The 288,358-nt window shown below is 42.9% G+C and overlaps 2 protein-coding genes and 1 long non-coding RNA gene across 7 annotated transcripts; 1 reads left to right on the plus strand and 2 right to left on the minus strand.

Moving 5' to 3' along the window:
* Nucleotides 1–24,794: 24,794 nt before the first annotated feature.
* Nucleotides 24,795–119,236, minus strand: IL1R1 (interleukin 1 receptor type 1). Of its 4 annotated transcripts, none has more exons than XM_021087129.2 (13): nucleotides 118,966–119,236; nucleotides 71,735–71,884; nucleotides 68,969–69,033; nucleotides 65,959–66,025; nucleotides 53,035–53,269; nucleotides 52,746–52,935; nucleotides 51,819–51,987; nucleotides 46,327–46,392; nucleotides 42,007–42,124; nucleotides 41,105–41,256; nucleotides 28,355–28,498; nucleotides 27,480–27,554; nucleotides 24,795–26,960 (listed from the first exon to the last, which is right to left on the minus strand). In XM_021087129.2, exons 4-13 carry the CDS (start codon nucleotides 66,017–66,019, stop codon nucleotides 26,545–26,547), a joined length of 1,626 nt encoding a protein of 541 aa, XP_020942788.1. In that variant the 5' UTR covers nucleotides 66,020–66,025; nucleotides 68,969–69,033; nucleotides 71,735–71,884; nucleotides 118,966–119,236; the 3' UTR covers nucleotides 24,795–26,544. The 4 variants fall into 4 exon arrangements, with proteins under 4 accessions (XP_020942788.1, XP_013851373.2, XP_013851374.2 ...); XM_013995919.3 differs by having other exon boundaries at nucleotides 27,480–27,647; XM_013995920.3 differs by lacking the exon at nucleotides 118,966–119,236 and adding an exon at nucleotides 84,331–84,420.
* LOC146404670 (uncharacterized) lies at nucleotides 108,553–117,713 on the plus strand. The gene is made up of 3 exons (XR_014839671.1): nucleotides 108,553–108,963; nucleotides 111,370–111,663; nucleotides 114,578–117,713. It is a non-coding gene; the product is annotated as an uncharacterized LOC146404670 (long non-coding RNA).
* Nucleotides 119,237–199,407: 80,171 nt separating the features above from the next.
* IL1R2 (interleukin 1 receptor type 2) lies at nucleotides 199,408–238,425 on the minus strand. Of its 2 annotated transcripts, XM_021085770.2 has the most exons (10): nucleotides 238,095–238,425; nucleotides 237,626–237,671; nucleotides 218,755–218,882; nucleotides 217,677–217,932; nucleotides 211,663–211,843; nucleotides 208,745–208,916; nucleotides 206,596–206,658; nucleotides 204,171–204,306; nucleotides 202,207–202,349; nucleotides 199,408–199,723 (listed from the first exon to the last, which is right to left on the minus strand). In XM_021085770.2, exons 2-10 carry the CDS (start codon nucleotides 237,634–237,636, stop codon nucleotides 199,575–199,577), a joined length of 1,239 nt encoding a protein of 412 aa, XP_020941429.2. In that variant the 5' UTR covers nucleotides 237,637–237,671; nucleotides 238,095–238,425; the 3' UTR covers nucleotides 199,408–199,574.
* Between the last annotated feature and the right edge of the window lie 49,933 nt (nucleotides 238,426–288,358).

The following is a 288,358-nucleotide window of genomic DNA, read 5'->3' on the forward strand; positions in this document are numbered from 1 at the left end:
AATGACAATTTTACCTCTTCCTTTACAATTTGGATAACTTAGATTTCTTTTTCTTGTCTGATTGTTTTGAGGAGGATGTCCAATTCTATATGGAATAGAAGTGGCCAGAGTGGGTATCCTTGTCTTGTACCAGATTTTAGCATGAAGGCTTTTCATTTTTTTTCCATTGGGTGTTAGATTTGTTGTCAGTCATAAATGGCTTTCATTGTGTTGAGTAAAGTTCCCTCTGTACCCACATTGGTAAGAGTTTTTCTCATGAACGGATGTGATTTTTCCATTCCTTTTGTTCATGTGGTGTATTACATTGATAAGTGGGTGAATGCTGAACTTGGGATGAATCCCACCTGGTCGTGGTGTATGAACTTTTTTATGTGTTGTTGGATTTGGTTTGCTCAAATTGTGTTGAGAGATCTGGCATCTGTATTCATCAAAGATAATTTGCCTTTAAGTTGTTTTTTGGTAGTGCTTTTCCAGTTTGGGTTATCAAAGTGATGGTGGCTTCATAGGATCTTTGGGATCATTCTCTTTTCAATATATTGAAGTATTTGAAAAGTATACTTTAAGTTCTCTATGTCCTAGTTTGAATATGCCCATGAAGCCATCAGGTCCTGGAGTTTGATTTGCAGGAAGTTTTTTTAATTATTATTATTATTACAAATTGTATTTTACTTCTCCTGATCAGTCTGTTCAAATTAGTTATATCACCTTGGTTCAGTTTTTATGGGTAGTATTTTTCTAGAAACTGGCCCATTTTCCCCCAGTGGTTTAACCTATTGGCAAGTAATTATTTATTGTGTTCTATTAGCTTTTTAAAAAATTTCTGCCATATCAATTGTGATTTATTTTGTGCCAAGACAGCTGCAAGAGGCCTGCTGGCACACATTCCCTGTGGCAATGTGCAAACAGCCTATCTGGGAAAGGCACAGGTAAATATTTTAAAATTGAAATTATTTCAAGCGTTTTCTCTGACCACAATACTATGAGACTAGAAATCAACTACAAGCAGAAAAAAAGGAGTTCCCATGGTGGCCCAGTGGTAATGAACCTGACTAGTATCCATGAGGATGCCAGTTCTATCCCTGGCCTCACTCCGTAGGTTAAGGATCTGGCAGATCTGGTGTGGCTGTGGCTGTGCCATAGGTTGGCAGCTGGAGCTCAAATTTGACCCCTAGCCTGGAAACTTCCATATGCCACAGGTGCAGCCCTAAAAAGAAAAAAAAAAGAAAACAGCAAAAAAACATAAACTCCTAGAAGCTAAACATTATGCTACTAAACAACTAATGGATCATTGAAAAAAAGGAAATCAAAAGATACTTGAGACAAATGTCAATGAAGATACAATAATGCAAAATCTATGGGACACAGCAAAAGCAGTCCTGAGAGGGAAGTTAATAGCAACACAATCTTATCTCAGGAAAGAAGAAAACTCTCAAATAAATGAGCTAAACTCACCTCTAAAGCAACTAGAAAAGGAAGAACAGACAAAGCCCAAAATTAGTAGAAGGAAGGAAATCATAAAAATTATAACAGAAATTAACGACATAGAGACAAAGAAAAAAATAGAGAAGATAAATGAAACCAAAGTTTGGCCATATACTATAAAACTCCTAAAGTAAAACATAGGCAGAATGCTCTTTGACATAAATCACAGCAACATCTTATGTGATCCACCTCATAGAATAAAAACAGTAAAGGCAAAAATAAACCAAAGGGACCTAACTAAACTCAAAAGCTTTTGGACAGCAAAGGAAACCATTTTTAAAAATGAAAAAAAAAAAGCCGCATAATGGGAAGAAATCTTTGCAAACAGTGCAACCGACAAGGGTGTCATCAAAATATACAAACAACTCGCACAACAAAAAAAAACACAACTCAATTCAAAAACGACAGAAGACCTAACAGACATTTTTTTCAAAGACATATAGATGTCCATCAGGCACTTGAAAAAAATGCTCAAGATCACTAATTATTAGAGAAATGCAAATCAAAACTACAATGAGGTACCACCTCACACTGCTCAGAATGGCCATCATTAACAAGTCAACAAATAAATGCTGGAGAGGGTGTGGAGAAAGGGTACCCTCCTTCACTGTTGGTGAGAATGTAAATTGGTACAACCACTATGGAAAACAATATGGAGGTTCCTCAGAAAACTAAATTTAGAACTACCCTTGGAACTACCATATGACCCAGCAATCTCATATCCTAGGCATATATCTGGACAAAACTTTCATTCAAAAAGATACATTCACCCGTATGTTAATTGCAACACTATTCACCATAGCTAAGACATGGAAAAAATCCAAATGTCCATTGACAGATGAATGGATTGAGAATGTTTTGCCTGTGTTCTTTTCTAAGAGTTTTATGGTTTCATGTCTTCTATTTAGCCTTTAAGCAATTTTGACTTTATTTTTGCATGTGTTGTGAGTGTGTGTGTGTGTTATATCTTCATTGATTTACATGCAGCTGTCCAACTTTCCCAGCACCCTTGCTGAAGAGACAGTCTTTTCCCCATTATATAGTCTTATCTCCTTTGTTGAAGATTACTTGACTGATGGTTTGTGGGTTTATTTGGGGGCTCTATATTCTGTTCCATTTATCGATATGTTTGTTTCTGTGCCAGTACCATACTTAGTATGAGATTCTTTAGTTCCATCCATGTTGCTGCAAAAGGCATTATTTTGTTCTTTTTTATGGCTAAGTAGTATTCCATTGTGTATACCTCTTATTAATCCATTCATATGTCAGTGGACATTAGGTTGTTTCCATGTCTTAGCTATGGTGAATAGTGCTGCAATGAACATACAAGTGCATGTATCTTTTTCAAGGAAATATCCGTCCAGATATATACCCTGTAGTGAGATTTCTGGATCATATGGTAGTTCTAAATTTAGTTTTCTGAGGAACCTCCATATTGTTTTCCATAGTGGTTGTACCAATTTACATTCTCACCAACAGTGAAGGAGGGTACCCTTTCTCCACACCCTCTCCAGCATTTATTTGTTGACTTGTTAATGATGGCCATTCTGAGCAGTGTGAGGTGGTACCTCATTGTAGTTTTGATTTGCATTTCTCTAATAATTAGTGATCTTGAGCATTTTTTTCAAGTGCCTGATGGACATCTATATGTCTTCTTTGGAGAAATGCCAATTTTGCCCATTTTTCAATTGGGTTGTTTTTTGGTTTGGGGGAGGGGTTTGCTGATAATTTTTTAAAGTTGTTGGTATGTTTTAGAGATTAAGCCCTTGGCAGTTGCATTGTTTAAAACTCTTTTCTCCCATTCCATAGGTTGTCTTTTTGGTTTTTTATGGTATCTTTTGCTGTACAAAATCTTGTAAGTTTAATTAAGTCCCATTGGTTTATTTTTGTTTTTATTTCTGTTGCCTTGAGAGACTGACCTAAGAAAATATTTGTATGATTGACATCAGAAGATGTTTTGCCTATGTTCTCTTTTAGGAGTTTTATGGTGTCTTGTCTTAAGTTTAAGTCTTTAAGCCATTTTAAGTTTATTTTTGTGCATTGTGTGAGGGTATGTTCTAGTTTCATTGATTTACATGCAGCTGTCCAGTTTTCCTAGCACCACTTGCTGAAAATACTTTTTCCCATTTTATATTCTTGCCTCCTTTCTTGAAGATTAATTGACCATAGGTGTCTGGGTTAATTTCTGGGTTCTCTATTTTGTTCCATTGGTCTGTATGTTTGTAATTTTCTATTTTGATACTTTCTTTGTCTGGTTTTGATATCCAGGTGATGGTAGCTTCATAGCATGTCTTCGGGAGTATTCCCTCCTCTTCATTCTTTTGGAGAAATTTGAGAAGGATCAGTACAAGTTCTTGGTTGGGTGAAATTCCCAAATGACTCCATCTTGTGCTTGGGCACTGGTTCTATTTTACTTCTAGTGATCAGCCTATTCAAATTATCTTTATCTTTATTCAGTTTTGGTGGGGTATATGTTTCTAGAAACTTGTTCATTTCTTCTAGGCTGTCTAATACGTTGTCATGTAATTGTTTATATTATTTTCTTATGGTTATTTGTATTTCTGTGATTACAGTTGTGAATTATCCACTTTCATTTCTTCTTTTATTTGTTTGGGTCCTCTCTTTTCAATGTCCATTCAATGTCTTCTGTTTGAAACATTTAATCCATTGATATTTAAGGTAATTATTAATAAACATATATTTATTGCCAATTTAATCCTGTTTCCTATTGATTTTGTATTTCTTCTTTATTCCTTTCTTTTTGTTTTGCCTTTTGTGGTTTGATGATATTCTTCTGTATTATGGTTTGGTTTGGATTGGTTTTGGTTTGCATGAATCTATTTGTTTTTGATTTGTAGTTACTCTATTTTTCAATAATGTTAACCCCTCCCAGAATCTATTTTTAGGGTGGTACTCACATAGGCTCAACACATTTAAAGAAAAAAATTCTACATTTTCTTACTCTCCTCCCACACGGTTTATTATTTTGATGTCCTCTTTTACATTTTCCTCTTCATTGTGTTTATCATTACTTTGACAGACTTTTTAATCTGTATACTGGCTTATTTAAGTGATTTATTTTCTGATTGTGCTTTGTTCTTTCCTATAGGTACTTGCTACTTTTCTATGTAGAGACGATCTTACCATATTTCTTTTAGACTATGTTTAGCATTGCCTAAAACTAAAATATTCTTTAAGTTTTTGCTTGTACGAAAAGTGGTTTCTCTCTCTCCTTCTTTTAAAAATGAAGCTCTTGGAGTTCCCGTCATGGCGCAGTGGTTAACAAATCCGACTAAGAACCATGAGGTTGCAGGTTTGATCCCTGGCCTTGCAGTGGGTTAAGGACCTGGCGTTGCCCTGAGCTGTCGTGTAGGTTGCAGACGCAGCTCAGATCCCGCATTGCTGTGGCTCTGGCATAGGCTGGCAGCTACAGCTCCGATTAGATCCCTAGCCTGGGAACCTCCATATGCCACGGAAGTGGCCCAAGAAATGGTAAAAAGACAAAAAATAAAATAAAATAAAATGATAGTCTTGCTGGTACAGTATCCTAGGCTGCATGTTTTTCCTTTTCAGGACTTTGAATATGTCTTGCCACTCCCTTGTGGCCTGCAACATTTCTGTAGAGAAATATACTGATGGACTTATGAGGTTTCCCTTGTTTTTCTCTTGCTGCCTTAGACATTTGGCTTTCTGTCTGCTGTTCTTATTGGGCGATTTCCATTATTATATCTTTTTGATGACTTAGTCTTCTGCATTATTCAGTCTGCTATTTTTTTGCCTTTATCTTGCCTTCTGTCTTGTCAATGAGATTTTTATGTTTTCTTCATTCCTCTTTATAATTTCTATTTCCTTTTACAGTAATCTGCATTTCTATCAATAGCTCCTCTTAATTCCTTTAGAATTTTTATTATCTCCTTTTTGAACTTAGTATGTATTAGACATAAGAGGTATGTGTCATTGTTTGCTCTTTCAGAGAAATTCTCTTGATCTTTTAATTGGGATTGGTTCATCTATATATTTTACTTATATTTCTCCTACTATATGAGTTTAGGAGAAACCATTATATACTGTGGTCTTGGCAGGCTGTTTTTATATGGGAGCATCCCTGTGTATCCTATGTGCCTTCAATATTTTGTTGCAAGGGTTGTTTGTAATATGGATTCCTGCTGCATATTTCCTCAGTATGTGCTAGCCATCATCCCCTTGATAGGTGGTGTGGATGCTCTGTGCTTACACTGGATGTTGAATGGGGCCTCCTCTTAATTCTGTAGTTGTCACAGCACTGTCAGAGAAGGGTCTGCTCCCAAGTTGTTGAAGTAGAAGCCCCCAGATTCATTTTTAAGCTTCAGTGTGAGGTAAGCAGTATTGGAGCATTCTACTGTGCATGGAACCACTGAATATTCCTACTCATGAGCTGTTCACCAGAAAATGAGCTCTGTGGTATCACCTGTCATTTGCTTTGTGGGCTCACAAAGCACAGTTTTTAGCACTGCATTTGGGCATGCCTTCTTTGTTGGGAACACAGACAGCTGGCCCTGGTGTTCCTCAGGAAGTGCATTTACAAAGCCACCAGTGCAGGTCCATAGGCACAATCCATGGATGTCAGGTACCAGGACTGCAGTAGTTGCCTACTTGAACACACCGTGAGAGCTATAGAAGCAGCCCAGACCCTGGCCCTACCGCCACATATGCATGTGCCCACAAAGCCCACAGCTACTAAGGCTGGACTCATCCAACTATGGAAGCACCCATTGTCCATTCAGATTTTCCACAGGCACTGAGTTTATAAATCTGGTGGTAGTGGCATAAATCCACATTTTACACAGCTGTGGAGCAAGGGTTCAGCTTTCCATCCCTGCTTTCCCTGGGGCTCAGCTCTAATTTTAGTTCTTCATCCATATATCAGTAACCCCCAGTATTTTCATGCTCCCAGAGCTCCTCCCAGTGGAGGTGGCATTGAGAAAGAGTTTGCTCTGGTGGTCCCCGCCCCTCCCTCCACTCTTCCATTAGAAGTGGAACCTCAAAGGTAGTACAAGCTGTCTATGAACATGCCAAGAGTGAGGCGTCCATGTTGAGCCCCACCCACCCTTTTGTGCCCCTCCCTTTTTTTCCCACTGTACAGCAAGGGGATCAAGTTATCCTTACATGTATACATTACAATTACATTTTTCCCCACCCTTTGTTCTGTTGCAACATGAGTATCTAGACAAAGTTCTCAATGCTACTCAGCAGGATCTCCTTGTAAATCTATTCTAAGTTGTGTCTGATAAGCCCAAGCTCCCGATCCCTCCCACTCCCTCCCTCTTCCATCAGGCAGCCACAAGTCTTTTCTCCAAGTCCATGATTATCTTTTCTGAGGAGATGTTCATTTGTGCTGGATATTAGATTCCAGTTATAAGTGATATCATATGGTATTTGTCTTTGTCTTTCTGGCTCATTTCACTCAGTATGAGATTCTCTAGTTCCATCCATGTTGCTGCAAATGGCATTATGTCATTCTTTTTATGGCTGAGTAGAATTCCATTGCGTATATATACCACATCTTCCGAATCCAATCATCTGTCGATGGACATTTGGGTTGTTTCCATGTCCTGGCTATTGTGAATAGTGCTGCAGTGAACATTCAGGTGCATGTGTCTCTTTTAAGTAGAGTTTTGTCCGGATAGATGCCCAAGAGTGGGATTGTGGGGTCATATGGAAGTTCTATGTATAGATTTCTAAGGTATCTCCAAACTGTTCTCCATAGTGGCTGTACCAGTTGACATTCCCACCAACAGTGCAGGAGGGTTCCCTTTTCTCCACAGCCCCTCCAGCACTTGTTATTTGTGGATTTATTGATGATGGCCATTCTGACTGGTGTGAGGTGGTGGTATCTCATGGTAGTTTTGATTTGCATTTCTCTTATAATCAAAGATGTTGAGCATTTTTTCATGTGTTTGCTGGCCATCTGTACATCTTCTTTGGAGAAATGTCTATTCAGGTCTTTTGCCCATTTTTCCATTGGTTGATTGGCTTTTTTGCTGTTGAATTGTATAAGTTGCTTATATATTCTAGAGATTAAGCCCTTGTCAGTTGCATCATTTGAAACTATTTTCTCCCATTCTGTAAGTTGTCTTTTTGTTTTCCTTTTGGGTTTCCTTTGTTATGCAAAAGCTTTTCAGTTTGATGAGGTCCCATGGGTTTATTTTTGCTCTAATTTCTATTGCTTTGGGAGACTGACCTGAGAAAATATTCATGATGTTGATGTCAGAGAGGGTTTTGCCTATGTTTTCTTCTAGGAGTTTGATGGTGTCCTGTCGTATGTTTAAGTCTTTCAGCCATTTGGAGTTTATTTTTGTGCCTGGTGTGAGGATGTGTTCTAGTTTCATTGCTTTGCATGTTGCTGTCCAGGTTTCCCAGCAATGCTTGCTGAATAGACTTTCTTTTTCCCATTTGATGTTCTTGCCTCCCTTGTCAAAGATTAATTGACCATAGGTGTCAGGGTTTAATTCCAGGTTCTCTCTTCTGTTCCATTTGTCTGTCTGTCTGTTTTGATACCAGTACCACACTGTGTTGATGACTGTGGCTTTGTAGTATTTCTTGAAGTCTGGGAGAGTTATGCCTCCTGCTTGGTTTTTGTTTCTCAGGATTGCTTTGGCGATTCTGGGTCTTTTGTTGTTCCATATAAATGTTTGAATTGTTTGTTCTAGTTCTGTGAACAATGTCATGGGTAATTTGATAGGGATTGCATTGAATCTGTAGATTGCTTTGGGTAGTATGGCCATTTTCACAATATTGATTTTTCCAATCCAGGAACATGGAATATCTTTCCATTTCTTTACATCTTCTTTGATTTCTTTGATTAAAGTTTTATAGTTCTCGGCATATAGGTCCTTTACCTCTTTGGTCAGGTTTATTCCGAGGTATTTGATTTTGTGAGGTGCAATTTTAAAAGGTATCGTATTTTTGTATTCCTTTTCTAAAATTTCATTGCTGGTATACAGAAATGCAACTGACTTCTGAATGTTAATCTTATATCCTGCTACTTTGCTGAATTTATTAATCAGTTCAAGCAGTTTTTGGGTTGAGTACTTAGGGTTTTCTATGTATAGTATCATGTCATCTGCACTTTTTGCCCTTTAACAATGGTACTTTGCTTCTATGGTGGGCTTGGGCTTCTTTGGGGGTACACCCTCAGTCATAGCCTGTACCACACTCCAGCCCCTTCAGTCTGTCTCTGTGAAGCCAACCCTAGTCCACTCCCCAAGTCTGTCCTCTGAAGCCTGAGTTCCAGCACCCAGTCCCCTCACATACCAGCAGGTATGTGTCCTGGACTGGGCATGGCAGTGAGGTAGCAAAAATCCTCTGTAGATAGTCTCTCTCTGTTCTGCATACTACAGATTTGCTGCTTGCCTTGCCACACTGTTCATCTGCCTCTGAAGTTCCCTTTCTATTCTGGCTGATCTCCCTGCCAGTGATTGGGCTCTTCAGGTGATAGGAACATTTCCTCTTTCACAGGCCTGAGGTCCTATCCTGCTTCCTTCTTTTTTCTTTTGCCCTACCTGATTACAAGGAGATTTTATATGCACTTGTGGGTGTCTGAGATCTTCCACCAGAATTCAGTAGGCATTCTGAGAGAATTGTTCCACATGTAGATGTATTTTTATATACTTGCTCCACGTCCTTCTATTCCACCATCCTGATTGGAGCCTCTCATTTGCTTCTTTGGATGCTAGCACTCATATATGCTATTTGTGTTTTGTTTGTCTTGAACTACTGTCTTTGAAAATGGAGAATATTTAAAATATACCTAAAGAAATGTCCTCTAAAGCACATTTTGATTAAGGATTTGATTACATTCATATACCCGTGAGTGTGAAAAAGCTGATACTTTATTGTAACAGTGTGTGGCATGAGTATCTGCTGGATCCCCACAAGGGGGTTTAGGCAGGGTTTCCTTGCGACCCTGTGCACCATGTACTTCCACTTTTATCTATGGGAAAGAACCAACAGATTAGGCAAGGCATGCTGTGGTCAAAAGATCTTAAAAGTATATGAGGACTAGAGATGAATTGAGCATCAGGGTTCTTGGCTCAAGGTTAGTGACAAGACAAAAGAGTGCCTCCTGCAGAAAACACGTCACTGCCACATCTGCATACAGATCCCTACTTGTCAGAACATCATTCCATTTCTGTGGGATTACTGGTGAAGGTTGGTCTTCTGTAACATCTTTATGCTGACATGGTGTGCCATACTCTTAGAGTAGAAGATGTAGACACTGTATCATCTATTTCTTGACAATTGTATTTGCTCATTTACACATACAGGTGGAACAAAATGCAATTATTTTGATGTCCACAAAGATATAGATTATTATGAGCAATAGTGTTAATATAATTTTCTTAAGGCTGATTCTTGGAATTGTGCTAGCCATAGACTCAATACTGTTCGAAATGAAGCAGATTATATCATGGATGAAGTCTAATCATCATGGGGTTAATGGTTCCTTATGGTGACAATTATAGTATCTGTAAAACAACTTAGGAATATGTAGCAGAAACAATCTGTGACTCTGATGTCCTAATCATTAGCTGCTTGTACCCACTTTTCTGTGACTCAGGGAAGCCTGGGAGATTTCAACTTTTCTATCAACAAGAGTCAGGAGACATGGAGGGGCCTTTGCCCTTGCAGAGGGTTGGGGAAGCACAGGATTCTGATTGGTTCCAATCTCTCCTTTTCTTAGATACTCTTCAATCATGAGGAGAAACAGGTACAGAACATGAAAAGGAGTAGCATTTTGGGTAGAGATGTTAATTATAAATTTGACAGAGGAAACCATAGCTCAGTTTCACCAGAAGACACTGCTTTGAGAATATCTCATGATGTCTGAATCTGACACAGCTCAGGAGAGTAAAGTTCTTGGCAGTACAGGAGCAAGTCTGAAATCACATCAACAAGGACCACTCAGTTTTACCTTGAATGTCTGAATCTCAGTTACACCATTTTGGCTTTCAAATGTATTTGTCTCTTAATGGTCAAAGAAAATGTCATCATTAGGGATTTTAGCTTTTTTAAATATGAGGAGATGCTAGAATTTAGATACATAAAATCTTCTTTTAAAAAGGCTTAACTATATAAAAGCCTGTTCTGCCAGTTTTTTCTCAGAGCACTGAGTTTTTCATTCCTGATCTCAATGCATAACTCCTTTCAGGGTATGTTGAAAGTTTGTGACTGCAGTGGCTTATGTCTTAATCCTTGTAGAGGCTAATGGCAAGTGCCAATTTTTAGTTGGTAGGGCTCCCTCATGATCATAAATTCACCAATAATTTGGCAGGCATTTTATGAACATCTCATCCCATGGTGCTATGATAGTTCATTGCTATGCCAGGCAAGGGTTTTGTTAGTAGGCCACTCGATGTGCTGTTATTGATAGACTTGACCTTCTTAACAGTAGCCAAAAATCTCTGGACCTTCTGTCTTACTACTCTGTTATGGACAAAGAAAAATAATTCCTTCTCGTTGCTTCTTCCCATATTGATACTATTATAATCATTGATCTTTTATAGAACTATGAACCACATCTTCTTTATCCATTTATCTGTCAATGGACATTTAGGTTGCTTCCATGTCTTGACTATTGTGAATAGTGTTGCAATGAATTTTGAGGTGTATGTATCGTTTTCAATTATGTTTCTCTCCAAATATGTCCAGGAGTCACACTGCAGTATCATATGGTAACATTATTTTTTCGTTTTTTAAGGTACCTCCATACTGTTCTCCATAGTGGCTATACCATTTCATATTCCTATTAACAGTGTAGGAGGATTCTTTTTCTCTACAACCTCTCCAGAATTTGATATATGTAAACTTTTTGATAACGGCCTTTCTGACAGGTATGAGGTGATAACTCATTGTAGTTTTGATTTACATTGCTCTAATAATTAGTGATGTTGGGCATTTTTTTATGTGCCTGCCAGCCATCTGCATGTCTTCTTTGGACAAATGTCTATTTGGATATTTGGCCCATTTTTTGTTTGGTTGTTGGGTTTTTTATATAGAGCTGTATAAACTGTTTGTATATTTTGGAGAGTAATCCTTGTTGATCACATATTTGGAAATTTTTCTCCCATTTGATAAGTTGCCTTATTACTTTATGATTTACTTTGCTATACAAAAACTTTTTTAAAAAATTTAATTAGGTCCCATTTACGTATTTTTATTTACATTATTCTAGAAGATTAATCCAAGAGGATATTGTAGCGATTCAGGTCAAAGTGTGTTCTGCCTTTGCTGTCCTCTAGGAATTTTATAGTATTCAGTCTCACATTAGGTCTTTAGTCCATTTTGAGATTATTTTTGTGCGTGGTGTTAGAGAATGTCTTTATTTCATCCTTTTGCATATAGCTGTCCAGTTTTCCCAGCACCACTTCCTGAAGAGACCATGATTTGTCTGTTGTATGTTCTTAGATTTTGGGGATTAATTGACCACAGATGTGTGAGCTAATTTGCAGGCTTTCTATCCTGTTCCACTAACCTATATGCCTCTTTTGTGCCAGTACCTTACTCTTTGGATTATTGTAGCTTCGTAGTAGTCTGAGTCAAGGAAAGAGGTTCTTCCAGCTGTGTTTTTATTTGTCCAGATTGCTTTGGTTATTTGGTCTTTTATGTTTCCATACATATTTTTTTTTAATTTTTGTTCTAGTTCTGTGAAAAAATTCCATTGGTAATCTGTTAGGGGTTGCATGGAATATATAGAGTGCCTTGGGTTGTATTGTCATTTATAAAATATTGATTTTTTTGAATCCAAAAACACAGTATATCTTTCCATCTGTTTGTGTCATCTTTGATTTTTTTAATTAGCCCCTTTGACTTTTCAGATTATAAGCTTTTTGTTCCCTTTAGATAGGCTTCTTCCTAAGTATTTTATTCTTTTTGATGTTATGATAAATGAGATGGTTTTCTTAATTTCTCTTTCCAACCTATAATTGTCAGAAATGCAACCAATTTCTTTGTGTTAAAATTTTATCCTGCAGTGATATAAAATTCACCAATGAGCTCTAGTAGTTTTCTGGTAGTGTCTTTAGGATTTTCTATGCATAGTATTTTGTCATCTGCAAGCAGTGACAGTTTTCTTTCTTTTCCACTTTGGATTCCTTTCATTTCTTTTTTTTTTATTACTGTATCAAGAACTTTCAAAACTATGTTGAATAAAAGTGATGAGGGTGGGCATCCTTGTCTTGATCATAATCTTAGAGGAAATGTTTTCACCTTTTCCCTGTTGAGTATAATGTTAGCTGTGGGTTTGTCATATATGGCCTTTATTATGTTGAGGTAGATTCCCTTTATGCCCTCTTTCTGGAGAGTTTGTATTGTAAATGGGTGTTGAATTTTATCAAAAGCTTTTTCTGCATCCATTGGTATGATAATATGATTTTAATTATTCAATTTGTTAATGTGATGTACCATGCTGACTGGTTTGCAAATATTGAAAAATTTTGCATCCTGGGGATAAATCACACTTTATCATTGTGTATGATTCTTTTAGTGTACTATAGGATTTGGTTTGCTAGAATTTTCTTAAATATAGTTGCATGTATGTTACCAGTGATACTGGACTGTAATTTTCTTTTTTATGATATCTTTGTCTGGTTTTATATCAGGGTAATTTTGGACTTATAGAGTTAGTTTAGGAATGTTTCTTTCTCTACAATTTCTTGGAATAGTTTCAGAAGGATAAATGTTAACTTTTCTCTAAATATTTGGTAGAATTTGCCTGTGAAGCCATCTGGTCCTGGACTTCTGTTTGTGGAAGTTTTTAAATCTCAGATTTAATTTCAGTACTGGTAATGGGTTTGTTCAGGCTTTTTATTTCTTCTTGGTTCAGTCTTGAGAGATCGTGTCCATTTCTTCTAGATTGTCTGTTTTACTGGCATAGAGTTTCTTGTACTAGTCTCTTATGGTCCTCTGTTTTTCTGTGATGTCAGTTGTAACTTACACTTTTAAATTTGTGATTTCATTTATCTGGATCCTCTCCTTTTTATCTGAGTCTGGCTAGAGTTTTATCAATTTTATCTTTTCAAAGAACTACCTTTTAGTTTCATTGAACTTTTCTATTTTCTTAGTCTCTATTTCATTGATTTCTGCTCTGAACTTTATAATTTCTTTATTCTACTTATTTTGTATTTTGTTTGTTCTCCTTTATCTAGTTGCTTTGGGTATAAGGTTAGGTTGTTTATTGGAGATTTTCTTTGCCTCCTAAAATAAGCTTGTGTTGCTATAACTTCCCTCATAGAAATGCTTTTGCTGTGTTGCATAGGTTTTGGATTGTCATGTTTTCATTTTCATTTGTCTCTAGGTATTTTTAATTTTCTCTGATTCCTTCAGTGATCCATTGGTTGTTTATTATGTTGTTGATCCTCCACTTGTTTATGTTTTTGTGGGGTTTTTTTTCTAATTTAATAGCATCATGGTCAGAAAAGATGGGTGATGTGATTTCAGTTTTCTGAAATTGACTGGGAATTTCTTTGTGATGTAGTGTGTGATCTATCCTGGAGAATGTTCCATATGCATTTGAAAAGAATGTGTATCGTGTTGCTTTCATATGGAATGCTTTATAAATATAACTTCGTCTGGTCTAATGTCTCATTTAAGGCCAGTGTTTCTTTATTGATTTTCACTCTGGATAATCTGTCCATTGATATGGGGTGTTAAAGTCCCCTACTGTTTTTACGCTATTGTCATTGTATCCTTTATATCTGTTAAGATTGGCCTTATATATTTAGATGCTTCTATATTGGGTGCATATAAATTTTAATTGTTATATCTTCTTGAATTGATCCCTTGATCATTATGTAGTGTCCTTCTTTGACTCTTGTAACAGTCTTTATTTTAAAATTGATGATATATAAGTTCTCATTGTGGCTCGATGGTAATGATCCCAACTAGTATCCATGAGGCTTCAGGTTCAATCTCTGGCCTTGCTTAGTGTGTTAAGGATTGGGCATTTCTGTGAGTTATGGTGTAGATCACAGACAAAGTTCAGATCCTGTGTTGCTCTGGCTGTGGTGTAGGCTGGCAGCTGTAGCTCTGAGTCAACCCCTAGCCTGGGAACTTCCATATGCCACAGATGCAGACCTAAAAAGCAAAATAATAACAATAATAATAATAATAAAGTTGATGATATAAGTGAAGCTAAATCAGCCTTTTTAAAAAAATTTCCATTTGTGTGGAATAATTTTTTCCATCCCTGCACTTAACAGTTTATGTGTTTCTCTAGATCTGAAGTCAGTCTCTTGTAGACAGTATATATGTAGAGGTCATTTTTTTAATCAGCCAGTCTTTTTTTTAAATGGAGCATTTAATTTGTTTATATTTAAGATAATTATTGATATGTGTATTCTTACTACCATTTTCTTAATTGTTTTGGATTTGTTTTTGAAGGACTTTTTGTCATTTGTTCTCTTGTGATTTGATGACTGTATTTGGTGTTGTTTGGATTCCTTTTTCTTTTTTGTATGTATAGCTACTATAGATTTCTGTTTTACAGTTAGCATGAGGTTTCAATATAGCAAACAATATATATGATTGTTTTAAGTTGCTGATCTTTTAATTTCAAGTGTATTTTAAATATCGAATTTCTACTTCTCTCATAATTACTGCTTTCGATATCCTATTTGTATATGAACCATTTCCTATACTTACTGTATCTTTGCTTTACCAGAAAGACTTCACATGTCACAATTTTCTTTTTTCTACTTGCGGCCTATACTTTTTGATTAGGAATTTCCTTAAATTTTTGTTATAAATGTGGCTTGGCACTGCAGAATTCCTTTAGCTTTTGCTTATCTGCAAACCTTTGCTTTCTCCATAAAATTTGGAGGAAAGGCTTCAGATAGAGTATTTTTGATTGTAGGTTTTACCCATTCATCACTTTTAAGTACATTGTGCCACTCCCTTCTGGCACGCAGATTTCTGCTAAAAAAAAAATCAGCTGATGACCTTGTGGAGATTCACCTGTAGGTTACTTTTTGCTTTTCCTTTGTTGTTTTTACTCTTTTTTTGTAATTAGGTCCAATTTTTTTATTTTTCTTTTTTATTGTCATTACTCTAGAGGTGTATCTGAGAAGATATTCCTATGGTTTACATCAGAGAGTGTTCTGCCTACATTTTCCTCTAAGAGTTTTATAGTATTCAGTCTTCTTTAGATTTTCAATCCATTATGAGTTTATTTTTGTGTATAGTATTGTAGAAGGTTCCAAATTCATTATTTTGCATGTAGCTGTCCAGTTTTCCCAGCATCATTTATGGAAGAGACTATCTTTCTTCCACTGTATGTTGTTGCCTCCTTTGTCATAGATTAATTGGCCATGGGCACATGGGTTTATTTGGGAGATTTCTATCCTGTTCCATTGATCTATGTTTCTGTTTTTTTGCCAGTACCATACTGCTTTGATGACTGTAGCTTTGTAGTATTATCTAAAGTCAAGGAGCCTGAGTACTCCAGCTCCATTTTTCTTTCTCAGAATTGCTTAGGCTGTGTGGGGTCTTTTGTGTTTCCATACAAATTTAAAAACATTTTAGGTAGTATAGTCATTTTGACAATGTTGAGTCTTCCAAGAACATGGTATATCTTTCCATTTGTGTCATCTTTGATTCCATTTCATTAGTATCTTATAGTTGACAGAGTACAGGTCTTCTGTTTATTTTGGTAGGTTTACTCCTAGGCATTTTGTTTTTGATGTGCAATGGTAAATGGGATGGTTTCCTTAATTTGTCTTTCTGATCTTTCATTGTTAGACTATAGAAATCAAATTGATTTCTATCTATGAATTTTTATGTGCTAATAAATTTAATGGCATAATATTTTTATTGAAGTGTAGTTGATTTATAATGTTGTGCCAATTTCTGCTGTAGAGAAAAGTGACCCAAGCATTCATTCATATATTCATTCGGTTTCTCAAAATTATCTTCCATCTTGTTCTGTCCCAAGAGATTGGATATAATTCCCTGTGATATACGGTAGAATCTCATTGCTTATCTAATCTAATTGTATAGTTCTCATCTGCCTACCCTAAACTCACACTTAATCTCACTCCTTCCCCACTCTCCCTCGGAATCCACAATTCTGTTCTCTATGTCTGTGAGTCTGTTTCTGTTTTGCTGATAGGTTCCTTTGAGCCATATTTTATTTTATTTTATTTATGTATTTATTTATTTATTTATTTGTTGCCATTTCTTGGGCCACTCCTGCAGCATATGGAGGTTCCCAGGCTAGGGGTCAAATTGGAGCTATAGCCACTGGCCTACACCAGAGCCGCAGCAACTCGGGATCCAAGCTGCATCTGCGATCTACCCCACAGCTGAGGGCAATGCCGGATCCTTAACCCACTGAGCAAGGCCAGGGATCAAACTCGCAACCTCATGGTTCCTAGTTGGATTCATTAACCACTGAGCCACGGTGGGAACTCCGAGCCATATTTTAGATTTCACATATAAGTTGTATCACATGTTGTTTGTCTTTCTCTTTCTGACTTACTTTACTTATTATGAGAATCTCTAAATGCATCCATATTGCTACAAATGGCATCATTCCCTTTTTCTGGCAGAGTAGTATTCCATTGCATATATGTACTACATCTTTTTTAATGATTTTTATTTTTGCCATTATAGTTGGTTTACAGTGTTCTGTCAATTATCTACTGTACAGCAAAGTGACCCAGTCAAATATATATATATATGTATACAGTATTTTTCTCACATGATTCTCCATCATGCTGCATCATACCTGATTTGATATAGTTCCCAGTGCTATATAGCAGGATCTTATTGCTTATCCATTACAAAGTCAATAGTTTGCATCTATTAACCCCATATCCCCAGTCCATCCTGCTCCCTCACCCTCCACCTTGGCAACCACAAGTCTGTTCTCCAAGTCCATGAGTTTCTTTTCTGTGGAAAAGTTCATTTGTGCCATACATTAGATTCCATATATAAGTGATGCTATATGGTTTTTGTCTTTGTCTTTCCAAATTACTTCACTTAGCATGAGAGTCTCTAGTTCCATCCATGTTGCTGCAAATGGCATTATTTTGTTCTTTTTTATGGCTAAGTAGTATTCCATTTTGTATATATACCACATCTTCTTAATCCATTCATCTGTCAGTGGACATTTAGGTTGTTTCTATATCCTGGCTATTGTGAATAGTGCTGCTGTGAATGTATGGGTACCTGTATTTTTGAATGAAAGTTTTCTCTGGATATATGCCCAGTAGTGGAATATCTGGATCATATGGTAGTTCTATATTTAATTTTCTGAGGAGTCACCATATTGTTTTCCATAGTAGTCATACCAACAGTGTAGGTGCACTTTTTTCTACAATTTCTCCATCATATGCTATTTGTAGATTTATTAATGATGGCCATTCTGACCCATGTGAGTTGCTACCTCATTGTGGTTTTGATCTGCATTTCTCTAATAATTAGTGATGTTCAGCATCTTTTCATATGCCTACTGTATGTCTTCTTTGGAGAAATATTTGTTTAAATCTTCCGCCCATTTTTTGATTGGATTGTTTACTTTTTGGTTGTTTTTTGTTGAGTTATACCAGTTGTTTGCATATGTTGGAGAATAAGCCATTGTCAGTTGCATCATTTTCAAAGATTTTCTCCCACTCTGTGCATTGCCTTTTTTTTATGGTTTCCCTTGGTGTGCAAAAGCTTTTGAGTTTAATTAGATCCCATTGGTTTATTGTTGTTTTTATCGTATAACCTTCTAAGACTGAACCATGAATAAGTAGAAAATATGAATAGGCCAATCATGAGTACTGAAATAGAAACTGTGATTTTAAATCTTCCAAAAAAAATAAAGTCCTGTATCTGATGGCCTCACAGCTGAATTCTCTCAAACATTCAGAGAAGAGTTACTACCTATTTTGCTGAAACTCTTCCAAAACATTGAAGAGGAAGGAACACTCCCAAGATAATTCTATGAGCCCCCCATCACCCTGGTGCCAAAACCAGGCAAAGATACCACACAAAAAAGAAAATTACAGGCCAATATCACTCATGTACATAGATGAAATAAATCCTCAACAAAATAATTAGCAGACCAAATCCAACTATGTATTGATCATGGTATATGATTAAATGGGATTTATCCTAGAGATTCAAGGATTCTTCAGTATCCACAAATCAATCAATATGATACACCACGTCAACAAACTGAAGAATAAAAACCACACTATCATCTCTATAGAGCAGGAAAGCTTTTGACAAAATTTAACACACATTTATTATTAAAACTCTCCAGAAAGTGGGCCTAGAAGGGAAACTACCTCAACAAAATAAAGGCCATATGTGACAAATCCAAATTTTTTTTTTTTTTTCTTTTTAGTGCCACACCCATGGCATAAGGAAGTTCCCAGGTTAGGGGTTGAATCAGAGCTTAAGCTTCTGGCTTATGCCATATTAACATGGAATCAGAGGCTCATCTGTGACCTACACCACAGCTTACAGCAACACCAGATCACCAACCCACTGAGTAAAGCCAGGGATCAAATCCCAATCCTCATGGATACTGTCAGATTCATTTCTATTGTATCACAATGGGAACTCCCTAACATCATTCTCAGTGGTGAAAAACTGAAAGAATTTCCTCTAAGATCAGGAACAAGACAAGGATGTGCACTTTGAGCCATTATTCAATGTAGTTTTTAAAGTCCTAGCCATGGAAATCAGAGAAGAAAAAGAAATAAAACTAAATTGTAAAAGAAGTAAAACTATCACCATTTGTAGATGACATGATGCTATACTTAGAAAATCCTAAGATACTACCAGAAAACTGTTTGGATCTCATCAACGAATTTTGTAAAGTTGCAGGATACAAATTTAAAACACACAAATCGGCTGCATTTCTATATACTAACAATGAATGATCAGAAAGAAAAATTGGTGAAACCATCCCATTTATGATGGCATCAAAAAGAATAAAATTCCTAGAAATAAACCTACCTAAAGGGACAAAAGACCTCTGCTCTAAAAGCTATAAGATGCTGGTGAAAGGAATGAAAGATGACATAAACAGATGGAATTACCATGCTCTTGGAGTAGAAGAATCAATATTGTGGAAATGACTATACTACCCAAGGCAATCTACAAATTCAGTGTAATCCCTATCAAAATACCAATGACATTATTCATAGAACTAGAACAAAATATTTTAAAATCTGTGTGGAAACACACAAAAGAAACCAAGTAGCCAAAGCAATATTGAAAAAGAAAAATGGAACTGGAGGAAGCAGGATTCCTGACTTCATACTATGCTACAAAGCTACAATCATGAAAACAGCATGGTACTTACACAAAAACAGAACTGTAGGTCAGTGGGACAGGACAGAAAGCCATGCACCTATGGTCAACTAATATACAACAAAGGAGGCAAGAACATATGATGTAGAAAAGACAGTCTCTTCAACAAGTGGTGCTGGAAAAAACTGGATAATTACATGCAAAAGAATAAAACTAGCACACTCTCTAACAGCATACACAAAAATACACTCAAAATGGATTAAATACCTAAATGTAATGCCAGATACTATAAAAACACTAGAGGAAAACATAAGAATGCTCTTTGACACAAATTGCAGCAATATCTTCTTTGAGTCACCTCCTAGAATGATAACAATAAAAACAAAAATATCCCTTGTTTTTAATATTTTCTCTTTGTTTTTAATTTTTGTCAGATCAGTTTCTATATGTCTTGACTTGTTCCTCCTGGGGTTAATCCTGTATGGGATTCTGTATATTTCTGGACTTGGATGACTATCTCCTTTCTCACATTATGGAATTTTCAGCTATTGTCTTTTCAGATATTTTCTCAGAGCCTTTATATCTCTCTCCTCCCCTTCTGGGACCCCTATAATGCAAATGTTTATGCATTTGATAATGTCTCAGTGTTCTCATTTCTTTTCATTCTTTTTTTCTTTATTCTGTTCCATGGCAGCGATTTCTCCCATTCTGTCTTACAGCTCACTTATTCATTTTTCTGCCTCATTTACTGTGCTATTGACTCCTTCAAATATACTCCTCATTTCATTTATCATATTCTTCAACTCTGTCTGGATGTTCTTCATATCTTCTAACTCTTTGTTAAAAATTTCTTATAGCTTCTTTCTCTGTCCATCCATTCTTATCCCAAGCTCTGTAATCATCTTTATGATCATTGTTCTGAACACAGGTATCTCCACTTTACTTAGTTGTTCTGTAGGAATTTTATTTTCTTTCTCATCTTGAACATATTCCTTTGCAACCTCATTTTTTCTAAATTTCTCTTTGTATTGTTATGTACGTGGAAAGTTGTTTCTCAGCCTTGAGAAGTGGCCCTCTCTAGGGGATGTCTTATGTGTCCCAGCAGTACACTCTCCTCTCATCACCCAAATTCAAGACACCAGCTGGTCTGAGGATAGTTGCTGACCTGAGCTTGGGGATTCAGCTCCACATGGTTGTGGAATTGTAGGTTTCTTCAATATAGTGTTTCTTCACCCACTCTGGTGGGTGAGGCTGGTCTAAAAGCTTGTGTAGGACTCCTGGTGGGAGGGGCCAGTGCCTGCCTGTGGTTAGTGGAGTTTGGTCTTGGCCCTCTGGTGAGAAGTTGTATGTCAAGAGGCCTGTCTTGAGGTAGCTATAGGCTCAGAAAGTCTTTGGGCAGGCTATCTATAGATGGGTGGGCTGTGTGCCTACCCTGTTGGTTTTATGGCCTGAGATACCCAGCACTGGAGTCTACAGGCTGTTGGTTGGGGACAGGTCTTGGTGCCAAAGTGTCAGCATCTAGCAGAACTCATATTTATGAACACGGCTCAATACCTTTGCCGCAAGTGACCTTTCCTCAGAGTGAGCGACAGCCAACCTCCAAGTTCAGCACATTGGCTTGGCCCCAGTTTTATGAAGTCACTGCTTTTCCCTATGTCCTGGTGCACATAAGTCCATACATACAAGTGCACACAAAGACTGTGTGCATCCTCCATGAGTGTGGTATGTTTCCCTCTGTCATGTGGAGCTCCTGCAATCAAGCCCCAATGGCCTTCAAAGCCAATTGATCTGGGGGCTCCCCCTCTCAATGCCAGACCCCTAGACTGGGGAACCTAATGTTGAGCTCAGAATTACTCCTGTGGGAGAACTTGTGTGTTACAGTTATTCTGCAGTTTGTGAGTCACCTTCCCATGTAGTAAGGGTTTGATTATGTTGTAAGTCCACCCTTCCTACCATCTTGCTGTGGTTTCTTCTTTATGTCTTTGAATGTAGAAATTTTTTTGGTAGTTTCCAGTCTTTTTTACTAATGTTTGTTCAGCATTTTTTTGTGAATCTGGTGTTCTTGAAGGAGGAAGTGACTTCAAGTTCCTTCTACACTGCCATCTTGTCCCAAATGTTCCTTGCCACCCCAGTCTTTATCTGTGGTGGAAGAATGGTCTCAAAACTCTCAACTGTCCATTTAATTTTTTTCCACTATACAGCATGGGGACCAAGCTACACATACATGTATACATATTTTTCCTCCCATTGTTGTGTTGCGATGTAAGTATCTAGACATAGTTCTCAATGCTACACAGCAGGATCTCATTGTAAATCCATTCCAAGAGCAATAGTTTGCATCCAATAACCCCAAGCTCCCGATCCCTTCCACTCCCCCCCTTTCCCCCTGGGAGCCACAAGTCTATTCCATTTAAATTTAATAGTAAGTGACTGGTGAATACATTGAAAACCTTCAGTTTAAGCCACTGCAACCAACAGGAAAAAATTGAGAAAATGAATACTAATTTAACTTGAGATAAGGCCTTGCCAATTACCCTACTATTGATCAGTAGCCCCCAGAAGCAGGCTTAAATTAAGCTCCTCTGAAATATCATATGGTTGGCCATTCCAGGTGTCTGACCAGAGGAAAGAATCTTAAAAGACCTAGCAGTTGCCAATAATGTTAAAACTTTGGGCACTATACCAATCTCTGCTCATAAGTTTGCCTCCCACTGGTCTTCCTATCCAACTGAAGTAGAAGGTAGTTTCATTATAGTTGGAGAAGTGTCAACCTATTTGTTTAATTGTGTCCAAATAAATAGCACAGAAATTGAGTATACGTATCAGGAACTGGAACCAAAACTCAAAGTTCAGTTACAAATTAGACAAAGTGCTAAGTGATTTCATCAGGTTCAAATAGTTGTAGATTAAAAACAGAGAATTTTACTACTGACTAAAGATTCTAAGGAATATTCATCACTCTTGTTCAGTAGGAAGTAGTCAGAGTGGTCTTCATCCCTTTCCTCAAAAGATTGTGGAGTGGACATTGACAGTGGGGAGTTGCAATAGGCAAGATACTTTGTATTCTATTACAAGTTAATCACTAAAGGGACATTGCCTATAAGCTTAAATTATACAGGATGGCCCATCTCTGGGAACCCTGCCTCCCAGGTAATGCATGTTAAGCTAAAATACCATTGTTTAGCTCACAGGAAATACCCTGACCAGGTCCACTTGTGAAAGACAGCAAAGGAAGAAATTAACACATCCCCTCCTTCAGAGGCTGGCTGGAACCAGGAAATGCTCAACTTTACCTTCCCCTTTTAGTATAAAAGAAGCCTGAATTCTAACTCAGGCAAGATAGTTCTTTGGGACACAAGTCCACCATCTTCTCAGTCTGCTGGATTTCCTGGATTTCACTGTGCCTTGCCCCAACACCTTGTCTCTCAGTTTATTGGTCTGTGAAGCAGTAAGCAGTAAGAGGTTGGACTCGGTAGCATTTCCACACATTAAAACCTTGAGATATGGGAAGTCTTTTTTTCTTAACAGATAAGAAAATGGAGGGTCAAAATGACCAAGTGCTGAGTACTAGTTTCAAAAAGACCTCAGCATAAGCAGAAACTTATACTGACGTCTTTTTCCACCAGACGGCACCCCAATTGAGAAATAATTCCAGAGACAAAAAGGAAAAAGAATAAAAGATACTCTGAAGAAAATTTATCATGAAAGAGAAGAATAAAAATTCTCATGACAAAAGGCTTAATGGCTCTTAGCACTGATTTTTTTCTACTTACTAAAAATAGATTAACTGGTAAAATAACCAAAATATGGTGAAATCTATCTGAATTATTCCACTGAGAGATATTCTGTCTAGGCAAGTTTTCTGGATAGCTGACTCCTCAATTTTCCTAGATTCTTGCTTTTTTTTTTTTTTTTTTTTGGTCTTTTTAGGGCTGCACTCGTGGCACATGGATGTTCCCAGGCTGGGGTCCAATCAGAGCTGCAGCCACCAGCCTACACCACAGCCACAGCAATGCAGAATCTGATGCATCTGTGACCACACCACAGCTTATGGCAATGCCAGATCCTTGACCCACTGAGCAAGGCCAGGGGTCAAACCCTCATCCTCATGGATGCTAGTCAGGTTCCTTAACCACTGAGCCACCGTAGGACCACTTAGATTCTTTCATTTAAAATTTTTCATTTAAAATGAAAAATCTCTTATGAATCCATTTAACAAATTCTCTTTCTTTCTTTGGACCACTAAACATCCTTTAAAGTTTAGGGTTGGCAGTATAGCCCTCAGCGACTGGGAAACACCTGGGCTGAGGGGGCACCAGGGATCCTGATCTCCACACATCACCAGCTCACCTGCCTGTTCTATACTGTGGCCTTATTTTTGCACTGCTTTGCTCCCTCCTTTGGTGTCAATCGCCACTTTCATGCTTCTCTATCCATTCTATTTTCAGATTCCAATATGATGTGAGTAAACCAAGTTTATTTATAGAATTGCTAGAGAAAAAGCTACCATTCTGAGCACCTGCCATATGCTTGGCCTTGTAGACTTGAAGGCAATGAGCTCCCTCCCCTCCTCTACAGATACTGACAGAGACACCTGCGTCTTAGAATGGCTATGAGGTGAGAAGAGGCACTGATGCAGTCTAAAGGGCACCGTGATCCTTAGAGTCTGTGAGCATTAGAGTTTGCATTTGGACAAAAAACCTGTCTGTTTTGTGAGCCCAGCCACTTGGGTCAAAGGAGAAGAGAAATAAAACCTTTTGTAAAATGTAAAACTCTATATAGATATTTCCCTTATCCGTTTGGGGATTGGTAAATGTTAATAAGAGTTACATTTCAATCCATTTAAGAAGTAAGCAAACAGATGGAGTTCAGCTGAGACTACAAAGGGGGTGCAAACCCTCATTGGTTGGCTAATGGCCTCTGATCTCCCCAGGCAGGTGTCCTCACCTTCTATCCCACCTGAGATTGTGCAGATAAAATCAGAAGAGGGCCAGCAAAGAAACAGATCTGAAGGAGAAGAGTCAATACCAGGTTTTGACAGTTTTATTGGAAAATAAGTACAGTCCCTTGATCAATGATACGTGCTGTACATGAATCTGGTGTCTTTACGATACAAAAATATTCTGCTGCAGAATTATACAAACAAGTTTTTAAAAAACCCTTCATCATTAACCAGTACAAATATAATTTATCAAAAATGTCATTGAAAAAAATGGCTCAATACCCTTTCTTTCATAAAACAAAACAGAGGCAGAAGGAGGAAAAAACTCCAATAAGCCAGTTTTAACAACTCAAAGTGAAACACTTCATTGTATTCATAAACTTTTCCTAAACACTTAGACCCCAAAAAATTACCATCAGATAATGCAGTAAAAATGTAATTCATGGGGAAGATCTGAAAGGAAGAGCTTACAAAAGGTTTTGAAAAATTTAAGATAATCCATGGACATTTTTAAACAATAAAATGTGTTACATGTGCAAATTACTTCTGAAGGCACCTCCAACAAAGAGACACCCCCATGCCTCTCCTGCAGAGAGCAGGTCTCCTAACTGGAGACAGAACAAACTTCTCATAAAGTGACAGCCAAGAGTAAGTACTATCAGACTGAGAAGAACAGGTGCCTCAGGGCAGTTTCTCAGGGAAGGTGAGCTGGGGTAAAATTTTGGTCAGGTGGAGAAAATGAGAGGAGGATTTCTGGTCAAAGGAGGCAGGAAGAAGCAGCAGATATGAAAGGGCTCTGGGGGGAAGGTGTGAGGTACACAACTTCGGGATTCACATGGCAGAACTGAGAGAGGCCAACTGCATGGGTGGATTGGGGGTGTGAGGCGGTGGTGAAATGCTAGTGGGAGAACATGGGAAAAGGTGGTGGAGCATGGGCTTTAGCTCCTGAGCCGGAGAAACTTGTGGAGGTGTTCTAGAAAAAGCAGGATGCAATCAGAGCAGCGTCATAGGAGGGATGGTCAATCTGTGGACCATATGTGTGATGGTATAAAGAGGAGGTGACTTAGAAGTTGTCCTTCCAGAGAACTGACGAGTCAAGTAAAATGCTGAAGAATAAGGTGGAACCAAATGGTTCTTCCAGGGGAAAGCATTAAGAGTACATCAAATTCTCTGCTACTCTTGCTCTCGAAATTCACTCTTTCCTGCAGAAAGCTACAGTTACTTCCAAACTTTAGCATCCTAGAGAACCCCTTTGTTCATGAAAATGACAGTTTTAACGGTCTGTGAAATGAAATCCCATTTTTGGAACATGACTGCCCATTGTTGAGGGGTATGGAAAACACAAGGCAAATGGAAAATTCTCCAAGAATGCTTCTACTTTCCTCCAGGCAGTATTAGTCTCACTCTGCCTGAAGCAATGCCCAGCAAAGCCACTTTAAGGCCAGTGACCCTGCCCATCCCCAGACTGGGTCACAGCCCTGCCCTCAGGTGTGACTTCCCAGGGTGACTTCCTAAAGCTGTCTATAGGTGGTGAATATTTTCTGCATGTTCATTCCTCTTGTTTTCTGCCCCAGTTCCTTTTCCCAGTAGTTCAAACATTCAGACAGGGCATTTTTTGCCTTTTTAATGCACTTCCTAGGCTTTCTGCCCTGAATTGCCCTGGCCTGCTATTGTCACCACATCCTGTTCCATTAATATGTCCGATTCCAGATGACCTTAAGGATAAGGACTCTCCAGGTATGTGGTATGACTTTACAAGTCAGCGACATTTGGTTCAGCCCACAATGCCCAAAGACAGGAGTCACCAAGGAACTCTTGGCCAAGCTTCCCTACTATCAGAGAGGCACATGGACCTCCCTTGGCTGTTTCTCCATAAAGTCCGGCTGAGTGGCTGGGGTCAGCAGCTGGTGCTGGGATGAAGGTGGCTGTCGTTGGGCTGGCATGTGGTACCTGAGCTTCTTCCAGAACCTCGTGTTCACAGACTGTGCCCCCTCTGTCATGTCCCCTGACCAGCGTATGACCCCCTGTTTCTGCTTGATGAATTTTATGGATTCTGGCATTTTCTCATAGTCTTGGATTTTCTCCAGCTCCAGCAGGACAACTTTAATTCCTTCCTGAATGAGAGCATTGTACATAGCTATCTGCTCTTGAGATGAATTCCCCAGCCACCTGAATTCTGATGTTTCTCGGACCAAAATCACAATCAGTCTTCTGCTTTTCTTTATGTTTTCATTAGTAACCTCAGCAATGCCTGAAAAACACAAAGCACAGCATAGTAAGTAAACTTTCACTGTATAATCATTTCCTACAGAGCCAAATCCCCTCAAGGTTCTTTTCACCCCATCCCCTATGTCTCCTAATGCTCTTTTCTTACTTGAGATTGAAGGAGGTTCTCATTTTATAGAATAGCTCAAGAACTGACCCACAATAGGTAAAGGTTTCATGTGGGAGTCAGAAACTTGAAGTAGAAATTTATAAACTTCCCTGTTAAACCTCTGGATCTATTATCACTATTTTATGTAAAGCAACTACTGAATCTAACTATTCAGTTTTCCAAAACAAAGTAAAACAGTTAATGGTTATCCCAGTAGAATATAAGAAAAGTCAACACTCTGCAATTAATAAATATGAAAACTATCATCATACATCATTGAAGAGGTTCTTAAATTTGTCAAGTATATAAACACATGCCACAGCCTTCCAGAAAAAGGAAACTCAATTTGAGTAATTAGTTTAAGAAGACTTTTACTTTTTCCCACTGCATACATACTTTCCCCAACGTAGTCGTCCCTGCCACAGATAAACAGCTTATATCCACACTGTTTTTCCAAGACCTCAGGCAAGACTTTAAACACAAAAATATCTGAGTTAGAGGTGGACCCGTCACCAGGGGTCTTTGGACATAGTATGTATGCATCATATGTCTTTCCATCTGAAGCTAAAAGAAAAATATATTTAGAACCAAAAGAAAAAATGAGATTTAGTAAAGTCAATAGGGCAAACATGCATTTCATAATTATTAATGTTTGTACAATGGTATGAAGCAACAACACCAAAAGTATAATGCCTTTTTAAAGTGTTCATCTCTGACAAGTTTCTATTTATTGTGTTTTATACAAAGTTGTTCTTATATTATTTGATGGCCCCCTCGTATGCAAAGATTCACTACCCCTCAGTATAAAACTCCCTTTATCTTCCTATTCTTATCTTACCCAACTGTCTCATCCCTGAATTCTTTCCATTCTTCCTTTTATATATTAATGTAGTATTATTTAATGCAAGGTTTAAACAAAAGAGAGGGTACTTCCCCGATGCATGAAAACTGAATCAGTTCTTTCATTTGAAGGCAGACATGAGTGATCTCTTGTCCTACTCAGCACAGAGCAGGTTCTCAGCCATGGCTTCTCAATAACTGGATCTATGAGCAGAAGCTCTAAAAGCTTGTGTGTTACACTGTTATGAATACCAATGCAATAACTTAGAAGATAATACTGCTCAGTCTATTTAACACTATAATCGTATGTAATTATTTTGTATAAATCACATTTCATTTTGAAATTTAAGTAAAATCCCCTTAGCATCCTTTACATCTCTTAACTATCCTCTCTCCAACAGGAAAATATTGCATAGAACAGAAAATTGTACCTTTTTTCGGGAGAAAATCATAGCAGGTCTCTCTGTACAAGAGCACAATGTCAATCTTGAAGACTTTATAGATGAAAACAGAGCATGTAATTAGCAGTGTTACCATGACAAGTATACCAATCATGGGCTTGTGGAAATCAGGGACTATAGCAAAAAAACAGGAGAAAAAAATATTAGAGCTCAAAGAATTTAAAATTAGAGCATAGACAATTAAATGTTATCATTTCAAGGAAACCATATATGGGATGGGGATTGGCCTGTAATCCCAATCCCAAACAGTATTAATCCATTCATGATCTCTTATTAATGGCTATTAAAGTACAAAAGCCACTGAGAGCAGATACTGCAAAAAAAAACTAAGGTGCCTAGTATTAAATTTCCACCTAAGTAGTATATAATAACATAGAAAAACACCAAAGGCCATGTGATAGCACATTCCATAGTAAGCTGAGTAAAGTCAAAGTCACTCAAATGTCTACAAAAGTTCTGCAGAAGTAGAAGAGTCAGGTGGAGAAAGCTGAAGACTGGGGGAAAGGAAGGGAGAGTTTAGGGATGCAAGACAGGATGTTTCACGTTTCCATGTTCTCCTGGCTTCACATGCTAGTTATGCAACCAATGACTGCAGAGGAGTCAGGTGGAGAGGTAAAGGGGAGGATGATGGAGGAAGAAGAAATGAGAAGGAGCCTTCTAAATGTCAGGGGCCAAAAAAAAAAAAGAAATCAAATTGATTTTTGCATATCTATAAAAAAAAATAAATAAATGCCAAGAACTATCCAGGAAAGAGAATCTAAAAGATCTATTACTTCATTGCTCTAAATGCAGCTGTCCTGGGTATGAAGTAGAAATCAAGATCTATACCATATTCCAGACTAATATCCAATCGGCCCATTTTAAGTTCACATTTACAGTCTTTTTTACTGTAGCTTTGTACACGATCATGATAGCTGTGGTGTAAATCTTCCAGATATGTTTTTATTCAAGACCACCTGGACAACTCTTGGCTCTTTATATTTCCATATGACGTTTAGAATAGACATGCCCTTGGCAACACATGGACACAAACATATATCCACACCTGCACAAATACAGCTGGGATTTTGATTGGAATTTTTTGAATCTATAATTTGGGGGAAACTAACATCTTTATAACAGTGAGTCTTTGAATGAATACTGTATATCCCTTTACCTATCAGGTCTTCTCTAATTTATCTCAATAACGTATTTTTAGTTTGTATCACAGATTTTTGAACAATGCCTAAGTATTTGATAATGTTTGATACTACTGTAAAAGATATTTTTAAGCTTCTATTTCTTTGTTGTTGGTATTTATAGACATACTGAAACACTATATACACACACATACACTCATGATCTTGCTAATAAATTCATTTATTAATTCTAATACTTTTTCATATATTCTTTTAGATTTTCTTCCATGTACTATTCATAAATACCCTGTTATAATTTAACTACAAATTGTCTTAAACTATTTTACAAATACTTCCTTTTTTTAATTTTTTTTATTGAAGTGTAGTTGACCACAATGTTGTTAGTTTCAGGTGTACAGCATGTGTGTGTGTATACTATTTTCAGATTCTTTCCCCTTCTAGGTTATTAGAAAATATAGTTTCCTATGCCATATAATAGGTCTTTTTTGCTTATCTATTTTTATATATAGTAGTGTATATATGTTAATCCCAAATCCCCAGGTATTTTCCCTTTGGTAACTATAAGCTTTGTTTCTATGTCTGTGGGTCTATATAGGTTAGGTAAATAAGTTCATTTGTTATTTTTAGATTCAACATATAAAAGATATAAGACATCTGTCTTTGGCTTACTTCACTTAGTATGGTAATCTTTAAGCCCATCCATGTTGTTGCAGATGGCATTCTTTTTTATGGAAAAGTAGCATAATAATTACACACACACCATCCATATCTTATCTACTCATCTGTCAGTGGGCATTTAGGTTGCTTTCCTGTCTTGGCTATTATGAACAGTGCTGATATGAATATACTGGGGTGTGTATATGTTTTCAAATTATAGATTTTTCCTAGATATATGCCCAGGAACCAGATGGCAGGTTCATGTTGTAACTTTTAGTTTTTTAAGGAACCTCCATACTGTTTTCCAGAGTGGCTGCACCAATTTACATTTTGACCAACAATGTAGAAGGGTTCCTTTACAACAATGGAGAAAGTTTCTCCATGCTCTTCCCAATACATATTCTTAGTTGACTTTTTGATGATGGTCATTCTGACAAGTGTGATGTGATACCTCATTGTAGTTTTGATTTACACTTCTCTAACAGTTAGTGATACTGAACATTTTTTCACATGCCTGTTGCCTGTTTGCATATCTTCTTTGAAGAAATGTCTCTTTAGGTCTTCTGTTCATTTTTTGACAGGGTTGATGGGTTTTTGTTATTGAGTTGTATGACCTGTTTGTGTATTTTGGAGATTAATCCTTTTCTGGCTGCATCATTTACAAATATTTTCTCCCATCCTCCAGGTTGTTTTTTTTGTTTTGTTAATGGTTTCCTTTGCAGTGCAAAAGATTTTAAGTTTAATTAGGTACCATTTGTTTATTTCCATTACTCTATCGGACAGATCAAATAAAAAAAATTCTGCCTCTAAGCGTTTTTTAGTATCTGGTCTTACATTTAGAGCTTTAATCCATTTTGAGTTCACTGTCATGTGGTGTCAAGGAATGTTCTAATTTCACTGTACATGTGACTGTATAGTTTTCTCAACAACACTATTGATGAGATTGTCTTTTATCTACTGTATATCCTTGCTTCCACTGTCATATACTAATCGAACATAGATGCATGAGTATATTTCTGGGCTTTCTGTCCTCTCCATTGACCTATATTTCAGTTTTTGTACCAGCCACACATTTCTGATGACTGTAGCTTTGTAGCATACCCTGAGTCAGAGAGCCGCCTCCATTTCCATTTTTCTTTCCCAGGATTGTTTTGGTTATTCAGGGTCACCTGTGTTTCCATACAAAGTTAAAAATTTTTTGTTCTAGTTCTGTGAAAAATGCCGTTGGTAATTTGATAGGGATTGCATTGAATCTGTAGAATGCTTGGAGTAGTATAGTCATTTAAACAATCTTCTTATCCAAGATCACAGTATATCTTTCTATCCATTTGAGTCATCTTCTAATTCTTTCATCAGGGAGTTACCACTGCGGCTCAGCAGTTAAGAAACCCGACTAGCATCCATGAGGATGCGGGTTCAATCCCTGGCCTCCACCAGTGGGTTAAGGATCCAGCATTGCCATGAACTGTGGTGAAGGTCACAGGTGCAGCTTGGATGCAGCATTGCTGGGGCTGTGGTGTAAGCCGGCAGCTGTAGCTTCAATTCGACCCCTAGCCTGGGAACTTCCATATGCTAAAGATGCAGCCCTTAAAAGAAAAAAAAAAAGCCAAAAAAAATTTATTTCATCAGCATCTTACAGTTTTTGAAGTAAAGGTCTTTTTCCTCCTGCAGTAGGTTTATTCCTAGGTATTTTGTTCTTTTTAATGTGATGGTAAATTAGATTGTGTCTTTAATTTCTCTTTCTGATCTTTCATTGTTAGTGTATAGAAAAGCAACGGATTTCTGTGTATTAATTTTGTATACAGCAACTTCACTGGTTTCACTGATGAGCTCTATTAGTTTTCTGGTCACATCTTTCAAATTTTCTATGTATATTATCATATGCAAAGAGTGAGAATTTTACTACTTCTTTTCCAATTTGGATTCATTTTATTTCTTTTCTTCTCTGCTATGGCTAGGACTTCCAAAAATATGTTAAATAAAAGTGGCAATATGGACATCCTTGTCTTGTTCCTGATCTTAGAAAAAATGCTTTTAGATTTTCACCATTGACTATGATGTTAGCCGTGAGTTTGTCATACACAGCCTTTATAATGTTGAGGCATGTGTCCTCTATGCCACTTTCTAGAGTTTTTTTTTTTTTAACCATAAGTGGATGTTGAACTTTATCAAAAGCTTTTTTCTGCACCCAATGAGATAATTATATGGTTTTTATTTTTAAATTTGCTAATATGTTATATCACACGATTAGTTTAACAATATTGAAAAGTCCTTGCATCCCAGGGATAAATCTCCCTTGATTATGGAGTACGATCCTTTTAATTTCTTGTTTGCTTTGATTTGCTAGTATTTTGTTGAGGATTTTTGCACTTGTGTTCATCAGTGATACTAGCCTGAAATTTTCTTTTTTTTTTTTTGTGGTATCTTTGTATGGTTTTGATATCAGAGTGATGGTGACCTCATAAAATGAGCTTAGAAGTATTATTGCCTCTGCACTTTTTTGGAAAAGCTTCAGAAGGATAGATGATAACTTTTCTGTAAATATTTGGTAGAATTTGCCTGTTAAGCTACCTGGTTTGTGGACTTCTGTTTGTTGGAAGTTTTTTAACTGTAGACTCAATTTCAGTGCTTATATTAGTTCTGTTTATATGTTCTATTTCTTCCTGGTTCATTCTTGGGAAATTGTACCTTTCTAAGAATTTTTAATTTCTTCCAGTTTGTCCTTTTATTGGCATACAGTTTCTTGTACTAGTCTCTCTGGTCCTTTGTATTTCTGTGGTATCAGCAGTAACTTCTCTTTTTTCATTTCTAACTTCACAGATTTGGGCCTTCCCCCTTTTTTTCTTGAGTCTGGCTAAAGGTTTATGAATTTTGTTGATATTTTCAAATGACTACTTTTTATTTTCATTAAACTTTTCTGTTTTAGTCTCTATTTCATTTATTCTCTGATATTTATGATTTCTTTCCTTCTACTAATTTTGGCTTTTATTCTTCTTTCTCTACTTCCTTTAGGTGTAAGATGAGGTTGCTTATTGGAGATTTTCTTTGTTTCCCAAGGTTAGCTTATATGTCTATCAACTTCCCTCTTAAAACTGCTTTTGCTGCATCCCATAGATTTTGGGTCATTGTGTTTCTGTTGTCAGTTGTCTCTTTTTTTCTTTCCTCTAAATTTCTTCAGAGATCCTTTGGTTTTTCAGTAATATATTGTGTTTTGTGTTTTCTGCAATGTTTTTCTTGTAGTTGGTCTCTAATCACATAGCATGATAGTCATAAAAGATGCTTGATGTGATCACAATTTTCTTAATTTACTGAGGCTTCCTTTGTGGCACAGCATGTGATCTTTTCTGCAGGAAATTCCACGTGAATGTATAATCTGCTGCTTTGGAGGGAGTGCTCTATAGATATAATGAAGTCCATCTGGTCTAATGTGTCATTTAAGGCCCATGTTTCCTTATTGATTTTCACTTTGGATGATCTGTCCATTGATGCAAGTGTGGTATTAAAGTCCACTATTAACTGTGTTACTAGCAATTTCTCCTTTTATGTATGTTAACATTTGCCTTATATATTGAGGTGCTCCTAAACTGGGTGCATATATTTACAACTGTTAGGTTGTCTTCTTGGATTGATCCTCTGATCATTATGTAGTGTCCTGCTTTGTATCTTGTAACAGTCTTCATTTTAAAGTCTATTTTGTATGATATCAGTATTGCTGCTCCAGCTTTGCTTTGATTCCCATTTGCATGAAATACCTTTCTCCATTCCTTCATTTTTGGTCTGTATGGGTCTCTAGATCTGAAGTGGGTGTCTTGTATACATCATATATAAAGAGTCTTGTTTTTGTATCCATAGAGCCAGTTTATATCTTTTGGTTGGAGCATTTAATACTTTTACATTTAAGGTAATTATTGATATGCATGTTCTTATGCCATTTTGTTAATTGAATTGGATTTGTTTTGTAAATATTTTTCTTCCTTTCCTGTATGTTATCTTGTGATTTGTGTTTGGATTATTTTTTCTTTTTTTTCGTGAGATTTTTTTGGTACTTACCATGATGTTTTGCTATAGCTCTCTCTCTCTCTCTCTCTGTATATATATATATATGTATATGTGTGTGTGTGTGTATATATATGCACATATAAGCATATATGCACATATAAGCATATATGCATACATATATATATGCTTGTTTGAAGTTACTATCTTTTTTATTACTCAATGACTTTATTGCATTTAAAGTTGTACAATGATCATCACAGCATTTCCATCCCAAACCCCCAGTGTATCCCCACCACCCAACCTGTCTCCTTTGGAAACCATAAGTTTTTCAAAGTCTGTGAGTCAGTATCTGTTCTGCAAAGAAGTTCAGTCTGTCCTTTTTTCAGATTCCACATATCAGTGAAAGCATTTGATGTTGGTGTCTCATTGTCTGACTGACTTCACTTAGCATGATAATTTCTAGGTCCTTCCATGTTGCTAAAAATGCCAGTATTTCGTTCCATTTAATGGCTAAGTAATATTCCATTATGTTATATGTACCACATCTTCTTTAGCCACTCTTATGTCAATAGACATTTAGGTTGTTCCATGTCTTGGCTATTGCAAATAGTGCTGCAGTGAACATCAGAATATATGTGTCTTTGTGAGTCAAGGTTTTCTCTGGATAGATGCCCCAGGAGTGGGATTGCTGGATCAAGTGGTAGTTCTATGTTTAGTTTTCTGAGGAATCTCCATACTGTTTTCCACAGTGGTTACACCAATTTACAATCCCACCAAAAGTGTAATAGGGTTCCTTTTTCTCCACACCCTCTCCAGCACCTATTGTTTGTAGACTTTTTGATGACGGACATTCTGCCTGGTATAAGGTAGTATGTCATCGTGGTTTTGGCTTGCATTTCTCTAATAATGAGTGATGTTGAACATTTTTTCATGGTTTTTTTTTTTTGGCCATTAATGTGTCTTCTTTGGAGAATTGTCTGTTTAGAACTTCTGCCCATTTTTTGATGGGGTTGTTCGTTTTTTTGGTATGGAGCTGTAGGAGGTGTTTATAAATTTTGGAGATTAATCCCTTGTCAGTTGATTCACTTGCAAAGATTTTCTCCCATTCTGTGGGTTGTCTTTTTGTTTTGTTTAGGGTTTCCTTTGCTGTGCAAAAACTTTGAGGTTTGATTAGGTCCCATTTGTTTATTTTTGTTTTTATTGTCAATACTCTAAGGGGTGGATCTGAGAAGATGTTGCTGTTGTTTATGTCAGAGAGTGTTTGGCCTATGTTTTCCTCTAAGAGCTTTATAGTATCTGGTCTTATATCTAGGTCTTTGATCCATTTTGAGTTTGTTTTTGTGTATGATGTTAGCGAGTGTTCTAATTTTATTCTTTTACATGTGGCCATCCAGTTTTCCAAGTACCACTTATTGAACAGGCTGGCTTTTCTCCATTGTATATTTTTGCCTCCTTTGTCATAGATTAGTTGACTGTAGGTGCATGGGGTTAATTCTGGGTTTTCTATCCTATTCCACTGATCTATATTTCTTTGTGCCAGGACCATACAGTTTTGATGACTGGTATAGTCTGAAGTCCAGGAGCCTGATTCTTCCAGCTCCATTTTTCTTTTTCAAGATGTCTTTGGCTATTCTGAGTATTTTGTGCTTCCAAACAAACTTTAAAATACTTTGTTCAAGTTCTGTGAAAAATGTCCTTGGTACTTTGATAGGGGTTGCATTGAATCTGTAGATTGCCTTGGGTAGTATAGTCATTTTGATAATATTAACTCTTCTAATCCACAAGCATGGTATGTCTTTCCATCTATTTGTGTCATCTTTGATTTCTTTCATCAGTGTCTTATGGTTTTCAGAGTACAGGTTTTTGTCTCTTTAGGTAGATATACTGCTAGGTATTTTATTCTTTTGGATGTGATGGTAAACGGGATTGCTTACCTAATTTCTCTTTCTGATCTTTCATTGTTAGTATATAGAAATACAGTCAATTTCTGTGTATTGATTTTGTATCTTGCAACTTTGCCAAATTCATTGATGAGCTCTAACAGTTTTCTGGTAGAGTCTTTAGGATTCTGTAGGTATATAGTATCATGTGATCTGCAAATAGTTATAGTTTTACTTCTTCCTTTCCAATTTGGATTCCTTTTATTTCTTTTTCTTCTCTGGTTGCTGTGGCTAGGACTTCCAACACTATGTTGAATAGTAGTGGCGAGAGGAGACATCCTTGTCTTGTTCCTCTGATATCTTAATTTCAAATGCATTTTAATTTATAGTCTCCTCCCTCATGATTACTAGTTTTGATATCTTATTTGTGTGTGGATCATTTCCTACCTTTACAGTATGTTTGCTTTACCAGTGAGCCTTCCCATTTCATAATTTTCTTGTTTCTACTTATGACCTATTTTTTTCTGCTTAGAGAAGTTCCTTTAGCATTTGTCATAGTAGTGGTTTAGTGGTGTAGAATTATTTTAGCTTTTGCTTGTCTGTAAAGTTTTTGCTTTCTCTGTCCAATTTGAGTGAGAACCTTTCTGGGTATTCTTGTTGTTTTTTTTCCCTTTCATCACCTTTAATATATTGTGCTTATTCTCTTCTGGCATGAAGACTCTTTGCTAAAAAAATCAGCTGATTGTCTTATGCAGAGTCCCTTGTATGGTATTTGTTGCTTTTAATATTTTCTCTTTGTCTTGGAGTTCCCACTGTGGTGCAACAGAATCAGCAGCATCTGCAGTGCCAGGACACAGGTTTGATCCTTGGCCCAGCACAGTGGGTTAAAGTATCTGGTGTTGCCACCTGTGGTATCAATCACAACTGTGGCTTGAATTGAATCCTTGACCCAGGAACTCCATATGCCACAGGGTATCCAAAAGGAAAAAAATATTTTCTCTTTGTTTTTGATTTTTTTGTCAGTTTGATTACTATGTGTCTCAGCAAGTTCCTCCCTGTGTTATTCCTGTTTGGGACTCTGACCTTCCTCAGCTTGAGTGACTATTTCCTTTCCTATGTTAGGAAAGTTTTCAGCTATTATCTCTTCAAATATTTTTTTAGTGCCTTTCTCTCTCTTCTCCTTCTGGGACCCCTAGAATGCAAATGTTGCTACATTTGACATTCTCCCAGAGGTCTCACAAACTGTTTTTGTTTCTTTTCATATTTTTTCCCTAATTCTGTTCAACAGCAACGATTTCCACCACTCTGTCTTCCTAATCTAATTCTGGAGCTCCATGATAGGTCAATGAGTCTAAACTTTTAAAACTTTCAAAAGCGAAACCCATACTTCAAAATAAGTAGTCTCAGCCCATTTTAAGAACTATTAACAAAGCAAATAAAAAAACATTAATGGCAAAATTTTGAGGAAAAATTATTTTAGTGATATGAAATGTGAAGGAGGCAGTAAAAGAAAAAAATTGAGGAACCAATGAAGTAACAGAAAGGACAGGAAGGAAAGAATGGAATTTTAAAGAACATCAATGAAATTAAGAGGAAGGGGAAGCAGAATAACCATTTAAATCATCTGCCAAAGGCGTAAAATATCCAATAGGCCATGAGGAATCACTTATTCTTAAAAGGCTTAAGGGACATAAGATAATGGTGGAGTAAAAGGCCCCTGAGCTCATCTCCTCTCAAGAGCACACCAAAACCACAACTAACTGCTATACAACCATCAATAGAAAATATTAGAACCTATAAAAAAATACTCTATATCCAAAGCTATAAAGAAGAAACAATAAGAGAATAAGAGGGGTGCACTCATGATATAATCAAGTCCCATAGCAACCAGATTGGCAACCACTAACTAGAGAATATCACAGAAGTTTTCCCCCAGGAATGAGAGCTCTGAGCCCCACATCATGCTCCTCAGCCTAGGGCTCTGACATTGAGACCCCCCAGAGCATTAGGCTTTGAAAGCCTCCAAGGCTTGATTGCAAGAGCTCCACAGGACTGGAAGAAACAGTCTCAGTTCTTGGAGAGTGCATACAGTATCTGACATGCACCAGAACTCAGGACAAAAGCAGTAACTTCATAGGAACCTGGGCCAGACCTACCTGCTAGTCTCCTAGGGACAAGTTTTGGCTCTCTCTGGGGTCATAAAAGCTGGTGGCAGACATAACAGAATTTTCACTTAAGTGAATTCTGGATGGAAGCAGATATCTTGCTTGAGTCATTAGCACCAAGACCTGGCCTCACGCAACAACCTGTAGGCGCCAGTGCTAAGACATCTCAGTCTAAGCAGCCCAGAGGGCAGGAACACAGCCCCACCTATCAACAGACAGGCTTCCTAAAGACTTACTGAGATCACAGCCACCTCTAGACATGCCTCTGGACATGGCACTGTTAACCAGAGGTCCAAGACTCAGCTCCAGCCAGCACCAGGCAGGCACCAGCCCCTCCTATCAGGAAGACTATCCAAGCTTCTAGGCCAGCCTCACCCACCAGGTGAAAGACATCAGAAGCAAGAAATCTGTGATCCCAAAGTCTGTGGAACTGAGTCTACAAACAAAGGTCAGAACCTACCCTGGGACCAACTGGACCCTTGGGTGACTAGAGGGGAGTGTGCTGCTGGGGCACATAGGACATCCCCTACAGAGGGCCACTTATCCAAGGCCAAGAAATTTAACTAACCTGCTACATACTTAAATACACAAATAGAAATTTAAATAAAAATAAATGGCAAAAGAATATGTTCCAGACAAAGGAAAAAGATAAAACCCCAGAAGCATAACTAAGGGAAGTGGAAATAGGCACTCTACCCAAGAAAGAGTTCAGAGTGATGATCATAAAGATAATCTGAGAACTCGGGAAAAGAATATGTGCACAGTGTGAGAAGATTCAGTAAGTTTTTAGCAAAGAATTAGGAAATAAGAACAACCAGAGTTGAATACTACAGTAACTGAAATGAGAATTACACCAGAAAGAAAAAAGATGTTAGGGAGTGTTCTAATTTCATTCTTTTCCATGTGGCTGTCCAGTTTTCCCAGCACCACTTATTAAACAAGCTGTCCTTTATCCATTGTATATCCTTGCCTCCTTTGTCATAGATTAGTTGGCTGTAGGTGCGTGGGGTTAATTCTGGGCTTTCTATCCTGTTCCACTGATCTATATTTCTGTCTTTGTGCCAGTAGCATACAGTTTTGATGATTGTTGCTTCGTAGTATAGTCTGAAGTCCAGGAACCTGATTCCTCCAGCTCCATTTTTCTTTCCTAACATCATACACAAAAACAAACTCAAAATGGATCAAAGACCTAGATATAAGACCAGATACTATAAAGCTCTTAGAGGAAAACATAGGCCAAACACTCTCTGACATAAACAACAGCAACATCTTCTCAGATCCACCCCTTAGAGTATTGACAATAAAAACAAAAATAAACAAATGGGACCTAATCAAACCTCAAAGTTTTTGCACAGCAAAGGAAACCCTAAACAAAACAAAAAGACAACCCACAGAATGGGAGAAAATCTTTGCAAGTGAATCAACTGACAAGGGATTAATCTCCAAAATTTATAAACACCTCCTACAGCTCCATACCAAAAAAACGAACAACCCCATCAAAAAATGGGCAGAAGTTCTAAACAGACAATTCTCCAAAGAAGACACATTAATGGCCAAAAAAAAAAAACCATGAAAAAATGTTCAACATCACTCATTATTAGAGAAATGCAAGCCAAAACCACGATGACATACTACCTTATACCAGGCAGAATGTCCGTCATCAAAAAGTCTACAAACAATAGGTGCTGGAGAGGGTGTGGAGAAAAAGGAACCCTATTACACTTTTGGTGGGATTGTAAATGGGGGCAACCACTGTGGAAAACAGTATGGAGATTCCTCAGAAAACTAAACATAGAACTACCACTTGATCCAGCAATCCCACTCCTGGGCATTGACTGAAAACCTTGACTCACAAAGAAACATGTACTCCGATGTTCATTGCAGCACTATTTACAATAGCCAAAACATGAAAACAACCTATATGTCCATCAACAGAGCAGTGGATCAAGAAGATGTGGTACATATACACAATGGAATATTACTCAGCCATTTTTTAAATACCGGCATTTTTAGCAACATGGATGGACCTAGAAATTATCATGCAAAGTGAAGTCAGCCATACAATGAGTCACAAACATCAAATGCTTTCACTGACATGTGGAATCTGAAAAAAGGACAGACTGAACTTCTTTGCAGAACAGATACTGACTCACAGACATTGACAAATTTATGGTCTCTGGAGGAGACACTTTGGGGGGTGGGGGGATGTGCTTGAGCTGTGGGATGGAAATCCTGTGAAATCAGATTGTTATGATCATTAGACAACTACAGATGTGATAAATTCATTTGAGTAATAAAATCAAATGGATGAGAAAAAAGAAAGAAGCAAGAGCACAATAAATAAGGATGGATCACTGAGCTGAAGCACAAATATGTACAATATTGTGTTTGATTATACAATTCATGAAAACTAATAACTTCAGACACCCTCTCTGGAAGGAGGATATTTAAGCTTCCCCGGTGCATCCATCAAATAGTCACTTACATAAAAATATTCATTAGAAACACAGGATGACCAGACTTAAGTTGCTGCTAGCTCTGGAAATAGAATGATTACTAAACTGTCTGCATCATCAAAGAAATTACACTCAGGTAAAGAAAACTAAGTATGACAGAACTATAATGAGGACATTGGGTACTACAGAAGTATGTAGCAAGGCCCATCTGGGCAGAGAGCTGGGTTAAGAATAGGCAGTAGGACAGGAAAACTTCCTAAAAGAATAGCTCAACTAAAAAGTGAAAAAAGAATGGACGTTAAGTTGGTTAAGAGGAATCTAAGAGTGCTCTGAGCAGAGGAAATATCATTGTAAACCTCAAGGTCATGGAATCTTATCACAATAAAACAAAACTGCATTTCAAATAAATAGTTGTGTTATTTACCTGGATGTATTAATTGGATATATGCTGTCCTCGTTCCATACGTATTCTTGGCTAAACAGATGAATGGATGTAGAAAAAATTTACTTTCGACTACTGAAATATTAAGTGTTGCGAGGACTGTACTCCTTCTTTTGTTTAAAGGATTCTCCAGTCTGTTCAAAAGAGAGTAAATGAAATTGTTTAAATTGCATCTATTACAGATAAGATATGTGTATACATGATTTATCTCTTTATTGCATAAATTGCAGCTGAAGTAATCACCAGCCCTAAGCACAGGTATAACAATCAACCTGCTAGCAACACTGATCTGGTATTTTATAGTCCTAAGACGACTGTCAGTAAAAGACTCAGTATCAGAAAAAAAAGAAATTAAAATTACCAGCTTCCAAGAAGGAAAATGAGGGCAGAGGGATTCTGGTTTCCATTGGGGCACAAATATAGAAAGCAAGAGTAGATTGGGACAGATGACAAAGGGTTTGCAGGTGATACTAAGGAGTCAGTTTATCCCTAGAGAAGTAACAGGGAGCCATAAGACTTGAGCAAGGGAGTGCCTGATTCTTAGCCACATTTAATGAGTTTTTGCTAAAGTACTTTAAAAACTGAATGATATTAAGTGTAATTCAGGACAACTGATTCACTAGGATTCTGCAATATTTTTAACTGAATCTAGCAGAAAGCTTTCTAAGAGGTCTGGAATTTACACCACAATGATAGCATCTTTACCTGAAATGTATAAGATCTTATGAATCCTGCTTAGCTTAGCAAAAACTCAGTATGGGCAGCAGAGGCAATCAATGACCACTAACCCTTGCTATCAGATTAAACCATAATGGTTATATAAAGTATCACATGGAATTTAATATCAAAATGTCTATCTCATGACTGGCTTTTAGCATACTTACTGTGTGAAATCTTCCTTCAGCACTGGGTCTTTTTCATCAACTATTGATCCATTCCACTTCCAGTAGACAAAGTCACTCACCCGGCCAGTCACATTGCAGATCAATTGGAGCTGAGATCCTGCAAAGCAATGTTTTTTGGGGTTTTTTTTTTTTTTTGTCTTTTTTCCATTTCTTGGGCCGCTCCCACAGCATATGGAGGCTCCCAGGCTAGGGGTCTAATCAGAGCTGTAGCTGCTGGCCTATGCCAGAGCCACAGCAACGCGGGATCCGAGCCGTGTCTGCGACCCACACCACAGCTCATGGCAACGCTGGATTGTTAACCCACTGAGCAAGGGCAGGGATCGAACCTGCAACCTCATGGTTCCTAGTCGGATTCGTTAACCACTGCACCACAACGGGAACTCCAGCAATGTATTTTTAATCATAACGTTAATGAACTTTATATGATCTATCTAGATTAATGACTGTTGAATAAAAAATTTTAATCCTAGGAAAGCACAAAGAAAAAGAAAAATTTCCCTTATATTCACCAGCAAGAGATAATAACTTTTAGTAATTTCATATATCTCATTCCTTACCTTCTATGTTCACATAGGCAATTTTTTAAATGAGGTGTTACCATCTACTATTTGCAACTATTACACATAGAGAATTTCAGTTCACAAGATTAGCCTTCCAAAATAGGCTGTTTCAAGGCTCCTTTAGTATCCCGTAATACCTACTCTGATAACGCCTTTCCCATTGCTAAACATAATTTGTTTCTAATTTTTTATTATTATGATTAATATTCCAATGAACATTCCTGTTTATCAACATTGTACATATCCTGAAGTATTACTCTGAATAAAAATCTGGCAGAATTGAGTTAAAAGAGATCCATATTTTAAAAGCCAACACCCTCCTCTCCCAAGCAAGATACTCTACATTCTCTCCAGCAGTGTATGCTAGAGACTTAGCTCCAAAAACACAAGACACCAAATGGTTTTGGTTGGTCATTGCCAACTGAAAGAAGAGAACAAATTTCATTTAAGTTTTCACCTGCACTTCTTCAGTTCATGGTGAATTAACATGTTTTTCATAAGCTCAGTATTCATTTGCCTTTCTTTTAAGAACTGTTTGTTGTGCGTCATGTCTATCACTTAATTGAATTCTCATAGTAACCTTACAGAGGTATGGAAGCTCTTTATTCATCAAGGATATTTTAACTCTTTATCATACATGAAAACTATTCCAAATGCTTTTCAGACTTTGTTGTTTCCATTTTGTTTTGGTTTATGGAACTTCTTTAGTGTAAATATTTTTATTTTGTATTTCACCATATTTGGCCAAATTTGTAACTGTTTCATCTTAGTGGTTTTCACTATTTTTTTCCTAAAATCTCTAAGATGAAATCAGGAAAATATTCCATGTATATTTCATGCATACATTATTTTGATTGTTTTAGTTGTTCAATCTGTCTAGAATATAACTGAGTATGGTAAGAAAGGGAACTTTAATGTTTTTATCCAAATAGTTAATTATTCCAGAACCACTTACTGAATTATAAATCTCTCCCTCACTAATTTGTAATGCTGCTTTCATCATAAAATAGTTTATCATTTGGGACTTTCTCAGTTGATCTGAACGTTCCCACTGATGTCAGGAGTACCACACTCTTAATTACCAGGCAATTAAGGGTATACAGTCATGTCATTTAGTGTTTTTCTTCACTATATTATCTTAATAATCTCATCATTTTATTTTTACAGGTGAATTTTAGGATCATTTGCCAATTTTTAAGTCCATTCATATTTTTATTGGAATTCCACTAAATCTAAAACTTCATGTTGAAAGTCAATGTCTTTAAAATTTCCAGTTTTTCATAAAGAAAAAAATATCTCTATTAGAGTTTTCCTTAAAGTGGTGTTTCTCAAGACTGTTTTTATTATTTTCTCCCCTTCCAGCTTTTTTTAGACATTTTTATTGTTATTTCCTGCCTCCCTAGGAATTTCTAATACCACAATAAACAAGAGATCTGTTGATTTAGAGTTTTTTCACTCCCAATATTTCCCTTTTGGAGACAAAATCCTGCCAACTTAAAAATGTATGCTTTAAATGTCTCAATTTTGTTGAGATTTTTATATCAGAGTGTGGGCTACTGTTTGGTTGTTTTCCTCTGCCTTATAATTCCATATATTTTTTTAAAGATTTTAAGATTATTTCTAACAAGTCTGATATTTCAGAATATTAATTATATCTGGCCAATTAGTAGAACATTAATTCTCATTTCCCCCCAGTAATTCTGAGATTTGTAGGTACATAATCATATGATCTGAAAATGAGAAAGTTCTTTTCTCCGCTATCATCAGCATACCTTGGTTTTTTTTTAATCTTTGCATTAGTGGGCACTTCTGGAACATACTGAGTAAGCTGGTTATGTGAGCTTCTTTGTCTTGTTCTGGACTACATCAGAGTTCCTGTTGTGGCTCAATGGGTTAGGAAGCCAACATAGTCTCCACAAGGATGCGGGTTCCATCCCTCACCTCCTCACTGGGTTAAGGATCTAGCATTGCCACAAGCTGCTGCATAGTTCACAGAAGGGGCTTGAATCTAGCATTGCTGTGTCTGTGGAATCAGCCTGCAGCTCAGATTTGACCCCAGCAATTTCCATATGCCAAGGGTACAGCTAAAAAGGAAAAAAAAAAAAAAACCTAACATCTAGACATGCAGTATTTCACCATTAAAAATGGTGACAACTGGTTTGAGTTGGTGTTATTACATAAAGGAAATATTCCTCAATTCCTATTTTTCATTTTATTGGTAATTAATATGAAATCTTATCAAATACCTGATAGATACTTTTCAGGATAATCAGATGACAGACTGATCAGGTCTCTAATCAATGTGGTATATTAAAATAATCATTTCCTAATATAAAGTTACTCTTATATTTTGGAGATCAAATTTAGGCTCTAGAGCTCTTAAGTATACTTTCCTAGAGCATGCCTTCTCAACAGGGCAAAATGTTTCTTGGTTTCTCTATGGCAATGGTTTGCAGCCCTCCAAAGGGCCATACTGTATCAACAGATACATGATGTATCTTGGTATTAAATGTCTGAGAAAGAAAAAAAGACGGGGGGAGCAAGGATGCCTTGTTAGTCTCTACAGGGGAGTGCTCAATAATGATGGAAAATAAAAAAGGTTGAAAACACTGCTCTGGATTCTACTGGCCTGTATTTAAAGTTTTCACATCTTTGTATCTAAGAATGTCTTTATATGACCTTCCACCATGCATAACAGCTTGGCCAAGTACAAAATTCAAAGGTCACAAATTGTACCTTCTAGGAGTTCCCGTCGTGGTACAGCAGAAATGAATTGGACTAGAAATCATGAGGTTGCAGGTTCAATCCCTGGCCTCACTCAGTGGGTTAAGGATCTGGCTTTGTCATGAGCTACATGGTTTTAGGTTGCAGATGCAGCTCAGATCCCATGTTGCTGTGGCTGTAGTACAGGCCAGCAGCTATAGCTCGGATTTGACCCCTAGCCTGGGAACCTCCATATGCCACAGGTGCAGCCCTAAAAAGCAAAAAATAAATAAATAAAAAATAAAAATAAAAACAAATTGTACCTTCTAATCTGTGCACAATTTGTTCATTCTCTTCATGCAGCTACTATTACAGAAGAAACTGCTATATGCCAACTTGATATTTGACATTTTGCTACAAAAATCTGTTTTTATGTTGGGACCAATGGGTTTCCAACAGAACTTCGAGCAATGACAAAAATGTTTTATAGCTGTGCTGATATAGTCACGAATCCCATGTGGCTATTCAGCCCATGCCTAAGGGATTAATTTTTAATTAAACTAAATTTACATGTATAAAGCCACATATGTCTAGTGGCTATTATACTGCATAGCACTGTCTTTATTCTTGAAGTAAAGCTTTTCACTAACTTGGAAAAATAGTTTTCTAGAAAGACTATCTTTTTGGCCTATAGTCTTACTCTTCTACCTAAAAGCTGAACTCTGGTTATAAGAAATCCATCCTATGTCAAATAAGTTACATTTCTTATTCTTAGGCCTACTGAACTTGGTCTTTGGCTGGTGTTTTTATGAGTAATGCATCCATAGGAAGGTAAGCATAGGCCAATCATACATAGCTAGATGACTGACAGGCAAGAAATCTAAAGAAATGTTTAATACATAATCTTTGTCACTTTCCCTCTAATTTTAAGTATATCCAGTAAACAGCTTAGTCTATGTGCAGTAAAGGTATAGTTTATCTTAATTTTCGAGTTCTAAATTCTGATTTCAGCATATCCTAGATGGAGCCCACTTACCCAAGATCACTTCCATCGTCTCATTGGCTGGACTGACAATTTCAGGTGTCGTGATCCTGTGTTTCACTGAAAGAAAAGCATCCACAGGGCTTCTCATTCTCTTATAGATCAGAATCTCAAGAGATGACAATAATTGGCAAAATACACCAAATATACCACAGAGCATCTGCCTGATAGTCCCTTCAGTAACCAAATCATACAAGGCAGCTGATAGAAGGCAAGAGGTAAAGGTAGGAGGCCACAGCAAAATCATAAACCCCGAGGCCTTCTGAAATCAGAGTTTGGTGCTGCTAAAAACCCCACACACATCACTGGGCCTTGGGTCTATAGACAAGTGCCTCTCTTCATGCAAATCAGGAAAAATGAATTGTCATGGAAAAGTACTTCCCCGGATGAAGCACTGTTAACCAGAAGCCATCTAGTGCTAAACCTGCTTATAATCAGTATTTTTCACAATGACTGACTGAAGAGTGAAAGCCACATAGTTATTGAAGAATGCCAAACATTTTGGCATAATTTATTCAAATGAGCATTAAAAATTTTTTCCAACAAAATTAATCTTTTATTTATAAGACGATGGGCTTCCTGGGTTGATCAGGGGCTGAGACTGAGAAACTACGAACTTGAATACCCATGATTCCACTACAGTCACACACACACAAAAAAAACTCCATCAGAGAAGGATATTGTCACTTTTGTTCCCTAATGTATGCCTAGAACAGTGTCTGGAACATAGTAGATGCCCAATAATTTTTTAAATTTTATTTTATTGGAGTATAGCTTATTTATAATGTTGTATTACTTTCAGGTGTACAGCAAATTGAGTTAGTCATACATATAAATATATCCATTCTTTTTTTCCATATAGGTTATTACAAACTATTAAGTAGATTTTCCTGTGCTACACAATAGTTCTTGTTAATCACTTTATTTTATACAGTAGTGTGCATGTGTTATTCCCACCCTCCCAATTCTTTCCTCCCCAATGGTTTCACCTACGGTAACCATAAGATTTGTTTTGAAATCTGTAAGTTTGTTTCTATTCTTTAAATAACTTCTTTTGTATCATTTTTATTAGATTCCACATAGATGATATATGATATGTCTTTTCCTGACTTCAGTTAGTATGATAATCTGTAGGTCCATCCATGTTGCTGTAAATGTCATTATTTTATACTTTTATGGCTGTGATATAAAGCTCCATGAGATGTTTATATATTTTGGAGACTAATCCCTTGTCCATCCCTTTGTTTGCAAAGATTTTCTCCCACTCTGTGGGTTGTTGTTTCATCTTACTTATGGTTTTCTTTGCTGTGTAAAAACATTTACATTTAATTATGCCTGGTTTATTCTCATTTTAATTATCATTCTCCTATTGATAATAATTATTCAATAATTATTATTGAATCAAGCAATTTATGTCAGAAAGTGTTCTGCCTATGTTTTCCTCTAGAAGTTTTATATTATCTGGCCTTATATTTAGGTCTTTAATCCATTTCAAATGTACTTTTGTGTATCATGTTAGAAAAGGCTCTAATTTTGTTCTTTTACATGCAGCTGTCCAGTTGTCCCAGCACCACTTAGTGAAGAGACTGTCTTTCCTCCACTGTATGTTTTTGCCTCCTTTGTGATAGTTTAATTGATCATAGATGCTTCAGTTTATTTCTGGACTTTTCATCCTGTTCCACTGATCTGTACTTCTGTTTCAGTACAAGTACAATACAGTTTTTAACTGTAGCTTTGTAGTCTAGTATGAAGTCAGGAAGCCTGATTCCTCTAGTTCTGTTTCTCTTTTTCAGTATTGCTTTGGCTATTGGTGGTTTTTTGTATTTCCATACAAATTTTAAAATATTTTATTGTATTTCTGTGGCAAATGTCATTGGTAACTTGATAGGGACTGCATTGAACCTGTAGATTGCCTTGGGTAGTATAGCCATTTTGACAATATTGATTCTTCCTATCCAAGAGTGTGGTATATCTTTCCATCTGTTTGATTTCTTTCATCAGTGTCTTATATTTTTCAGAGCACAGGTCTTTTGTCACTTTAGGTAGGTTTATTCCTAGGTATTCTTTTCAATGCAATAGAAAATAGAATTGCTTCACTAATTTCTCTTTCTGATCTTTCATTGTTAGTATATTGAAATGCAATCAATTTCTGTTTATTAATTTTGTATCTTGCAATTTTACCAAATTCATTGATGAGCTCTAACAATTTTCTAGTAGTGTCTTTATGATTTTCTAGATACATCTGCAAACAGTGATAGTTTTACTTCTTTTCCAATTTGGATTCCTTTTATTTCTTTTTCTTTTCTGATTTCCATGTCTAAGACTTCCAAAACTATGTTGAATAAGAGTGGTGAAAGTGAACATCCTTATCTTCTTCCTGATCAGTTTTCTGCCATTGAGAATGACATTAGCTGTGGGTTCGTCACATATTGTCTTTATTATGTTGAGGTAGTTTCCCTCTAGCCCCACTTTCTGGAGAGTTTTTTCAGAAAAAAAAAAAAAAACAGTGGGTGTTGAATTTTGTCAAAAGCTTTTTCTGCATCTACTGAGATCATTTATTCTTCACCTTGTTAATGTGGTGTATATCACATTGATTGATTTGCAGATAATGAAGAATCCTTGCATCCCTGGGATAAACCCCAGTTGATCATAGTGTATGATCTTTTTAATATATATTTGGACTTGGTTTGCTAATATTTTGTTGAGGATTTTTGCATCTATGTTCATCAGTGATATTGGCCTGTAATTTTTTTTGTGGTATCTTTGGTTTAGGTATCAGGGTAAAGGTGGCCTCATAGAATGAGCTTTAAAGTGTTCTTTCTTCTATAATTTTTTGGAAGAGTTTCAGCAAAATAATTGTTAACTCTTCTCTAATGTTTGATAGAATTCACCTGTGAAGCCATCTGGTCCTGGACTTTCATTTTTGGAAGTTTTTAAATAACAATTTCATTGCTTGTGATTGGTCTACTTTTTTTTTTCTATTTCTTCCTAGTTTAGTCTTGCAAGGTTGTACCTTTGTAAGAATCTGTCCATTTCTTGTAGGTTGTCCATGTTATTGGTATATAGTTGTTTATAGTAGTCTCTTATTATCCTTTGTATTTCTGTGGTGTAAGCTGTAACTTATTTTTCATTTCTAATTTTATTAATTTGAACCCTTTTTTTCCTGATGAGTCTGGCTAAAGGTTTTCAATTTTTGTTTCTTTTCAAAGAACCAACTTTTGGTTTTGTTGATCTTCTCTATTGTTTTCTTTGTCTCTATTTCTTTCTGTTCTGATCTTTATGACTTCTTTTCTTCTACTAACTTTGGGCTTTTTGTGTCTTTCCTTCTCTAGTCTTCTTCATTCTCTAGTTGCTTTAGGTGTGAGATTAGCTTGTTTGAGATTTTTTCTGTCTCCTGAGACAGGATTGTATCCCCTCTCAGAACTGTTTTTTCTGTGTCCCATGGGTTTTGGATTGCCATATCTTCACTGTCATTTGTCTATAAGTAACAAAAAAATTGTCTAAATCTCTTTTGATTTCCACTTTAATTTCTTCAGTGATCCATTAGCTATTTAGTAGCATATTGTTTAGCTTCCAGGAGTTTGTGGTTTTTTGCTGTTTTTTTTTCTTTTAGTTTATTTCTAGTGTCATGGCATTGTGGTCAGAGCAAATGCTTAAAATAACTTCAACTTTTTTAAACTTAGCAAGGCTTGATCTAGGCCCAAGATATGATCTATCCTGGAGACTATTCCATGTGCACTTGAGAAGAACATATATTCTGCTGCTTTTGGATGGAATGTTCTATAAATATCAATCAAGTCCAACTGATCATTTAAGGCCTGATTTTCCTTGTTGATTTCCTATCTGGATGATCTGTCCAGATAGGACAGTGGGGTTGATGTAAGTGGGGTTGTGTTAAAGTCCCCCACTATTATTGTATTACTGCTAATTTTTCCTTTTTATGGCTGTTAGCAGTTACCTTACATATTGTGGTACTCTTCTGTTGAGTGCATATACATTTACAACTGTTATATCTTTCTTCCTGGATTAATCCTCTGATCATTATGTAGTATCTTTCTTTGTCTCTTGTGAGCATCTGTAAAGCCTTTTTTTTTTCTGATGTAAGTATTGCTACTCCAGCTTTCCTTTTAATTTCCACTTGCATGTAAGATCTTCTGCCATCTCTTCATTTTTAGTTTGTATGTGTCCTTACGTGTGAAGTGGGTCTCTTGTAAACAGCACATATATGAGTCTTGTTCTTATATTCATTCAGCCAGTCTGCCCAATAAATATTTTTGAATCCACCTCTATAAGAAAACAAAATACAACCTCACCCCCTGATTAAGTATATTATTTCTACATAAGGGACCAGAAAAGATGGCAGAGATTCTTTAAAACCTATTTGACCTGTTTTTTAAATCCTATAGTGCACCCCATTTTCCCTAAAATTCTATCTACTGGTATGGTTACAGGATCCCATGAGAAACAAATCAGAGTTACATAATGACCAGAAAGAGGCTTCTAAGAACTCAAGATGGTGTGATACAAGAACTGTTGAAAATTATGAGTCACTGATGCTTGTAGGACATAGCTAAGGAATTAATTTAATAAAATTAACCTTTGAAAAAATAAATCATTGTAGAATAGAGAAAACAAAGCAATCTGCAAAGTGGTCTTAATCTGGGTTTACCTGGGATTTCCCAATTTATGCTTTTTCTCCCAGAATAACTACTAAGAAAGACACCTTTAACTTTTGAAGTCCTGGTTAGAGCAATTCTATTCTTAGGTTACTGCAAGTTTATAAAAACCCTGGTATTTACAGAAAGATTGAGCATTCTGCCTGTCCTTGGGTAATTTGGGGTGGATTTTCCTCTATTTTGTTGTAAGATAGTTTTTAATATAGAACGTGGTTAATAGAAGCCTCAGGAAAATAAACAAGCCTCATCATCACACATCTATTTATTTCTCATCTGCTTGGCACCAAGCACATTACAAGTTGAGTACACCTGATTTTTAACTTCCCAACAACCTTGGAAGGTTGTATAATCTTACAGAGAAAGAATCAGTCTTAGAGAGTTAAATGACTAAGCTAACAGAGCTAATAAGAGTGTAACTTACTCCAAAGTCCATTAGCATACATCCATCATGCCAATGAGTGATAGACACTCAGACTCCCCAAGTAAGAGGTCTCAGAACTGTCCTTTTCCTATACCAGCCCAAGGAGTCCAAGAGCTCTCTGGGGAACCATCTCTAGCCATGCTGCAAAGAACAAGCCTCCTAGTTCAGTTTTAAAACATTGATCATCATCTCTGTTTAGTCAGCACTGGAATAAACAGGAATGGGAAACACATACATAGCATGTCACAACAAAAACTAAAGCCATGGGACCTCTGGAAAGTCATCAAACTTCTCTTGGATTTAGTCCCTCCATGGACAATAAAGGCAATATTACAGTTGTCTCTGGACTTTCCCAGATTTAAATTGCTAGGATTGGAGCTACAACTCACCTATAGTAATCAGTTTTATCACCCGGGAGACAGGATACTCCTCTCCCAAGTGTGTATAGGATGCACGGCAGGTATAGTGCCCATTGTGTGCGGTGGTCACATTTGCTATGATGAGTGTATTTGTTATTCCAGTGAAGTTTACATTGTCAAGAAGGAGAGGTTTGCAATCCTAGATCGAGGGAGAGGAAGGAAGTATCACAAGTCAATTATTTATATTCATATACATGCACACATGTATTAATCAAAAGGTTCCTTGCATATGATTTTTAATATTGTTTTTTTTACAAAGTCAAAATTATATTCCCAGGATATCAAGTTTTTATGCCTATGGGCCTTGCACTTTCAAGAAAAGGGAAAGCAAACTTGTTTTGCAAGAAAAACGCATTTGAGGAGAGAACACTATCACTTCTTAGTAATGCCATACTTCCATTATTCACTGACATCATTTTATGTTTTAAACATCTACAAGATGATTCCCCATGTAAGCTTCAACAAACCAGGTAAAGATACCAAAACATGATGTGTTCCATGGAGTGCTGTCCAAGCCCTTTTCAGGAAGTTACAGAAACCACTAAGTTACCTCAGGACCACTTAATATTCATAATAAAACACAAAATACACTTTGTAATATACTTTGTAGTAGTTATATCTTAAAATCTCTAAATTTATAGTTCCTTTAAACATCTTTTATGCCTACTACACTTTGCTCAACTGTATTTTAGTAAATGAAACAAAAAAATATTTTGTTAAGCTGCAAATTAAATATATAACAATCTTAAAACTTTTTTTAAATGTCCTATTGAGTTCTACCACTCAAAAACAAATATACCAAATGAAAAAGTACTTTGCAGAATCAAGTGATTGTCTATTCTAGAAAACTATTTTATTTGTTGAAGAAGTAAAATGCCATTTATAATATAAAATTACCTTATACCACTGTATTTTGGGTAATTCATTGTTTTCATCTTCTAAAAACTCCAAATAAGGACATACAAGTTGTCCATCTCCTGCAACCGGTAGTCTCTGTGTAAATACAGCTTGTGCGTTGTAACACAAGTTAGGCTCATGCTCTATAAACTTTGCAGCTAATTTAATTTTGAGGCAGTAAGTTGAATTTCTAAAATAAATAAAAACAAATTCATTGAAATATTTGTCTGTCCTTAACTATTGCAGGTACATACAATGCATATTTGTAACATATGAATTCATTTCTTACCTCACTGCACAATAGTAATCTCCTGAATCCTCTACCTTAGCAGGAACAAACCAAAGTTTATCTTTATGCTGATGAATCCTGGAGTCTCTTTTCATAGATATAGGTGTCTCACCATCATTTGTATACCAAATTATAGGGCCTTTATTTTCACTTGTGATAATAGGACATGAACGAACATCAATTTCATGTGCAGTAGAAACTAAAATTATTTCATCTTCACGCTCCTCACATTTATCTTTAAAAGGAAGAAAAGGAAAATCATTTCTATAAGAAATTTCTGACTGTTTCTCAGTGGAATATCTAAACATATTGATTATTAATAAATATATCAATTTGTGTTATACATGAGAGTATTAACAGCCTTATGTTTGAGAGAATTAGCTTGGAAGTCTGAAATATTTATTCAAATCCAGGGTGTCACTTACTACCTGTGTGTCTGAAGCAAGTCATTTAACCAGCCAAATCCCCTCTTTATTCAGCTAAAAACTGGGGATATGGTAGCAGGAGAGATGTTTGCTTCAGTAAAAAGATAGAAAAACCAGAATTTAACCTCCCACCTGAACAACACAAAAATGGATAGAGTATATGAAGAAAGAATGTTCAAGACATTATTTTCTGTCCTTTGTTCCACATAAAGGAGCAAAGGACAGAAAGATGGGGAATAAAGAAGGGAGCGCTATGGTTTTCCCAAATTACTGTCTGGATAGAGATTCTAGGCCTGATGATTCAGGGAGTAAACATATGCAAAACCCAGTGTTTTCTCTTGAGTTGACGAGATGGAACCAGGAGTCCATGTAAACCAAGAGACTGCAGGACAGAGTACTAGGGAGACTGTAGCTACATAATGAATAAGAAAGCTTTGGAGATCTACAGAGAGTCTCGAGTTTCAGCTGAGTATGAGTTAGTACAAGCATGTAAGAAAACTACTCAAGGCCAGAGGGATAATTGCAAGAGGATTAGAGTGAATAATACCTGGAACACACACACACATGCTGGGAATATTTGCTGCTCTCAACAGTGAGAATGGACAACCTCATTAACAAAGGGATATGGGGTAGAGAACCCAGAAGGGTTTTGATTCAGTAGATGGAGCAAAACAGGCCTAGAATAAACTCTGTTATAGCTTTATTAACAAAGCTTAAAAGACCTGAAGGAATAAACTATTTCTAAGTAACAACCTTGTGGAAGAAAGTAGCAGAGAAGGATCAAGATACAGAGGAGTAAGATGCTGCACTCGCCTTCTCCCATAAATATCAAAAAAAACCCAACACATATCTACATGTAAAACAATATGCACAGAACATCTACTGAACACTGGCAGAAAAAAACCTCCAAAAAGGGCAAGAAACTCTCAACATAACTGGGTAAAACAAAAGAAAAATAAAAGAAAGAGAAAAGGAACCAAGACGGGACTAGCATTCCTGAGAAGGAGCTGTGAAAGAGAAAAGGAACCCACACCCTGGGAAGCCACCTAACCCTTGGGGAGATAAGCTGAGATGGAGGGACCTGAAAGTTGTTGAGAAAAGTGCAGCAGCTAAACTGAGGAGGCAAAGTAGAATGAGAGACACACAGACCATCTGCACCACTTCCCCAAACACCACAGCCTGAGACGCTTGGGCAGGGGCTGGGCACTGAGAGTCAGACTCCACAGGTCAGTTCTGGGAGGGGACTAGGGTTGGCTGTGTGGAGACAGCCTGAGGGGCTAAGGAACAGTGTGCTGCAGTCTGGAGAACAGCAAGCTATGGGCTGGGGAGTGAAACACAATGGCAGAGGGAACCTGGAAGGAGGTAATGCAGATTCCTTTAGAAAGAAACTAGACAATATAAGGAGGAACATAGAAAAATTAGAAAATTCATTTGCAGAAACTCAGAGTTAAAGTCACTAAAGAGCAGAATGAATAATGCAGAAGAATGAGTAAGTGACTTCGAAGATAGAATAATGGAAATCATCCAATCAGGAAAGCAGACAGAAGACAAAATGAAAAAACACAAAAGCAATATGAGAGATCTATGGGATAATATAGAGCGGGCCAATCTATACACAACAGGAATTCCAGAAGGAGAAGAAAAAGGGGATGGAAAATATATTTGAATAAATTATGTCTGAAAACTTTCCAAACCTAAAGGAAATAGATATCAAGATGCAGGAAGCACAGAGGGTCCCAAACAAGTTGAATCCAAATAGGCCCACAACAAGACATATTATAATAAAAATGGCAAAAGATAAAGAGAGGATTCTAAAGGCAACAAGAGAAAAACTGTTAATTATAAGGGAACCCCCAAAAAGGTGAGCAGCTGATTTCTCTACAGAATCACTTCAGGTCAGAAGAGAGTGGCAAGATATATTCAAAGTTCTAAAAGGAAAAAAATTTGCAGCCTAGAATACTCTACCCAACAAGAGTATCATTTAAAATAGAAGGAGATGGAGTTCCCGTCATGGTGCAGTGGTTAACAAATCCGACTAGGAACCATGAGGTTGCAGGTTCGGTCCCTGGCCTTGCTCAGTGGGCTAAGGATCTGGCGTTGCTGTGAGCTGTGGTATAGGTTGCAGATGCAGCTCAGATCCCATGTTGCTGTGGCTCTGGCGTAGGCCGGTGGCTACAGCTCCATTTAGACCCCTAGCCTGGGAAACTCCATATGCTGCGGGAGTGGCCCAAGAAATGGCAAAAAGACAAAAAAAAATTAAAATAGAAGGAGAAATAATTTCTCCAAAAAACAAAAGCTAAAAGAGTACAGCAATACTAAACCCATTCTAAAATAAATACTGAAAGAGTTTCTCTAAATAAGAAAAAAAGAAGAAGAAAGGAGATGGAAGAAATCACAATTGGAAAGCAATCGCTTAAATAAGCCAGCATACAGAACTAAAAGGAAAAAAAAAAAAATACTACTGTAAAAGTGACAATAAACACAAGGAACAGAAAAAGGACAAACATGAAGATGTTAGAAAAGACTTCAAAATCACAGAATGTGGGGAAGGAAAGAAAATATAGACTATTTTTAATAACATGTTTGAGCCTATATGACTATCAGACTAAAGCAAGCAGATATAGGAAGAGGTTAACATACTTAAAAAACAGAGCAACCACAAATCAAAACCAAACAGTACATTCATGAAAACTAAAAAGAAAAGAACATGAGCATAAAATAAGTGGAAAGCATCCCCCAAAAAAGAAAGGAACAAAGGAAAAATACAGAATCAACTGAAAAACAAGCTTTAAAGTGGCAATAAATACACATTTATCAATAATTACTTTAAATGTCAATGGACTGAATGTTCCAGTCAAAAGACACAGAGTGGAAGATTGTATAAAAAGGCAAAAACCTACAATCTGCTGTCTACAAGAGACTCAACTTAGGGCAAAGAACACATATAGATTGAAAGTGAGGGGATGGGAAAAGATATTTCATGTTAATGGACAAAACAGGAAAGCGAGGGATGCAATACTCATATCAGAAAAAAATAGTCTTTAAAGCAAAGGCCATAAAGAAAGACAAAGAAGGACACTATTTAATGGTAAAAGGATCCATTCAAGAAAAGGCTATTACAATCATCAATATATATGCCCCTCATATAGGAGCACCTAGATACATACAACAAATGCTAACAGACATAAAAGGAGAAATCGATGGGAATACAGTCATAGTAGGAAACTTTAACACCCCACTCACATCAATGGACAGATCCTCTAGAAATAAAATCAATAAGGCAACAGAGATCCTAAAAGACACAATAGAAAAATTAGACTTAACATTTTTAGGACACTACATCCAAAAAAATCAGAATATATCTTCTTCTCAAGTGCACATGGAACATTCTCAAGGATTGATCACATACAGGGGCATAAAGCTAACCTCAACAAATTTAAGAGTATAGAAATTATTTCAGGCATCTTCTCTGACAACAATGGCATGAACTAGAAATCAACCACAGGAAAAAAAAATGAGAAAAAAAACCAACTACATGAAGACTAAACAACATGCTACTAAAAAAAAAAAAAAAAAAACAATGGGTCAATGAGGAAATCAAGAAGGAAATTTAAAAATACCTTGAAACAAAGGATAATGAAGACACAACCATTCCAAATCTATGGGATGCTGCAAAAGCAGTACTAAGAGGGAAATTCACAGCAATACAGGCCTTCCTCAAAAACAAGAAAAATCTCAAATTGGCAACTTAATTAATTAGAAAAAGAAGAAAAAAACAAAACCTCAAGTCAGCAGAAGGAAAGGAAGCATAAAAATCAGAGTGGTAATCAATAAAATAGAATTCCAAAAACAATTTTAAAAAATCAATAAAACCAAGAGCTGTTTCTTTGAAAAGGTAAACAAAATTGACAAAACTCTGGCCAGACTCACCAAGAGGATAGGAAAAAAAACCCAAATAAACAAAACAAGAAATGAAAAGGAGAAATCACAACTGCAGAAATACAAAAATCCATAAGAGAATACTATGAACAGTTATATGCCAACAAATGTGACAATCTAGAAGAAATGGACAACTTTCTAGAAGACTTACAGCCTGGCAAAACTGAATCAAGAAGAAACAGATCAACTGAACAGACCAATCACTAGAAATGAAATTGAGTATGAAGTAAACACACTCCCTACAAACAAAAGTCCAGGAACAGATAACTTCACAGGCAAATTACACCAAACATACAAAGATTAACATGTACCTATCCTCCCTAAACTTCTCCAAAATGTTGAAGAAGGCACACTCCCAAAGATATTCAATGAAGCAACCATCACCCTAATACCAAAATCAGGAAAAGATACTACCAAAAAAGAAAACTATAGGCCAATATCTTTGATGAATATAGACTCAAAAGTTCTCAACAAAATTTTAGCCAACCAAATCCAACAACATATAAAAAAGATAATACAAGTGGGATTCATCCCAGGTTCACAAGGATGGTTCAACATATGCAAATCAATCAATGTCATACACCACATTAACAAAAGAAAAGTCAAAAACCACGATCATCTCAATAGATATAGAAAAAGATTTAACAAAGTGCAACATCCATTCATGATAAAAACTCTCACCAAAGTGGGTCTAGAAGGAACATATCTTGACATAATAAAAGCCATTTATGACTAACCCACAGCAAATATAATACTCAATGGAGAAAAGGTGAAAGCCTTCCCACTGAAATCTGGAACAAGACAAGGATGCCTACTCTCACCACTGTTATTCAACATAGTATTGGAAGTCCTAGCCACAGCAATCAGACAAACAAAATAAATAAAGGGTATCCAAATCTGGAGAGGAGAGAGAAAATTGTCACTGTATGCAGATGTCATGATACTATATAGAGAAAACCCTAAGGACTCAACCCAAAAACTACTCAAACTGATCAACGAATTCAGCAAAGTAGCAAGATACAAGATTAACATTCAAAAATCAGTCGCATTTCTGTATACAAACAACAAAACATTAAAAAGGAATACAAAAATATAATACCTTTTAAAATTGTACCTCAAAAAATTAAATACCTGGTAATAAAGCTGACCAAGGTGGTGAAAAACTTTTATGCTGAGAACTATAAAACACTAATCAAGGAAATTAAAGAGGATGCAAAGAAATGGAAAGATATTCCATGCTCCTGGGTTGAAAAAATTAATATTGTAAGAACGGCCATACTACCCAAAGCAACCTACAGATTCAATGCAATCCCTATCAAATTACCCAGGACATTTTTCACAGAACTAGAACAAACAATCCAAAAATTTATATGGAACCACAAAAGACCCAGAATTGCCAAAGCAATCCTGAGGAACAAAAGCCAAGCAGGAGGCATGATTCTCTCAGACGTCAGGCAATATTACAAAGCCACAATAATCATGACAGTGTGGTCCTGGTGCCAAAACAAGCATACAGACCAATGGAACAGAACACAGAACCCAGAAATAAACCCAGACACCTACAGGAAATTAATCTTTGCCAAAGGAGGCAAGAATATAAAATGCAGAAAAGACAGTCTTTTCAGCAAGTGCTGCTAGGAAAACCGGACAGCTGCATGTAAATCAGTGAAACTGGAACACACCCTCACAGCATGCATGAAAATAAACTCAAAATGGCTTAAATACTGAAATATAAGACAAGACACCATCAAACTCCTGGACGAGAAAACATAGGCAAAACATTCTCTGATATCAACCTTATGAATATTTTCTCAAGTCAGTCTCCCAAAGCAACAGAAATAAAAGCAAACATAAATCAATGGGACCTAATTGAACTGACAAGCTTTTGCACATCAAAGGAAACCAAAAAGAAAACAAAAAGCTTACAGAGTGGGAGAAAATAGTTTCAAATGATGTGACAGACAAGGGCTTAATCTCTAGAATATGCAAGCAACTTATACAATTCAACAGCAAAAAAAAAAAAAAAAAAAAAAGCCAACAACCCAATGGAAAAATAGGAAAGACCTGAAGAGACATTTTTCCAAGGAAGATGTATAGATGGCCAACAAGCACATGAAAAAATGCTCAACATCCCTGATTGTTAGAGAAATGCAAATCAAAACTACCACAAGATACCACCTCACACCAGTCAGAATGGCCATCATTAATAAGTCCACAAATAACAAATGCTAGATGGAGTCTGGAGAAAAGGGAACCCTCCTGCACTGTTGGTGGGCATGTAAGCTGGTACAGCCACTATGGAGAAGACCATGGAGGTACCTTAGAAATCTATACATAGAACTACCATATGACCCACTAATCCCACTCTTAGACATATATCTAGAAAAATCTTTGAAAAAGACACATGCACCGAGATGTTCACTGCAGCACTATTCCCAATAGCCAAGACATGGAAACAACCCAAATGTCCACTGACAGATGACTGGATTAGGAAGATGTGGTATATATACACAATGGAATACTACTCAGCCATAAAAAAGAACAAAATAATGCCATTTGCAGCAACATGGATGGAACTAGAGATTGTCATCTTGAGTGAGGTAAGTCAGAAAGAGAAAGACAAATACCATATGATATCACTTAAAACTGGAATCTAATATAGGGCACAAACGAACCTTTCCACAGAAAAGGAAATCAGGGACATGGAGAATAGACTTGTGGTTGCCGAGGGGGAGGGGGAGGTAGTGGGGTAGATTGGGAGCTTGGGGTTAATGGATGCAAACTATTGCCTTTGGAGTGGATTAGCAATGAGATCCTGCTGTGTAGCACTTGGAAATATGTCTAATCACTTATGATGGAGCATGATAATGAGATAAAATACAATGTGTACATGTATGTGTAACTGGGTCACCATGCTGTACAGTAGGAAAAAAAAGTTTATTGGGTAAATAATCAAAAAATAAAATAAAATAAAAACACAAAACTATACAATAGAGGCTCATCCACAAGAGAGAGAGTTCTGAGCCCCACTTCAAACAGACAAAAACCAACATCAGCAGAAGGAAAGAAATCATAAAGACCAGAGCAGAAATCAATGAAATAGAAATGAAGAAAACCATAGAAAAGATAAATGAAACTAAAAGATAGTTCTTTGAATAGATCAGCAAAATTGATAAACCCTTAGCCAGACTCATTAAGGAAAAAAAGAGAGAGGACTCAAATCAATAAAATTAGAAATGAAAAAGAAGTTACAATGGACATCACAGAAATGTAAAGGATCATAAGAGACTACTATAAGCAACTATATGCCAATAAAAATGACAACCTAGAAGAAACGGGCAAATTCTTAGTAAAGCACAATCTTCCAAGACTAAACCAAGATGAATTAGAAAAGATGAATGGACTAATCACAAGTATTAAAACTGAAAACTGTGATTAAAAAACTTCCAACAAACAAAAGTCCAAGACCAGATGGCTTCACAGGTGAATTCTATCAAACATTTAGAGAAGAGTTAACACCTATCCTTCTGAAACTATTTCAAAAAAAAATTGCAGAGGAGGAAACACCCCCAAGCTCATTCTATGAGGCCACCATCATCCTGATACCAAAACCAAAAATACCACAAAAAAAGAAAATTACAGGCCAATATCATTGATGAACATCAATGCAAAACATCCTCAGCAAAATACTAGCAAACCGCATCCAACAATACGTTAAAAGGATTGTACACCATGATCAAAAATGGGATTTATCCTAGGGATACAATGATTTTTCAATATATGTAAATCAATCAGTGTGATACACCACATTAACAAACTGAAGAATAAAAACCATATGATCCTCTCCATAGATGCAGAAAAAGCTTTTGACAAAATCCAATGCCTATTTCTGATTTTTAAAAAAAAGTGGGGCTAGAGGGAGACTATCTCAACATAATAAAGGTCATATATGCCAAACCTACAGCTAACAGCATCCTCCACAGTGCTGAAAGAATTCTAGCTAAGATCAGAAACAAGACAAGGATGTCCAGTCTCACCACTACTATTCAACATGGTTTTGGAAGTTCTAGCCACCAGAGAAGAAAAGGAAATAAAAGGAATCCAAATTGGAAAGGAAGAAGTAAAACTACCACTGTTTGTAGATGACATTCAACTATACCTAGAAAATCCTAAAGACACTACCAGAAAACTGTTGGAGCTCATCAATGAATTTGGTAAAGTTGCAAAATATAAAATTAATACACAGAATTCAACTGCATTTTGATATACTAACAATGAAAGATCAGAAAGGGAATTCAAGGAAACAATCCCATTTACCATTGCATCTAAAAGAATAAAATACCTAGGAATAAACCTACCTAAAGAGACAAAAGACCTATACTATGAAAACTGATGCTGATGAAAGAATTCAGAAGTGTCACAAACAGATGGAAAGATATACCATGCTCTTGGCTCTTGGATTGGAAGAATCAATGTTGTCAAAATGACTATACTACCCAAGGCAATCTAAAGATTCAGTGCAATCACTATCAAATTGTCAATGGAATTTTCACAAAACTAGAACAAAATATTTTAAAGTTTGTTCGGAAGCACAAAAGACCCAGAATAGCCACAGTAATCTTGAGAAAGAAAAATGGAGCTGGAGGAATCAGGCTCCCTGACTTCAGACCATACCACAAAGCTACAGTCATGAAAAACAGTATGGTGCTGGCACAAAAACAAATACAGATCAGTGGAACAGGATAGAAAGCCCAGAATTAAACCCATACAACCACACTCAATTAATCTATGAGAATGGAGGCACAAAAATACAATGGAGAAGAGACAGTCCTTTCAATAAGTGGTGCTGGGAAAACTGGACAGCTACAGAAGAATGAAATTAGAACAGTCTCTAACACCATATATAAAAATAAACTCAAAATGGATTAAATACCTAAATATAAGACTGGATACTATAAAACTCTTAGAGGAAAACATAGGCCAAATACTCTCTGACATAAACTGCAGCACTATCTTCTCAGATCCACCTCCTAGAGTAATGACAATAAATAAAAAATAAACAAATGGGACCTAGTTAAACTTAAAAGTTTTTGCACAGCAAAGGAAACCCTAAAGAGGAGTTCCCATTGTGGTGCAGCCGAAATGAATCTGACTAGTAACCATGAGGTTATTGGTTCAATCCCTGGCCTCATTCAGTGGGTTAAGGATCCGGTGTTGCTGTGGTGTAGGTCTCAGATGTGGCTCAGATATGGCATTGCTGTGGCTGTGGCATTGGCCAGTGGCTACAGCTTTGATTGGACCCCTAGCCTGGGAACCTCCATATGCCATGGGTACAGCCCTTTAAAAAAAAAAAAAAAAAAAAAAAAAAAAAAAAAAAAAAAAAACCTAAACAAAATGAAAAGATAACGCACAGACAGAATGGGAGAAAATAGTTGCAAGTGAAGTGACTAACAAGGGATTAATCTCCAAACTATATAAAGACCTTCTACAGCTCAATATCTAAAAAACAACCCCATAAAAAATGGGTAAAAGATCTAAATAGATAAATCTACAAAGAAGACATTCAGATAGCCAAAAAACAGAAGAAAAGATGTTCAACATCACTAATTATTAGAAAAATGCAAATCAAAACTACTATGAGGTACCATCTTACACCAGCCAGAATGGCCATCATCAAAAAGTCTACAACCAATAAATGCTGGAGAGAGTGTGGAGAAAAGGGAACACTCCTATGCTGCTGGTAGGAATGTAAATTGGCACAATCACTGTGGAAAACAGTATGGAGATTCCTCAGAATAGAATTACCACTTCATCTAGCAATCCCACTCCTTTCCTGGGCATCTACTTGGAGAAGACCATGACCTGAAAAGATACGTGTACCCCAATGTTCACTGCAGCACTATATACAATACCCAAGACATGGAAGCAACCTAAGTGTCCGTCGACAGAGGAGTGGATAAATAAGATGTGGTGCATATACACAATGGAATATTACTCGGCCATAAAAAAAGAAGAATGGCATTTGCAGCAACATGGATGGAACTAGAAATTAACAGGCTAAGTGAAGTTAGACAGTGAGACACAAAGGTCATATGCTATCACTTACATGTGGAATCTAAAAGAAGGATACAATGATACATGTAGAACAGAAGCAAACTCACAGACTTTGAAAAACTTATGCTTACCACAGGAGACAGGTTGCAGGGGGAGGGACAGACTGGGGTTTGGGATAGGAATGTTCTAAAATTAGGTTGTGATGATGGTTGTACAACTATGAATATAATTAAAGGAATAAAAAAATAAGATGCATATGCATCATACCATTGATCTAATGAAAATTATTAAATTATAAAAAATTAAATAAATTTTGAGATCCAAAAATGAAGACATATATTCTTATCAGCAGATGTAATATTATTGAGTTATCCAGTTATGTCCAAACTGATTTATATTCAATATTATCTCAATTATGATGATGGTTTCAGGGGTGGGTATGTATGTCAACACATCAAATTGAATACACTATACATAGGTGGTTTATTTTATATCTCCTAGAGCCCTCTATCAGGCTTTTTTAAAACAGAATTGAAATAAAAGTAGCTAGGCACTCAGCATGATACCTGCACTAAGTGAGGACTCCTAAGTATTCAGCTCCTAGCAGTGGCAGTAACAACAGTCACAGTGATCAAAGAGTAAATTTTAAGGTCTCAGCTAAATATACTCTTCTCTTTATCTGGGGTTTGGCCCCCCACCACTCCACCAAAATTGTTTTGATCAAGGTCACCTATGACTTTCATATTGTAAAACCCAATAAATAACACTCAGACCATCACCTCACTTAACATATCTGCATCAGACAGGTGTCCTTCTTATCCTTGAAATACTTTCTTCAATTGGCTTTCTGGCCACTTGTCTAGCTTTCCTCCTATATTTTAGGCCAGTCTTTCACTAGTTCTCAGGGGATTGGGAGCCTGACCACCAATCCTAGGAGGCCTACAGGGTTCAGTCCTTGAAGTTCTGTTCTCTTCTAACCACGCCCACTCCCAGATGGCCCGATCTTAGTCTCTAGACCAGCTGCTTGCTAAAGTCTCCAATTTGTCACCTCTAACCCCCAGGCTCCAGATGGCTTAGTCAACACTGCTATTTTTACATCTAATGGACAGCTAAATGCAACATGTCCAGTCTGAACATTTAACCTTCCCCCACCCTATCAATGGCAACTCCATCTTACTCGGGCCTTTACCTTTTATCATCCTTGATTCTCCTCTTTCTCTCACACCCACATCCAATCTATCAGAAAATCCTGTTGGCTGTCCTCAGAATATATGCACATTTTCACCACTCACTTCTTATCACCCTTGAATAAGCTACTATCAATGCTTGCCTGGATGGTTCCAATGGCCACCTATCTGGCCTCTCTGTTTCTGCCTTTGCCTCCCTATGATCTGTTCACAGTTTAAGAACTAAAATGAGCCTGTAAATGTATGTTAGATCACCTCTATGGTTTTAAGGAGGGAACCCAGGCAGTCTTCCCATTTCACTCAGAGTACAAGGCAAGATCTTTAGCAAGGTCAACAGGACTCTACACGATCAACTCATCACCATCCCCCATTACCCCAGTGACCTCATCCCTTTTCATGTCCCTCACCTTTCAGTCTGCTCCAACTGCACCAGATTTCCATTCCTGGAACGTGCCAGTACTTGTGGCCTCAGGGCCTTGGTACATGCTGCCTAGAATATTTCCTCACCCCCAACCTTATAATCTGTATAGCTCCCCTCTTCCCCAGATTCAACCCAAAAGTCAACTTTGTGAGGCCTTTTATGGCCATACTTATCAAAAAATTTAACCTTCTATTTACCTCAATCCCAAAACTTTAACCTTCCTTTCCTGTTTTTTTTTTTTCTTTCTATACTTATCACCATATGATATAATCTACGTTTACCTATCACCGGGAGACATAACATATGTTTACTTTCCAGTATACTGCCTCTCTCCCCTACTAGAAGGTAAACCCATGCAGGCACATATTTCTGTCTGGATTATTCATCACTGCATCCCCAGAAGCTAGTGTCTGTCACAAAATAGGGGTGCAAAGGCATCTTCAGCAAGAGAGAGGAAGAGAGAAAATGGATAGAGAAAACAAGGAACAGTCCCTTGATTTCTTGATGGCTTTTAGCTGTGGGTTCATAAAGACTGCATTTATCACTTCCTCCGAGGCAATGCCAGGATTTCCCGTATTGTACTCTTCCATCAGCTACAAAGTGGCAAGAGGCCCGGACTAGATATTGGAGATTTGGATTGAGGCTCTTACTCTGAAACGAGCTGCATGACCTTAGGTTCTTAACTTCACTGGGCCTCAGTTTCCCAATGCGTAAGTGAGAGAATAAGAAGCAAAGATGGGAAAGACTGTGCAGCATTGCAGTTCTGTGACCAGAAGGCTCTATTCCCAGGAGCCCACAGACACAGGTAAGAAGAAGGACTCTGTTAGGGAAAGTATTCCTGTATGTTAAATAACAGATTTTTCTCACAGACAAAAACACAAGGAAATCCTTAACTTACCAGCCTCCAGAGAAGACATCAGTACAACTATGAAACAGGCAAGCCTGAGTAATACTTTCATATTCTCCTGGAGAAACAGAGGAATGAAGAAAAAAATTTTAAATGTCACTATCCCCAGCCCCAAATATATAAAACTATGCACACTGATTCCCCACCTGGCCCCACCGACACCCCCAAGTCACACTAACTAGGCTCCCTACATCATTCATATGATGTACTTTCTGAATGGAAGTGGGGAAGAGGAAGATAGAGATTTTTGATAGAATTGGATACAAACTCACCCAACTTAAGATTAACAAAATTTCCATCATCTTTCCAATATTCATTTCCATCTAAACTTCCCTCCAAATCTAATCTACGCTACACGCAAAGCAGACTACTTACTAGACCCTAAAACATCTGGCCTCTACTTACATGGCTTTGTTCCCCACCCATTGTTGAGACCACCTGCAAAGTCTCCCCATATTCCCAGATCCTGCTAAAGGTCACACCATCACTGTGTGAGGTAAGACACTAAACCATTGGTACAAAACAGGAGAACTGTACAGACATGCACCAAAAAGATTAAAAGAAATAACAGTAAGTTAAAATTGGATCGGTTCTTATGGTTGGTTGGTTTTCCCCTTCTTTGCGGTTTTTCTAGCTAAAATTGCTACAACAAGGATGTATGAATCTTATCACAAAGAAAAAGAAGCAAAAACAAAACTTCTACAGCCCCTCAGAATAGTTTAGAGGCCACATCAACGTAGCATCAGCTACAACAGGCATCCATCAGCTGTAGGGCAATGTATGAAAATGAGTTCCTGGTAGCCTATGGTTTTAATTTCGTAACATACAAGGCGGAGGGTGTAATCAGATTAGGCACTTAGCAATGCTGGAAGGAAAACATGCCCTGGCCTTATCCATAAAGTCCCTAAAATAATATCCACTGAAATTGAAAAAAAAAGAAAAAAAAAAAAAACTACTCCATTTTACCTCCCTCTCTCAACTGCTCAAGCTCAAATGAAGTTAATGTTCGGTATGGCCCCTTGTCCTTTCTGAATGTTCCATCTGCTGCTCCTGAATGGGATCTTACAATTACGTGCCGTGAATTCCAATCTCATTCTTCCAGTGAGCTTTGGCACAAGTCTATCCAAAGGCACCTGACTTCTTCACACTCTATAAGCCTCAAACCAAACTCATTCTCCCCACCAACCTGCTCCCCACCCCAGTGGCTGGCACAGCACATACCTACCCACCCAACAAGAGACCTGGGCTTAGTGTCCTGATCTCTGGCCATCTCCAGAGCTGTCTTCACCAGCCCTAACCAATCCATCCCCTGATAGCATCAAACCTGTCCAGTTAACTCACACTCATGATGGCTGCCTCTTTAGTTCAGCAATCACCAGCTCCTGCCTGGATTAATTACGCCAACTGCTTCCTTACTGGTCTCTCTGCCTACGGACCTACTGCTTCTATCCACTCCAGAGATCCTGTATGGATTCACAAACACCTTCACTGGCTCCCTGTGTACTCCAAACAGTCCACACCCCTCAGCAAAAGCATATAGGTCCTCTGTGCTGAGCCTCTGACCTCTCCCTCCAGACTCAATCCTCTGCCTCCCTCTCCCTCAGCCCAGTCTGTGGGCATCAGCCCGCAACTTGCCCTCTTCTCCACCCCAGAAACCTTGCCTTTGCTGTTTCCCCTGCCCATTACCTGGTGGTCAAGGTACCTCCCGGTCCATCAGGTCTCAGCCAAGGTCATCCTCCTCCCACCAGCCCCAGGGAGCCCCCAGAATCCTTTCCTGGCTAGGCTTTCCTCCCCTGTGCCCCCACAGCAACCTGTGTTAATGCATAGCACAGGGCTGCAGTTATCCCAGGACAGGAAGCCTCGCAGTTCAGGAACCATGACTTGCCTATCACTGCACCCACGACATCCAGCAGTGCCCTGGCGACTCAGAAGCCCCTGGTAAGTGCTCACAGAGTAAGTGAAAAAAAAAAATGAATAAATAGCTACCCCTGACCTTGGGGACAATGTCCACGATGTTCAGAACAGGCCACATCATTTCATGTTTTGAAAAAAAAAAAATCTGCCCTTTTAGTTGTTTTACAGAAGTTGAACTTTGCCTATATTCTTATCTACAGTTATAAGGTAATTGCAAGCACAAAACATTTTAACTAAGACATCACATTCAGACTCTAATGACATGCAATCATTTTAATACTAGCTGGAAACTAAGAAGTGGTATAAAAAGGTATAAAAAATGTTACAATGTGCTTTTTAAACACAAGCAGACCTCACTTTATTGTGCTGTGCTTTATAGTACTTCATAGATACCATGTTGCTGTTGTTACAAATTGAAGGTTTGTGGCAACCCTGCATGGAGCAAGTCTATTGGCACCACTTTTCAAATAGCATTTGCTCCTTTCCAATGTCTATGTCACATTTTGGTATTCTCACAATATTTCAAACTTTTTCACTATTGTATTTGTTATATTCATCTGTGCTCAGTGACCTTTGATGTTACTATTGTAACTGTTTCTGGAGTGCCACAAACCATGTCCATATAAGACAGCAAAGTGAATGAATACATGTGTGTGTTCTGACTGCCCCACCAACTGGCCATCCCCCCAGTTCTCTCCTGGGGTCTCCCTCTTCCCTGAGACACACCAGTGATGAAATTAATAATATTACAATGGCCTCTCAGTGTCCACATAGAAGGAAGAGTCCATCGAAGGGGCAAACTTCATTGTTGTCTTAAGAAATTGCCACAGCCACCCTAACCTTTAGCAACCACCGCCCTGCTCAGTCAGTAGCTGTCAACACTGAAGCAGGATCCTCTACCAGTAAAATGGTTATGACTCGCTGAAGGCTCAGAGGACGGTCAGCACTTTTTAGCAATAAAGCATTTTTTAGTTAAGGCATGTACATTGCTTGTGTAGACATAATGCTACTGCTCATTTAATAGACTAAAGTATAATGTAAATCTAACTTTTATATGCCCTGGGAAATTAAACTTCGTGTAACTCACTTTCTTGCAATACAAGCTTGACCACGGTGGTCTGGAACCAAACTCGCAATATCTCTGAAGGGTGCCTGCAAATGCAAGGAAAAAAAGACATTCAAAGCATTCATGACACCCCCATTCTAGTCTCCTCAATTTACCCCCAGCCTAAGGACAAGGATCGCTACCCCGGATGGATTCAAGCCTCACACCCTACTTCAGAGCGGTAAGACCACATTCCTTAAAGATCCTGTCATTTTTCTCGCGTAAATTAGCTTTCCCCCAAATTAGTCTACATTAAGAGTATTATTATCATATTTGCCTTTAAACTCCATTCAGACTATGAGATAAGATAGAAGGCTTTGAAGTCCTGCAATCTGGCTTATTTCCTCTTTCTGTAAACCCAAAGATGTGTGTTTTAAATCTCTATGATAGAAGGAAGAAAACAAAGGGTTAAAACATTTCCCAATTACCACTGCCATTACTCATATTAGTTTATTAAAAATGAAATAAAGATGCTACGAAATCGACTGACCTCTGCCAGTTGTTAGTTCAATGAGCTGCAGGCTCTGGCTTGTTGTGTGAGTAGGCAGGGAAGAAGACAGGAAGGTACCAGGCTGAGTTCATACAGTGTCTCAAGATATAATTCACAATCAATGGTGGGTAAACCACATTCAATAACTGCACATCTAAGGCCCGTGTGATCATGGACATAGCTCCTCCTGGGCCTCAGTTTCCACATCTGTCCAGGTGGCAATGCACTGGATGACCTCAGACCCCTTCCTAGCTAACAGCCTATAAAACATGGAAGCCCAGCACCAGAGGTCTGGGTGTTACTTTGCCTGGAACTGCTCTGAAAAGAAGCAGGGAGGGTGGCAGAGGCTCCTTGCCCTCAGCAGGGAACTCTCTGAATCCTTATCAGCCCCCAGGACCCCAGGGCAAAGGGATCAGCGCCAGGCCATAGGATAGGGGTTAAGGGTCACATGCCCTAGGGAGTGAGAACAGTGAAGAGGAAGCAGGACCACCCAAGACCAAATTAAACAGGTTCCCAACAAAAATTAACAAAAGCACCCTTATACCCTAAACACAGAAATTCCAAGGGTAAAGCCTAACTTGACTAGCCCTCACCCTGCCAGCCCTTGAAAGGTGGGAAAATCAGGAAACCCCTCAACATCATTTGTGTTTTACTGTATGCCAGGCAGAGTGCTAGTGCCAGGGACAAAAATAAGTTCAAAAAAATTTTTAATTAGTGAAATAAAAAAAACAAAAAAATAAGTAAAATATAAAAGGAGAATCTACTCTTTAAGATGGTCACAATTTAGGTATCAGCCACATATGATCACAAGCTACATCCCACAGACCCATCAATGGCACATCAGATAAAAACTCAGCCTCTGTGTCCCAGTTCCCCCTTTCAACAAAATGGGGATGATGATAATGGTATTTGTTCTTGAAGCCTGTTATGAGGATTAAAAGAGTTGTCATATATGAAGGGCTAAGAACACTGTCTGCCAAATGGTCACAGTCCTATCTTAGCTGTTATCAATCACCGCACACTCTGATGACAGATGTAAGTTTTGCTAATATTTCTGTTCCCTGAGGAATCAGAAACTGTACACTAAATGTCTACTACATGTACACTTGGTCCTGGGGGAAAAACTAGCAATAATGACCCAGGACTTGGCTCATAGAGCTCACCAGCCAGCAGGGAGAGTGGCCATAGAGTCACACCATGATGCCAGACTGTCCATGGGGAGAGAGGTGTCCTGGGAATGAGGGAAGAGGAGCCTAATATGGACCAGGTGATACCAGAGCCTCATGGTGCAGAGAGCATGGGGGAAACCCATCACATTCTGGAGCATAAATCAAAAGCGAGGTGGCAAGAGGCAAAGCTGGAGAAACGGAAAATGCCAAGGACGCAAAGGGCATGGCTGAGGAGCTGGGACTGCAATTTGTAGAAGACAAAACAGTCATGTCAAGATTTTAAGCCACAGGGTGTTGTATGATCAGATTTTCATTTTTGATGGAAATTGTGGCATCCATGTTAATAAAAATGGAAGATGGGGGGAGGTGAGGAGAAAAGGCCACCAGGGAGGGGCTGCCCAGATGAGTGGCGGTGTGCGTGTGAGACGGCCAGACAGAGAGACAGAAGGGGGCACATCTAAGACCCGCTCAGAGACAAGTGAGGAAGGAAGGAGTGACTGAGTGGGTCTGGGACCTGCCACCCCGATGCACTCATGTGGGACCAGCAAGGGCCAGGGCAGGTGAGGAGGGCAGGTGCCAGCACCCACACGGCCCAGGAAGTGTCACTCTCTGTACCACTGTCCTGAGTCTCCTGGGACTAGGGAACAGAAATCGAGAATTTGAGAGCAAGGTGAAAATTAAGTGAAATGGGGACACACCATGATGGAAGATAGTATAAAAAAGGGAATGGATAGACAGGTTTGACTGGGTCAATTTGCTGTACAGCGGAAATTAGCACAACATTGTAAATCCACCACACTTTAATAAAAAAAAAAAAATTGACTAAAAAAATTTAGTGAAATGGAGAAGGGACCTGGGATGATCTGGAATTGAGACACTCAGACCTGCTTTGGGAACCACTGTCATATATACGGTCACAGCTGTGGGAAGTCATCAAAACATAGTCACAGCTCTGGCTAAAGGCGACTCTCAATGGGGCCACAGACCCCCGCTTCAGGAATCAGATAAAACCATGGAGCTGTTCCAAGGAAAAATGTACTCCCAGAAATAGAATATTCTATATGCAAACGGGAGATGGTCCATAACTACCTGAAACAGGTTGAAGGACTTCAGCTGTTGATGAGGAAAAGGCCGGCAGGCCCCTGGGGTGAAACAGCCCAGTCACTGCAGAGGTCCCTTCCTGCAGGAAGTGGCCCTGCTTCTCAGGAGGGTGTCACCATCTTGAAGGAATGCATCCACCTGGGGAAGGAAGTGCACAGACCAGCGTGAGTTTGAATGAAGAGGGTTAAGTCACCCACCACTGCACAGATCTCAAGGCCTCCAGAAAAACAAACAAGTTTACAAAGATGAGTCACTTGTTGAAAGAGCATGTGTTCCACAGCCCTTTGAGAAAACAGTTTCAGAAAAATCAGTCTGGGGTGAAGAAAACAGAGGTTGACAACCCCTGGTAGGTTTGAATTAAATGCACACACTTGGTAATTTGCTGCACATAGGAATGAGTCCAACCCCCTCGGAGAGCCCACCTCTTAACACACCTCGAGACTAATGTTCAGAGAAATGCACCAGATGCCAGGAAGAAAATGTCCAGGCCCTGTTTAAGAACAGACACCCTTGGAATACCACTTAGCCATAAAAAAGAAGGAAATAAGAGTTCCCTTCATGGCTTAGCAGTCAAAGAATCTGACTAGGATCCATGAGGATCTGTGTTCGATCCCGGGTCCCTCACTCAGTGGGTTAAGGATATGGCATTGCCAGGAGCTGTGGTATAGGTTGCAGATGCGGCTTGGATTCCGCATTGCTGTGGCTGTGGCTGTGGCGTAGGCCAGCAGCTGTAGCTCTGATTTGACCCCTAGCCTGGGAACTTCCATATGCCTCAGGTGCAGCCCTAAAAAAGCAAAAAAAAAAAAAAAAAAAAAAAAATGGAGGACATAATGCAACATAGATGCAGCTAGAGATTCTCATACTAAGTGAAGTCAGTCAGAAAGAGTAAGACAAATACAAACACCATATGCCGTCACTTATATGTGGAATCTAAAATATGGCACAGATGAACCTGTCTACAGAACAGAAACAGACTCAGACATGGAGAACAGACTTGTGGTTGCCAAGGGGACAGAGGGAGGGAATGGGATGGACTGTGAGTTTGGGGTTAGTAGCTGCAAACTATTACATTTAGAATGAGTAGGCAATGAGATCCTACTGTACAACACAGGCAGCTATATCAGTCTCTTGGGATGAACCACTGATGGGATATAATGTGAGAAAGGGAATATATATATCTGTATGACTGGGTCACTTTGCTGTACAGCAGAAATTGGCACAACACTGTAAATCAAGTAAACTTTAATAAAAAAAAATTCTTTAAGAGAACAGACACCCTCTCTGAATCCTCATTCTCCTTTATACCAAGCATATTAAAACATCTGCATTCCAAATTACGTAATTTGAGATAAACTTCCAAAAAGCTGATCTGGGATCGCCCTGCCATTCCATCCAGTAGACATTTCACCATTCATTCCCTGACATTGCAGTTTACTTTTAGTATTTTGGAGTCTAATATTTTTTTTCCAGGTCTGAATCATTTCCTTAAGCCTCTGAGAAGCTCTGTAAGGCCTCAGCATAAGGTCTCTTGATGCCCAATGGATAAAACTGCCTAATTAAATGCCAAACCTTCTGTGTAGACTAAGTGCCACTCTTGTCATGCACTTTGTCCTTATGAGCAAGTACAGGGCATCGCATCCAGACGTCAGAGCTCATCCGTGTGAATCCTAACAGGAGAGGAGATCAAAGACAAGTCTCCCAGATGTTCCCATCCCCAGGCCCAACTCAAGGCCCTCCTGACATCCAGAGTGTTTGCAACTGATGGGAATCCCGCAGCAGACAGTATTGAGGAGAAATTAAATGGAGGGGGCAGGCACATGGCACAGATATATTTGGAAAATCCAGGCAACCTGAAAAGACATCAATCACCCACGTCCCCTTAACCACTTCACTTTCCCTCTTCCTCTTTGCACCAGAAACTTTTCAAAAGAAATTTCACATCCCCTGCTGAAGGGCCTGCTCTCTGCTGCCTACTCTCTGGGCTCCTGTGAAATGCATTGCCCACCACCACACCCAAGCACTGGACCTTTCAGAGCACTGGACCTTCCCCCAGACCCCATCCTTGGATGGCTCTGCAGCACGTGGCCGACAAACCGCCCCTCCTTCTTGATTCCTGGGATGAGGACCCACCCCTTTCTCTGTCACCTCCCTGGCTGTTCCCTCTCCTCGCCCACCTGTAAGCCCTGCGCCCTCTTGCCTCTGCGGCACCTCTACACTGCTTCCCAGGACTGTCACAGAATTCAGTCCTTCCTAGTCAGCTGGCTGCTCCTGTGACTTCAGACCAGCTCTGAGTGGATTCTGATCGAAAGCCTCTGCCAGGGACCCCTGCACATCCACCTCCCCTTCCACAGCCAAGAATGCCAAGGCACACAGGCTCTCCCAGGCGCTGTGCACTAGGTGCCTCAGATGTCTGTGCTGGCACACAGGGCTGTAGCCACCCTGGGTGACTCCCAGGTCCCTGGCCTTCCCTTCCTGGTCATGGGAGAAAGGCACAGAGCAGACCCACTGCCTCCCATATTTCTGTTCATCCTGCACCTGCTAAGGGCTAAAAACACTGCAGGAGGGGAAGGAAGAAGAGAGGGAGGGAATCCACCCACCCACCATCTTTGCACTGGATCAAAAAGAGACCAAAACTCACTTAGAACCAAGGAGGGAAGGATGTGGGTATCATGTGTGAGTCAGAGAGCAGACATTCAGGGTAGCCATCACTGGAGGCTGGAGACAGTTGAGACTCAGACTGGAGAAGGTGGACTGCTACTTAAAGCATGGGACAAGGCACTCACACCTGGAGGGTCAGGTGGCCCTGAGGGAAAGCACTTTAATGCCAGAAGGAATACTGGGTAAACATCGCCCCCTTATCCAGAGGCAACTCAGGAAAGTCCATGGTGAGTTTTGTTGTTGTTTTCTTTTTTTTTTTTTTTTTAATTTTTACAGCCATGCCTGTGGCATATGGAGGTTCCGAGGCTAGGGGTTGAATCGGAACTGCAGCCACTGGCCTATGCCGCAGCCATGCCAGATCCCAGATGTATCTGCCAACTATGCTGCAGCTCACGGTAATGCTGGATCCTTAACCCACTGAGTGGGGCCAGGGATCAAATCTACATCAATGGATACTAGTCAGGTTCTTAACCCACTGAGCCACAACAGGAATGCCCATGATAAGTTCTGAAACTGGTTTGTAGTAAAACTCAAAATACCCTTTTGGAAAATATCAACAACAAAAAGTCACTGATTTATTCCACAGTGTTATTTTTCAGATAAATTTTCCACATAAAATAAGACAATTACCTCCCCAATAAATTAACAAGCAGGGACACACTGGCCCCCTTCCCACCTCGGTGCAGTGATGCCTACATTATGTAAGGAATTTCCCAGACTTGCTACCACCCTCTCCATAGCAACTTCCAGCAGACGTGCAGAGGCTTAGCAGTGCACTGAGGTTCTGAGGCCTGACCCAGGACAGTCATGGGGGGCCTGGGGCAACTAGAGGTCTAGGCTTGTCACCCGCTTCCACCAGCTGGCTGTGCACAATGGTGTGCAAACAGGGTACACGGCTTCTATGACGCTCACTGAAAAAGTGAGCTGCTGGGAGCTCCCCAAACACAGGGGCCATTGCTTTTTGGTGATAACATCGGGAAAGCAGTCCATCACAATATGACTACTTGGTGCATGGAATGTACACACGGAGCTACTGGCTTATGAAAGATAAAGCGAAAATGCAAATTTGAGTCAGAGCAGTTTCCTACTAGATCCAGAATGAGATATTGCAACATGAGCTAAACAACAAGAACAGAATTACAATATAAGAATTTACAATGAATGGATTGGCCCCTATCAAAGCCCTACTTCCCAGAGGACTGATTTCACCCACAGCACTTTCCTGCCACTGCAAGAAATTCCACAGCCAGTGCAGATGCAGGAAAAGAGACAAATGGGGAAGAGAGGGGCTGTCACAAGAACACATGGGGTTTCCTCAAGGCCCAGGCCCCCAGGGCGGGGGAGGAGGGCATTTGTTCCTACTTTGCAGCTACAAAGCATCTATGAAGGGCCTCTTATTCTTGAGGAATTTCCTATAACCTTGAGGAATTTCCTTCTCATTTCTGAGGAATTCCCCCTCATTGTGCCAGGTCAGTGGCCAGGCACAGGATGGAGGTGGCCCACAGCAGACACCCTGGACCCATGAAGATGCCCGTGCTGCGTGGGTCCAGTTCTGGGGATAGTGGCAGCAGAGGCACATGGCTGGCACTAGGCGGGCAGTGTCCAGGCTGCACAGTCCCATCTGGGGTCCACTGGGCGCAGTGCCCAGTGGGGCTCATGCAGTTTGCATCTGGAGTAAGCTCCAAGCCTGGCTCCCCTCCCTGCCTGCCTCCAGCTCCATGCCATAGTGTGGGGGCCCTGAGCAAGTAGAGAACAGACATCCCAATATGGCGCTGGCCACACTGCAGACCAGGGAGGCACCTGGGCAGTGGAGTCCACAGTGGACAACCCAGGAAAGAGGCCCCAGAATCTCAGTCCAGGCTATTTGGGCAGGAATTCCAGGGCTCCCGGGTCCCTGGACCATCTGATGGCTCTCAGAGGAGCCTGGGACTGGCTGAGAAGCAGGGCAGAACCCTCCAAAGCACAGGGCCTGAGCGGGACCGCTCTTGCCTGGTTCTAAAGGAAGTTTCTGCAGAAACCCAAAGGGAGGAAGATGACGGCATTCAAGGGCCCCTCTCTCTTCCAGGGGCCTGAAGGAGCACAGCCCCCACTGCTTGAATGCAGAAGGAAATCCTAACAGTACTTTCCACATTTCCACCTCACCCAAACTCACTCCCCTCACTGAGTGCCTCACAAAGACACAGATGGCATCATGTAACACAACTTCTCATCCCAATCCTCAGTCCACAGGGCCTGCAAGTCTATCAGACACAAGGGAGAAATATTCAGAGAATGAGGCTCCAACTAATTCTCCTGTAACTAAGACATGACAGTGGATGAGTTCCTGGAAAAAGCAGGGACCACAAAGCAGGTTCTTCAGCTCATGAGATGCCACAACCCATATGTTCTACAGAAAATGAGGGCAAAGGCACGAGGAAAGGGTTACAGTATTAAAATGAAGCTCGTCATTATGATCTTCACCTGTTACAAATATTCAACCAGCTATTCCACCGTCAATATGAAGACCCTAAATGCCAGCTTCAAAGACGAAGCAAAAAGGAACTTCCTTATAAAGACACATGATGGTGGGAAAGATCTCAGAATTCTCTATTTACACAAGTCCCTGTTTCTATTTTTTGTTTTGTTTTTTTGGCTGCACCCATGGCACGGCCTGTGAAAATTCCTGGGCCAGGGATCAAACCCACACCACAGCAGCAACCTAAGCCACTGCAGTGACAATGCCAGATCCTTAACCCGCTGTAGCATCAGGAAACTCCGAGTCCTTGTTTCTTAAACTAGATCCACACATCCTCACAGAGAAGCTGCAGACAGCCAGGAAACTCAGAGTCTATCTTTCCAGGGTAGTGATTTCCCCTGAAGACTTTTGGGGGGACGGGGGAGGAGTTATGATTTTTGTATTAGAGGCGACAGGGATATATCATGAAGAGGAAAGAAAAGTCTCCAAGAGAAAATAGTTTCAAATGATGCAACTGACAAGGGTTTAATCGCTAAAATATACAAACAACTTATACAACTCAACAGCAAAAAAGCCAACAACTCAATGGAAAAAAGGACAAAAGGCCTGAAGAGACATTTTCCACGGAAGATGTACAGATGGCCAACAAGCACATGAAAAAATGCTCAACATCCCTGATTATTAGAGAAATGCAAATCAAAACTACCACAAGATACCACCTCACACCAGTCAGAATAGCCATCATTAAGAAGTCCACAAATAACAAATGCTGGATGGGGTCTGGAGAAAAGGGAACCCTCCTGCACTGTTGGTGGGAATGTAAAATGGTATAACCACTATGGAAAACAGTATGGAAGTAACTTCAAAAACTATGCATAGAACTACCATATGACCCACTAATCCCACTCTTGGGCATATATTTGGACAAAACTTTCCTTGAAAAAGACACATGCACCTGCATGTTCATTGCAGCACTATTCACAACAGCCAAGACATGGACACAACCTAAATGCATATCGACACATGAATGGGTTAAGAAGATGTGATATATATACACAATGGATAACCACTCAGCCATAAAAAAGAATGAAATAATGCCATTTGCAGCAATGTGGATGGAACTAGAGACTCTCATACTAAATGAAGTTGGAAAGAGAAAGACAAATACCATATGGTATCACATATCTAGAATCTAATATAGGGCATAATTGAACCTTTCCTCAGAAAAGAAACTCATGGACTTGGAGAACAGACTTGTGGTTGCCAAGGGGGAGGGGGAGGGAGTAGGATGGACTGGGAGTCTGGGATTAATAGATGCAAATTACTGCCTTTTGGAATGGATAAGCAATGGGATCCTGCTGTATAGTACTTGGAACTATATCTAGTCACTTCTGATTGAGCATGATAATGTGAGAAAAAAGAATGTATACATGTATGTGTAAATGGGTCACCTTGCTATACAGTAGAAGATTGACAGAAGACTGTAAACCAGCTATAATGGAAAAAATAAAAATCATTATAAATTTTTCTTAAAAAAGTCAAGTCTCCAAGAGATAAAACATGAGGCAAAGAAGGGTCCCTTGAGGTGCTATCTCGGAGTGCTGAATTGAGATTTTACTCTTCATTTTATTTATTTATTTTATTTTATTTGTCTTTTGTCTTTTTAGAGCCACACCTGCGGCATATGAAGGTTCTCAGGTGAGGGGTCTAATCGGAGCTGTTGCTGCTAGCCTACACCACAGCCACAGCAATACCAAATCCGAGCCACGTCTGTGACCTACACCACAGCTCACAGCAACATCGGATCCCTGACCCACTGAGCAAGGCCAGGGAATTGAACCCACAACCTCATGATTCCTAGTTGGATTCATTTTCACTGCGCCACAACGGGAACTTCTACTCTTCACTTTGGAGCAGCCTTTTAGAGGCAAACTCTGAGAGGCACTGTCCCATGTGAATACAGCAGTCATCTCGATTCAGTCACATGGAAGCATGGAGGCCCCACAGACTCACAGCCATGAGGCCAGATACACAGAGCAGCCCAACCCTAAAGACAGAGGGGGCCCCAGGATAGCTCCATATGCAACAAGGGGAAGAGAACATGGCCATGACTGCCTGGGAGTCACCACAGTGGCCCCCAATGCAACATGACTGTTCCTGTTCTGCAGAGATGAACACACAGGCGCCCTAGACCCAGGCTATGCGGTCGGCGTGACAACCACCAACGAGCCCCAGAGAAAAAAGCTTTACGTAATTCTGAGCAAACAAAACCACCCCCGCCACAGAGGCAACAGGAACACTCATCCTTCTAGCAAATCCCAGAAACCCTGAAATGCTGGCCAACTTCCTATAGGTGGAGAGATCCAAAAGCCTAGCTCACAGAGCTATCTGATTTACTTACCCAAACAAACAGGGTAAGGAAAGGTTTTTTTAATCATCAGGGTATAAGGACATGAAGTAAAAATAGCCACAGAGGTTTCCTGTGTTGCCAGGACATCTAAGTTATTCAGCTCTTACAAGGCACAAAACCACCAGATTGGTGGTGTCATGTAGGTTCTAGGGGCAAAGGGGAAAATGTGGCACAGAGGGAGGTGCCTGCTGTTAGATGAGGACTACAGACAAAATCAGGCTTGACCACTAGACAAGGGCTCCACTTCATCCTGGACAAGAGAAACCAGACCCAGAGATGGGAGGCTCTGGTCTCCACTCCTGGTGCCCTAAGCATGCTGCCTTGCTCCTTCCAGCATCCCATTCATCCAGCACAGCCCCAACCCAGACACCTGTCAAAGACTCTGATCCTGAGTCCAGCCACACAGGACCTGCAAAAAGAGAGAGACTACTGCCTTCTAGTCAGATGACAATGGTCCTGCTTTTTACAGCAGGGTTTACAGGGGAGTGTCAGAGGATCAGACAATCTTTACAAGAATCTTCTGGTGTTTTCACTCCGGTGGGTTTTTTCAATTGAAGTAAAACATGCATACGGTGAAACACACAACAAGTCTTATGTGCACAGTTTCATAAACTGTAACAACCTTATTCACCGGGAAAATCCCCACAGGAATAAAGACAATTTCCACCCCTGCTAAAGTTTCCACGTGCCTCTGAGCAGTCACCCCTGCTGCACCTGGCCCCTGCTGTTGTGATTTCTATCACCTCCTCTGTGACCCTCTGACAGTTAACATGTGTGCACCCCGAGAGCCAGCTCCCAACTACTGCCATTAGTGCCCTGTTATTTGGGGCACGTACCTGCAAAGGTGCTTTTACCATTGACTACAAGTGAAGCAGGGAAAGCTGTGTTTCTTAGTGGGGCTAGCATTTACCATGAGGAAGCATTTTGGAAATTGTGGGGAAGGGGACACTTTGGATAGTCACATAGTGGCGGCGCCTTTAGTGGAGGAGACCGTGCATGTCACACATTGGGAACAGCCCAACCTAGTGAACACCTGCCCCTAGTCCTGGTTGACTTCCAGGCTCCTGCAGACATTCATGCCATTGGGAGCATCATTTATCACTTTGGGAGTCTAGCACCCACTCTATCCTCCACTTAGATAAGATATATTTTGATGGTGCAGTTTCATAGGCACTGAATTTTCCAGGGATGCAATCACCATGAAAACAAGGGAGGATTGGCTTTTGACCACCATTCAGATCTTGACGAGGACTCAGTCCTCACTCAGTGGTGATGGATCTCTACCAGGATGTACCTACTCCATACTGCACGAGCACCTGCCCCTTGACCCCCCTCTGCATAAAGCACTGGTGACCTCATCAGGTCTTGGTATGGCTCTGCCCAGGCATCTACGAAATGAAATACATCATTTTTTTTTTTTATGGCTGCACCATGGCACATGGAAGTTCCCAGGCCAGGGATTGAATCTGAGCCACAGTCATGACGGTTCTGGATCTTTTAACCTACTGTGCTGAGCTGGGGCTTGAACCCATACCTCCTCAGCAACCTGAGCCGCTGCAGTCAGATTCTTAAGCCACTGTAACACAGTGGGAACTCCTGAAATACATCATTTCTACCCAAGTTACTTTACTCATTCTTTACACACACCATTACATTGATTATTTGGAAATTATGTCGCAGGTTAAGTTTCACTGTATCATTTTGGAATTGTAAAAGGGGTGTTTAAAATATCTGCATTAAAAGAGGGCATTAGGTTACGATGAGGTGAGAAGCACTGGTCTAAAGTGACAGCACCTAACTCTTAACTGAATGCTTGGTCAGGAGCCAGAGGCTGTATATTTAGGGATCTCAGGTTTGGGAAGCCAGCTGTGCAGAGCCTGGAATGCCCAGATGTTACCCACTCCCACACCACAGCACCCTGAGTCCTGCTGAAAAGTGGTTACCAAACTGTACTTTAACAAGGGTCATTTGGAGATGGCCTGGAATTTGCTCTTTGTACATCTTAAGCAGGGAGAGAGTTCCTACTTCTCTAGCAGGAGTGCCTTTGCTTCTCCCAATTACTTTTCTCATCTTGAAGACACGGGCAGCTGTGCCCTGCCAGATGTCCTCCCTCCCACTGCCTGCAGGGAAGTGTACTGCTGCTGTCATCCTTGGCTACCCATTTGAACCACCCTGGGGGCACTAGGGAACACTGGTGTGCTGGCACACCCAAGATGCTCACCAGGTTTCTCTGCTACCCGGTCCAGCAGCACTCTCGGTGCCCTGGGCAGTGCGGAGTTGTCAGCAGGGCTGAGCACCATGCTTTCCTCTGCCCTCGCAGCCCCGCTGGGGCAACCTGACAAGGTCCACACTGCTATATACTAAATAGATAACCAACAAGGACAGCACAGAAAGCTACATTCAATATCTTGTCATAATCTGTAATGGAATAAATATATATACATGTGCATATATATAAAGCTGAATCATTGTGCTGTATACCCGAATTACTGTAAATCAACTATACTTTAGGGGTTTTTTAAAAGTACACAGTTCACTGAGGTTTACCTTTTATACATGTCTAGACTCCACTTTGTCTCCACTCTTGTTTTTCTTTCCTCCCAATTTTAACTTACAGAGTCTGACAAATCCATTCCAGAACAGGGAGGAATGAAAAAACTGTCTCCAATACTCTTGCCTTGTGCATGAAAAGAGGAGACGGCGCTGACTCCAAAGGTGCCCCAGTGACCCGTGGCCTGGAGTGTGGGACCCAGCCCCCTTCCACACTTGGTGTGAGGTCGCTGTGGTGCCAGGGCCCTCTGCAAGCTCCCGTGTGACTTCTGTCTTTCAAAGTGGCAAGCTGACAGTGAGTCCATCGTGCAGCACAATAAATAACCTCTCTGCACCCCCACGCACCGTGCTAAGGTAGGGTCACCACAATTGTCCAGCTCTGCCACTGTGATCAGTGAAACGCTCTCAGTATAACCTCACCACCTGCTTCCAGGTAGACACACTTCCCACTGATGCATCCCAATCACAGCTTCTCTGTCTTTCCTGGTCCAAGGACAAATGGAGCCAGAGTATATTGAGCAGTGTCCTGCCTGTGGGCAGCCAACATCCCCATACCCTGTCCAAAGGGGCAAATGTCCAAGGACCCCATTATGCAGAGATACCGCCTATGTCTTATGATTTCGCCAAGAGGACTCACATCCCGCAGAGAACACGGATTTGCATCTACCCCATTCACTGCTCTCTCCTCAGTACTTGCAACACCACCCTGCATACAGTAGACTTTCAGTAAACATCTGGTAAATAAGTGAATCTATTATCAAATTGTGTTTCACCAACAGTGAAGAAATTACTCAAGATTCAGAGCCATAAAGAAAGCCTGGAAGCCACACAGTACCTCCCAGAGCTCCATAGAGCCTAATTAGAAATGAAGGAGGATTTCATCCCGCCTCTGCCAAGGTTGTAGGAGACTGCAACTCAAATATCCTTTCTGGAACAGCAGGGAGGACTGTCAGGTGTGTGAGACACTCCACATGCAGCAGAAAGGCCTCCAGCCAATAAGACACAATAAATCAGGGCCCCCACCATCCTTCTCCATCAAATCCCATCCCAAAGGCCCCATGCTTTTGTCTAGCACAAAACTTAAGGCAGGATTCGGATACATAATATTAAATGAAATACTACATAGGATATAAAATAGATAAGAAACTAAAAGGAGCCGGGAGAGGAAAAGATGCCCATAATATGTACACTGAAGTATATGGAACGATTGGCCAGCAAGGAACTGCTATACAGCACAGGGAACTCTACCCAGTATTCCCTGATAATCTATGCGAGAAAAGAATCTGAAAGAGAATGGCTGTGTGTTTGTGCATAACTGAGTCACTTTGCTGTACAACAGAAATTATCACCACCTTGTAAGTCAACTATATACTCCGTAAAACTTTTTTAAAATGACATATCAACATTTTAAAAAGAAAAAGATGCCCACAGCTGCACAGCAAATTACATGCAGAAAGGGTACCCACTCTTCCCCCAACATCATACCTGGTTCTCCTCAGTCTAACAGAATCCCATTTTGTGACTGATTTTCCAGGAGCCTGGCACTCAGCCAGGGGGACTCATCACAGTCCAGAGGTAGCTGGCTGGCTGCTCACCTTTCCTCCATGGCATCAGTGGCCCAGACTTGTCCCTTACCTTGGTTCCTAGGCTAAAACCACTGGAACTGTAATGTGCCCCATCTGAGTATCTCCCGCCTCCAGGAAACACTGCAGACAACCACCCCTGGGCAGGAATCCACACATCTTCCTCCGTCACAGCACAGAGGAGAAAGCCCTGGTAGGCAGGACCACCAGCAACCATCATGCCATAAAGTAGAAGCCACAGGGTTTGGAGTGCAAAGGTCTCCGGCTTCTTCTGGCACCTCTCTGGGTGCCAGCCCTCCAACAAGTTAGACGCCCTGTCTAAGCTGCTTTCTCCACTGTAACAGGAGGGCAATAATTGTATGTCTCTCACAAGACTGTTGGGAGGATAAAAGCGCAGTTAAGTGTAAAGGGTCTTATAAACTATAAAGTGCTAGACATGCCTCTTGTGAATGAGTGTCTTCTTGGTGTCTGCAGCTACACCACCCAGCAACATCCTTCAACTGGAGAGGCCACAAGTTACCCTGCCCCACCGTGTTTAAGGCATTCATACTTTATCTTCTCAAGCAGACAACCCTTTTGAGTCTAAACCCGTAAGAAGGACACTCCCAAACCAGTTAAACTTGGTCGGATTAAAACGCCTGGAAGCAATTTACAGACACACATGCGCACACACACCCTGAAACAACCCTCCAGGATGACGGCCAAGTTCCCCAAAGATGGATTTGAACAACTTTTACTCCTGCTTCACCCAAGAATTAACCCCCCGCCCCAAACCCACAGATTTAACCGCCGTCGACTTCTTACACAACAAAGTGACAACCAAGGATAACTCTGAAAGACCTCTTGCCGAGAGCCCCACAGGAAAAAGTGCCACAGCCACAGTCGGTCCCCCACCAGAGACCCGGCCCGCACCCCAAAGTCTTCCTACCTGGGCGGCGTGCGGGGAGGCCCGGTGGGGGGCGCCCTGGGAGCCGCGCGGGCATCACCTCCCCGCTCTCCCGACCCGGGCGCGAGCTCCCAGCCAGCTCCGCCCTCACGCCCGGGAAGTGTGGGCGGGCACGGCTAGGGCTCCAGCTCCGGCTCCTCAAGGGCGGGGAGACGGCGGGGACGGCTCCCACCCCACCCCGCCGGAGAGCTGGAGGACTGTCAGCCCCTTCAGGCGCCGCCCACCCCGGTCATCCCCACGGCCCGCGCGCCCCCTGGACTGTGATGGGGCGACCCGGCTACCACCGCTATGGCGGAGGGGGGGCGGGAGCCTGGGCACGACGATGAATGTAGCTCCCGACCCGCTCAGTTCCCAAGCCTCAGACAACTCTCACGCTTCTGTCCCCGAGCCTGACTGTCGGCCAGCCTCCGAGCCTTGTGAACTTGGACGAGTAGAGAACTTCTGCGTATCTCCATTTCCTCTTCTGCGAAAAGAGATCATGAGGGCATCCACCTCTTGGAGGGGTTAGGGTTATTTAAGGACTGATACTGTAAACCAGGGCCGGGTGCAGGGTTGGTATTGGCGTCACCTGTTGCTGCTGTTATGGATAGGCGCCTGGATGGAAAAGCAGCTTAGAGCTGGTAGTGTTGCTACTAGACTTCTCGCCCAGGACGTGTATGTTTTAAAGCTTAAAACCCTTTCCCACCAGCTTGTTTTTAACTCAGAGGAATGCCGTGAGGGTCACACTTTGACCCCATGGCAGTTGACTTGGCTCCAAGCAGTTCTTGCCCTGCCACTCCTGGCCCCTCGCTTGTTTTGAGGACTTCAGGGAGGAGGACCATCCTCCCAGGAGGACATGGGGGTAAATGATGATTGCTTCCTTCCTAAGAGAACACACCACCCCTTCCTGTATCCCTTCCAGGCTGGGCAGGCTGACCCATCCCTTGATATCCCCATCAGAAACTCAAGAATTGAGATAGCCTGGTCTCAGCTGTCCCAGATAATTCTGAGATGGAAGGAAGGATCCCAGAGCAATAGCTCTTCAGCCCTAACACTGCCTTGTGACCTAGCATGATGACCGTTTCTCATTTTTTATTGTATCTGGCTCCAGCACTCCTATGGTTCCTCTTTCTCAGAGGACAGGCTCAAATCTGGGGCCGGTGACACAGTACTATGAGAACTTACTACGTGTCCCATCTCTTAGCATATTCCTATGTAGTGATGATTCTTTAAACCTGGCCCCCACATTAGAATCACCAGGGAGATCTGGACCGCCGGCGCCCAGATCAGTCCATCAGAATGTCGGGGGCTGAGGATCAAACATCAGGATTTTTTAAGCTTCCAGGTGATTCCAACATGCGGCAAGGACTGCAAACAGGGCATCCCTGTAGGAGCTGTGTGTTCAAGCTCCTACAGGGATGCCCTTCATCTCTATCCTCCACCTGAAGCTCCTGTGTCTGTAATGAAACAGTTAATGAAACTAATACAGGTCCACTGCAGATCTAGCCCAGAACTGGGAAACTGTCTTACCACTTATTCAATGAATGTTTTATGAAGTTTACAAGTAGAAAGTAAAATTGATTTGTACAGTAATGTAGAAATTAAAATCACACTTTCCTTTTTATTTTTCTTCATATTCTGATGCTTCCTACCTACCCCTACCCCACTGTTCCTACCCCAACTGTTCCACTAGACACTGGGGCTCCTAGATCCATCTGGGACCCTGAAAGACCTGCCCCCCGCCACGTTATGGGGCCCTTCTCACTTATAACCACTGTTCTCCTGGGACCTTGAATTCACCTCCTGCCTCACTCAGCCATGCAGACCACCTACCCCGGCTTTTCTTCCCTGTTTCCTCTCCAAGGTAACAGATGTTTCCACTTGCCTTGCTCTAGCCTGCATCAGAGACTCACCCTCCATCGCTCTCCACTCCGGTCTCAACATGGCCCAGATGCTCTGAAAGCCTGTGCTTCAGTTCAGAGACCACTTCATGAAAGTGATACCAGGTGTGGCTGACAAAGGCTTATGAGAAACAGAAATGATATCCAGAGCCTGGGACACCTCCTGGAGGGCATGTCCCTCACCAACCTCCCACCTCTGAAACTCTTAATTGGAAGACTCAGCTGTCTGCCACCCAAGCCACCTTCCTTAAGAAAGGCCATGTCCCCTGAGGATTTTCAGTCAGTCACTCTCTCTCTGTCCCCCACCTGCCAAGCTGCTCAGATCACGTGACCTTCTTTGGCGAACTATGTAATAACACACATGAAATAGCATCCTGTTACCTGGTACAGCACATCCTGATCATCTGAAGCCCATGGCCTAGGAACCTCGACGTGTTGAAGGATTGTGCCTGATAGACATTCACACTAGTGTTGAAGGATTGTCCATGATAAATATTCACACTAGTCTTGACAGTTTTAAAGAGGAAGGGTTTATGCGCTTGTTTCCTTGAATTCCTGAAGCCAAAGTGCTGGATTTTCACCTCGAGTTTGTATTATAAAAACCATCAAGTCCATGATTTTGTTTTCTGTGGAAATGTTCATTTGTGCTGGACATTAGATTCCACTTATAAGTGATATTATATGGTAATAGACCTGTGGCTGCCTGGGGGAAGTGGGAGGGAGTGGGAGGGATTGGGAGCTTGGGGTTATCGGGTGCAACTTGGAATGGATTTACAATGAGATCCTGCTGAGTAGCATTGAGAACTATGTCTAGATACTTATATCACAACAGAGTAAAGGGTGGGAAAAAAATGTATACATGTAAGTGTAACTTGGTCCCCATGCTTTACAGAGGAAAAAAAAATAAATTCATAAAAAAAATTAGATTGGAAGAACAAAATTAAAAAAGAGAGAATACCAAAGCCCAATAGTGCAAAGCCAGTTCCTGACTGTCACAGACGACTCCCTCTTTCAATTGAGTTGTTACCAGTGCACAAATGCATGTCAAAAAAACCAAGAAATTTGACAAAAGCCAGTGAATGCACACATGAGTTTTTTTAATCTTATTCCATGTAAAGTTTACCTTAACATATATATAAATATAAATAAATATTAAGCAGAAATAGTATTTCAGGGGAGTGCCTGCTGTAGTGCAGTGGGTGAAGAATCTGACTGCACAGCTAGGGTCAATGAGAGGTGTGGTTTTGATCCCTGGCCCAGGGCAGTGGGTTAAAAGATCTGGCATTGCTGAACCTATGGCTTGGATTCAATCCCTAGCCTGGGAACTTCCATATGAAAAAAAAAAAAAAAATCAGGTTCAGAAGGATGTGGGGAGAGCCATTACATCGTGGCTTGGCAGTTAATGAACCCAACTAGAATCCATGAGGATATGGGTTCAATCCCTGGCTTCGCTCAGGGATCCTGGGTTGTGGTGAGCTGTGGTGTAGGTCACAGCGCAGCTCGGATCTGGTGTGGCTGTGGCTATGGTGCAGGCTGGCAGCTATAGCTTTGATTTGACCCCTAGTCTGAGAACTTCCATATGCAACAGGAGTGGCCCTAAAAAGCAAAAAAAAAAAAAAAAAGGCAAAAAAAGAAGGCTATATTGTCCTATAAAGAATGGAAAGCTATTGTGCTATTTTCCCACCCAGAGGAAGAGAGTTTACCAGTAGCTAAGAGGAAAAGAAGGAAGATGCCTGGTGTTTACTGACCCTGGAAGGTCGCTGAGAGGTGGCCCAGTGCCTGCCCTTCTCCACATCCACCAAACAAGAGAGACCAGCCTTCTCATGAGAGAGGAGGCGATGGGACCCTGGAAGACAGGGGCACCACTGGATTCCCAGTGGTGTAACCCTGGACATCACTCATGTCATAGCAAAATGTCTGAGCTCCAGCATGCTGAGCTCTGGTGCCAAGGGGCAGCAGAACTGCCTGGGCCTTAGGACAGGCTGCCTCACAAAATTCAATGCATCCCCTAAGTGTTCAGAGTCCCAGATGCTTGAAGGGGACTTTAATTTTTTTTTTATTCTTATTTCCCCAATACAAATTTTTTTCTACTGTATAGCATGGTGACCCAGTTACACATACTTGTATACATTCTTTTCTCTCCCATTATCATGCTCCATCATAAGTGACTAGACACAGTTCTTAGCGCTACACAGCAGGATCTCATTGCTAATCCATTCCAAAAGCAATATTTTGCATTTACCCCAGACTCCCAGCCCATCCCACTCCCTCCCCCTCCCCCTTGGCAGCCACAAGTCTATTCTCCAAGTCCATGATTTTCTTTTCTGTGGAAAGGTTCATTTGTGCCCTATATTATATGGTGATATCATATGGTATTTGTGATATCATATGGTATTTGTCTTTTTCTTTCTGACTTACTTCACTCAGTATGAGAGTCTCTAGTTCCATCCATGCTGCTGCAAACGAAAGGGACTTTAGAGGCACTGAGCCTTTGCATTTGGGAACAGCATGATCCCAGCCAAGGACTATAAGTCCAAAGGATGACTTATGGACAGAACCCCTCCCTGGACATCAGGACAAGCCACACACCATCCACGGCCATCCACCTCCACCACCTCTGCAGAACTCCAGCCCAGAAAGGAAAGGCCATTTGGAGAGAGAAAAATTCTAAATAGATCATGCTGCTACCCACAAAGAGACTGAGTCTTTTACCCAGGGAGACTAAACAACTTTGCTTTGGCAAGGTTTTTTTTTCTGGCTTCAGATGGAAATGAGGATTCATGAGCTAAGGTGCCTTCAGCTGTGGAAAAAAAATAAAAAATTATTACATGTGGCACACAGGGCCTCTGTGATTCTGGCTACGCTTATTTTTTATTTATGGAACTGCCAGTAACTGTTCACAGAACCAGAGCGTTCCCTGAGACAGATTTAAAAACCGCTGTCCTAGATGGACTTCCTTCTATGGCCTCGTTTTTTTGGCTCCTTTCACACATTTTCCATCCCCTGACCTCCAAATAACCACTTTTTAGATCTGTGTCTCTTCCTACCTCCCATCACTGCAATTTCTCAGTTTTAATCAGCTGAATGTTCTCCCTTTCTCTAAGCAGTTTTATGTGGGCTCCTGTTATCCTCCTTCTACTCAAGTTCCTCTGATTTTTTTTAAGACCTTTACCCATCAGGCATCCACGTGTGCACTAAGAGATGAGAGCTGGGGAGAAAGTATAAAATATCATAAGACTTCCACAGACAATAAACTATGCCTTAACCTCCTTTGCAGGGGAAGAAGAAAAGACAGACATGGCAGGCAGCCCTGCCAACTCTTAATTCTAATTTCAGCTTTCATGTTGCTCAGTGAATGCAAATGACCACAGAGGCTTCTTGGACCTGATTTTTCCCACATTAACACAGAAAGAGCACAGTAAGTTCCTGAGGCCAATAGACTAGTAACTTTCAAGAACTGGTAACACTTAACAGAACTGGACTAGTGGTCCCTCTCTTATACCAGCTGTTTTTGGTCTGATGATTGCTTCAACACACAAAACAAAAGCCCCAATAGTCAAACCATTCATCACCATCCAAAGGCAGCTGTCATCGACCTTCCTACATCATCCAAGAAGAGCTGATTGAAACCTTAGTCATATGCTAGACACATAACAAAAGTTCTGCTTTCATTAAACACAGTTGTTGTTTTTTTTCTTTTGTTTTGGGTTTTGCTTTTTAGGGCAGCACCCGTGGTATATGGAAATTCCCAGGCTAGGGGTCGAATCAGAGCTGCAGCTACCAGCCTACACCACAGCCACAGCAATGCGGGATCCCAGCCACATCTGTGACCTACACCACAGCTCATGGCAATGCTGAATTGTTAACCTACTGAGCAAGGATCCAGGATCGAACCCTCATCCTCATGGATACTAATTGGGTTTGTTTCCTCTGAGCCACAAAGGGAACTCATTAAATGCAGTTTTAAATCTAATAATTCTTTATTTGTAATTCCCACCATCTTTGGTTCTCTGCAAGTTTCTGTAATTCGTCCCTCAGTTTGTCACTTTCCCTATTCCCCAAGCACCTTCCAAAATCCGGATTTTCACATTGCATGCAACTCTTTGATCCTTTCTGAACATAACTGCCAATTTATTTTCCCTAAGTAGTTTGTGTTGAATACGGTTGTTGTGTAGATTAAAGATGGCTGAAAACCTGTCACTCCTCCTCTAATTAAGAGGCAAAGTCTGATTTTCCTCCCTTTGAATCAGTGACTTACTCAACCAATTCCAACCAACAGGATGAGGTGGAATTGGCATTCTGGGACTTTTGACACAAGGTCATCAAAAACCTTGTCGCTTCTTCCCAGGCCTCTTGGTACACTAATTCTTGGTGCCCAAAGCAGCCTAACAAGAAGTATCACTCTCCTGAGACTGCCACACTATTAGAAACCCTAAGCCACATGGAGGCCAACATGGATGCACTCCAGTCCACAGCCCCAGCTGACCGCCAGCGTCTACCCCAGCCGTGGAAGCGCCAGCCATCTTGGATCTTAAGCCAATCAACTCTAGTCAGCTTCTATCACAGGAGAGGCCCCAAAGGAGAACTACCCAGCTGAATCCCATCAAACCACAGAACTATGAGAGATAATAATAACCGTTGTTAGATTCTAGCATGATAATAGACAAAGCAATGACCACACTCAGGAATGCTCACGATTCTCCATGGCCTGTCCTGACTATATAGAGTCAGCCTGGCATGTGAGATCACTCAAAATTAAAATGACATCTATCCCCGGCATCACCTCTGAACAATACCCAGGTACGGAGTTCCTTAAGATTATTGATATGACTTTCTCACCAGAAAATAAAGAAAAAATGAGAGTTATGAAATGGTCAAGTAGATTTAGCTTTCAAAATACTATTTTGAGTAAAAGAAGTAGCTATAACTTCATACTTTTCAGCAAATGCTCACTGCAAGAATGATTAGAAGAATGATTATTTTCTAGGGTTGTTACTCAATAATTTCCCAAGAAATAGCGCAGCCCATGAGAACTAAGCCTCTGACAGCAAAAATATCCGCAAGAGTAAGAACAGACCATGCCGTCTGACAATAGAAGCAGAAGGAAAATCTGGGCAGACTCCAGAGTACCATAGCTATTGAATCATTAAAATCATTTCCCCCAAATCCAAATATGACCTTAAGATTTACCCATTCCTTCCTCTCGTTTTTCCTAAGAACAAACAATTTGGCAACACCTCAGCAGCTGGTGAGCTGCTATCCAACAGTAATTACCCTTCTCCATCACTGCTCTGAGGGTGGTTGAAAGCTGGGTCCAAGGGTTGGCAGAAGAGGCCATAGTCCACTGATTCCTTCTTGCCTCTTACATCCTTATTAGTAAATCACTAAATTAAGAGCCTTGATTTTGGGAGCTAAGCTGTCCCAACTCTGGAATGGTTAGACCTGATGATAGCCCAGCTTATGTTCTAGAACAAAGCCGGTGTTGTCCTCAGAGGAGGCCAGTGCCACTGGGTCTTGAATCCTCCTGAGGGTGACAGGAATAGAAGCCTATGATCTCAATTCCCCCAAGAATAGCAGAAAGATTCAGGATCCAGACCAGACCAGGCTAAGGCCAAAGACACAGAAAGTCCCCTGAGTCGTGACCTGTGCCAGGGCTCTCAGGAAATGGCTCCAAAGAGTCCCTCTCATGTTCCTCTAGATCCATGCTATCCAATACAGGTAACCTCTAGAAACATGAAGCTATTTTAATTAATAAAAATTGTATAAAGTTAAAAATTCACTCCCCAGCTGCACTAGCCATATTTCAGAAGCTAAATACCCACTCATCAATAGGGGCTGCCATACTGAACCCACAGCTATAGAACACTCCCATCCCAGCCAAATGTCCTACTGACATTGCTACTCTAAAGCCTAGACAATTCAGGGCCTCTGGAATAGGGGTCCACCTCTGGCAAGCTAATTTTCTTCCAGAATGGAGCATCTGCTCATTTTAAAGCTGTACCTGAGCAAGAATCCTCTTAACACCTTCCTCTTTCTTTTAAATCATCCAGGTCATCATTTGGTCTGCTTTTTTGGCTCAGCTCAGTCATATCTACTCACACCTTCCCTCAATAGTTCATGTTCTCAGTTTGTATAGTATTATATTACTTTACTTTCATCACCATAATGCTTTGTCTATAACAGTTTCACATCTGTGCTGTTTATTTTTCTAGTAAATATCAATATAAAATCTTTGGGGATAGGCCCATTTATTTGGGGAGGGGGGAATCTCTCCATCTTGTCCTCAAACACTAATATACAACATATCAATATCCTTATGTCAGAGTTCCTGTCATGGCTCAGGGGTTACAGACCCTACTAGGATCCATGAGGATGCGGGTTCGATCCCTGGCCTCCTTCAATGGGTTAAGGATCCGGCATTGCCGTGAGCTATGGTGTAGGTCACAGACGCAACTCAGATCTCACACTGCTGTGACTGTGGAGTAGGTCAGCAGCTGCAGCTCCGATTTGACCCCTAGCCTGGGAACCTCCATATGCCGCATGTATGGCCCTAAAACAAGACAAAAAAAGATCCTGATGTCAAAAGAAGTCAATGGACCAGCTAAGGATGAGGGTATAAGGAATTTTTATGGTAAGTATCACCCCAAACTCCCACTATCCTGCAATGAATCCTAGCATAGGCAACACTGTGGCCCCTACACAGGCTCATAAAATCAGCAACAAAATATTTATTATCTTTCAATTTTGAAAAATAACAGATTTTAATGAAATTATAACTCTAATAAAAGTATAAAACCTAGTAATGAAATTATAAAATGAAATTATAAGACCTTAGTAATGAAATAATAAAACCTTAAAACACTCTACATTTTTGTCATTCCTTTTTATAATTCTTTAAGAAATAATCCTTATGGTACTTTGCTCTGTTGCTCTGACAGATTAACCATGTGCTTCCCAAGTAACTTGATGACTTCCCAACTAAATCTGATCTTGAAAATGATGACACAGAGAAACAGTCACAGAGAGAAGGTGCCCGAGGAAAAGAGGAGTAGTTGCACACCCAGAACCCATGCTTTCCTAAGAGCAGGAGGAGCAGGTCCCAGTGAACACGATTTTGAATGCAGAGGAAAGCCCTAAGTTTCCTGGGATAAGACTTTTCTTCCTATATGTCTTCAGAAAAGGAAAGAATCTCAGTATTAAAGTGGTGATGGTTCGAAAGGATTAAGTGCTTTTTCTGCTTTCTTTGCTTCATGTACACAAGTGGTGAAGTAGGTACCTAAAAGACCCTATAAAAGCCAGCAATTTGGGGAAAACTCTGAAACAGGCTCTGCAGAGAGAGCAGCGTACACCAAGGAGGGCAGGGAACAGAGGCCACAGACAAGCCCAGTGCCAAGCCCACCATGGCTCAGGGCAAGAGAGCTCCCATCACTACCACTTCATGCACTAATCTGGTAATGTCTTTTGTCTAATTTATCCCTAAGGTTTTCATTACTGAACCTATTATAGAGGGTATTGCTTTTACATTTCAGTTCCTGAATGTTCATTGCTAGTGTATAGAAATACAACTGATATTTGTACATTGACCTTGTGACACCCAAACTCCCTGATTTAGTTCTAGCAGCTTTTTCACAGATCCCACGGGATTTTCTACAGAGACCACCATGGTATCTGCAAATAAGGAGTGCTGTGTTGGGAGTTCCCATCATGGCGCAGTGGAAACGAATCTGACTAGGAACCATAAGGTTGCAGGTTCGATCCCTGGCCTTGCTCAGTGGGTTAAGGATCCAGCGTTGCCGTGAGCTGTGGTGTAGGTCGCAGACATGGCTCGGATATTACGTGGGTACCTGTGGTATAGGCCGGTAGCTGTAGCTCCAATTCAACCCCTAGCCTGGGAACATCCATAGGCTGCAGGTGTGGCCCTAAAAAGACCAAAAAAAAAAAAAAAAAAAAAGATGCTCTTCTTCTCTTCCAATCTAAATGCCTCTTTTCTTGGTTTTTTACACCAGCTAGATCTTTTACTATAATGATGAACAGGAGTGAGGAAAGTGGCTATTTTTGCCTTATTCCTGCTCTTAGAGGAAAGCTTTCAGTCTTTCACCATCAAGTATGAGGTTAACTGTAAATCTTTCTTAGATGTCCTTTATCAGTTTGAGGAAATGTACTTAGGTTCCTAATTTTCTGAGAATTTTTATCAGGAATAGATGTTGGATTTTGTCAAATGCTTTTTCTGCATCTATTGGGATGATATGTGGAAGACAATGCCACTTTGTCTACTAGTATTTGTTTAAACAGTCCAAGTGTCTGAAAATTATGAGATTTTCCAGCCTGGCTGTAGGAATAGAAATTATTCCCAGCCTTGGGAATACTATTTTATATACTATTTTATTTATCCTTTCAGGGGGTGCTTTTTCTGGCCTCAGGTAGTTTCCTCTTTCATATGTGTGGATTGGTACTCTGCTGAATTCTTAAAGGAGACCCTCTGCAGATCTAAAGTTCTCTTTTGTTGTGTCTTCCTCTCCTCTTGTGTCCTTCATGTCAACTGTAGCTGCCTTGGTCTCCCTTGGCTCTCAGCTCTATTCTCTATCTTACCCATTCAAGAAGTTTGCTGAACTCTGTCTGGATCCCCTTTCCCTGGGGAATTGGCCGGCCCCCCCCCCTCCCATGGCCTGAAAACTCTCAAGTCAGTGGACAGGTGCAGTCATAAGACACACCTCATTTGTTTCCTGCTCCACAGGGATCACTGTCCTGCACTGGCTGATGTCCAGTACCTTAAACATCCTGGTTTCATGTATTTTACATCACGCTTTTTGTTATCTCTAGTGAGAAAGTAAATTGATGCCCTATGACTCAATCTTGGGTTGGCAGCAGAATTCTGCTACACAGTTTCTGAAGTTCATAAATATGACAGTTGGCAACCATGTCTAAAAATTTTTATCCATCTCAATTTTTTTCTCTTAATTTTAGTTGGAGATAATTTTGAAATATTTATAAAACATACCCCAGAATTAATAAATGCCAGCCAAGACCAAGACTTTTGAGGAAGGAAGGAGACTCTGAGTGTTGTCAAGTAAAAGAAAGCCTGGCAATTGTCAGGTCAGAGAGGCAGAGAGATCCATTGTGAGGCACCATCATGAAGAGAAAAACACCCAGGTTGTACCATTGGGAAAAGAAAGGAAAGAACAGTTGTGACAGAAGGACAGGAAAGAAGACAGGAATGGAAGAGAAAATGAGGGAGAGAAGGAGGGAGGGAAAGAAGAAAGGAAGGAGAGATGGGAATTGTCTATCTCCAGGTTTGCCAAACCCAAGAATGTTGAAGGAAGAATTATCAGGAATCAGGATCGATTTGAATACAGGCATCGGATGGGAGACATTGAGAGGAAATTGTAAGACTTGAAAAAAAGATTGTTAAAGAGAAAAAGATATCTGACATTGGTGGTTCTCAAGGGTCCCTGAGACCCTTCCAGGGGGTCCACAATGTCAAAACCACTTGGATACCAATTCACAGATGGTCTGTGCCTTTCCCACACAGTCTCTCACAGGTGTACTATGGACTTTTCCAGAGGCTACATCATGTATAACATCTCAGAGGTTGAATGAAACTACAGATATGAGAATTCCTCTGTCTTCTGTTGAGTCAAATATTAAGGGGATTTTCAGACAGTGTAAACAGTGGAAGACAATGCCACTTTTCTAACGTTTCTGTTTGTTTTAAAAAATCAAATCATTTTATAAAATGATTAACTTATGTTAACAGGTAATGAAGTTACTGTTATTTTTAAATGATCAATAAAACGTCATTTTAAAAGTTGTTTTCATTTCTAAAACAGTTGATATCAATAGTTAGCCCACGTAAGCAAATCTCTTTAAAGTTCACAATCATTTTTAAGAGTAAAAAAACCTTACATCAAAGGCTTGAGAACTTCTGTTCTACATGAAGCTCTGGCAGTGCTCTAGAAACTGCCATGTAGTTGAGGGAAACATCTTCGAAGCAGCAAGGACCAAGGACAGATCAAGAGGTCAGAAGGGAACATGACCCCCCACCACCTGCTTCACCTGTTACCCAGATTTTGAAACAGAATTTCACTGAACAGCAACCCCTCTAAGCCTCACCCAGTAGGAACCACGTCTCAGCTCACCACTGCCATCTTAACAGCTCTATTAGGTTATACAGGTCCCACCCTGAGTTCCTCAAAGGGTATGCAAAATAGCCAGTACCATTTACAGTTTTCTTCACCACCATGTTCTTAACTGTTCATCTGACCCAAGCCTAGTGACTGATCATTTATGTAGGAAGGAGCTGTACAAGTATCATGCACATATTATGTGTCTGACAATGAGTTAGATGCTTTAATAGGACATCCATTTAATGCTCACCATGCTATGAGCAATACCACCATCCTCTTGTTTTATATGCAGAAACAGACATTCCAGCGATCTTAAGGAACTCACCTAAAATTATCCAGTGAGTAGCATAAACAAACTAGAACTTAGCTCACTCTCCAAAGACGATGGACTTTCTCAGCCACATGGCTGTCCACTGCTCCACGACTTTGCTGTGGCGGCGTTGCTTGTAAAGTAAAAAACAAAACAAAACACCCTAAAACACAGAGGAGCTGGGAGGTCTGCTTTCCAGAACAAAAGGGGTATAGTCTGGTGGTTCTGAGTATAGACAGTGATGGTTCTGAGTGCCAGTACATCCAAGCTGGAGGAGGGCTGAGCAAGTCATGGCTTCTCTGTCACTCGGTTTCCTTGACGGTAAAATAATGTTCTTAACAGTCCCCACTTTACTGGGTTGTTTTGAGGACTGAATAAGTTACTATGTAAAAAGCATTTAAACACTGTCTGACACACACATAGTCAGCAGTAGAGATAATCATTACTTGCCATACATGAGTTACAATAATTCACTCAAGTAATTCACTCAAGCTCTTTGAATCTATGGAATGGGTATAAAAACACCTGCTCCGTTACATTACAGTGTTACTGAGAAACTTACACATAGTGAATTACCTGAGAGTATTTTAACTGAATAATATTACACAAGCAAGTATTTCTGAAGCTTTATTAGACACAAACTCCTAACATTATGTCATTTGGGAATAGGGAGTCTTCCAGTAAAGAGTGGGTCGATATTTCTGGCTAAAAGAGTATATATACTAATCACAGCTGATAAGTTCCTCATTCCAAAAACACCAGCCAAGACCACATTTAAAAATACAGAGTTTTTCTGCACAAATACTCCAGTCTAAAGTAATCAGGTGTGAAATGTACAAATAACTTGATCCCCATGTGATAAGAATCAATACCATGAAAAGCTCTCAGGAACTTAAATCCAAACAGCACTCAAAGACCACGAAGGGCTTCAAGGAAACAAAATGTTGGTTTGCAATCAAAAGTTTCTCAACATCGCTTATGCAAACTCAGAAATGTAATTATTGCCATGCTGAAGTGGTTCTGTTTCTCTTCATTTTTCATTGTTAAAGTTTTACCCAAACTTGAATCATTTCCTGTATTAACAACTGCAACATCTCTTTCCCGTTCTTCCTACACTGCTGAACCCCCAATCTCCACTGCTAAAGAAATTCCCCTCCTCCTTGCCCAACAGACATCCCAGGCCATGAGATGTCAGATGCACATGAGATGTCACACACACACGTTTCACCCTACTGAAGTCCCTACTAGGTGCTTCACAGCATGTGTCACCACCTAACTTACTGTATATATTCCTTTGTGATCTTGTTTATCAACCACAGATTTCTACTAGAATGTGGGTATCATGAGGATAGGATTTGGGCCCATTTTATTCACTGTCCTGTTATCATTGTCTAGAAGAAAGCCTGGCATGTGGTAGATGCATTTGAAATTATTTAATGAATGTATCAATCAATCATTTAACATGGAGCTCCCTTGTACTTGCCCTCAGTAGTTTTCATCCCTTCCACTTAATACTTCATCTTCTTTGCCCAACTCCTACCCCAGCCATCTTCAGTTCCCTCAGTCATCTTTGTTTCATCTCACCATGCACCATCCACAAACATGCAGGTCTTGAATTTCAGGACAAGTTTCCTGGACTGGATCCTTCTAACAATCAGCAGGGAGCTGATTCAGCCCATGGGACATCAAAGGATGGAGACCTGAGCAACGTGCTTCTCACCCTTAACAAAGTGGGGCAACGAGCAGAGCAGAGAAAGCTGAAGTCCGAGTCACCAGCCAGCCACCTCCAAGGTAGCCCCAGTTAAAGGCCCAGAAGAGAAGTGTGTGAGGAGCTCAGACCAGTTGCCCCCAGTCCTGGCTTGCCTTCTGGGCTGGCAAGTGGGCTGGGAAGAGAACTGACACTGTGGATGCTATTTACTGAAGATGGCTCCTTCAAACCGAGGCTGGACAGCCACTGGCCCCTGATATGGAAAGGGGACCTGGAGAATCAGAGAGGGATTCCTGGGTCCGAGCGCCCCACACCTGGCTGTGCCCTGGAATCTCCTGGACCTTCTAGAGTCCTGCCTCCTGAGAAGATCTCTGGAGATGGTGCTTGGGATTCTGCAAGTTTAAAGAGCTACCACCTGCTCCTCACACCAACACGTGGTAACCAACAAGCTGAGAAGACCACGAAGGGCCTTTCCAACCCATGACTATGAGATTCCAAGCCCTCCAGAGAGGCAGGACATGTCCCAGGGGAGTTTTAGTATGGGTAGAGGGACTCTGGTTTGCTGTGTTTGGGAGAATGCCTTGTTTCGGGAACAGAAGTTGGCGCTTCTAGAAGTCCCACAACACCCAGAATGGCACCACACAACAAATCGTCCCCCACCCTACCAAACTTTCAAATATCCCATCAGACCTGAATGTAGGTAAAAATCTGAGTCTGGGGCCTAACTCTGATATTCACAGAAACACAAAGCTTTTTTTTTTTTTTAAGTTTTATTGAAGTATAGTGGATTTACAAAGTTGTGATAATTTCTGCCCAACAACAAAGTGACTCAGTTATACATGTCCACACATCCATTCTCTTTCAGATCCTTTTCCCACATAGATGATCAAAGAATATTAGGTAGAGTTCTCTGTGCTACACAGCAGATCCCTCTGTACCTCAGTGTGCATATGCCAGTCCCAAACCCCCAGTCCATCCTACCCCCACCCCCTGCGACCTGTCCCCTTTGGTAACCCGAAGATTTTCAAAGTGTGTGAGTTAAACCAAAAAGTATTTTTGTACAGTTTTAATATATATGTTGAATTTTCCAGAACTGCTGATACCATGAAAATTGTGGGCACATAAAAATTTGTTTTCTCTGGAATTAAAAACAAAAATTTTTCCCCACAAGACAAATCAGATGACTGAAGGCTATGCCCCTCATGATATTTAAATCTCCAGAGAGGCACAGACTGCTTCCATCTACATTTGCAGCTGTCACATTACAGGCTCGTCTGTGTGCATCTGTGCATCTGATGGCTGCTTCTGTCTCCCAGCTCAGCAGTACCCATATCTGTCCATGCTGAACTGAATATGGAATATCTTCTCCTTCACATTACACTTAGTGTAATATAGTTACATATTTAATATAATCTGGGGGTAGGTGATGTTATCAATGAATTCCATTAGAGGAGAGGAAAGGGTATGCTATAAAATACATATTCAAAAAAGAGCACTGAGTCTGTTAAAGTTAAGAACCACTGATCTAAACCGCTTAACTCATCCCTCAGAACAAAGCTACAACTCAGTCATAAGAAAGAATGAAACAATGTCATCTGCAATAACATGGATGGACCCAGAGATGACCACACTAAGTGAAGTCAGACAGAGAAAGACAAATATTATATCACTTACATATGGAATCTAAGAACAATGATTCAAATGAACTAATTTACAAAATAGAAATAGACCCACAGACATAGAAACAAACTTATGGTTACCAAAGGGGAAAGGGATGAAAGGATAAATTAGGATTTGGGGGTTAATATATACACACTACTATACATAAGATAGATAAACAACAAAGAACTACTGTGTAGCACAGGGAACTATACTCAATATATTGCAGTAACCAATAATGGAAAAGATTCTGAAAAATTAAAAATTAAAGAATCTGAAAAAATTTTAATTAAAAACTTAAAAATCTCAAAAAATATATAGTATATATATAACTGAATCACTTTGCTGTACACATGAAATTAACACAACACTGTAAATTGACTGTGCTTCAACTTTTAAAAATGGTTAAAAACCTCTTAACTCATTCCTCAGAATAAAGCAACAAGTTGGAGAAATAAACACTATTTTCTTTGGCTCATCCTTATTGTCTGCTTGCTCACCTTTGACTTTTCCCATTCTTCATCCAGGGTCTGTGTTCTATTCAGTAATAAATCTTCGAGCAGAACTATTTCAAACTCTCGTAGCATCCCAAACAGTCACCAAAGAGGTCTCTTTTTATAAACAGCCCTCTGGGAGATCCTCTCTGCTGTACTCAGCTTTCCTTTCGAGGCACAGATAATGTGAGCATTCTTTTTAGAACTTATTTTTATTATGTGAACTCGACTTTGGCATTTTACAGCCAAGATCACAAGAAGGGCTTGACTCCGCCCCACAGGCTGACACTCCTGAGCAATAAGCTCCTCTAGGACTGGATGCTCTTACCATTTTGTGCTTCTCCTTTTTAAACAGCTCCCTTATTTCCACCCCTCACCAGAGGGCCACAGTGTACTCTCCAGAGGGCCACACTGGCTGCTAAATGTGACTGGATTCCGAACCCACCATTGTGACTGCTCTCGGCACATGTCAGACACATTTCCCTTTGCTTTCTTGGGGAGCCCTTGGTTCAAGAAATAATAATGAGGTCACCAAGACCTGTAACCAAGGAGAATATGAAACAGTGTACCAAACTACATCCCAGCTAAGAATTATTCTTCATGCAGAGATGATGAGAGGAAAGTTGCAAGAGCGGATCCTCCAGTGTGGTTTTCCTACCAGGTTGTTCTACAGAGAGAAGACAGCACCTGCTAAATGATTAGTAGGTTCTAGGTAGCTGGGGAGCAGTTGAGAAAGAGCTTCCAAGGGGTCCTCCCATCCATCAGCCTCCAGAGCTTTGTGGGTGGCCATTCTGCCATCTTCCTCTCCATCCTCCACAAAACTTTCCCTGCCTCGATAGTGGGGGTTGAATCTCAGGGCTTTACTTAGATGACCTCACCCAGTAGATCCCCTTTCCTCTCCGCCTCCCTCTTTCCATCATTTCCTACTCTTCCTATTCTTCCTCTCCCTCTACAACTTTTTCCAAGTCTCATTTCTTGCTCTCCATCAACCAAGAAAGACCCATATGAGACACTACCCATTTTCTATATTTTCTTGGAATTGTACCAGTATGCCTTAAACTGTAAACTATTTTATTGATGTACCTATGTCAAGTATTGCTATAATTCAGAACAATTCCCCTAGCTCTTTCATTTACCATTAATGGTTACATAAATTCTGCTCTGCTTTATTCACTTTTTAAGCATAAAATTCTGGGAATACTTCACTCCAAAAAACCTAAACGAATTAATAATCCAACTCATATTGCTTCCCAAAGTGAGCTTGAGAATGCTTTTCCCAATAAGATATAAACACAGTTTTACATGTCATAAGTGTAGCATGGCATTGGAACATCTCAGGTGAAATGTTTTTAATTGATGAACAAATGGCATCATACTATATAATCCGCTGAAGCAACATGCCTCGGATTTGAGTGCAAAGTCACCTTAAGGAAAGAGATTGAATGGATTTGACTATTTAACGCAAGGCTGCATTCAGTCTTTCTCCATTTCTATGATGTCTTTGGGTTGGTGTCTACTCAGTGAATGGTGAAGCCCTATTTCCTCCGGGAAGAAAACCAATCCCTGTCCCCATCTCCAGTCTAAAGATGTGGGCCTAAGGATGATACTCTGGGCCATGCTGGTTGGGTCAGGAGTGTGCTCTAGACCCAAAGCTAGAGCATGCACCTTCCTTCTCCCAACGATTTTGCATCTAACCTGAAACACACATCCTCTGAGTCACGGATCAAGTCAGAACAAAGAAGGTGCTGTTCTGCTCTGAAATTCATTTGGGACCTACAGAGTGATTATATTTTCCATTGAATGAACCAGAGATGCAAAGAAAGCCAGTTTTCATAGAAAGAGAAAAGCAGGGAGTGGAGACAAGAAAAGAGAGAGACTCCTTTAGACACTGCCCAGGGACCTCCCAGGGGGCATCCTTGTCCTTGAGACACAGGGGGCACTTTTCAATGCTGACCATTCCTCTCTCTTCTCTCTCTCTCTCTTATTTTTCCTTAAGAGAACTTATTTCAACAAACCCATGGTTCCTACCATTGCCAGCTCCTACAGCTTGTAGTCACCAATATCTGAGTGCCCCTTGCCCTTCTTAGGGAACTTTTTCTTCGATTTCCTTTTCTACTTCATGTCCACTCATTTGTTTTTGTGTGCGTATCTGTGTTTGTGAGCAGACAGGCAGAGACAGAGAGAGAACTAACATGGAAACCCCTGACTTAAGTACAGACGTTTTCAAAGAAAGACATCATTGGCAATCAAACCATTCCTACAAAGAATGCCTGGTGAGCCCCAAGGTATCCTGCAAGATGGCCTGAGTTCTGGATCCACTTGGTCCTTGGGCCTGGTTCTCACTGTACAGACCCAGGAATTCAGACTTTGTGGAGTTTTGCACACATAATGTTCTTATAAAACAGATGCGTAAGTCCAGAATGGAATTTTGACTTGTTAGCTTAAAATCAAACCCATAAGTTCCAAAGTGACAAGCTTTAATTATTTACAGCTTGTTTTTTCCCAGGAAGGACACACTGGGAAACCAAGATAGCATCAGCGGTGTTCTTGGTGATCAAGAAATCAGATGGAAGGGGGTTCCAGCATTTGATGGCATTGGTCTTGGGGGCCTTCATGCTTACTCTGCACCAGCACCTCTCAGGGGCTGTGACCAGTTCTCAGCCTGGGTGGGCACTGTTCCATTTGTCCAAGAGTCCCTGTGTCTTGTTCCATGGCAACCTTGGCTTCTTTTGAGGTGGACACATTCTTTTTCTTTAGCTGTATTCCATTGTCTAGCATGGAAGCCATCCTATTACAATAAAGGTTGTCTAGTCTCATTTATGACTAAAAGGGTGATCTTATGTACTGGGAATTATATTTCTTGAATGTATTAAACAATGTATATTGTTTTATTAATTATTTCTAGTTGCCTGGTAGTTCATATCTTCAAAGGAGAGGCATCTCTTAACTTGGGGAGAGGTAGATGGAGGCTAGAACAAAGAAGGTACTACTCATCTTTGAACTCCAGAATCAAGTTTAAGGCCATGGCCAGGCAACAGCCTAAACTAAGAATCATTAATCATAATATGTGCAATAGGAAAGAAAAAAGATGCTACTGAGTAACTATGACACTTATCCTCTATTGCAAGATGCACTTTCAAGTGTGGTACGAAATGTGCCAGGCTTTGTTGAGAAACAAAAGGGATTTCTTTGGACCTCCTCAAAACTGGGCTTTACTTTTCAAGAGTCAGAGAGGAAGAGTGGACCCACACACCAGAGTGAGCTGTCCTGGACCAGAACAGGGAGGCAGCCCAGGAGGGCAGGCCAGCAGGCCGAGAAAAAGGAGACAGAAGAGCTTAGGTCAAGTCTGGAGGCAGGGAGTTGGGGAGGGAAGGAGGCGGGTAGAAACCTACAGTCACTGGGCTGGTGACCTCCACCCCTTGGGAGAGTTAGGGAGGTGGCAGTTCCTTCAGAGAGGGTGGGCACAGAGTGAGACCCACTTCCGGCTGGGTACAGGAAAATCACAGAGCCAGGGAGCTGCCACCAGCAGAGTGGGAGAAGACACCACTCAGGGTTCCTGAGACCAGGAGACTGGAGTCTAGGGACTTACATCTAGGGAAGCAAGGCCACAGCTGGTGGCTCCAAGCCCTACACGTGGTAAGACCTATCACACTGCAGCAGATACAGGGGACAGAAGGCCACAAGGCCACAAAGACAGGGGTTTCCACCTGACCCAGCAAGATGAGACATCTCCCCAGGGCAGCCAGGCTGGAACCCCTCCCCAACCCCTGCAGATGCTAGAACATCCTGAGGGAGGAGGCCAGAGGGAGCCAGGGGCCATTTCCCAAGAGCTGCTGAGATTTAAAATTAACTGTGACAAGACACTGTAATGCCTGCCCGGGGTTAAAACCTTGACCTGGACCAAACTCGCTGGAACTCATTGATCCTTCCAAGTAGTCATTCGATAAATATTTATGGAGCAAACACCACGCAGCAGGCGGTGCCCCAGGTACTTGGGATGGAGCCAAGAACGAGTCAGACAAAATCCCTACCATGGAGCTTTGTTCTGCAGGCTGTGGGAAGACAATAGAACGTGAACATAATCAAGAAAGGACTAACACAGGATGTGAGAAAGTGGAAATAAGTGTCCACCTCAAGGAGTCTAGGCTTGAGAGCAAAACCATGCCCAGTTACACAACACACACCCCACCTGCACCCTATCCTTGTTTATGCCAAGCTGCTCCCTCTGAAGGACATGGAAGGACAGAAAAATGAAGCCAAGACAAGCCATGCCCTTGAGGACCTGACAGCCCAGCCTGTGTGGTTACACCCAGGCTTCATGGGACAGGAATCCATCCTTTCATTCATTTAGCAAATGTCCACCCAACACTCAGTGAGATGCGTGCCAGGCATCAAGCACTCAACACAGAAAACATTCACAAAACACACACAATCCATACACAGAATGTACACACACAGCAAACACAACACACAAAACCATCACACAACACAAACTAGCAGTCACAGAACATGCAACTAACTACACACACAACATAAACACATACATATCCACAAAATACATCCATAAGACATTCCCACACAAACAACACCCACACACTTACACAACACACACAAGTGCAACACAAAAAAATTATATATATAACAAAAAACACATACATAATATACATATGCAACACACAACACACTCAGATCAACATCAATATACACACAACACACAAGAACACATCTTCACACAACACATACAAAACAGTCACAACATACAATATACACACACAAAAAACACACACAGTCACACACTCACAGAATATACACAAAATATACACGCAGCAAACACAACCCTACATATTAACACAATATACAGACTCACAGGACACACATATCCAATTTCCATGCCAAAATATTTTCAGGTTAAAGCCCCCAGGACAGAGATGCAGGCTGATGGAATCAAATTAGCAAGTGAAAAGTGACCACAAAGAGGTTGGGGGGGAGGGTAGGCAGGAGGCAGGGCTTCTGACTGAGCCACTTCAGGATGACACCATTGTTCACCTGAGTTCCCGCAGGAACCTCCACAGGCTCTGAGGAGGGATTTTTGACCATGAGAGTGGTTTACAACCAAACTCAACCCACACAACCCAGAGCTAGCAGTCTGCGCTTGTGACATAATTTCTTTTAAGACGCTCCAGATTCTGACCCTAAGAGGCCAAGAGGGTACCTACGTCTCTCTCAACACCTGGCACTTCAGGCAAGGTTACAATCGCATTGTGCAACTGTGTCATTTTCCATTCCAGCAGTTAGTCTGATACAATGGCATTGAAAACAATAACCAACTGATGGCACGACATTTATTTTCTAATTTTCAGCAGATCAAAGAAAGTGCAATTTGGTGTTGTTCCATAATGAATATGGAACAACAACAGACAACATAAACTGTTTCAAGAAGGAAAACCCTCTGTGGTCAAAGGCATATCTTTGAAGTGAAGTAAGGAGCTTATGTTTTAACTGGAGGTGTTTGAATTATTGAAAGAAAGGTCCACTCAAAGTTAATGCTTTTACCATTACCCTCTGGTAAATGTTCTCTTTGATCCTGGCTGAGCTGTACACTTATTTTGAGCAATTTAAAAGAAAATATATCATAGATAGATAGATAGACAGACAGACAGACAATCTCACATACGAATTTGATATATAGATTTCTTTTCTTGATACTTTCCAAGCACATTCTTTACCATGACTGTGACAGAAAAGTCCCAGAAGGTAACAGTTCTGGCACTTTTTCAAGGTCTTAATAAATGAGAGTAATTCTTAAAACTCAGGGGCTCAAAGTAAATGTTTTCTGCCCAGCAGCAGCTCCCCCACGCAAATGCTATTTCCAAGAAAACCAAATTACACATCCCCAAGGGACCATACCATCTTGGACAAACACCTACACAAGCAACAAGCTGCTTCAACATCCTCTTTGGAACAAAGTGAGTTTCATCTAAATAAATACACAAGCAGGGAACATGCCAGAAGAAAGTTAGGATGGAGATGGGAAGACAGTTCTGTAGTGTGGAAAAGGGTCTGAAGGGAAGCACAGGCAGCTGCTTAAAGACCTGAGAAGGTGAAGGTAGCACACAGTCACATATGGCAAGCACTTGATTTTATGATGGTCAACTGGGGAACTGAGCCACAAATGTGTGCCGGGAATGCCACAAGCAGCATTAAATGCCTTAGATGCCCTGCCAATCCAAAACTGGACCAGGGGTCTAATGAGAAAAGATGTAATATGGAGTAATACTACCCAATGTGGAAAACTAAGACCCTTCAATATTTTATCTCCGGACTCTGTCACATACCTAAAATTCATGTAAATAAGCCTTACCTTTATAAGAGATTTTTTTTTCCTTCTCCCTTTATAATTAGATTCTTTCAAACTAGGTCAAATACATATTGCAATGGGATTATGAAGTAACATGAGAACAGGAAAAAGCAGAACTAAGAAACTATACATATGCAAATTTTAGCTAGAAAAAAGTTAGCTTTGTCATATCGAAAACACTAGGACCAAGCTTAGAAAGTCTGCTAACATGAATTCATCACTTTCTTCCAATGGGAGAAAAAGGGAACACAAAGTCTTCAGGGCAATAACCATCTTCCTTTGGCGGGCGGGGGGCAGGGGGGTGTTCCTATAATGTCCTACACAATGCAAAGCATTCAATAAATACTTTTTACATTGACATAAGATTAACCTATTATGTTAGTTTCAGGTTTACAACATACAGATTGAAAACCAAATTACACACATATTTCAAAATGATCACAATGTCTAGTGAATGTCCATTTCCACCCACATAAATTTCTTTTCCTGTGATAAGAACTTGTCAGATCTAACCTCTTAGCAACTTTCAAATATACAATACAGTATTCTTAGCTATCGTCATCATGCTCTATCTTGCACCCCAGGACTTGTTTCTTGTACAACTGGAATTTGGTACATTCTGACCCTTTCAACCATTTTACCCCTCCCTACCCTCCACCTCTGGCAACCACCAATCTCTTCTTCTTTTTCTTGCTTTTTAGGGCTGCACCCGAGGCATATGGAGGTTCCCAGGCTAGGGGTGGAATCAGAGCTGCAGCTTCTGGCCTATACCACAGCCACAGCAACACCAGATCTGAGCCACGTCTGCAACCTACACCACAGCTCATGGCAATGCCGGAACCTCAGCCCACTGAGGGAGGCCAGGGAGCAAACCCACAAACTCATGGTCCCTAGTTGGATGCATTTCTGCTGTGCCACAACGGGAACTCCACCAAACTCTTCTATCTGTGAGAGAAGTTAAAATCAGGCTCAGATAAAGTGATAACAACTCTAAGGAAATCACTCTCTCTCGTCTCCTTTTAGGATGAATCACTAGTGGCATGTTCTTCAAATTCTCCAAATATATTAAAGAACATTTAAGATGCAATAAAATTCATCCAGAAATATCACTGGCTGAAGTGTGTTGTCCATTCATGCCCAAGCCTGGCTGACCTTTTGATGTTATTACGGTATATTGAAAAGAAAGGAGGTGGGGAGCAGTTACCCTATTTACTTAAGAGTCAAGGTGGCCAAAAATGAAGTAAATACCGTGTGAATCATCAAACCTCTTAATGGCCACGGAATCTTTTTATATTCAGAGTTTCGCTATTACCATTTGAGACATCAAAATTCTATGTGTGGGAAGCTCTTAAATTTCTCCCTCAGAAGACGGACTAGGGGGGAGGAAGCCTCAGAAGTTAGAGAAAAGGAGAGATGAATAAGGCAGCAACCAGGAAAAGTCTGAACTGTGTCCATGCAATAACATGCCCACCTTGTGGATGCAAAACTGACATGTATAACCTGCATATGCTTTTTTCCCCCCTCGTCAAAGGAGGTGGTCAGACCAGAACACACTGTTCTTCTAAAGCAACCAGATTAGCTGGATACATGGTGCTGGGCAAGCCCCCACCTGTCCTACACGTCAGCCTTGGCAGGGAGAACCCCCGTGCAGGGCCCCCTACTGCTCTGGATGAAGCCCAGACACTTTGCTCTCAGCTCCAGACCCTCCTCACCTCCCTTCCTAGCTCAGAACTCCACTTTCCTGAGCTAGTGCCCCTCCCTGACGTGATGCTTTTTGGCTGAGGTCAAATCACAGCTCAGCCTCTTTGCCAGTTTCCCAATCGCTCCCTCTTTCCTTCTGCCCAGAATGTCAATCCTTCTCCCTCCTTCAGCTCAAGTCCTCCTCCTCCCCTTCCTTCGAGACCCATCCCAATGCTGCACACTTCTGCCAGAGAGCATTCTAGGGTCCCACCCCATCCACCAGGGAACACAGGACTCCACCTCCTCTGAGCCCTCAGCTTCACTTCCCCATCCTCAGCGGCACCAGCACCACTCAGTCTGCAAGGATGACTTCCCTCCCTGATATTCATCAAATGACGAAAGGTAAGCTCTTTCCCTGACCAACCATAGCTTGAGCAGAGTAGACATTTAAATCTTTGCCGGAGATGAAAGAGGTTACATTTACTTCACTTACACCCATCATCCCTTAGAAAATTCATACCACACTGACAGGACAGAGAGCCTTTGATCGTGTCCAGGGGCAAGGATTTCTGGGAAATGGACCTAAACTCCCCCAGCAGAATGATTTGGCAATCACTCAGGACAGCCCTGCACTAGCCAGCTTCTTGCTGACTTGGGTGATTTATGCAAATTATGGCTGTCTTCTTCCCCGGGTCAGTGGCTCTCAGCCCCCATTGTACCAGCCGCTCCTGGAGAGGTATTTTAAAAAATCCTTCTGCCCAGGTAGCAACCCAGATCAATGCTATCAGAACCTCTGGGGGAGAAGCCCAGGCACCTGTAGTTCTTAAGGCTCCCCGGGTGATTCCAACGTGCCATCAAGTTTGACAAACACTGACCTAGACCATAGAAGGTGATCACAGTCAACAGATGTTTGTTGTATTTGTGTGTAGCTAAGTGACACTTTTCTACACTGAGCTGACAGGGGCTGGGAAGAGGAAGAGTCCAGAGCCTTATTCACACACAGCCAGTTTCCCCAGAACAATAATTTATGATCCAGACATCAGTTCCAGACTAAAGGAAGTGCCTGTCTCTGCCACCACCACTCCTCCACCACCAGCCCCAGCATTTTTCATGCTCCTATGAACCTAGTTTTATACACTATGTCGCATTATCTAAATTTCTTCAGCATTTCAACTGGGAGGAAAAAAATTTAGAACTCTGATCTTGTGGTGAAATAAATCTCAGAATTGGAGGGTGGTGAGAAATATCCAAGTGTGCTGAGTGATGTCAGGTGTAATTTCCCACATTATTACAATAGCAAAAATGTAACCTCCCCTTCTCCCTATGACTCAGCAGAGTAACCCGCTGTGTTAATCTAGAGAAATGCTTAAATCTGGAGGGAAATTTATTCAAAAGAGTTGGTCATGGCAAATATCACATGAGGTTTATTTTAAACCAAGTCACAGTATCACCCCCGACTAGAATCATATATTTTTCTCTTCAGGACAGAAATCTTGTGAATCTTTGCATATAGTTTTACAGATTATTCTTTTGTTTGTCTGGAGCTTAACTGAAATATAATTGACATACAATACTATGTAAGTTTAAAGTATACAATGTATTGATCTGATACGTTTTCATACTGCCCAATATCACCACCATACTGTTAACTAAAAACCTCCACCCCATCACAGAATTACAACTTCTTTTTTGTGGTGAGAACATTTACAACCTACTCTCTTAGCAACTTTCAAGTGCATAACACAGTACATTAGCTACAATCACCATGCTGTACATTAGACCCCCAAACCTGCTATTCTTATAACTAGGAGTTTGTTCCCTTTGACCAACATCTCCCCATCTTCTCCACTCCTAGCCCCTAGCAACACTATTTTCTGTTTCTCCAAGTTCCATTTTGGGGATTCCACATAGAAGGGATATCATACATTATTTATCTTCCTCTGTCAACCTTATCTCACTTGGCTGAATGTCCTCAAGTTCCAACCATGTTGTTGCAAAAGGCAGGATTTCCTTCGTTCTCATGGCTGAATGATATTCTATCGTACGTCTAATGCATACCCCATCTTTTTTATCCATTCATCTGTTGATACTTAGACTGTTTCCATCTCTTGGCCATTATGAATATATTACGAATAATGCTGCAATGAACATGGGAGTGTAGATATCTCTTTGAGATAGTGATTTCACTTCCTTTGGATATACACCCAGAAACAAAACTGCTGGATCATATATGTGGTTCTATTTTTTAATTTTTTGAGGAACCTCCATACTGTGTCTCAGAGTGGCTGCACCAATTTACATTCCCACCAGCAATATAACAGGGTTCCCTTTTCTCCACATTCCTGCCAACACCAGTTATCTCTTATCTTTTTTAAAACACAGATTACTCTTTACCAGACAGATGATATGATTTCTGAGACCAGAATTTTCCCACCTACTTCAGGCAGGGAAATTTCTATCAAATCCCTATGGTACTTGAATTGGTATTTTATTATATATATTTCACTCATATTGATTTTAGATTAAATGTTATCTATAGACGACTTCAGAGGCTAGAAAGTAACCCTTGCATGCAATGCCTTAAAAAAAAAAAAAAAAAAAAAAAAAAACCCTAGCTTACAGATAACATGTGACAATTTGGATGATACATTCCCAGCAGAGATGGTAGAGGGGAGGCTTAATCATGTTCCTCCTGTGAACAAACGCTGAAAACTTCAGCACTCAAACAAATATGAGTTCAATTGCATCTTTAAAAGAACTATCCCATCAACTAGCATTTCCCTTCTTTGAGAATCATTATCATTTCAGCACAATGAAACATGAAGAAGTTTGGGAGCCCAGTGGACCCAGGTTCAAATCCTGACTCTGTTATTCATCTGCCACCAGCTTGAGACGGTGCCTTCCTATTTCTGCTGGCTCTATGCCCCATCTTCCTCTGGCAAAGTGGAAAATGGTAAAACGTGTGTACGGAGCATTGGTAACATGTGTAAAGCACCCAGCCATGGAGAGCAGGAGCTGGAAGACGGCTGAGCCTATTACCATCCAGAGTTCTTGGCCTCCTTAATGAATAGAAATTGCTAAAACACCAGGCAAGAAGCTCAGGTAAGGCTTTATTGGGGCCCCAGCTGCAGGGGGCAGGGGGAGGGGGGAACAAAAACAAACAACAGTTTCCCTTGTTGGCTTAGATGGTCTGCCACCCCTTTGGTGGTATTGCAGGGGGCATGCTTTTGCTCTTGGTTCTTCAGAAGTGGCAGCTGGGGTATTAGTTTTTTTTTTAATCCTCCTGCCTATAATTTGCCCCAACTGCACAGGGCACGTAGTTATTTTTAGTCCCTTATACTTTCTTTGTATTGGGTTGCTGGAAGAGATGTCTGTCCAGGTACAAGCATTGCATCCACTGCAGCAAGGGTCCCAAGTCCCACCCCTGTCTACACCACTGTGATCTGGCCTTGTCTCCATTTCCAAGCTCCTTCCCACTCACTTAGCCCCTACCTACAGACCTTCTTCAGCCCCTCAGCAGGGCTCAAATGCCTCTGTTCCCTCTGCCTCAGACCTCACCCTTCCTCTCAAGGACCCTCCATCACCAGGCAATACAGACCCAGCCCTTAGCCACTGTCCCAGCAGCTGTCTGTGTCTTTCGTGGTGCTTATCCTTATAAGTACACCTCAAGCTGCCGCCAGCTGCTGTGGATGACCCTTGAGGGCAGCATCCAGATAGCCTTCCCCTACTGTGGCATCCCACAGACACCCATAAGGCCTCAAAAAATAATTGTCATGATCACGACTGGCTTCAAAATAATCCCAATGCCACCATACACCTATGTGAATGGCCAAAATCCGCAGCACTGACAGCAGGTGCTGCCAAGGATATGGAGCAACAGGACCCCTCCTTCACGGCTGGTGGGAAGGCAAAAAGGTGTGGCCACTTTGGAAGACAGTCTGATGGTTTCTCCCAAAACTAAACCTGCACTGCTGTACAATCCAGCAATTACACACCTTGATATTTACCCAAAGATGCTGAAAAATTACATCCACACAAAAACCTGCACGGGGATGTTTATGGAAGCTTTATTCACAATTGTCAAAACATGGAAGCAACCAAGGGGCCATTGAGTAGGTGAATGGTTAAATCAGCTGTGGTCCATCCAGACAACAGGATGTTATTCAGCGCTGAAAAGAAATGAGCAATCGAGCCATGAAAAGACCTGGAGAAACCTTCAGTGCATATTACTAAGTGAAAGGAGTCAGTCTGAAAAGCTACATAATGTGCAATTTCAATTACATGACATTCTATGAAAACACGGAAGCAATAAAAAGATCAGGGGTTGTCACAGTAACAGCGGGAGAAGGTATAGAATAGGAAGAGGACTGAGGACTTGTAGGGCAGTGAAAATATTCTGTATGACATGCTAAGGGTGGAAAAATGTCATTGTATGTTTGTCAAAACACTCAGATGGTCACCAAGAGTGAACCTTAAGGTAAACTATGGACTTTGGAGGAGGATGTGTCAATGTTGGCTCATCAGTTGTAACAAATATCCCACTCTGGGAGGGGAATATAACAGAGGAAGTTATACACATGTGGGGCAGAAGGTATGTAAGAATTCTCCATACCTTCCCCTCAATTTTGCTCTGAACTTAAAATTGCTCTTTAAAAAATCATGTCTAAAAACTGCAGTTATGATGTGAGATATGAAAAATTCAAAAACATACTGAGTTAAACTTTTCCCCCTATAAAATCACCAAACTTAAAAAAATTAAAAAAAAAAAAACCAGTTTACGCGTATACTGTGTTGACAGGTGCATGGGGAAACATTCTCTCAAACATTCCGGGCAGAGGTGTTCATTGGTATAACCTGGTGGGAAGTAGGTGGGCAGTTCTGAAATTTATATCAAATCACAAATGCACATAGCCTTTGACTCAGCAGTGCCACTTCTAGGAATTTAGCTAACAATTAAGCTTACGGGCACTTCTGCAAAATGACACAGGCAAAGCTGTTTGTTATTCATTGCAACATTGGTTGTAACAGCAAAAGACTGCGAACAATTGAAAAGTTGCCAAAAGGCTACAAAGCAGCAGGTTAGATACAGACATGGAAGAGGGTACATACAGAAGAGGTGTGTGTGATGGGTAATTTTACATGTTGGTTGGACTGGGCCAGGAGATGCCCAGAGAGCTGGTTAAACCTTGCTTCTGAGTGTATCTGTGAGGCTGTTTCTGGAAATAATCAGCACCTGAAGTGGTGAACTGAGCGAAGCTGATAGCCCTCCCCAGCAAGGACAGTCCTCATTCCAATCCCTTGGGGGCCTACACAGAGCAAAAGGCAGAGGAAAGTTGAATTAACTCTGTCTGCCCTCTTGAGCTAGGACATCAATTTCTCCTGCCTTTGGTACCCTGGTTCTTAGGCCTTCAGACTGGACAGGAGTCTACACCATCGCTCTCTGGATCTCAAGCCTTCTAACTACACTACCTACTTTCCTGGGTCTATACCCTGTAGACGGCAGATCCTAGAACTTTTTAGCCTCCATAAATGGCATTGAGGCAGCCCATACCTTATAATAACTCTTTCTTTATAGATAAGAGATAGATAGATAGACAGACAGATAGACACATATACAAACAATACATCTATTTCCTGTTGACTCTACAGAGGGAGAACCCTGACTGATACAGTGTGAAGAAACTATTGACGAGTCACCCATGTATGAGAAAGAGGGAATGATTTCACTGAATAGCCTCTTTAAGGCCTTTTAAATTGTGTTATCTATTCAAAAGCACACAAACTTTGTGTTTTCGTTCAAAAAAAAGTCTGAGTTCTAAAACCTTAATGGAAAGTCTAACCGAAAAATAAGTAAAGTACTATTTCAAATTATAGTCTTAAATAAAATTTTTTAAGAAAAAAAATGTAATGCACACCTACATAAGGTCTGACAAACAATTAATACTAAATAAATGTTGTTGAATTAACAAAAAAAAAAACTTATATTCTTCAAGTTATATTCCTATCCCCATTTTAGAACCTGAACAACTAGCAAAAATAAGACAGGTGAGTTTCCCAGGAGAAAATGAAGCTAGGCCTCTCCAGACTTCACCCCAGCCTTCTGGATGGTCCTGCCAGGGAATACACGGCCTGAAAATGAACTCCAGGTACCATTTCAACTTGACCGACAAAGAGTCAGGGACAGATTGACAGACCCCTGGAGCCCCTGAATGAAAGGATTACTTGGCTGAGGTTCAAGCCTCAACAGTTCCCAGTGAAACAGAATTGGACCTTCAGCATCTCTGGATCAGCACCCAGTTGTCACCAGCACAGCACATGGGCTAGGAGGCTAAATGGACTTGACGTGGATGGACGGCTGTCTTAGCCCTCACTGGTTCCTTTGAGTCACTTACTGAACTGCTCAAAGTCTCAGTTGGTCTGATTCTAGAGCTGGAACAATGGCACCAGTCTTACAACGTTGTGAGAAAGGCTAGAGTCAGTGGCTGGAAAGAACCCAGAATAGTGCACGTTCCTTAGTAGGAACTCAGTAATGTGGACTCCATACCCAAGGGCACAGCACGGACATCGTCAGCCATCCCCAAACCACAGTCATCATCTCTCAAATTCAGCACTCACTCTGTGGACTCCAGAGTGAGACTGCTTCATGAATCCCAACCCCACACTAACCACTGATGTGACTTGAGGTAAATCACAATCACATCCCTGGGCTCCCGTTTCTTAACCTGCAAAGTGAGGTAATAATAAAGACCACCTCAAATAGGAGCTCTTAGAACCAGGTCTCACACATTGGAAGTGCTCCCTTAGTTATGTGCCATCATCATGACTTATTCAGCACCAGATCCAAACCATTGCCCAATGGGCACTTGGTGCTGATTTTAACAGCTGACCACTGAGCTAACAGTCAGGGAGAAACTCTATACCCCTGAAAGTATAAAGCTTTGCATACTCATGCCAAGTCCATAAGCCTTGTACTCACAAAAGCTGCCACCTGTTTTCCTGGTTCTACCCTGGGTTTGTATTCATTTGCTTAACAGCCATTAAGAGCTTTAAAGTTTTACTGAGTAGAAACAGAAACCGACCCACACTCAATTAAATGAATAAAACAATCAACATGCCCCAGAAAAGCTCCATTTTTAAATCCTCTATAATTCCTTTTGGGGATAGTCATTTCCCTGCAAAGTTGGGTAAAAACATTCCTAGGTCCCTTCCACTGACTCATTCGAGAAATGTTTCTCAAGCCCCCACAGGGTGTCAGGCCACAAACCAGGCCCTGGAGAAAGGAACACAGCAAACCCGCCCCTGTCTTTGAGAAGCTCTCACTGGGGATCAGAGCAAAGCAAGTGAATGGTGACAATGCAATATGAAAAGAATGGCATGTTATCCCATATGCAAATGAGATAAATAAGCAACACAATAAACCCATTTTTAATCTAAAGTATATCCAGGTGCTGCTGACTCTCAGAACTAAGCAATATGTTGTCACACACCCCTTTCCCAGTTTAGAATTAGGAAACACTATCCAAACTTCGGCATACAGCTCTCTAAAAGCTAAATATCCCATAAGGTGAAAATATAAACTGCATATTAACAATAATAGTCATAGTACCACTCGGTATTTTTTACTTTATTTCTATTTAAAGAACTTTCTTCTAGCCCTCTTCTGTTCCCAGTACAATCCTGTGGTGAGAGGGAAAGTCAGCCCTTATCTCTAAATTTTATAGCTAAAAAGGAGATACAATCATAAAGACTGAGGTTTGCCCGAGGTTGTTCAAATGGTAAAAATCAGAGCAAAAGCATCTGATTCCCCCACACTCTCTGCAGACCTGCTGAGAGACATCGAATGAGATCAAAGACCTCAGAAATTAGGTTGACAAAAGTTGCTATGAGCGAGAACGGGTTTGATAATGAGTAACCAAAAAAGACAAGAAGTTGAACCTAGAGGAAGAGAGTAAGAAACCAGAAGGTTTCACCCCCAAAAAGTGTCCTGAACACAAATGAAGACAAGATACTCTTTGCCAGTTATCAGATTAGCACACTTAAAAATAAATAAATAAAACCCAGCCGGTGAAAGTGTGGGGAAGTGGTGTCTATACAGTGCTGGAGGGTATGTACACGAATGCACTTTCCTAGAGGAATTCAGTAACAGAATCAAGAGCTTCAAATATACTTTCGCCCTTTGACCTCTGGGATTTTATTCCAAGGAAATATCAGGAAGAGATGCATAGGTTCCCCCCCAATGATGTTTGTTTTGGTAATGTTAAGAAGTGAAAAGACAGAAATCAAATATCTACCAACATGATTCAGCAAATCATCTGTGGAGGAAGAAATTCATTAGCATGGCAAGATGCTTTGCTGAAAGGGAAAAGCAGATAATAAAACAGAATGGACAGTCTGAGCATGCTTTTTCCAAGATGTAAATGCATTCAGAGAAACCATACCCACCAAAATATTAGCAGTATCTATCTCACAATATTAGGTTTTGATGTTTCACCTTCTTCATTCATCTCTATGTATTCTTTCTTTATTTTTAACTGTGAGTATGTGCTATCTGTATACACTTTTAAAGGCATTCAAAATACTTAAGAAAGGTATCTTAGCCATTCTTTAACCTTGCCTGTGGAGTTTCTCTACTAAGCAAGTTAACAATGCCCCAAAGGGTTAGTGGGTTAAGACTGTAAACTGAATGTTAAGTAGAGACAGGTCATAAGCATTTTTTATAATTCATCACTACATGTCAATAGATGATTAAAGAAGATGTCACACACATACACATTAACACACACAGTGGAATATTACTCTGCCATAAAAAAGAATCAATTAATGCCATTTGTAGCAGCAACATGTATAGACTTAGAGATTATCAGACTAAGTGAAGTCAAAGACAAATATCACATGATATCACTTATATGTGGAATATAAAATATGTTACAAGTGAACTTATTTACAAAGAGAAATACTCATAGACATAGAAAACAAACTTATGGTTACCATAGAGGAAAGACAAGGGGGAAGATAAATTAGGAATTTGGGAATAACAGATACACACAAATTACATAAGATAAATAATAAGGTTCTACTGTATAGCACTGGAAACTATACTCAGTGGAAAGAATCTGAAAATAAATGATATATGTGTGTGTGTGTGTGTATAACTAAATCACTTTGCTGCACTTGTGAAACACTGTAAATCAACTATACGCCGATAAATATAGCTTTAAATAAAATAAAATGCATCACCACTAGTAGGAAGATGAAATTCATCTCGAGAAGTGTCCCTACTCCTTCCAGACAACGTGTGGTCTCCTTTCTCCAGGGGATCCACGTATTAACATGGACACAGATTTCCCCTTGGCCCGCAGCACATGGGCCCCCAGCACACACACCATGGCCTCCAGCCACCTTTGGGTGGACACAGTGATCCGCCGAACCAGCTGGTCACTAGCTACACCTTTTGAAACGTCCTTCCCCCACCCAGCTCTTCACACCTTCACAGCCAAAGTGCAAACTCGCATCTGGTATAAGAGCAACACGGAGGTTTAAGTTGAACTGAATTGAATGGTAAACTTCATTTTGTTCTCATTTTGGCTTTCTTCTCTCCTTTCTTTAGTAGCTCAGATTCTGTCCCATTTTCCTGTTCTTTCACACAACAACACTATTGATAGGAAGTATGAGGATCAAGGGTGTCCGATAAAAAATACAGGGCGATGCTGATCATCCAATTGAATGCCTACAGCCTACGGCCACAGGTGTAAGTAACATTAGCAAAAGCCCCTGGGGGGAAAAAAAAAAAAAAACATGCTCAAGCTTTAAAAATTCCATTGTAAGCCCTGATGGCAGGAAGCATGTACAAGGCTTGCAAAGACAATGTGTTATCATTTTAAATGCAACCAATCATGTCTGCTTGGAGTAATACAAGGCCTTCAGCCAAACATGGGGCCAGATGATGCTTCTCTGGAACAGGAGAAGTATCAAGGAAAATCATAAAACAAGTCTTCCTTCTAGCTTCGACTAGAGCACTTTAAAAGGACTTAATTTATAATATCCTTCACTTAAGCCTCATGATTTACCAAAAGCCACATAACTATTGATGACTTATAGGTAGGACATAGCCATAAAATATATCTGCCACAGATTTTCCTAGTTAATATTCCACAGAATAAAACATATGTAATCATAGGTGATCTTTAAACAGGGCTCACAGACACATCGTGGGGTTAAATATGCCTACAAACCACATAAGCCCAAGAAATCCTTCCGATCTTGTTTCAACAAATAGCGTAACAGTGTCAGTATTTTCAGATTCCATTTGTCCCTCCTAAAGACTTCACTGGGGAATAAGCAAACAGAGGGAAAAGGAGGGAAAAATACAAAAACAAAAACTAGAGTGCAAAGCAATCATCTTACCGTCTCTTTTTCTCATGGTTGGAGCCTTTGGGACTGGCTGGCCCCACGGGAGGTGGTAACACAGGGAAGCCGGCAGGATTTCTCCCCCCAAGCGAAGCCAGCTGAGTTGACCGTGCTTATTAAAAACAAAAGTGCATTTTGAAGACAGCCCTGGATAGAGCTGCTAACGGCTCTTTTCTTTTTCCAAAGAGCTTTGAGGGTGAAGCACAAGCCTGATGCCTCACATCTTGTCAGCCGTCCCAGCTGTGCTGAGTCTGTGAGAAGAGAAAGTGGGCTCCGGGTGACGCCTGTAAGAGCTTTAATCCTCAGCAGTGACACATGTGGGGAACTATGAACAGGAAGCTCAGAGCCCGGCAAGCAGCCAGAAGCATTCAGAAAACGTGCCAAGCCCTTTCGAAACACCATGCTCTCCACTAAACATTCACTCCTAACGGTTCACAGGCTGTGTCTCTCCTCTCAAATGACTGCGCCATCAACCTGGGCAAGGCTGGCCCATGGACATCCAGGCTGTCACTGTTTCTGTCATCAGTCTGGCTAAGTCAAGGCCAGGTTTGGGGTGTCCTCCCCTCCTGCCCTATTGCCCACCTCCCAATCTTTGTGGTAACCATACCCACAGATGTGAGCCCCTGCGATGCCACAGGGCCTTTCATTCAGGTCTTTGCAAGGCCTCCTCCTGAGGTCACGCACCCTGGGGGACACTGCAAGGAACTCTTCTCAGCATCTGAGAAGCAGGGAGACCCACTGGTCCCCTCTCAATTCAGGCTGCGTCAGGGCAGGGCGAATTTGGAGAGGTGGGCTGGTAGGCAAAGAAAGCTTCTGGCCCCCAGGCATGGCCACCTGATCCATCCATGAGAGACATGCCCTCGAATCCCTCTTCGATTTTTCGCACAGCCCCTCTGCCCCTGCACTCAGATCCAGGCTCTGGATACAACGCAGTTGCACTTATCACAGCTCTTCTCAAAGGCCTGCAGCAAAGGGCCAAAACGACCAAACCTCCTATTCCAGCAACAAGTCCCACCCCGAGGCTGCCCATGCATCTGCCTCATCCCCTCTGCCCTCTAAAAGGACCCTCTGCAGCTATCTGGATGGGCCACTACTGACTCCAGAAGACCTTGCCTTGCACCTGCTCTGTAGCCACCAACCTGTCCAGCTCTCTTATCCTCTTGAATGTGAAGAAGCCACAGGCACCACGCGCCCGCTCCTCTTCCCTCCCCTCATGCTTCCGCCCTTCACTGCCTTTCACTCTAGCATGCCCCCTACTGCCTCCTGGGGTGGAGCTCCCTGCTCGGAACCCTCCTCTTCCCACCTTAACAGTAACAGAGACAGCAAGATTGGGGACTTCTTATGTGCCAGGCTTTTTTTCTAGGCAGTGTGAGTTCTTAAAGCCCATTTTACCGGTAAGGCGACTGAGGCGCAGAAAAGGTAAGTGCTCAGCCAGGCAGGGTGAAACCCAGGTGGAGCCCAATCTGGCCTTGCTCTTTGAGTCTTTCCAGCCACCCACGCTCTTTATTTGGGAACAGGGAGTATGTACTCAGGGAACGTGCGGTTTCCTCACACTTCTCGGTACCTTCCCAGAAGTGGTTCCAGGAGGCCTTCCCATGCTTGGTAATTACCAAGTGGCGGTGATTAAGGGCAGATTAATGAGCCGGAATTGAAAGACCATATGTTCCACTTGGGCCATGGACAAGGATTCCAGCCTTTGAGTACGCAGAATGGTCTTGGGTTAAGGCAATATTTCCATACAGGTTTTGTTGACATTTTAACCCACCTATGCTGTGAGTGTTCAGAACTAGACCATCTGGTAAGTCAATGGGCTGGTAAAGACATAGCCTCACTGAAACAGCTGAGATGCCCTGCTGTGGAGGGGTGGGGGGACTTTCCATCCTTCCTCCAGTGTGGAGTAGCTCAGACCTGGCAGCTAAACCATCCCAAGATCTAGGGGCAGCCCCACTGGTCTGAGCTGCTCTACCCTTAGAAACGTGCTAGCACCTTCCAGGCTGCTGGCTGGGTACTATTCATGCCATTTCATTGAAGGGATGCTTCTGGCCACCCCCTGCACACAAGATCCTCCCATGTTGTTTGGAGGAAGAATAAAGATCAGAAAAACCCAGCTGTGGACCCTAAGAAGCTTATTACCTAATAGACGGGGAGGCTGTGGATGAGACACAAAAGGGTTTAACCCGATGAAGGTAGCTGACCCTCCCCCATAGGAGTTTGTGACCCCAGTTTTTCTGTAATTAGTTTATCTTGACTGAACATTTAGTAGAGAGGGAAGATTTCATTCCCAGGATTTTTCTGAACCTCTTTTTCACTGCAGACAAATCTCCCTTCCTCCTTTCTGCTTCTAAGGATAGAGAAAAAGACACACACACACACACACACACACACACACTCCTGCCTGGGTTTGTCAGTTGCTTAGTCGTCCCCCCCCCCCCCGACAGAGTTCAAAGAAAACAAGCAATCATAGTTGGCAGCAAAAGTTCAATACCAGAAATTCATGGAAAATCTCCAAACTCCAGGGTCGTTTATGGAGGCTGCAGTACAGAATTCACTGAGCCAAGCCCAGAGCTTTTACTATTAAAACTCCCAGAAGACGTCATGATGACAACTTTCTCAGCAACAGGATCTCTGCAGAACTCCAAAACATCTGTATTTATACTTAAGAGGTCAGAAATAGCTCATATATTTTCCTGAAATATTTTTATGGAAAAGTTTATACAGTGGGATGGACTGGGAATCTGGGGTTAATAGACGCAAACTATTGCATCTGGAATGGATAAGCAACGAAATCCTGCTGTCTAGCACTGGGAACTCCATCTAGTCACTTGTGATGGATCATGGAGGAGGATAATGTGAGAAAAAGAATGTCTATATGTATGTGCGACTGGGTCACTTTGCTGTACAGTAGAAAATTGACAGAACACTGTAAGCCAACTATAATGGAAAAAAGTGAAAATCATTTAAAAAAAGAAAAATAAAAAAATTAAAGTTCACAGTCAGAATGGGTTTGCATTCAAGAATACCTTTAATGTGGCTGTAACCCATGTTTTCCATGTGTGATCCTTAGTCTGTGTGTGGTCCAGGTATTTTCTACCCATCTCAGCTGATGAGAAAGAAGATTGCAAAGAGGCACATGCACTTTTGTGCATGTATGTGTGCCTGGGTACAAGCATATCCGTACCCAGAATCTGACCTTGCCTCACATACTATGGGTCCTTAAGAACAGGGGTTGGGGGTAAACCGTTTTACCAGGTCCAGCAACTTAGTAATTTTGTAATTGAACAGACCCAGACTGGGCCCCAGGAGAGTGAAAGAGCCTGCTTTAACTTCATGGATGTGGCTTTGGGGAAACCACATCATCTTTCTGAACCTCAGTTTCTACATCTGAAAAACAAAAATACAGTCTAATCTAAATCCTTGCTGCACAAAGTGTGGCCAGGGGCCAGGGGCATCTTCAGGGAATGTGCTAAAAATGCAGGATCTCAGGCCCCACCCCGAAATAGCTGAATCCGAATCAATATTGTAATAAGATGCCCCACGTGACTTGCGTGCATGTTACAGTTTGAAGAGCACTGTTCCACATGTTCTCCTCCAGGGCACCGTCTGTTAGTTTAACCCTTGTCCCTTTCCACTGGAGAGTTAAGAACCCATGCCCAGTGGCTGCCTCATGACCTTTGCGGTTATGCCCTGGGAGAATCTGGCTTGATTTCTGCAGGCTGATTTCACTCCTATTCCAGGCAATGACACGTAAACAAAATGGACCATCTCCATGACTCTTCCAGGCCACTAAGTCACACTGAGTCTTCCAGCTTCCTCCTACGCCTCTTTGGAGAATCCCATCCCTTAATACTTCATGCCTCCAGACACCTTCCACATCCCCCACTGTGTCTGAGGGGCTGTGCAAGCACAGATTAGCAAGCACGAAAGATCCAAGATGAATTGTTACAGTGACAGTTTTCAACATTTAAGGAAGCCTTGCTCGCTAAGGGAAAGCAGCATGAACTGACTCAGAATGAGCCAAGATGAGTGAAGCTCATTGACTCTTCTGTATGATGAGGTGACAGATGGGGAGACTGGAAGAGTACTGAGAATTTAATGAATCAGGAGTTCATGAAAGCATTTCGAACCTCTTTCTTATGAGCAAGATGAAGAACATAGTTAGTAGAATTGGATATGTCCCTCAAAACCCGTCCTCCATGACAAATGGGTTAACACGAAGGGTAATCAACAGTGGAAAACCTTGGGTGCCATGCATGTTGCCTTCCAGGAAAATGACAGCCAGGCTGGGCATGGACAAGGTCATAGTCACCCTCAAGATGTGGCAAGTCAAAAGGACAGGAGGTGGGGAGGTTGGAAAGCACTACATTCCACCCCTAAAAAAAGCAAATTCAAGATTAGAAAGGAAGGAGTTCCCACTGTGGCTCAACAGGACTGGTGGTGTTTTTTCAGTGCCTGGACGTAGGTTTAGTCCCCGGCCCAGCACAGTGGGTTAAAAGATCTGGTATCACTGCAGTTGTGGGGTAGGTCACAACTGCAACTTGGATCTGATCCCTGCCCCAGGAACTCCATATGCCATGAGGAGGCCAAAAAAGAAAAAAAAGAAAGAAAAAAAAAGATTAGAAAGCAAAACTGAAATCTGAAACCAAATAAATTATCAAATGATAAATGGCAACAAGAACCAGAGACTGTGGTGGCGGATCCTGATAATATTCTTGGGGTGCATGAATGCAGAAGAGGAGGGGGCCACCAAGCCAGACCAGAAGGTGGGAAGGGCACCAGGAGCTACAGCATAAGGGCACAGCTCACCACACGATGGGGGAACTGGAGCTTAAATGGGACTTTGGATTCATTGAGTGAGCAAATCAGGATCCCAAAGATCCCATTAGGATGGAAACATGGGCCAAATCTCACAATAGGAAATTGAACAGAGACCAATCTAAAGTTCTAGTTTTACTTCCCACACCTAATTATGGAAGGTCAAGACAGGACACACAAAAAGCCAAAGCACTGGTGGAGGACAAAGTCAAGCACGTGATGGGATCTGATGGACTAAGACATCTTCTGTGAGCCCCTACATGTGATTGGAGCCTGAGCGTAGGAATGTTAACTTCTAGTTCAAGGGAGAGTGGTCACTCTTGAGATCATCCTCCAGAACAATGTTTTCCAAATGTTCTTCCACCATGGCACTCAGAGGAAATGATAGGAGGGCTGCTCATGGCCAGAGAAGACCAGCCAGGCCCTCCCACCTGCCCACAGGCCAAGGGGGTTGATATTTGCACACCTGGAAGCCATAAGGTCATGATAGGAGCCCACGGACCCTATCCCAGGACAGAACTAGGACAGTGGAAATAGAAAGTTCCAGAGGCCCCTTCAAGAAAGATCTTTGTAACAACAGAGCTCTCCCAGTGTAACAAGCCAAACCCCATCCCAGACGTATTCAGAGACCAGCTGGCTGGGCACAAGCATCTAACAGGAATCCCTCCTGCCAGCTCTACCTGGCCCTCTGATTTTTCATCAGCTTGTGGGCTGTTTTGTGTTGATGTGTTTTGTCCTCGTGGCAAGTTAGGGTGCTGAGCAGGGCATTTTCTCATTATCTGCATATTGAAATAGGAATCTGGGACCAGGAGGGGCAAATCCAAAACTAGATTTGCGATCTCTAGATTTCATCATCTTTCTTGGTTTACTCTCTCACAGTGCCTAGCTGTATATTTCTGTGAACTTTAGGTGTAGCTTTTAGCTGTTCCCGTGAATGAGGAAGTCATTGTTTTTAATAAGGTCAGGTGATGTTTATTATCTGTCAAATTCTAAAAATGAGTCATAGCACAGTAAGTATGCCTGACCTATTGTACCACTAAACTTTAGGTGAAAACACTGTCTTTGGTTGTTGTTTGACAAGTTAACTAGTTAGTGTCACTAAGTTTGAGGGAAGGTTCAAAACATTCTGATCAGTATAGATTTTTCTAATATATTGTTATAAAAAAATAGAACACAATACAGAAGATGGGAGTGAGATTTAAACACTCTTCATGATCTTGCCACCTAACGCCCATCACTGTTGGCATTTTGGATAGTTCCATCTACTCTTTTTTTTTTTTTTTTTCCTATGCGCTTATGTCTTTGTAATCTCTTTTGATTTAATATTGTGTCACAAGTGGTTTCTTATGCTATTACTTGGCTTTCATCCCTATCATTTTTAGTGCCATGTAATGCTATGTATCACCTCCTGTTCTGACACATTACCCCTTTTCACAGTCTTGACTCTATGGTTTTCATTTTATATTTTAAAAAAAAGTTTTTATTCACATACTACATTTTAAATGTCTGGGTGATCGAGTTCCCATCGTGGCTTAGCAGAAACAAACCTGACTAGTATCCATGAGGATGTAGGTTCAATCCTTGACCCCGTTCAGTGGGTTAAGGATCTGGCATTGCTGTGAGCTGTGGTGTAAGTTTCAGACATAGCTCAGATCTGGTGTTGCTATGGCTGTGGCGTAGGCCAGCGGCCACAGCTCCCATTCAACCCCTAGCCTGGGAACTTTCATAGGCCACAGGTGAGGCCCTAAAAAGACAAAAAATAAATAAATAAAAAATAAAAAATAGAGGTCTGGATGAGGGAAAAGTTGGGGGAGGGATAAATTAGGATATTGGGATTAACAGATACACACTACTATACGGGGAACTATACTCAATGTTGTTTAATAACCTATAAGGGAAAAGAATCTGTAAAAGAATATATATATATATATATATATAATACATAACTGAATCACTTTTCTATACATCTGAAACTAACACATTATAAATCAATTATGCTTCAATTTTTAAAAAAAATTTGTGTGTGTGTTTTTATCTTTTCTAGGGCCGTACCTGTGGCATATGGAGGTTCCCAGGCTGGGAGTCTAATCAGAGCTGTAGCCGCCAGCCTACACCACAGCCACAGTAACTTGGGATCCGAGCCGCGTCTGCAGTCTACACCAGAACTCACAGCAACGCCGGATCCTTAACCCACTGAGCAAGTATAGCACAGGGAACTATACTCAATATCTTTTAAGAGTCTGTAATGGAGGGAGTTCCCATTGTGGTGCAGCAGAAAATGAATTCGACTAGTATCCATAGGGATATGGGTTTGATCCTTGACCTCACTCAGTGGGTTAAGGATCTGAGGTTGCCATGAGCTGCAGTGTAGGTCGAAGACACAGCTGGGATCTGGCATTGCTGTGGCTGTGGTGTAGGCTGGCAGCTACACCTCAGACTCAGCCCCAGCCTGAGAACTTCCACATGCTGCAGGTGCGCCCCTAAAAAACAAAGAAACAAAAAAAAAAGAAGAAGCAAAAGAAAAAGTCTACAATGAAAAATAATCTGAAAAAGAATATGTTTATATACATATATAACTGAATCACTTTGCTGTACACCTGAAACACGCACAGCATTGTAAATTAACTATACTTCAGGTAAAAAATAAAGAAAAACATTTTTTAATTAAAAATAAAAGTCTGGATGGACAACACTTCCATGGCCCACAAACACCCCTGCCTCTAGTACAAGGAAATCAACAAATGCAATTGATTTACTTAACTTTAACAGCCATTATCATTAAAAGTGTTGGGAGGTGTGTGTGTGTCATTTTCCATGTTTATTCGACCCGTGTCCTCCTAGATGAAGATTTCATGGGCCAAAACCACAGTAATTTTCCAGCTTACTGCAAAAATTAAAAAGTCTAACTATGGTGATGGGTTAACAAAAGTCTTGTGACACTGAACTCAGGTTTTACTCAATGGCAAACCCTGTTCTTTTGTAAGAGATAGTTCTTAAAAGTCAGTTCAGTCCTTTTTACTTCTGAATCCATTCATCTGTTGATGGACATTTAGGTTGTTTCCACATCTTGGCTATAGTGAATAGGGCTGCTATGAACATAGGGGTGCGTGTATCTTTTTGTTTAATTTTTTTTTTTTTTGGTCTTTTTAGGCCCACCCTCAAAGCGTATGGAGGTTCCCAGGCTAGGGGTCCAATAGGAGCTGCAGCCACTGGCCTACGCCAGACACAGCAACTCGGGATCCAAGCCACGTCTGTGACCTACACCACAGTTCATGGCAACTCAGGATCCTTAACCCACTGAGCGAGGCCAGGGATTGAACCTGTGTCCTCCTGGATGCTAGTCGTGTTTGCTAACTGCTGAGCCACCATGGGAACGCCATCTTTTTGAATTATAGTTTTGTCAGGATAGATGCCCAGGAGTGGGATTGCTAGATCATATGGTAGTACTATGTTTCATTTTCTGATGAACCGCCATACCGTTTTCTATAGTGGTTGTCCTACTATACAGCACAGGGAACGATTTCCAGGCTCTTGGGATGGAAAATGATGGAAGACAGTATGAGAAATGCATACTGTTGTCCATCATTTTTCATCCCAAGAGATAGAACATATATATGTATGCCTGGGTCACTTTGCTGTATAGCAGAAATTGGCACAATACTATAAATAAACTATATATATATATTAGAATATAGTTTGTTTCATATAAATATAGTTTAATATAATATATATAATATATTGTATATGTATATTATATGTATATATTAGAATACAGTTTAATATATAATATATATAATAAAGTCTTAATTTTTAAAAATCCTCTTTAATTCCTCTCCAACCTGCTCACTGTGGAGGGGTTCCTCACTAATCATGTTCCCTAGAGCTGATCGAAGTAATCCTTCCTTTCATGTTCCTCTTTCTCATGCCCTTCAATCTGTCTTGCTAAGAAATCTGAGGACTTGTACTCAAAGGGATGGTTTTTGGTTTTTTTTTTTTTTTTTACTGTTTAGGGCTGCACCTGCAGCATATGGAAGTTCCCAGGCTAGGGGTCGAATCCAAGCTGCAGCTGCTGGCCTACAACACAGCCACAGCAACTCCAGATCCAAGCCACACCTGCAACCTACACTACAGCTTGTGACAATGCTGGATCCTTAACCCACTGCATGATACTACTCAGGTACTTAACCCACTGAGTCACAGCAGGAACTCCAAAGGGGTGGTTAACAAGCTGTTGTCATGCTATCTTCCCCTTTCGATTGCCAAGAAAGGAAAGGCACTTGCCTGGAATGAGAAACCAGGTCCTAACTGCAGTCTGGACACCAGCTGTCAGGAGCTGCCCACATGGCTCCTCTCCCTACCCCTGCCACCCTAACCCCATTCTGTAAGACAAGCACAGGGTGAAAGTGCCCATAAAGCTCCACAAAATTCAGAGATTATGATTCATTTACTTCTCAGGCCCATGCTCAGCACGTATATTCACTGTTCTGAGGCCCTTTTTTCAGTCAAGCATCCCAGCTCTACCTTTAGCCCACTGTGTGGCCCTGAGAAAATTTCTTAACCTCTCTGTGCCTTGGCTTTTCACCTCTATAGTAGCAACAATATTTACACGTGCTTCATTCTTTTATGGAGACTGCTAAGTGAAATAATAGAGGTAAAGCACTTAGAACAGTATCTGGCATATATAATTATTTTAGGAATCTATAACCATTCTTTGTTCTTTTATTAAAACCATGTGTCACATAAATAACCTATTGTCAATTAATCTTTGACAAAGGAGGCAAGAACATAAAATGAGAAAAAGACAGTCTTTTCAGCAAGTATTGCTGGGAAACCTGGACAGCTGCATGCAAAGAAATGCCACTATAACACACCCTCACAGTATGCATGAAAATAAACTTGAAATGACTGAAAGACAAATATAAGACAAGACACCATCAAACTCCTGGAAGAGAACATAGGCGAAACATTCTCTGACATCAACATCATGAATATTTTCTCAGGTCAGTCTCCCAAAGCAACAGAAATAAAAGCAAACATAAACCAGTGGGACCTAATCAAACTGACAAGCTTTTGCACAGCAAAGGAAACCAAAAAGAAAACAAAAAGACAGCTGACAGAATTGGAGAAAATAGTTTCAAATGATGCAACCGACAAGGGTTTAATCTCTAAAATATACAAACAACTTATACAACTCAACAGCAAAAAAGCCAACAACTCAATGGAAAAATGGACAAAAGACCTGAAGAGACATTTTTCCAAGGAAGATGTACAGATGGCCAACAAGCACATGAAAAAATGCTCAACATCCCTGATTATTAGAGAAATGCAAATCAAAACTACCACGAGATACCACCTCACACCAGTCAGAATGGCCATCATTAAGAAGTCCACAAATAACAAATGCTGGATGGGGTCTGGAGAAAAGGGAACCCTCCTGCACTGTTGGTGGGAATGTAAAATGGTATAACCACTATGGAAAACAGTATGGAAGTAACTTCAAAAACTATGCATAGAACTACCATATGACCCAGCAATCCCATTCTTGGGCATATATTTGGACAAAACTTTCCTTAAAAAAGACACATGCACCCGCATGTTCACTGCAGCTCTATTCACAATAGCCAAGACATGGAAACAACCCAAATGTCCATTGACAGATGATTAGATTAGGAGGATGTGGTATATATACACAATGGTCTACTACTCAGCCATAAAAAAGAACAAAATAATGCCATTTGCAGCAACATGGATGGAACTAGAGATTGTCATATTGTGTGAAGTAAGTCAGAAAGAGAAAGACAAATACCATATGATATCACTTAAAACTGGAATCTAATACAGGGCACAAATGAACCTTGCCACAGAAAAGAAAATCATGGACTTGGAGAATAGACTTGTGGTTGCCAAGGGGGAGTGGGGGGAGTGGGGTGGATTGGGAGCTTGGGGTGAATGGATACAAACTATTGCCTTCGGAATGGATTAGCAATGAGATCCTGCTGTGTGGCACTGGGAACTATGTCTAGTCATTTATGATGGAGCATGATAATGTGAGAAAAGAGAATGTGTACAGATATGTGTAACTGGGTCAACAGGCTGTACAGTAAAAAAAAAAAAAAACTGTATTGGAGAAATAATAAAAAAAATAAAATTTAAAAATATGTAAAATTTTCAGTTAAAAAAATGTGCCACATAAATAACAATTAAAACAAAATTTTCCTTTGGGAAACTTGGACTCAATGAACAATCTCCCTCTACCCCGGTTTTCGTCCTAACTCTGAGCACTTCTATATTCTGAATCCTTGCCCCCTTCCTACCTCTCTGAGCACATTCTGTTCTGAATCCTCACCCTCCTCCTAACGTCTAGCTAAGAATCCCCAGGAATCACAGCTGGTGTGTATATATATAATATATATATAACTGAATCTCTGCATTGTACATCTGAAATTAACACAACATTGTAAAGCAACTAAACATCAATTAAATAAAGAAAGAATAGGAGTTTCCGTCATGGCCCAGTGGAAACGAAACTGACTAGTATCCATGAGATTGCAGATTCGATCCCTGGCCTCATTCGGTGGGTTAAGGATCCGACATTGCTGTGGCTGTGGTATAGGCTGGCAGCTGCAGCTCTGGCCAGTAATTACAGCTCCAATTCAACCCCCAGCCTGGGAACCTCCACATGCTGCAGGTGCAGCCCTAAGAAGACAAAAAATACATACATACATACATACATATTACAAAATAAAAAAATGAAAATAAAAAAGAATAGCAGAGACACATATATTTGGACATATAAACATCCACTTCTACCTAATTCACAGTAATAACAGAAATCAGAATATACTTAAAAATAAATTATACTTTTAAAAAAAAACACAAATCAAAACTTACAGTATATAGAGGGAGTATCTTTAGGTTCGACTGTGTAAATGGGAAAAGAGGCTAAAATTAATGTTTAGCAGCCTGCTCAGGAAATTAGGGAAAGGACACAGAAAAATTGAACAAAAGACAAATAATAAAATAATGAGAGCAGAAATTAATGACATGGAAAGCAAAATAAAGTACAGCAGATCAGTAATGCTCTCTCACACAGGCAAAAGCAAAAAAGATGAATAAAACTGATAGGCTTCTAGCAATATTGATGAAAGAAGAAAAACTTGCCAAAGTATTAGGAACAAAGGGGTGAACACAGATACAAGACTACATACATGAGAAACGTGAAAATAAGAGAATACCAAGAACTACTTCAAACCAATAGATTTGAATTTTATTTTATTTATTTCTTTTTTGTCTTTTGTCTTTTTTTTTAGGGCCACACCCACAGCATATGGAGGTTCCCAGGCTAGGGGGTCTAATTGGAGCTACAGCTGCCAGCCTACACCACAGCCACAGGAACGCCAGATCCAAGTCGCATCTGCAACCTACACCAGAGCTCATGGCAACACCAGATCTTTAACCCACTGAGCAAGGTCAGCGATCAAACCCACAACCTCATGGTTCCTAGTCAGATTCGTTTCTGCTGCACCACGATGGGATCTACTAGCTCTGAAATTTTAGATGAAAGGAATAACCTCCAAGAAAAACATCAATTATCAAGCACCAAAATTATCAAAATTGACTAGAAAAAAATAAAAAAATCTGAATAGTTATATACAATACTAATCCACAATAGTAAACCATTCCTACAAAGAAAATATTTTACCTAAATGATATTTTGGGTGAGTTTTGCCATTTTTTCAAGCAGTAAATTAGATAAGACTACTCTCTTAGATATAAGATTACTATCTACAAAATAGTTGTATTTTTGCACACGTAAAATTTTTACCAGCTGCAAAAATTATTAAAGACATAGGAATAAATCTGACAACATATAAGCAGTACCTTTGTTGAAAAAAAATCATACAACTAATTATGAAAAAAACCTTAAAGGAAACTGAAGTAAATTGATAGAGAATCACAAAGATTCCAATCTTTCCCAAACTGATTAATAAAGTTAATGATTTAATCCTACAGGAGTTTTTATGGAAACTTATCAACTGATTTTAAATAAATGAGGAGTTCCCATTGCAGCTCAGTGGGCTAAGAACCTGACACAGTGTCCATGAGGATGTGGTTTCAATCCCTGGCCTCACTCAGTGGGTTAAGGATGGGGCATTGCCGTGAGCTGCAGCATAGGTTGCAGATGGGGCTCCAATTTGACCCCTAGCCAGGGAACTTCTGTATGCCATGGGTGCATAAAAAGAAAAAAGATTTAAATAAACAGAGGAAATAGGACCAAAACTAGCTTTTTAAAAATATTGGAAAAGAGGAGTTCCCTGGTGGCCTAGTGGGTTAAGGATCTCATATTGTCACTGCTGTGGCGTGGGTTCAATCCCTGGTCTGGGAACTTCTGCTTGCTGCAGGGGTGGCCAAAAAAAATTATTAGAAAAGAAAATCAGATCAGGGAACTTGGATAGAACAGATAACAAAACTTATTATAAAGCTTTAGCAATTAAAGTATCAGTGTGAGGTTATGCAAACAGACCAGGAACAAATAACAGACCCAGAAAGAGACCCACACTAAGGTGATGAGGCAGAGATAATTCATGATCATTAAATATGTACTTGCTCCCCAAATTTCACAGCTTCCTTACAATACAGTTGGGGCCAGCTGACTAGTTCTGGACAAGAAACTGTGAGCAGAGCTGATCTGTTAAAGGTACAGGCTTTTTAACCTAAGACCTTTATATATTACATTTATTCTTTTATAAACTTCACGTATTTTGTAATTTAAAATTTCAAAAATAATGAATGCCCCTCTCTTGTCTTCTAGTTTTTAAACGATGACATTTTTGTAATGAAATGTCATCATATAAACAATTTATAAACAAGTGGAATTTTTTTTCTCCCTAATGGAGAAGTTGGCATCTTTCTTTTCTGTCATTCTTCGTCATCACTGCAAACTCCTTTTACCATAACAGAAGTCAGGTGGAGCATTTTTTTCTCCCATTATCACTATTTAAAAACGGCATCATCACTATTTACTGTGCAAGAGCTGTACATAGGCACCTCTCAGAGGAAATACCTGGTTCATGAGGTGGCAATGAGAAAGGACACTGCGGTAGAGGGAGAGGTCAAGTTCAGAGGTTAAACTCCTAGGAAACAGCTGTAAAGTGGGAAATTCACTACGTTTTGGCTTGTACTTAAACCTGTGGGCTCATCGCCACAATCAAGAGAATGAGTATATCCTTCACCCCTGAAATTTCCTCACCCCCCCCTTTTTTTTTTTTGTCTTTTTGCTATTTCTTAGGCCGCTCCCGTGGCATTATGGATGTTCCCAGGCTAGGGGTCGAATCGGAGCTGTAGCTACTGGCCTACGCCAGAGCCACAGCAACTCGGGATCCGAGCCGCTTCTGCGACCTACACCACAGTTCACAGCAATGCCAGATCGTTAACCCACTGAGCAAGGGCAGGGACTGAACCAGCAACCTCATGGTTCCTAGTTGGATTCGTTAACCACTGTGCCACAACGGGAATTCCTCACACCCCTAATTCATCCTTCTTGCTTCTCCTTGGACCACCGCTAATCTGACTTTCTGTAATGACTGACTTGTTTGCACTTTCTAGAATTTAATGTGCATAGATTCATACAGTATTATGCTCTTTTTAACTCTTTTTTTCATTCTGCATGATTGTTTCAAGATTCATCTACACTGTATGTATCGACAGTTGATTCCTTTTCCTTTGTCTTCTCATTATTACATCTTGAGAATTCTTTGTATATTCTGGGCCTTTCTCAGGTGTAAGATGGGCTTGTTTTTTCATTCTCTTGAGTGTCTTTAGAAGAGCAGGATATTTTTCATTTTGATGAAGCCAAATTTATCCATTTTTCTTTAATGGACTATGCCTCAGTCACATGTATGTTTGCTTAACCCAAGATCATGAATGTTTTCACTTACATTTTCTTCTAACAGTTTTATCATTTTAGGTCTTACATTGTGTTCTGTCATCCATTTTGAGATAATTTTTGTGGACAGTTATGAAATATGGAGCAAAGGTTTTTTGGGGGGTGTTTTTATTTTGCATATGAACGTGCAATTTTTCTGGTACCATTTGTTGAAGAAAAATCCTGTCTCCATCATCTTTCTAAGCTTTGTCAGAAATCAGTCATCAAGCTATGTGTACCTCTATTGTTAGATTCTCTATTCTGTTCCATAGATCTGTTTGTGTGTTAGTATGTATGCATTAGAGAACTGTCTGCTCTCAATTTGCTAAATAAAATATCCTAGGAAATATGCTTCTACATATGTCCACTGCTGGGCCTTTAATAGCTGTTTCTTTGGAAATTAATTGTGTGTGTATCGGCTTTATCATTTTAAGTGTAAATGCAGCATCTCCTCAAACACAGACAGAGTGACTCGCGTTCATGCGGCCAAGTCATGCATTTTTATGTCTGATGTACTAATGCATATTGTCATTTCCTAAGTTCAACATCCAGCAACATAAAACTTTCTAAAAATTTGGTAGCCATCAGTGAATAGCTTTTTCTCAGTAACTGACTGGCAAACCTAGAGTTGATCAATTGCTCTGCCATAAAGCATATATAATCTTGCACAAGGGTTTAGGTGTGTGGTTTTTTTCTGTTCAGTTTTTTCTTTTCTTTTTTTTTTTTTTTTTTTTGCACAAGGGTTTTACCGAGTTCTGCTAGCTTCCATACATAAAAGATGAATAAGATTGGTGGCATTTTCCTTACTGTCTCATACTTGTATGTGCAACTGGGTCACCATGCTGTGCAGTAGAAAATTGACAGAACACTGTAAACCAGTTATAATAAATAAATAAATAAATAATAATGACCATTCCTTTTTTTTTTTTTCCATTTGACCCTCCCCCCACTCCCCGCTTCTTCACCACTTTTAACCACCACTTCCCCTGGGCAGTTTGAACCACAGGACCCTAAATTCCAGAGAAGGATTCTACATCAAGTTGTGTGAATTGCAAACAAGTCCATCACAACAAATATTATTTTCTCATCAATCTCTTAGTAAACAAAAAGTAGGACCCAACCAATATGCAGCCTTTTATGTCAAAACTGCTCTCATTCCAAAACGCTCTCACTCTAGACAACATCTACCTGGGGCTTTGGTTTAAATATAGAATTCTGTCTCTTTCTGGGCTGCTTCCTTTCCTAAGTGCATCTCCGCAAAATTTCATTTGATCCTGAATAAATTGCCAGTTGATAAGATACGCCACTCTTTGCTACAAATAAATCAGAGTCCTGGAGCTGAGGAGTAGAAAACCACCTTGCCTTGAACCCCCACTCTCTGTACTCATCCTCTCAGGCCTTAACTTGAACTTCAGCCTCCTCTTGCTTCCTTCTTATCCACTTGGATATGCAGATCAACCCCACATCTTCACTTCCAGAGGAACTAGTACTACAAACATGTGTCCTTGGGCCCTGTTCTCTGAGTTTGCGTGTGAGGTGCAAAGTAGAACTTTCAGTGTTTTTTAGTATAGGCCAAAATGTTATTTATCTCACTAATGAGGAAATGAATAAGGAAGACCCCAAAAAAGGTTGGTTTAAAAAACCCTGAGAAATAAGGCTTTATATAACCAATTGGGAGATGGATATCAAGATAAGACTGTCAAGGACTTCTGCTTCTTGGGAGAGTGTATTAGATAAAAGATACACTAGAATTTGCCATAATCACTGGACAAATATGTATAAATTTAAGATGCCATATTCTTTTTTTTTTTTTTTTTTTTTTTTTTTGTCTTTTGTCTTTTTTTTGTCTGTTGTTGTTGTTGTTGCTGTTGTTGCTATTTCTTGGGCCGCTCCCGCGGCATATGGAGGTTCCCAGGCTAGGGGTTGAATCGGAGCTGTAGCCACCGGCCTACGCCAGAGCCACAGCAACGCGGGATCCGAGCCGCGTCTGCGACCTACACCACAGCTCACGGCAACGCCGGATCGTCAACCCACTGAGCAAGGGCAGGGACCGAACCCGCGACCTCATGGTTCCTAGTCGGATTCGCTAACCACTGCGCCACGACGGGAACTCCAAGATGCCATATTCTTAAAAATCACCAGAGACCTGTGAAAACAAGGAGCAGAAAAAAAATGTTTTCACAGAAGAGAGAACCATTTGAATGTGAACTTATGATTGCCAACAGTTTTCGTTTGTTTTTTCTCTAAAGACATTTACAATCCTGGCTGCAAGTTGAAAATGGAGCTGGACTGAGACAGAGGACACCTCTGGGAAGAGGGAAACCAGCGATCATTTTAGTGGTTGCGTGGGATAACTCTGACAGATGAGAAACTTAAGAGAGCTCAAACACATGACAGCCTGCAAAAGAAAACATTTGCTGAGGCCTGGGGAGGGCACATAGCTGGGGAAGGAGGCTGAACGCTTTCAAACATAGAAAGAAATCTCCTGAAGCTTAAAGTAATAAGGCAGTCCCTCCCAGAAGCACAGGGCCTGCCTCATGCATGCAACCTGTTTTCCTCTCAAGACAGTTGCCAAATCTTTGATCTCATTGGGACTGAACACTGGAGACCAGGACTGTGAGTCTCTGGGGAACATAGCCAGATCTCATAGTTCTTCAGGACAAGGAAAGCAGAGGTTCTCAAGGCTTCTCCGAAAAGCCCAGAAAAGCCTCAACCATGACACAGGGGTAAGCAGAATCCAATGCGTCTCTAAAATTGAGAGTCTGACTGGATTAAGTTTATGCATGCCATCTGCCTAACAGGAAACTAAGGAATACTCTTGATAAATAATAACATTATCTGAGCCTCTTATGCACATTGTCTGGCAAAATTAAAAACTTACTAAAGAGGCAAGAAAAAATAACCAATCATCAAAAGAAAAAAAAAGAGCAGACAATAGAATCAATTCACAGATGGTCAAGAATTATGGTTAACAGATAAGGACTATAAAATAACTATGCTGTGTCTCAGGGAAGAGGGAGGCCTGAGTAGAGGGAGAGAGACAACAGAATGGCCAGTGGGTGGAATAGTCAGAATACACTCATTTATCAATGAAGTTCATTATCTTAACTGAACACGTTTTCACCCCCAAACAATGACAATAGTAACATCAAAGATCACTGGTCAAAGATCACCAGAACAAATATAACAATAGGGGAAAATTTTGAAATCATGTGATAATTACCAAAATGTGACCCAGAGACACAAAGTGAGCAAATGCTATTGGAAAAGTAGTGCCAATGGACTTGCTCAATGCAGGAATGCCACAAACCTCCAAATTGTTTAAAAAAAAACAAAAACAAAAACAAAAACAAAAGCACAGAATCTGTGAAGCATAATAATGCAAAGCACAATAATATGAGATACCCCGGTCTGGTAAATACATCCGCTCTTCTCAAATTTATTTGTAAATCAAATGCAATCCAAATCAAAATCTCTGTAGGGCTTTTGTAGAAATTGACAAGTGCTTCTAAAATTCATATGAAAATATAAAGAGTAGTCTTGATGAACTCAAAGAGGAAAAATTCTGATGGATTTACCCTACCAGATAGCAAGCCTGATTTTAATGCTATAATAATTGGGGTTGTATTGTGTAAGTGCAAGGATAGGTAAGTGACCAATGCAACAGAATGAAGAGTCCAGAGGAGACTCCACACACAGTCAGCTAATTATGCCAAACCTGGCGCTGAAGTCAAGTGAGAAAGGGTGTTCTTTACTATAAACAAATCATTTCAACAATCAAATGGAAAAATTAAAATTGGACCTTGAACCACCACCTAACACATGTGCAAAAAGCAACTGCAGCTGACCATTAATCTAAAGGTGAAAGGTGAAACAAGAGAGACTTTAGGGAAAACAAAGAAAATCTTCATGACTTTGGAGTAGGCAAATATGTATTACTAAACAGAACAGAAAATATTCTAACCAACAAATAAACAGTACTGATAAATCAAGATCTGTTCATCCAAAGACACCATTAAGAGAGTGAAAAGCCAGTCCCCAGAGCTGTAGAAGGTATTTGCCATCAATATATCTGACAGTGTTCTTACTCAGAATATATGAAAAACTCCTCCCCACATCACTAAGAAAAAAAAAAAAAAAAGACTCGAGAGAAATATGAACCAAAGGTTGAATCCTTAACTGAAAGATAATATTCTAATGGTCACATTAAATTAAAATATTTTAATTAAATTATTAAATTTAAATGTTATATTTAATAAATTAAAATATTTTATTAAAATATTAAATTATTTTAATAATTAAAATAATTTAATATTTTAAAATAAATAATAAAATATTTTAATATTTTAAAACAAATTAAAATATTTTAATAATTTTTAATTATTCAACTTCATTAACCATTAGGGAAAGGCAATTAAAGCCACAATGAAATACCAGGACACACCTATCAGGATGGTGGAAAAGAGAAGATACTAAATGTTATAAAGATCTGGAGCAAAAGGAGCTTGTCAGCATCCCTACCAGGAGTACATATGAGTAAAGCCACTTTGAGAAACTGTTGGCAAGTATTCAAAATTATCTTCCACCCAAGAATGCTTGTGTATCCTCCAACTCAGGAGTTTCACTTCCAGGTTTATGACCAAAGGAAAAGTGTAGAAATGTTCATCAAAAGACAGGATATTCATAGCAGCTCTGTGTATAATACCCCAAAACTAGAAATTACCCTTGTGTCCATCAGCAGTATACTGGAAAAATAAATCACAACATACTCATAAAACTTGATTTTGCCAAAACTCATTGAGTTGTCTGTGATAAGTTCACTTTTTGGTAACAACCATAGGCTGTGTTTAAATTAATCAGGTTTTATTTAAATGGGCTTCTCAGGTCAGCTTTTCACATGGTCTTTCTCATTGGAGCCTCAGGTTACAGCTGCTCAATCTTAGTTCTTCCAGCAAGGAAACAGATTCAGTGTCTCAAGGAGACTTTGGCCAAGGCCACAGAACTAAGTAGCAAAGTCAAAACAAAATATTCATTTATAATATATACTAATATTATTAACATTATATTAACCTAATACATTAATATTTGGCTAAAGTATATAGTCACATTTCCACTTGTAAAGGCACTAGCCTAGGAGTTCCCATTGTAGCTCAGTGGTGAATGAACCCGACTAGTATCCGTTAGGACACAGGTTCAATCCCTGGCCTTGCTCAGTGGGTTAAGGATCCGGAGTTGCCATGAGTTGTGGTGCAGGTCACGCGAATGAGGCTCAGATCCAGCATTGCTGTGGCTGTGATATAGGCAGGCATCTATAGCTCCGATTCAAACCCTGGTCTGGGAACTTCCATATGCCCAGGGTGCAGCCCTAAAATAAATAAATAAAATCACTAGCCTATACTGAAATTGTTTGTAAATAACTGGTGGCTATAGTTTTAGATACTTGAGGAAAAGGCTTAAATGCTCAGCAGGGCTCAGGTCTATGGAACTCTTCTGATGCTTGCTTCAAACAGTGGACCAGAGGGGCCTGGGATGGAAGAGCCTAAGTCTACTGGTGTCAAGATTTGCTCAGGGCTTCCTCTGGACCACTCAGACCTTCCAGCTATTTTCTTAAAAAGGAACTAGTAGGTTTACGCACCAGGCAGCAGTATCACTCCATCCAGGTAAACCCGCAGCACAGTGGGCAACAAAGCATCCATCTGAGAAGGTGGATGCCCAAAAGGAAAAAAAAAAATTCTCTTCTAGGCCTGCCATGACAAGTCAGCAGTTGACGGGCAGGAAACTTAGATGTAATTGCATCTTCTTTCCAAACACCCACTCAAAGAAAGTGTTCTCAAAAGTGTGGAAATGAGTCAGCGCATGAAGCTGACTCTTCTGAGGCAGCAGCAGAACATCGTGGAGCCCAGAGCAGGACGAGATGTCCTCAGAAGCCAGTCAGTGCTTGCTGCATTGTGCTGTCATGTGCCGGCCCCATGGATGCTCATGGTCCCAGGGGGGTCCCCCACCCCCACAGGCCTCCTGGTGCTCTGACGTCATTCCTGGGCTCTCACAAAACTGGCACAGGGCCCAAACCCCAACCTTGACTACAGTTCCTGGGAGGAAGTCACCCTTCATATGCAAAGCCCCACTTTCTTCACGTGGTTAATTGTTAGAAAACACTGAAAAACTCTAACAATCGCTCAAAGTACCCAGCCAGTCTTACAGCCTGGACTATTAGCTCCCACTTGCACTGACCAGGCAGCTATACGCAACATTTCCAGCACCAAATCTCTCTCTGGAAGATGGCCCACTGACTCAATGAAGCATTTAAGGAGAGAGAGAGAAAGAAAAAATCATTTCATGACTTCACAGGAAGGCTAGGACTCTGTCCCCAGCGGCTTTTTTGTCAGATCAGTTAGACAAGGAAAAAGCAGGAGAACCAACACCTCTTTTATCACCTAACTTTAGCTGAGTGTGTGGAATAACCAGGCACCGTTTCCAAGAAACTACTTCTACTCTGACTCCAAAGTTTTTATAGCAAGTAAATAAACAATGTCTGGAAACGAAATAATGCCCTTGATTCAAACCACTCCAGGAGGCACCACATATCTTTGACTTCAGGACAACCAAGACAATCCTTTTTGGGAAGGATTTTCCTCTCCCATGTGCAAAATGAACCATATCAAAAGGAATTTTCCAGAAGTAACATTTAAATTAAAGGATGAGATTTAAAATGTCATAGAGGCAATGTACAGGATGGGAAACAGAGATGAGGTTATTACAAAGCCAAAAAGAAATGGAAGAAAATTTAAAGAAGAAAAAGAAAGAGACGGAAAAGAAAGTATGTGATTGGCTGGCAAGGGGTGGGGTGTCTGGCCCTCATCCACTGATTCAGAAACCCTGGCAGCAGGACATAGCAGTCTGTCCCCATTAGCGATTCCAAAGCAGGTTCCAGTTTGAGAAACACTGAACTGGTGCATTCTGTGACCAGCTTCTTTTCAAGTGGGACTGCATTTTCCCGGTTTTGAAGACTCCCTGTGTCACAGGCAAATGGGCCATTAATAATGATTAAGGGCTGACCAGACCATGGTGTTCCAGCCACTGAGATAACTAAGAGAGGAGTCAGTGGCCACCATGGCCATTGAGCCCAAATCCATGAGCATCCGAGGCCTTTACAACCTGGGGGTGGCAGTACTCTGTGAGCTGACAGTGATTTTCCCATGACAATCAAGTCTCAATCCATGTCTAATTAGCCCTGGGCTTCTAATCATGGGAGGTGAGGTCTCTGGCTTTCTTCCTTGGTAGGAAGCTGGGTTACGCACTGGCAGCTAAGGTGCTTCCCAAACCGGTGCCCAAGAACAGGGAAGGAACTGTTATTTCCTGTCTCTGGGTACAATTAGTCTAACTGAATCCTCATTCTCATTCCATTGTCAGCACACGATCATCTGTAGGGAAATGGCTGAAACCATTGTACAGCCGGATGGATAGGTGCTCTGGGGTGTTGCAGGCTAGAAGATTTTATCTTCTCTTCTTGGGAGCATGCCAGGCAGGCCCCTGGGTGTGGTTCCAATACTTCCAATTTCAGCCAGTTTTGACTAATTCAGCATATTCCTATAGGATTTCTTTTTAAACCTCTGCATTTAGAAAGAGGTACTCTTATATATTGTTTTTAGGAAAGTTTTATTGAAACCTCTATGGGAAAAAAGAATGGATATATGAAGTTATATAACTGATTCACTTTGCTGTACACCTGAGGCTAACAACCAATGTAAAATTCACATCTACCATCCAATCAAAAACTGCCAAACATGCAGAGTTCCCGATGTGGTGCAACAGGATTGGTGGCATCTTGGGAGTACTGGGATGCAGGTTTAATCCCCAGCTAGCACAGTGGGTTCAGGATCCAGCATTGCTACAGCTGCAGCTTAGGTCACAACTTCGGCTCACGTCTGATCCCTGGCCTGGGAACTCCATATGCTGTGGGGCACCCAAAAAAAGGGAAAAAAAATTACCAAGCGTGCAAAGAAGCAGAAGAATATAGCCCATAATAAGAAAAAGCTCAATCAATCAAAACTGACCCAGAAATAACAAATTATAAAATTAATAAACAAGAACATCAAAATTGACAGCATTACATATGTTCAAGATGCTAAAGATCAAACATCTTGAATAGAAACATGGAAGATTTTTTTAAGATCAAAATCACATTTAATGAGATTAAAATCAATATATCTGAGATTTATTTTTTAATGAATGGGATTAATGGCAGATTCGACATTGCAAAAGTAAAGATTAGCAAACTTCAAGACACGGCAATAGAAGAAATTATCCAAAATGAAACAGGGAGAACAATATGGATTAAAATAAACAGAGCATTAATGGATTGCGGCACTTAAGCATCCAAATACACATGTAACTGTGGTTTCCAAAATGGGAGGGCAGGGGGCAGAAGTGTGTGGGGGGGATGATAGAAAAAAAAAAATATTTGAAGATGTTCAAAAATTTCCCAAATATGATGGAAACTGTAAACCCACAAATCCAAGAACTGTAACAAACCCTTAGCACAAGAAACATGAAAAAGACTGTGCCAAGACACATCATAATAAAATTGTTTCAAATGTGTGATAAAGAGAAAAATTCTAAAAGTTATCAGAAAACAGAGAAACAAAGACAAAGATGTCAGCAGATTTCTTATCAGAAACAATGCAAGGTGGAAGATCTTGGATTCAAATCTTTAAAGCACTAAAAGCAATAACAACCGTCACCTTAAAATTCTTTATTCAAAAAGCAAAAATATCTTTCAATAATGAAGGGGAAATGAAGTTAGTTTTAGACATATGGAAGCAGAAAGAATTCATCACCCGTCAACCTACAGAATATGAAATGTTAAAGGAAGAGCTCCAGGCAAAAGGAAAATTATACTCAGTAAAATCCTGAAACTACTCAAAGGAATGAAAAGCAGTAGAAATGGCAACTCCGTGGGAACATAAAAGTAAGATTATCTTTTATTATTTAAATCTCTTTAAAATATAAAAATCATTTAAAAATAAAATAAAATTGTTTGAAGCCAAAAGAATAACAATGTATTGTGAGGCTTCTAACACCTAGGGGAAAAAATGTGTGCCACTGATCCCACAGAGGTCAGGAAGAGAGAAAAGAAAGTGTTAAAAGATTCTTATACTCTACAGGAAGTAGTACAACATCTCTTGAAAGTACATTCAACCCTCCCACAGCATGGGTTTGAACGGATCATGTCCTTTTATGTGTGATTATTTTTTAAACAAGCACAGTCATCCCTCAGTATATGTGGGGGATTGGTTCCAGGAACACAGGTGCTCAAGACCCACAGTCTTGCTTGCACCGAAACAAAAGTCTCCTCCAGCAACCAAATGCAAAGAAGCTATAAGAGACTTAAAAAAAAACTGTGTGCATGTGCGATCACTGCAAATTATGGACAAAAAAATCTAAAAGACCAGCTGCCCCTTCTGAAGAGCTGAGAGTGAAAATAGGAGCAAAAGCAGAGTACTCTGCCTGCACTTGCACGCAGCACCATCAAAGGGGTGGGAAGACCACCTAAGCTACCCCCCACGGGCCGGACCTCTGGACCCACCCCTGCCCTCAGTCCTTATAAGGAATCAACTCACCTCTCCTCGGACAGCAAGTAATGGAGTTTGTTGCTCGTTTTTGCTCCCCCCTGCTGCAAAGGGGCCCCAATAAAGCTTTAGATACTGAATTTCTTGCCTGGTCTCTTATCAATTTCTATTAAGAGTCCAAGAGCCCTGGACGGTAACAAAAGGAAATTTCAGTATCTAAGTCTGTTGATATCTTTCCTATGGTTATGACAACCACACATACTGAGTCCTAAGAGGGCTTGAATCAAAGGTTCCAAACCCTCTCAGTTAAGTTCATTTAAGGAAGACATAGGAAAATTACAAGTAAAGGGGGGCTTAGACCCAAATGTCTGGATGACAGCTGAGCCCCACCTTGGCAGAGCAACACCAAGATTTGTAACAGGGAAAAAATGTCTTCCCTCAAGAATGCGCACTCATTCCCTTGATTCCAAGCAGTTTGGCACACTGGACCGAAAAGAAGTTGCAAACATGAATATAGCTCAATGACAGTTCCCTGGTTGTTTCCACAGGCTGTAGCCAAAGCAGAAGAGACCGAAGGCTTCCCATGACCTGAATAGAAGTCCAGCTGAAAAGGGAAGCAAAGGATGAGACTGGAACCAAATGCCTGGAAGGAAGACACTGAGGATATGACACTGGTGATGGTATACCCCACCCAAGGCACCCCCAGAGCTGCCGCCACCCTGGCTATGGACAGCTTCCAGGAAGGCGCTGGTTGACTGCCAAGTGTTTGTTGGGCTGGGGGCTGGGAGCAGAGTGGAGCAGCAAGTACCTGAACTCACACAACTGACCTTGAAGAGGCAAGTAGAACCAGAACCTCATGATAAGAGGAAGACAGATGACATATGGTAAGAGGGAGAGGTGGCAAGAACTGAGTTTAAAAACAATGATAACAAGCTCTGACTTTTCCTTCCCAATGATCTTTTCAGGGAATATGCTGTCGGTGGGTTCCTTGAAAATGTTGCTAAGAAGGAAAAGAATCCAAGTTAAACTGTTTACCAGGGAGTAGTCCTTGTTTAATGTATGTATTAAATCCTTCTTTTTGCAAGTAGCTCTGACTCTGCTCTGATGTCTGCAATCAAGTTGCATGTGATAGTTGTGTGTGTTTGTGTTTAGTGGTATCCTGAAATCAAGGAGTCTGAAAATTATACACATATGTATTAGATGAAGAGCTCTCTACAGGGAGAAATCTAGTTTCCTTGACAGACTTGTGGTTGCCAAGGGGGAAGGAGGGGTGAGGGAGGAAAGGTTTGGGAGTTTGGGATTAGCAGATGCAGATTATCATATTTAGAATGGATAAAGAAGGTCCTGCTGTGTAGCACAGGGAACTATATTCAATAGCCTGTGATAAACCATAGTGGAAAAGAATATATATGAATGACTGAATCAATTTGCTGTGTAACATGGTGCATAAACTATACTTCAACAAAATATATTTTTAAAAAAAGAAACCTAGTCCCCTTGGAATGAGGTGGAATTTATTTTTCCTCTGAAGGAGATGGTGCTCCCTCTGCATTTTTGCATCTCCCTTTATTGGTATGCCTTTGATCATTTGTTATAATTTTGTGCATCACTGCATCCCTCCTACCATCTCACAGGCTCCTAAGAGTAGGATCCCTGAACCAAGACCCTCTCAGCACTGACCACATCTAGGACAGAGCCAGTGTCATGACATGCTCATCATACATCTTTGTTGAATGAACACATATTTTCTTGTGCAAACTGATTAACAGAAAAGATTTAGCAAAGCAGTTTCTGTCTGGATTAGATGAGGTCAAAAAGTTGAAGCTATGTCAGCCAGGTCATTAGAGTTTATCTAATCAAACTTCCATCACCAACAACATGTTTTACTGCAAGTCCTGGGGAGTTTCAGGCTTATGCAAGGTCACATGACCGAGGAAGGGCAGCATAAGGCCATCCAGGTTGACCATGGACTTTGCCAAGGTCCATATCAGAAAAGAAGTAAAATGAAAAGTATGAGGATATATCTATATCTATATATCTATAGATATATCTATAGATATAGAGATATATTGGAAATGACATTGATTTTCTCATTATAAAAAAATGATGCATTGGAAAAAAAATTCATGAAATGAAGAAATATTAAGAGAAGAAGAAAATAAAAATCATCACAATTCCACCATCAGAAGCAGGCCATGTTTTAAATAACAAGACAATCTCTTCTTTTATTGCTTTTTTTTTTTTTTGAATGCCATTGTGAAAAATATTCCCACCTTTTCACTTGGAAGAATGTCCATGAAAAAATGGCCACTCCCTGTTAGACATTGCAGTGGTTTAAACAAGGCTGCAAATTGTTTGTCACTCTCCTCTGTAAGTGGGGTGGTCTGTTTTCCTTCCCTTTGAATCTGGCATGAGCACTTTACTCCCAGGAGGTGGAGAGAGTAATGTTATGCCAACTCTGGGCCAGGGCCTCACAAACATCCAGCAGCTTCCACTTCTATACTTTGAAGTGTTCTGAATTACTGTGTAAGAAATAGACTAGCTCCCAACATCAAAAAGTCTAAAACAATAAGTACTAGAGAAGGTGTGGAGAAAAAGTTACCCTCTTACACTGATGGTGGGAATGTAAATTGGTGCAGTCACTATGGAGAATGGTATGGAGGTTCCTTAAAAAAATAAAAATAGAGCTGCCATATGATCCAGCAATCCACTCATGGGCATATATCCAGAGAAAAACATAATTCAAAAAGATACATGCACTACTATGTTCATAGTTTATAATAACCAAGATATGGAACAACTTAAATGTCCACTGACAGATGACTGGGTAAAGAAGATGTGGTACATGTATACAATGGAATACTACTCGGCCATAAAAAAAAAACAAAATCTTGCCATTTGTAGCAACGTGGATGGACCTAGAGATGATCATACTAAGTGAAGTAAGCCAAAGACAAATATCATATCACTTATATGTGGAATCTAAAAAAAAAAGATACAGGAGTTCCTGTCATGGCTCAGTGGTTAACCAATCCAACTAGAAACCATGAGGTTGAAGGTTCAATCCCTGGCCTCGCTCAGTGGGTTAAGGATCCGGCACTGCCGTGAGCTGTGGTGTAGGTCACAGATGCGGCTCGGATCCCATGTTGCTGTGGCTGTGGTATAGGCCAGCAGCTACAGCTCCGATTAGACCCCTAGCCTGGGAACCTCCATATGCCACAGGAGTGACCCTAGGAAAGGCAAAAAGACAAAAATAAACAAATAAATATATAAATAATAAAAAATTTTAAAAAGATACAAATGAACTTATTTACAAAACAGGAATAGAGTCACAGACACAGAAAACAAGTGTATGGTTACCAAAGGGGAGGGAGGGATAAATTAGGAGTTTGAGATTAAAATACACACACTACTATCTATAAAATAGATAACCAACAAGGACCTACTGTATAGCACAAGAATCTATAGCCAATATCTTACAGTAATCTACAATGGAAGAGGATATAAAATATGTATGTGTATGTAACTGAATCAGTTTGCAGTGTACCTGCAACTAACAACATTGTAAATCAACTATACCTTTTTTTTTTTTCTTTTTTTTTTTTTTTTTTTGCTTATTATGGCTGCAGGTGTAGCATATAGAAGTTTCCGAGCTAGGAGTCAAATCAGAGCTACAACTGCCAGCATACACCACAGCTCATAGCAACACTGGATCATTAACCCACTGAGCAAGGCCAGGGATCAAACCTGCATCCTCATGGATACTAGTCAAGTTCGTTTCTACTGAGCCACAATGGCAACTCCTCAATTCTACATTAATAAGAAAAAAATATTTTTTTTTCCTTTTAGGGCCGCACCCTCTGCATATGGAAGTTCCCAGGATAGGGGTCGAATCAGAGCTGTAGCTGCTGGCCTATACCACAGCCACAGCAACAAAGGATGAGCCATGTCTGCGACCCACACCACAGCTCACAATAAAGCCAGATCCCCGACCAACTGAGTGAAGCCAGGAATAGAACCTATATCCTCATAGATACTAGTCAGATTCATTTCCACTGCACCATGAAGGGAATTCCCAAGAAAATTTTTTTTAAAGTCATAAGCCCTCCAGATGGAGATAACATGTGGAGAGACCATGTGGAGAGATTCTGAGATGATGCAAAGAGAAGGAGGCTTTGTCACCACTGTTTGCCATGTAAGCCCTGCCTTCTAGCGGTTCTCACCATGATGCCAGCCATGGGAGGGATGCATACGGTGTCTTGCCAGCCCAAGGAAGCCCCCATGTGACTGCAGCCCCAGCTGACATCACATGGAGCAGGAGAACTGTCTGCCTGATCCCAGCCAACTCACAAAATCATGAGAGGCAATAACATGGTTATTTTACTGGATTTCAAAACAAGGAGGTGGAGACGGGGTGGGCGTGATGACTAAGCAATAGATAACTGAGACAGCCAGCAAAAATCTTCAAATGTGAACTTCTTGGAGAAGGACCAAGAACTAAATGTCAAGTTAAATTGCAAAGCTGCAGACCAAGTACTGGTCAACATTGATGAAGTAAAAAGAACATGGGGTTTGAGTTGGTGCAACTGGTTGAGAACTGACTGAGCTACTTAGGAGCTTTTTAACCTCAAATAAATCATTTGACCTTTTTTCTCCTCTATCCTCTTATCGTAAAATATGGGCATCACTGATGTCACTTTCCGGGGCTTCTGAGAAAGGGCAGACGAAACCGTTTAAGAGAAGATGCTTTTTACCAGTAAGGCCGATTGCTTTCTGCCCCTCTTCTTTTCTTTGAGCTTAGAGATTTGTTGATCATGAACAGTGGCTTTTTAAAAGAGAACACTGTTGTATCCTACCTTGGAGTGACAAGAGAATGCCCAGACCGAGGTAACATTTTACCCATCTGACATCCAAGAAAGGGCCCCCAGGGTAGTTCTCATGTGCTCAGCATCCTAAGCCATTTCCCCAAGGTTCTATAGAAGAGGCTAGAGAGCTCAGTGGAGCCTCTTCTGCTTGAGCACTAATTCTGCTCATGCAGGCTGCACCTCATGCCTAATCCTTTCCCTCAGTCCCCATCTACTCATATCAGCATCTTTGGGAGTTGGGATTTCAACGTATGAATTGATGGGGGTAGGGTGGGGGTCCCTCAGCAATGAATAAATGCAGGGTCTTTGCACTTTGACCTTAGACCTAGTGCCCCCGGAATGGGGCCTCGGGAATCTGCCTCTTGCTAAATTTTCCCAGTGGTTGATCTTCATTCCCTCTTAAGATTGAGACCCATCGGCCTTGCCCGGATCAAACAGGATCATTTAGAAAAAAACAATGAGAGAGATAAGGTATCATGATATTCCAGACCCAGGGAGAAGGGGAGTTTTATACCTGCTAGCCCAGGAACTGTTTCCAAACGGACCATTAGCCATTGAGTCAAGCTCAGGACTGGCCAGGAAAGGAGCTCCCCCATGTCCGAGCTGAGAGTACATCCTCCCAGTGGCTCTTTGGCATTGCATTTGCACACATAGGGGCTGGGTGACAAGCCCTCGTCTGGTCCTGACATGAAAAGTCCTGGTGGGTGGGTGTGTCTGTATGCCTGTGTGTGAGTGTATGTCTATGTGAATGTGTGAGTGTTTACATCTGTGCGTGTGAGCATGTGTCTCTGTGTGTGTGTGTGTGAGTGTACGTGTGTGTGTCTGTGTGTTGAGATTGTATGTCTCCATGTGTAATTGTGTGTGTGTGAATGTGTGTCTCTCTGTGTGTTTTAGTGTGTGTCAGTGTGTGTGAGTGTGTCTCTGTGTGTGTGTCTGTGTGTGAGAGTGTGTATGTGAGTATGTGTCTCTGTGTGTGTGAGTGTGTCTGTGTGTGAGTGTTTTCATGTGTGTCTGTGTCTGTGTGTGAGTGTGTGTCTGTGTCTGTGTCTCTGTGTGTCTGTGTGTGTGTGTGTGTGTGCGTCTGTGTGTGTCTCTGTGCATGTGAGTGTGTGTGTGTGTGTCTGTGGGTCTCTGTGTGTGTGTGTGTGTGTGTGTGTGTGTGTGGCTCTGGTGTTACTCCTGTGGAAGGCAAGGCCTGCAGAGGAAGAAGCACAGAGCACTCTGTCTGAGGAGGCAGGGCTGGAGGGTTAGACAGGACAAGGCTCAAACCCAACTCCATCTCACTCTTTACCACAAACCCATTTTAGATTGATTAGAGCTTGAAATGAAAAAAGTAAAAGAGAAAACATAGAAAGACAATTTCATAATCTTCCACAGAACTTCTCAGCATGACACCAAACTCAGAGGCTGTAAAGGAAAAGAACTTAAAATTTCAGCTACCTGAAAGTAAAAACCTTTTTATGAAGAATATAATGAGGGGGGAAACTAACATTTAACAAACACATGAAAACTTAGGGCGAGTGTTTGCAGCATTTGCTACCAACAAAGGGTTAATGCTCACACTAAACTAATTCCCACAAATCCAAGAGAAAACTGGGCAAAGGATAAGAATAAACAGTCCACAGAAGAAGGAAAACAGACAATAAATATGAAAAAGATGTTTAAGATTACTAATAACCAAAGTAATACAGCTTAGCATAATAGGAAAACAACAAGTTTTGGCAGAGACCGAATGATTTCTGATAACCAAGTCGGTGATAACAAGGAGCCAGGCACAGCTATTTTAAGTGTAAACTGTTGAAATCTTTTTTGGAGAGTAAAGGGTCCACATCCAGGAAAGTCTAAAACTTGTGCTCCATTTGTCCCAGCAATTTTATTTTTAGGAGTTTATCCCAAATTGGTCACTGCACAAATAAATAGCTCTATGGATACAGTACGAGGCTGGTGTTTTCAAAGAACATCTGGGATTTTGAAGAATTTGGATTGAGGCTAGGGGCCCATTTGGAGAATGTATGGCCCAGATGCTTCCACGGAATATGACCCTTGACCAGCCGTTGGTCAAGGAGGGGACACTTGAGCCGAGGGGTCCAACCAGGATGAATGGCACAACTCTGGCTTGCCCTGTAAGTGGCAGCTTTTCCCTCTCTTCCTCTGTAACACTGGGGAGAGAATGTAAAGCCTGGTGCTGCTGTAACAATCATTTTGCCACCACCAGGGGAAATAACCTTCTGAAAAAAACCAGCTTGCAAAGGAGGGCAGGTCAGGGGGAAACAAATGCCAAAGATAACACAGTAACAACCAGCGGAGCTAGAAACACTGGATTAAGTCCAACTTGAAGCTGCCATGTCCATGAACTTCAGTTACATAAGCCAATAGTTTTCTTTATGAAGCCAAACTGAATCACTTTCTGAAACTTGCAGCAAAATGCCTCGTGATATAGCCATCAGGAGAGAATTGGTTAAATAAATTATGACACAGCCATTTAACAAAATACTGCGCAAGGGATTAAAAAAGTGTAGGTCCCCCAAAAGAATATGTACTGGTGTTTATAGCAGCACTATTTACAATAGTCAAGACAAGGAAGCACCCTAAACGTCCATCAACAGATGAAAGGATAAAGAAAATGTGGGGGTTGTGTGTGTATGTGAGAGATGTTATATATAATACACAGACACACACACACACATGATGGAGTATTACTCAGCCATAAAAGAGAATGAAAAAAACGCCGTTTGCAGCAACATGGATGGACCTAGAGATTCTCATACTAAGTGAAGTAAGTCAGACAGAGAAAGGCAAATATAATATGGAATCACTTATATGCGGATTTGTTAAGGGATATAAATGAACTAATTTTACAAAACAGAAAGAGACTCACACACACAGAAAACAAACTTAGGGTTATCAAAGAGGAAAAGTGGGGGAAGAATACATTGTGAGTTTGAGATTAATAGATACGCACTACTATATATAAAATGGATAACCAACAGGGACCTACTGTAGAGCACAGGGAACTATACTCAATATTTTATAATAACCCCTAAGGGGAGAGAACAGTTATAAATACAGTTATATAACTGAATCACTGTGATGTACATCTGAAACTAACACAACATTGTAAATTTACTATACTTCAATTAACTATATACACATAGATCACTGCATAGGCCGTGTAATGTACAAATCTCCATTAGGTACCTTTATCAGGAAAATGATGCTATCACCCCATTTAGTTAAAAAAGTAAACTGAGCTAAAGATAGAGATATAAATGAGAATCATAGGGGAAGAGAAGCTTTTATTTCTATCTTTATACACTTCTGATTTTTTTAAGGTTTTTGCAATACATATATGTTCCTTTTAATATATACATCTATGCATAAATAGATATTTCAGTTTGGGAACTCTGAAGTGCTCTAAGTAACATCATTGTTAAAATTATGATCTTAAAATTTAAACAGGTATTTTAAAAACAGGTTTTAATGGCATGGTCTCCAAATCTCATTTTTTTTACATCAGATCAGTGTGCATAAACTGATGCTTATTTTGCCGTTAATCACTTCTTCTAGTTTCTTGTCTGGCTGAAATAGAATGTGTGTCTTAATCACTAAAAGTAATAAAAATAAAAACCATCTCACAGGGCCTGGCGCACAATGGCTCATCAATGACAGTTTGCATTGTTATTCCATTTTCTCAGCATGAAGGGAGCCCTTCCTGAAATTCATTTTCGCTTGGGGATCAGTGTGTCTTCCTCTGACTTTACATTCATCAAATGCCCTGGAAGTATCAGCCATTCACCTGGGTCCAGCTCAGGGACTGTGCTGAGTCTCCTGACCCTAGAAATGACAGCAGTAGACACAGCCTCGGGAAAACCAAGAAGGGCCTTTCAGGGAACCTCAGACTCACTACCTAACCAGCTGATAAAGAGCTTGGAAAAACCATCTAGCTGCCCTATTCATTTTTCAGATGAGTGAACACAAATCTCTTGGAATTGTCCTTAAACTAGACATCACCTCCCAATTTCAGTATGAAAAAAATACCACTGAAGAGCTGCCAGGACACTGCAGTCTCTTTCACCATCGCTGCTTAGGATCAGAGCCCTGCTTTGGAGTCTCCTGCCATCTCAGCCCATGGCTCTGCTGGGCTGGATGTTTCACACACACACACACACACACACACACACACACACACACACACACTGCACACAACTATTTTGATGTTTTTTTAAGAACCTCCAATAAGGTTTTAAACGGTTGTTAATTATTGTCAATTACCAGGCTAGCCATCCTTCTTCATAAGTTGTTGAACAAGGAAGGCCGGGCTTTGAAGCTACCCATCCAGGTGCATGTGTATCTGTATCTACACAAGCCATTTGCAAAATCTTCCTGGGCGTATTATGTGTGCAACAGAGACTTAAGAAAGAAAGCAAATACCTTGCAGATTTTAACTGAAGGAGACAAGGTCTTTTTCCTTTTTTTTTTTTCTTTCTTTTTTTTACATACACATAGTTGCTTTACTTTTCATAAAATAAATACTCTGGTTTCTCTTCATATCGTATAAATCTTTCGCCTTTTTTTTTCTTTTTTTATTGACATATAGTTGATTTACAATATCATGTTAGTTTCAGGTGTACAACACAGAAATTCAGTTTTACGTATGCGTGTGTGTGTGTGTGTATACACACAAATATATTCTTCTGCTGCTCCTTTCCCATTATGGGTTATTACAAAATATTGAGGAGAGTTCCCTATGCTATACAGTCAGTCCTTATTGGTTATCTATCTTATATATGATAGTGTGTATATGTTCATCCCAGCATATGCAAATGAAAACTACAAGGAGGCAATGTCCTTTTGTGTTAGTTGAACATTTCATAAAGTAGGAAAGAAAGAGGAATTCAGCAGAGCTCCTATCTGAGGCACCAGAGTGCTCAACACCTGTCTGTGGGATGCTGAAGGACCTGACTTAGAGACTTGCCTTCGCTGAGCGGGGTTTCCTTTTGCAAATGGGGATAATCACACCTCCTCTGTGGGGTGGAGGTGGAGGTGGATGCTTTGTCCAGAAGAGGCAGGCTGTGACAATCAGACCCCAAGGATGGGGCTGGGGCTTGGGGGGCAGACTTGGAACCCAGCTGGGTCTTTTAGAAACCAGCAGGTGACCTGAGATACACTTTGCAAGGAACTGCACCACCGCCCTCCCTGTTTATCTCCCCTGGAACCCACATCCTCCCCTGAAGTCAGGCTGCCTTATCAGCCTTCCCACACCCCAGGTTCAGCTGGCTTTGTGTTTTGGTTGATGCCAGACTGTTCTAGAATGAGAGTCCAGCCCCTTCTCCCCCTTACCTTTTCCTTAATGTCCAATCTCTGGGCTCATCTCTCCAAGAAGCCTTTAAACCACCCTCAGAGCTGCCTCTGTCTTCCCCCTCCATGCCCACCATGCTCCCTCTGAGGCAGCAGGGAGCTTCCCTGGGTGTCCCCTAATAGAGAAGGCAGGTACAGAATTGACTCAAGAAGCCAATGCAACCGCCAGGTTGATTTTCAAAATGCTTATCTTAAAAGACATGACTTAACCCAGAAGAGGGTTTTGTGTTTAATGTTTGCTTTTATTTGCTGGAACTCAAGAAACACATCCTTAGATACCAAGAGCCAAAAGCTTAGAAGCCTGGGGCATAGACTATGGCCATAACCCGGGGAGAAACTGCTCATGAGAAGAGCCCATATGAAACAGCACATAATGCAAGAAGTACGGCAGGAATAAGACTGGGTTGAGGGTTGCTGTGAAGGGTGGGGTGAGAGGGACCCAAGGCCTCAGATGGAAGCCCCACCTCCAACACGGAGCCTGTAAGTGGATAGCAAGGAAACTGGGATGAAGGGCAGGGATGCCTGGGAAGATGGCCTGAGGGAAGCCTCAGAACTCCAGTAGCCACAGTGAATTACAGAAGGGTTCTGGAAACATCCTGGGCTACCTCTGCCAAGCACATGCCTCCTGAGACCCAGAACAAGGCAGCACACTTGCTAATTAGCCCAGTACCCAGTCAACAGGAAGCCCAGGGCAGCTCCCAGTGCAGGCTGCAAAGAAGGGGCAGGTGGAAAATCTGGTACTAGTTTAAATCCTGAGTAAACAGACTCAGGACTTAAAGTAGGACTGAAAGTGAGGCAGAATACTAACTCAGGTTGTCAGTGTAGGAGCATGGGCTTCAATGCGTTCTTTGATATGGATATTGATTAACATTTGTGCCTTAAGGGCTCCAGGGAGTAACCTCCCCACTGGCCTTGTTTACTATAGGGAGTGTACCTGTGCCCAGATGGACATTAATCCCTAACCCCCTGTGACTCAGTCTATGGGAAGAGAAGGCCAAAGAGACCATGAGACCTAGGGGGCATTTCCACCCCTAAGACCCCTATTGGTCAAGGACTGATATAGGTAACTGGGCAAGGCCAATGGAAGAAAACCACACCTTTCTGGACCCCACCTTGGTACACCACCCCCCCATCTTTAAGCAATAAAACCCCCATAGGACAATAGAGAGGGGGACTCTTCTTCTCCCTCCCAGTCTGTCCTCAGAGCTGTTTGCTTTCCTGTAGTAAAGACTTTGCTTGCTTGCTGCCTGTGTGTAGCAAAGTTCATTCTTTGGCTCTGTGAACAAGAACCCAGATTCCGGTTAGGTCTTTCTGGCATCAAAATGACCTGAGTTACCCTGAACTGGAAAGACTGAGGTTTTCCACCATCAGCAGAAGTAGGGATTCCTGAACTAAGATGGTTATACAGAGTGAAAAACCCTGGTCTAAAGGAAGGCAGCATGATAAAATGGAAAAAGCAAGAAAGCACTGGTCTTGACTTAGTAAGTGTTGATTCTGACCCTGGCTTTGACATTCATTTGCTAGATGATGTAGGACAAGTCACCACATTGAAGGGGCCTAAAGTTCTTCTTCCTTCCTGAGCACCCTAGGGGCCTGGTAATTAAGAAAGGCACTGGGGACAGAAGGAGGTGCCAACTCTTCCTGGCTTGGGTTCCAGTGTCCTAGCAGAGCTACAGGAAAAGGGAAAAGCTGGATAGCAAGCATAGCTCTCCACTAAATGTAAGAATAATTCCTAATTTATAATATCCTTTAGCCTAGTTCTTAGCAAATGTGGTTAACAAAACAAAAACTGGGTGGGGGGGAATATTGGTTATAGAGAAATTCTATAATTTTGGTGTAATTGTGACTAAATGTCGCACCCACTCTCTGTCAGATACCCATATCCCCTGGGTGACCAACCATCCCCGTTCACACAGGACTGTCCTGGGTTTAGCTCTGAAAGTCCCTTGGCCCATGAAGTTCTTCAGTCCTGGGCAAACCGGGCCAGTTGGTGGCCTGCCCTTGTACTGCTGCAGCGTCTCCCCAGGTTGTCCCAGTGTGACATAAAGTAAGTGAGGGCAGGATCTGTGTTGCTGTTTAGTCTGCATTCATTCAACCAGCAAAGGTGAATACAGCTGTCTCTGCACTGACATCTGATGGGGAGAATTACGCTTAAAGGAAAAATGAAAACATGCTGTGATAAGGGGAAAGGTAAATTAATGCAATGAGATAGCACATTGGGGGGCCTAAATTTCTCACCCACCAGGATGGCTAAAATCTAAAAGATTGACAATAAAAGTAAGGACAGTTGGAGCAGCCCAAGCTCTCAGACACAACTGGTGGGAATGGAAAATCGCTTTGAGGAAAATTGCTAATACTTTCTTAGAAAATTAAATCCACACCTACGCTTTGGCCTAGCAATTCCAACTCTAAAGATCTCAAGAGAAATAAAAACATGTCCACAAAAGACTTGTACTTTGTAGCAGCCTTGGTCATAGGAGCCAAAGACTAGGAAAAGCCCAGATGCAGGAAGGCTGGTAAACAAATCATGGTCTATTGTCCAGGGCTAGCACTTGGAATAAGGAACAACCTTGCACACATGCATAGGTGAATCCCCAAAACCTTATTCTGAGTGGGAGAAGCTGGACCCAAGAACACACACTCTGCACCACTTATATGAAACTCCAGGAAAAACGAAGCTGACCTATTATGATAGAAATCAGACAAGGGGATTCATCGGCTGGGGTGAGGGAGGCTGGCAAGCCAGGGGAACAAGGGAAATTTTTGAGATGTAACCAACACCCTACATCTTGCCCAGGGTGTTTTAACACAGGTTTATGTATTTGCCAAAACTCATCAAACTGCACACTTAAAATGGGTACATTTTCTCATTTGTAAGTTATACCTAAAGACGTTGATTTGGTGAGGGGAGAGGGGACCACAGCCTGTGGAAGTTCCCTGGCCAGGGATTGAACCTATGCCACAGCAGAGACCCAAGCCACAGCAATGACAATGCCAGATACTTAACCGGCTGAGCCACATGGGAACTCCTAAAGAAGCTGATTTTTAAAAATCAGAACAAGAAAATATAATATGATGCAACAAGCACTGCAACAAACTTGCACACAAAGGGCCTAGGGGATGAGGGAAGCCCTCACCACAGGGTTGGGATTGAAAAGTCAGAAGGCTCTGTGTGCATCTGACAGAGGAAAGGAGGAGACAAACCCTAAAAATGTGCAGGTGGGCTGCTATGACAGCAGGAAAGGGAGAATTGAAACATAGGTATGACACAGGAACTTATTTACAAAACAGACTCACAGACATAAAGAACAGATTTCTGATACCAAAGGGGAAAGGGGGTGGGGAGGGATAAATTAGGAGTTAGGATTAGCAGATAAAATTACTGTATACAAAAGAGATAAGCAACAAGGTCACACTGCCTAGCATGGGGAACCATATTCGATGCCCTGTAATAAACCACAATGGAAAAGAAGATATATATGTGTGTAACCGAATCACTTTTGCTGTACACGCGAAATTAACACAACACTGTAAATCAACTATACATCAATTTAAAAAGAAGAAGAAAGAAGCCGCGCGCGCGCGCACACACGTCTGCTGAGTCTGGGAAAGGACTCTTGTTCCCTGCAGAGAATGTAAATCTCTACTCTGGGCTCATGTTTCTCCACCATGATGTCTGGATTCATTGTAGAAGCAAGTGGTTGGTGTGAAGCAGGTAATGCATTACTAATTAGGACTCTGTCAAGGTGAACCCTGCAGTGACTTGGTTCCTCTGTTGTATTTACTTACGCAAGGGAGGAGGGCAGGAGGAGGAGGGTCTGGGAGCCAGGAACGCCCTTGGGAGGGTTCTTCCGCTGACCAGCCCCCTCCCCAGGCTGCAGGGACCACTGCTGGTGGTAATGGTGGGAAGAGACCTGTGTTCACCAGAACTGGGACGGGGAGGGGAGGGGGGATCGACTAGATGGAGTGGAACAAAACTAGAAGCAGGGAGACCAGGTAGGGACATGGGCCCCCCCAAAACATGACAGGGATCCAGAGTAAGGCAGTGAAAACAGAGGGAAGAATGGAAATTTAATGCATGTTTTGGGATCCGATGTACCAGCACTTTGCAAGATTGACAGCACCAGAAAGTTGGATAAACCAGGAAGTGAATGGCCAGACCATCACTCTGGACACAAGAGAGGAGAAGGAGGGCGGTCAAGGAGCCAGTGTTCTTGTGTCCAGTGATACCACCAACAGTGACCCCCGCTCACGATTTGCTCTGCTCTCTACCAAAATCACAAGACTTTCCTCGGGGCTCTGCAGTGCACAGCTGCACTGTGCCAGGCTTCCTGGACAGATAACCTCCTCCAAGTGCATCCTATTACCTACCCCAGACCAGAAATGATGCATCAGACCAGGTAGCAGAGGTGCCCGTGGGCAAGACAGCCTCCCACCAACCTGCAGCAGCATCACCCACTGCCTGATTTGTCCTAAATCATTTAACACACTTCGATGCATAGATCTGGCTTCATGCCTCTTAAGAAATACAATTAAAAGTCCCCCTCAGTGACAAGCAAAGAGTCCTAACAGAAATACACAATTCTGTAGGGTACTAAACGGTATGGCACTGGCTTCCGGGTGTGTGTGTATAAAACCCGGCAGGCTGGGGATTTATGTAACCAGAGTCTCCCAGCTCAGAGTTTCCTGGAATCGAGTTCAGAATCCAGTCATTATATAGCTGTGTCTCCATCACTACCAGCCAGCCTTCCCCTCAGAGATGTTAGATGCTGATAAAAATCCTGGGATGTGGATCACCTGTGACTTCAGTGATGTATTTATAGAAAATAAAGCTCCGAGATGAGTGCACTGCTTTCACATGGGGAAAGAACATGCAGCCCATGCATGTGCTGAATGATTCCAGGACAGGGGATGAGATCGGATCGGAGTAAGGAGCTGCAGGGAGGGGAGGTCGGCTCGCAGCCTGGAGCCCAGCGCTGGCCGGGTGTGTCAGCCGGGGTCCGGGGGTGTGGTGACTCAGAGTTTACCCAGGTTTCTCAGAAACAAGTGGCTCCCCACGCAACCGCGACTCAGCATTCCCCTCCACGTATTCTGGGCCCTTTGTCCTTGAAAACCCTCCTCCCCAGCCAAGGGGAGGCCCCCCTCCCGGCGCGCCTGTCCACATGCAGCTCATGGGGCCCCAGCCTGGCCAGCTTCCAGCCAGTTGGGAGGGCAGCCATCCCTCTCCGGAGGCCTCACTGCCCCTGGAATGTTTCTATTTCCTTCCATCTTTCCCCGGGGCCAAATACGAAATGGCCAGAGGTTACCAGAGTGGGCTCTGTCCCCCAGGGATAGACGTCTGTGCTGCAGTGGTCAGGCTGGCAGCAGGATTGGGAACAGGGCTGGAAATGAGGACAAGAGGAGGAAACGTCCAGCTTTCTGAGCTAGCAGTTTTATCTGCTGAAAAATAATCAGGACTTACTCTGTCAGGAAGAGGAGCGGAAATAACATTTCTCAGAGCTTCAAGGCTTATGTACTTATCACACAATTCCTTTTTAAAAAGTGATCAGTGGGAGTTCCCGCTGTGGTGCAACAAGATCAATGGTGTCTTGGGAGCGCTGGGACGTGGGTTTGATCCCCAACCCAGCACAGTGGGTTAAGGATCCAGGATTGTTGCAACTGTAGCTAAGATCTGATCCCTGGTCCAGGAACTCCATCTGCTGCAGGGTGGCCAAAAAAGAGGGGAAAAAAGTGATTAGTGGTTTCCTAGATCAAACAGCTCATGTGAAGTCAGAGCTTTTCCAGGCAGCGGGTGTGATTAACTCAGGAAGCTGCAAGTGACCAGATCTCAGACCCAGGCTGGAGCTGCCGCATCCTGGGAACCTTGGGCAAATGATTCAGCCTTTTTCTGTGCTTCAGTTTCCTCATCTGTAAAAGAGGCAGGTGAATAACAATGGTCCTTGAGCCTCAGGGCTCCTCTGGGGGCATTTGCTCATGTATCTGTGAGAACCTACTGTGTGCAGAGTTCAAGGTGATGGTCCTACATCAGCAAACAAAGCAAATGCAGATTCCAGACCTAGAGGAGGATGAAGGAAAAAATAGGATGATAGTCAGGGAGATGAGGCCAGGACTCAGGAGAGGCCAACAGGTGCCCAGGGCCCAAAACCAATGGCAGCCTGCACACCTTGGGCCCTTGCAGAACCCTGAGAACCAGCGCCTCCTCAAAGTGTGACCCATCCCAGCCCCACCATCAGGATGGGTGCAGGTGGAAGGGCTGGGCTAGGCAGCTGTTGAGCCAGTAAAGCCATTAATAAATACTGGCTGCTTTTAAGTGCAACAGGAAGAGGAACAAAGACCCTCAATGAAAATATAAATTCCTAAAAGTTTCAGGATGGAGATATTTCTTGTTGGAGCAAATAGCCGGACGGGTGTCGAAGGCCAGTGGGAGGGGGCAGACAGATTCAAACAAATCCAAACGAAAGCATTAGTGCTGGAGCAGAAGCCACCCTGGAGATTTTGATTCAGTTGGTCTTGGGTGGGACCCAGGCATCGTCTTTGGAAAGCTCCTCCAGGGAACTCTTGGGCATAGTCAGTATTGAGAACTGCTCCCTCAGGGTTGGAGGCTATTTGAATCATATCAGTCACCTAGAGCGATCATATTGAGTATCAATCACTGTGTCCAAGCCTTGAAGAGAACTACCTCATCTTCTCCTCACCTGATTCTGCAGCATCAGTGATAGCATCATCCCCATTTCACAGATGAGGAAATGGAAACAGCAAGATTTTATGTAAATTTTGCAGAGCTGTACTGTAGTTCACCGGCACTATATGCTTCTGTCACAGCCCAGACAGTAATGAATGCTTTTAATGGGTTTGCTAAATTATCAGGTTAAGTGTGGGCAATGAGATCTGCATCAGGATGCAAGGCGTAATTTATCTTATAAAGATTAACATGCAAAAGAGTTACTAGTTTCCAAAGCCCGGTATTCAGAGCAGTAAGCTCTGACTCCTGGAAAATGCACTTAACAGCACATTCCTGAGTGATGCCCAGTAAGTCAGATCTATCTACTCCAGAAGGATGAGTCAGGGGCAAACCAGAGGCAGGGGGCTGGCTAACTCTGATGCGCAAGAAACTGAACTGAGCAGCCTTAAAAATCTCAGTCTCCTCCCTGAACCACAAGGTGAAGTTTAAGAGGAAACCTAAGTTTCCGGAGCTGAATTAGCCAAGTCGCAAAGGAACCACTAAATCAGGGAAGCCACACAGGAAAGAAAATGCCGGAAAGGTAGAAATTCTGGCCAAGTGTCCTGATGCAGGACCATAATAATTAAAAGAAACCACTGGCAGCTGCCGCAGAGCCAGCTCACAAGGAGGGATGGGACCCAGAGCTGCCAGCAGTTCTGGGCTGAGCATGGTCCCCAGAGAAGCTGGAGTGAGGGGGTCACAGGCCCACAGCATGGCAGGGAACCAAGTCTGCTTTTCATTGTCTTCTCTTTGCCAAACTGTCACTGCAAAATCCCACCCTGCCACTTACTTGCTATGTGACCTTGAGCAAGCTACTTAACCTTTCTGAGCCTCAGTAAATAGTAGCTAATCCCATTGTTTACTGTTATTCAAAGTGGCTGAGTCTTTACAGGATTATGTATTGTACAGTCCATTGTCACATAGCACCAGGGTGGGCCAACTTTTCCTGTAAAATACCAGAGGGTAAATAACTTAGACATTGTGGGCCAAGAAGCAAATCTATATTTGCCCATGGTGGTGGGCACACTTTGGGCCCAGGTGCATCACCTGAAGACCCTCCAGGAAGAAGAGCCTGCCAGAGAGGAGGAGGCCTGGTGGGCCAGATCACTGGGGTGGGGGAGTTGATGGGGACTCAGTGCCCATGGTCAGTTTCTCTCTGCCAATGACACCAATACCCGCTCACCCTGGATAGGTCAGCTGGCTCCCCTTGGGCAATAGATCAAAAGTGAAGTTACCGTGTCCCCAAGTCCCAGACTGGGGAGCAGGGGGAAAGGACAGTCCAGCTTGGGCTCTCAGTGCTTGCCCAGTGTCCCAGCCAGGCAGAAACAGGGCCCAGGTCACAGTGGGCCTGCAGACTGCCGTTTGCTGACCCCCATGTCACAGGAGAAGCCTAATCCTAACCCCAGGGTGAGCAGGGGCAGAGCAGGGGTGACCAGTGGGCACCCTCTTCAGCCTTCTGGGTATAACCTACCAAGGGGCTATGAAAATGCTTCAGTGGGCTGCTGCCAGCATTTTTGAAAAACAAAACAGAGATGGAATAAATCCAAGGTTGCAGCTGTGTCCATATGTATACGAACCTGTGCTCTGGATGCCATGTCAGACACTCTCTCACTGGGCCCTGGGGTCCAGGCACACGCTTTGGCTTTTGCAAGCCTCAAAAGAGGTTTTCTCATCTAATTATCAAGTACTCATGCAGCACTCACCACGAGGGATTATGGATAAATTCTTTGAGGAAAAGGGTCAAGGCATAACCCTCTGTTTACCCCAAAACCTACCATCTTAGGAAGCGGAGGGAGAAGAGAGCCTGTTGGCCTATGGCCAGTGGACATTCCTGGGCAGGTCTTTGCTAACACACCCCCTACCCCCATGTGTCACACACTTACACAACCAGAATATCTTTCAGGGGCTCCAATCCTATGATTCTCATACTGGGCTCCAAGAAACCCTAGAGTTCCTGGATGTGCCTGGGTAGACCCTGGTGAGAGAGGTTCTTGCCCACCATCCCTGAGGTCAGCCAGAATAGCTTTGCATTTTCTTTTTTATTCTTCTTCTTTTTTAAAAAAATCTTTTTAGGGCTGCACTCATGGCATATGGAAGTTCCCAGGCCACGGGTTGAATCAGAGCTGTAGCCACTGGCCTACACCACAACCATAGCAATGCGGGATACCAGCCGCATCTGCAACCTATGCCGCAGCTCACAGCAATGCCGGATCCTTAACCCACTGAGCAAGGTCAGGGCAGTGATCAAACCTACATCTTCATGGATACTAGTCACATTCGTTCCTGCTAAGCCACAACAGGAAATCCTGTTTTCTTTTTTCTTTCTTTTTTTTTTTTGCTATTTGAGGGCCACACATGCAACATAGGGAAGTTCCCTGGCTAGCGGTGGAATCAGAGCTGCAGCTGCTGGCCTATGCCACAGCCACAGCAACATCCAATCCAAGCTGCATCTATGACCTACACCACAGCTTACAGCAACGCCAGAAACTTAACCCACTGAGCAGGGCCAGGGATCAAACCCACATCCTCATGGATACTAGTCAGGTTTGTAACCCACTGAGCCACAACAGGAACTTCGAGCTTTGCATTTTCTTGTCTGTATTTTGAGATGAGTGAAGGACTCCAATTCTAAAACAACAAGAAGGCCTGAGAGCCATCTATTTCATCCAACTCACGTTACACCTGCAAAAACCTGAAGTAGCCACAGAATGGGCAGCAGCATAGAAGGAACATGAGCCTTCAGATCGCCACTCCCACCCCATTCAATGGTCCTTCTATCCCTTCAGATGCTGCCCAAGGAGAGACCCAGGTACTCCAGGAGTGACTCCCAGCAGCCACGTCACAGTCTAATCAGACGGTGCTATAATGCTGAGCTCAAAGCCAAGGGGAAAAAAAAAATGGAGTTCCTGTCATGGCTCAGTGGTTAACAAATCTGACTAGGAACCATGAGGTTACAGGCTTGATCCCTGGCCTTGCTCAGTGGGTTAAGGATCCGGCGTTACCGTGAGCTGTGGTGTAGGTTGCAGACGCAGCTCGGATCCCGCGTTGCTGTGGCTCTGGCGTAGGCCAGCAGCTACAGCTCTGATTAGACCCCTGGCCTGGAAACCTCCATATGCCACAGGACCAGCCCTAGAAAAGGCAAAAAAAAAAAAGAAAAGAAAAAGAAAAGTCAAGGGAAGCCAAGAAAGCACGTATCATTTCAGGAATTCACTGAGAGATGTCACTGTTAGTCCCTCACTATTTCTCCCAGTTCAGCATACTGGCTTTGGGGTCTCATACAAGTGGCTTCCCTTCTCCTGACTTTGGTTCTTAAACCCCCTCTCACTGTCTGGACAGAAAGGGGAAACTCAGGCTAATCCCTCAAGTGACCTTTACGGGTGTCCCCCCTCCATCTTCAAGGGCAATATTCCAAGACCCCCAGCGATGCCTCAGACTAGCGATAGTCCCATACCCCGTGCTGTTTCCTACACAGACATACCCATGATCAAGTTTAATACAGCAGGAGATTAACAACAATAACTAACAGTAAAATAGAACAATTGCAATAATGTCTTATGATAAAAGTTGTGTGAATACAGTCTTTCTCAAAATATCGTATCCAATGTGTTTTCCTTCTTTTTGATTTAATTTTTTTTCTTTTTATGCACCTGCAGCACATGGAAGTTCCTGGGCTAGGAGGTTGAATCAGAGCTGCAGCTGAGGCCGACACCACAGCCACGGGAACACCAGATCTGAGTGGTAATGATACCTATGCTTACCGCAACATTGGCTCCTTAACCCACTGAGCAAGGCCAGGGATCAGACCCACATGCTCACAGAGACAACATCAGGTCCTTATTCCACTGAGCCACAATGGGAACTCCTGCTTTTTCCTTCTTAACCAAACACTTACCACACACTGTGGCTCTAACTTTTGCAGCTTGAGGCGCGACAACAAAACTAACATGAATTTCCTTTTTCTTCGTAATTTCAAAGATAGAAGATTCATTCTTACCACAGATCTTAGCAACCTCAGTATATACATTTTTCTCCTGTCCTTATTAAGTCATGAACTTTCCCATTTTCACTTAGAGGGAGAATATTGACATATTCGTATCACCAGCACCACTCTTCTGCATTTTGGGGCCACTATTAAGTAAAATAAAGATCACTGGAGTTCCCGTCGTGGCGAAGTGGTTAACGAATCCGACTAGGAACCATGAGGTTGCGGGTTTGGTCCCTGCCCTTGCTCAGTGGGTTAACGATCCGGCGTTGCTGTGAGCTGTGGTGTAGGTTGCAGATGCGGCTCGGATCCTGCGTTGCTGTGGCTCTGGCGTAGGCCAGTGGCTACAGCTCCGATTCGACCCCTAGCCTGGGAACCTCCATATGCCATGGGAGCAGCCCAAAGAAATAGCAAAAAGACAAAAAAAAAAAAAAAAAAAAAAAAAAAAGATCACTGAACACAAGCATTGTGATATTGTGACAAATGATCTAACAACCCAGTGGCTATTTAGTGACCCCAGACAGGACATGCTGGACAAAGGGAGGATTGGCATCCAGGCTGCACAAGATTTCATCACGCTACTCAGAACAGTGAGAAATTTGAAGCTTATGAATGGTTTATTCCTGGAATTTTCCATTTCCTAATGTCAGACCATGGCTGACCCAGGGTAACTAAAACCACAGAAAGTGAAGCCTTGGATGAGGGGAGGACTTATTAACTCCATGGCTATGATACACCCTAGGGTGAGGGGGTGACATCTGCCACCTACGGTCAGTCTGCAGCAGGACAAAGCTTCTCTAGGAAGCCTTGGAGATGGAGACTGTGACTCAGACCTCTTGCATCCAACTCAGCTCAGCCCTGCAGAGAACACAGGGATGCTGCCTTTGGGGCCGAGAGCATTGATTCCACCACCCCAACTCTTACAGCAACTCTACTGTTTCTCTAGTACGATTGAGGAGAACTGGAGATGTTCCCTAATTGCCCAAAGTGGGTAGAATTGGGATGGGGGAGGGAAAGACAGAGGGAGGAGGTGAGAGAGGGAGGAGCTTGGGGTTTGAGGCTTGGAGATGTCAGATTTTGTCAACTGCCTTCTGTGAAGGAATCTGACGCACTTCATCTCATTCAGTCCTCCCAAGAGCCATGCAATACAGAGTTCCTAATAAACCCATTTCACAAGAAGAGAAAAATGAGACTCAGAGGGTAGAGAAATGATTCCAGCCACACAGCTCTTACATGAAAGGTCTAGTCCCCCAGCTGGTTTGTCCGATTCCCCAGTCTTTGCTCTTTCCACATTCTCAGGATGCCTCAGAGCCAAGCTAAACATGCCCAGAATGCATGCGAGGCCAGAGAAGAAGGTGGTCAGCCTCAGCATATCAAGCAGAATGTGCCGTGAGAAGAGCCAAGTTCAATCCCAGCTACAGCATCACTGTCTTGGCGAGAAAGTGACCACCTACAGCATCTCCAGTTTGCCTCCCAACATCTTATCCCAGATGTACCAAGTCCTGGCAAGTCTGGTGTCTCTATAAGCACACCATGGAGTCGGGACTTAAACACCATCCCTGACTCTTTGCCCAATCAGCTGAAACATAAAGATATCCCTTTATAGTTTCACAAATTTGACAGGGTGGGGCCATACCCACGGCATGCAGAAGTTCCCAGACCAGGGATCAAACCAGAGCCAAGTCATTAACCAGGAGGCCCTCAGGGAAATCATATAGTTTCCGAAACTCTTTACACTTTGAAGAGTTTCCTGTAGAACTGGACCATTTTCGGAATAAGGTTATCTATAAGTAGTTCCACCACCGTGAGTGAAGGTCAGGTTTGGAAAGAAGTCCCTTTTTCCCTTTCTACCTTTGATTCTTTCTTGACAAAAATGAATAACCACCACAAAGTACACACAGGGTCGGCATGAGGACCCAGTGAAGGGATGTGTCCCATCTTTAAGCCCCCCAGTTAGTTTTCTGCCTGCAGGCAGTGCACCATCCAGCCTTGCTTCCTGGAGGGGTTGTAGGCAAGGAATTAGTCCTTCTGAATTTCTTTTCTTTTTTTTTTTTTTTTTTTGTCTTTTTAGGGCTGCATCCGTAGCATATGGAGGTTCCCATGCTAGTGGTCTAATCAGAGCTCTAGCCGCCACCCTATACCACAGCCACAGCAACACCAGATCTGAGCTGTGTGTGCAACCTACACCATAGCTCACAGCAACACCAGATCCTTAACCCACTGAGCAAGGCCAGGGATCGAACCCACAACCTCATGGTTCATAGTCGGATTCATTTGCTCTGTGCCAGGACAGGAATTCCAGGTCCCTCTGCATTTCCATGGGCTTCCTTTCATTCAATCCCCACAGCCACCCCTTTGGTGAGAACAACATACTCTTCCCATTTTAGAGATGAGAGACAGCAAGTTTAATGAAGTCCATTAAATGTGGAGCCAGCAAACTTACCCAGCCGCGGAAAGCTCTAGATCTTGAAATCACAGATAGAATACCCCAGAAGCAAGGGAGGCCCATGTGGTCACTACCCCCGGTGGCCCTTGTGGGACAGTGAAGTTCCCTGGGTCTCTAGAGCTGACAGTCAGCCAGCATTCAAACCTTAGGAGAGGGGAACCCCTGGGGGCGGGGGCAAGAAATAAAGGGCTCCATTTGCTGTGGGAAAACATCCCAGACTTGGAATTTTGAAATATGGCTTTGGATGTTTCCTGGGGATCCTCCTGTGGGCAGAAATGAGGAGGTTCCCTCCAGCAAGAAGCTGGGGAGTCCCATTCTGCAGGCCAGCCCACCTGCTCACAGGTACACATCCACGTGTGCCCAGAGACGCCCCGAGAGGAGCCTCCCACCAACCTTCCTGGAATTCCTCTATGACCACAGGGCAGGGATGGCCATGCACTTGCACCTAAACAAACTTCAAAGTCCTGCTGGCAATGGAAAACTGATTCTGCACTTTGAAAAGAGGCCAAAGGACATTTGATAACAGGGGGAATGACTGTGTGTTCAGAAGTGCACAGGACAGTGTAACATAGAAGGTTCATCCAGGGAGCATGAAAATTATTCAAGGGAGTAAAACTAAAGATCTTTGGTTTACATTGAGTTTTTTAGTCTTAGGATGTGTGGTATGAAGTTCTGATGATTGTGGAAGGCTTGTTTCCTAAGGAGGATGTGAAAATAAATTACCCAAGTTCACACCTGAAGCTATGTGCAAATGCACCTGAGGCTGTGAGCCCCCAGAGAAGCAGTCAGGGTTCCAAGTGGGCCCCAGCTAGCGTGAGACCCTGCCCCAGTGACTCAATGACACTTCAGCTTCTCCATTCCAAGCAGAGCCCATCTGCCTCTCCAAGTGAGAAGACACATATGAAATCATTTTAAGCCTTTCAAAGGTTATCAGGTTATTCATTTTTCCCCCTGATCATTTGTTTCCACGTCTTTAAGAAAAATCTCATGAAAAGGGGAATTTCAATTCACACCAAATCACTGAGCTCCCAGTGTCACCCTGAGAAAGCTATGACTCATCCCAGTTCTCAGGGGCTTTCCTACCTGGTGATTCCACCCCCTCTTTCCTGAAAAGGAAAGAGAAGCACTTACCACCACAGCTCTTGCGCAGGACAACCCTTTTGTCACAAGTCAAATCGTGTAAATTATCTCCACGTTCCATTGGAACGTACCCACCCTTGATTTTGACCCTTGAGAGAAACACTGCCAAGGCTTATGTTTGTAAAATAAATCCCAAGCCTTTCATTTCAACCTAGTTTTCTCCTGTGGCTCTGGGTGCAGGAGTCTGAACTAAAATTCTCAGGAAAGGGAAAATCCCTTCATAAACCCCAAGAGGAGAAAATAGACCAGATCTCCCTTCCTCCCGGGATCCTGTGGTGGACTAGTCTGCCTGAGGCTCTGACCAGCCAACATCTCATTAACACTGAAGGTGCCTGCACCCATATTTCACTGAAAGGCAACACTTTCAATTTTCTTTCATGGAAAGCCATCACCAAACAATTCACCTGCCTGATAGCCTTAAGAAATAAACCAGAATAATATTCTTCTGTCTTTAGAAAGGAAGAAACAGTGTTACAAAGACAGGGGCAGACTATTTGAGTTGTAGAATGGATAAGGACGCACGACTCAGGCCTGATCAATCAGATTATACCATCCCCATGGCCACAGTGACTAGTCCAAAAGGACACACAAGACATGGGCTGGAGAAGTCAAGACTCTTCCTGGGCTCTTTTAGCCAGAAATATCAGGAAGATGATCTTTCCTCATGTGGGTTGTGGTACAAATATAAAATATCCCTTGACTTACCAGTGTCTAATATGCCTACCACATGAAGAGAACCCATTCAAGAGACACAAAGATTAAGGCACATTATTGGCTCCTGGATCTAGCCATGCCTGAAGCTGTTATAGTTCCGAATTTTTCTTTACTAAATTAGGAGCCAATAGATTCACCCCCCCCCCATATGCTAGTTTGTGAATAGCTGTTACTTGCAAATGAAAACAAATTTACTGGAGTTCCCATTGTGGCTCAGAGGAAACGAATCCAACTAGTAACCATGAGGATTTGGATTTGATCCCTGTCCTCACTCAGTGGGTTAAGGATTTGGCATTGCCATGAGCTGTGGTGTAGTTCGCAGATACGGCTCAGATCCCACGTTGCCATGGCTGTGGTGTAGGCTGGCAGCTGCAGCTCCAATTCGATCCCTAGCCTGGGAACTTCCATATGTCTCAGGTGCAGCCCTAAAAAGCAAAAAAAAAAAAAAAAAAAAAAAAAAAATTTACCAATACAACTTCTCAGTTGTAAGTAAGATTACATATAAAAAGCCTATTCATATGTATATCTTCATCATGATTCAGAAAAAAAAAGTGGCCTAGATGAAAATTACATAAATTAGAAATCTTGAAATATTACCTTTATAAATATGCTGACAGAAACTGCCTGCTCATTCCATCTAAACTGGAAGTTAGTCCTTGGTTGAATTGTAGTCAAAATAGGGGCTTTCCAAATCTGGATGTATAATAGGATTTTGCTATTTTGAATGCTACCCAAAGGAAATACTCCCAAAGTAGAGAATGCTCCGTGGACTCACTCAGCCCTTTAATTCAAGAAGAGAAAAATGTTTATTGCTGTGAAGCTATAAAAACACTTCCGAGAAACTGAAGTCACAGTTTTCTGGAAAAATCCAACTGCTGCTTTGCACCAAGATGTGTTATTAATAAGGAGGTCATGAAAGCATGGCGGTGTGTGCTAGTCTGCTGTTACTCGTGGGCCAGGATTCTCAAGGTGCCCACACACACACACATACACATACACACACACACACACACACCCAATTCACTACAGAGCATGTTAGACGTTTTCATAATCACAGGCATCTGCTTACTGAACAATGCATGAGAGAGGCTGCCATAGACACTGTCCTAACCATGACCTTGCAAGGCACCTGTTCCAATAGAGACACCCCAAGAAGGGTAAGTGTGACAGTTCTGTGCCCAAGTTCACAGAGCCGTTCAATGAAGGAGCTGGAATTAGGAGCCAAGGGGTGAGTTCTCAGCCCAGTTTACTCTGGGTCTCATCTGGAAATGTTAAGAAATCCACGTGGCAAGTGTATTAGCCCCAATTCACTGTCATTCTCACCTCTGCACAGCAGATGAGTCATTGTCATTCTCACCTCTGCACATCAGAAGAGTCAGGATGAAGTGATCATCCCCAAGGTGATGTGAGACTTGGGGCATCAGGATGACACTTGGCCTGGGACCACAGCTCTCAGATTCTATTGCCCTGTGATCTAAGTCATGGAATCCTGGCTCTGTGAGGAACTCAGGGTCACTCAGAAGCACTTTTTTTTTTTTTTTTTGTCTTTTGTCTTTTGTTGTTGTTGTTGTTGCTATTTCTTGGGCCGCTCCCGCGGCATATGGAGGTTCCCAGGCTAGGGGTTGAATCAGAGCTGTAGCCACCGGCCTACGCCAGAGCCACAGCAACGCAGGATCCGAGCCGCATCTGCAACCTACACCACAGCTCACAGCAACGCCGGATCGTTAACCCACTGAGCAAGGGCAGGGACCGAACCCGCAACCTCATGGTTCCTAGCGGGATTCGTTAACCACTGCGCCACGACGGGAACTCCAGAAGCACTTATTTTATAGAAGGGGAAACAGGCCCAGCAGAGGGAAATGATGTGTCCAGGAAGCTGATCTCTCTCGCCTGCCAGGTTGGAGAACTTTGCCTCAGAGTTCCCATCGTGGCTTAGCAGAAATGAATCTGACCAGCATCCATGAGGACGCAGGTTCCATCCCTGGCCTCACCCAGTGGGTTAAGGATCCAGCATTGCTGGGAGCTGTGACTTAGTTTGCAGATTTGGCTCGTATCCCGCGTTGCCATGACTGTGGTGTAGGCCGGCGTACAGCTCCCATTCAAGCACTAGCCTGGTAACTTCCAAATGCCATGGGTGCAGCCCTAAAGACAAAAAAAATTTAGAAACTTTGCCTCATTAGCATTTCCTTCCACCCACAGGCTTGCCTTCCACCTGGAGCCCAAGGAAGCCAGGACCAGCTGCAGTTAATCCTGCAGGGCAATAGGTGAGTAGATGCAATGGGAGCAGACAGGCGGGGGCTTTGCCTGATCCCGACCCCCCAAAACTCTGGAGTCATTCCTTGCATTTGTAAAATAGGATTTTCTTTTCATATTCATTTCATTTTTAAAGTTGGTTTTAATGTTTTGATAAATGTAAAAACATCACTTTGAAAGCAGGGCCTGAATTACATGATTTTGATTCATGTGCGTATTAATACATAGATGGATGGAAACATACATACGTGTATTTTCCTGTCTTTTTTTTGCAGGGTCAGGGGGTAAGGAGGCCTCCGGACCACAGCATGCGTCACTTCCCCAGGGGGCCAAGAATGGAAACTGCACAGGGCAGTAGAGAGCCACAGTAGTGACAATACTGGATCCTTAACCAGCTGGGCCACCAGAGAACTCCCACATAAATACACATAGAAAGTAAAGTGAAAGCCACGATCAATCACATCCCATTAAACAGTAGTTAAATCCAGGTCCTCTTCCCTCCCCAGCTCTGGCAGCCATTTAAGCTTTGCTCACATCCCTCTGTGTGACTCATAATAAAGGGGTGATGCGCTTTGCCTCTGGTGGCCACCCTAAAAGCACCTGCAGGGTAGACAGCAAGTAAACCCAAGCCAGCCAAGCAGATAAGCTGCCTTTCAGGTTTTCTGCCCATTAGCTGAACTCCTTTAAGCGATTACAAGCATATAATAACCAAGGGGCAAGCAAAAGGGGAAAGCAGGGCTCACCCATGGCTTGGGGGCAAAATTAGAAAAGTTAGGAATGAAGGAGCCAACAGGCAAACAGGAAGAATTCGTCACCCTAGAAAGAGAGGAAAAGCGCCCTGTGAAAGGTTTATCCTTGTCCAGCGCTGAGAAAGAACAAGGATCATCAGCTTCTATGGGGTCCGGGGACTCACTTGGAGGCAGTCAAGCAAGAGGAAGGGGGAGGAGGACCCAGCCGTGGGACGGGGAGTGTGGGAGATTCGTACATTCCCAGCACCGGGATCCCTCCTAGCCCACAGGCAATACTCGTGGAACCCCTAGGGCAAGCTGCCTGCTTATCTGTAAAAACAGGCGTGTTGGTGTTGACACGATTGTGTGAGCAGCTCAGAGCTCAGAGGACTGTGAAAGGTGTTTGCGTGGGCGCCTGGATCAAAGAAGGTTGGGGAAAATGCGAGGTTTCCTCCACCCATCACCCAGTCCACACACGAGCGCCTGGTAAACCAAGTGCTTCTCGGGTTCACACCAGGGCCTCTGATCAGAAGCTTGCGGCTAGGACTCATCTGATGATTACTTTCCCTGCCCCATAGGCCTGTTGCAAACTGGAAGTAAATGTGTTAAATAGTTCATTTGAAAGAAAATCATGGACTTGGAAAACAGACTTGCGGCTGCCTGATGGGAGTGGGAGGGATCGGGATCTTGGGCTTATCAGACACAATTTAGAATAGATTTACAAGGAGATCCTGTTGAGTAGCATTGAGAACTATCTCTAGATATACTCATGTTGCAACAGAACAAAGGGTGGGGAAAATAAATGTAAATGTAATGTATACATGTAAGGATAACTTGATCCCCTTGCTGTAGAGTGGGAAAATAAAACTAAATAAATAAATAAATAGTTCATTTATGAATAGTACTGCAGTGAACACAGGGGTGCATGTAGCTTTTTGAAGGAAAGTTTTGTCTGGATATATGCCCAGTTAGTCGATGCCAACTATTACATTTAGAGTGTATAAGCAATGAAGTCCTGCTGTACAGCTCAGGGAACTATAGCCAATCGCTTGTGAGAGAACATGGTAAGAAGATAATATGAGAAAAAGAATGTGTCATGTTTATAACTGGGTTGCTTTGCTGTACAGCAGACATTGACACGATATTGTAAATCAACAATAATAAAAAAAATTTTAATAGTTCATTTGTTTTCCCCTTAAAAAGGGATCTCTTCAGGTAATTAGAACATTTAAAAAACTGTTCTGGAGCTTGATATAAAAGTAGCCTCTGGTGCTGGGTGGGGAAAGCCTAGAAAAGTCTCCTTCCCTCGACAGGGAGGGCTCAGAGGTTCTCACATCCTCATAAGGTTCAAACTGGGGAGAAAGCTAATGATTCTGGGCATTGAGGTCAGCACACCCCAACACACACACGCTCACCAAACCATCCCTTCCCGGGACAAGACCGCCCAAGTGACCTGTCCCTTCATGGTCACCTCCAAGCAGACCCTATGGTAGAGCCCAGGGAACCACAGTCTGTACCTTAGAATAACCTGAAACAGGAAGATGAAAAGGAATATATGTGTATGTGTAACTGGATCACTGTGCTCTACACCTGAAATTAACACAGCATTGTCCATCAACTATCCTTCAATCTAAAAAAGGAAAAAGACCATAATGGAAGCTAATATGAGAAGAAGATATATGTCACTATGCTGTACAGCGAAAACTGACCCAACACTTTAAAGCAACTATACCCTAATAAAAAATAAATTTAATTTTAAAAAAGGAAACAAATTATTAAAACATACACTAATTAGATTGCAGAAAGAAATAAAAGAAGATGTCCAAACATGAGACATTTGTAAACATGTTTTTAAAAAAGAAAATGCATTAACTAGTGGGTATCAGTGGTGGGGGAGGGTCAAATAAGGTGGGGAAGGGGCAAATTGTTGGGTGTAAGACAGGCTACAAGGACATATTATACAACAGGGGGAATACAGCCAGTATTGTGTAATAACTGTGAATGGACTGGGACCTTTAAAAACTGTATAAAAAATAATTTTTTTAAAAAAGCCAATTGGAAGACAGATCTGAGCCTTGCCTCCTGCCTCCTTGCTTGGCTGCCCTACAATAAATCCTTTTCTCTCCGAAAAAAAAAAAAAATAGCCCCTATAAACCATCCAGGAGATGATATCATTGGTGAATGATGAACCTGGACACTCCATATCCAGTAGCTCAGAGGAAGGCTAATGCCACCCGTCTGAGTTAGTTCAACAGAAAAACAAGCTGCCTGAGTTGTGGCAGCCTCCGCCTTCCATCTAAAGGACCATCCAGGTCATTCTCCTAAGCAGAGAGCATCTGTTTCAGACAATGGCACAGTCTCCATCCCCAGAGCCAAGTAGGGCTTAACGAGTGCCAACCTCTGTTTAGTAGACCAGACTGTGTCCGGCCTCCAATGCAGGGTGATGGGCCTTCCAGGGGTTGCACAGGCTCTGCTGCTCCTTCTGGCTGAGCCATGTGGGGCAGCTGGCCCTGCCTTAATGTCCCCAGGGGGACACCCTCTCGAATATCTACTTCTGCCTTGTGTAGCTCTTCCATTTCCTCAGTCTCTTTCAACAGCCTCGGACATCACAATCACACTCTTGCTTCAGCGGCCAGTCTCCCTTGGAAAAGAGCTGACTTGAATTCTCTGTATATTGGAGGCCAGACAGACAAAGTCTAGAGGATAATAGGCTCCTTGAGGGACCAACAGGCTCTCCTTTGGAAAAAGACCAGAACATCAGGCAGGGAGCCAGGTCCCACAGAGACCACAAGCCTTCTGAGCATCTATAACTGACAGGATATTGGAACAGAGGACATAGCAAAGGACAGGGCCACCTAACTTAAGAAAGACATTTCCAGGGACCACTTAGTAAGGCCAGCCCAGAAAGCACTGTGTCTGCCTACGACAAGAGAGCCTTCTTAAATCTCATCCCCTGTCTTTAGGTGGCTTCTGCTGGTACTGTGGGCAAGGATTATCTGCAAGACCCATTAGAAAAGGCTGCTCTAAATAAGACACCACCTCATCCCATTAGAATGGCTTTTGTCCAAAATGCAAGAGGTTACCGGTGTCCATGAGGACGTGGAGGAAAGAGACTCTTGTGCACTATTGGTGGGAATGTAAATGGGTTCAGCCATTATGGAAAATAGCATGGCAGTTCCTCGGAAAATTTAGAACCGTACTACCACGTGATCCAGCAATCCTACTTCTTGGAATATATCTGAAGGAACTTCAGACTCACAATCTGAAAGGGAAATTGACACGCATGTTCATTGAAGCATTATTCCCAATAGCCAATATATGGAAACAACCTAAGAGGCCATCAAAAGATGAATGGATAAAGAAGATGCATACATATGTATGCATATATATGTATATATATGCACATACAACAGATGAATGACTAAAGAAGATGCAATATATGCACATACATTGTACATATATGTATGTATGTATGTATATATATATATATATACAATGGAATATTATTCAGTTGTGAAAAAGAATGAATCCTAGCATTTGCCACATGATGGATCTTGAAGGCATTATGCTAAGTGAGATAAGTCAGATAAGTGTATGATCTCACTTATATATGGAATTTAAAAAAAAAAAAACTGAACTGGTAGAAACACAGAATAAAATGCCAGGCACCAGGGTCTGGGTGTGGGAAATTAGGGAGACGCTGTTTAAGAGCACAAACTTAACAACAAATAGATAAATAGGAGACCCAATGCACCACATAGTGATTATAGTCAAAAATACTGTATGTAAATTTCAAAGTTGCTAAGAGACTAGGTCTTAATTATGCTTACCACAAAAAAGAAATGATAAATCTGTGACATGTTAAAGGTGTTTGCTAATGCTACTGCGAAAATCATACTGCAATCTCTAAATTGTCAAACCAAAGCACTGTATACCTTAAACTTACCATGTTATATGTCAATTATATCTCAATTTAAAAAAAAAAAAAAAAAGAGCTGAAGGCCCAGCCCAAGCCCTGCCGTGTTTGACACACAGGGCAACAGCCAACAGGAGAGCAAAGGATTCACGTACCATGCGTCCAGATATTTCTGAGTTAATATATGCCCAGAAATGCTAAGTCCTAACTTCCCCCCATTGTGTCAGGGGCCTATGCCAGCCACCAGGGGATTCCCTGACTCTAAAACTAAAGAAGATTCCCCACCAGTTCCCACGCCTCACTTTTCTGACTCAGATTTCTAGACAGTTCCCTAACCACAGCCTCCTAGCAAAGGGGCAAGAGGAGGTATAATTAATTCACCAGGGAACCTGGCTCCCACCTAGACACCCACTTTGGGTGATACGGAGTGGTTGACTCAGAACAAAAGCAGCAACTCCCTCTGATCCTGAGAGCAGGCCTGTGATTTTTTCTCTTCCCATGCAAGTTCAATGCTCTCCTCCCAGCCTCCTCAGGGATCCAGTTTGGTTCAAGTCACTTTCTACCATAATTCCTTTTTGCTGAATTGTTGACCAAACATTCAAAAACCTTTCTTAGGTAACTGAGAATACCTTTAGAAGGAAGCGTTGGGGTGGGATTTGCTTATTCCTCTGGTCTAGGCAGTTCTGACTCTGGCCATCCCTGGAGAATGCTCTTGGTCAAGGCTGGCTATGGATTCATCCCCTTTCTGGGACAGGATGCAGCTGAGGGCAGAGAAGCATCAGATGGGGAACCACTAAGATGCTTTGTAATGGAGAGTCTACTCTCCACGACCCTTTAACGTCTCCCCCGGCAGCTAGTCCTTGGCCGGGAATTCTGTCCCTCGCTCCTCTGCCAATGAGCAGAGATTCTTTCCACCCATGTGAACACTGAGCTGCCCAGGCTTGGGGCTAAGGGAATCAAATTTTGCCAACTTCCCAATATGAGAATGAGCCTCCTTGTCTGCCCACACCTTCTTCCAAAGGGTAGGGCCTTTATTACATGAAGGAAAAAGATGAAAACTTCCTCTTCTTAGCCCCTCGGTCTTATTCAGTAATGCCACCTGGCATTCCAGCCTCACAGGGCTTCTACAGATGAAGGGCTGGTAAACCACAGCCCTAGGACAGAGTCCCGTCCACCATTTGTTTTTTACAAATGAATTTTTTTCTGGACCACAACCCTGTCTGCTTGTTTGCATATTAGCTGTGGCTGCTTTTGTGCTATAACAGCAGTCAAGTAGTCATGCTACAGATGGTTCCTACAGCAAAGCCTGAGATATTCACTATCTGATCCTTGACAGAAAAGGCTTGCCGCCCCCTGCCCTGGAGAACGATGATGGCGAATGACGCTCCTCATGAGCTCTGCACGCCAGGCATGGTTCCACATCCTTAACATAGAGTCTCTCATTTAACCCTGACACCAAACCTGATGGACTTATACCAGTTCCATAGATAAGGAAGAGAGACAGAGAAAGAAAGACTAAGGAGACTTCTCCAGTTTCACCAGTAGAACATTGGTTGGGACTTGGTCCTGGGCAAGCAGGGGCCAGATGCCATGCTCTTCCTTGGCTGTACTTGATGGCCTCAGCATTCCATTAGGCTTCCCATTCCCATGGGAACTGGCTTCATCCTCTCCAAGCTGCATTTGGATCCCCAATTCATCCCCCCAGTTCCCTCCCTAAGTCACTGAGAGGGGCCACATCGACTGTAACGAACACATTGCAAATCTGGGATCCATCAGCCTCTTGAACCTGGTTAGAATGAGCCTACCTCTGGGAGCCTGAACCTCTCTGGATGCCCTCAAAAGGTGAGCTTCCCCGAGGACGCCGGTGGCCTCATCCACGCCACGGCAACAGCTCCAAGCAAAATCCTTCCTGAGCCTCCTCCAGCCGGGTCCTCCAGTACACACCAACTGGGAAAGCCAAGCTCTGCCTTAACAAGCACACCTGCAGCCCTTCCCATAATGGACCCCATTGTATCAGTTTGCCTCCAATGAACATTAACAATAATGTTTTGTGAAATTCCACTAAGTGAAGAAACGCCTATTTCTTCAAGTTTCTTGGCTTTGGTAGAGCATGGATATTTCCATTTTGCAAGTGTGTTTTGAAGAACAAAAGCCAGCCATGGCTCAACAGCAGCTTGCAAAGCACTGGTCAGTATCAATGGCCAGCAAGAGGAGAGCTTCTCAAAACAAAGTCATTTGATGGGAGATCTCAGAAGACCTCGTGCAGATTGATCAAAGAGGCTACAGGCTTCCTTCAAGATTCCTGTTGGCCTGAATCCCAGTTTTTGGCGTGACTTAAAAGGATTTAAACAGTCCCACCCATCCACACAAACAGGAAGATCCATGGCACCTACAAGATCTGCTGGAAGTGATACAATCCCTTGATCTTCCCTTGCAATTCATCACCTACAAAGGAGAGTAAACAGCCTTGTGGTCTGAAGACCCAGCAAAATCCTCCCAAATCCCTCTCTCATGACCATGCCCTGTTGTCTAAAACTCTAACAGCGCCATCCTTGAAGACACCTGTTGAAAGGTAAATGTGCTCTATATTGGCAATCCATGAGCTTTATTGGCTAGTAAGACCTCAGCACACCTCAACTGGAACTTTACGTAAAATGAGGAGAAATGGAAAGAACTGAGCATCTTAGTCTCCTGAGGTCTTTAACCTCAATTAAATGGGAACAGTAAGAGTTGCCTGCTGTTTCCACAGGTTGTGGCAAGGATGAATTGAGTTTGGTATGAACTATCTAAAAGTATGAGCTCACTGTTTTCTTGCCCATAGCCAGACTATGGGAAAGAAGAGAAGGAAAGACCAAGAATTACTGGGTTCACCAGCTGGACAAAAATCTCCAAGAAGAAGGGATGCTGAAAGGCCAGGTGAGGGGGCCAGGAACAGGCTCACCTGTGGTCACTCCAGGACATAGCTGTGAGACACTGTGCTGGTTGTTTTCCTGGAGGGCAACCCGAAGATTCAGGATGTTCCCAGTGATGGCTGAGCACACACTGCAGTGATGCTCTCTCCCCACTTTTGGAACCTTGGCACATCCCCCCTCTTCAGTTTGTGCCACCTCTGGGGACGACATGTTCTGTGAGCTTACTCCCTGCTCTGCAGGGTCAGGCATCCCTTTAAATCTTTCAGGCACACTACTGTATATAAAATAGGTAACAAGAACCTAGTATAGAGCACAGAGTAATCTTCTCAATACTGTAATAACCTATATAGGAAAAGAATATGAAAAAGAATGGATATATATATATACATATATATATATCTGATTTACATTGCCTTACACCTGAAGTTAATACAACTTTCTAAGTCAACTATACTCCAATAAAATTTATTTTTTAAAAAAACTTTCATGCATCCCAGGGTATGTCCTGCTTCTTCTGCCCCAGAAACAGATGGGAAAAGTCCATTTGCATTCTAAACATATTAATTTTTTTTTATCTTTTTAGGGCCACACCTGCAGCATATGGAAGTTCCCAGGCTAGGGGTCGAATCAGAGCTGTAGCTGCTGGCCTATGTCACAGCCACAGACATGCCAGATCCAAGCCATGTCTGCAACCTACACCACAATGCCGGATCCTTAACCCACTGAGTAAGGCCAGGGATCAAACCTGTGTCTTCATGAATGCTAGTCAGATTTGTTTGCACTGAGATGGAACTCCATAAACACATTATTTTAAATAGTTTTACAGATTTGTATTCTCCAGGCTGTAGAGTTCTAATTACTGAGCCAGTCCTCATACAGCCTCTCTGATCTGTTCATCATGGAAATCCATCACTGGTTTGCAATAAGTAACTGAGGTTATTGCAAGCAAGGCTTGGGTCTAGGTAGAACACATCGGTGTCTGCTGTGAGGGGTATTGGGCCTGAAAGGGGGCTTCAGGCTGGGCAGGATGTGGGAGGAGACAAGAAGAATAATAACCCCCCTTTCTGGTTATTTTTCTGTAGGAAAATCAACCAGCAAACTGAGAAATCATTGTAATCTGAAATTTCCCACAACCTCGGCTCATAGAGACCTACAGTTGGAAACCATTACTGATGTCACCTATTAACAACTACAAGTTAAGATGTATTATTCTGGAGACACTGGCCATATATCACTTCACTTAATTTAATCCCCAAAGCAACCCTGTGAAATAGGCATTATTCTCTAGTTTACAGGCATTTTAAGGAAACATTATCACACAGAAAGCTAGTGGTCAAGCTGGGATTTCAACCCAGGCCAGCTTGGTACTTAAACAGCCACCACATCACTCCACCACCTCTCTGGTTTGGTGCTTGGGGAGAAGTCCAGGAAGGAGGTGGGATGGCTGGAGGTGAAGGACAATTTGAGGCTAAGATTGTTGCCAGATGTTTTTAATATAAAACGAATTGAGGCAGCAGTAAGGACAAAGGGTGTTGTGGAAGGTAAATAAAAATCTCACCCTTGGTGTCTCTAGCACGCCTTCTCACTGGTGCTGTGGTCAACCACTCTTGGTAAACATTTGGTATAGAAATTGCTACTGAGACGACATCTTCACTTAACATTTTAATTAAAATCAATTATCTGCAGTCAGGCATTTCCAGGATTTGAGGAAAGCCCCTGGCCAGGTACCAATGTGTTGCTTAGCTGTCTCTTTGTTACTAAGAACCTGAAAAGTTGACTTGGAAGTGACCTGCCCTCCCAAACCCTGAGAGGACACAAAAACTCACAGACCCCGAGGGCAGCCTACCTTTGGAGCCTGTTCCAAGGCCCCCTCAGTCAAGTAGAACCCAGTTCTAAACCCAGAGAATGAGGGTTCCCTGGAGCTTGGCAGCACCAAATGGCACCATAGCCACAGTCATTGAATAGCTGGTACCAAACCATGGACATATTCCAACTATGATGTGACAAAGGGAACACCAAAAATTGGGAAGAAAAATAAGGATGGTATCCACTTTTTGGCCCAGGATGTACATTCTAAAAATCACTTACCAAATGAATTCCACTTCCTGGGCTTTGTGGTTCATTGACCTTGCATTTCCGTAGAGAAAAATATCTCCTTCGCAACATCAAGAACTCAGAGAACTGAGTACCTGCATCACCGCTGGTGGAAATGGAAATACGTAGGACTTTTCTGAGGGTATTTTATTTAAAGCCCTTGAAAGGCACATCCTTTGGACCCAGAAGTTTCATTTCTCAGACTTTGCCGTAAGGAAAGAATTAGGTGTCAGAAGAGGCAAGAATGTTTACTGTGGCATTTTTTATAACAATTAAAAACTATAATAAAAAAACAAAAATAATATTAAAAAAAGAAAAACTAGAAACAACATAATGCCCTATGGTAGGTTGGTTAAATAATTTTTAGTATAATGATACAAAAAAATATCATTCATACCATTAAAAACTATCTTATAGATAATGTCTTTATTGATGTGGAAAGATTAACTCAGACCCTACTTAAAATTTTGGTAATTTAGTGGGGTGCCACCTCTTCCTGAATGACTCCCAGACATATCCTTAATGATATTTAAATATCCATTTCATTATCTTTGTCCCTATCAAGCACCCTCTAGTATGCTCTAGCATATTGAGTAAATCTGATTTAAATGACCTCATGACTGTATATGTTTATCAAGCCCATTTTTGACTTGTCTGGGTGGAAATTCCAGGTGTTGATAAACTATTTGGTCTTGAAATCATCATTCTTCTGAGTTCAGGTCCTCAGAACCTCAGACCTGCCTCAGAGCTAACCTGATGATTTCAAAATACAGTCAGTAGAAGAGCCAGCATTTAGCAAGTCTAGACAGGAAACCTAGGAGCCAAAACTTTCAGGATAAATGAATACCCCTATGTGACCTGAAATGAGGGAGTGCACACAGAAATCTCTGACTTTGCAGATGACTCTGAACTTCCAGATAATCAAATGGCAAGCTGATAAACTTGAAGAAGATCCACCCAAGTAATGAGTAGTGGGCAGGAAAGTATAGCTGTACTTCTCTAGGAGTATTTTACGATTATACTTTTCCCTCAAATGATGTCCGGAAACGTTGCCTGTACTGTTTTTATAAAACAGACCCCCTAACCAATCCATTATAGCCATGAGAATAAATGTGACCATTCACTGTGGCCACGTCTTGGTGACAGTCACCCATTGTCCCATTGAGTCACAGGACAACAAAGCCACTGGGCCAAAAGGAACCGTCACCCTGTGTTTACACAATACCAAGTTTTAGCCATATTTGGAAATCTGTGTGAACTTTGGGTTACCACATCTTTAAATAAAACAGAATGACACTCAAGGAAGTTCTCAGAAGCACAAATAATTGATTGTGGAGATGGTGTATGTGGGATGGAAAATACACATGGACCAGAAGACAGAGGACTGGAGTGAAAACACTGGGTGAAGGACACTGACCTGGGGGTGGCCTGGACAGTCTTTCCCCTTCTCAGCCTCTGTTCCCTCCACAGTTAAGAGAATTTGATTAGGTAACATTCATCAAAGGGCTATAATTTTAAGCTACCAACATTCAAGATGTCTGGAGCCTACTAAGGGCTCAGGAAAGGACTTATTTCCTTTTAGTGGGAGGCTTGCTGTGGGAAGGTAGCCATGGTGTTGAGTATCTTCAACCAAAAAAGGTCAAAGTGTTGAGGGTAATAACACAATCCAAAAAACCGAGGGGAGTGTGTAGAATGAGACCACCCTCCCAGGACCCTTGATAAACCAACGAAAGCCCTCGCTCTCCTAGATAGCCAGCACTTGGTGGAAAGCACCAAAAGGACCCCAGACCAGTTCAGGACAAGATGGGAAAGTGGTGACCCCAATAGAAAAAAGGATAGCAGCCTGGTCGGAGCCCCAGAGCCCTTGAGGGCTTTTCCTACACTGTCACCAGCCCCAAGCAGCCCAGAGAGGTGAGTTCAGGGGAAATGAACTGGATATGAGATGACAGACTCAGCCGTATGCAAAAGCGTGCACGCACACACACACACACACACTCACAACAGTGGGTAAAAGGAAGAAATATATCATGAGATTAAAACATTTACATGAACAAGACAAGACCTTAGAAATCGGAACCAGACTGTCTGATTTCTAAGACACTGTTTTCTAATAACCCAACACTGTTAGAAGGTTACAGAAATGATTGAAGAGTCATTAGGGAGAACCCCATCCATTGGGAAAAGAGATGGTCAGGACACAGCTCCCTGTGGTTACTGAAAAAATAAATAAGACTCTATCATGCCTTGGCCCCCAAAGAGGTGAGAGGCCTTGCTAAATTAGTTATACAATAAGTGAGAGAGGATGCTTTTCTTTCCAACAGTCCATACATGACTGAGGTCACAAGGAGCTATGAGGAGGGCCTCTGAAGGTGATGAGGCTGGCAGCCTGATCTAAACCCCTGTCTCCTGGACTTCTCTGTGGCATGGGACACAGGTGCTTCCTGATAGCACCCTCCTCTGGCTGTGACATGAGCCCTGCAAACCATCTCTCAGATGGGTCTCCTCTGACTCCTGGCTTCTGACTCCTATGGGTGTCCCCCCGAGTTTTTTCTACTTTCTGCTTTACTTTCTCTCTGAAAGCACATCCATAATCATTGCTTTATTTACCAACCACACAGGGAAGCCTCCTCACACTATGTAGAGTTTCCATTGCTTTGCACACTTGTGTTTTCAGGTCAGCTTTCAAGACCCCCATTTGCCACATACAATGGTAAGAACTGAGACTAGACCTTGCTCTCACCTCCTTGGGGCAAGTTCCTCAGACTCTGGATCCAAATTTCCACCCATTGGGGAGTGTAAATTGGTGCAACCACTATGGAGATCAGTATGGAGGTTCCTCAGAAAACTGAATATGAAACTATCATAGGATCCAGCAATATCATTCCTGGGCATATATCCAGAGAAAACCATAATTCAAAAAGATTCATGTACTCATAAGCTCACAGCAGCACGATTCACAACAGCCAAGACATGGAAACAACCAAAAAGTCAATCAACAGAGGAATGAGTAAGAAGGTGTGGTACATATATTCAATGGAATATTACTCAGCCATAAAAAAGAACAAGATAATGTCATTTGCAGCAACAAGGATGGACCTAGAGATTATCATACTAAGTAAAGTAAGTCCAAGACAAATATTACATGATATCGCTTATATGTGGAAACTAATAAAATGATACAAAAGAACTTACTTATGAAACAGAAACAAACTCTAAGATTTCAAGATCAAACCTTTGGTACCAAAGGGGAAACATGGGGGAAAGGGATAAATTAGGAGGTTGGTATTATTAACATACATACACTACTATATATACAATAGATGAGTAACATGGACCTACACATGCTCCATGCACACAGGGAAATCACTCAATAATCTGTAATAAACCATGTGGGGAAAGAATCTGAAAAAAGAATGAATATATGTATATGAATAATTGATTCACTTTGCTATACACCTGAAATTAACACAACATTATAAGTCAACTATACTCTAATAAATGTTTTTAAAACTACACAAAATTCCACCCATGGATCACAGAGAGAAAGAGAAGCCCAAGTTCCCTATTGACTTTGAAATGTGTATTAATTATAACTTAGACCGAACAGCTGAATTTAAACTGCCATTTGAGCCTAAATTTAAAGATGGTACATATCCTTCTAAGAAGATAGACAGGAAATAGAAAATAAAGGAGACAGGACATAGAAAATAAAGGTTGTGCTCCAGTTATCTCTTGCTGAGAAACAAATCTTAAAATACCAAGTATGTATTTATCTCACAGTTTTATAGGTCAGGAGTATAAGCAGCTAGGTGACTCATCTGCTCCATGTGACATCAACAGAGCTTACTTGGTGGTACCAGCTGGAAGATTGTCTGGACTGGCGGATCTCTACCATGTCTGGAACCTTGGCAGACATTGAACACCTGGGCTTAGCTGAAACTTTCACCTGGACCGCTCACCTGGGGCCTCTCAATCTCACGTGGATTGCTCACCTGGGGGCTCTCCATCTCACCTGGACTACTCACCTGGGGGTCTCTCTGGCATGGCAGGCTCAGAGTAGTTAGCTTACATAGTTAGCTCAGAGATCTAAGGGCAAATGTCCCATTCAAGCAATTCTGCTGCAAGGGATCCCTCTGAGAAAACTGTGGGGCTCCCAGAAACACTTCCCCTTCATTCTGTTGGGAAGGCCAGTCACTAAGACAAGAACAGGCTTAGGAGAGGAAATTTAAATGCCTCCCCTTGATGGGAGAAGTAGCAAAGTATTTGTGACCATCTAATCTACCAGAGATTCTATTGACACCCCGTCCACTATTTTACACTTGGTTTAAATCCTCCCAGGCCAGTTTTCTCTACAGATTACTTGACATCACCAACACCACCAACCAGGGAGGTAATACCTCTTCTCCAGGTATTGCAACAGCACTGGAGAGTCAGAATCACTGTGAGGCCTGGAGAAACTAATGATGTTAGAGAAAGATCACACCAATGCCGACCTTAACGTCCATTGCAATTCATCACATTATTCATAATTACATGTTTTAACACACAGTCAAGAGAACAGTGGTAAAGGTATGAGTTTTGAGTCACAGCCCCCTTTGGCTCAAACCCCTGTTCTGTCATCTACTCACAGTGAAGATTTGGGCCAGATACTAATATTGCATGATCTTCATCTTTAAAATGCATTTAACACCTGAGCAGTTGCTCAGGAGCCTTCATTCCTGACCTGTGTCCTTCTTTCAAGCAAAGCAATTGTGGGAGACCTTCTATAAACCTTTCAGGAGGTCCCCCTGTCCAGTGGGGACAAGAGCCGCATTGTTCACAGCAGGTGACCTCCATAAACCACCCTCCACATGTTTCTTCTTAATTCCTGTCTCGCTCTCTGGGCTCCCTCACTCCTGTCCCACAATCCCCTCCCCCATAAAGTACCTGCATCCAAGACTTTGTCTTATAATTTACTCTCAAGGGAACCAAAGCTAAAGGAATTCTCACCTTACAGGGTTGTTCTAAACATAAACTCAAGTTCAGAATGTGATCTGGCAAGGAGCCTGGTATACCGGCTCGTTCTGTGCCTTCCCCCATGCAGCAGGTCTTTTCCAAACCTGCCAAGTCTGTTCCTCCAATGGGAACCCTCCCTCCTCCCTCCCCCTCTTGAAACCTCGCTCACCCTCACCCTCAAACATCCTTCTCTGACCTCCCTGGGCAGATGACACTCCCCCCAACCATATCCCCTCATCTCCCTCCCTCCTTACACTTCCCACAATTTTATATTTCATCTGACTCACTGTGTGGTCTTTGTCTTGTTCATGAGGCTGAAACTCCTGCAGGGAAGGGGCCATGTCTGGCTACGAAAGGAAAAATTAATATTTGTTGAATGAATAAATGAACTCAATGTTCTTTCTTCTGTGACACAAGCTCCATCCTTGTCATCCTACCAGCCTCCCACCAACCAGCACACACAACCACCCTGGAAGTCATTTCTTTCCTCTGTGGTCCCATAGCCTCTGTCCCAACCTGCGTTTACCATAGTCTGTGCTGCAGTACAGGTTGTTTTCCTTGTTTGAGTCTTTCCCTTCCTTCCTTCCTCCCTCCCTCCTCTCTCTCTTTTTATCACTTTCCTCCTTCCTTCCTGTCTTCCTTTCTTACCTTCTCACTTTCTTTCTTTCCTCCATCCTTCCTTCCTTCCTTCTATGAGAGTCTCAGCATAAAAGCCTAAACTGTGTGCTCCCCCTCACTGAAACTTCAGGCATGGCTGCATCAGTCCAGCCTGGGAACTGCCTGCAGGAGCTCCCAGGACCACTGCACTGCACGTAGAGGCTAACATCTACCCCGGAGCCACACCTTACCAAATTAGGGACAATGAGCTGCCCCTCCACAGGAGAAAGGAAGGGAGATTGGGTCTGGGGATACCTGTGGGGGCTGAGAGCAGAGGGACACTATACTTTCTTGGGCTTTGCCACACCAGCATTCTGCCAACCAGCCCACAGAAACACTGTACCAGCTTCCTAAGAAACAAGGCTGTAATTGGTGAAAAAGGAGACCCTGGTAGCAGGGCTATACTACTGTGCATAAGGCTCAGGCACAGTGTTCCCAGCCTCCCCTTGGGTTAGGGAAGCTCATAGGGCCGTTTTGATCAATGAGACACAGCAGAAGCCTGCAGGGAGCTCTGGAAAGTGTTTCCAGATAAAGGTAAAGACAGGTCTGAGGTTTCACTTTCCTTCTCCCTGCCTTGAATATAGACACTATGTCTGGCACTCCAGCAGTCATTTTGTGACCAAAGGAAAGGTCAAAAATTTAGGAGTCACTGACTCTGACATTGTCTAGCTGCCAAACTTCTCTATTTCTAGTAATGTGGGGGGAAATTTTTTGTTTAAATCACTCGCTGTTGGTTTTTCTGTTACTTGCAGGCAAAGACATCCTTAACTGATACAGTTCTAGAGGCACAGAAGATTTTGGTTGCCATTCATGTGGCCCCAGGTGCCCATGGCATGCATGGCTGGTGTAACCTGGAGGAGCAGGTACAAACTATGAAAATGTCGTACCCAGTCTTGCTCCACAGCTGCTGGAGCACCAGGACATGCTGTCTCACCATTAATGTGTCTCCCCACCAAACCCTCACCTGGCATAGCACTTCATTCACAGTGGGGTTTAATAGATTTTTTAAAAAATAAATCAGCCAATGGGGACCTGCTGTATAGCACAGAGAACTACCCAGGATTCTGTGATAATCTATGTGGGAAAAGAATCTAAGAGAGAATATATATGTGTATACGTATGACCAGGTCACTTTGTTGCACAGAAGGAATTATCCCAACCTTGTAAATTAACTCTAAACTTAAAAATAAAATTAAAGATAAATAAATAATTTCTTCTAAGCATGAAGAAATCAAGAATCTGCTTTGGGCTATTGGAGAAAATTTGTAATTTAAGAAATATGCGCATCCCTGTGGACAGTGAGCATGGGAGGGCAAGAGACTTATGGTCCCCCAATTTTCCCCCACTCACCCCCACTCTGCTCCCAGACACTCTGTGTGCAGGTGATGCTGGAGCCAAGAAAGGGAGGCTGGGGGAACCGCCTGATAAATGTTCTCCTCCTAAAGATCATAATTTCCAGTGTGTTACGGGAAATTTTTATTTAAAGAGAGCAAAAAGGATGTACACAAACCAAAAGCACTGCCCCTGAGATAACCCACCAGCACCCCTTATCTCCAGGAGGTTTCTGAAACCAACCCGGGCTTTTGACTCAAGATAAGCATCCTGAACTTCCTCAGGATGGGCTCTGCTGAGTAAAAGCTGACTCAAGAAGACAGGGCAGGTCCAACTGTTTACCAAGAAATGTGTACTCAGCACTGGCCATCACCCTCAAAGAAATTTATTCTAAAAATATTTTTATTAGAGTCTAAAATAATTTAATCATAGGCTTTTCTGTTAGTCAGCGTCCAGCAAGTACCCTGTGCCCAACAGTGATAGTCCCTCAGACTTTAAAACAGGAAGCTCTAAGTCTACAGAACAGAAAACACCCAGAACTGTGCCAAAGACACAGTCACCCTCCCTGCTCACACAGAGCTCCCAGCATCCCTGCTTTGTTGGAAGCTACATTAAATCTCAAACTAAAGGGGAGTGGGGGTATTGAGGATTCTTTGCACAGGAGACAAAGGAGCTCAGGCTGAAGGTGCAGCTGAGAACCTTCAGGAAAGAGCATCCCAGCCCTCTGAGAGCAGTTACAGGATTCCAGTCTTCTCATTCCACCCCAAAGAAAAACCTCTTCATCGGTGCCCAGAACAAACCACCTCCCATGAACACCAATGCGCTGTGAGTCCGTTCATTCCCTCATTTGATGTCTTTGACATTGAGAAATCTGCAGACTTCTGCTTTTCAAGTAATGTTCATGAGGATGGATTTGTGTGAGGGATTGTGGCCACAATACCAGCTGCCTCTGTACCCTGATGCCAAATAGAAACTCAGAGACAGAGTTGGAGGAAACAGAAAAGTCGCTTTAATTGCCAGGCACAGAGGGGACATGGCAGGCTAGTGCCTCAAGAACTGTGCCCTTGGGTGGGTCATGAAGAGTCTTATGGTGTCAAGGAGCAGGGCATGGTCAGCTCACAGACATTTTCCTGATTGGTGGGTGGTGAGGTCAGTGGGAGTCAGTGTCATCAATATTCTGGTTCCAACCTGTCTGGGGGCTACATGCCTGTGAGCAGCATAGATTCAACTTCTTCTACCCTGTGGGGGCTTTAGCACCTTCAAAACAGCTCCAAGGACATGGCTCAGAATATTATCTGTAGTCCTTAAGGAAGAACTAAAGAACTTGACTTGGTTGAAAGGCCAAATTATTGTTATTTTGTCTTACTTGACTGTTTCCCTTTTCCTCTGTATCTTCTCACTTCTCTGATAAAATTGATTTTTTATTTGTTTGTTTGCTTGCTTTTTAGGGCCACACCCATGGCATATGGAAGTTCCCAGGCCAGGAGTTGAACTCGAGCTACAGCTGCCGGCCTATACCACAGCCACAGCAACAAGGGTCTGTGCCATGTCTGTGACCTACACCACAGCTCACAGCCATGCTGGACCTTCAACGCACTGAGAAAGGGCCAGGGATCAAACCAGCAAAATGTATACCTTGCCTGGACCTGTGGCCTAGGGAGGCAGTGAGACTGTGGCAGGCATGACAGCAATAAAAGAAGGTACTGCAAGGATACAGCACAGTCAAGGGACTCTTGGGACCGTGTACTGGGTGTGGCCTGCATAGGTGTTGGCCAGAGAGTGTACAGTGGGGTTGTCCACTCAGAAAGAGAAGGTGAGCAGGGGGCTCCAGCAAGCCCAAACTGACTGCTGGCACAGCTCTCACCATGGAAGACCCAGGTGAAACCAAAATCTAGAGGAGTTTGTCAGGGTGATGGATGAGTGAGTAAGTGAGTGAATAAATGCGTAAATGAATGCCAGGTCTGGAAACAAAGGACAATTCACTTAAGGAAGGCTTTCAGCATGCTTTCTTTGTTTTCTATTATGTTTGCTTGGTCTAAAAATAAAAAGCACTTCATCTAGAAAAGGGCACTGGAAAACCCAAGAGCTTAAACCAGGGCTCCAGCCAAGCCCTCGTTACATCCACCTGCAGGGCTTTCAAGGTTTCCCATCAACCAGACCCCTGGCAGCGGGATCCATGCAGTGTGGATGGAGAGTGGGCACAAATCATCTCTCCAGATGGTCCAGTGAGTGGCCAAGACAAGAGCCCGCCTGGTACATACACGTGCCAAGCAGAACCACAGTTATGTGGGAGAAATGCTGCACCAGGCCCTGACCAATCAAACCCTGAGGAAACGCCTAGCACGTGGTCAGGAGGTCATTCTCACTGGTCCCAGGGCACAGGTGAGGCCATGATCTGCTGAGGGGGTTTCTGAAGCGGGATCACAAGAGAGCTCTTCCCTTGGGCAAGGGGCAGAGGCCCAGAAAGTTCCACGCAAGAGGTCATGGTCTTTGGGATTCTGGCCCAGAACTGCCTGTGCCTATAACACACCCAAGACACCCACCAGACAGGGCCTGAAACACGACTCAGGGGAGAGGACACACAGACTGGGTGGGGAAGAAAGGCACCCAAACCAGCCTGGAGCCTGGGCACTCTGCAGAGATGCCTGCATCCCTCAGGAAAGCATGAAGACCCAGATGCTAAGCTAAGATGCACGGGTGGGCAGCGTTTCCTAGATACTGTTAGAAGAGTGCTATCACTCACACCTATCAGACTATCTGGCCCAACAGAATTTACATGCACAGGACGTGGATTCCAGATGAACCACAGGGGACTCAAACCTTGAGCAAGCCTCAGAACCACCTGGAGGGATTGTGAACCTGGGCCCACCTGTTCCCCGTCAGTAGCTCAGTCATTTCCAGTGAGTTTCCAGGCCTACTAATGCTACCAGTCTGGAGTCTGCACTCTGAGAACCCACAGCCTGTGCCTCCCTTCCCCCCCCTCCCCCCCCAACCCCCACCCCAGGCATCCCTGAGGCTCTGCTGACACTCAGGACCTGGTTCTGGGAGAAGTGTTTGCCTGGGAAATCTGCAGAGGCCAGGGAACAGCTTATTTTAAAATTCAGCCCAAGTGGGGTCAAGGCTGTGATGATCTTGTACTAACACCTGGGGCTTTTTTGAGTTACAGATCCAGAGAACAAACAGGGGTTGCCCAACAGGATAAACATGAGAAGAAGAAAGAAGAAAGTTCCCAGACGAGGGATCGAATCAGAGCTGTAGCCACCAGCCTACACCACAGCCACAGCAATGCCAGATCCAAGCCACATCTGTGACCTACACCACAGCTCAGGGCAATGCTGGATCCCTAACCCACTGATCAAGGCCAGGGATCAAGCCCACAACCTCATGGTTACTAGTCGGATTCGTTTCTGCTGAGCCATTACGGGAACTCCTGGTGAGGCGGATTAAAAGGTACAAACTTCCATTTATAAAATAAATGAGTCATGAGTATGACATGAACAGTGTGAAGAATACAGTCAATAGCGATGTACTATCTTTGTGTGCAGACATAACATAATTAGACTTGTTGTTCTGATCATTTTGAAATTATAGAAATATTGAATCAGCACGTTGTGTAACAGGAATCAACAATGTGCTATGGGTCAACTATACTTAAAAAACCAAACACACACATAGAAAAAAAAAAAGAGATCAGATTTGTGGTTGTCAGGAGTGAGCGGTGGGGTGCAGGAGGAATTGGATGAAGGCAGTCAAAATGCATAAAATTCCAGGCATAAAATATATAAGTACATGATAAGTATAATTCACACTGCCTTATGTTATATACGAAAATGGTTAAGAGAGTAAATCCTAAAATCCTTATCACAAGGAAAAAATATATATTCTACTTTTTGACTTTTGTATCTATAGGAGACGGATGTTCATGCGTATGTTCAACTTATTGTGATGATCATTTTACCATGTACTGCGTAATCAAATCATTATTGCCATATACCTTAAATGTATACAGTGCTATATGTCAATTATATCTCAATAAAACTGGACAGTAAAATAAAATAACATATAAAGGTGAATTGGAAGTCCAAGGCCCACCAGGCCACCCCCTTCCCTACAGAAGAAAAGCCAGCCCAGACTACAGCCCTGGAAAAGCAACCTCCTTGCTGAGCTGAGCAGGAAGGAATTGTGGAGGAGGAAACAAGCTCAGCATTTTTGAGGTTTGGTTTCTTTGTACTTGAATTTACAAAGGCAACATAATTTAATCTTTGAACTTTGTCCCCTTAGGAACTTGATAATGGGTAAGTGTTGAAAATCAAACCTGGGTGACAGAAGAATATTTTACAGCCTATTTGGATCCTGCCAAGGCCCCAGATACAAAGGTCTATATCTCTGCAGCACTAGCTCTCCCGCCGATGTTTGCCAAGTTTATAGCGATGGTTTTACTGGCTTGATTATGACTTAAAAAGCATATTTGATCATCTCCTCGCAAAAAAATAAAATTGAGAGGATATTTATTTTGTTGGCTCTTGACTTTTGGCCATGGGATTGCCGTGCAGAAGATGAGCTGGGCATGATTGGAGTCAGTCAAGGCTGGGCATAAGTGTAGTCACTGCTGGTTTCTGATGCTTTGACATTCAGGCCTTGCTGGCCCTAACTGGACTTCCCCTCCCCATGCTAGCCAATTCCTGGAGCACACTTTTCAAATGCAAATGAACCCATTCAGGTCCACACCCCAACCAACTTCTTTATCAACTCAGGGCCACTATTCACCTGTCCAGAAGTCAAACAACCAGGCAGAGTCCCACAGCCCCAGAGCCCACTGAGATTATTCAAACCAGCCAAGGCTAAGCCTACACACCCCCTCCTCACTCACTCCTTCCCAGAAACCACAATAAAAGCCATGTTTTTCCCCCATTGCCTCTGCCTCCTGACCGGTGCTGGTACTTCCCCATGTGCCCCTCCACGGCTTGGCACATCCCTTCTCTCGGGATCTGTAAGAAACCATCTCTCCAATGACAGCTTCTCCTCCTCTGTTGGCCTTACCACACCTGAATGATAACAAAAGTTACATTTTAAAAAAGTGCTCTGGGACTGGAAAAAGCTTTGGGGAGAGCATGATTTTGCAGCTCATTGAATTCACATACCATTCTTAACCACTTCTGAGCCTTCTGGAGGCTAAATCCATATTCCCAGCACCTCAGAAACATCCAGAAAGCGCACCTGTATTTCCTGAGCAAGCAGCTTGGGGAAGGGTAGGTGGGACTGTGTTGATGGACTGCTCACCCCCATTCCTGTGTGGTGAGTGGCACCCTGGCTGGAGTCCCACAGTCCAAGAGAACAAACTCTGGGCAACTGTAGGCGAACACAATCACTTGCATCCCCTTTCTGGTGCTTCCTTCCGTGTGGACATCTCTCTGTCCCCTCACAGATGCGACGTGTTTCTTGGATGAGTCTGGAGTGGAATTGGACAAATATAACTCAGCCCTTCTCGGGAGCTGGGCTGCCCCCCCAGAAAGCAAATACTCCCTCTGCTCCCCTTTCCTGCGCTCTGGCCAAGGACTTGCTCCAGCTTGGGGCCAGCTGTTGTCCAGCTGTGCTGAGTTCTGGGATTCCATATTAGGAAAATTCATGCCTGCATCTAAGCCACCCTCTCTGTGATGTCATATTTATTTTTTTAATTTAATTTTAGTGGAGTATAGCTGATTTACAATGGTGTATTAGTGTCAGTTGTACAGCAAAGTGAATCAGTCATATATGTAAATACATAAATTCTTTTTTTCCCATGTAGGTTATTACAGACTATTGAGTAGATTTTCCTGCACTAGACAGTAGGTTCTCATTAACCATCTACTTTATACAGTAGTGTGTATATGTTTTTCCCACTCTCTCAATTCTTCCCTCCCCCCAATAACGTTACCTGTGGTGACCATAAGATTGATTTTGAAATCTATGAATTTCTGTTTTTTAAAGTAGTTCTTTTGTATCACTTTTATTAGATTCCACATATAAGTGATATCATATATATTTGTCTTTGTCTGACTTACTTCACTCGTTATGGTCATCTCTAAGTCCGTCCATGTTGCTGCAAATGGCATTATTTTATTCTTTATTATGGCTGAATAATATTCCATTGCGTATATGCACCACATCCCCTTTATCCATTCCTCTGTCAATGAACATTTTGGTTGCTTCCACCTCTTGGCTACGGTAAATAGTGCTGCGATGAATATTGGGGTGTGTATGTCTTTTCAAATTATGGTTTTCTCTCAGAGAGATGCCCGGGATTGGGATTGCTGGATTGTATGGTAGTTCTATATTTAGTTTTTTAAGGAAATTTCATGCTGTCCTCCATGGTGGTTGCACTGATTTACATTCCCACCAGCAGCATAGAAGGGTCCCTCTTCTCCACATCCTCTCCAGCATTTACTATTTGTAGGCTTTTTGATGATGACCATTCTGACTGGTATGAGGTGATACCTCATTATAGTTTTGACTTGCATTTCTATGAAGTATTTTTTTTTTCTTTTTAGGGCTGCACCTGCCACATATGGAGTTTCCCAGGCTAGGGGTCAATTTAGAGCTGCAGCTGCAGGCCTACACCACAGCCACAGCAATGCCAGATCTGAGCCATGTCTATAGCCTACGCCACAGTTCACAGCAATGCTGGATACTTAACTCACTGAGTGAGGCCAGGAATTGAACCTACATCCTCAGACTATGTCAGGTTCTTAACCCACTGAGCCATAGTTGGAATTCCACTATGATGTAATATATAAACTCAGTGACCTTAGGTTTTTTCATCCCTCAAAAGTGGGTTTACCACACCACCTTGTAGGTTTGGGGGAGGGGGTTGAAGACTAAATTGTGTAAGACCTGGAAAATCTTACTCACTGTAGACACCTAAATGTTGTTTTCCTCTTCTTCCCTCTTGCTTTTTCCTCACTGCCACAGCTAAAGCTCCCCCCACCCCTCAGGCCCTGACCCCAGCTGAGCAGCTCCTGACCCCAGGTAGCCTGACTCCTTGGCCTCCCTCGGGGCCTGGTAGCAGTAGCCTGTGCCATTCCTGAAGAGCCATCAGGAAGCCCCTCTGGGAGTTTCTCTGCAGGAGGGTTGCCTTGCTTTGCTTTGTTTGAAGAGGAATGAGGCAGTGGCTTCGCAGGCTGGCCAGGAAGGAAGAGACAGCTCCATGGCCAGGCCCATGGGAGAGGGGCTGCTGGTCCATCACCACCACCACCACAATGTCTGGCAGGCCATGTGAACCATGGAAGGGGAGTTTCTGTGAATGCGCAAGACGGCTCCTGGCACCGCAGCTACCAGAGGCCACAGCCCAGGGTCCTCCAGACACCCCAGCACACTCTGTGGGGTGACAGCCACCATTTCAAGGAGCCCTGATGAGATGGCACGGGCTGCAGGTGCCAGCGAAGGGGGTTGACAAGAAGAGGAAAACAACCACAAAAGCACGAGGCCCATTATGTGTCCAAGTGAGTGGCTGACAGAAATTGTGGAGACAATCAGCAAGAGTTTGGGAGCAGGGGGGTAGGAGCAGAGAAACCTGAAGAGTCTCACTGATGGTGTCCTGTTTGTTCACAGAGGCTGGCAAGTCCCAGAAAAAAACCAGGTAACACAATTTCTGCCTCCTCTCAGCAGAAACTTCCTCAGTGTCTGTAGGTGGCAAGGACATGCCAGGTGCTGGGGCTCCTGCCCTGGAGGGTCTCATTAGAACATTAGAACAAGCCCACCCCCTCTGAAAGGGACCTGTTCCCATAGCATATGAAATGCTTAGCACACCAAATTTAGTTCTGTTTGTGGGAATTATCGCGGGTGCCTGCTACCGGAGTCCACTGTCATCCTCAGTCATTTCTTGGGGAGGCAGCACATGATGACATCGGGCTTGTTTTTCCTCTGGGCAGCACAGAAGTGTGAGGCTATCACATGCTAGTTACTGCCCAGGCTCTTCCAGTTTTGTAGGAGGAGGTGAAAAAAGTAAAAAGTCACCTGCAGAAAGTTAAACCAATAGAATCAACATGAAATGGATGAGCTCAGCCCCATTGGTTCTTTTTTGTTGTTTCCTTTGGACTGGAAATAGAATTAGCATGAAATTAGGTCAGAATCCTTGGTTCAACACATATATTCTTCATTGGCCTGTTTCTTAACCTGCTTGATAAGAACAATAAGAAGCCACCACCCAACAGGAGACCTAAAACATCAGGAAACTTACATCTTTCTTGCTTATTTCAACTTAATATATTCATTATCTTGAAACTTGACTTTCTCATTCTCCTGCTTTCTTAAAATATAGGCAATTTAAACCCTTAAAATCACATATGCACTCTTCAAATATAGATACATACACCCACCTATAGTTCAAATATAGTTTTATCACATATGCGTTCTTAAATATATGTTAATAATGTATGTACATGTGTGTGTTTAGAGAATTTGGCTTTAGTTGTTTTTCACTTTATAGAAAAGGACATCAAGCTATACATACATGTTTCTGGGACTTATTTATTCAATAAAATAGTTCCAAGTTTTATCCATATTATTGCGTGTGGCTGTAGTTATCATTTTCACTGCTGTAGAAGATTCCACCAAGTTGCAACACCTGTTTACATGCTCATCATCTCATCTACTGGGTATATGGGTTGTTTCTGTTTTTCCTCCTCTGTCTGATGGAAATTTTTAAACATACTCAAAAATAGAGAGGATGGTATAAGAAACGCCCCACCCCCACCCCATGCCAGGACCAGGGTTAGCAATCATCAAACACACCGCCAATCTTATGTCAACCCCACCCCCACCCAGCACTGGATGATTGTGAAGCAAATCTCAGCTCTATCCGTAAGTATTTCCACACGTCTCTTACAAAAACAACAACTCTGCCTTCGGTATGTAACCATCCCAGCATCACGCTTCTACTTGCTCTTCTCATAAATCAGTGCCCCAGATTCCCCAAATGTCTCCCTCATTTTCTGACCCCATGGCCCACAGTCAGAACCATGGGGGAGGAAATGCATAACCAACCCAGCAGTCAGGTGGAGCCTAAAGGCGGCTCTTGTGACTGCAGACAGCTGCTTTTCTGGGTCACCGCTGAAGCTGCCCCAGTCTGAAGGTGAGGTGCTCAGAAAAGCTCTGGAGGAGGGGCCCCAAGAAGGAGGTGGGATGAGCACTGCATGGCAGTGGAGCCCAAGACCCAGGAAGGGAGAAGCACCTGTAGCGGCTGTTCACAGGGTCCTCGCCTGTCCCTCCATCTCCAGCCCTGCTTCCTATGCCTTCCCCATAAATTTTCTGGTTGAGGCTAAAAAGCCTTCTTCCTTCTCTCTCCTCATCTGCTTTGAAGACTGATAAAGAAAGATAGAGAAGAAGATAATAACAGGGAATGTAAAATTAAGGGTCAAATCTGCCCATAATCTCCTTGGTCCAAACCAGCCATCAGCAAACCTTTTCTGTAAAGGGCCAGATGGTAACCATTTCAGCCAGAGCACCCCTGCTGAGCTCTGCCTGCAAAGAGCAAGAGCAGCCCTGGACATGGGTGGATAGGCATGGGTGGGTCCTGATAACACTGCATTTAGAGAAACACAGGCCAGGCTGGATTTGGCCAGAAAACTAGTTTGTCAACCTTTGGTCTAAAAAATACAACTACTTTTATTTCTGTCTGTTCCTCCTACAGTTTTTAGTTATTAAAGAGCTAACAACACTCCAGGAAGTATCCCCACTTTTCAGATAAGAACACTGACCTACCATGAGATGAATGGTTTTGCCCAGGATCGTGGAGGCATAGCTTGACTTGAAACCAAGAAATCTGTCTTCTAAGTCCTTGTTTTTTTCTCGTTGTGTAGATGCAAACAGATTTTAATGTTGTTGCACCGTAAAAACCGCTGTGTAGTCAGGCTACCCGAGATGGCTGTTCTCTTGTTCTTTGTACATTCCAGCTGGACCAGTGCCTGCCTCACCTGCAACCCACTCACACCACCAGGCTTGCCCCCTGCCCCAGCTAGTTAAGAATAGCTCCACCTCCTAGTTTATTAAAGGGAAATGCCTGCCCTCATGATGAGTTTTACCCTGAGGGGCTGTGAGGGATGCGGTTTCCCTGGTAACTGAGGAGCCCATCTGACATCAGTTCTCCTGTAACTGGTAGCCTCCTTCTCCCCAGAGTAGTGAAGATTGCTGCTCTGTCCTGCCTGATATCCGCCATCCATGGTGGGGTGTCACTCCAGGACTTTTTGCCTCTGCTGTGTAAGATGTCCCATCCAATAAGCCATTGACATCTCTGTTGCTGTCTCCAGGCTCTTCCTTGGGTCTTGAGGCCGAGCAATGACTGGGCTTGTAGGCCTGCAGGGTGCAACCCAGCAATTGTATAAAACAATTTTTGTTTTGTTTATACAATTCTTCCTTCACATTATAAATATTCTGGTCTCATACTCTTGATAATTATCATTTGTAACTGATACATAATTTACTGTTTTCAGGATAGTATATTTCACTGAACACTTTCTCAGGTCTAATTGTCATCTCTTATTGAATTAGGTCTTCAATTCCCAGGAGTAGCAGTACCGGGCATCTCTATGACCCTCGTAGAGGGTTGCTGGGAAGGGGAGTGCCAACTTGCGGAATTTGCCAATTTCTGTGGTATAAATACTCCCACAATAGCCAATTTTAAGCTACCAGCATGATTTCACTGAACAGAGTTGGAAGAGGTGCCACACTCGGCTCTTTAAGAAGGTGCAAGCTGGCTCCAGCACCCCATTGGCTCCACACACATGCCTTGTCACTCCCAGTGCCAACCCACACATGGACTTGCAAGGTACAATGGTAACTGGTTTGTAATGACCTTGGTATCACCTTTTAACTTGAAAGGGTATGTGAGTGCTTTGGTACTCAATGCTCTTGTACTTATATCTCTGAATATTACCGAAACCAGGGTTCCATTGTGTGTGTTTCTTCTACCAAATCCCTACTCACAATCTTCTGTTTGGTTCTGATGCCTTTCTTAAAACCTTGAAGAACTCTGTGTTTATAGTGATTAATGCCTTGAACTTGTTTAACAGAATTTCATCTATATTTTGCTTCTATTATTTTATTATGCAGAAATTGTAACATAATGAACCCTGTCCATCTTGACTCTGGGGAATAAAGAATCCCCAGGTTCTTGGTAGGAAACACAAGATAATTCATCCTATTTTGTTCTAGTCTATACATAATCATTAAATGCCCAGTGGAGGCAGGCTTGATTTAAGGTACTGAGGATACAGCTGTGACCAAAATAACATCTCTTCCCTCATGATGCCCCCATTCTGGTAAGGAAAACAGAAAATAAATCAGCAAATATATAATGGACGGTCTGGTGGTGATAACAGCTATAATGACACAAAGCAGAATTGGGGTTCAGAAAGGAATGAAAGAAGTGCTTTATTAGGGCCTCTGGGAAGGTCATATTTGAACAAAGACTTGAATAGGTGAAAGTGTGAGTCGTGCTAATTCTTCTGCAATTTGATTTTTTAAATCTAACTCATTAATTCAGCTGGAATTTATTTTTGGTATATTATATAAAAGAGGCTCTGATTATTTTCCCCCCAATGTGTATGCCGTTATCTCAATATGCTTCCTTTCTCTTTATTTTCAGAAGTTGTGTTATGAAGTTGAATCCACTTCTCAGTTCACTAATATGTTCAAACATGCATTTTTCCAACCATCTCTTTGAATGACTATTTTTTGGATCACCCTTTGGAAAACACATATCAGTGCTCATGGATTCTTTCTCTTTAGGACATCAAAATAATCCTTTTCGGCTTCAAAATGAAATTCCGTCTTCCGGAAAGGAAAACTCTGTCTTAAATCTCTTTGTTATCTGTAACGCCTTCCATGTATCTAATAACACATATCCCAAAGAGATTTTTAATATATTTTGCGAAATGAATAAATGAATTTCAAAACTCATTTAGATGTTTTCAGCTCTTATTCAAAGGGCACCTCACACCCACTCACGTGCACTTAGGCTCCCGTGATTCAGTTTCAGAATAAACTTTACACGAACATTTCAATCTTTTATTACAAACCCACTATAAACAGAGCAGCTATGTTAAACAACTGAGGAAAAGAACAGTATCCTTCACAAGCCAGAGCTGCTTCCATTAGAAAGGACATCACTGGATTGGAATTATTTAACTTCCTTTATTTTACTGGGACAGGACTAGGAATCTTGATGGCCAGTCTTTAACTCTATTAAACCATAGGTTTTTCCAGTTCTCCGTTTACACCGTCTGTGTATCCATATTCCTCCCAAAACCAGGATGATGAGGGAGAGGGGGGCCAGCGCAATCCCCCAGGAGAACGAGGCAGCTGCGGGAAGAACAGAAACATGAGTGGCGAACATACTCCTACTACCACACAGGATGCTGTGCCCTCTCCCAAAAGGAAGCAATCAGGGTTTGTTTTTTCTAAGAAATGCATCCTGACTTTCAGAAAGTATGTCCCTTACCCCAAGATCAAGGATGTTTTAGGGGAACAAGCGAGGTAGAACAAGTAACTGACCAAGAGACGTATCAGGGGTGGGAGTGGGGGAGGTTGGGATCGAGGGTCTGACTTTGCTTCCCCATCAGGCAGCATCCAGTACGGTATTTGTCTAGGTCTCCAACTGGCCAACTGTGACATGGCCAGGGTTCCATTTGCCCTTTTCCAATGAGCGTGGGTGTCTTGAGGATTCAATAAAATAACAAAGGAAAAGAAAACCAACTTTGAAGAAGGGAGCTTTAGGTGTAAAGATGGTTGCTGGGATCCAGCTATTTCATATTCTACTCCTTGGCATCTCTGTGCTATGAAACTATAGGGAGCAACTAGGGATAAAAATTAACAAACACCTTGGTGATGGGGCCAGGGTGCCACCTTGTTAAGCTATGACTTATCCCAGTCTGTGCAGGCATTCAGGGATCAACACAATCTCAATGATTCTTAGACCTTAAAATCCCATGAGGCTTAGAAATGAGTGAAGCTTTCATTTTCTGAGCAGCTACATGGAAGCACCTTTCGGCCCTGGTGAAGGTCTTCAGCTGGGCCCTCCGTTGATCACCATTGGCCAACACAGCAAAGGACACACAGGGATAGGGCTCATGCTCTAGCCACGCCTGAAGGTTTCCAGCATCAGGACCAGGCAAATCATGGCTTCCTTTGGGTCACTATTCTGAAACCCAGCAGTGGATCCTGCGTTCTGTGAAATCCTCCATTTCCATGGAAACAACCTAGGACACCAGCCTTTGCCTGTGTCCTAGGACAGTGGTTCTTCAACTTGAACATGAAAGGAGCTTGCTAAACTGCAGTCTTTGAGAAGCAGACTCCAAGACTTTGAAAACAAACTTATGGTGACCAAAGTTGGTGGGGGGCGCAGAGAATAAATTAGGAGGCTGGGGTTAACAGACATGCAATACTATGTGTAAAATAGAGAATAAGCACTCAATATTCTATAAGGGAATCTATAAGGGAGAATAATCTGAAAAAGAATGGATATATGTATTTGCACATATATAACTGAATCACTTCACTGTATGCCTGAAACTAACACAACATTGCAAATCAACTAAACTCTAAGATGAAATAAAAATTAATTAAATTTTAAAAAGGTAAAACAACTAGAAACCAAAAAAACAACTGCAGTCTTTGGCCTCATCCCAGCAAATCAGACCAGGTAGACGTGGAGTGTAGCCCAGGGATCTGCATTTTCAACCACTGGCTCAAGGGAGGACACTGGTGCTCACCAACCAGTCAGAGAGAAGATGTGTGATCATTCCTGCCCTGAGGCTTCCTTAAATCCTCAGCTTTCCAATTAAAAGTATGTCTGGAGTTCCCACTGTGGCACAACGGGATCGGCAGCATCTCTGCTGCGCCAGGATGCAGGTTTGATCCCTGGCCCAGGGTGGTGGCTTGAAGGATCCAGTATTGCTGCAGCTCCAGTGTAGCTGTGGCTGGGATCTGATACCTGGCCCAGAACTCCATATGCCATGGAGCAGCCAAAACAGAAAAAAAAGAAAGAAAAAAGAAAAAAAACAGAAAAAACAAAGCCTGTCTGCAGCTGCCTCCTCCACAAACATGGAGGATGCTGGGCAAGTGTCTTTATTGGTTGTGCAGCCTGCCTGGAAGGCAGGGTGGGCCCCCACTGGCTTGCCTTCTCCTGGGGGCTGTCAACAGACTATATCACCTTGTGTCTCCCTTTCCTGTTCAGTGTTCAGACAGGGAGGAGAAATCCACTTGTCCAAATGATAAATCAGGTTTTTCTTTTCCTCTTTTTGAAACATCCTTCCATGAGCACTGGGCTGATCTAGCTCCACTCTTGTACTTTATTTCCTGGAAATTGATGGCTTTAACCCTAAAGTGGCCTGAGTCCTAGGTCCTTCCCCATCCTCCGCTTTGGGGAGGGTGAAGTTTTTCAACCTCAGGATAAAGGCATGCCAGCCTCCTCAAGGGGTCATGAAAGCACAGTGGGTCCTGTGATCCAAGCAGAACCCCAAAGGGACATGGGGAGTTGGGAGGGGTTCTGGTTAGGGTTTGTTTGTGTTTGTTTTGTTTTTTTTCAGTCAATCAGAGCATCATTGCGATCTTTTTTTCCCAAAAGTTAGCTTCCACTTTAAATTTGCGTTTGAGTATAATCTCCCCCAGCCAGGCTACACTCTCTCAGAAAAGTCATAAGAAATGAGAGCTTTGCTTTGTGTGCTCCATTCACAGGAAACTCACAGGCCCTCCTAAGTAACCATCAGGAGGACCAGCTGCTTTATTTAGCATCCACAGAACATTCAACATGTAGCTTTCCCCTCTAACATGCCCCAGATCCATACCTTCTTTGACTGTGGTACGAAGCGTCTGGAAACTCATGGTATTAATGACAACACATTTAAAATCCGTATGCAAATCCTCTCTTATGACTCTTTCAAAAATCAGTGGCACTTCAATGTAGTTCTCATTATTTTCTGAGTATTCCCTGAGTGAGAAAAACATTTAAAATGTCAAAGGCCAGCTTTGCCTTTTCCACACAGGCACCTTCTCAAGGCTTCACTGCACTTCAACGGACGTCAAGATTCACCAAGCTGGGGACACTTGCTATTGCATTTGTTATTTCTTGGGGAGAATTTCTAAGCCTGTTCCTGAAGGTCAGAGTGACACTAAAGAAGTTGGTCCCTGTGATAGGACGCTTATAACAAGGAGACCTTGCAAGAGCCGGCTTAGTTGGGATAATCGGGAGGTGGGGATCACTTTTTAAGTCCCTTAACGAACAAAGAAACAGTAGTGGGAGTAGAAATGTCGAGTTTTGGGAAACAGGGACTGTATCACCAAGAAATGATTTGCATGTGGAGGGTAGGGAGTTTCCAGGAATCCCATCCTCCACAGGCTCTCATCTTATCTCCATTCACTGCCAACTCTCAGCCTGGAAACTCAGGTTCAGAGCTGCGGGCAGCAGACAGGCTGTGGGGAAGGGCTAGAGCAGCATCTAAGCATCATCTAGCATCTAGAGCATCATCTAGCATCTAGCAGCATAAAGAGCAGCATCTAGCATCTAGGCAGCATCACCACCTTTTGTAATGGAACAGGAGTCCAGAGATGCTTTACTACTCTCTGTTCATTGAATAAAAATCTCTGTGACGTAGACCCACCACTATTTTTTTAATCTATGGGGAATAAATAGGTGCCTTTAAGTAAACGGGGAGTATGAGTAAGCTGCCATGCGGCATGCGAGTTCTGCCCAAGTTTTTCGCAACAAGGATTCGCAAGCTATTGGGCTAACCACACACAATTTCTATCCACTAAATTGCATCCAGAGAGATCTCTTTTGCGAGGTCTTTCCAAAAAGACAAAAATCTGGCAAGCCAAAGTTCAGGCCAATTCAGAGTATTGAAAACATAATTTTAAAAAGCCTTTCTAACCTGGAACATTGAATGGCTGGCCTTTCTCACCCACAAATGGTTCCCATTTATAAGGTCTGACCGGTCTACTTTCAGAGTGAGAAAACATTTTCCAGAGATGAATGCTTATGAGAGTAGAATTCTCTCTTTCTTTTGTAGTAAACTTCCTTAGAGACAGTGGCAGCCCACAGCTCCCTGAGAAACAGAGGAGGTTCTCAGATGCCGCCACTAAGTCTCAGAGTCTCTTGTTAAGGGCTGTGAACATGTTTGACTCTCAGCTTGCAGAGTCAGAAATGGAAATGTCTTTTTTTTTTTTTTGTCTTTTTAGGGTGCACCCGCTGCATATGGAGGTTCCCAGGCTAGGGGTGGCATCGGAGCTGTAGCTGCTGGCCCACACCACAGCCACAGCAATGCCATATCCGAGCCACATCTGCAACCTATACCACAGCTCACGGCAATGCCAGATCCTTAATCCTCTGAGTGAGACCAGGGATTGAACCTGCATCCTCATGGATACTAGTCAGATTCGTTACTACTGAGCCATAATGAGAACTCCAGGAATGGAAATGTCTTAACTCAAAGTAGGTGTTTAAAAACTGCAAAACTCAAGAAAGACATGTTGGATTCAACAGCTAGAAAAAGTAACACCAATACCAAGGACTAGGCTACAACTCAGAGACTTACAAGTGCCAATGTTAAGAACAGTTGGTAATTCTTAGCCAAACTCAATGTTTAAGATGCTAAAACTCCAACAGATTAAAATGAAAAAAATCATTTTGAATGTGGTGGGTGTGTCTTATGGGTCACCTGGATGGGACAATGTCTCTTAAAGGCAGAGTGGTGCCTACAAAAGTCCCAGGACAGCTCTGCCCCGGGGTCAGGGAAGATCTTGGCCCACTTACTGGCGCTGCCCCTCAGTCACGCGGCCTCCCTGGTAGGCATCATCTATGTGAGTGTTGTTGGCCATCCACCATAGCACAGTGGTCGTGGGGATCCCAGCTCCCAGAAACACCTTACATGGGATCGTCAGTCTCGAGCCTGCAACAGCAGAAGACAGCGCATCAAAGTCAGAATGCAGCTGGGGGACAGGGTCAACCCAGCTCCTCACAGCCACGAGCAGGTCTGAGCAGTGGACACTTCCCCACCTCTTCAGATACCTCACAGGGTAATTCTTTTCTTAGAAGGACAATTGGGTCCCTCTAGCAATTCTATTCACCTAGAGTGTCACCATTTACCAGGTGTCTCAGGCTCTGTCCACTTGTCCTCGTTGCAGATGGAGACGCACACGCAATGGCTTCCCCAAGGCCACCCAGCACACACAGAGCATCTGAACTCCAGGGCTGTCTTCATCCACAGCTCACACTTGTGGCCTCCAAAAGCCCAGATGAATGTGTGGATTCTGACTATGCCCCTTGCTGGTCTCAGCCCTCCTGTTTCCCCCAGGATCCCTCCAACCCAGATCATGCTCATTTAGGATTAACCCTCTCAAAGGCCGCTGTATTTGACACGAATGGTGCCTCCTATAGTTGTGCAACATGATGGTCTTGGGTCCCCTGCCTCAACCATGACACATTATATACATTTTTGGGGGGGGGGTCATCAAAGGGAAGGAAGAAGGGGGAATAAATGAAGAAATCCCTCCCATTTGTTTCTCCCTTGTGGCTGATGTGCTGCCCTGTGGTGTGCTCTTGAATGCACCTGCCCCATTTCAAGCTCAAATGCCTGCTTTCTTCCCTTGCCTCACACCCGTGATAAGCTTAAAGAGTTCTCGGCCAAAAGCAGCCCATTACATCGAAGCTCTGTGACTGCCACACACATCAGTGTATGCAAAGCAGTGCAGCAAGAGACTCAGCTCCATTCGGCTGGAGAACACAGAGGAACTGGGACGCCAGGGCTCCAGTCAGCACTAACCCAGGTCCCTACATCCCCAAGCTTTCAGGAGGCGGTTCCAAGAGCCAAGGCAGCCATCAGGAGCTGCAAGTCACATGTCAGGCGGCAATCCTGGCGTCTGCATAAGAGGCCTCCTTCTCAGGTGGCCAAAATTAAAATATAAGCCCAACACCAAACAGAAGAGATAGATAGGTGATAGATTAGATAGAGAGAGAGAGATACATAGACAGATAGATAGATAGATAGATAGATAATAGATGATACATAGAAAGCTAATAGATGATAGAAAGATAATAGAAAATAGATGATCAATGGATAGATAATAGATGATAGATAAAAAGATAATAGCTAGATGATAGATAATTGATTGATTGATTGATTGATAGACAGACAGACAGGACTCTGCAGCTAGGATTTAGTAAATGAGCTTAAGACCTACAAAACCATTATACAAAAACAAACACACAAAAAAGGTACAGGCTTCACAGATTCACAGGCCTGAATCTAAACCCCAGCCTGACCCAACTGTGGCTTTTTGACAGACACTGAGCCAGTGACCAGTAGGGCACCTTTCTTCTGGAAATTGGGAGAAGTAAGATCTTCCCACAGATTGGATGTTGGCATCAAATGGCATCTTATTAGACTTAGCAGTGTTCAATAGTAATAATAACATTCAATAATGTTCAGTAAGAAAGTGTGTCAGCCAACACAGGAAAAAATGGTGGAAAATGGCAAACTCTCAACCATTTTCATTATCTCCCTTGACCCACTGACCAGCTGTTGTGGCAACAGGAGACTGTCTGGGATTGGGGTGGGAGCAGGAACATGGAATCAGGGAAACACAGAGCACCAGCCAAGTGTTGGCAAAGTGATTTATTTTTTTGCTTTTAAGGGCCGCACCCACAGCATATGGGAGTTCCCAGGCTAGGGGTCAAATCAGTGCTGCAGCTGCTGGCCTACACCACAGCCACAGCAACACCAGATCTGAGCCGTGTCCACAACCTACACCACAGTTCACAACAATGCTGGATCCTTAACCCACTGAGCAGGGCCAGGGGTCATCCTCAGGATACTAGTTGATTTTGTTTCCACTGCACCACGACAGGAACGCCCAAGTGAATTATTTTAAATATACTGCAGGCGCGGACCCTTAATCTTTTCCCACTGTGTATAACTACCAGAATGGTCTGATGTTTGCCTTGAGATTTTTGTAGGTGGGGTTTTCACAAAGCAAAATATACCTGTTTCCAAAAGGCCATTTCTGACAGTGCTGGACAAAGGGAAATGTTCCCTGGCCTTTGCTATTTCAGCCTCTCCCACTGCAGAGGGTCTCCACCCAGGACCTGCACACACCCCAGGGCGGGCGTGGTCGATGACACAGGGGTCGCAGGACCCGACTTTGGGACAGCAGGCACCCGTGGGGATCATGGCCCTTACCCAGTGAAGCAGATATGGTCTGGCGTGGGGAGATAATCACGGGAATTGTCTCCTCTTCTTTTTCTGAGAAAGACACAAGGAAGAGAGTCAGGGAGGAAAGCCTTCATTTGAAATGAGGGTGAAGTTCTATTGTTTAGCTAATTAACTGAATTGTCCTCTGCAACAGGGCCAGCATTTGTGAGGCTTGGAAAGGAAACTGGTTCTCCACCAAATAGAGCCTCTTGGGCCAATGCCTTTCCCAGAAGACAGATTCCTGGAAGAAGCCACAGTTAAACACACATTCCACCAACAGATGGGGTAGTGGTTAACCATTTCCCTCCCCAGCCTCCTGGAGGAACACTTAATAGGAACATTCACCATGTCCACCAGAAAGGTTTTACCCTAAAGTTTTCTGGCCCTAAAGTTCATCCCCCCACTCCAGCAGCACTTCCCCAAGTGCCTGCAGCAGGACACTGGCGTTACCTACAAAAAATTCAATATGAAAAAGGCACAGGGGCTCAGGAACCACCTGTCTGAGATGCTCACTCCACACTGAGGGACAAGCAGAGTGACCCAGCTTGGGGAAAGGGTCCTGCTCACTGAGAAGACTGGCACCTCAGGGAGGAATCAGAACCCAGCTCTCCCAGAGTCAGGTCTCCTGGCAGCTTGAAGAAACCCCGGGCCGGAGAACTGGAGCCAAAAGGACAGCTTGGGGTGGATGAAGGGCTGCGGGTCTCCACCTTCACCTCTTAAAGAGCATTTGAAACCCTAACAGGAGGAAGCATTAGGCAGCATCCCAGGAGAGCCCAGGGAGCAGTTGGCTTCTCCACCGTGACGGTGACCAGGAGCCTTTCCCTCCCCAGTCACAGGGCTGCTGCAGGGAGGCTGGGGAGCAGGGAGGGGGAAAGGAAGCTTCCAGGACTAGATACGTCAGTGGGTCCACACTCTCTATGCATCAGCATTGCCTGGAGGCTTATTAAACACAGATTGCTAATCGTTTCTAATTCAGGAGGTCTGGGATGGGGCCTGAGATTTTGCATGTCTAATGATACCCAGGTGATGCGCTGGGTCTGAAAAAGGACCACCGTTTAGGAACAATGGAGACAGCGTAATCATGAAAGAATAATGCGTGGGTTGGCGCACCCTTGTGTTCATATGCAGTATCACACGAATAGGCTAATCCTGGGCCCCTTCAAAATCGCAGGAGTGGAGGGATTCTGCCATCTTCCACTCCCCCGTCAGGGAGCAAGGTGTTAATGTGCACGAATCCTCATAGAACAATCAAAGAAAATAGAGATTTCCGCTCGTAGGAGGCACGATTTTCCCTAAAGTAACTCTGAAGCTCTGGACCCTCTGGGAGAAAAAAAGGTCTTTTTCCCTCATAGACCAACAATGTAACCTTAATCGCTGTAACGATTAAGGTTCCGACCTTAATTGTTGGAACTATGAAGGAACTATAGTGGAAGAGAGATTTGGAACTATGCAGAGCTCTCATCAGTTGTGTCGTCATTCCGTGTATAAAAGTGCCATATTCTCCAGAACAGGGGCCAGGACTTCAAACCTTGTGTGGCCCTTCCCCTAGCCTTGACATCCAGCATGTAGGAGGTTTGGAAGAAATGATGGACAAATTTGACATACTGGTCAATATTGTCCACAATGTAATTTTTAGGTAGAATTCATTTAAACCAATGAGAGCCCTCCCTTTTCTATAAGCCTGGTTTCATAGGTAACTAGACATGCCCGGGGAAGACCAAAAAGGGCAATTTTCACCCGCCCTGCCAGTGCATAGCCTTGCAACTGAAAAATCCAATACAATCCTAGTATCCTAGAATCATACCTAAAGTTATGGCAACTGTTCTGACGGCTGGACCTGGAGGTGCAAAGGGACCTTCCAAGTGAGCCAGCATTTGGCCCCCTCTAGTGGTATGTGTTTTAGCCTCAGACTGGGAACCCTGTCAAATACCTGGGGATTCACTTTTCCTCATGAAAACACCCTGCTTCCTACATTTCCAAGTGTCACACGTCTCAGAAGCCTGATACTTAGATGTCATATCTATTTTCCTTTTGTACAAAGATAGTCAAGGAATTCTAGGTGAAACCCGACTTTTTTCCTTGCACACTTGTCACTAAACCAGGGTGAAGAAAGGCATCTTCCATGGCTTGTACTTACTTTTGATACGGAGTTTGATATTCCTAGTGATGTTGTATGACCTTCCTCCATGGGCAAATGTCATGGCACAGGTGTAATAGCCCGCATCCTCCACAGAGACATTGTTTACGAGTAAGCGAGTTCCCCTCACACTCAGAAACTTCTCACCACCTTGATCCAAAGGGACAGACTCCTTATGGGAAAAAGGTTTTCAGAGTTACACTCTATCCTAATTAACATCTCAAAAGCTATGAACAGCGTATGTAAGTATTATCAATCAATCACTATCGAATTTGCAGCCCATGAAATACCCCGGCATTTACTTTGCAAATATTGTCCTTTGGGACATACTTGGGAAACTCCAGGAGGAGTGCTATGATGTAGTCACGATGACTTGGAGAACAAAATGCAGCAGAGATAATGATGCATTCATCACTTTAAAAGTCATTTCCATTTTAGGAGGCAGTAGAGATGGAGAAAAAAAAATGCACGACAAAACTAAATATGAGAGATGAGGCCTCATTTGGATGGACAAAAGGCACTGTGGGGTCTACAGAACAGAACCAGCCAGAGGGAGGCCTTCAGTAACAGAAAAATCTGAATGAGATTTGAGAAAACATTCCAATGAGCACAAAATGTTCTCAGGAACATTTCTTTCAAAACCCTGATGATTACAATAGTCAAATATAACCCTGAGTCATTTCAGAGTGAGAACACAGGCATAACTAGAAGAGTTTGTCAACCACATGGCTCATGATGTCCAACTGTACAGTATATTTAATTAAAAGGAGAGATTTCATTGTTCCTAACATGGGTGGTCACAGATGAAGAGAGCCAAACAGGACCCAGCAGCACCATTCTTCAGAAGCCCACGTGTCCCCAGGGCTCCCCTACTGGGCAGGGCTGTGTGGGTTGGGTCTGGCCTCCTGGGTTAGAGATTTGGCTTCATCCTCTTCCAGCTGCGTGACCTTAAGCACATGCCTTACGTTTCCACGTCTCCATCCCCTAACCTGTAAACTGGAGATGTCAGCCGTCCCTACCGCATCAGGTTCATGTCAGGGAGCTTAGTACAGACTTGTACACAGTATGTGCTCAGTAATGATTAGCAGTATTAGGGTGGGAACGAAGATTATTAGGTGCCACCAGGATATCCTTATCCACCCATATTTGCTGGGGACCATTTATGTGTCAATCATGGCAGAGGATGCTTCACACCTGTCCTCCATCTCATCTCAAAACAATGCTAGGCAGTGGACTGATGCCCTGCCGTCTTGCAGAGGGAACAGTTTTAAGAAATAAAATAACGGACCAAGGCTGTACACCAGGTCAGTGAAGAAATAGAAATTTAGACCTAGACTGGCCACCTCAAGAACCTCTGCTCTTTCCTCCAAGGTAACACTTCTCATGTGTCCTCTTCCTAAACCAAGAGCCCCATAATTGGGCAGGCTAATTCACTGGGGCTAGCTACTTACTTTCTCTAAAAATCAGTTAAAAGTTTCCAATATTAGGAGTTCCCATTGTGGCTCAGTGGGTTAAGAACCTGATTAGTATCCATGAAGATGCAGTCTTGATCCCTGGCCTTGCTCAGTGGGCTAAGGATCTGGTGTTGCCACAAGCTGTGGAATAGGTCATGGATGTGGCTCGGATCTGGCATTGCTGTATCTGTGGTATAGGCTGACAGCTCCAGTTCCAATTTGAGCCCTGGCCTGAGAACTTCCATATGCTGCAGGTGTGGCCTAAAAAGAAAAATAAAGTTTCCCATATTAAATTGATATCCTATAGATAACATGTAGTTATAAAACCAGTCAACTGGTCAATCTATTTTTTGATTAAAGTGTTAATTTCTATCACTGTTTAAACAAATAATGGTACTTTTCAAAATCAGCCTATGGTCTGTATCAGGGGTTGGCACACTTCTCCTATAAAGGGCCAGGTAGTGAATATTTAAGGCCCACAGTCTACATAGCCTCTGTTCAATACTCAACTCTGCCTTTGCAACAGGAAAACAGAGAAAGAAATGGACATGCCCATTTCTTTCTCTGTTTTCCAGTTTATACCCACTGGAATTTGAGTTTTATATCATTTTTAACATATGACAAAACATTAGTCTTCTTTTCATTTATTTTAATTTATTTTAATAATTTCAATTATTTTAAAAAATGAAAGCTATTCTCAGCTGGCACACATACAAAAACATGTGGGAGTTCAATTCGGCCCTGGCTGTGGTTTGCCCATGCCTGGTCTAAGCAAAGGAGCTGATGACAACATTCATTCAGCCAGACAAGAGAGGAAATTGATTTCTATTGACTTTAACCTAAAGGCTGATTTTCATGTGCTTTTAAAAAATCCTATTAACATGTATACAAAGCTGTTAAATAATTTGTTCTAAACTTCTACAGACAAACAACAGAGTAAAAAGCTATTTTCTCCAGCTGTTATGTATTCTGCATTCATTTCACATTCTGTCTTCTCAAATCACTCTCTGAAGATATTTACCCAAGCCATATAAAGACTAATAGAATATGTATATTTTTTTTCTTTTCTTTTTAGAGCCGCATCTGCAGCATATGGAAGTTCCCAGGCTAAGAGTCAAGTCAGAGCTGCAGCTGTCAGCCTGCACCACAACCACAGCAACGCCAGATCCGAGCTGCATCTGTGACCTCCATCGCAGCTTGCAGCAATGCCAGATCTTTAACCCACTGAGTGAGGCCAGGGATTGAACCCACATCCTCACAGGTACTAGTCAATTTCTTAACCTGCAGAGCCATAAAGGGAACCCCAAATTAGTGGAATATATTAATAATGGCCCTTTTAAAAATCACTGGTTTAAAAAAATAGAAATATAAAAGTGAATGTGTTATCTTCAGAGTAGGTATTTTCTACCTTTCTTATGGTTAATCAACCCATTTTTGTTAAATCATAAATTTTTAAAAATGTACCTTGTACCACTGAATCTTCACATCTGTTTTATTATGGATGAATTCACTCAGATCAGGGCACACTAATAAGCCAGAGGTTGACATGGGTATAATCTGCGGGTATGACATGAGAGACAGGGAAGCTTCTGTCTTCTCGAAGACTCCAAGCTCCACAGACATTTCATCACAGTAAGAGGCATTTCTGAATTAAAAAGGGGAAAAAAGATAATGAATGGCCAGGCACAAGGAAAGTATAACTAAATGAGATTAAGAATAATTTCCCCAGAGTTCCTCTTGTGGCTCAGTGGAAACAAATCTGACTAGTATCCATGAGGATGCAGGTTCGATCCCAGGCCTTGCTCAGTGGGTTAAGGATCCAGGATTGTCGTGAGCTATGGTGTAGGTCACAGATGCGGGTTGGATCTGGGGTTGCTGTGGCTGTAGTGTAGGCCGGCAGCTGCAGCTCCAATTGGACCCCTAACCTGGGAATCTCCATATGCCATGGGTGAGGCCCTAAAAAAAAAAAAGGACAAAGAATAATTTCCCCAATTTCATATATTCTGCATTCTTCATTTTCCTCATTAGAATGAAATACTTCTGTCCCTGGTCCTTTTGAATCTTTGGAGCACAAAAAAAAAAAAAGTACCACATCATAACTGTCATATAGAAACGGTGATGTATTTGGTGTGTTTCCCAAAGGACCCTCCACAAGCCATCAAGGGCCACTAAGAGACCCCCACACCCTCTTCAAAGGGGCCTAGACCCCTCCAGATTCCACAGGTCCTTGAGCATAACCCCAACAAACTCCAACTTCCTAGTCCAGGGAACCTTATCCCGAGGGAGAGATTGTGTCCTAAAAAACACTGTTTCCATATAAAGAAAACTTCTTTATTTCTCCTAGAAATCATTTACCAACTGAAGTAATATTTCAGAAACTGCTGCAAACTTTGTATAAGATCTAGAAAAGATTTTTGCAATACTACATGGGAGAAATGAACTTGTTGTTCGATCCTTTTTTTCGGGGGGGGTTGATCTAACAATAATCTCAATGTCTTCATTCTCTCAAGACCCTGGAACCAGGGAAAAGGCAGAGGCAAAATGTCAACAGAAATTGAAGCACAGAGGAAATGGAGGGAAGGACAGAGGCTATTAAAACAATTTCTTGGAGTTCCTGTGTGGCTCAGCAGTTAATGAACCCGACTAATATCCATGAGGACGTGGGTTCGACCCCTGGCCTTGTTCAGTGGGTTAGGGATCCAGTGTTGCCATGAGCTGTGGCGTAGGTCGAAGACTCGGCTTAGATTCTGCATTGCTGTGGCTGTGCTGTAGGCTAGCAGCTGCAGCTCTGATTCCAGTCCTAGCCTGGGGACCTCCATTAGCCATGGGTGTGGCCCTAAAAAGACAAAAGACAAAAAAAAAGCTATTTCTTGAGGTATAAAACCACAAAGATATGATTATCTCAGTTAAGTTCCTGGCTACCTAAGAAACACGGGACATCAAAAGAGACAATGAGAATGTGTACATTATGGGGTTGGGGAGGGGGCAGGAAACCCAGAGAGCAAAACCTAAAACAATCTACAATACAATCCAAAGAAGGAAGAACAGAGAACGACACAGCAATCTGCACATCAGGCAGAGAGCCCTCATTAGATACCAAATGTGCCAGCCCCTTGATCTTGGACTTCCCAGCCTCCAGAATGAGAAAAATAAATGTCTATTGATTAAGAAAAAAAAAAGAACAAAATGTGAAAAATATAATATGTGAAAGAAATAAGTGATAAATGCTTACTACCTAAAAGCAAAAACAAATCAATGCAAATATGTGAGGCCACTATCTATGTTATAGGTCATATCTAGTTTAGATAAAGGAAAAAGATGAACCAATATTTTATGCACAAAGAAATGCAGGAGTTCCCGCTATGGTGCAGTGAGTTAAGAAGGACATTGGAAGCCCAGGAGGGCTGTGGGAAAAGCCATAAATTGGGCATCATTTCCATAAACCAAACTTTGTAGATGTATGGAGAGTTACAAAGCTGTTCATGTAACCGACCCAGTAATTCCCCTTGGGCAACACATTCCGTGGAAATAACCCAAAGAAAGACAGGACCGGGGGTGGGGAGCCATTTGTTCACCATTCATATTCTCCACATAGTGTGGCAGCCCCACAGCAAAGAGTTTGGGGGGCTGCTTGGTTCAGTGGCCTCTGCTTGCCCACCCTGATGGACAGAGTGGCTCTGTGGGTTCTAGGTTACAGAACTATAAACATCACAGGAGTTGGACAGTTTTAGGCCCTGGGACCATAAATGCCAAAGGAGATTCTGGCAACTGCTGGTGATTCTGACCTTATTAGAACCCAATCCTAGGCTGGAAGGGAGGTTTAGACAGCAGCCAGGGGAACTCTCCCACGAGCTAAGAAAGGTTAGCCCACATGGGGTTTCCACGGCCCTCAATCTCAGATCTCTTTCTTTTGACCAGAATAGAAAACAAAACAAGGTGTTAGGTACACATGTTTTAATCAAGTATAAGGGCAGACTTTTAAGACAAACATGACTCAGCTCACATCTCCCTGATTTTTGCATATTAGCACCTCAGCAGTAAACAAGTATGGCATTTGGGTAGAGAATGGGCATTTCCATGTGTATACTGACTACCTGCCAGGGTCTCCCTACTCTAGATGCTCTGTGATTTCAGAGTCCTGCCAACTGACCTCCTACCAAGGGCAGAACCGAGGCCCATATCAACTCATAAGACCGAGGTCCTACCGGATAGAAAATGAGGGCTGAGATCCACATCCCCATCACCCTGACTCCAAATCCCATCCTTTTTCTATTAAGTTTTCCTAGCAGTGTTCCTTTGGGGGGAGGGGGTTAAAATTTTTGACACTGAAAAGGAAAAAAAAAACTATGCATTTATCATTACTGTAAAATCAGATATCCACATTTCCAATACAGGCACCTGAGATTGCCAGCCTGCTTCCATTGCCAGGATTGAAAACACACACACACACACACACACACACACACACACACACACACACCCATTATTATCATCATCATCACCATCTAGGACTGGGATTGATATCATCTGAAATTCTCCAATTCACCATTCATTACTTTTTCTTTTCCTTTTTTGCCTTTTTTTAGGGCTTTGTGGACAGCATATGGGAGTTCCCAGGCTAGGGGTCGAATCGGAGTTACAGCTGCCAGCCTACACCCAGCAACACAGGATCTGAAACCTACACCACAGCTCACAGCAGCACAGGATCCCCGACTCACTGAGCAAGGCCGGGGATCGAACCGCCAACCTCATGGATCCTTGTCTATTCATTTCCACTGAGCCACAATGGGAACTCCCGACCAGTCATTTCTTTATATTAAGAATGTCACTTTCTTTGGTTCTCTTTCTAAATGTAAATACCTGTGGGTACTGTTTCTCCTTAAATGAGTTGATGAAATCTGGAAAGACTCTAAGGCTGGCTGGTAGAAAGAATGATTATAGCCTTGAGGTTAGGATAGAGGTCGCAGCTGGAGAGATAAGGTTAAGAACTCTATTCCACCATTGCGCCAACAGTCTGGCCTCCTCCTTTCTGAAGAACTAAGCCAGGAGAACTAAGCCAACTTTCTCCTTCAAAAAGCAAACGGTATGCCAAGGCCATTCAGTGGAGGAAAGGACAATCTCTTTAACAAAAGGTCTTAGGAAAAGTGGAGAGCCACATGCAAAAGATTGAACTTAGACTATTAACTTACCCATATATAAAATTTAACTCAAATGGATCAAGGACCTACACACAAGGGCCAAAACCATAAAAGCTCTTAGAAGAAAACCAGGAGAAAAATGTCTTAGCATTAAGATATGATTTCCTGGCAATGACATGAAAAGCACAAGCAACCAAACAAAAAAATAGATAAGTTAAACCTCATCAACAGTTAAAACTTTGGTCCATCAGAGGTTGTTAGCAGCAGAGTGAACAGGCACCCATGGGAGTGGGGAAAAAAATAATCACATATCTGGTAAGGGATTAACATCCAGAATATATAGGAAATTTCTACAACTCAAAAGCAAATAAATGACTTGATTTTAAAATGGGTCAAAAGACTTGAATAGACACTTCTTCAAAGAAGATGCACAACTGCTCCACAAAGCACATGCTCAACATCACTAATCATGAGGGAAATGCAAATCAAAACCACAGTGATGTACTATTTCCCTCCCATTAGGGTGGCTATTATCTCAGCCACACACACACCCCCAAAAAAAAACAGAAAATAATAAGTGTTGGTAAGGATGTTGAGAAATTTGAACCCTTGCTAGAGGGAATATAAAATGGTGCGACCACTATGAAAAACTATATAATGGTTCCCCAAAATTAAATATAGAATTACCATGTGATTCACCAATTCCATTTCTGGGTAGATACTCAAAAGAATTGAAATCAGGGACTCAAATTTTTGTACACTCACGTTCATAGCAGCATTATTCACAACAGCCAAAAGGCAGGGGCAGCCAACGTGTCCACTGAGAGATAAATGGGTAAATAAATGTGGTCTATTCGGTCGACACTTTTCAACAACATGCACTTGAACTGGTGGGTCCACTTATACAGGAATTTTTCTAATAGTAAATATTTCAGTGGCACACAATCCACATTAGTTGGATCCACCAATGCTAAACTGTGGATACTGAGGAACCATAGCTACTGAAGTCTGTCTATAAGTTATATGTGTGTTTTTGACTGTTAGGGGTTGGTGCCCCAGTCCCCATGTTGTTCAAGGGTCGACTGTACATATAATGGAATATTATTCAGCCTTAAAAAGGAAGGACGTGCTGACACCTGCTACAACATAGATGAACCTGAAAGATATCATGCCTAGTGAAATAAGCCAGTCACAAAAGGACACATTATATAGAATTGCACTCATATGATGTACTTGCAACAGTCAAGTTCATAGAGACAGAAGGCAGAACAGGGGTTGCCAGGAGCTGGAAGGGTGGGTGGGAATTGAAGAGCTGTTGTTCAGTGGGGGGCAGGGGTTCAGTTTGGGAAGATGAAAAGAGTTCTGGTGCTGGATGGGGGTGATGGTTGCACAACACTGTGAATATATATAACACTATGGAACTGCACTTCAAAAGGATGGAAATGGCAAATTTTATGTTATGTTGCTATTACCACAACTAAAGGGGAAAAGAGCAGCAGGACAAAGAGGAGGGGACCCCATGTCAGGACTGTGGGTTCCAGCCTCAGCTCCACACCCACCACCTGGGACCTTCATTAGTGAGCTGGGTTCCCCCACACATGCAACAAGCAGGTGGATCATCTTCTTCCTAACATCTCCCCAGGCCTCCAGTTCTGCTGTCTTGCACCTATTTATGGGTTCCTTGCGGATTCAGCAGTGAACAAAATAGACCATGGAGTTCCTGCTGTGTCTCAGCGAAGATGAAGGTTCAATCCCTGGCCTTGCTCAGTGGGTTAAGGATCTGGTGTTCCTGTGAGCTGTGGTGTAGGTTGCAGACACAGCTTGGCTCTGGCGTTTCCATGGCTGTGGTGTAGGCAGGCAGCTGCAGTTCCAATTCTATCCCTAGCCTTGGAACTTTCATATGCCAAGAGTGTGGCCCTAAAAAGAAAAAAAAGAAAAAAGAAAAAAAGAAACAGACCAAGTCCCCATCCTCCTGGAGTTTATGCCCTAACAAAGTAAACAAACCTTAAACATATAAACTCATGTATGTGTGTGTCAGGTGAAAAAAAAAAATAACAAAAGAGTAAGGAGAGAAAATGCAGGTGAATTTCTGGGAAAGCGGCCAGGGATGGCTTTTCCAAGGGGGTGACACCTGAGTAAAGACCTCAGTGAAGGGACAGTAGGAGCCTTGAGGACATCTGGGGGCACTCTTGGTAGGAGGTATTTCAGGAATAGTGAAGGAGCCGTCAGGTGGATTCCCACCTGTGCACTGGATCGTGAAGGCCAGGTGGTCATGGAAACACCCTGCAAGCATCCATTCTGCAGGCGCCCCTCCTCCCCCCTCATCCCCAAGGGGCTGACCTGACAGTGCAGATGTAGGTGCCGGAGTCCCCCTGCAAGGCTGGCACAATCCAGAGAGCACCGTCCTGGACCCACACTCGCGTCTTTTCTTCCCCTGGGATGGTCGTGGAATCATTTCTACGCCATGTCACATTGACACCGGCGCTGGCAGAGTCCCAGTATGGCACCTGGGGACACCTCATGGCCACAGGCTCCCCTTCTACCTTGAGCCTGGTTTGGGGATGCTTGCCACGAAAATGGCAGTTTCCTGCAGCCACTGAAGGACAGAAAACCCACAGTCAGGCTTTGGGTCCATCTGAAGAAGCCACAGACCCCAACAATGTGGCCTGGGGGCCACCTAGGGGCCCCAGGAATCCCTCCTCTACGAAGATCTCAAAAGTCCTGAATAACAGCTTAGGGCTGCCATGGATTCCAGTCTGTATTTTGCGGGAAAGGTTAGATCAGGTTCACATGGTGACAAAAAGTTTGGCCTAGTTTTGACTTGTGGATGTCTTATCGTTCAAAGTCAATCTTGACTGAGGTCAGAAAAAAAAAAAAAAAAAAGAGCTTAGTTCTGACGGGACATAACAGTTAAAATCCAAAGGTTCCTTTTATGAAGGGCAAAGGCACGGTCTCCTTGGTTTGCTCCTTGGGCAGGAATGTCCAATGCCCAAGGAAAGCTCACCAGCAGAGGACATGGGCAAGAGAAATTCTCCATCTCTTATGAGGCACCGATGTCCACACCTTGCTTTTTTTATTCCTTTCTGCGGCTGTACCCATAGCATATGGAAGTTCCTAAACTAGGGGAAGCATCGGAGCTGCGCTGCCAGCCTATGTCACAGCCATGGCAACCCCAGATCCAAGCTGCATCTGCAACCTACACCACAGCTACAGCAACGTTGGATCCTTAGCCCACTGAGCGAGGCCTGAGATGGAACTCATGTCCTCACTGACACTGTCAGGTCCTTAACCTGCTGAGGTACAACGGGACCTCCCCACACCTTGCTTTTTGATAACAGCAGAATCTCTCTTGTTAAGCAACTTCTTTCCCCAGAGAAGTTACAGGCAAGCCCTGTCCAGCTGAAGCAGTGACTATTACCTGTGTGTTCTTCAGGCTGAATGACGAAGGCAGAAACACCCACTGTCAACATGGACCAGATGGCCATTGCTCCCCAAAACTTCAGGAGGACACAGGAAGGGGAGACCTCAGGTCCAAGACCCCGTAGCCTAGAGGAGGAGACAGAAGAATGACCAGAAGCCACCAACACCCCAAAGAGAGAATTACTTGAAGATGATCCCAGCAGCAGATTCTGGACTTTACACCTGATGATGGAAAACTCTTTGCCTAGATTTCTTAACAAGAAAACTCAAAATAAATTTTTTATTGAAGTTTGGTTGACTTACTATGATTTGTGTTAGTTTCAGGTGTACAGCAAAGTGATTCAGTTATATATATATAAATATATATATATTCTTTTTCAGAGTCTTTTCCCTTATAGGTTATTATAAAATACTGAGTATAGTTCCCTGTGCCATATAGCAGGTTCATGCTGGTTATCTACTTTATATATAGTAGTGTGTATGTATTCATCCCAAACTCCTATTTTATCCCTTCCTCTATCTTTCCCCTTTGGTCGCCTTCAGCTTATTTTGTAAATAAGTTCATTTGTATCAATTTTTTAGAAGCCTTTATATATGAGCAATATCACATGATATTTGTCTTTCTCTGTCTGAACACCCCAAACTTTTTTTTGTCTTTTTGTCTTTTTAGGACCGCATCCACAGCATATGAAGGTTCCCATGCTAGGGGTCCAATCAGAGCTATAACCAGTGGCCTACACCACAGCCATAGCAATGCCAAATCCGAGTCGTGTCTGTGACCTACAACACAGCTCATGGCAACGCCAGATCCTCAACGCACTGGGCAAGGCCAAGGATTGAATCTGTGTCCTCAGGGATGCTAGTCAGATTTGTTTCTGCTGAGCCATGATGGGAACTCCCAGAACACCCAAAACTTTTGGATTTGCTCCTCTACATCAATTTCCACTTGGAATAAGAGTTCCATTTCCTAATGGTCTCTCCTGCAGTGTGTTTGGCACTCCCTGCCCTCAGCCTGAGATGCTCTTTCCTTGGCTACAGCCACTTCCAGGGTCTTGGGTCCAATATCAGTCTTTGGGAGGTCTTCCCTGGCCTTCCTATAAAATTACACCACCCTTTGGCCCCAGTGTTCCATATCTTCTTTCCAGTGCCACTGCTCCCTGGGGCATTCATCATCAACCACATCTCTTTCCTCCAGCACAGAAGCTCCCTATGTGCCATGGCTACTTTAATTTATTCACAGCTGTATCCTGAACTCCTGTATGTTGAGTGAAGGGATGAATGCATGACTCCCCAGAAGTCACAAGCTCCTCCTTGTTTCCTTGTCAGCGAAATTCTCCTACAGTCCTTATGGATAAACACTCATTTCACATAGTTCTAACATTACCTCCCAAACTGGGACAACCAACTCTTTTGCCTTAGAATATGATACTCATCCCAAAGGCATGTTGGGCCCCAAAGGCCATGTCCATGACAATGAACAAAGTTCACAACTCCTTCAACAAAATATGATGTTCAGCTATGTGTGAAGATAGTCTTTCCTCTGACACAGCTTCCAATGCAAAATAGCATGAACCTGACTTCAGGAATTTTGAAGGTAACTGTGTAAAAATTACAGTTTTAACAACATTGAGAATGCCCAGATAAACTCGAGTCATGGCACTGAAACCTTGTAGCTCTTATTGATTTTAATTTATTAGCTACTGCATTCTCTGTCTCAACTCTTCCTTTGACCTCTCCAACCAGCCATCATCACATTCACTCTGAATTTATTTCCTCCCGAAAAACAAGGGGTTCTGTGTACTCTCTGATCTAGGTGCATCTCAGAGGAAAAGGCAAAATAAGGGCCCCAAAGAGAATCACTTACAGAGTTTATGAAGCATCCCTCCCCACCACTCTCCTGAAGGCTGGAGCACCAGTTGCCTCTACATCTGCCCGTGGTCCCTCTCGTGCTGTATCATGGTGACCTACTGAATCACTAGCCACTGCCCCAACAATACAGCCAACCAATCAGCCCCAACTAAATGCCATGCGGCAATAGTCATGTGTTCTGGTTCCCAAGTCTATGGGTGACATGGCGGTTGGCTGACCTAGATTAGGCTGGGTTAGGCTTGGCTCCAGGTTCAGGTGGGATCCAAGTCAGCTCCATGGGTATCCCATGCTCCCGGGACCAGGGACTTCCTGGGAGGTGATGTTCTCAGGTGATGGCAAAACACAAACAAGGTGGCACAAGCACTGGAAGCCTTGCTCAGAACGAGCTCACCCTCGTCTGCCCACATTCCGTTGGCCAAAGAAAGACACATGGCCAAACCTGCCATCTGAAGGGTGGGGGAAATAACCCACCTATAGTGGGAGGAGCTGCAAAGTTACACCAGGAGGAGGGGCATCGAGTGGGAGCAATCATGGACACACCTGCGACTCGTCTGGCTACCACGGGTAGGGGTGGCCCCAAGGACAAGGGCCTGGTCTTATTCCCAGCCCTCGTGGACTGCACATTTCCCAGCCCAGAAAGATCAGGGAATATGGATGATTGGAAGTCTACCAGGGAGTCTGCAATGATGAGTGAATCCAGAAAAAATATCCTTACCACACGTCTGTCTCCTCCATTTCCTCGAAAAAGTTTGACTTGGTCCCAGTTCCCGGCACAGATACCGTCCTAAATGGCTCCTGGTAAACCCAGATGGCTCTTAACTGGCCAGGGCAGCACCAACAGAGGAAGTGACCCTTGCACTCTAGAAATCACCCCCATTCGTCTGCCCCTGGGGCTGTCTCTCCTAAGCTCTTCCTGCTTCCACGGGGCCCTATCCTTCATGTATTTCTGAAATACAAACATTTCCCATGACTTTACCTCCAACCCTACCCAAGGATCACTGGGCCACTTGCTTTGTGTAAAGCTCACTCCAATACTGCCCATGTTTCTTTGTCTTTTTGGACAGGGATTAGCTTATCACATCCCTGGCTGTACTGGTCACAGCCAGATTCACTAGTTCTCTAGAGAGGAAAGAAATAGGAGTTAAACACACCACATGCAATCAAGAACCCACATCCAATAAAACAAATGAATTCCAAGATGTGGATACACGGAGCAGTGTAACAGTGACGGCTGCTGTGCTAAATACTGAGCACCTGTTCTATCTCTTACCCTTATGATGTGACTCTCATGCTAATTGAGAGATAGTACAATAGAGGAGATTTAAGAAGTGCAGTAGCTTAGCCAGTATCTTCTGGCTATTACACAGGGGCTGAAGTTTAAACCCAGGACTAGTGATTCCAAAGCCCTTATTCTTCGAAATTATAGTTTCTGTGACAGATGAGAATTTCCTCCTTTGACATCTGTGTTACCTGCTGCCCCCATAACAGAGCCCCTGCTTCTTAACTCGGCACGTCATTATCCCACACAAAGACTATGTTTCCCAGCCTCCCTTTCAACTAGCTGTGGCCATGTGACAAAATTTGGGCTGATGAAATATTAGTGGAAACGTTTGCTCCTCCTGGGAAGTCAGCTTAAAAGTCTCCTCAGTCTAGAAGATGTGGAATGTGTATACAATGGAATATTATTCAGCCATAAAAAAGAACAAAATAAGCATTCGCAGCAACAACATGGATGCAACTAGAGATTATCACACTAAATGAAGTAAGTCAGAAAGAGAAAGACAAATACCACATGATATCACTTATATATGGAATCTAAAATGTGGCATATGGGAGTTCCCATCATGACTCAGTGTTTAAGGAACCCAACTAGCATCCATGAGGATGCAGGTTCGATGCTTGGCCTTGCTCAGTGAGTTAAGGATCCAGCGTTGCCATGAACAGTGGCATAGATTGCAGACATGGCTCAGATCTCACATCACCATGGCTGTGGTGTAAGCCAGTAGCTACAGCTCCAATTCGATCCCTGGCCTGGGAACTTCCCTATGCCATGGGTGTGGCCCTAAAAAGATAAAAAAAAAAAAGATAAATAAAATAAAATGTGGCGCAAATGAACCTATCTACAAAATAGAAGCAGACTCACAGACATAGAGAACAGACCTGTGGTTGCCAGGGGAGAGGGGGACGGAGTGGGACGGGGAGTTTGGGGTTATAGAGGCAAACTGTGACATTTAGAATGGATAGATAATAAGGTCCTGCTGTACACAGAGGGAACTTATCCAATCTCATGGGAAGATAGTATAAGAAAGGGAATGTATGTATGTATGTATATATACATATATGACTAGGTAACTCTGCTGTACAGCAGAAATTGGCACAACACTATAAATCAACTATAATAAAATAAGGTCTCCTCAAAAACATAAATGTCTCTACCTCAAAGTCTGCCTGCTTCTGGTTCAGGGCAGATACAGTGGCTAGACTGAACCACGTGCAGACCACATAAAAGCAGTGGAGCAGCTAGTGGAGCCTGAGTCCTGAGGGCTTCGTGGAGCTGCCTCCTTTCAGGCTTCCTACCATCCTCAGCCCAAATCCCTGATCTCAGTACCTTTCCTTTCCAGAGTGTGTGAGCAGGACCCCAGAGGATGGGGCCCTGCCAGGTTGTGTTGCACATTGGGTTCTAACCGGTCCCCTTTCTGAGACTCAACTCTTTCAAATAAACTGTGCTGATTGATGCTAAGAGGTCACCTCCACTCTCCTCCCATGAAAGCAGCCCCCAAGGGTCAGGATCAGCCTCAAATCATGTGAAGGTTTGTAATGTTTAAAATCACTTTGACAACAAGCATCAAGCTGCGTCCACAGAGCCATGGAGCTGGGAGGGTCTCAGGGAAATCTAGTCCCACCCCTTTCATTTCAGGAGATGAAGGTGAGCTGGACACTAACCCTCTTCTCAAAATCATACATCTGCCCAGGATGAGATATAGAGCTGATTCAACAAGAACCGTATTCCAGTGGAACTAAATCCTACTCTATAGTTCTCCTCCAGGACTGGCCCCTCCCCGTCCACCCCGACCCCCACCTGGAACCCCTAAACCCTGACCTGAGCCCATTAGCTTTGCCTGGGCTCCCTAACACCCCACCTGGACCCTTAGCCACATCTGGGCCCCCTACTCCCAATCTGCACCCATCAGCCCTGCCTGGACCCTCAGCCAAGATGGTTGTCTGTTCCTCTCTGTGGACTTTGGCATGAAAACTGCTTTTCTGTGACCTCTCCAGGAAGTGGCTTCAGACAATTAAACCACAAACGCATAGTAGTGATCATTTTCAATAATCAAAACCTCAGAAGAAGGCTAGGACTGGAGTTGCCCTAGTGTGGGAAACCGTAGGTCTTTGGCAGACCCAGAGGAAAAAGAATTCATTCTGCAGAGGTTTGCAGCAAAACGTTATTTTCCTGCCCTACTTTCTTCAAATGTGTTTTTAAATTACAGGCAATTTGACATTTCTGCTTGAATCTGAGATGAACTTCTTACTGGAAAAAAAGAAATTTTAAAGGCAGCTGGTTCCAAGTATTTGAGTTCCAATTCTAGCTTTGTTTTTTCTTCTGTCCAATAACCCAGTTTCACCCAAGAACACAGAGGAATAGGATGCAAAGCAGGGCCAGGCACGAGAAAAGGACCAAAAATGTGTGAAAAGTTAAAGAAAACAAAAAGAATGCAGTAAGGTGGAAATTGCTGATGGACCAGCTGGAGCCAAGGGTGCCAGGGCAGGGGGTGCGGGAGGGCTGAGCAGCAACCCCCCCCCACCCCCTGCAGCCCTTTCTAAGGACCAGGTGACCGTACCAGCCTATGACCCTCAGTCTATCTCCTGCTCAGGGCAGCACATGGAGCCTAAGGGTGGTAGATGTTTCTTTCACCTTTTCTTTTAATTTTGGAAAATTCCAAGAGACTAAAAAGTTGCAGGAATAGTATAACACCAGTATGTGTTATACCATCTAGATTCACCAGTTTTTAACATTTTATTTATTCTCATTCTGTGTGTGTGTGTGTGTATGTATAGAAAGTTGCAGATATCATCAAACTTCACCTGTAAGTATTTCAGAATGCATTTGTTAGCATATTGAGGATAAATAGGAAAGTAAATGATAGCTCTAGAGATAAATCTTCAGGCATTGAAAGGGAGTAAAAATGTTATGTTATAGTACATTTGAGTATCACTCTTCATTCACCCAGAAGATAAAACTTTTCTTTGTTTCTCTCTTCACCTCATTCCTGGAATGTTTGTTTTGTTGTTGTTCTTGTTGTTGTTGTTGTTTTTCATCTTTTTTTTTTTTTGTCTTTTGCCTTTTTAGGGCTACACTCATGACATATGGAGGTTCCCAGGCTAGGGGTCGAATCAGAGTTACAGCTGCCAGCCTACGCCACAGTCACAGCAACAAAGGATCCAAGTCACATCTGTGACCTACACCACAGCTCACAGCAACACCAGATCCCTAACCCACTGAACAAGGCCAGGGATCAAACCCTTGTCCTCATGGATGTCAGTTGAGTTCGCTAACCGCTGAGACACGACAGGAACTCCCCATTCCCGGAATGTTTTAGGCAACTGTCCATCTCTGAGTCAGGTGGCACAGTCATCCAAAACCCAAAAACAAGGTGACAGATCTTGACTATGAATGAAGACAAATAGCTCTTGGCTTTATGCATCTAACTTAGTCACATCCAGTTTGCAAAACAGACTCCTAAAAATCTCAACGTATTGTTTCAGGCATGTGGCATAAAACCTCCTGCAACCTATGGGGAAATAAATGTTACATCAAAATTAAGCTTGGATCCTGCTGTGTAGCACTGGGAACTATGTCTAGTCATTTATGATGGGGCATGATAATGAGAGAAAATAGGATGTGTACATGTATGTGTAACTGGGTCACCATGCTGTACAGTAGAAACAAAAATTGTATTGGGGTAAATAATTTTAAAAATTAAATTAAATTTTTAAAAAATTAAACTTGGAAATTTTTCTTAAAGTGCAAAGCTGAAGCAAAATAAAGTGTTTTGCATTCGTGTTCAGCATTGGAGGGGTAGGAAAGATCCCTTAGCTTCAGATGCATGGAAATACAGGACCAGGTTTGGGGCAGCTTTGGTTGAAAAATGTCCTGGCTCAAAGCAGAACCCTTGATAGGTATCCACAAACTGTCTTTGTTGTATAGAAAAGAGAGAAGCTAGTGCTTCCCTCCCCCCGCAAAAAAAATTAAGGGAATTCAGAGCAGCACGGTGGAACTGTTCTGTGTGGCTGCATCATAATCACAACACCTCCTTGTCCTTGACCCTGGTGGGGTCCAGGGGGCAGATGCACTTACTGGAGCCTATGGCACAGGAAGACCCATCTTTGGCAGAACCAGGTATTGGGCCACGTTGGGCTGAATCTCAAGGGGGAGAATCCAGTAAGGCTAAGACCTGGATCCACCAAGCTCTTACACTGGCTCTTCTATTTTACTTTCTGCCAATAAGTATCTTTCTCTCTAAACACCCCCAGTCCCTGTGAAACCATTTGAACCTGACACGCTTCTGCCAGAGGAACTATTAGCCAAGAGATACAGCAAATCACCCCCCCCCCACCATCTTCCTACTCCATCAAACCCTCCTTTTACTCGCTGCATCTACAGTAAGCCCTGGTCGTTCAGAGCCCCCCCAAGGCCTGGACCATCAAGCAAAGACATTTCCTTCACCTCTTCCTGCATCAGCCCCTCCCATAGTGGACCCCCAAGAAGACTACTCCTCTAGCTCAGAACAGTTGTCATCCTCCTCCAAAATGACAGGCATAGAAGCTCTCCATGAGAAACCCTGGGCACCCACAGCACGAATCCACAAGCTTCAAACTCTCCCAGCCTGATATTATGTAAGAGGGATTCACTGCTCTGCCCAACTCTAGAAGGCAACACTCGGGAGTCAGGTCGAGCAGGTCATCCCCATTATAAACCTGAACCAATGGAGATAGACTTAGACACATTCAGTTCCCCAAAGCCACAGAGCCAATGGAGTGATGCAGTGGGATGTAAATCTGTGTCTACACAATCCTCAGTCCTGGGACTGGTTCTCCGCTCTGTAGAAGCATCAGCCACCAGAGTGAGAGGGGGTTTCAAAAGCCATGGTGCTTAGCAGCCCACCCAACCAGTCTTCCCAAACCAGCATCCTCCATAGATGGCCACCCTTGCCCTGCAAAAGACTGATACATCCAGTCTTGGGAGGTCCTCGTGAGCAGAAACTTCTGTCATTTCAGAATGTAGATGTGCCTTCCCCTAAACTCCATGCATTGGCCAGAGTCCACCCTGGGGGCAGCTCAGAAGTCTTTCTGCATCTTCCACCAGTCCTGAGGGTCAGGAGTCTACACAGCAGAGCACTGTGGGGAACACACGGACTTGGGGTCTGGCAGAGCCAGTGTCAATCCTGCCTTCTTCCAGGGCCAGCGGGATGGTTTGGTGCCTTGGTGAGGCTCAGTCTGCTAGTCTTCACAGTGGCCACAGCCTGGCACGCATCACAGGAGGGCATAGGGTATATAAAGAGATCGGCACAGTGCCAGTCCAGAGAAAGCCCTCCATAATCAGTGACTCTGGTCAGCATCTCTGGAAGTAGACCCAGAATCTCAGGAAGTTATTTGCTCAAGAGCACACACTGGCAGACCTGAGTGGGAATTCAGAGCTGCCCTGTCTGCTGTGTGCCTCACTCCTGCTAAAGGTCTGTCACAGCCCCAGAACATTCAGGTATCAGCATCAGTAGCTTAGCTCACCCCAGGTTCTATATTAGAGAAATGCACCACTCTACCTAGAGGAGTCATGGAGCCTGTGTGCAGAGCCAGAGTACAGAATTGTGTTTAACATGCATACACACACACACACACACACACACACACAAACTTCCTCTCTCTCTCTCTCTCTCTCTCTCTCTCTCTCTCTCTCTCTCAAGGCCTATTATGGAATTCTAATGCTTTCATTTGATGTCCTAGTGGAAGTTTTTAAGCACACAGAACAGGAGATGGAAGTTGGATTCTTGTCATCACACAACTATTAACCTGCTATTTACCCAATCTGGGTGGTGGTTTCTTCACCTCTAAAATAAAGGGTTGGGCTGCCAAGAACCCCCAAGCCTCTCCCAGGAATAAAACCCTAGAATCAAAGTCAGTCTTGATTTGAGTTGAGGCTTCAGTCCTGGGCACACATTCAGTTTCTTAAGCACCAAGTCAGGGGCTTCATCTGAGAACCCCTGAACCGGGTCAATTCACTCATTTAAGGTCCCCTAGCCAGCAAATGGCAAGGGCTGGACTCAAGACTCCTGAGTTTCCCTGGGTGCTGGCATGTCAGCTCTGTGGGCTACTCACTAGGGAATGTTCACTAGAATGTTAACCAGTCCCCGGACCCCTGTGCCAGCAGGAGGCTGGTTATGCCCAGGTGCATACCCTTCAAACAGAAAGCTGCTTTCTACCCCTTGTCATCTGACAATAGTAAACACTGCAGATATCTGAATTATCAGTTATCCAGAAAACCCACCCATCTGAAACATAATGCAGTTAAAAGACCAGGCCAAAACGATCTGAACAGCTGAAAGATAGCCAATAGGATGCTGGTACCTGAGCATGTACATTTTACTCGCAGAAGAAATGTGAAGCCCTCTTTCAGAACCTTCTTGTTTATTCATACACATGTGGCTATTGTTTCTCAGGGTGGCAGGTTGTATTGTAAAGACAAACACAACACTATCCCATCCCAAGGGGTCTTCTCTGATGTGACCACAACACTTGGCCTCTCATCCAAAGGTGGAATCCAGCTTGTCCAGGATCCCTTGAATGTGGGCCAACCAGGGACTTCAATCTAACTAACAGAATGGTGCTGGGTGAACGGTGAGAAGTCAGAAAAGGCCACTCAGGGGGGTTCCTGCTGTGTTTCAGCTGAAATGAATCTGACTAGGATCCATGAGGATGTGGGTTTGATCCCCAGCCCCGCTCGGTAGGTTAAGGATCTGGCATTGCCATGAGCTGTGGCGTAGGCTACAGATGTGGCTTGGATCCTGATTTGCTGAGGCTGTGGTACAGGCCAGCAGCTGCAGCTCTGATTTGACCCCTAGCCTGGGAACATCCATATGATGCAGGTGTGGCCCTAAAAAGCAAAAAGCAAAAGAGAAAGAGAGAAAGATAGAGAGAAAGAAAGAAAGAAAGAGAGAGAGAGAGAGAGAGAGAGAGAGAAAGAAAGAAAGAAAGAAGGAAAGAAAGAAAGAAAGAAAGAAAGAAAGAAAGAAAGAAAGAAAGAAAGAAAGAAAGAAAGAAAGAAAGAAAGAAAGAAAGAAAGAAAGAAAGAAAGAAAGAAAGGAAAGAGGGAGGGAGGGGGGAGGGAGAAGAAGGGAGGTAGGGAGGAAGGAAGCGCCTTGCAGCTCCTACCTGGCTTTCTTGGGACGCCTGCTCTGAGGGAAGTCAGCCACTTCGTAAACTGTCCCACAGCCCTAAAACCAGCTTGGAGGGAGGTCACAGGTCAGGGGTCAGGTCGACCATCCCAGCTATGCCCAGCCTCCCAGGACTGCCCTCAGCCATGTAGGTAAAGCCTCTTAGGCTCCACAGATGCGTCCACTCACCAGCTGAGAACCAGTGACTGACAATCACAATCGAACCACGTGGAGCGGGAGAACCATCTATTTGAGCTCCTCTCAAATTCATGACCCAGAGAGCATTGGAGCCACAATAAAGTGTTTGTCTTAACTCGGTTCTGGGGCAGCTTGTTATGTAGCAATAGGTCACCAGGATGCTCGGCCAGAAGCAGGGTAGAGGTAGCAAATCAGAAAGCGAGGAGGGAGGGGGCTGATGGAGGAACACGCTCCCCGCCCCAAGAAGTGGTAGCCAATTTCCCAATAACAGGAGCGAGAAAAAAAACTACTAAGACAGATGTAAGCACCAGAGCATATAGTAGTCAGAGGCCTTTAAGAGCAGACACAAAAGTCCCCTCCACCTCTCTGTGCCCTCCTGAGAGTATCCAGATGTTATAGCACAAAACACATGATGTCCACAATGATGTCCATAAGTCTGTCTCACAGGAGCCTCTTTCTCCAGGACGGAACAGTCCATAACACATTTGATGAGGATAACAAGCTAATTACCTTCCAATGTATTTCCCTTCTAGATACCTCCGAGTCCTCAGCCACCACGGCCTCCCCGGAAAGGGGAAGAGCAGAGGCCACCTCAGAAAGGGGGGAGGAAGAGGCTGTGACACAGGGGATGGATAAGTAGGAAAGTGGCTGCTGCCCCCACTTCCTGGTTCGAAACCTGACTGCCAAGAGGGCAGACAAGAGCAGGGAACTGAGAGTTGAGGGGCTTTGGCTCTGCGTTCAGATGGGGTCCTTAGAGGAATCCCAACCACCGTGGGAAAAAGAGGAGCCCGACAGATGGGGACACTGGGGAAGGAAGGGGATGATGGCCAGGTGGTTTTGGTACAGGGATGCTAGGGTCCATTCCTGGCTAGCCTCACTTCTTTGCTGATGGGGATGAGATCCAGGTCTCCCCTCGCTTCCCATGGACAATGGGGGTAAACTGAGATCTGAGCAGCTATGGGGCTGCTCTGATGAAGGACAAGGTGAGCTAGAGACTGCAGGACACTCAGTCCATAAGGAGCAGTGTGGTCAACAGTGAGGAAACATGTGCTGACCAATTGGTAAATAACGCCCTACTTGAGCCCTGCTCTCTCCATCTCCTGCATCCCCTGGTGCTCCCCTGAGATCCTTGTGGTCCAGCAACATAGGGCAACATCTGTTCTGACGGGTCAGGGCTCCTGCCCGGCTGGTTGGTAAATATTCCGAGTATCCCCTGCACAGGTGGCCGGTCTGAGTCAGAGGAGAAACAAGGCCATGGCCAAGATGCAGGGGACAATGGAGCCAGCAAGGGGCACAGTGGGACCCCATAACCACTTCATTGGCTCTGACTCCCCTGAAAGACCCTACTCGGGTTTCCCAGCAGTAGACTCAACAGGACCCTGAGTGACCAGCCAGGTCCAGAAACATCTCCATGGAAGCCAGTGGAGGACACCCACCTCACTCCCCAAGGCCAGCCAGTGGACCAGCCACCATCCCTATCACAACCTGGGGACACTGCTTCCCTAGATCTCAGACTCCTTCCTGGCCAGAAGTAGTTGGCGAGGTCAGAAATTCTAAAAGATCCAGTATCTACCCAAAAGAGACCGAATAAATCCAAGATAGGCAGAGTGTGACCAGCCTGGATGGGGACAGATGCACTGACCAGTTAAACTCCCCTTTCTGATAAAAAGGGGCATTGGGAGCCACATGAGAGTCTTATCAGAGAAGCTATTAAAGGCACATTTTTGTGACATTGGTTGGCAGTGAGTCCAAATTCTCACCACGACATCTATATTTTAGAAAAAAATCTTTCCACAACTGTCAAAACGGATGAGGTTTTCTTTTCATACGTTGAAAGATCATTTTTCACCCTCTGGAAAATACACCCACCTAGAATGTCTTGTCCTAAAAGGGTCACAGAAGGCACAGTTTCCCCCAGCCCTGGGTCCAGCATGGCCATGAGAGCAGATGACAATCAAGCCAAAAAAAAAAAAGAAAGAAAAAAAAAAGAAAGAAACCCAACCACAATAGGAAACCCAAGCGATTTTTATCTACACGGGGTGGGGAAATTCCTGGGCACAAGAAACCCCAGACTGACTGGGTTTTCCACAGATCCAGAAAGTTCCACCCAGAAATGCTCTGCTCTCCTCTGAGGCTGGGGGAGTGTTCCCCTTCCCCACATGCCCCTCCAGCTTCCCGCAGGCTGCCAGGCAGCCAGCTGGACCTCTGGCTTGACAACTGCCACCTGAAGTTGGACATCTGCATTCAGACAAGCGGGTACCATCTGGAGGCTGCTCTGGGCGGCGGCACAAAAGACTTCATTCTCTGCACCCGTGAAGTCAGGCATGGCCATGTCACGGGTTCGAGCAGGAAGGACGAGATCACCCCCGGGTGTTTCATTTCTGGTGCCTCCACACTCCTGCCTCCATGGCCCTGAGCCCTTGTTTAAGGATGTCCATGTGCGACAGTAAGGCCACCTGATAGGAGGCTGAGGTTTCCTTCCACCCATGCAGCCACTCTCTTGTTTCTGAACCTTGTCTCTGTGTCTCCTCTGGTTCAACAGGAGAAACATCGATTTGCATCTGTGTCAAAACAATCTGAGGCCGACAGGTTGTCTGCAAAAGTTCTCTTTTGAAAATAGCCTCAAGTGGCTGTGAAGGGCCATCACAGTCTGACACAGCTGCCCCGTGACAATGACGTGGGCTGCGCAGGAAACAAGCGGGCATCAGATTAAGCTACTGAGCTGTTTCCAGTTATGTTGCAGTATTACGGCAGACACAGCAAGCAAAGAGAAGAATTGGGACATGGTATTTGTTTTCATTGTATCCGTTGCAAAGTAGCAAAGGACCACAAACTCAGTGACTTGAAACCAGGCCCCATTTTTAGCTCACAGGCAGCTTGTCTGATCTCAGTCTCTTGCTTGGATGGAAGCCACTGAGGGTCTCACAGGCAGACATTAAAGCTCGGGGGCCACCATCTTTTCCTGCCCCAGGACACAACAGGACATTCCGTTCCCTCAGGGCCTGTGGGACACCTCAGCTACTTCACATCTCTCTGACCTCTGGACTCTGACCTCTATACCTTTTTTTCCTTTTTTTTTTTTTTTTTTTTTTAAGGGCCACACTCTGGCATATGGAGGTTCCCAGGGTAGGGGTGGAATCAGAGTTATAGCCACCAGCCTACACCAGAGCAACAGCAACACCAGATCCGAGCCATGTCTGTGAACTGCAACACAGCTCATGGCAACACCGGATCCTTAACCCACTGAGCAAGGTCAGGGATGGAACCTACATCCTCATGGATGTTAGTTGGGTTCTCTAACCACTGAGCCACGACAGGAACTCCACAGACCTTTTTTAAAGAGCCCAGCTGTTTTGGCCACCCAAGATGGTCTTCCGTTTGATTATCTTCAAGTCAGCTGACTAAGGGACGTAAAATACAGATGCAAAATTCCCTAAGGTAACTTAGTCATGGGGATGCCATCCCATCATGTTCACATAACCCACCCTCATGCAAGGGGAGGGGTCATACAAGGCATGACCAGTGGGCGACGGGGGTTGTGGGGGTGCATCTTAGAACTCTGCCAACCACAGTTGAGAAAACATTCTGATGAATATGAGCTCTAGAAAGTTTAGGACACATCCAAAGCCATACATTGACTTCTTCCTCACTCCCGAGAAAACCTCATCCCAAATATTCTAAAGCCTTCCTGCTCAAACCCACAGACAAGCATCAAGCGCATCACTTGTGAGAAATGCAAAATTGTCGGCCCCAACCCAGACCTAAGGAATCAGAATGAGCTGCATTTTAACCAAACTTCCAGGTGATTTAGAAAGCCTTGATCTTTAGGACTGGCTTACCCTCAAATAAAGCATTCAGATACCCACATAGATTAAGAGCAGAGAGAGTATTATGTTCCTGTGCCTGATCACCCTTGGTGATCATCTTGATGTGGTTTCTGAAATTCTGGGGTCAGAACCTCATAATCTGATGACGATGATGACAATGAGGATGAGGAAGACATTGAGGATGGTGGTGACTCTGAGGATAGTGATAATGATGATACTGAGGATGGAGATGGTCCTGACGATGGAGATAGTACGGAGGATGGAGAAGATACTGAGGATGGAGATGATAGCTAACACTTGCTGAACATCCACTATATGCCAGGTGCTGGGCAAAGTCTTGACATGTACAATTTCTTTGATTTTAGATACTATTATTTTCCTTTTAGAGATGAAGACATTGAGACTTACAGAAGTTAAATAACTCATCCAAGGAAATACAAATAGAAGTGGCGGGGGGTCAGGATTCAGCACTCATCCCTTTAACTTTGGGACGATGTAAACAGACTGTCACAAGTTGACAAAGCTAAGTATGGGAATCACAAACTGGGGGTCACAGCCCTGTTCAACATGTGCATATGCACTTTTTTCAGCCAGAGTGGTGGTGTTATTTTTCATTGAATGTCTTTTTCCCAGGGACAAACTCATTCCAGAGGGAACCTCACAGATTTGATTTACTGCCTGGCCTCTGAACACACTCAAGCTAGTAATCCCCAATTAAGTTCCAGTATTCTTAAATTTCCTCTTGACATTTCAAGAAAAATTTGAATGGAATGAATACTTCCCAGAAGTTCTTTAAAAGAGCCAAAGCCCTTGCTCTCAATCCATCCATTTCATCGGACCAATGAAACTCACATCTAGAAACATAGAGTTATGTGTCCAAGTCACACAGCAAAATAATATCCAGATTTATAAACTGGGCTCTTTTGATGACCCACAATCAAGAGCTGCTAATTTACCTCCTGTTTAGGAAATAATTTATGCTCAATATGAAACAGAGGTTCTTAATGAAAAGCATGCCCCGGAAATGTTTCAATGGAGTTTTATACAGATTCTCAGATTCCTCTGCTGTTCATGCTACTGGTGAATTAAATGCAGATTTATCTGATGATAAGAACCATCAAACAAATGCCATGTTCGGAACACAGCTCTGAAGGGAGACACCCGAATCTGCATAGTTTATGAAGGTGGGATGGTGCAGAGCATAAGAGAGTGAGTGGAGCAGGGGCTCTCAGCCTTGGCTAAACATCACAGCTTCCTGGGAAGCAAAAGTCTGCTGATGTCTGAATCCTAACCCCAAAGTTCCTGATGTAACTGGTCCCAGGTACCAAGAGTTTTGAAAGCTCTGCGGGTGATTTTAACACTCAGCCAGGCTAAGCACGCTGAGACAGGGACTCAGAGATGTTAGAGGATCAGCATGCCCCCATCACTATTCTTCTTGGGACCCCACTAGATTTGGCCCATCAGCTGATCACGGAAGCTTCCACACCGCTTTCATTTTGTCACTGCCCTCTTCTTCCCACCTTTAAGCAACACTCCTCATCATCAGATTATGAGGTTCTGACCCCAGAATTTCAGAAACTGCACCAAGAGGGTTGGGGTGATCAGGGACAGGGATTTAATACTGTCTCTGCTTTTAATCTACATGGGTATCTGAATGCTTTATTTGAGGTTAGCCTCAAAGATCAAGGCTTTCTAAATCACCTGGGAGTTTGGTTAAAATGCAGCTCATTCTGATTCCTTAGATCTGGGTTGGGGCCCACGATTTTGCATTTCTCACAAGTGATGCCCTTTGAGAACAAAACTGATAGGAAACGGAGGTCTAGTTGGGCTCACGGAAAAGGGCTCACTTGTTTTGCTGATTTGCCCCTGGATAGGAAACCTTCTCTTAGCTTCTAAGGAAGTGGTTCTCAAAGTCCCCAGACCAGCAGCATCACCTGGAACTCATTAGAAACACAAGTCCTCAGCCCCCTTCCTCCCCTGCGCCACTGACTGAATCCAAAATTCCCAGCAGTTTCAGCAATCCATTTGAACAAGCCCTTCAGGTGATGCTGAAGGAGGATCAGGTCTGAAAGCCACTGGTCAGAGGCACTGTCATGATCAAATGTCCCCCATATAAAAAGCAGGTGACGCAGACATAAAAAGACCACCCGAATCTGCACTACACGCTTGCCCTACTTCAACTGTGCTGTCACTAGAGGCTGTCCTGGGGGAGGGGGGCAGGGATAGGGTCTGAGCGTCCTGGTCACTCAGGCTTGGTTGTCAACCAGCTGGGCTTTGAGGGCACGGTCAGAGTGGAGATGTCGAGGATGCTGGCAGGGGGGAAGGAGGGGTCCCAGGTCAGCTGGGAACAAATGGGTCAGGGACTAACCTCACAGCCCTCCCCCACCATGCCCCCACCCAAGCTCCCTTCTTGCCTGTTAGGACATCCAGAAGGGCTAGAAAGTAGGAAATGCAATTAAAATGGACTAGACTGTAATGAGGTTTGAAGGACGGTGGCTCCCCTTCTATGGTGCAAGTAGGAGAGGTCCTTGAACTCATGGAGTGGGACCCCTCCCTCTTGGAAGGTGGAGCTGGGGCTGGGGTACAGTTGGGCTGCGGAGGGCTGCCCCAGTATCCTGCCACTTAACCTGAGCTGAGGGAGGGGCGCAGAAGATCAGGCCACTCCTCTGCCTTATTTAAAGATGACAGGCCCTGACCAGGATTAGGGGCAGGGCGGGGGCCAGGGACTGGGAGGGGGAGGGGCAGAGAGCTGGATGCCAGGAAGAGGAAAGGTCTCGGGGTGGGGTGGGGGGAGTAGGATTCGAGAGCGGGGATGTCTATGAGAGGGAGCCTTTGGGGGGGCCCTCCTTGTGCCTGCACTGCGTTCAAGTTTGGTGTGGTTCATTCACACGGCCCACCACCTGTGACCCTTGCCATCCAGTTCACAGCTTACGGAAGGGGAGACTGAGGCGTTGTGCGGCAGGAGGGTCAATAAATTGCGTGGTTTATTTCATTATAATTGAGGGTAAAAATGATTTTTTACAAAGAATCCTGCCTGGTTTTATTATTCCTTCTCAGTAAAGAATCAGGAGCTACAGATAAGCTTTCTAGTTCCTGGCTGTTGCGAGCTGCTGGCACCTGGCAGAATGATCTCAAGTCCGTGGTACTCCTGATTCACTGCAGCACAGGACTTTAAGAAGACAGTCACCATACAAACATGTGTGTGGGCATCTCAGAGCTGAGACTTGAAGCTGGGCGCTTTAGCCTCTGGACTCACACTTAAGCTCTGCCTGCTCCTTAAGACAGCAGAGGGGCTTGGTGCTCAGCCAGCACTGAGAGCTCAGGCATTAGAAAAGTTGCTCGTGCATGAGAAAAGAAAGCACATCCCGTGATCCTTCCAAAGAGGAAAGCCGCTCACCCAGTGTCCTTCTCTCCTGAGCTGCAGGAGACTGTCTCAGCATTGCCTTTCTCATGCTGGTTGGACTGCGGTTCTTCCTGTCCCTTCCAATCCTAGAAGGTCCTTAGCAGCGCTCTGATCCAGCCCCCTTTTTGACAGATAGACACACCGAAGCCCCAAAAGGTCAAGGTCACCTTCACACAGATGAAGATCACAGAGATGAGGAAAGTCACCTGGAGGAGGCCCCCGGGGGTCCAGAGACATCAGGAAAGCCCCATGAGGTTCCCTCCAGAAACAATGGAGCCAGGTGTCCTGACAGCCAGTTCTCTCTGTCTCTCTCCCCCTCTCTCTGCGTGCCTGACTCGCTGATTCTCTTTCTCACTTTTGATCTCTCTCCCCACCTCTTACCTGCAGCTCTGCATCTTTCACCTGGGGCTTCTCTCCCGGGAAGGCTGCCAGGCCCTTCGCCCTCCGTGGAAGCCCAGCAGTTGGGCAGGAATTTATATTCTCGTGTCCAGGGATTTCCCAATCGGGCTGTGTCACTCCTCCGCCTGGGTGGCTGTGAACACACCTTTTCCCTCCTCACTGGGAGCGCCCTCCTGGCGGCCGTGCTGGCTGCGTGATCACTCGGATGGGGAAGTGGCCAAGGAAATTCTGTGTAAGTTTCCCTATTTTTTGTGACTCGAAACTTACGTACTTCCAGCTAAGAGGTGGTTTTCAAGTGATGTGACCACGGCCCCATAAAAAAGAAAAGGAGGCCTTGGGACTTTTAACTAGGGAGATAGTTGCTGTCGTCCCCGCCCCCTCCGCCTAGAACCCTTCTCAAATTGGAGGACCCCCTTCCCCAACTCCCAGGGTAACTGTTAGTACAGGATGGGATTGATTTTCTAAATGTTTATCATAGTTTGTGCAATTTGGCAAGCTGAATCATTTGACCCCTGAGATGGAAATTCAGTCCTAAGTCCTGTCTGTACAAAGCCAGTGTGTCCTATTCCCCCAGCAGACTCAAAGCTGGTGCTGATGGAGTGTCACTGCCCCCAGGAGCTGGGTCCTATGGAGCTAGAGAGAGAACAGAGCCCTGGGGTGGGTGGGGGTGAGCCTGGACCTCTGCTGCTGGATGGAAAAAAAAAAAAAAAACCTTCCCAAATGTTCTTAAAAATCCACATTACTAACCTTAATGGCATGTCCTGGCTGATTTATTCAGACACCGAACTTCTTACTGGTGAAAAAGCAGATACAGGATCTCTTTTAGAGAAATCTTGGGAATTTCATAATGAAACCAAATGGCTCACAGTCCAAAGGGCCCCCCAGCCCTAGTTTTATCCTTTGGCTAACAAGGAAGCTAACTCTCAGGGGGTCAAATAAAATCTGAGAAAAACACAATATTGGAGCCAGAGGAAAACTTAGAGATGGTCAAATCCACCCTCCAGTTTAAAGGAGGGCAAATCACGGTCCCGGCACATAGGAAGCCCACAAGTGAGTTCCCTTTACTGATTTAGTGTGTGTATAACTTTATGATGGGGGGTGTTCTTATGGAAGCTGGGAATACCCCCCAAATAGTGCTGGGCAAAGGGTAAATGTTACATTGTATCCATGTTGATTCCCCCCCCCCACGCTGCCCCCAACAGGTTGAGACACAAACCTTTGCTTCTGTTCCATAATTTTGACATGGTTGAGATCGAAGAGTGAGTGTACATTTGGGATCAAGCCAAGTAAGATTCAAGGGTATGAATTCACCCCAGCAGGTAAATCGCCCCCAATACCATCATCATCGCAGGATGAAGGGCAGGCAGCTTACTGAGTCCTCTTCACACTGTCTCTGCATCAAGCAAGCACATTGGTCCAGCTGACTCGCCCTGGTTGAGACTGGATTCACGCAGTGGCACAGGGCAGCCCGCACTTGTATAGCCAGAGAGGAAGTGAAATCATGCAATGTGCCTTTGGCTGTGCTGAAGGGTAACTGCTGGTCTTGTGATCCCTAAAGAGGAATTTACATAACCTCACTTTTTTCTATGGGAAACCTTGATCCTCAGGCCACAAGAATTGCTTGAAGAGCCCTTTCAAAAACTAAGGCCTCAGACTCAAGAGCCACCCAGGAATAAGTCCCCAGCCTGCAGCCATGTGGGCAGACCTACCACACTTTCCTTTATCACCTTCTTACGAACTGAAGGTCAGTGGCAACCTTGCTTCGAGAAAGTTTGTCGGCGCCATTTTTTTCACAGCCTTTGCTGTCTTCACATCTGTCTCACGTTTTGGTAATTCTCACACTCTTTCAAACATTTTCATTATTATTATATTTGTGATGGTTACCTGTGCTCTTTGATGTGACTCTTGCAAAAAGATTAGAACACACCAGAGGATCGGATGAGGGTTAGCATATTTTAGCAATAAAGTGTTTTTTAAAGAAGGAAGGTACATTTTTTTAGACATAACGCTATTGCACACTTAATAGGCTAACATAACATTTATGTACACTGGGAAACCAAAACATTTATGTGACTCACTTTTATTGTGATATTTGTTTTATTGCCATGGGTCTGGAATAGCCTTGCAATTGCTCCAAGCCTACATTTTCTGCATCCTTCTCTCCCCTCCAGGGCCTGCACTGACCGGTTTCCACTATCACCAGTGCATGGGTTCAATTTCTCCACCAACTGATGGGAAATAAACAAGGCACAGAATGTTCTATGGTATCTCGAAATCCTCTGAGGTTTGAGGTGAAGGCCACCCAGGATGTTTATTGCAAGGGTTGAAACAATGAGTCTTCATTTTTTAGACTCAGAAGGACTTTTCAAAGTCTGTTGTGGTTCAGAAATCAGCAACATCCCCTGAAAACCCTGCAGCAAGATTACCAGCCCTTTCCTCCCTTGTGATGGGGAGGCAGGGTTATGGCAGGTGATAGACATGGGGCGAGGATGGCCTGTGTTGGCCACTACGCCCTGTATTACAACGCGGGCGATTTGTCCCTGGTTTTATGGGACTGCCTCTATCACATTATCCCCATAAATCCACTCGTTCTTATCAGATCAGATTTCTTTCATTCTGATTCAACAAAATATGATCATTGAACCCATAAGATCAATTTAGCCATCAGACCCCATAAAATGGAAAATTCTAAGGCCTGCTCTGGTCAGCGGGACAATTGCAGTAAAAAACTCCATCTTACAGAAGAAGGAGAAAAGTCTTTCCCTTCCCATAAATCACATACAAATCAACTAAGTAAAAATGAGACTAGCTACTGCAAATGAGCTTCAGTCTCCTCCTCTGTAAAAAGAGCAGGTTTAGGTCAGTGAGTTCTGTATGAGCTTCCTTGGCTGTTGTAACAAATGACCACCAACAAAGGCTTAAAAAAACACCACCAGGGAGTTCCCGTCGTGGCGCAGTGGTTAACGAATCTGACTAGGAACCATGAGGTTGTGGGTTCGGTCCCTGCCCTTGCTCAGTGGGTTAATGATCTGGCGTTGCCGTGAGCTGTGGTGTAGGTTGCAGATGCGCCTCGGATCCCACGTTGCTGTAGCTCTGGCATAGGCCGGTGGCTACAGCTCCGATTCAACCCCTAGCCTGGGAACCTCCATATGCCGCAGGAGTGGCCCAAGAAATAGCAAAAAGACAAAAAAAAAAAAACACCACCAATGTCCATCAACAGATTAAGAAAATATGGTACATATATGTAATGGAATACTACTTGGCCATAAAAAAGAGCAAAATAATGTCATTTGCAGCAACATGGATGCAACTAGAGATTCTCATACTAAGTGAAGTCAGAAAGAGAAAGACCAATACCATATGATATCATTTATACATGGAATCTAAAATATGAACCTATTGGAGTTCCCATCATGGCACAGTAGTTAACGAATCCGACTAGGAACTATGAGGTTGCAGGTTCGATCCTTGGCCTTGCTCAGTTTGGGTTAAGGACCTGGCGTTGCCATGATCTATGGTGTAAGTTGCAGATGTGGCTCAGATCCCGAGTTGCTGTGGCTCTGGCATAGGCTGGTGGCTACAGCTCTGATTAGACCCCTAGCCTGGGAACCTCCACATGCTGCGGGAGCAGCCCTAGAAAAGGCAAAAAGACGAAAAAATTAAAAAATTTTCAAAAAATAAAATATGAACCTATCTACAACACAGAAACAGACTCACAGACATAGAGAACAGACTTGTGGTTGCTAAGAATGAAGGGAGAGGAATAGATAGTGTGGGAGTTTGGGGTGAGTAGATGCAAACTATTACACTTAGAATAGATTAGCTATGAAGTCCTACTGTATAGCACAGGGAATTGTCCAGTCTCTTCAAATAGAACATGATGGAAGATAATGTGAAAAAGAATGTATATGTATGTATGATTAGGTGACTATGCTATACAGCAGAAATTGATGCAGCACTGTAAATCAACTATACTTTAATAAAATAAAATTAGAAGACAAAAAAAGAACAAAACAAAAAGAACGCCACTGGATTTTCCTACGGTTCTAAAGGTCAGAAGTCCAACCTGGACCTCAGGGGCTGTCCTCAGGGGGTAGGCAGTGCTGAGTTCTTTCTGAAGTCTCCTGGGGAGAATTCTTTTCTTACCTTTTCCATCTCCTCCAGGTTGTCCTCTGCCCGTGACGGAAGCCCCCCATACATCGTCCCTTTCCCCCTGCTTCCATCAGCACATGGCCTTTCCCCTTTGACCTTCCTGCCTCCCTCTTATAAGGACTCTTATGACTCTCTTTGGGGCCCACCCGCATAATCTAGAACAATCTTCCCACCTGAAAGTCCACAGCTTAATCACACCTGCAAAATCCCTCTTGCCGTATAAGTTACTGAAATCAGAGGTTCCAGGGATTAGGATGCTGGTGTGTTGAGATGACCATCTCTCAGCTTCCCACAAGCTCAAAGACACCTTCCAGTTCTCAGAGTCTGTGCTTTAGGGTGTGGGCAGAGTATGGGAAAATGGGCTGCATAAGTATGGACTGGAACAGCGCAGTTTCCATCACACCTAAGGGTGGCAAGGAGAGCATGCACAGAGCCTTCCAGGGCTGTAGGAGGGAGCTATTCAGTGCAGACAAATTTCACCATGGAAAGGCCTGTTCTGTGCAGCTCCTCCCTGGCTTCCTTCTCACCGTGGTTTCAGTGAGAGACATGGAAGAAATGAGACCACTAAGGGCTGTTGCCCACTCTCCCTCCCACCTGCCCATGGCACCTGGAGGGTGGCCGGGGACCTGGTGGGTGGATGCTGGGCCTGAGTCAGGCTTCCTCTCCCTGCCCCCACCCTGAACAACAAGAGCTCCCCACTCCCCAGCCCTCCACCCATGAGCCAAGCCCTCCCTCTGCCTTGGGCTCAGGAAGCTCCAGCAGGCCCCACCTGCTCTGATCTGGAACCCATTCCCTGCAGCCCCATTCCCACCCCCATGTCCCTGCTGCCCTCTGCCTCCCCCTCCCCCTCTGGGCAGGGGACAAGGGGCCTGTCCAGGAGAAGAGTCCTAGAAGCCAACCTCCCAGGGCACTGCTGGGCCACTCACAGCAGATGGAGCCATGCTTTCTACCTGGTGGGGGTGGGGGAGAAACATTTGTTCCCTTGGAACCAGAAAGGAGAAGTTTTGCTGTCACAGGGATTTGACTTATAAAAGAATCAGCAACGCAATGATTATTCAGCCTCCTCTTCCTCCACTGCTGAGAACCAGCCCAAGCATCCATGCATCGAGTGTCAACGGGAAGACATCACTGGTCCGAATGGAAGGCGAAGTCCTGGATCTGGCTGCCCTCACCACCCTCCCCTCTCCTCCCTGCCTGATCCCCACTCCCCACCCCCATATCGGTAAACCCTCAGTTTCCATGGAGCCCAGGGACCGTTCTCTGCTTTCTAATAATCTCATGGTGACACACAGAACGTTTGCTCAGCAAGCACCTGAACGCCAGGCTTCCGGGAAGCAGGGATGGTGGGTGAATCACCCTGCCCGGCCCAGAAGCACCCATGGCCTTCTCATCCATGTGTCATGTTCTATAAGACACACGGACACCCCACCTGTGTGCGGGCACTGGCTGGCCCTTCTGACAGGCATGCAGACTCCATGCAGAGCCTGACTGATTTGTCAGCTTCCGAACACTCAAGGGCCCCCAGGGCAGGCCGTCACGGGCAAGCTGGCTTTGGCCGAGGGCCCTGGGTGAAGTGACTCACCAAGAGGATTCTGGTCCCTCAGAATCCTGGCCAGGGCCAGCCTCCCTGGCTTTCACGGGATGTGCCATTCTGTGTGGTGACTGGCCAGCCCGCCTCACCCAGCCCTGCCGGTGCTATTTCATTTGCACCCCGGGCCTGAGGGGGACCGGTGACCACATGCCACTGCAGCTAGCCTCAGGCCACCAAGCGCAAGCCAGGGACCCCCCCAGAAAGGACGAGGAAGGGGTCACCCCCCCCCTCCAACTTGGCAGGAGAGGGATTGGCTGAGCTTGGAGGACGAGGGCCAGGCACACAGCAGTGCACAGAGTTTGTGGACAGGACAGCGCGCTTAGAAAAGAGGCTTGAAAATGAAACTGGCTGCCCAGCTCAGAGCCAACAAGTCCCCCTTTTACTGCAAACAACCCTGGCTCAACTGAGTCTTGTATTAACCAGGTCTGTCTTCCAGCTTTGACAACGAGGACCCCTGTAAGGGCAAGCCAGTTCCTAGATACCAAAACCTCCCCTGCAAGCATGACTCTCCAATACCACCAGCAGCCCAGAGCCCACCCCCACCTGCCCCCAAATCTGTCCACTGGCAGGTCCATTTCTCCTCTGATAAAACACTTTGATGGCATTCCTATCTCTTTTGGGTTTGGTGTTTTTTCCATTTTTGGCCACCCCGAGGCATATGGAGTTCCTGGGCCAGGCATAAGATCTGAACCACAGTCTTTACCAAAGCCACAGGGCAACACAAGATCCTTAACCCACTATGCTGGGACAGGGATTGAACCTGCATCCCAGTGCTCCCAAGACACCACCAATCCCATTGTGCCACAGCAGGAACTCCTTTGGGTTGAGAAAAGTAGATGGAAATAATTTTCTCTATACCCCGTCAGGCTGTCCCAGAGCACAGCAGACCGGTAGGGACAGCAAAGCAAGTGCCACAGCTGGAGGCAGGGGACAGCAGAGTACAGCCTAGATGGCAGTGGGAGGAGAGCACTGGGCGAGGCAGGATGGCGGGGGGGGGGGGGGGCTGCCGAACCCTGAGCAGCAGTTCTTAGTGTGTGGCCCAGATGACAGCAGTGCGCCCTGGAGCTTGTCAGGATAGCAGATTCTGAGCCCCCACCTCAGTGCACTGAGTCTGGAACAAGAGCAGGGGCTGAACCACTGCTGTTAGGCACGCCCTCCAGATGCTGTTGTGGACAAGATTTGAAAAGAGCTATTTCAGTGGTTCTCACCTCCAATGGCCCATGAGAGGCACTGACAAATTCTTACACTAGGCCACTCTCACCAGTGAGCTGTAGGAGGCATAGAGCCGGGCTGGGCAATGCTTTCAAGTTGCCCTGGGGTCTCTGTGCCACCCACCAGCATTGAGAGCCACTGCCTGAGGCCTTGGACCACTCACATCCTCTAGAGCAGTGTCTCTGGCTCCTGCAAGGAGAAAACACAAATGGATGAGAAAATTCCAGGGCTGACTCACCGAGGACAGCTCCTAAGGAAGACACAGTTGATGTCAGGGTTGCCTGGCTTGATCAGAGAAGGCCTCAGAGACAGCTGAGCTTCTCATGACCCACTTCTCATCAGGTCAACCAGAGGGATCAGACTCCAGCTCACAGCAACCAAGCTCAGACAAGGCCAAGGTCAGGGTCAGCATCCTGTGCATTCATGGTCACTTCTTCAATGTGTTTTTGAGCATCTGCCCCCAACCCAGCATTGCTCTTGGCCCTAAGATCTCAAGCCTAGTGGAGGAAAATGACAATAATAAAGAAGTAAACAAATGGATGTCGGTTTCTAGCAAGAGAGATGCTAGTTAGGCAATAACTGATGCTAAGGTCCTCTGCACAAGACATTTTCTCCCCGAAGCAGAGTCACTCAAATGCCATTTTTCCCTGGGCTTGGCCTGGCAATCGGCATTTATCTACTCACCCATGGACTCTGTGGTGCTTCATCTCAGGATCTCTCAGGCTTATCTAGCTACACTAGCCCAGTAAAAGTAGAGCCATCAAGAGTGCTGGCACTTGGTGGGGTTCCCCTTGTGGCTCAGCAGGCTAAGAACCCAGTGTTGTCTCTGTGAGGATATGCGTTCGATCCCTGGCCTCGCTCAGTGGGTAAGGATCTGGTGTTGCTACAAGCTGCAGCATAGGTTGCAGATGCAGCTTGGATCCCGCACTCCCGTGGCTATGGTGTAGGCCTCCACTGCAGCTCCAAATTGAACCCTAGCCTGGAAACTTCCACATGCCACAGGTGTGGCCCTAAAAAGAAAAAAAAAGTGTTGGCATTTGAAACAGGACTAGCATGAAATTTATTCTAATTCCATCTGTATCATACAAGGTTGCTAAGTGAAAAGCAATATTATGGCAGGTACACATTACAGACTCAGGGAAAGTAGTCACATATCATAAGGTGATGATGCATTGATAACAAATCATAATTAGTTCTCTAATCAGAACATTCTGTTAGCCTGGATCCATCTTTAGAGTATACTTGACAGACTTCCAATGGCTTTAAAGAGATTCATCCCTCACTACTGCAGGCTGATCTGCTTCTCAAAACAATGACTTAGAATCAAAGGGGCACTAAGTGGTCTCTTACCTGAATCATGGATTCGTGTCTTTCTTTCCAGTATCTGGATGGAGATGCAAGAGCCCCTTCCTTGATGGTCCGAGGAAGAAGCCCTCACCCAACAACAGCTCAAGAGGATGATGTCCTACCCCAGTGTTCATTGCAGCACTGTTTACAACAGCCAAGGCATGGACACAACTGAAATGTCCATTGTCAGAGGAATGAATAAAGAAGATTGGTGCATATATTCAAGGGAATATTACTCAGCCATAAAAAAAGAATGAAATAATGTCATTTGAAGCCACATGGATGGACCTAGAAACTATTATACTAAGTGAAGTTTGACAGTGAAAGACAAACATCATAGACTATTGCTTATATGCAGAATCTTAAAAAGGGGGGGGGGGGATACTAATGAACTTACTTGCAGAACAGAAACAGACTCATAGATTTTGAAAAATGTATGGTTACCAAAGGGGACAGGTGTGGGGGAAGGGGAGGGTGGACTGGGATTTGGGGATTGGCATATGCAACCTGAGTACATGCAATGATTGGCCAATGGTAACCTGCTGTGTAGCACAGAGAACTCCACCAATATTCTGTGATCATCTATGGGGAAAAAGAATCTGAAAGTGCACATGTATAACTGAATCACTTCATTGTACAGCAGAAATGATCACTACCTTGTAAATCAACGATACTCCAATAAACCTTTAAAAAAAGAGGATGATGACCGACAGTCATCCTGGCCACTCTCCCAGTGACCTAGAAGCCAATGTGAGGGTCTTGTATATGGGCAGACGTGCCCTCCTGAGCTGCCCTCCTGAGCACATACCCAGAGGAGTTGGCCCAGGAAGGGATGCTGAGGAATTCCACCTCCAGATGTTACCATAGCCCTGAGGAGGGTGAGGAATCTGCCAGGGTCTGTAGGATTCAGTCAATCAGCTATTAATCCTCTGGGGATATGAGAACCCCAAGGGCTCCCCAGCCCCAAGCTCTGGCTCCTCCGGACCCTGAAAGACAGAAGGAGGCAGCCAGACCCACTCTAACAAGCCGCGAGGAGCTGTCCAAATTTCGGGCCACCTTGGGCCAAATTCCAGTGGAACTCAGCGAACTCTTAGCTGGGTTTTTGTTTGGTTGGGACACAGTGGGTTTTGTCCTTGTACTTGGAGAGCCACAGACCCACAGGCTGTGGGAGTAGGCAGAGGTTTGGGGCCACCCCAGGGCACCCTCTCCCTTTGCAGTCGAGGTGGTGGGATTTCACCCAGATGGAAGTCAGAGAGCTGAAGTCGTCGCCTGCTGCCCTCTGAGTATTTGAGCCTTGACAGCTTTGGCAACAATTCTTTGGCAAAACAGAAGGAGAAAATCATTCTCCAGATGAGGCTCTGATCCCTCAGGGTGCAGGTGGCTGCACAGGGCAACGCTGGTGGTGGCCTCACCCAGAGCCGTCTCTGGGTCCAGACTGATTTCAGTTCCTCTTCCAACATCACATCCTTGGCAGCTGTCTAAACCTGCATTTCTACAACACTGAGTAGGGGGTCGTGGTGGGAGCTATTCCCTCTCCCACAGCACTTACTAATCGCCTGACTCTGTTCCAAGCACTTTAGTTATATATCCACTTAGTAATCAGCCCAACAGCCCTGTGAGGTAGGTATGATGATGTATTAGCCACCCATTCTATAGAGAGAGAAACTGAGGGATGCAGCTGTCAAGTATCTTCCCAGAGTAGCAAAGGTTATGAGTTGACTTGTCTTTTTGGAAAAAAAAAAAAAAAAAAAAGACATGTTGGTGCCCTAACTACCCCCAACCCAGTACCTCCAAATGTGACCTTAGCTGGAATCAGGGTCTTTACCAAGGCAACCAAGTTAAAACGAGGTCGTTGGGGTGGAACCTAATCTAATATGATCAGCATCCTTACACACAGGAGAAATCTGGACCCAGAGACAGTCACACAAGAGAGAAGATGCACACAGAGGAGACACCTGTGGGGGTGGAATGATTTGTCCTGCAAGTCAAGGTACCCAAGGAGGGCTGGTGACACCAAAAGCCAGAAGAGGCAAAGAGGCACCCTCCCCTGGAGTGACCAGTGACCCTGAGGCTGTAGACATCTTAACTGGGGACATCCAGCCTCCAGGATCCTGAGACAACTCACTGCTGATGCTCTAAACCACCCAGGAGCAGAGGGTCATGTGGGAGCTGAGCTTCCACCCTGGGCCCTCTGGTTCTGGAGCCCACTCTCCTCACCCCCCAGCACAGTGTGGTGGTGAGGACACTGCCAGATCAGTGCCAGGACACAGCGTGGCTCTCACGGGCTGGTGGTGGGGAGGGAAGAGGGAGCAGAGAATTCCACAGAGAGGCGACAGGCAGTGTGGATAAGTGGGCCATCCACATCCTCAGAAGATCAAAATACACCAAGAAAGGAGTTCCCTGGTGGCTCAGCAGGTTAAGTATCTGGCATTGTCACTGCTGTGCCCTGGGGTTCAATCCCTGACCTGGGAACTGCCACATGCCTCGGGCATGGCCAAAAAAAAATAAAAAAACATGAAGAAAGATGAGAAATATCTCCAACAAGACCAAACTATCCCCTAACTCCCCAGCCTGTAGCAACACAACCGCTCCCTCTGGAATGTCCTATAGCCTGCAGGATGGGATGGGTTTGTTTATGTCTTTTTCTAACCTATACTTCACTCTGACGGTTGAGCTTATCACATTCCATCAAGAAGCTAATTGCTCTGCCCCTCTTGCCAAGTGGAATGAGGCCAAAGCAGGATGCTTTCTGAGGTAGACAGGAGAGAGGCCTTCTCCAAGCCTGGTCACCTCCCAGGGTGGGTGCCGAGTCCCAGGCCCAGCACAGCAAGAGGGGATGCCAGACAGAAGGACAGGAATAAAGTCTGCACACTGAATCCCAACAGCCACCCAGAGATAAAGATGCTGATGCTGAAGGGTGGGGGGCCTTCCAGCAGCCTCAGTCATTAATTCACTAAGCCTGACGCACTTTTTCTTTTCTTTAATTGTTTCTTTTTTTTTTTTTTTTTTTTTTTTTTTTTTTTTTTTTTTTTTTAAGGCCGCACCCATGGCATATGGAAGTTTCCAGGCTAGGGGCTGAATCAGAGCTGTAGCTGCTGGCCTACACCACAGCCACAGCCACGCAGGATCGGAGCCGCATCTGCAACCTACACCACAGCTCACAGCAGTGCCAGATCCTTAACCCACTGAACAGGGCCAGAGGCTGAAGCCATGTCCTCATGGATCCTAGTCAGGTTTGTTATGGCTGAGCCACAGTGGGAATTCCCTAACGCCCTTTCTCCAAGCACCTGCAGAGTGCAAGGAGCTAAAGGCAAACATGACAATGATTCTCTGCTACGTGGTGGCCCTGGGCACGACTCCTAACCTCTCTGGGCCAGTTTTCTCTCCTGTGCCTTGAAATAATGATGGAATTTATCCAGGGTTGTTTCAGGATTAAACCAGCATCTGGAAGAACACAGTGCACAAGTAAAGCACCCAGTAAGTGTCAGCAGCTACACCCAAACTCGCCCCAGCTCATGAATACCCTGGGCACCAGGAACCAGCATGAAGCATCCTGGCTTGGGGCACCCAGAGAAATGGCTGGTGGGAGGCGAAACCCCTTGGAAACAGCGCTTTGTGTGTCCAGGGGTGGAGGGATGGCCTGCACCTTCCAGCCTTGGCTGCTGTGGCTCCCAGTCTGGCCCACGTGCCCCGCAGCACCCCAGGATCAGCCTCCTGCAGTGGGAGGAATTAGGGAGCTCTGGGCGCCTGGCTCTGAGTTGGGTCAGCCGTGCCAGGAATCTGTCCTGGATCTTTCTCCAAGTCAGGCTGGGACCTGCAGGCGCTGCTTCCTGCTATGCACAGGCATCGGGGGAAGAGGGGCCAGGAAGCGAGCAGAGCCCAGTGCTTGGAAGGCAGTGACCTCCATGGAAGGCAAGGTGGGTGGGAGCCAGGGATGGGGGGAGTTGGAGCTGATGAAATGGGCCCCCTTTGCCCGGCCGCAAGTATCTCTGCATACCTGCCAGAGTGATCCTGGCTCCCGGGATGGCCTAGGGGGGTGGGCAGGACCCTGAGGAAGCAGGCCATCCCCACAGACCCCTGGTTCACCATCCACTGCGCCTTTTCCACAGCCAGGGACAGAGAACTGATGTTTATCAGACCAGTCCTGCAGTGGGACTGAGGGAACTTCCCTTGGCTGCAACCAGTAAATGACAACAACCAGGGAAGATGCGAGAACCAGTGATCCGGCAGCTCCACAGGCCACCAATTTCCAAGAAAAGCAATTTCAAGACTAACTTTTGCCTCATCCACAAGCAGAGCTTGTGTAACTAAACTCCCACATTAGCAAAGACAAAGGATGCTCACACACCCTATTCAGCAGGCTCAGGAAAGTTCTCCTGTGCTCCGGACCCCACCTGGCATAAATATCCATTCAAGCTGAAGCCAGCATCATGCAGCCAGAGGCCACCTGGGACCTGGGCTGGACACAGGATGAGCAGGGAGTACTGACAGCCTATTCACACAGGAGTGGAGACCATTCTTGGCAACAGGGGCCTTTCGTCTCAGTCACGAGGGCCCAGGAATCGATAGCATCACACACATCAGTGGGTCACAGTTCTCACCCCCAAATCCATCCTGACTTCCTCTTCATTGTCAACTGCAACAGAGATGACAGGGAGCTTCCTCGGGCAGCCAGGCTTTTTACTAGAAAGCCCATGACCTACATCCTGGGCTCTCCTAACCACAGAGTTTGCAGTCCCAGGGCACAGCTTCATCTCAGGATGGCACTTGGAGTCCCACGTGCCCACGTGGTTTCAAAGGCAGTGACCTGAGGCAGCCTGACTGGAGGTTCCCACCGATGATACAATCCTGAATCCAGTCACAAGCAAGTACCAGCCAGAGAGCAGAGACCTAGCATGGAACAGCACCCTACCATCTCTGAAAGGGTCAACATTGCAAGACAAAGAGAAAGGCAGTGACCTGGACCCTGTGAAGGAAGCTGAAGAGAGAGGACAACCAAATGCTGTGAACGACCTTGGATTCCCCTGGGTTCCAACAAGCATCACTGGGACAAATGGAGGAATCTGTGCAAGGTCTGTAGTTAGATGACAATATCACGCAAAGGACCTGATTCTGACCATAGTGCTGCAGTTCTATAAAAGAATTCCTTGCAGAATTCCCTGGTGGCTCAGTGGATCAAGGATCTGGCCTGGGAACTTTCCCATGCCATGGGCATGGCCCAAAAAACAAAAAAAAAAAAGAATAACATTTTAAAGAGAGAATTCCTCACCTTAGGAAATACACCCTGAAGTATTTAGTAATAAAGAGGTGTGCCTGGGAGTTCCCGTTGTGGCGCAGTGGTTAACGAATCCGACTAGGAACCATGAGGTTGCGGGTTCGGTCCCTGCCCTTGCTCAGTGGGTTAACGATCCGGCGTTGCCGTGAGCTGTGGTGTAGATTGCAGATGCGGCTCGGATCCCGCGTTGCTGTGGCTCTGGCGTGGGCCGTGAGCTGTGGTGTAGATTGCAGACGCGGCTCGGATCCCGCATTGCTGTGGCTCTGGCGTAGGCCGGTGGCTACAGCTCCGATTCAATCCCTAGCCTGGGAACCTCCATATGCCGCGGGAGTGGCCCAAGAAATAGCAACAACAACAACAACAAAAGACAAAAAGACAAAAATAAAAAAAAAAAGAGGTGTGCCTGCAACTTACTCTTCAATGGTTCAGGAAAAAATAATATACATGCACACACCAGAGAGTCAGTGGATAGGAACAAAATAAACACAATGAAATGTTAACCTTTGGGGAATGGATGAAAGATGTGGAAATTATTTTTACTATTCTTGCAAGTTACTCTTTGTACTATTTTCCTAAGTGCAAAATTAGGTCAAATCAATTTTTTTTTTTTCAGTTAAAAGTTAACACCTGTAACTCCATCCCATCCTGGGCTGGTTTAATCACCTGCTCGTGGACCTGGCACTCCTCCTCCAATCCTGGACCTTCTGCACATACCTGGGGCTATTCCACTGAGGGCTGCCATGAAGGCCTGCTCACCAGGTTCTGGGGACTCCTTGACTTAGCAGCTGACCTTCAGGGGTCCACAGGTCTCCAAGATTCCCAGGAGCCTAAAGCAGAGGTCAGGACCCCCCACCTTGCGAAACTTCCTCCCGTCTCCCCACCATTGGGGTCTAGGAAGGACCCACCACAATTGTTCTCCAAGCCTTGTGTCACCCCAATCCCCACCCCAATTTCATTCCAACCTCAGGAGCTGCAAGAACTGGGAGGGGGTCTGAGTCAGGAGCCCTCTGAGATGATGCTGCCCACTTGGTTGTAAGGTTTCCCCAAGGGGCAGATCCACACTTTGGGGGAAATGAACCAGGACCACTCAAAGGAGAACCAGCCAAGGCTCAGTATTCAAGGGCTCAGGAAAACAAGGGAGTCGGCCACCAACACTTGGCTAACCAGAAGCTCGCATCCTACATGCTTGGCAGGGTGTGTATTTGACTTTCTCTGATTGGTCCTAAGTCGAAAGCAAGGACAAAATTTTGGGCAGTTGTCAGTTATTAATCAAATCCTGGCCATTTGGGACCAGTTGTTATAGGGATTACTGTTTGGTTAATCTGCTGTAGGTTGTGGATCAGAGTTCTGTGTTTATATATATTCTGGCCATCGTTCACTCACGGATTCATTCTTTTCATTTCCAAGACCAAAGACCTCTGCCAGTCCCCAGGGATCTCAAGTCCCAAAAGTCCAGCTGTACATGGAAGGTTTCTAAGGAGACACCACAGATGGATTTTGTGTGTTTTCATGTCCTCAGTCCTCCAGCAAAAGTCACTGGAGCCTGAGTCCCGGGGGGTCAGGGCATTTCCTCAGCAACATCATTTCTGGCCTCTGAGAGCTGCCATTGCCCCAGCATCTCAACAGAGCCTTTGCGCCAAGGTCCCAGGCTTCCTCCCCAGCGGCAGCACGTTCCCCCCACCCCCGCAAAAGCTCTGACTTCCTGGGAGCCCAGCCAGCCTGCTCCCTGCCCTTCATGTTAGCCCAGGTCTCAGGAGTCAGACCCAGGCTCGGGCAGGAAGCATGACCAATCCTCATTTCGGGTGCAGCCCTGCACAGCCCTCCTCCTCCAGGAAGGCTTTCAGGTACGCAGAGTTCCGTTCTTATTTGGGCAAGTGTGTGTGTGTGATGGTCATGACTAGAGGTTTCATTCATTCGGAGTCTGAACTATGATTCTTAAACTCACCTTCCACGCCCCTTCCTTTCTCAGCAGTCATTTGCAAGTCACTTCCCCAAACCCTGACTTGTCTCCAAACCTTCCGAGTGGTAGTGAGTCTGTGGTGCAGACACACAGCTGCCCAAGTGTTCTCAGAGAGCCCAGACCAGCCTCCAAGATCCTGCAGCCAGGACACTGGCTCCATCAATCTTAGATGCAAGAAACTTTACATTTCTTGATTTTTTTTCCACACCGAATGAAAGCTAGTCCTGAGCCCACCCCCTCCCAATCACAGGCACACATACCTTCGTCAGAGGTGGTGAGAAATTCAGTCTCAGGGTCAAACAAGAATCCAGAGGAAGGACCTACCTCATTGTCATTATTTTCACTCTGCCCGGGAGTCACATGAAAAATCCTCTCTCAATAGATGAGCCCAGCCTCAAAGCCCTTCATCAATCTCAAAGTCAATCCTTCACTTCATACCTTGTGTCCAGGGACACCTGCAGCCATACACACACACACACACACACACACAGCATTAAAAGATACCTTTGAGGAAAAAGTAAAACCATGACTCTCACACAATAAACATTTTTATTTAAAAGAGATAAGGGATGCATGCAGATGTAATAACCAGATCAAAGGAAAAGACAAAACATCACAGATTTGTGTGGAAAAGGCAATGTTGGGATTGCCAATGGAGACAAAACTGGTCTTATCCAAGTGGGCAGGGGGAAGCTGGTCAAATCTCTGGGACACCATTTACATGCCAATTGGTTTCCTACAACTAACAAAGACTTGTAGGATAGCTGAGGCAATGATCAGGGTTAGACTCTGATCACCCAACTCTGAAGGCTGTATTGTGGGTGATGCATAGTTTGATGAAACACTTGTTTTTCTCCAACCAAACCCCACTGAGCTCCACCCTTGCCCTCCCAGCCCTCTCTCACCTGGGTCAACCCAGGCAAATCTACTGCCATGGGCTCAGATTCGCGGGAGGGGCAAGGGGCCGAGGGATGGAATATGCAGACAACGGCCACACCATAACACTCAAGTAGAATTCTGACCACAATCTGCAGTAACTGGCCCAGGAAGCACCCCATTATCTTCAGGAATAGCCCAGGAAACACCCCCATTATCTCCAGGAACAGCCCAGGAAGCCCCCCCATTATCTCCAGGAAAGCCCAGGAAGCCCCCTCCATTATCTCCAGGAACAGCCCAGGAAACACCCCCATTATCTCCAGGAACAGCCCAGGAAACACCCCCATATCTCCAGGAACAGCCCAGAAAGCCCAACAATAATCCATGTACCAATTAGCCCCAAGTAGCCAGGACTTGGTTAGTAGCCAACAGTTGCCATAACATTTGCCCCCTCTCCTGTGCACTTCCCACTTAGGACCAGCCAGAGAAAGCCAAATACACATTCCCAGCCAATCACATAGGACACCTGCCTCCAGCTTCCCCACCCCAACCACCTGCAACCAGGGCACCCTAAACCTCCCATTTTCCACTATCCAGTTTTCCCACATCTTCTGTCTGCTTCTCTCTGTCAAAACGAAGCAATGGTGACCTTGTTATCACCAGCTCTGCATAAACAGCCTTTGCTTTTCTCAAGTGGGTCGTTTTCACTCACTTTCGCAAGGCCATATTCTGTACAACAGCATGTAAAGTGTTTAACACCCTACAACAAGAGAAGCCAGAAATCAAAATCCAAAGGCTCCACCTGCCTACCTGTACTGGAGAGAAGAGGGCGCTTACCTTGTTCTTCCTCTGCAGAGGCCAGAATAAGATAGTTATGTAGCCAAAATCGGCCTCTGTACACCGGCACCAATTAAGTCTTGGAGACAGAGTTTCTAAAAATCTACTTTCTCTTTTGCTGTTCTGTTTCTATTGCTTTGCCAGGCAAAGGGGGCCACAGCAGGCTAACGCCCTCCAAACTGTGTCCTCCCTTGAGAGGGGATGACAAGGGATCTTATAGGTTTAGCTGGAAAAAAACAGAGTTATTGATAAGGATTAGGGGGCCTGCATTCTTGTCCCTCCCTAGATCATTTCATAGTCATCAAGGCTGGAGTCAGATGCTCCAGTGATGGTTCCTGGTGGTCTTTGGGGTGATCACACCTTGACCTTCTCTCTGCAGTGATGATGGCTCACAAAAGGAAGGGGTGTGAGGGAGGGTTTCCAAGGAGAACACTAGGCACCACTATAACTCTAACTAGAAAGAAATCATTAGTAAAAGAACGCACTTAAGCAAGGAAGAAATCATTGGCGAAAGCCAGTTAGAGTAAGTGAGAGGGCCAAGGCCGGGCATAACATCTCAGACTGTTTTAACTTGTTTTTAACTGTACCAATATTTGCCAATCATTCACTCTTGAGTCAGCTTCTTGAGACTAAGAGGGAGACCTGGGAAGCTAAAGGAAAAGCCTTTTACTCCAAAACACGAGGACAAAAGGGCTTGTACATGGTTTTGGTTACACTTCACCCATCACCCTGTCCCCTAAGGGGCCTGGGTAATCAGCACGGTGAGCCCCAAGTGACTGCCAAAGGGTAGAGCTGCAACAACACTCCTATAAAAAGCATCTGAAACCTTTAGCACCTCCCGAGCCCACCTGCCCCCCTACACAAACCTCCCCTATCTGCACAATTTCTCCTGGCGATCGCAGCCATAGGACTGCCTATCAGCCCCACCCCATCTCTGCTCTGGGTCCCTGCGACAGCTGTCTGATGTCCATCCCATCGTTGGCCTTGCCCTTTGGTAAGACATCCGGCTCTGCTCAGAGGGCTGTCCAGTCTCTCACCTTAGATGCCAGAAGACCCTCGTTTCCAACATCTGATGGCAGGTGGTACTGAGATGGATCTTCCACTGGAGCTTTACTTACAAGCCTGGGGTGGGGGCAGGAGGTAGGGGCAGAGGTGGGCAAGGATGGAGAATGGAGAAAAAAAGGAATTGCAAGAGGTCCTGAAATCCTTACCCCACCCAATCTCCCAACACCACCCCAGGGGGCTTATCAGGAGAATCAATTAATTGTATTCTCATGTGCACCATTTAGAGATTCAGTTTTTGATCCACAAAATAAAAATACATTGACAGCATCATGAATCCACTGTGGCTTGTTGTATCTGTACATTTTCTCAATTGCCAAATAAGCCAAACATTGTTACTCTTATCAAGTAAGAGACTGAAGCTTTTTTGCATGACTTAAATCTCTTAAGCCTCTGAGCCCCCAACCCAAGATCTGAAGACCCCAGCCCTGGAGTCCCTTGGACTCTGGCTCCCCTGGCGTTTTCTGAGACAGGAATAATCCCTCTCCTGTCTCGGTCCCAACCCTGTCACTCCCCAACACATGGTCCTTGAGCAAACCACAGCCTCTCTGAGGCTCCTTCCACAAAGAAAACACAGCAATAGCTTCCTGACGAGCTAGCTCTCCAGGCTGATGTGGGGATCAAATTACATGGAGTATGTGGATGTTCCCTGGTGGCCTAGCAGTTAAAGGATCTGGCATTGTCACTGCTGTGGCTCAGGTCACTGCTGTAGCAGGGGTTCAATCCCTGGCCAGGGAATTTCCGCATGCTGAGGCATGGTCAAAAAAAAAAAAAAATTTACATGGAGTTTGTGAATGTTCTTTTTTTTTTTTACTTTTTTATTTTTTGGTCTTTTTGCCATTTCTAGGGCTGCTCCCGTGGCATATGGAGGTTCCCAGGCTAGGGATCAAATCGGAGCTGTAGCCGCCGGCCTACACCACAGCCACAGCAATGCGGGATCCAAGCCATGTCTGCAACCTACACCACAGCTCACGGCAATGCCGGATCCTTAACCCACTGAACAAGGCCAGGGATCGAACCTGCAACCTCATGGTTCCTAGTCGGATTCGTTAACCACTGAGCCAAGACGGGAACTCCTGTGAATGTTCTTTGAAAATAATAATCCCCAAACACACAAATAAATAAATGCAACCATAGTCATACACACATAGAAGATACTATTATTATGAATATCACCTTTCTTCTTTCCATAATTCTTCTGAAAGGGCTTGGGAGGGAGGGGAACTAACATTAGTACAGTATTTGCTTTTTATAAGGGGCTATTTTTTCATTCAAGGGAAAGGAAATGGGGAAAGAACTAACTTGGGCTGGGCTCCAACCCCGCTACTGACGGTTGTGTGACTTCAGGCCCTTGATTTAGCTGCTATGAGCATCCTTGTCCTCATAGGTAGGGTAAGAGATGAAAGTGCCTGCTTACAGGTTTTTGGGAGGGTTAAAGGAGAAAAATTCATAGATAACCCATTACCTTTGGTGTCTGACTACTTATAGTAAGTTCTTTATTATTACTATTATCATTATTTAAAAATTTATCTTATTAGATTCCTAAAGAACCAGATTTAAGAAAACCAGCGTGTTAAAAACTCAATTCACAACTGAGTGGCAATTTAGCATCGTGCCAAGCAATGTGAATATTCCACCCGGTCCACTGGTCTCCACAAGTCTGTAATCCCACTGGGAGGATCGCACACCCATGAAGACAGGCTCATGGGTACCTAATCGTTTGTTTTACTTCCTTGTAGCCTGTGAGGAGCTCATTTGGACAAGAAATGAGACCCAGGAGGAACAGGGGTCCTGCGGTAGGACTCGGACTCAGAGACCTCAATGGCGCCCCTAGTGGAGGAAGCGGACGTGGCTCTCTCCTACCTGGGCAAGGTGTTGATGATGAAGTCAGAGGTGCCTGGTGTGAGCATGCGCAGACTTAGGGGTCGGCGGTTGTTCACTTTCCCAAAAGGAGCAGGCTGGTCCTACAACTCCCTTTGGAGTCTCCTCTGAACATCTTTAAAAGGAGTGGATCCAGCCAGCGGGACAGCAGAGCATATGCTTTAGGGGAGGCAGTATTTTCCAAACACTGGGAAGTTTAAAGGTCCAGAAGATTCCCAAGTTAACAACAATACCATACTTCTGTCCTTGGCCATTTGCAGCGTTAAGAATGTTGTATTTTCTCCGTTTTCTCCGTGCGACCCTCCCCACACTGCTGTGGCAGATTTTCTCTCTTTAACAGAGCCAGGTTCAGTGGTTTGCCCAAGGTCACATTCAGAGAACAGCAGCCTTCCCCAGGCAGGCTGACTCTGGAGGAGCCCCTTTGCAAGCTCCTGCCAATGTGAGAAGCACACAGTGGAGGCTGCTTAGAAATGCAGATTCCTGGCCACCCCCAGAGGGTCCAGGGCTGGAAGTGCCAAGAATCTGCACTTTCAACCTGCCCACTTGAGTCTGAAATAGATTTTGGAAGAAAAAAATCTTAGACTGTCCTGGGTTCCCAGGCAAACCACTGAATGAGTCTGTCTCACTTCACTGTCTGGGGTGTGTGTGTGTGTGTGTGTGTGTGTGTATGTCCCTCTCCGCCTCTCTCTCATCTCTGAGAAGGAACAAAGAAACCCAAGTGAAAGGAGCCAGAACTGGGAAAATCAACCGATGAGTGTGCTTTTTCTAGAAGGAAGCAGAGGTGTTGCCAGAGGGCAGAGGAAGAGAACAGCGGGAAGAGGGGATTAGAGAATAAAAGCAGACAACCTTCCTGCTGCTCCCAGATTCCAGCCAGGCCCTCAGCACCTGCCCGAGGCTACTGAGCTGGGGCAGAGCCAGGCCAGGGCTGCTGGTGTCTGTTTTTCAGTGAAAGAGTGGGCATGAGAAAATTACCCACTGAACACCTAGTCTAGCTTCATCCAAATTCCCTCTTGCTGAGAGGTTTCTGCCTTGACAGAGAGGCTTCCACTGGAGACCAAGGGTCCTCTGAGCCCCACAAGGCCAGCTCTCCAACTCTGCAAATGTTAATACTGACTTTTCAGGAACTCAGTTGGCTTTGCATTTCTCAGTCCCACATGTCCTGAGCCTGCACTTCATAGCACAGAGACCCCCACAAAACTTGCATCCACCCTGGTGCCCCCCCCTGCACAGCCCTGCCTCACACTGTGTCCACTCTCACTCTAGTCTAAACCACACCCTGAGTCTCCTCAGGCTGCGAGGCGACACCCAGCCAGCTGGACAGTGGCCACCCTCACCTTGTTTCCTACTTGGGGGCCTAAGGGTCACTAGAAAGTAAAAACAAGAGGCTGAATGCCTTGTTGAAAATAAGAAACTTTTCTCTCTCCTTTTTCTTGGGCATTTACTTTAGAAAATGTGTAAGTTTTCTGTCTCTTGGAAATGCATGGAAATCCTTTTTAGAATCTAAATAATCCTCTGGGAGTTCCCATTATGGCTCAGTGGTAACGAAACTGACTAGGATCCACGAGGATGGGGGTTCGATCTCTGGCCTCGCTCAGTGGGTTAAGGATCCAGGGCTGCCATGAGCTGCAGATGTGGCTTGGATCTGGCGTTGCTGTGGCTGTGGTGTAGGTTGGCAGCTGCAGCTCCAATGTGACCCCTAGCCTGGGAACTTCCATATACTGTGGGTGCAGCCCTAAATAAATCAATAATAAATAAGCCTCTCACCAGCTTCATGACCCAGGCAGGCATGTCTTTCCCAAGGACTAGCCAGGCCTTTGAGATGGAAACATGGCGAAAACAGGCCTGTCTCCCAGCTTCTGTGGAAGGGTGGGCGCCCACCTTCAGCAGGTGCCAGCCTCCACACTCACTGCAAAGCTCCTTCCTGGCAAGAAGACAGAAGTTTGTTTTTCCTTGGCATAAAATCGATGAACCAACCCAGGTGGTGATTCCAATGACCAGGGAAATTCAAGATGAGCCATGTGGGACAAGTAAGCGGTGCTGACAAGTCCTCACTTGAGGACTGGCTGTGGTTCAGCCTGAGAACAGGGATGTGCTGAGCTGTGTCCGCTTGGCTGAAGGAGCCGTGAGAGTCCTTCCTGCCTCTGCCATCTCTTAGCAGGTGCCCTGCGGCGACCATCACATTCTGGTTATGGCTTATCTGATAATAACATCCATTTCTTTCTCTTCTCCCTTTGTGGAGAGATTTTCTGGGTTGGGAACCTTTGTTTTTTGGTTTTTTTTTTTCCTTTTTAGGGCCGCACCTGCAGCACATGGCAGTTCCCAAGCTAGGGGTCAAATCAGAGCTGCAGCAGCCGGCCTACACCACAGCCACAGTAATGCAGGATCTGAGCCACATCTGCAACCTACACCACAGCTCACGGCAACACTAAGATCCTTAACCCACTGAGCAAGGCCAGGGATCAAACCTGCACGCTCATGGATACTAGTCAAGTTCTTAACCTGCTGAACCACAATGGGAACTCCTGGGAAACTTTGTTTTTAATTCGATTTTCCCAGTAGAGTGAACTAGACTCATTTCCATCTCCCCCCAAGCCCTAGACTCTCAGGTATTAGTCCAGCCATTGCCCCCTCCTGGCCTCATATAACACCTACACAGGAGCCCTGAGAGCTGCTGCCCACCTTCTAACCTTGACCAGCTTGGAGGAAGAGGAGGAGTGGGAGGGGCAGGAGGAGGGGGAGGAAGGAGGAGAGGAAGGAAGCCCTGCTGGCAGGGGGCCAGGGTTGCTCAGAGTCCCCTTCCCCAGAAAGAACAGGCAGCAGAGCTTACAGACTGTGGCTCCTGCTGGAAGGGGCTGCTATGCCCAGAGCAGCCTAGGTGGGAGAGACCTGGAGGAGGCATGAAGCCGCAAGCTCAACCTATTTCGTTTTCCCAGATTCAAAAGGACTCAAGTGGTAGGTAATTTACAATATTATCTGCAGTTCCTTGGTGGCACAGCAGGTTAAGGATCCCGCATTGTCACCGCTGTGGCGTAGGTTCATCCCTGGCCAGGAATGAACTTCCACATGCCAGGGACACAGCCAAATAAAATAAAACATTATCTGTAAAGAAAACAAGTGAGAATTATATTATGCAGTTGGATTCAAAACTTCCCACTGATTTCTACGCTAACTTGGGCGAAAGATACATTCCACACTCCATCCTTAGGGCTCTGCCGCGCCCACCGCCTTCCCACCCGGCCCCTCACAGAGCCTCTTAGCCAGAGGCCGATTGGAGGAGGCCACCCCTCAAGGCAGGCGGGGCAGGGAATGCCTGTCCATTCTTATGGGTGAGGCTCAGGGATGAACTAGGTGTTTTCATGGCGCATGTGCCTATGCACACAGGTGCTTGCCTGGTCCTGGCCGGGAGGCTCAGCCCACACCAGGCATGTGCAGGCTGCTCTGCAGCCCTCAGGAGGCCTGGCAGGAGGTGGGAAGGTCAGAGGGGACTGCCTCATGGTCCCTGCCCTTGCCCACAGTAGCCCTGCTGTAGAAACACCAAGGGACGAATCTGCTCATCCCAGAACACGGGCTAATTCTCGGGGTCTGATGGGGTCTCCCAGACGAAAATGACCCTACCTCTGCCTCCAGACCAGCTGTTGGCAACCCACTAACCAGGTGGACGCCTTCCTTCCAGAATTGTTCACAGCAGGGAGGGAAACAGCAGTGTGATGGCTTCTCCTCCTGGGCGTCGTGTAATCTGTCCACCTTCCCTCTCAGTATCGGACACCTGGGCTAACAAGAGTTACTGTCCTCAACCCCACGAGGGGTCCCCGGGTGGGGACCTAGGATCTCACTTGCTTGGGGCGGGGAAGTTGGAAAGGGAGCCAGCAGTTAGGTCCTCCAGAGACATCATTCATTTTGTTTTCTAGCATTCACTGGGTTGTGTGCTTTGAGGCCCATTTTACAGAGGTGGAGACTGAGACTCAGAGGGTGTGAGGTGCCTGGTCCCAGCCTGGCCTAGCAGTTTTTTGTGCTTGAGGCCTCTGGGCCTCCAGGGTCAGGATGGTCTGTGCTGACTGCATGCTGAGACTTTGGAAGAAAAGCCAAACCCCCCCAGGGTTTGCTTTAGAAGCTGTGTTGGGTTTCAACACAGGGTTGCCTAACAGCATTGTACTTACAAAGAAGTGCAGCCAGAACTTCTCTGCCCAGTTGAGAAACAGCATGCGGTTTACTCTATGCAAAACAGAAACACATTATGAAATAGGCAAGAGCCCGAGCCCAGGTGGCCAGCTCCAGGGAAGAGGCTGCAGGAGGGGTCCTGGGAAATGTTGCTTTAGGCCAAGCCATTGCATGACTGTTGGCCCAGAGGCCCCTAAATTCCTTAGACATTGAGGTCAGCTCCCGGGCCCGAACAGAGGAATAGGGCCACAGCTGGGGGGTTTCCAACGAAAATATCTGCTATCTTTCAGGAAGCTGTGTGTTCCAAGGATGTGAGCAGGCACTGTGACCAGGCAGAGGAGGCGGCCGCTCCGAGGCTGTATGCCATCTGGTCCTACTTTACTTTCTGTCCTTGGGAGGATCACTTAGCCTCCCTGGGTACTCACCTTCTCACCTGCAAAAGGCATAGCCAGCAACTCCTGCCTTCCCAGGGGTCAAGGCGCCAGCATCCTCGAGAGTGTCTGGGTGTATCTCTTCTACCTCCAGGCATAGAAAGCCCCACATCACAGCATCTGTTTGTACCCACTGGCTTTTTATTATTTTATTTTTAGGGCCACACCCACGTCATATGGAAGTTCCCAGGCTAGAGGTAGAATCAGAGCTATAGCTGCCGGCCTACACCACAGCCACAGCAACATGGGATCTGCGCCACATCTGCAACCTATACCGCAGTTCATGGCAATGCCAGATCCTTAACCCACTGAATGGGGCCAGGGATTGAACCTGCATCCTCATAGATACTGGTCGGATTTATTACCGCCGAGCCACAACGGAAACTCCCACATTGGCTTTTTTAAAAAGCTGTCTCATAGAGAGAGAGAAAAAAAAAAATACTGTATTGGGGAAATTAAAAAATTAAATTAAAATTAAAAAAAAAAAAGCCATCTCCCCTACCATCTCATCAGCTGAAAGCAAGATGCTTTTAGTCTTTGGATTTGGATCTTCCTGGATCCTAGCTCTGGCTCTGCAGAACTCAGTAAACAAGTTTGGACATAAGTCACGGCCTCTCTGTACCTTGGTTTCTCCCTCTGTCAAGTGAGGGGCATGGGAGAAGTCACTCTTGAGATGACCTTGAAGATGGCTCACCATTTCTCAAAGGTCCCAGGAGGCCCCAGCCACTGTGCTGCCCTGCCTCCCTGAGGGAAGCCAACCCTCAAGCAACTTCTGGCCTGGGCGAGACAGATGGCAGAAGGGTCAGCCCTGGTAATCCGTCCCCTGTCCTTTCCCCAATGGCTGAGCCAACTGGACACCACCTCAGAAAGAACATCCTCCTCCATGGGAACCCACCATCGATTGTCCTTGCTAATACTCATCTCCGACCGTTGAAGGTGGGCAGAGGAGGAAAATAGCAAGGGGCCGCTGGATCAGGCAAACCGCAACCCCTGTTGGGTTTGCCTCTCTGATGGGATGCTTGGTATTTCCAGGGAAGCTGAGTTTTAAAGAAGGGGAGTTAGGTGCAAAGGGGAGGGGCTGCTGCTCTGGGCAGAAGGAATAGCTTCCTGGAGGAAGCTGACATGTAACTGGTTCACTGTCCTAAACAGATGCCCCCAAAGTGGTACCCCGAGTACATGTCAGCCTGTGCCACCCTCCTACCCTAGAGCTGGTCCCAGGACAGTTGGCACAAATTCCAGAGGCATCACCTCCCTGTCCTTGAGCGACACTTTCATATAGGAATTTTACTCTCTACAAACAACAAAATAATCCATTGTTCAAGTCACTGCAGTACCAAAGCAGTGAGAGGAGAGCCTTGGCATTCTGCCTAGGGATCAGCCCAGATAAATGACCATCACTCTCTAGGTTACCATCATAAATATTCTATAAGCTGAAGAAACATTGTTAATGGAGTCTCAGAGGCCCAGAACCAATCACATTACTTTTAAGATAGGTGGATGGAATTTGGTATCCACCCCTGCCTTCTTGTACTGCAGATCTAAAAGCCCTTGCTGGTAGGGTTCAATATGCAAACGGTTCCATCAATTAGATGCATTTTCTCATGTTTCTGGAGGCCTAAAAGTGACATAGAGCCTTGTCCAGTAGTTCTACTATTGCTTCTGGCAAGCATGACCATAGACACTGGATTATTCTGAAAAGCATTCCAGGGGCCACTCATCAGCTTTGCGGGTGTCAAGAGCTAGCTGCAGTAGAGTCAGGGGCAGCTTCCCAATTTCCAGATCAAACCATGTGACAAACCATTGACTCAAGGGTTGCAGGAGAGGTCTCCTGATTTCTGACATGCCTGACTGTGGCAGAGGCAGCAGCTCCCAGGCAGGTCAGTCCTGCATAACTGACCTGGGAGTCAGAGCTAAAGGTATCCCCTTAACTTGCTCAAGACCTTCTGCCTAAGCACCCAGCATGTGCCAGTGACTGTGCTGACTCCATGACAGCAAAGAAAGGAGCTGGTGATCCGGGGGGAGAAATACGTGGATAGAGACTGGCAGGCCTCCTTCTCCCTTCTCTCCTTACTTCCTGTCCCATGTTCATCTCCACCTGCTGAAATCCAACTCACCCTTCAAAACCCAGCCAGATCTTACTTCCTCCAGGAAACCTAAAATGGAAAGCTGGAGGCACTCTCTTCTGTGACTGCCTTATATTGGTTTCTCTCTCATAGTAGGTAGGACACACACCTGCCATTGTAGCTATTTGCATGCTGTTCTTCTCTTAAGATGCTAACCTCCTTGAGAACAGAGACTTTGTCTTTACTTTTTGGTCTCTCCCAGCACTTGACCCGATTTTGGTCTCTCCCAGCACTTGACCCAAGAAGCAAGGTGACTCCCCTACCTCCAAACTTCCATCCCCCTCCCCACCCCCAACCCAACCCACAATGGAAAGACGTATATTCATGGAGCAGATTGACCCATGGAGGTGCCAGATCCTGGGATACTAAAAGCAGTACAAATTCAGGGCCAAAGACAGGAGAAATAAATGTTAACCTGACCCAGACAAAGGTCTATCTCCTTAGGCAGGTCTACCTTCCCTTTACCACCAGAAGTCAGAGGGTTTGCAAGAAATTCAACACATCGCAGACCCCCAGAGAAAACACCTCCAGATTTGAGGATCTTCCTATGGGATGTCCAGCCAACCATCTGGTCAACCCAGCAAAGCACCAGCCCATGAGGCTTGCACAGGACGAGAGGCTTCTCATTGCCCCCTCATGCCTCCTTCTTTTTTTTTCCCCCTCTTTAGAGCTGCACCTGTGGCATATGGAAGTTCCCAGGCTAGGGATAGAATTAGAGCTCCAGCTACCAGCCTACACCACAGCCACAGCAACACCAGATCCAAGCCACATCTTAACCTACACTACAGCTCACGGCAATGCCAGATTCTTAACCCACTGAGTGTGGCCAGGGCTCAAACCCACATCCTCATGGAAATTAGTCAGGTTTGTTAACTGCTGAGCCACAACGGGAACTCCACATGCCTCCTTCTTAAACGTGAATGGATAATGATGACTCACCAGACATTTCAAGAAAGTGCCCAACATGAAAGAGAGGAACCAAAAGAAACAAACCTACTCACAGAACAAAGAGAGCAGCCTCCCCAAGCAGGCAAGGATTCTCTAGCTGATGCTTTCAGACTTCATCTGCCTCACTGGCTCTCCTGGGTCTCCAGCTCTCTGGTCCACAGATTTGGATTTGCCAGTCTCCAAAATCACATGAGCCAGTTCCTTAGCATGAATCTCTTTATATATATGTACATCCTCTTGGTTCTGCTCCTCTAGAGAATCCTGACTAACACTGTCATTTTAAACATAGAATTACCATATGATCCAGCAATTTCACACTAAGGCATATGCCCAAGATGAAGGATAAACACATGTCTACCCAGAAACTTGTAGAAACTCTCACAGCAGCATTATTGATATTAGCCAAAAAGTGGAAATAACTCAAATTTCCATCAGTAGATGAATGGATAAATGAGATGTGACATAGCCATACAAGGAAATGTTATTCAGCAAAAAAAGGAAGAAAGTATTGACACATGCGACAACATGGATGATTCTTAAAAATATTATGCTATGCAAAAGAGGCCAAGCATGCAAAAGACCACGTGTTGTATGATTTTGTTTACATGAAATTTCTGGAATAAGCAAATCTATAGCAGTAGAAAGTAGATGAGTGGTTGCCCAGAGGCAACCACCCAGGAGGCATGGGTGATTTGGGGGCAGGGGTTTCTTATCAGGAAATATTTGATGAAAATATTTTCAAATTAGATAGTGGCAATGGCTGTATAAGCTTGTGAATGTACTTTAAAAAATTAATATATCATGGAGTTCCTATCGTGACTCAGTGGTTAACGAATCCGACTAGGAACCACGATATTGCGGGTTCAATCCCTGGCCTCGCTCAGTGGGTTAAGGATCCGGCGTTGCCGTGAGCTGTGGTGTGGGTCGCAGACGTGGCTCGGATCCCACATTGCTGTGGCTCTGGCACAGGTTGGCAGCTACAGCTCTGATTAGACCTCTAGCCTGGGAACCTCCATATGCCACAGGAGCTGCCTTAGAAAAGGCAAAAAGACAAAAAAAAAAAAAAAAGACAAAAAAAGAATTAATATATCGGATTTCCTGTTGTGGCTCAATGGAAACAAATCTGATTAGCATCCATGAGGACAGGTAGGTTCGATCCCTGGCCTCTCTCAGTGGATTAAGGATCCAGTGTTGCCGTGAGCTGTGGTGTAGGTCGCAGACATGGCTCAGATCCTGCATGGCTGTGGCTGTGGCTGTGGCATAGGCTGGCAGCTACAGCTCCGATTCAACCCCTAGCCTGGGAACTTCCATATGCTGTGGGTGCAGCCCTAAAAAAGGCAATAAATAAATAAAAGTAAATAATATATCATGGCACTCAGGTTAACATTCCATTTATGATATTCCTGCCAAAGATGTGTGACTCACATCCTATCATAAGGAAACATCAGACCACTCGAATAAAAGCCATTCTACTGGCCTGTACTCTTAAAAAATGTCAAGGTCAAGAGAAACAGTGAAGGGCTGAGGATGTGTCCCAGTTTGAAGTTTAAAGAGACATGACAAGCAAATGCAATGCGGATCCTGAACTGGCTTGATCCTGGATTGTATCCTAGACACCTAATCTTTTATTGGTGCTGTGATAAAGGACATTAGTGGTACAGGGGCTGCAGAATAAGTAATAGGATTACACCAGTGTTCACTTCCTGCCTTTGCTACCTGCACTGTGATTATGTATGACAATGTCCTCATTTTTAAGCAACACATACTGAAATATTTCAGCAAAAAAGAAGAAAACGCATGAAAAATTATCTATCTGTTCATAGATAAAGAGAAAGTAAAAAAGGAAAAAAAAGAATTTCCTTTTGTAGCTCAGCAGTAATAAATCTGAACTAGTATTCATGACGACATGGGCTCAATCCCTGGCCTTGGTCAGTGGGTTAAGGATCAGGCTTTGCCATGAGTTGTGGTGTAGGTCGCAGATGCAACTCAGATCTGGCATTGCTGTGGCTGTGGCCATGGCCTGCTGTGGCTGTAAGCCAGCAGCTGTAGCTCCAATTCGACCCCTAGCCTGAGAACTTCCATATGCCACAGGTGCAGCCCTAAAATGCAAAAAATAAAAAAGTAAAAATTAACAACTGGAGAATCCGGGTGAAGGGGAGTACGGGAATTCCTTGTATTACTTTTGCAACTTTCCAGAAGGTCTGCAATTATTTCCAAAGAAAAAGGGGAAAAAGAATATGTCATGACAACTTTCCCAGTCACTAGTATGAGTCTAACTCATGTTTCAAGTGGCCACGTAATATTCCTTCATCTGGATAACTTTTATTCAAGCATTCACATCTGATGAGCATTGCTATTCTGGCCAGTTTCGGGCACAATTTATTTACATAAATCCTTACATGTTGGTGCCTTTACTTCTATAACAAAGAATCCCAAGAGTAAGATGACTAAGAAGTGTATGTCATATTTTTCATTTTCACAGTTATTGCTAGATTACTCTTAAAAGGCTACACGATTCATTTTTCTGCCAATATTTCCCCTAATTCTTATCAATAATGAGTGTCACTCATTAATTTTTGATAATCACATTATTTGCATTTAACTAATTACTAATGAAGTTCTACATCTTTCTATATATTTATGAGCCTTTTAACACACTTTCCTATGAATTGCCTATTCATATAACTTGCCCATCTTTCTACTTGTTTACCAGTTTTTTTCTTATATGTAAAAGGTTTTCTTTAGTTATCTTTCAGTGTGCATTGAAAGTACCCACACACATCCCCCCTCAACCCACACACACAATTTTATCATTACCCTATTGAATTAACATATAATTTGTCACTAGAAAAATTTTACATAGTCAAATACATTTGTTTTTTCCAATATACCTTCTAGCTTCATTGTCTTGACTTAAAAATTCTACCCTTCCTAAGGGGGAAACATAGTTGCTTAAATTCTTTTTCATAACTTGATTTACTTATTTTTACATTTAGCATTTAATATATCTGGAGTTTCTGTTTGAACATGGTGTAATGGTCAATGAATGGCTGGTGGTAATAAATTGTAAATCACAAATGAACCCAGAAGGACAGTATGGCATAGTGGTTAGAAGCCTAAGTCCCTGATTTGGGATCCCCACTCTTCCACGTGCTAGCTGTGTGGCCTTGGGGAAATCACTGACCCTCTCTGTCCCTCACTTCCCTCCTTTTAAAATGGAATCATAATAGACCCAAAATGGAATCATAATAGACCCAACTTCATAGGCTTGATGACAGCTAACTGAGCTAATGTGCTTAGCACAGTCCCTAGGCCACAGTTAGAGTAACATTTAGAGTAACATTTAGAACTAGGATTTTTCAGCTGCAAAGCCTCTGGTTCTGCAAATCTCAGGGGCAGAGGTCTCTCAAATGCCTCGTCTGCTCCAGGTGGGACAGCGGGGGCAGGAAGCCCAGCAGGTGGTCCCCAGAGACTCATTCAGCCATCACTGCCTCTCCCTCCACCACCCCAGGAGACCCAGCATTTCACTCCTTGCCCCCTGGCTCTTGGCTCCAGACCCCCAACCTCTCCCACCCAATAGGGCAAAATCCTACAGCACCAAGTCCTGGCCCACTTGGCACCTCCACCTGTACCAGCCCCAATGTTGCTCCATGTAGGAGAGGAAGTGAGGGGCTGGTGGAGTTGGTGAGAAAGGCATTGGGATCATCTTCCTAATTCCCCTTCCCTCCCAAACCTCCTCAGCTCTTTCCTGGTTAAAAAGGCCAACTGGCCTGGCAAACAACAGGGTGAGTAAATCCAGCGAGGCCTTAAGACTTGGCATCTGTCTTCTTCATGTAAAAGATGAGGCTGTGTGTGTGTGTGTGTGCTCCTCCACGCACACTCCCACGTGTGCAATAAACCTCTGAGCAGTTCTTGCAAATGGTCATAGCTGATGAAAAGGTCTGTTGATGGGTTAAGTTTGGGAATGAACCAAATATAGTCCTCATAAGTATCTGTACAGTCATTAAAGTAAAACTGTGATGCTGGGGTGGGGAACATGGTCATCTCCTTTCCCTGACCTCAGGTTTCCAGGTAGAGGACTCCTGCTCCGGAAGCACCCCCACCTTCACCGAGGAGGAGGTGATAGGAGGGGTGGCACCACCAGCACACAACCCCCACTGGGAAGAGAGAATTTGACTCATGGCCTTGAGCACTGGAAACCTGTGTCTCTCCCTTCTCACCATGGCTCAGTACCAGGAAGTTACCCTGGGTAACTGTGTCCACTCTGCAGAGGATAACTTCTCTGATTCCTAGAGCAGGGAGATGAGGGTGGGGGACGGGTGGTACTGTTCTTAAAGCATGTCATCCACACCGGGTTGGGGGGATAAAGTGAGCTACGGAGGGGAAGCGGACCCAGCACATCCATCTCCTGCCTCCCTCCAGTCTTTCCATCCCCGTGCCTCACAAGCTCAGAGAAGGGCTGGACGTTCTCCCCTCTGACTGCCCAGCACAATCATCTAACAACTGCATTGCACTCAGGCAAGCACATGAGCCACATAAGGGTTGAGAAAGCCTGGCTTCCAATGGCTTCCCGAGGGCCTGGTGCTCAGACCACCCAGAAAGGCATTGCTCTCTCCTGGTGAAAGTCCAGAGAAAGATATGATTTCTTCCCACCTGGCTCCTGATGCCCTGCAGCCAGTCCTCATGGGTACGGCCTGGGCACACCACACCTGGGCTGCTGGGTGCTGTTGGGAGAGTATTGATCCTCTCTACATCTGCATCCTGGTCACTGAGTTTGGGTTCCAGGCTGAGAGGTCCTGGCGAAGGTCCACAGAGAAAGGAAGCCACCATCACCTACAGCCCATGGACACGCACACAGTTTTGCCTTCTTAACCACACAGGCAAACTATTCCTACTAGTGGCAACAGCCAGAAAGGGAGATGGTTCTACCCATGGCAGTTCCTGCCTCAGCTCACCAACTAGCAACTCTGTTGGTGGGAAACTGGAGGCTTCTGCTCACTCCAGGGCTCATCCTGCAGAACCAGCTCAAAGGTCAAGTCGCTGTGTCCATTGAGTATGGCCCAGGTTCCCCGGGACTGCCCCTGAAACCTGCTTTTCATAAGCCTTGAGAGTTTGACCCAAGGTGGTCCAGCCGTTCTTGCATCACTTCCCAGATACCAAAGGCTGGTCACACACAGGGAATCCCCTTCCAACTGGGAGCAGCCAGCTGGTGGGAGAATTCTGGGAAATGGCATAGAACACAAAGAAAAAAAATCAATTGTAAAAATGTATTTGTCAATGACCGTGACCTAATTGTTCAGAGAAGACGTGGTATTTCAAGATCGACTTTCCTTCCTGGAGAGAAAGTGGCAGAAGTATTTCAGCCCTAAACTCTATTTCCTGGATTCACAGAACCCATTCTGCTGCTCACTAGAGGGGGAGCTCATTTAATCTGAACCCCGTGTCTACCTGGGGGGACCAGGTACCCCGCTAGTTGTCAGTTTCACTCCCCACATAGGGCACTTGAAACCTCTCCCTGAAAAGTGAGACCAAGAGGTGACACTATGGCCCATGGAAACCCAGAGCAGTGCCACTGATGGGGTCCCTTCAGGAATGCTGTCCAGCACAGCAATTTTCAAAAGGTTTTCTTTGTTCACATGAAACAATCAAGCACCCAGATGAGTTAAGCTCTCTGCTAATCTCAGCCCCTTTCAGGATCTGGTGGCAAAGTCAAATATGAGCTGCTGGAAGGGCTCCAGAACTGGGCTCTATCACAAACCATGGTTCCTAACTCACCAGCTTCACCTGCGGTGGAAGTGTCCCTACTGTGGACAGTGATACCAGATGTGAGCAGTGAGGGCAGGAGGAGTGAAGGAAGATGCAGCCCCAGGGGTGGCCAGCACAGGAAGGGCCCATGGAGGACTGTGGGTAGGATGCAGAGTGCCAGATTCAACTTGGGCTTGCACTTTTCTGCACCCCCAGCCCACTGCAAGGGGCAAGGGAGGAGAGTTTCTTGTTAAGTGGGAGTTGTGATTTCGTAAAGCAAGTTTAAACATGGGGGAGGGGGGCGGGGGCATGACAGGTGTACACAAGGGTGTGATTCCTTACAGAAGTCCTGAATCTCCAAGCATCATGAAGACAAGTGAGGCCAAAGACAGTCAGGATTGGGGTGGCAGAAGGCGTCAGCTAGAAAGATGTAGGAATGGCTGAGATGTTTCACTACAGTAAAATAATGAAGCAAATTGTGTCTTATTCATACAATGGAATATGATACAGAAATAAGGATGAACCAGAACTCTATACAACAGTGAGGGACCACATGCACAGGACTGAGTGAAAGAAAGCAAGGAATATTATTATACATCCTAGGATTCCATTTATACAAAGTTGAAAAAAAAAGCAAAACTAATCTGTGGTATTAAGAAGAAGGTATTGGTTATATGTGATGAACAGGGATAGTCACTGGAAGGGGCACAAGATTTCCGGGGTGCTGGCAAATTCAGATTTCTTTTTTTTTTTCAGGGCCACACCTGTGGCATATGGAAGTTTCCAGGCTAAGAGTCAAATCAAAGCTACAGCTGCCGACCTGCACCACAGCCATAGCAATGTGGGATCTGAGACACATCTGTGAACTACACCACAATTCATGGCAATGCTGGATCCTTAGCCCACTGAGCAAGGCCAGGGATCAAATCCACGTCCTCATGGATACAAGTTGGGTTCATTACCACTGAGCCATGACGGGAACTCCCAATTCAGATTTCTTCATCTAAATGCTGGTTACATGGATGTGCTCTGTTCGGGAAAATTTACTGAGTTATATCCATCAAATTTGGCACTCTTCTCTCTATATATATATATGTATTCTACTGATATATACATACTTCTATTTATATATATCAAAGCACAGGAGGTGCAGCAACATGGATGGACATGGAGGACATTATGCTAAGTGAAGTAAGGTAGACAGAGAAAGAAATGTTGTATGACATGCTCGCATATGGAATCTTAAAAAAACAAACTAGTAAATATAACAAAAAAGAAACAGACAAAGACATGGAAAACACTAGTGATTACCAGTGGAGAGAGGGAAAGAGGAGGGGCACAATACAGGTAGGAGATTAAGAGATACAAACTACTACATATACAATAAATAAGCCACAAGGATCTATTATGCAGTACAGGGAATAAAGCCAACATTTTTCATATTTTGGTTTTGGTTTTTGTTTGTTTTTTTTTTTTTTTCCTTTTCTAGGTCTGAACCTGTGGCATATGGAGGTTCCCAAGCTAGGGGACTAATTGGAGCTGTAGCCATCAGCCTACACCACAGCCACAGCAATGCAGGATCCAAACTGCATCTGTGACCTACACCATGGTTCCTAGTCAGATTCGTTAACCACTGAGCCATGACGGGAACTCCTTTTTTTTCAATATTTTTTAATAACTCTAAGTGTAGTGTAACCTTTAAAAACTGTGAATCACTGTCATATACCTGAAACTTATATAATATTATAAATCAACTGTATCTCAATAAAAAAATTTTAAAAAGCCTTTTCTCCAAAGATATACAGATGGCCAACAGGCACATGAAAAAATGCTCAACATCACTAATTATTACAGAATTGCAAATCAAAGTATAATGAAGTACAACCTCATCCTGGTCAGAATGGCCATCACTAACCAGTCAACAAACAACAAATGCTGGAGAGGTTGTAGGTGCATGGGTTTAATTCTGGGATTTCTATTCTATTCCACTGATCTATATTTCTGTCTTTGTGCCAGTACCATATGGTTTTGATGATTATTGCTTTGTAGTATAGTCTGAAGTCCAGGAGCCTGATTCCTCCAGCTCCATTTTTCTTTTTCAGGATGTCTTTGGCTATTCTGAGTCTTTTGTGCTTCCAAACAAACTTTAAAATATTTTGTTCAAGTTCTGTGAAGAATGTCCTTGGTAATTTGATAGGGACTGCATTGAATCTATATATTGCCTTAGGTAGTATAGTCATTTTAATAATATTAACTCTTCCAATCCACAATCATGGTATATCTTTCCATATATTTGTGTCATCTTTGATTTATTTCATCAGTGTCTTATAGTTTCCAGAGAACAGGTCTTTTGTCTCTTTACTTAGGTTTACTCCTAGGTATTTTATTGTTTTGGATGCGATGGTAAATGGGATTGCTTCCCTAATTTCTCTTTCTGATCTTTCGTTGTTAGTGTACAGAAATGCTGTCAATTTCTGTGTATTAATTTTGTATCCTGCGACTTTACCAAATTCATGGATGAGCTCTAACAGTTTTTTGGTAGAGTCTTTAGGATTCTCTAGGTATAGTATCATGTCATCTGCAAATAGTGATAGTTTTACTGCTTCCTTTCAGATTTGGATACCTTTTTTTTTTTTACTACTCTGATTGCTGTGGCTAGGACATCCAAAACTATGTTGAAGAGTAGTAGCGAGAGGGGACATCCTTATCTTGTTCCTGATCTCAGCGGGAATTATTTCAGCTTTTCACCACTGAGAATGATGTTCGCTGTGGGTTTGTCATATATGGTCTTTATGATGTTGAGGTAGGTTCCTGCTATGCCCACTTTCTGAAGGGCTTTTATCAGAAATGGGTGTTGGATTTTGTCAAAGGCTTTTTATGCATCTATTGAGAGGATCATATGGTTTTTAGTCTTCCATTGGTTAATGTGGTGTATCACACTGATGGATTTGTGGATATTGAAGAACCCTTGCATTCCTGGGATAAATCCCACTTGATCATGATGTGCAATTCTTTTGATGTATTGTTGGATGTGGTTTGCTAGTATTTTGTTGAGGATTTTTGCATCAATGTTCATCAGTGAAATTGGCCTATAGTTTTCTTTTTTTGTGGAATCTTTGTCTGGTTTTGGTATCAGGGTGATGGTGGCCTCATAAAAAGAGTTTGGGAGTATCCCTTCCTCTGCAATTTTTTGAAATAGTTTCAGAAGGATAGGTGTTAGCTCTTCTCTAAATGTTTGATAGAATTCGCCTGTGAAGCCATCTGGTCCTGGACTTTTGTGTGTTGGAAGTTTTTAATCACAGTTTCAATTTCAGTTCTTGTGATTGGTCCATTCGTCTTTTCTATTTCATTTTGGTTGTCTTGGAAGATTGTACTTTTCTAAGAATTTGTCCATTTCTTCTAGGTTTTCCATTTTATTGGCATATAGTTGCATATAGTAGTCTCTTATGATCCTTTGTATTTCTGTGATGTCTGTTGTTACTTCTCCTTTTTCATTTCTTTTTCATTTCTAATTTTATTGATTTGAGTCCTCTATCTTTTTTTCACTAATCTGTGACAAAGAAGGCAAGAATATACAATGGAGAAAGGGCAGCTTGTTCAATAAGTAGTGCTGAGAAAACTGGACAGCCACATGTAAAAGAATGAAATTAGAACACTCCCTAACACCATACACAAAAAGAAACTCAAAATGGATTAAAGACCTAGATATAAGACCAGACACGATAAAACTCTTAGAGGAAAACATAGGCCAAACACTCTCTGACATAAATGACAGCAACATCTTCTCAGATCCACCCCTTAGAGTATTGACAATAAAAACAAAAATAATCAAGTGGGACCTAATCAAACTTAAAAGTTTCTGCACAGCAAAGAAACTCTAAACAAATCGAAGAGACAACCCACAGAATGGGAGAAAACCTTTTCAAATGAATCTACTGACAAGGGATTAATCTCCAAAATTTATAAACACCTTCTGCAGCTCCATACCAAAAAAAAAAAAACAAACAACCCCATCAAAAAATGGGCAGAAGATCTAAACAGACAGTTCTCCAAAGAAGACATACAGACGGCCAAAAAACACATGAAAAGATGTTCAACATCACTCATTATTAGAGAAATTCAAATCAAAACCACGATGAGGTATCACCTTACACCAACCAGAATGGCCATCATCAAAAAGTCTACAAACAGTACATGCTGGAGAGGATGTGGAGAAAAAGGAACCCTAGTACACTGTTGGTGGGATAGTAAATTGGTGCAACCACTGCAGAAAACAGTATAGAGATTTCTCAGAAACCTGAAAATAGAACTACCATTTGATCCAGCAATCCCACTCCTGAGCATCTATCCAGAGAAAACCTTGACTTGAAAAGACACATGTATTCCAATGTTCATTGCAGAACTATTTGCAATAGCCAAGACATGGAAACAACCTAAATGCCCATTGACATAAGAGTGGCTAAAGAAGATGTGGTACATATATACACAATGGAATATTACTTAGCCATTAAAAGGAACGAAATAACGGCATTTTTAGCAACATGGATGGACCTAGAAATCATCATGCTAAGTGAAGTCAGTCAGACAATGAGACACCAACTTCAAATGCTTTCACTGACATGTGGAATCTGAAAAAAGGATACAATTAACTTCTTTGCAGAACAGATGCTGACTCAAAGACATTGAAAAACTTTTGGTCTCCGGAGGAGACGGTTTGGTGGGTAGGGAGATGTTCTTGGGTTTGGGGATAGAAATCCTGTGAAATTGGTCTGTGATGATCATTATACAACTACAGATGTGATAAATTCATTTGAGTAATTAAAAAAAATGCTGGAGAGGGTGTGGAGAAAAGGGTACCCCCCTTCACCATTGGTGGAAATGGAAATTGGTACAACTACTATGGAAAACAGTATGGAGGTACCTCAGAAAACTAAATATAGAACTACCATATGACCCAGCTATCCTACTTCTGGGCATGTATCCGGACAAAACTTTCATTGAAAAAGATACATGCACCCCTATGTTCATTGCAGCACTAGTCACAGTAGCCAAGATGTGGAAATGACCTAAATGTTCATTAACAGATGATTGTATCAAGAAGATGTGGTATTTATACACAATGGAATACCACCCAGCTTTAAAAAAGAACAAAATAACGCCATTTTCAGCAGTATGGATGGAACTGGAGACTCTCATACTAAGTGAAGTCAGAAAGAGAAAGACAAATACTATATGATATCACCTATCTAGAATCTAATATTTGGCACAAATGAACATATCTACAGAAAAGAAACAAACTCATGGACTTGAGGACAGACTTGTGGTTACCAAGGGGGAGGGGGAGGGAGTGGGATGGATTAGAAGTTTGGGGTTAGTAAACGCAAACTATTGCATTTGGAGTGGATAAGCAATGAGATCCTGCTGTATAGCACAGGGAACTATATCTAGTCACTTGTGATGGAACATGATGGAGGATAATGTGAGAAAAAGAATATATATATATGTGTGTGTGTTTGTGTGTGTGTGTGTATGACTGGGCCGCTTTGAAGTACAGCAGAAATTGACAGAACATTGCAAATCAATTATAATTTAAAAATTAAATTAAAAAAAAAGTTCTGTGAACTAGCCATCTCTAAGGTCCCCATTGTCTCTGAAATGCTAAGGTTCTAATTAACAAATCAAACAATCAATGCTAGGATTATCCAAAGTTGGGTAACGGTGTAACAAGTTGTGAGATTAAATACAGAAGTAAGCCTAAAAAATAAACAAGCAGGAATTCTCTTGTGGCTCAGTGGGTTAAGGATCCACCATTACTGCTGCTGTGGCTCTGGTTACTGCTGTGGCACAGGTTCAATTTCTGGCCTGGGAATTTCCACATGCCAGAGCATAGCATATATATATGAAAAAAATATATATAGGAGAACTTAATAAGAATACTATTATACTACATCCTGGGGACAAGATGGCACAGACCCACTTTTCCCTGCTCTTTCCACCCCAGCACAACTAAATTCTCTGGAGACAAATCAACAAACAATCCTAAAAGGGTTCTGCAACATGGAAAGATGGTAGAATGAATAGGGGCCTTGGGACTTTAGGATCACCATCATTGTGAGGTCCCTGAGTTTTCTTTATCTTCCACATACCTTCTGACGGGCAATGGAGGCCTACAACCCAGATCTGACAAGGCCTAGACAAAAGAAAACTAAAATTAGAAAATCCTGTGCTCTCTGCCAAAGAAGCTGGAAAGGGGCAGCCCAGCAGGGGTGTAGTGGGAACACCCATGTGTGGTGGCAGTGGAGTCCAGGGAAGGGGACCATCCCCTCCACATGTGACAGGAAGAGGGCCCCTCCACCTGTATTAGTGGCACCAGCAGGCCCAGTGTTTCCCAAACTTCCACCTAGGGGCTGGTAGCATCTTAGACTCCATGGCTCTTGTTCTCCACCCAGTGGTAGAAGGTGGCCCAAGAGAGGTTTCCCTCCCCAGCAGTACTGGCAGAGGTAGAGTGCAAAGCCCACCAACACCAGGTGGACAGAGCAAAGGCCAAGGACATGTTGTACTCTGTCTTGCAGGTCCAGCATCCCCCTCCCCCACCTAGCAACACCAGGAGGCCCAGGGAAGTGCCTCCCACTCCCTCAGGCAGCACCAGAGGGACATATCAGGAGTTCCAGTAGAGCCAGAAAAATGAAACAAGCCAGAAAAGTACTTACAGACTCAGTAAGTAGGTCATCATGGGAAATACAGCCTATAAAATGGACCGGAACCTAAACATGAAACCAAAACATCGTGATTGCCTGTTAAAACAAAAATTTAAGTTGAAGCCAGACTCTGAGAACATAATAGGCAGATGTCCAGGATTTAACTGAAAATCACTCATCATACCAAAAACCAGGTAAGCCATAACCTGAAGGGAAAAAGAAAATCAGGATTGAAGCCAATGCTGGGATAGATGAGAGGCTGGATCCATCTGACAAAGATGGAAATCTGCTATCATAAGATTGCTTCAGTAGGTAATAAGTAATTACACATTCATAGTAACAAATGAAGAAATATAAAATCTCAGCAAAGAGTTCTGAAAATAAGATGGAAATTACGTACATGAAAAATGGGATAAACTGAAATTTAAAACTCTCTGGATTGACTCAATAGTAGAATGGGGTGACGAAAGATAGAATCAGTGAACTTGAGGACAGAGCAAGAGAATTCATTCAGTCTGAACAACTGAGAGAACATAGACTGAAAACAAAAATGAACAAAGCCACAAGGATCTGTGGGATGGTAACAAAAGACCTAACATTTGCATGATCCGAATCCCAGAAGGGGAAGAGCAAGAATGTAAGGTTTAAAAAATATTCAAAGAGGGCCTGTTGTACATCATGGGAAATCTACTCAATGTTCAGATAACCTATATGAGAATGGATATGAATATATGTATTATGTGTATACATGAATCACTTTGTACAGCAGAAATTAAGGCAACTTTATAAATCAACTATGCTTCAATTAAAAAAAATTTTAAACGAATGAAAAGAAAAGCAGTTTCCAGAGTTCCCATGGTGGCTCAGTGGTTAACGAACACGACTAGTATCAATGAGGACACAGGTTCGATCCCTGGCCTCGTTCAGTCGGTTAAGGATCCAGCGTTGCCATGAGCTGCAGTGTAGTTCACAGATGCAGCTCTGATCCCAAGTTGCTGTGGCTATGTTATAGTCCAACAGTTATGGCTCCAATTGGACCCCTAGCCTGGGAACCTCCATGTGCTGCAGGTGTAGCCCTAAAAAGACAAAAGACAAAAAAAAAAAAAAAAAAAAAAAAAAAAAAAGGAAGAACAGAAATAGCAGTTTCCACTGTGGCACAATAGGATTGATGGCATCTCTGGAGCACTGGGACACAGGTTTAATACCCAGCCTGGCACAGTGGTGTTGCCACAACTGTGGCATAGGTTTCAATTGCAGCTCAGATCTGATCCATATGCCATGGGGTAGCCGAAAAAGGAAATAAAGAAGAAAAAAAACAATCCAAAGAAATAATGGCTGAAAAAAGGCCCAGATTTGGTGAAAGACAAATTTCTTAAAGATTTAGGAAACTGAGGGAATACAAAGTAGGATAAACCTAGAGAAATCCATGCCAAGACATTATAATTACACTTCTGAAAAGTGAAAACAAAGAGCAGTTTTAATGCAACCACAGAAATATAGCACATTACTCTGAGGGAAGCAATGATTTGAATGACAGCGGATTTCTTTTTTTTTTTTTTTTTTTTTTTTTTTTTTTTTTAATTTTATTTTCCCACTGTACAGCAAGGGGGTCAGGTTATCCTTACATGTATACATTACAATTACAGTTTTCCCCCCACCATTTCTTCTGTTGCAACATGAGTATCTAGACATAGTTCTCAATGCTATTCAGCAGGATCTCCTTGTAAATCTATTCTACGTTGTGACTGATAAGCCCAAGCTCCCGATCCCTCCCACTCCCTCCCCCTCCCATCAGGCAACCACAAGTCTCTTCTCCAAGTCCATGATTTTCTTTTCTGAGGAGATGTTCATTTGTGCTGGATATTAGATTCCAGTTATAAGTGATGTCATATGGTATTTGTCTTTGTCTTTCTGGCTCATTTCACTCAGTATGAGATTCTCTAGTTCCATCCATGTTGCTGCAAATGGCATGATGTCATCCTTTTTTATGGCTGAGTAGTATTCCATCGTGTATATATACCACATCTTCCGAATCCAATCCTCTGTCGATGGACATTTGGATTGTTTCCATGTCCTGGCTATTGTGAATAGTGCTGCAATGAACATGCGGGTGCATGTGTCTCTTTTAAGTAGAGCTTTGTCCGGATAGATGCCCAAGAGTGGGATTGCAGGGTCATATGGAAGTTCTATGTATAGATTTCTAAGGTATCTCCAAACTGTTCTCCATAGTGGCTGTACCAGTTTACATTCCCACCAACAGTGCAGGAGGGTTCCCTTTTCTCCACAGCCCCTCCAGCACTTGTTATTTGTGGATTTATTAATGATGGCCATTCTGACTGGTGTGAGGTGGTATCTCATGGTAGTTTTGATTTGCATTTCTCTTATAATCAGCGATGTTGAGCATTTTTTCATGTGTTTGTTGGCCATCTGTATATCTTCCTTGGAGAAATGTCTATTCAGGTCTTTTGCCCATTTTTCCATTGATTGATTGGTTTTTTTGCTGTTGAGTTGTATAAGTTGCTTGTATATTCTAGAGATTAAGCCCTTGTCAGTTGCATCATTTGAAACTATTTTCTCCCATTCTGTAAGTTGTCTTTTTGTTTTCTTTTGGGTTTCCTTTGCTGTGCAAAAGCTTTTCAGTTTGATGAGGTCCCATGGGTTTATTTTTGCTCTAATTTCTATTGCATTGGGAGACTGACCTGAGAAAATATTCATGATGTTGATGTCAGAGAGTGTTTTGCCTATGTTTTCTTCTAGGAGTTTGATGGTGTCCTGTCGTATATTTAAGTCTTTCAGCCATTTGGAGTTTATTTTTGTGCATGGTGTGAGGGTGTGTTCTAGTTTCATTGCTTTGCATACAGCTGTCCAGGTTTCCCAGCAATGCTTGCTGAATAGACTTTCCTTTTCCCATTTGATGTTCTTGCCTCCCTTGTCAAAGATTAATTGACCATAGGTGTCAGGGTTAATTTCCAGATTCTCTATTCTGTTCCATTGGTCTGTCTGTCTGTTTTGATACCAGTACCACACTGTTTTGATGACTGTGGATTTCTGATTGGAAACCTTGGAGGCGAGAAGAAAGGGCATGTTTTGCAAGTGAGTGCTGAAAGAAAAGTCAACCAAGACCTGTATCTAGCAAAACTATTCTTCAGGAATGAAGGGGAAATAAAGATAACCTCTAAAGAAAAGTAAGATAATTTATTGCTAGCAGAATTACTCTCAAAGAATGACTAAAGGAAAGTATAATGTTGTGGTTTTAATGGAATGTCCCAATGACTAATGACATTTAGCATCTATTTCTGTACTTTTTGAACACTGATATATCTTCTTTAGAGAAATGTCTATTCATGTCCATTTTGAAAAATTTTTTAATCTTTTTGTTGTTGAAATGTAAGAGTTCTTTAGCCTAGATCTTTATTAGTTATATAGCTTGCAATGTTTTCTCCCTTTGTGCAGGTTATCTTTTCACATTCTTGATGCACAAAAGCTTTTCATTTTGATGCAGCCTAAATTAACTATTTTTTTTTTCTTTTGTTGCTTGTGCTTTTGTTGTTATATCTCAGAATTTGTTGCCAAATCTAAGGTCATGAAGATTTAACTTCATATTTTATTATAAGAATTTTATAGTTTTAGCTCTTAAAATTTAAGTCTTTGATCCATTTTGAGTTACTATTTTATATATAGCATGGTATATATTTCATTCTTTTGTAAATGCAAATCCATGTGTCTCAGGACCATTTGTTGAAGGGATTCTTCTTTCCCCACTGAATGGCCTTGGTATCCTTGTCAAAAACATCAAATGATCATAGATCTGTGGGTTTATTTCTAGACTCTCAACTCTATTCCATTTGTCTATATCCTTATGCCATTACCACCGTTACTGTTTTGATCAGTGTAGCTTTGTAATAAGTTTTAAAATCAGGAAGTGTGACTCCTCCAAATTTGTTCATTTTTTCAATATTGTTCTGGCTATTATTGCTTTCCATAGAATTTTAGGGTCAGCTTTTCCATGTCTGGGGAAGAAAAAAGAGGCTGTTAGGATTTTGGAAGGAACTGCATTGAATTCTTAGGTCCCTTTGGGTAGTACTGCCATCTTAACAATATTAAGTCTTCCAAGCCATGACTACAGAATATATTTTCTATTTAAGTCTCCATGAATGTCTTTCAGCAATGGCTTGTCATTTTCAGTGTACAAGTCTTACCCTTCCTTTGGTAAATTTATTCCTAAGTATTTTGTTCTTTTTGATATTATTGTAAATTAATGTCTTATTTGTATCATTTTTTCCTAATATAGAAAAATATGATTGATTTTTGCTTGTTAATCTTATATCCTGCTACTTTTCCAATAATTTTTTTGTGGATTCTTTAGGATTTTCTACACATTATCTATACATCATCTAAAAGCAGGGATAATTTTACTTCTTTCTGTGTAATTTTGATGTCTTAATTTCTTTTTCTTATTGGACTGCTCTGGTTATAACTTCCCAGGAAATGCTGAATAGAAATGCCATGAGCAGGCATTTTTGTCTTGTTCCGTTTTTTAGGGGAGAAACTTTCAATCTTTCACCATTGAGTATGAAGTTAGCTGTGGTTTTTCATAAATGTCCTTTATCATACCAACTTCCCTTTATTCCTAGTTTGTTGAGTGTTATTAATCATGAAAGTGTATTGAAATTTGTCAAATTCTTTCTTTGTACTAACTGAGATGATCATGTGGTTTTTCTCCCCTCTTTCTGTTAATGTGGTGTATTAAAATGATTAATTTTCATGTGTTGAATCACCTTTGCATTCCTGGAATAAATCCCTCTTAGTTATGGTCTATAATCCTCTTAATATGTTGAGTATTCATTTTGCTAGCAGTTTGTTGAGGATTTTTACCTCTAATTTATAAAGAATATTGATGCCTATAGATTTTTTGTGATGTATTTATATGGCTTTTGTATCAGAGTAAGGATGGCCTCCTAGAATGCATTTAGAAGTGTTCCTTAGTCTTCTATTTTGGAATTTGATAACGGCTGGTGTTAATTCTTAGCTGATCTACAGAATTCACAAAAGAAGACTTATGGTCCTGGGCTTTCCTTTGTTGGGAGATTTGGGCTACTGATTCTATTTCTTTACTTTTTATGTCTGTTCAGATTTTCTCTTTTTTCTTGAATCAATTTTGGTAGTTTGTGTGTCACTAGGGATTTGTTCATTTTGTCTAGATCATCTAATTTTTGAAATATAATTGCTCATATTATAGTTGCTCATATTATTGCTTTTATAGTCCTTTTATAAGGTCTAGATTAACGCCTCTACTTTCATTTCTGATTTTAGTAATTTGAATCTTTTTTCTTGGTCTATCCAGTTAAAAGATTATAAATTTGATCAATATTTTCAAAAGCCATCTTTTGGTTTCATTGATTGTCTTTATTGTTTTTCTATTCTCTATTTGTTCATCTTCACTCTGATCTTTTTTATTTCCTTCCTTCTGCTAATGTTGGGTTTAGCTTGCTCTTCTTTTTCTATTTACTTAAGGTATAAAGTTAGGAAGTTTGTGATCTTCTTTTTTATGTACATGTTTATAGCTATGAATTTCTCTCTGAGCACTGCCTTCACTGCATCCTATAAATTTAGGCATATTGTCTTTTTTTTCCTTTTCATTTGTCTCTATTTTCTAATTTCCCTTGTAATTTCTTTGACCTACTTTTTTAATGTGTGGTTTAATTTCAACACGTGTGAATTTTCCACTTATCTTATTCATTTATAATTTCATTCCATTGTTGTTGGGAGAGATATTTTGTGTGATTTCAATATTTATAAATTTACTGAGATTCATTTTGTGGCCTAACATGTGGTCTATCCTGGAGAATGTCCATATACCCTTGAGAAGGATGTATGTTCTGTTGTTGTTGGGTGGAGTGTCCTGTATATGTTCATTAGGTTAGTAGTACTGTACAAGTCCTATGTTTTCTTATTAATCCTCTATCTAGGTGTTCTATTCATTATTGAAAGCAGAGTTTTGACATCTCCAGCTGTTGCAGAAATATGTATTTCTCCCTTCAATTCTGTCAGTTTTTGTTTCACAAATTTTGGGGCTCTCTTTTTAGCTTCATTTATGTTTATGATGGTTAAATTTTTTGATGGACTCCTTTATCAATATATAATGGCCTCCCTTGTCCCATAACAATTTTTGCGTCTATATCTGGTATTGTAATAGCCACCTTAGCTCTCTTTTGGTTACTGTTTACATGGAATATCTTTTTCCATCCTTTCACTCTCAACCTATATGTGCCTTTAGATATAAAGTGAGTCTCTTATAGATACCATATAGTTGAATCATGGTTCTTCATCCATTCTACAAATCTCTGCCTCTATCCACTTACATTTGAAGTAATTACTGGTATGGAAGGATTTACTTCTGCCATTTTTTCTATATGTCATATCATTTTGTTCCTCAATTCTCCACTTACTGCTTTCTTTTGTGACTAATTTTTTTCTAGTGTACAATTTTTTTTTCTGTTCTTTTTTGTGTATTTTTTTTCTTATTAGTTACCCTGGGGAATACAATTGACATCTTGCCTTTAAAACAATCAAATCTGAATTAACCCAACTTAGTTTCAATAGCATATAAAAATGCATCTCCATCCACCCCTTTATGTTGTTATTCTTACAAATGGCATCTTTATACACCATGTCCCCATTAATAGGGATTTCTAATTATTGGTTTTTTTGCATTTTTACAAAATAACAAAGCCGTTAAAACCAAAAATTCACTAACACTGGTTTTTCTATGTAGCTACCATTGCTGTCCTTTTTTCTTTATAGGGCTTCTAGTTACTGCCTCATGCCCTTTTATTTCAGTCTGAAGGACTCTCTTTAGCATTTCTTTCAGGGCAGATCAACTAATGACATGCTATCTCAGTTTTTGTCTATCTTGCAAGGTCTTAACTTGTCCCACACTTTTGAAAGGTAGTTTTGCCATATATAGAACATTTCTTAGTTTTTTTCTTTCATCATTTAATTTTTATTTTTTATTTTTTTGTCTTTTCTCTTTTTAGGTCCACACCTGTGACATATGGAGGTTCCCAGGTTATGGGTCAAATCAGAGCTACAGCTGCTGGCTGACACCACAGCCACAGCAACTTGGGATCCGAACCATGTCTGTGACCTACACCACAGCTCAGGGCAATACCAGATCCTTAACCCACTGAGTAAGGCCAGGGATTGAACCCACATCCTCATGAATACTAGTCGGGTTTGTTAACCACTGAGCCATGAAAAGAACTCCTCTATCATCATTTTAAATATGTCACCCTACTGACTTCTGGCCTCCCTGGTTTCTGAAGAGAAATTTACTGTTAATCTTATTGAAGATGCTTTGTAGATGACAAGTGCTTCAGTCTTCTTACTTTCAAAATTCTTTCTTTGTATCTTAAGAGGATTTGATTATAATATGACTGGGTATGTATCTCTGTGAGTTCGTCCTATTTGGAATTTATTGAGATTCTCAGATGTGTAGATTCAGGTCTTTTTATCAAATTTGGGAAGTAATAGTCCATTATTTCTTAGAACATCATTTTTGCCCCTTTCTCTCTCCTCTCCTTCTGAGACTACTATTTTACATTTGTTAATACACTTGGTGGGTCTCCACAAGTCATTTTTTATCTTTAAACTCCTCAGACTTGATAATCCCAACATTCAAGTCCTCTAAATCTTTCTTCTGACTATTCAGAGATAGGTGAAATAAGACAAACCCTGGCACCAGTCCTTCAGGGAACTACCAATGGTCAAAACACACAATGACAAATCTTGAGAATGGGTGCTCCCTCTGGCACTAGGAACCTGCATTAGGAGTGTAGGCTGCCAATTTCACGGCCACCACTGATCAGATAGTGGGGGAAGGTAGACAGGAAATTTAAATTTAAAGAACAGTGGTGCTCACTTACTACAATAAAGCAACTTCTTTCTTGAGCTTCTTCCTGATTGTTGTAAGGTTTTGACTAGATCCCAGAGTACTGCAAATCTTGACTTTTTAGCTTATTATGTCTATGGAAGGTCAGAGCCCTGAAGGTTTCTACTCCACCATCATTTTCAGTGATAATGCCTTTCTGCATTCTTTCTTACCATTGCACATGAATCTATAAGTTAAAATTAAAATATTAATTTAAAAAATTTTAAATAAATCAAAATACCATCATACAGGGAAATTATAAAATACTGCTTAGAAAATGGAATCAAGTTAACATGCGTAAGGACATAGAGAAATTTAACAAAATAATCAAGAAAGTCAATTAATAGGTGCATATGCAATGTTACCTCAAATAGAGAATTTTTTCCCATTTGTCCATGTAACACTGACAAAATTAAGTTCTCAGGCACACAAAAAGAAAATTTTAAGAAATTTAAAAATTAGGAAATTGATAGGCCATAGATTCTAATAATAATTTAATAAAATTAGAAACCAATAATAAAAGCATACATATTTCATTATTTACTCAGAAATCATGAAACCCAGAGCTAAACAAACTTTGGATTAATAAAAATGATCCAGGAGTTCCCATCATGGTGCAGCAGAAATGAATCCGACTAGGAACCATGACGTTTCGGGTTCAATCCCTGGCCTCACTCAGTGGGTTAAGGATCCAGCTTTGCTGTGAGCTGTGGTGTAGGTCACAGACGCAGCTCAGATCCAATTAGACCCATAGCTTAGGAACCTCCATATGCCACAAGTGTGGCCCTAAAAAGACAAAAAGACCAAAAAAAATTCATATGGAAAGTGAAAAAAAATCAACAATTCGTATTAAAACTCAGGCTTACTCAGAAAAAAAATTCAAGTCTGAAAAATGTTCAATACTGGGAGTTCCCATTGTGGCACAGTGGAAATGAATCCAACTAGTATCCATGAGGATGCCAGTTCAATCCCTGTACTCGCTCAGTGGGTTGGGGATCCAGCATTGCCATGAGCTGTGGTGTAGGTCATAGACATGGCTTGGATCTGGGGTTGCTATGGCTCTGGTGCAGGCCAGTGGCTATAACTCCGATACCACCCCTAGCCTGGGAACTTCCATATGCTGCAGATGGGGCCCTAAAAAGCAAAAAAGCAAAAAAAAAAAAACAAAAACAAAAAAAAAAACAAAAAGCGAAAACAAAAATGAACAACAACAACAAAAAAATTTCGTTACTGAAGATGAAAAACTAAAAAATACATAAATAAATAAATAAGAAATGGTATTAGTTTCCTCGGACCACCACACCAAAATACTACAAATTGTGTGGCTTAAAACAGCAGAAATTTATCATTTCACATTTCTGAAGGCCAGATATCTAAAACCAAGGTGTTAGCCAAGCCATCCTTCCTCCAAAGCCTCTTGAGAAAGACTGTTCTTTACCTGTCTTTCAGCTGTTGGTAGATGCAGATGTTCTGTGCCTGTGGCAGCATAGGTGTGCCAGCCTCTGCCTTCATTTTCCACCGTGTTTTCCTTTGTCTCTGCACCTTCACACGCCCATCTTTGTATAAAGACACCAGTCATACTGGATTAGGGCCCAGCGTCACCTTAACTAATGACATCTACAATGGCCCTATTTCCACATGAGGTCACAATCTAAGTATAGGTGGTCAGGACTTCAACATACCCTTTTGTGGGGACACAATTCCACCCATAGCCGTTCTCATTAAAAAAAAAAAAAAATCAGCAACGAAACCAAAAAATCAAACCACAAAGCATTGAAAGAGGAAGTTATTAAAAGATAAGGCTAAAATCTATGTAATAGAAACCAAGCACAGCATAAAGGATATATAAATCCAAGAGCGTTTCATTGGAAAGACCAATAAGATAGAAGATCTGTGAGAATGATAAAGACACACACACACACACACAAAACCATAGCAAAAGTATGCACGAGTAGAATGAGGAAATCAGATAATCACAGGACAGGTAAGATTGTTGTAAAAGAGTGCTACGTACAACCCTAAGGCACAAACATGGAAACAGAGGGTTTCCTTGCAAAATGTAAAAATTACCAAAATTATACAAAGGAGTGGAATTTTTGTTGTTGTTGTTGTTGTTTTTTAGGGCCCCACCTGCGGTATATGGAGGTTCCCAGGCTAGGGATCCAATCAGAGCTGTAGCTGCCAGCCTACACCACAGCCACAGAAATGCCAGATCCTCACCCCAGTGAGCAAGGCCAGGGATAGAAGCTGCATCCTCATGAATACTAGTCAGATTCATTTCCGCTGAGCCACAACAGGAACGCCAGAAGTGGAAATCTGGAATAAAACGGTTACTGTCGGTGAACCTGAAAAGGCAATTAAAAATGAAAAGAGTACCTGGGACCAGATGGTTTCACAATGGAGTTCTAGTTCTCAGTTAATTCTCATGTTATTTAATCTATTTCCAACTACAGAAATGTGGCAATATCCTCAATTTATTTTACAAAGCTAGCATCACTTTAACACAAAACTTTACAACAATAACAGTGATAAAAAGAAAAGACTAGATCAATGGCCCTTATGAATATACTTGGAAACATTTTAATTAATATTCAAAATATCATCCAAATTACAGGTAAAAGAGGGCACTAGAACAAGTGCTTATCACCTGGGAAAAAAAGAAAGATGAATCCTTATCTTACGCTATATATAAAAATAAACTCCTGATGAATTAAAACTTAAATACAAAAAAGTAAAGTAGGAGTTCCCATCGTGGCTCAGTGGTTAACGAATCCGACTAAGAACCATGAGGTTGTGGGTTTGATCCCTGGCCTTGCTCAGTGGGTTAAGGATCTGGCATTGCCGTGAGCTGTAGTGTAGGTTGCAGACATGGCTGTGGCCCTGGTATAGCCCGCAGCTACAGCTCCAATTAGACCCCTAGCCTGGGAACCTCCATATGCCATAGGAGTGGCCCTAGAATTGGCAAAAAGACAAAAAAATAAAAAAATAAAGTAATAAAAATCCTTGAAGAATATTCAAAATTTTTTACTTACATGCAAGGGGTTTAGAAAACTCCTTAAGGGAGTCCCGTTGTGGTACAGCGGAAACGAACCCGACTAGTATCCTTGAAGACGTGGGTTTAATCCCTGGCCTTGCTCGGTAGGTTAAGGATACAGTGTTGCTGTGAGCTGTGGTGTAGGTCGCAGATGTGGCTTGGATCCCACTTGCTATGGCTGTGGTGTAGGCTGGCATTTGTATCTCCAATTGGATCCCAG

This window comes from Sus scrofa, chromosome 3 (genome assembly GCF_054392235.1).
Source record: "Sus scrofa isolate SSC_HxYL_T2T_F1_AM1 chromosome 3, Sscrofa_HxYL_maternal_Yorkshire_Landrace_v2.0, whole genome shotgun sequence".
In the NCBI taxonomy this organism is placed as follows: Eukaryota; Metazoa; Chordata; class Mammalia; order Artiodactyla; family Suidae; genus Sus; species Sus scrofa.

What these genes read in the sequence shown, in the direction of transcription:
- IL1R1 (XM_013995919.3), bottom strand. Translation starts at nt 66,019, where the DNA reads ATGAAAGTATTACTCAGGCTTGCCTGTTTCATAGTTGTACTGATGTCT. An exon ending in CCAAAATACAGTGGTATAAG is followed by an intron (nt 51,988 to 52,745) that starts GTAATTTTATAT and finishes CCCTCGATCTAG; the next exon opens with GATTGCAAACCTCTCCTTCT. An exon ending in CTGAAGGAAGATTTCACACA is followed by an intron (nt 41,257 to 42,006) that starts GTAAGTATGCTA and finishes TCTTTTGAACAG; the next exon opens with ACTGGAGAATCCTTTAAACA.
- IL1R2 (XM_021085770.2), bottom strand. An exon ending in ACCTACATCTGCACTGTCAG is followed by an intron (nt 211,844 to 217,676) that starts GTCAGCCCCTTG and finishes TTTTTAATTCAG; the next exon opens with AAATGCCTCTTACTGTGATG. An exon ending in GACCATATCTGCTTCACTGG is followed by an intron (nt 204,307 to 206,595) that starts GTAAGGGCCATG and finishes CTGCTGTTGCAG; the next exon opens with GCTCGAGACTGACGATCCCA.